General features: G+C 40.1%; 1 protein-coding gene across 1 annotated transcript; it reads left to right on the top strand.

Moving 5' to 3' along the window:
* Positions 1-200: 200 nt before the first annotated feature.
* pacrg (PARK2 co-regulated) lies at positions 201-215,831 on the top strand. Its single transcript, XM_041813342.1, has 5 exons — positions 201-372; positions 37,946-38,080; positions 109,047-109,218; positions 116,468-116,617; positions 215,479-215,831. Exons 1-5 carry the CDS (start codon positions 295-297, stop codon positions 215,631-215,633), a joined length of 690 nt encoding a protein of 229 aa, XP_041669276.1. The 5' UTR covers positions 201-294; the 3' UTR covers positions 215,634-215,831.
* Positions 215,832-240,308: the final 24,477 nt, after the last annotated feature.

The following is a 240,308-nucleotide window of genomic DNA, read 5'->3' as shown; positions in this document are numbered from 1 at the left end:
ACACATTGTTAAAAAAAAAAACATTAAAGTCGAAATACAAAGGTTAGCATCCTCAAAAGCACGAAACTCTGCTCTGCATATAGGCCTATTCTCACAAGTGGCCTGGAATTGCTATGGCAACAAGGAAACACACACGTCTCCACAGCAACGACACCAGCGTCTCTAACGTCGTAGCAACCTCAGCAGGAAGAATAGAAGAAGTTCGAGCAGGACTTTGAGCACTTAGACACGGACCTAACTTTAAACATCAATTTTGTTACGACCTGTCATTGTTTTGTCAGCACACCTGTGGATATGTCGACAAAGAAGAAGGAGGCAAAAACGGATAGAGCAGAAGGTTTCACCACAAGGGCCATGATGAAGAACACCGAGGTGAGTACAGCAATGAGGACTGGTAAACGTTAACTTCAGCTAATGTTCGTTGAAAGCTAAATATGCAAGCAAACGTTTATGCTAGGGTATGTATTAATGTCTTTGAAGAAGAAGAAATGAACAACAAACAGCAGAAAAAACGGCCACAATAGTGTAAAGCAGGTGTTATTAGTTGGAATAGTCTGGGAATATGCGTCATATCTGGATTTAATTGGACATTAACGTGACGCAGTTAATTTTTGTCGGTTAGGTAAATGACGTAAATTACATTAGCCTACTTGTGTCAACGGTTTTAGATGATAATTTAATTTTTTAATTGTCCCCAACAGTTTAAAGTCCATGTTATTCGAAAACTATGCTTTCTGGAGTGATACGTTCTTTAATATTTTATTTCAAACAGCTACATAGATGCCTAGTACACATAAGTGCCTTTCCCTATGGTCATACTGTACAGGCTAGTGAGTGAGGGCAAAATATGTTTTTTTCTGCATTCAACAAACAATTTTATATCCAAACATGACCATCAGATATATATTGGAAGAGACACAAAACAACACAATGTCAAGTAGATAATAATATAAATTATATATAATGGAAATAATTACCGCTCAGAGTCATGTCACTGGTGTAACTCTATTAGGAAAAAGTTTATTTATGTCAGAATTAGAATCATGTTGAGGATATTGCTTGACTTTAAATAGCTATTTCATGGTAATTTATAAAGAAATGTCCAGGACAGGTCTACTGACCCTTCTAAAATGATCTCTTGATTCCATGAGCTATTAGATAGCATCACCTTCATCTTCTTTTTTTAAATTGTACTTATCTCTAGAAGCTTTTATTTTGCATCACTTTCTTCTTCTTCCTTTTTTTTTAAATTTTGACCTCTTCTTGTGTAGGTGACTAATACATAAGTGCTTGTCCTTATAGTCATATGGGGTAAGGGCAGTATTTTGAGGTGAAAATGTGTTTTATTTGCATTTAGGCTATTTGCCTAAAATGGCAACAAGATTTCATGATTTTAACAGTATTTGCCATTGTTAATCATCTTTGGCTCAAATTAAATTGAGTGCAGAGAGACAGTGTATTGAAGCCTAAGTGTTTGACTCCCTGTCTACAGAAGGGGTGTCAAATGCAATCACAGAAGGGGCTGGATGCTGACCTGAGGGCCTAACAAGGTCCACATTTAACTGTCAACCTCATTTTTCGCCAGTAATAAATGATGTGGAAAAAGTTAGCAATGACGATAAAGGATTTTGAGATTTAAATAGTCAAGACGATAAGTTAAAAGGCTCAAAATCTGAAATAAAAAGTCAAACTTATTAGTTCAAAAGGTCAAAACACCAAATAAGATGTTAAAAATAATGCTTTTGATAGGCAAATATATTAAAAGAAAGTCACAATCATGTTTTTAAGGCAAAAATAAAATAAAAAAGGCAAAAATATTAGAATCTGTTAATTCAAACTCGTCACAAACCCAATGGGTTGCTGAGACAGAACTATCGCGGGCAGGAAATAAGGCGGAAAAAATGTTGATCTCTCCAACCATCACTTTACTTTTCTTGTATATGTGTGTGACTGTGTGGAAATCTTGTGGTCAGACAAGCTTGGCTGGGTCTCACACAAGTAAAGGCATTTGACAACTCCAAAATTACATTCAGATATCTTTTATAGGCTTTTAGAACCCATTATAAAGCTATAACACAATGGTTGGATACGACATTCAGAGGCAATATACTAAGAAAAATGCCCTTTCTATAACATCTAAGAGATACCAAATTAGCATAAAAGGGTAATGCTTTATAGACTAGCATGATTGAGGGGTTGTTAAAGTCTTACACAGACTTTGACAAACTTAAGATGTCTATTTATTTTTCTAGCCACAAGCGTGAATGTGCTCTGAGGAAACTTTTGTGCTGTTATTTTTGTACTGGTGCTAAAGTTGGTGGAAGGAGTTGATCAATTCCCTAAGACAATTTTGTCAGGTACTTTCTCATATACTGCAAATGAAGATGGATAAGGAGGTATAATGGATTTGTATAGCAGAAAGAATTTGTCTTTCTTGATTGGTTTGTAAAACGAGCTTTAGGACTGCTAAAAATGATTATTATCAGGAATCTGGTCTATTATAGGGATAGATTCCATGGGTCTTAAATACAGTAGATCAAGATGAGTAACAAATCTGTCAACATAAGTGCAGGAGGAAAGAAATTGCATGATTTGTAAATATGCTCTTATTGTACTGGAGTGAGGAAGGTATCAGTATACTGTACTGTCTGTTTCTGTACTCCACCAGCTGATGTCTCCCGGGGAGGGCATGATAGATCCTTAACTGCATGCTGTGCTCTTAAAGATGACATAGGCAAGGGAAGCTGGTATTGAGTGTGACAGCGATGTATTTGAATGGTGGAATCTCTGGTTTTTATTCAAGTGTTAACTATATCCACAAACCATGATATGCAGTGTTGGATATGCATTTACTTCATCCTCATGAAGAAATATGTACACAGAATTGTACCTTTGCCTTTTTCTCTGTTTTCAATTGTTGATTTTGTTATGAATTTATTGTTTTTTATTGCAGATAGCTGGTTAACTTGGTTCATGCATTAAAAGTGTTGTAATAAGGATTTTGTGAAATGTCCGTTGAAGATTTGAATAGTGAATATTACTGCTGAAAACAGCTGCCATAAAAGTGGGTGGCAGGCTAGTGCAGATATTGTGAAGTGTAATGCTAACTTATTCAAGTTCAGTAGGAGGTCAGTCCAGGTGAGGAAAGTTTTGTTGTATTATTATCAGGGCTATTAATATCAAAGAACGTTGGAATTAGAGATGCTCTAACTGTGAAAATTAGCACCAACACCAATGTTTAAAATTAAAATGTAGCCGTTTTCTGATTCAAATTTATTTTTCACTGCTTCTTTTGGTTTAAGAATTCTGACCTATCTTTTATGACTGAAGTTTCTCAAACAGCTGATTTCCTTTGCCCAAGAAAAAAACATCTTACTTGATTCAGCAGTGAGGCATACTAAACGCAAGTACAAAGCTGATTGGACAGAACTCTGGCTTCTGATATCAGTTCTTTGTTATCAGTTTGTCAACAGGGCCAGTATTGGCCAACCATGATTAAACTGATGTATTCTTTATTTATATCTTTTCTTTATAATTTTGTCACAGGAAACTGATCATCTATGAGTGACATTAGCCCCTCTGCTAATACAGATCATATTTTGTGCTTTGATATAGCTGTTGGTTTCATGGAAGGTCAGTCAACTCTGAGTGTGCTGGGACCTCATACCAGTGGCAGTGTAACCTAAAGGACAAAAAAAAGTCATTCAGTCAACAACATGCTAATACTTCCTTTGTTTACTTAAGAAACAAATCACTTTAACTTGAGTTACTGTGAGAGTCACTGCAATGGAAACGATGCATCACAGCCAGCCTTTTTAGCCCTGGCAGGCTACAACCTCATTGTCAGTGCAATTCTCACCAGCGCTCCTTGTCCTATTTGACTGGGCCTGAAATCCCAGTCAACAACTCTTTCATAGCTTCAGTAAATGGCCACTTTTAATTTACTGTCTTCTAATTTACTGAGGTCACCCAAATGCAACATATAATACTGTCTTTCAGCTTGTTAACTGCTAATTAACTTAAATTTTGCCACTTTCACCACTGATTTCTACAGTGGATTAGTATTTTTAACTAACAAGACTGCTAAAAGTTGAGGAGCACTTTTCAGCATTTATCTGAGTAGATGAGGAAGAAAATTGTCTTGGAGCAGCTGAAGCCAGTTTGTCTTCAAGCTGACAGTTGAAGGTGCCACATTTTGCTTTACTTTGATGCACAATGCTGTTGCGCTTTTAGTTTACCGTCCCCTGGCAAGAACTGATGCATGATTTTTCACCAGTGATAACACAGGATGATGTTATGCCACTAATTCTGTCAGACTCAATAGCGGTGTCGATTAGCTAAAATGTTGATTTCTCAGGTATTTGAAAAATACAGAACTGGGTCTTCACAGACATGGGTTTCGATCCCCATCCCTACATATATAGCTACTCAACCTAAGTATAGAGAGGCCACATATCAAAGCACAATATTAATCTGTGAAGAGTAACAAAAGCTGGCAGAGCTAGCTGCTAATGTTAGCCACCCTCTTCGCAGTATATCAGACTTGCATCATATCGGCTGATGCAATAACCATGTGATGAATTTGACTATTTTCTGATTATTTTCCCATTTCTGGACTGATCAGAGAAATGTAGTTTATATGAGCATTTAGCTGAATCAGAAAATAGATGCTTGGGAACATCCTTAGTTGCTACTTGACAAAAAATAATTCTTGCTTTCCTTGGTAGAATGAGTTTTTGGCGAAATGGGGGCTTACTTTAGAAACTGAAGCCTCAAATTAGCAATAACTTAAATTAAGTTATTAGCAGTTTGTTTGCAGACATCTGTCCTCCAGTCTTTAGTTCCATTTCTTCTCAATTTCTTCATTGACAGAATTTAGTGCTTTGATGCAAACAAGATAAGTAGGCCTTTTCTGAGCCACAACATTTTGTGCAGACAGCTGTTACCTCATGTACAAGCTGCACTTAAAAGAGGCAATATAATAAATACAGGTGGAAGAGCTTCACACTTCTGATGACAACAGTGAATACTTCACCATGAAATGGCAGACCCCTTTTTTCTATGAAAGCATCTGCTTTGAGATGCAAAAGACACAGTCTGAGCAATCATTGACTTCCTCCTCCTTTTTTGAAGGTCATAAACAAATCTCCTGTCAAGAGCTTTCACAGGGGAGGCTCCAGCAAAGCCCTTTAATATTCACCATCTCCCTAGAGAATCTGATGCGTCTGAAAACATGAATGATACTCCCACACCACGTCAGTGCTGGCTAAATCCTCAGCAAAAACCATTACATTTTTCTGAGGCTTGATTCTGTCTGTTGCCTTATGTTTTTTCCTCCCCTGTGGTCACTGACATATCGCTCCAGAGAGGGCAGCTTTGTGGAGAGCCCTGATTTGTGGGTAACGACAAGGCCATTTCAAGCCTTGAAAGGGTATGGGGACTTGAAGCATAGGCTTATTACGCTTTAAAGTATTTGTGGTCATAGAAATTGAATCAATAGCACTGCCCCCTGAAACATCACCCTGTTTCTAATGTTTCACATCCAAGTATTTGAAAAAGGAGCATACACATTACATTCTGGTGGGAGGTCATCACCTCCTGATCCAGACAGTTAAGAAAGACAGCTGTTGTTTTATGTGTTAAATGCTTACTCCAGCTCATAACAGGGCTTATGAGAGAAACACCTACATACTGTCAAGAACAAATAGTCATTAGTACAAAAGGTCAATGAAAGGGAAAAACCTTCTTGGATATATCATCATACAAACTTTATTTTTGGTTAAAGAGAACCTGAGTATATAAAAAATGCATTTTTTTAAGTTAAGATTTATTAGGGGGAAATAGCCATACCAAAAAGCGTTTACCATATCTGGCAATAAGTCTTTACATCTAAGTAAAGGAATTTTCTTTCCAGAATTGTTTTAATTCAAGCACATTGGAGTATTTTTGAGAATGAATGGCCTGTTTAAGGTCATGCCACAGCATCTCAATCAGATTTAAGTCTGGACTTTGACTAGGCCTCTCCAAAACCTTCATCTTTTAAAGCCATTCAAGATGGATTTGCTAGTGTGCTTTGGATCATAGTCTTGCTACATAAGCCAAGTGTGCTTGAGCTTGACGTCAAGAACTGATGATCAGACATTCTCTAGGATTTTCTGGTAGAGAGCAGAATTTGTGGTTCCATCAGTTACGGCAAATAGTCCAGGTCCTGAAGCAGCAAAGCAGCCCCAGACCATCACCCTACCACCACCTTATTTGACTGTTGGTGTGATGTTCTTTTCATGAAATGCTGTTAGTTTTATGCCAAAATTCCTGACATCAGAGATTTTTTTTTACAAAGGAGGAAGTACAAAAAGACTCAGACTAATAAACTCAACACCTGTGTTTATGCCAGGTAGTCATCACTCTTCACTGCAGAACAAAAATGGGGAGAATGTTTTCAACAATAAATTGATTAGAGAACACTGATAGATAAAACTAAAAAAGATTCTGTATCACATAAGTATTGTGCCCTTTGAATCTAGGGTTGTGGGTGCAAAAATTCTTTGACCGTGTCTTTTTGCGCCCTTTTTTGTTGTGTGCACATTGTGTGTGTATCTCTGTATAGATGCCTCCCTCCTGACTAAAGGTGTCGTCTCTCTGTCTGAGAGAGCTGCTGAAGCCAACTGAATGTGAGATGTGAAGCATCTGTTTTCAAGACAACAGGGGAGCAAAGGTGTATTTTTTTTCGATCATCAAGAGTAATATCCTCAGAACAGACCTCTGGTTCAGATATGTACTGTACCACTCACTGCGTTCCTGCAAGAGCCATCCAACAAATAATATTTGGAATAACCCAATTTAAGATGATTTCTTGATTTCAAAGCAATTGAAAAATAGATAATATACAGTGTACAGTTACGTAAAAAGTATTTGCCCCCTTCCTGCTTTCGTATTTTTATTGCATATTTGTCAAACTTAAATGTTTCAGATCAAACACATAATATTAGACAGATAAGCAGAATTAATACAGCGTTCATTTTTTTAATGGTGATTTGATATGTTAAGGGTAAAAAGCTATTCACATCTACCGTCTATGTGAAAATTAATTCCTCTCTAAGTAGTTATGGATCATTTCCTGCCGCATAACCCAAGTGTACATGAGCTTGAGGTCACACACTGATGCATGGACATTCTTCTTCAGGATTTTCTGGTAGGGAGCAGAATTTATGGCTCCATCAACTACAGCAAGTGGTCCAGGTCCTAAAGCATCAAAACAGCCCTAGACCATCACACTACCACTACCAAGTTGCACTTTGGTTATGATGTTCTTTCCTTGAAATGCTGGGTTAATTTTACGCCCAATATCTTGAGGCGCCGGCTTCCAAATGGTTTAACTTTGTCTTGTCAGTCAACAGAATATTTTCCCAAAAGTATCGGGGATCATCAGTATGTATTCTGGCAAATGTGAGACAGGCCTTTTTGTTTGAATTGGTCAGCAGTGGTTCTGGCCTTGGGGCTCTCCCATGGATGCCATTTTTGCATAGTCTCTTTCTTATTGTTGAATCATGAGTCTTAACCGATTCAAGTGAGGCCTGCAGGTCTTTAGATGTTCTGGGTTCTTTTGTGTCCACCTGAATGTGTCTATGATGTGCTCTTTTGGCAAGCTGGTCATTCCTGAGAAGATTCACCACTTATCCAGAGCCTTAGGCATGGCTGTGTAGCCCTGTCCAGATTGATAGATGTCAATGACTTGGTTTTTTTCATCAGTTCTTTAATTTTCTTTAGATTGTGCCACAATGTGTTGCTTTTTGAGATCATTTAGCCTACTTCACTTTGTCAGACAGTTTCTACATAAGGGATTTCTTTATTCAACTGGTCATGTAGTAATTGGGCATGGGTGTGGCTTGAGAAATTGAGCTCAGCTTTCCAAAAAACGTGGTTAATTACAGAAAATTCATGATTTAACAGCAGGGGGGATGACTTTTTCACACAGGGCCAGGTGAATTTGGATTGTTTTGTTCTCTTAAATAATGAAATCGTCATTTAGAAACTGTTTTGTATTTAAACTGAATATTTTTGTCTTATAGTAAAACCACTACTTTTCACAGCCCTGTTTATGTTTTTTTTTCATGTAGAAAACCTCAATATATTTACTTTGATACAGCCTTCTATTGCTAGTTATCTACAAACAAGTAAGAGATTTGAGAAAAAATCTGTTGATTTAGGTAAGCACCTCTTTAAAAGTAAAAACATTTTTGTCAATAACAATCAACCTCAGTTTGAATGGGCCACAGAGATATGGCACTCTTAATAATACCCTCATGTAGATAGGGAATTTGTGATCTTCAATCATTTTCTTGCCCTATTATTGATTTTTGTTTCAATTTGTCAGAACTGTGTTGATACTCTTATAAATGCAACCCTTGAACAAACAAATGGTCTTATGTGTAATTCTCTTTCTCTGAAATGCCCCCAGGCCACTTTATTAGGTACAGCTTAATTCTTCGTGGCATAGTTTCAACAAAGTGTTGTGAACATTCCTCTGAGATTTTGGTCCATATTGACATGATTGCATGGTTGGCCAGTCTTGGTCAACCATTATTAAACTGATGTATTGGTGTATTCTTTATTTCATAACGCAGTTGCTGCAGATTTGTTGGCTGCACATTCATGATTCGAATCTTCCATTCCACCACATTCCAAAGGTGCTCTATTGAATTAAGATCTGGTGGGGGTCACTGGAGTACAGTGAACTCATTGCCATGTTCAAGAAACCAGTTTGAGATGGTCTGAGCTTTGTGACATGGTGGATTATCCTGCTGGAAGTAACCATCAGAAGATGGATATACTGTGGTCATAAAGGGATGGACATAGTTAGCAAAAATACTCAGGTTGGCTGTGGTGTTTAAAAGATGCTCATTTAGTACTTAGGGGCCCAAAGTGTGCCAAGAAAATATCCCCAAGCCTGAAACATTGATACAATAAAGGATGGATCCATGCTTTCATGTTTATGCCAAATTCTGGCCCTACCATCTGAATTTGAGACACATCAGAGCAGACAACATTCTTCCAATCTTGGATTGTGAGCACATGTGAACTCATGTTTAAAGTCACATTCAAAGTCCCTCAGATCCCCCTTCTTCCCCATTTGGATCTCTGTTTCAAACAGGTGTACCTAATTAAGTGGCTGGTGACTGAATAAGGACATGAAATAGAGGAGCAAAGTTTTTTAATGTACTGTATCTACACTTTCTGGTGTCCAACACAACATGTACAACAGAACTCACACAGCAATGATCCTCTTTAAGGCGCTATATCCCACTGTTCACCTTAGAGAGCAAATTGATACAAACTACACTTGATCCCGACTTCAACGTTGGTGTAGTAAGGGTCTGAATATTTCTAAGACAATGGACTGAGTTTATAACCAGCACACCTCATTTAGTGATTGCTTGGCCTCTGGCAGTGAGTGTCCCCAAACAAGAAAGCTATTCCCCCCATAATGTGCTAGACCCCCACCACAGCCCTACTGCCATTCCTGGCTCAACTCGCTAACCCCGGGGGACAGATGGATGCTCCATGCTTGCAAACGTGACCCACATATCATATTCCTATTCTCCCCCACAGCATCATCATTATACCTGAGCAGATGTGCCCCCCATGCTGTCTCTCTCTCAGCCTTTATCTTCTTCTCTTTCTCTCCATCTTGGTCTTTATCTCTTTCTTTTCGGCTGAATCTTCAATCAAATAGGCAGCCCCCCCAGAGAATAAAGAGTGTTTTACATTTTAAGACTAGAGCTTACTTGTCAATTATAGAGCAGCAAAATACATCTAAACTGAATAATAGTCATAACCAAATATTGAGAACAGGACAAAGATGAACATTAATGGTTGCATCTAAAATTACTGGGGTGAAGTGACGTTGCTTTAAGAGATGTTGGATTCATGCTTTGTTAAGATTTTCTCAGCCTTTTTCTTCTGATGCCATACACACTGACAGCTATTGTAAACAGAAAAGACAAAACAACATTTTAAACAATTAAAAATGTAGAGTTGATTTGGTTTAAATGAGTCTAGAATTTAATTGCAACCTGATCAAATGTAATCTCACTTTAAATTCGATGAATAAACCTAGTTAAAATGACATCTTAAATTGAATTTGGATTGCAATTAGCAAAGATTTAAAAGTTTTCCTAATTGCCTAGTTTATTAGTTCAGGCTTAATTTAAGATGATTAAATCCTTTCCTCTCAACTGGAACACTCAGGGTGGAAAAATTATAACAAACAGAACATGATCACAGCTGGGATAGAAAGGCACAAATGTGAGAAAGAAATTATTATCATCAGTTACACAAGCAGCAAACAGTCGCTGACCAAAACTGAATTCTTAAAGAATTCTATGGAGAGGAATCTTTCTGTTTATTACTTTCACTCATCATCAAAATCACTCTTCCTCATCACCTCAAACACATTTACCTGACACAGGAAGTCATCATGTGCCCAGTGTGATACACAAATTTGCAATGAATCCAGCTGGGGTGTTATGTGTCTGTGTTGGATGTGAACCATGCTTTTGAAAGTAGAGGACATGCTGTTAGACAGCTTTACCTTCTGCTTTCCTACATAATAGAAGTGCTTTCTAAAACAGTGGTGCTTGTTGACACACAATCCCATAAAAAATCTTTTTCTGTGTCCATCTTTCCTTCTATCTGCTCCTGTGTGCTCATCTTATCAGCAGCAGAATGCACCCCCTTAAGCAGCTGGGTTATTTGAGGTAGAATTGAGTCATGGTTAAAACAGGTTAAATTGGCAATGGACTCTGGTGGCCTGCTGGTGTTTCCATCACTATTGATTAACCACAGAGCCTGAAGGCTACGAGTGGATGGAGAGTTGGCAGACTCTGATGTCTTACAGTTCTCCCTCAAAACTTTTCACTTTGTTCACTCAGGCTGCCTTGGTTTTTATTTTTAAGGCAGTAGAATGACTGACCCACATAAAACTATTTTCTAAATTTCTTTGAAGATACTTTTCACAAGATGTAACTTCAGAAGTGAACATTAAAGTGAACTGAAGTTGGCTTTTAAATGCCATTTATTTTGAAACTTTCCCTGGATTGGGTAGAAAACAACATTTGGAAAAAAACAGAACTTAAAAAACTGGCAGAACTTAAAAACGTTTCTATCCTCCACGCTCCTCTAAGTTTCAACAGCCAGGTCTAGTTATAATTGATGGCATGCTGTCTGAGGCATATGACTGCAAAACTGCCTGTGACCTTTTCTGAGGTTGACAAAAGCACCATGTGCAAACATCAGTCAGATATGGAGTAGAGCTTCAACAGCATTCTATCATGACCTTATAAGAAGTGCTCGACTGATTGTCCATTATGTTTGCTTTCCTCTTAGCCTGGTTGACAATTACACTGGCCTCTGTGTTTGTTATGTTCTCCTTCAAGCCCTTGTAGCTTGCATTCTAATTAGATGACTTTTAATAGAGAATCTTTATTGCTCCTTGTAGGCCCCCTATTTTGTGCTCTCAAGTTAATTAGCCCTATGCCATGCGATAACCAATGCAGAGGACATCTAGACCTGTGCCTCCTCTATGAGCAATGTCCTTCCCATCCTTTAGCATTGGCTAAATGATTGGCTTGTTTTGCCTTGGTCTCATTCATATTTAAAGCATGGATGAGTATTTGTCATTCATTTCACAGTAAACCTAAAGATGCACATGAAACAGGTAGGCACGGCTCAGTTTGTATGTGACACGCCAAGTATTTAGTAAATGATTAGGAAAAACAAAAAAGCTGCCAGCCAATATGTTACCCTGCTGTTACAGGGATGATGATAATTAGGCAGTAAAGTAATAATTTTATGAAGAACTAATTTTTGATTTAGTTTCAGGCTTTTCATCCGCTCTGGATTTTCCCTTATTCTATAGATGAAGTATTGTGCATAACTGATTCACAAACAGTGAAAGATATTTTTACTAGTCATCATCCTGTGATTAAAATGTGCTCTTTGTGCAGCTACTCTTGGGGTGTAATTGCACATTTTAACATTTTTTTAAATGAGCGTTAGAGTTTCACAATAAAATGTAGGATAACGGTCAAATTCCACATACTGACTCTCTCATCAATCTTTGCAGTTCCTCAGCACAAGCTTTGGTTCAACTCTGGTGCCTGTCAGAAGCTCCTCTCCACTCTGCTCCAGTTGAGATACATGGATTCCTGATCTTTTTTCATTTGAGGTGTCAATCTACATAAAAGAGATCAACCCAAACAGGAACGAGAAAGTTCAAAGGATCTGGTCCACTTTAAAACAGGATGCACTGATCCTCATTTGTAAATCTCATCACTGTATCAGCATTAGGGCCGGGCAGTTAGTTGCAAATAAGATTGAATTGCAATATGGCCTGCTGCAATTTACAAATCATAGAAGTTGCAATATTTCTTTAACTTGAACTGTATCAAAATAGCATTTTGACACATTCATTTTTTTTGCAGCAGAGATTTTATGCACATTATGCAAACATGCAAGTGTCAATTTTTAAGATAATGGTTTACAACAATCCTTCTTTTCTTGTTTTAATCAAAATGAGTGACAAAAATGATAATCCCCTTCAATAAAGCAATTGGTATCAAATTTGCAATATGAGCAAAAATAACAAGCTCATTCTATTCTAGCAAGCCAGCTTTACCTACCCACTCCAGCCCCTCAATTATAGCTTAAAACTTGTTGCACACTCATAATTAGATTCATGCTACTATCATTAATTGCTTCTGAAATAAATTCATTGTTTACAATACACATCGTCATTTATGTATTAAGGGTGTAAAGGTATGTGTATTTGTACCGTACCGAGACCAAAGCTCATACACAAAGTATGTTGAACAAGCTCATACACAAACCTGAAACCAGAGTGCAACTCACTGTCACACTGTCCTGGCAACCACACAACCACAGCAAATGACAGCAACAGCCTGAATATTCCCAGATTAAAGTGTCCTCTTTAGGAACACTTTGTTCCTTAGTAAAATACAACAGTTGACAAAGACAACAACAGTAGCGCTGACATTATTCTGCAAAGTGTGTCACTGACATCACGTTGTCCAGTGGACCAATCAAAGCATCTGAAAAGGCACCACTCAAACAGGAACGTCACTGTAACGAGAAGGAACAACAAAAAGTCTCACCAGCTGGTTATGAATTTCCCATGATTTAAGATCTTTTTATTACAACAATGGTGTTCTCGTTTTGTGAATCAAATTAATTCTACATACATACCTTACACCGTCAGCCTCGGAGGAGGGGGATAGGGGACTCCATCATGTCTGCAGCTGTGTCATAGGTAAAGTTATCCTTAAATTTCCCAGAGATCTAACATCTTTATCCACCAAGATGGGCTGTAAAAAGTTCTCTCAAACTTTGCAGTTGGTCCCATTGGTTCAAAAAGTAATCCAGTGATGATGTGCTCAAGTTGGCTGGGAAATTTTCGTGTTTAAAGAATGGGTATAAATATGTCAATATATCAATTAAAATAACCTAGTAATTCAAAAATGTATTTATTTATTGATATTTTTATTCATTGAAAACCTTTTGGAAGGATGTTGCAGCATTATTAATAATTGAAATGTAATTTATTCAGCCTATTTATTTTAATACAATTTGATACAATTTTAAAAAATGAATTCTATTCCATACCGAAACTGTACCGTACCGTGACTTCAAAACCAAGGTATGTACCGAACCGAAATTCTTCCTTACTGTTACACCCCTATTATGTATCCATCCGTATGGGGATTTCTAGCCATTTGCTCCCTGGAAAGTCAAAGCCAGCTGCTTGACTAATCCAGGGAGCATCTTTAGAGCAGAGCCTTCTCTGCCAAGTAAAACTGCATATCCATCTTGCAATAAAATGGTTAAATGTATGATGAGTGTTCATGACCAAATGTAGGTTATAATATAGTATAATTTATTGCTTGAATACGTTAAAAAATGCACAAGTTAAAGAACCTAATAATAATCGCATATTAAATCGCAATTGCAATTTTAGGAAAAAAATTGCAATTAGATTATTTTTGCAAGTCGTTGAGCCCTCATCAGCACTGCATCCTATTCCTATGGCACAAGCCACAGATCACCAGTCAGTCAGAGGGGTACAAAAGTAATAAGCTGCCATGGTCAGAGAAATGATCAGTTTTAAGGTTATATCACATCACACTAAAGCCCTGTGTGGGACTCTTTTCTCTATCCCGCTCCCGTCCACTCCTATTGGATTTCTGACCATTATTGCACGCTCCTGCAGCACGTGCCATCCACTCCCACCCTTATCCACAACAGGTGTGCCCAGTCCCACCGGGATCCCACACAGATTCTGACAATCCTTGTTAAATATTTAGAATAGAGGGGGCGCGCCAGTAGTCGAGTGGTCAAGGTGCGCACCATGTATGGCGACCCGGGTTCAAATCCGGCCTGTGGCACTATCTCCTGCAAGTCTCTCCCTGCTCTCCTCCCTGTTTCCGACTAATAAAGGCAAGAAAAAGCCCAAAAATAAATCTTAAAAAAAAAAAAAAAAAAAAATTAAAATAGTGTGTTTAATTAAAGAAATGTGTTCACTTAAGCACCACCTTGACAAAGGTTCCTGGTTGCGTTGGGTCCCACAGGGCTTACGGGATCCCGCTTCCAATGCAACCCTTTCATAAAAACACAAACCTAACTTCCTAACTCTCACCCATGGTAGAAGCAAAAAAATCACAGAATAATATTGAACAGGCAATCAACTTCAGAAAGGCAAAGTACTATACTCATGTTGGACTTACCATGTAATAAAATAGTCCAACTGATTTAAATGATCTTTGCAATTCCCAAAAATAGTAATTGATCTTTTGATCTCTCACCTCCAGCAGCTCAGGGCTGTGCAGCATTCCAGAAACACATTCAGTGGGTGAGGATGTGCATCATCTGTTGGTGCAAACCACAGCTTGCATGCAACGCTGCAGACAAAGAGTATTTGGAATTTGAAATTCAGAAAAATTGTGAATCTTAAGTAGTAAACTAACTTTGGTATCTCCATGGACACACTTGAATTTAAAACATCCTCATCTTTGTAAACACTGCTAAAGTCTATTCTAAGAGATTGTATCTCATTGTTTACAAGGTGTAATGTGCATTGTATGACAGTTTGTTTCAGTTTGTACCCAGGTTTCCTCTCTGCTGAGGCAACTTGCTTGCATTTTGTCCTTTTTTATCTCCTTCTGGCATAATGAACACTTTAGAGCTCATTAGGCTGATCATCTGAACTCTTTTTAACTGTCAAACAACTGCCAATTGGCTTTCAGTCTCCCCCAATCCTTTTTGTCATTGATAAATCCAAGTAGCATTCAAGTTAAATCAGTGATTTAGTTTCATTACTTTGCCTTCATTCTTTTGTCAATGTTGCTGTGACATTTGACATGTACTACCCTTATGACCAATCTGTGGACAAAGATATCAACTAACTTTAACCTAAATGAGGAACAATATTAAACTGACAGGATATTAAGTACTTCTTTTCCCATTCTTGATCATTATTACCCATTACAATGACTTGTTCTTTTTAGAGGAGTGAAACGTCTTACTGTACTATTCTGTCTGTGTTAAGCACAGGTTATTCACTTCAGTACAGGGTCATACCTGGCAGCTCACATACTGCCTACATCAACATAATAGGAACCAGTAGCAGAAAATCAATGCATCTGACAAACAGTGTTATTTCAGCCCAATAATGGCCAAACAGTGGCCTTTGTTTTGCTACCCCCCACTTTGAAAATCTTTTAAAATCACCATCAGAGCAACAACACTACCAGGTGCCTGACCTTTTGAATTTTGCTGACCAAAGCAAGGACTCAAATGGGCTGAAAGTCTGTTATTGCTCAAAGAGGATGATAAAATCTATTGTATTTTAATGGAACATTTGACTGCTCTTTTGTTATAAATGTTAGAAAACCAGAATCTTTCTGCTGGTGCACTAATTGAGGGATATCTTTATAAAAGGAAGAGGAATGGGAGGTTAGAGCAAAGTGCAGCAGTGCCACTGTCTTGCTCTGCTCTCTGAATTCAGTTTAAACGCACAGCTGCCAGCTTCACAGATGGTGCTTCAGGGCTGTGGTGTTCTTCACCCTGTGCCAAGAAAGTAAACCTGCAAACCCCTTTGAGATATGAAGTACTGTGTACGTTCCCTTCAAAACTCCACTGAGGATTACTCTGCTATTTAGCTCATGCCTCGCATCCAGCTGAGTCAAAATGCTCCCAGTCGAAAGCACGCTGGAGGCAACAGCTCTGCTGCAGAAAGCTGAAGAAGGAAGGGAAGGGGACGGGAAAGGAGAAAGTTCTCTGAAACTGTCTGAAATGACCCAAGTCACAACCTGGCAACCCCACACTCCAGCCACCTCTGTGTATTACTCTTGTCGTATTGAAACATGAACAAATTCCACCAAAGAGTGTTTGGCCAACACAATGTACTGTGGTGAAAGAAGATGGGCAACCTGTTAGTGGCTCACTCATTCACTCACTTTCTCTCCCTCCATGTCCATCTGTCTCTCCTGTCTTATTTCCTCTCATCCTCCCACTCTGTTAAGATAGAGAAGAACAAAGGGGGAGAGGGAAGAAAAGCAATATAACCCCTTGGCCTTATCTGCAGAGTACACCAGAGCATGTCTAGCCTCAGACACGGCTTTGCCTGTCCTTTGAAGGCCCTCATCTCCCTTTGATTTCAGCCAAACGGTTCAGCACAGTGACAGATGCTCAACTTTCCATCTGTCACTTTGACACCCATCTCTTTAGTGTTGTTGAATCTAACTGACTTTGTTTGGACTCCCTGTCTGGCTGCTTGAATAAGGTTGTGACATGGATACTGATGCGAGAGCTAATGTAAGAGAAAGTGACCCTTAGATAAGACGGATGAAAGGAAGCTTCTCGTTGCTTTTTTGTTAGGACTTCTGTCCTGTCTGTATTTTTTCATTAGCATTTTAGTCATTAAGATGATGCTTGGATACTGAGGGATTTAATGAGGGGTGTTAGGGTCATCATCACATTACCTTGACAACATCCCTCCGAGATGGGCCTCAAAAAGACATAAAAATTCAAGCCAAGGAGAGTCGTAGAAGGTGGGATTTTTATGAGAGGATATTAGGGTGAGTAGAGGAGAACGATATTAAAGAAAGAATATGATTCAAGAGGGAGACTATGACGTAGGACACCTCTTAAATTTTATGATCCAAAATGAAGATTTTGCTGCCAAGACTGAGCTTTGAGGTCATTTTTGACTCTCACCCAAAAAGATGCTTTTCTTTCACTTTGATGTGGTTGGTTTTTGAGAACTTTTGCATTAACTCTCAGCTATATTATTGGTGTAAATGATGAGAGCAAAGGCACATGGCATGGCTAGTAATCCAGTAAACCACCAATGCACACAGTAGGCCTGGGTTAAAAAAAAATCCAATTAAGATCGGTTCTCATCCGGAACACTGACTCTCTCCCGCTCTTCAAATCCAGACTTAAAACCCACCTGTTGAGGATAGTTATTCATTGTAATTACTTTGTCCCCATTTTATTCTGTGCTAAGCATTTATCTGTTGTTTAATTGTTGTTTTAAGTGTCCTTGAGTGCTGAGAAAGGCGCTTATAAAGAAAATATATTATTATTATTATTATTTCTAATTAAGATATCAATTTATATATAAATAATATTTTCATAGAGGCCTGCTCATTTCCTGGTATTCCACCCCTTATGCTACCCGAGATCTGACCTGCAGCCTCTAAAAACCTTCGGACTGGGACTTTAGGTTTGAACCTTATGCCCAACCATTTTATTTTGTATATCTGGCATGTTAATAAATCAAACTTAATGTCTCTCCCTCATATTGTGCATAACCCTTTGTATCTGCAGTGCAAGCAGCCACACTCTACAGGTCACTAGATGGCAAGCATGTAACCTGCAGCTGCTACAGGTCGGGCCGACTCATACGCACAATACAGGTACTCTCCTAAGGGGCTACATTCAAGAGGAGCGCCGCCTCAAACCCAGAGTGATTTGTAAAAGTCCTGTATATGATATTGTATATGATGATGTAGTATATGAAATTTTCTTTTCAGTTATCTCTGCCTCACTTCTGCCTCTCCCCCACTAATTACACACAGCCCATCAGAGTTTACAGCAGGGCAGATGACAAAGCACTCAGGTAGCAGGGGGACAAGCAGTTGTTTAGAAAAAGGAGTGTAAAAAAATAGGGATTGAATGATTCACATGGCTCACGGTTCAGTTCGTACCTTGGTTTTTGGTCATGGTTTGTTATGGTTTCGTTTCATTGATAAAAAAAGAAAAAGTCACAGATTTATAATTCTAGATGGTCCATTGGGACCCCCTTGAAAACGAGATGATTCATCTCAAGGGGCTTTACCTTCAATAAATTTCCTCTCCATCCAGTGTTATTAAGAACTATCAGTGATAGTTGGTACAGCCTGTGATGTATTAAAAATAAGGCAACAAAAGAGGAAAACTAAAAAGAAGCAAAATGAAAAAAAAAACAGAAAACAACCTAATATCATGACATGAAAAATTAAAATAAATACAACATAATATGCAAAGTAAAATACAAGCTTTTTAGAGCATTTATGACTTAGAAATAATGCTGCAACACCATTTTCAATCAAAAGCCGGTGCAGGGTAACCTTGCAAAGCAGATGGATACGCCCGTTTCTGTGTTTCTCACTGGCAAATCCATCTTGCAAAGCTCCTGTCTGAACCATTTGGGCGAGGTTAGAAAGTGACAGGACCAATCAGCGTCGAGGGGCAGATATTTTCAGGCGTGACAGAGTCATGATGTAAACAAGCAGCAAAAAGAGGTTGGTGCAATTATGGCGGAATACATTAGTGTGGGTGCTGCTGAAACGCCAGTTTTGCCAGAACTTGATGACATTTCTTCATTAAAAAGAACATGGAACAGCATTGAGTTGTTTTCTTTTCAAAAACGACAAAAGTTGTGTACTGACATGTCTACAGTCGCCATGGTTCGTGTTATACAGCTCTAATAAAGTTTACTCCTTTGGTAGGGGCGCAGCTTGTTGGCGGCTATGTCATGTGTTTTGTTGCTCTGATTGGCCCGTAAAGATGTGACAGACAGAACATTCATCCAATCACCAAGTTTTTTCAAAGGCTCTGCCCTTTCCCAAACGCTGTGTATGAGTGGTTTTCTAGATGGATGTGTGAAACACGTGTGAATCCAGAGTGTGTCAGGTTAGGTGAGGGGAATACTTGCGCAAAATCCAGTCAGTGAAGGACCCCAGACTAGCTCATGTAAACAAAGGTTGGGGAGTTTTTTTTGTTGTTGTTGTTTTGTTTTTTTTTTTTTTTTTTACTTCTACTGGTTTGTGGGTAGTCTTTGAACTACAGCGGTAACATCTTCAACATTCTCTGCTTTTTAAAAAAACAGCGTGGAGATGAGGATTGGGAGTAAAGTGCAGTGGGTCTTGCTGCTCTACCTCTCTTGCAGGGGAGCAGGGAGAACACTTTTCTTCGTCGTGTGTTTTTCCAGCTACTTCCTCTTCTTTGTTGGTGGTTTAATAGCAGTCAGCAAACATTTAGCAGCATTGCTGCCACCAAATTTGACGGGTAAATACTGCCACAGTTCTTTTTTATTCTTTTCTTTTCTTTTCTTTTCTTTTCTTTTCTTTTCTTAATGGTTTGAATGTATTTGTCATGTGACAACGTGCACCTAACTGTGACAGTTAAGGACGAATATAAAAACCGTTACACCCCTAGTAATAAATAAGCATCTGCAGCTTTTCTATGTTTAGACCTGAAATGTTGCTCATTTCTTTTGTTAATAATTTTTTGTAAGGCTGTAAAGAAAGAGATGAGCTGGACAAAAGCAAGGCCATTTGCTAGATTTGTTATGATGTGCCATGCATGGAGGTAAAATATTGTGAAAATTCTTTTAGCTTGGGGTCAGTTTTTTAAATCACATCCTAATGTTTTTAATAACGTGTGTGGTTAGAATGTTTCTTGTACTATTTTCAACTGTAGTTCTCTGAGAATCTCTTTTATATCAAAGTAAAAGAGGTTTTGTAACAAAAATAGCCCTACATGAATCAACATTAAATTGGGTTGAATCAAATCAAATTTGGATCTTTTGATTTTGAATCAATTCAAGCAAACAGTTGTGAAACCTGGCCCCAGCACACAGTCTTAATTAATGCCTGACATCTGAGGTTGTGGGCAGAGGAGGAATTACAAAAAGACTAATAAAGATTAGTTTTTATGCCAGATTATCAACAACCTGAAATGCAGAACAATAGACACTAAGTCAGGAGAGTGATTGGAACAATGGATTGATTGGAGGAGCACTGAATGATAAAACTAAAGAAGATGCTGTATGACATAAGTATTGTGCCCTTTGAATAGGCTCATGGATGCTGGCAAAAACGCTTTGACCATGTCACTTTGCACCCCTTTTTTCTTTTGTGTGTGTGTGTCTCTGCGTGAATGCCTCCCTGTCGCTTGGCTTAAGGTGTTGCCTCTCTGTCTGAGAGAGCTGCTGAAGCCAGCACAGTGTGAGATTTGAAGCATTTGTTTTCAAGGCAACAGGGGAGCAAAGGTGCATTTTTTTTTCTCTGTCTCCAGTGCTAATCCGAGAGATGGACGATCATTCAGAGTATTATCCTTGTGGGAGGTTCAAAACAGACCTCTGGTTCAGATATATACCACTTGCTGTTTTCCTGCAAGAGCCATTCAACAGTTAATATTTGGAATAAACAAACTTTGGATCATTTCTAGTTACATTCAAAGAAATAAAGGTAGATAGTAAATGGTACACTTCTGTGTATGTGTGGGTTAAGAAGACCTTGTACTGGGCAGTAATAGTCTTCAGTGCACTTTCCATGTTTGATTCATGTAAAGGTCAAATTTCAAACCAGGCTGGGCTTTAGTCTCTGCATGGTGTCTCTGTAAGCAAACCTACTGCATCATTTTTTTAGCAGACGACCATATGTGTAGCAAGACCGATTTCCAGGAATAGAAAGTCGCACTGGGTTTGTGATAAGACCAAGAGCCTCGGGTAGATTTTGCAATACATACTAATAACCTAGATAATGTTCTTCGCTGTTAAACAATATTCTTATATCTGAGGTAGAACCTGTATCTCTTGCCATGTGCAGTCTGCTTATCTCTCCATGCCTCCCTCCACTCCTGAGGGACCTGTCAGTGCAGCGTTACCTTTGACACTTGTGAGTGTGTGTGTGTCTGAGGCTACAAACTGACCTCTCTCATCTCCGTGGATGTCTGTATGTGGCTCTGTGGTAAAATCGATGGCCTCCCGTTGCTTTGGGTGTGTCCTTCTCCTGTTCCTCCCCTGTGGACCAATTGCTGCCAGATCACACCTTCGTCTAACCTTGCAAAGCAGATGGATATGCCCGTTTCTGTGTTTCTCACTGGCGAATCCATCTTACGAAGCTCCCGTTTGAACCGTTTGGGCCCAGTTAGGAAGTGGACCAATCAGCGTCGAGGGGCAGTACTTTTGGGTGTGGTGGAGTCGTGACATAAGCAAGCAGCAACAAGAGGCCGGTGCAATTATGGCAGAATACATTAGCGTGGGTGCTGCTGAAGCACAGGTTTTGACAGAACTTGACATTTCTTCTTTAAAAGAAGAACACGGAACAGCATTGAGTTGTTTTCTTTTCAAAAATGACAAAAGTCGTGCACTGACATGTCTACAGTCACCATGGTTTGTGTTATGCAGTTCTCTATGGAGTTTACTCCTTCGGTAGGGGCGTAGCACAGTAGCAGCTACATCACATGTTTCGTTGCTCTGATTGGCCCGTAAAGATGTGACGGATAGAACGTTTATCCAATCACCCTCCGAACCTCAGTTCTTGGAAAGCTGAGTTCAATTTCACTGACCAGGCCTGATTATCGCTGGATTTGTCGAATCAAGAAATCGCTTAAATATAAGCTGTCAAACAAATTGAAGAAGGCTATAAGAAGAAAAAAAGAAACCATCATGCCACATTTCAAAGAAATTCAAGAACAAATGAGAAACAAAGTGACTGAAATCTTTCAGTCTTGAAAAAGTTACAAAGCTATTTCAAAGGCTTTGGGACTCCAGTGAGCCACAGTGAGAGCCATTATTGACAAATGGAGGACTGGGGACTGTTGTGACCCTTGCCAGGAGTAGTTGACCAACAAAATTACTCCAAGAGTGCAATGACAACTCATCCAGGAGGCCACAAAAGAACTCAGAACAACATCCAAAGAACTGCAGGCCTCACTGGACTCAGTTAAGGTCAGAGTTCATGACTCAACCATAAGAAAGACACTGGGCAATCCATGGAAGAATTCTAAGGCCAAAACCACTGCTGAAAAAAATGAACACAAAGGCTCATCTCACATTTTCCAAGTAACATCTTGATGATCCCCAAGACTTTTGGAGAAATATTCCGTAGATAGACATGTTAAAAGTTGAATTTTTGGAAGGTGTGTGGCCCTTTACATCTGACGTAAAAAATAATACACAGTTTGATAAAAAGACCATCATACCAACAGTCAAACATGGTGGTGGCGGTGTGATGGTCTGGGGCTGCTTTGCTGCTTCAGGACCTGGACCACTTGCTGTCATTGATGGAACATGAATTCTGCTGTCTACCAGAAAATCCTCAAGGCCAACATCTTGCCATCAGTTTGTGCTCTCAAGCTCAAGCGCTCTTGGGTTATGCAGCAGCATAACCTGAAATATACCACCTCTGAATGGCTAAAAAAAAAGATTAAGGTTTTGGAGTGGCCTAGTCAAAGTCCAGGATTAAATCGAATTGAGATGCTGTGGTGTGACCTTGAACGGGCAGTTCATGCTTGAAACAATTCTGCGAAGAAGATTGGGCCAAAATTCCTCCACAGTGATGTAAAAGACTCATCATCAGTTATCACAAACGCTTGATTTCAGTTATTGATGAAAAGGGTGGCACAACCAGTTATTAGGTTCAGGGGGGAATTACTTTTTCACACAGGGCCAGACATGTTTGGATTTTGTTTCGCCTTAATAAATAAAATCATCATTTCGAAACTGCATTTTGTATTTACTTGGGTTGTCTTTGTAAGATATTAAAATTGATTTGATGATCCAAAACATGTAAGTGTGATAAATATGCAAAGAAATCAGGAATCAGAAGGGGGGCAAATACTTTTTCACAGAACTGTAGATTTAAAAACTCCCTTGTCAATGTTCCTCCCTGTTTCCAGTCTCCTTTTCCATCTCAGGCTCGCTCCTTTCTGACTATTTATTTCAGCTACTGCCTACTTGTCTGCTTGGCTGCCTGTCTCTTTACCTGCAAAGCAAGCTTCAGCTTTTGTATGAGTCATGCAGCTATTTTGAGCTGTGGCCAGCGCTCCATAACCACTCTAAAACAAAGAGTGATATTACTTACTTCAGGAACATTAACATTCTATGAGCTGTTTTTCAGTGCACCATAAATTAAATGCAGTTATGAGGATGTTTATTGACAAGCAGCTACTTATTTGATGAATAAAATTTAGAGGACAGTTAAGTCTGTCTTCTATGCAGCACAAGTGTCAACTGCAGCAGGTCAGGTATGTAGTTTTCCTTCTGTGTCTCATTAATTTCATGGCCCATAGCCGTGTTTTAATACCGTCAGGTGTCGTCACTGATTGGGGTTGTAAAGACAAAGCATTGGATCAGTGAGTTTGGAAGTGAAGTGTGTCTTTCTCTTTGCTGACACACAAGTTAAGACACCCTCTTTTGTGTAGAAAAAAAGGCATGTTGCTATAACGTGTATGTGCATTAGATTTCTCTCCAGTGAAAACAGGAAAACATTTCATCTCAAAATGTCCTGCTTTTGCTGAATTAATGGAGAACACCATAAATGTGTGAAGTAATCCATTAATGTACTCTTAGATTACTGTTTGCTGTTTTAAGTTAAAACAGGTTAGTTCTGCAATTCAAGTCTAATTTAATTATATTGTTTTTATAAATGTAATCTTTTACTGAAAAAAATTGCGGTGTTTCCCTAACTTTCTGTCAGAGATCCCTACATATCTACTCTGTTCCTGGTTCTCTCACACTTTTGGACAGGTAGCTGCATAACAGCAGATAGGAAACCTACAGCAGTGCAAGTGTGCATGAGCAGTTTGCTTTTTTGGCTGGAAAAATAACAGAGAAGCCCATTTTCTTTGTGAAAATATCAGGCATCATTTCACCAACATTTCTTAAAAGAAGTGTGTTCATAAGTCCTTTTTATGCCCCTTTTAAGCGAGTTCTGACATTCACCAAAGTTCATTTTATCTATGAGTTTTTCTTAATAACAAAGTCTAAGAACTGCAGAGAGCACACTTGCCCATATTTGAGTGCTGATATGACAGGATAAAGTGATTCATTTTGCACTTACCGGCACTCATATATGCTAAATAAAGGAAGACACATTAACATAATCGTTGGTTATATTTCACTGCCTTTTTTAAAAGTCAATTTAGCACTTTTGTATCTTTAGATAATTAGCTCAAATACTTGACTTAATTATGGTCAATTTTTATTTTGAAATGTTTCATCTTAACTGCAAAACATAAAGTTATGAATAGAAACTCAGCAAATTATTAGGAATATTTTCACAAACCACTTATTTAAACTTCAAACCTGCCTTCATGCACAGGCATTCAGATGTTTTGAAATGATGTGTTTTCAGTTAACAGTTTCTTTTTAGAATAAACTAGAGCCCTACGCAGGATGCTTTTCTTTATTCCAGTCCCGCTGGATTTCTTGATAAAAACAATGGCAAATAAACACATCTCCTGTAGGGCTCAAATGATTCCTCGAATTATTTGGGTGATTCGATTAAAAAAATTTCTCGAGGCAAATTATCTGTCTCAAGGCTTCGCTTTAATCAGTCCTGTATCCATATTCGCCCATGCTGTAAGCCTGGACATTGCGCTGTGTGTTGCAAGGCTTGCTGTGTTTTGCACGGATGGCTATTCATGTAGCAAAATGCACTTGTTTTCGCTGTTACTATAACTAACATGCATGATTTGAGGTGTGAAAATCATGAGGGAAGAGAAGTTGATGCAGTGATGTTTACAGAGAAGCGTCCTGTGTTACATAGCCAGTGCCCGTGGCTTCATGGAAAATATGGCACTATGCCTGCGCCGGTGAACCTACACAGATCTCCGGGTTTACGCGCTGCCTGCATGACTCGCTGGTGTGAGACAGTGCTCAGTTTGTGTCTGTGGACTTAAGGGAATTTCATAAACTTCTCTGATTGACCTGACAGTTTTACAGAACATCGTCACGATTCAAGTCCTGTTTCGGTGCTTTCCCTCTGCACACGTTATACATTTAATTATAAATTATTTAAATTCAACCCACTGACGTCTTCATTACAGCATATTTTTCAAAATGTTTCAGCATCCCAAATAATTTGATAAGACTTATGAATGACTAATGAATTAACACCAATTAAATAGAAACACGCTATTGCCACAGACGGTGACTGAGACTATATAGCTTAAAGTTCATTATCATACAGTCAGGATTCAACAGGTCATAGAAGCAGCTTTATCCCTTAAAATGTGTTCTCCATGTCAGTGGATGGTCTTAAATGTCAGATTATTATGGTGGATGAACTCACAAACAAAAATGTGCAAAAATTAAAAGTGAACCCCCTTTAAAAAATAGACCATACTCCTGCAATCTAAAGGTTCACCACTGTGTGAAAGATGGAGCTTTATTCTTGCTAGAATGTGAAATTTTACATTCATGCATAAACTAGAGGATGTTAAAATGATTAATTGTCCCTTTACTTTAATGACAAATTGGAGAATAGAAATAAACTACAATAGAAGAAATAAAGTGTTAGCACTGAAAATTTCCTGGGAGAGGATCCCTAAAAACCCCAAATATGGCATAAGCTAATGTAATTATTTAACTACTTGTGCTTGTAACTTTAAGAAATGTAAATTGCCATCTGAACTTCATTGCACTTTGTAAAATATATTTTCTTTAGAGAATCTGTGAATACCAATTTTTGATTTAATTTAGAAGTAGTTCATTTTAGGGGCCTAGCTTCTTTTCTCATTTGTCTAGTACTTCTCTTAAAACAGCAAAAGTGATTGGTAAAAAAAAAAAATGCAATATTTCTTATTAGAGTACTTGATTAATCACCAGAAGAATAAATAGAGTACTCGATTACAAAATGAATCGATTACTGCAGCCCTAATCTCCTGTATTATCTATTATCTAGTTTGATTAGAGCATGTAGAAGTGCTTTAAAGAGAGCTCATTTTAATCAGGGATTTTGGAGCAGGTACGTCATCGCATCCTGGCTTTCCAAATATTTTTCCCTGCGGTCAACAACGTCTGGTTGTTTTACAGCTCTGTTGCTTTCTCTCTCAGTTATAAAGAAAAACCAGAGCCATGTGCCCATATCCATCTGTTAGTGTGTGTTTGATAGTAAAGGCTGTCCCCTCTTTGGCATTGTGGCAGAGTAAGTGTGGGGAAGGGAAGTAATGGGGGAAGGGGACATGAGGGGCCAATTATAGTAGTAAGATGTAGGTTTCCATCTGATGAAATAAAAGCTGAACAAGTCATATCATCCAATTTATGTGTTTAAAGCTCATATCTAACATCCATTACATGTGCTAAATATACAATTAAACTGACCTTTTTTGTTTTCTTTTCAAGCAATACTAAATCCCCTGTAGAACGATCCAAATATTTCATGTACTTGAGTCCAGTGTGTGATTGTGGTTTTTTTTGGTATATTTTAATTTGGACATTGCTGATATCTCGCTACTTCCCTTCTCACTCCCGTGGGCCTTCTGTGTTTGCACACTGCCCTGTAGTGTCATGCATTAAAGAGGTGTGTTTCTGTGCTATTGTGCATGAGCTTCCAGCTTAAGAGGACATGGCATTCATCAATTTCAGAACACATTTTGGAAACACTTCAGCAGTATTAAAACATGTCATTAATCTGATGTACAGAAGGATTCTCTTACACATTTTAAAAGAACAAATTTAAGAAAAATCTTTAGAGGTTTTTGAATGAGGAAAAGTGACGTCATGTTGAATTTTTGAAATGAAAAGGACAATAACGATGATTTAATGAAACATAGGTTGAAGAGCCCATGTGGTATTATTTTCATTAAAACAGCTGTGCCAAATACTGTCCTCTGCCCAGTTCACCATCAGCATATGAGCTCTAAAGATGAGTCACAGATTATGGCAATAAACTATGATGTATGGTAGAGTCAACACATAAAGCTGGCCATGTGCCGTCTGGACAAACAATGTGTAATGAGTTGCAAAAGGGTCTAAATCGTCAGTATAAAAAAAGAAAAAGAAAAAACAACTTTAATGCATTACTTTTCTTGGTATGTAATGCAGTAACAACAACTTACTGTTAGTGGCAGTGATCTTGTAACACTACATTACCTTCAAAAGTAGTGATGCACCGAAATTCAACCACAGATATCTACATACAACTTTGACTTAAAATAAAATCTTTCTTTCACTGCCATGTTGCAGCTCAGTCTGTTTTCTCTTCTCATTCAGGATTTAAGAATCAGCCATGTCTGTAGCACAGGTGGTGAGCATGCTAAACAGCTGCGTGTAAAGCTGCGCTTTTGCGCTTTGTTTGACATCCTCATCAAAATAACAGTCTTTGTACTGGGATCTAGTTAGGTATGCATTTTAATGTTTTGTTAACAGTTTCTCATAAAGTAGTCTGTTTTTAAACACCATGACCAGTGGCTGCCTCCTTGTGCAAAAGATGTTTCAGGGCTCTTACTGTGGGGATCATGTCAGCAGCAGACAAATCCTGTGCACTGACTGCTTTTATCAGCTGTTGAAATTGAGAGAGAGTTATGATAAAGTCTCAACAGCCTTTCTACTGTGTAGTTAAAGTTGTGGGGAGATTGTAGTTTGTAACATATGTTGTGGCATTTGTTTTTGTTTCAAGCAGCTTATTTATTCCACGTTTGGCACACATAAGCAACTGCCATAAGTGCATGTCACATTATTCGCCAATGGGCCGATGACCATTAAGAGGATGGCCATCGCCCAATGCCAGTGTTACAACGTGCATCATCATTTAAAAGTAATGCTACCAGTCACAGGTGTTAGAAATATTACTACATCTCTGAGTATCCTCTACATCCACATGCACATGTTTTCCTGTATTGAGCGCATGAGTTCAGAGCTCAGCTCATGGGGTTTCCTGTTCACTTAACAAATAGGGCTACTATATTCTAAGTTTGCCATACTGGCTAATTCACTCTGAGCCTCCATCTCAACTGTGGTTTGGTGATAAGAATCAGCCAGTAGGGCTCTGTAGGCACAAGGCTGTCCTGCTGCCTAGCTGATAAGTGGGCCACACAGAGAAGATATAAAATACTCTTCCTCCCCCTCTCTCTCCTCGTTCTGTCTTGCACTCTCACCAGTACTCAAGCACACATACAGCCCTTTCCTCACACTCCTACCTCAAACTCTTTCTCTCACATCCCGTTTACATCGCTCTGAGCTTGTGCTGTTCATTTAAGTGATAGGGTTAAACTAGAGGAGACAGGAAACAGCGGGGCGCTCTCTAGTCCTTGAAGGCTCCTTTTGAAGCTCTCTTTTAAACTTATCCCTCTTGTGCACAGTTCAATAGTTGGTGCCTGTCACCTGTTTCAACCATGCGTCTTTGTAGTGACAAGAATTGTGTGTGTTGTCTTTGCCTTGTGGTGTCATCATTTTTCACTACGAAAATCCCTGCCCTTGTGCTGGTGCTCACAGTATGGTTGATGCAAAAGCCTCTGACACAGTGACAATTGTAAAGCACACCTCTGTGGACCTGTGAGCTTTGAACAAAAGACTCCGCCGCCTTTCATCAGGCTTGCTTTTTTTCTGTCCAGTGAGAGCTCTTTACTCATTTGTTCTCATCCGACCTTGTCTCTCACAACAGAGCTAATTTCTGCTCATAATAAAAGTTACTCGCAGACTGATTGCACTTCTTACTGTTTGGTCATGAGAAATTACTGGAGTGCTGTGCAGATATCGCAGATTTATGTTTCTGAAAGGAATCAGGCTCCCATCAGTCTGTGTTTTGCCCTGCAGAGGGAATGAGTAAGCAAAAATAGCCTGTTGAATGATTATTTGACCATAAAGTAGACATTTCCTCACAGCTTAAACACTTCCATTATTTTGTCTGCTTCTTGTTCATTTAAATGCAGCTTAGAGTAAAGCATACATCTCCAGTTCAGCTTAGGTCCCTGGTGGCTGGCTCACAGGCAGCAGGCTGAGCCATGGTGGAAAATGCCCTGTAAATACAGAGAGCTAATTTTGTTGCCTGTGGCAGCGATGTGCAGGCTGACCTTATCAGGAGAGCCTCGGCCGGTCTATTCCATCCTTTGTGACTCACCAACCCTACTCATTCCCTCAGGAACGGCGGCCTTCTGTGCGGAGCCAGATTTCAATAACCTCTCAACCGAGAACAGCACTGAAATGCAGAAATAGTAAGGTAGCAAGCAAGAGAGCAGTTGCCGTTTCCCCTCCTGCTGCCTTAATAAACAGGTGATGCAATGCACCTTTGTGCAGTGGCACCCTTGCTGCTTAAAAAATACATTGCAAAAAAAAAAAAAAAAGCATTTTTGCCCTGACAGGCAGGAAACAAAAGGTTAATAAGATAGAAATGAAAAAGTAGATTAACAAGGGCCCAAGATGAGAAAGCAGGAAGTGATTGGAATACAGTGTTGACAATAAATTGACACTTCTTCACCAGACATCTATCAGATGTATTCAGAGGAGTTTTGGAGTACTGGTATACAGGCAAAGAGGTGAGAGAATGCATTTGAGCTGGAGGCCTAGGTACAGTGATGGATCACCTACATGCTGCAGCAGCCCCGCTATGCTGAACTCACCCTTTGAATTGATGAGCCACACCTCTTGTCTCTACCTCTCTCTCTTCCTGTCATATCCATTATTCCTCCATAACCCTCTTCCATCTCCCATCTCCACCTCTTCACTTCTGCACATTTCCTCTGTTTTTTAGTAGTTTCATTTTTTCCTTAGCATCTTCACATCACTCTATCTCAGGCCTTTCTCAGCCTCCACCTTATCTACACCTCAGTCTTTCTCCTAATTACTTTTTTTCCCTTTTTTCCTATGACTAACCCACCCACTCCGTGTGTCAAAACCAGGTATGAGAGCCATACCTAGAGCCATACTAATAAGGTTGGAGGGAGCATCTCTGTTTCTCTGGATGACACCTTTATAAATGACGGGAGCATGAGGCCCTGCAGGTACTCAATCACCTCTGCAAGGGCTGGCCCGTGGGGAGCTTAGCATGTGTGGTGTTAGCTAGTGTGTGTGTGTGTTTTGTTGTGTGTTATTACTCTGTAGGTCCTGCAGCAGCCAGGTTTACGTTGGAGCTAGTTGGACTGGACAACAGCATTAGGAAGGAAACAGATCTGGAGGCAGAGTGAAGGCGAAGGAGAGAAATGACAGCCTGGAGCTCATCTGACCAGTACTGCCTTGTTATGACTCCCTGATGTGTGCACCAGGGGCACACAAAACAGACACTTCCTCCCTTTATTGCCTTACACCACCTCTATCTCTGTTCTGTAGTCTGTCGCCTCACAGGCTCACTTTATGGCCTCCACTGAGGGGCAGGATGTGATCTGCTTGTGTAGGTCCATGTTATAGGCTCCTTTTTTCAATGTCTGTGTTTGTATTTATGCCAGTGTTTTAGAACAGAAATAAATTTTGGATTACACAGAGGGATGCTGCACTGCATGGGGCTGCTTTTACCACATCTTTTAACAAAACATCCAGCTTTGAGGCTACTCAGACCAACAAATACAGGCAGAGTAGGGGGAGACAGAAACCCATAAAATGAATGATTTAAAACGGTTCTGAGGGACATGGGGAGCAAAAAATTACCTACCATGCTGTCTTACAGTGCAACAGAACTAGCGGTAGTCTAAATTGAGTTATCACTGATGTGTGCTCACCCATACAAGATAGAACTTGGGCACATTATTTCTCACACCATGGACACCGTGTGCTTCTTATCTAAAATGCCTGCTGTTTTGTCCATAACACATGGCATCTCAGATGGGTTGAAAAAAGGGGAAAATAAACAGGAGTTTATGTGCTACTCTGAGACAAAGTAGCTGGGTGGCTACATTCTTTACCTTGGGATTCAGTGATGTTTTCTTTTTCTCTCAACTTGCACACAGGCCTGCCCACAGAATTGTCTGGGCCCCTGAAAAAAAAACAGAGAATGGGTCCTTCCCAGTTTTGATTTAGTGATGGTATTGCTTGGGCTTGAATGAGTTGCACTGATGCTAGCATCCTGGCTAATAGTTCCCTCATTCTGGCGCTGAAAAGTATTATTAGTTGTTAAGTATTATTAATTAAAAAGTACTATTATTGGGTTCTGATGTTAGAATTGTTTATTTGTGCTACTTTCGAACACACTTCATCACTTTTTTCCAGCCATATGGCCTTATCTTGTTGCCAATTTTACCTAAATTTTGCTGCTTTTCTCCAATTTTTTGCCTTCTTTTTAACCTTTGAGACACTTTAATCCTGTTTTTGCCCCTTTTCACCTGTTTTTACTTTTTTTCTGGCACTTTTTGGCCATATGTGTATTTTTTGGTTCCTTTCTTTGCCATTTTCTGCCATTTACTGGCCATTTCTGCAACATCTTTTTGCAAGTTTTTGCCTATTCTAGCCACCTTTTGCCAGTTTTTTTGCCCATTTTTGGCCACCTTTCACCTAATTCATTCCACTTTTCACACATTTTTGAGTTTTTTTTTTTGCCACGTTTTGCCCATTTTTTCCACTTTTAATCCATTTTTGTCAGTGTGCCCATTAGAGATGGACGATACCAATGTTTTTTAATTCGATACTTATACTGATACTTTTGAAGAAAGAATAAAATATTGGGCTCGCAAACTTTCAAAAGTTACACATTTCAGGCAGGTAAAAAGGCGTATGCAGTTATTTCAGAAATTCATTTAGGAGGAAAATTAAATTAAATCACAATGTTTAAGCAGGTAAAAAAATAAAATAAATAAACTATAATCACAGCACAAACTTGTTTATAGAACTAAAATATCCACAAAATAACCAATTTCTTTTCTTTTTTAAAATTCAGATAGAAGGGTTAGCCATCTTTACCCACTAATTTGAAACAAAAATGTAAGAAATACAAGTCATCAAAGATTTTCATCGAAATATTTATCTTATTTTTCTACAATTTGATCTTTTTATATTTTATAGTATTGGCATGTGATCTCAGTATTTTTTTATCTTTTCTTACAATTTTGAAATTTACTTAGGGACCACACTGAGTGAGAAAGACAGCCAGGTTCACATCACAGACTATAAAATGACTTCACATGCGAGCGAGTGGAGTTGCTGAAATCTGTTTCTCATTAATGATTGGTCCTCACAGTCACATGGTACGGCCGGATCGACATGTCAGATTGGTCCTTAAAGCCATGTGACACAGACAAGCAGGTAAGGCATGTTTGATTGATCTCCAAATTCACGTGACACAGACTGGCAGTAAAGCCAAAACAGTCTGGAAGAGAGAGAGGCAGAGAAGAGGTGGTGAGATGTATTGTATAGTACTCATTTGGTATCTATATTTTGCTAAAGGGATCGATACCAAAAGAGTGCTTGGTAAATATCGATCTATCGATACTTTAGTGTCGATACTCCCACCACTAGTGCCCACCCACATTTTAACTTCACTAAAAAGGTAATTCTGTTTTAAGAAAAGGGGTTTTCATTTTGAAATAGTCTATATTGTACAACAGCACAAATACATACAATTATTCTTTATAATGCTTTGATCAGTGGTTATTTTTCAGCTTGAAAAATAAGTATGGTAATCACAGCTTAACTTTACAGTGGACCATGATTTTCCTGACCTCCATGGACTCCCAGCTTGGCTGGGTCCCAGAAAGCTCTCCCCTTTATTTCCCCTTATTACTTACATGACTCCCATGTCATGACTTGGCAGACTAGGAGCAGGCAAGTCATCATCGTGGATTCAGAGAGCCAGCAGGTGATAATCTCCCCATAGCGCTCTTTCTGCTACTGTTCTCCTTAAGCTGCTAGGACATGGCAGCACACAGATGAAAGGGTTTCTATGATGTTTTAAGTGTAGATCCATAAAGAAATATGCCACAGTGCATGTTCCATTCTAGCTGTTGGTGTATGTCACCTACTAGCAATTATAATTGAAGTGAAAACAAGAAAATAGCTGTGAAGCTTGCGACACTTCAGCCATAGATGGAGGCCATGGAAGTGACTGCAGCGTCATCATTCCTGCCCATAAAAGCTGCTCAGCCAGTCAATGCAGTCTAGGTTCATTCTCTCCTTGCTGCCCAGTCTGAGCTATTTTTAGCTTCCCCTGTTGCAGCAGCGCTCAACCGCCGTCCGTCGTAGCTACCTGAATATGAGGGCTTTGTCACTCCTGTGGGCTGGAGCAGCTCTAATTCCATACTGTACTGCTCCCACCATGTCTACATCCAGGACTGCAAAAGAACCCCTGCTGTGAAAAGAATAAACACAGACTGACAAATAGAAAGAATACAAACACATGAGAGTGATGCATTATTGCACAATCACAATCAAAACACAATTTTGTTTTATTTGTTAATTTATCTGCTCCCATAGGATGCCGATGATATTCTGTGATGACACTCAACTATTCAAGACAACACTAAGTAACAAGTCAAGCAATTAATGACTAAGTAATTAAAATTTGAATTAAGGGATATTAGAAGCAAGCTCTGTTTTCTTAAGTTCACTTTGTGCAAGGTTTTACAAGGAGTTCATGATCATTAATTTTTATTCCTGCACATGAATGCACACACTGTTGTAACTAAAATACTCTAAGTAAAAGAGGGGAAGAAAAAAAAATCAGTAGCATGAATACATGTATAATTTCTTGTAATGGATTTCTTTTTTGGCTACTACAGCAGACAACACTGAAAAATGCCTCTTCTTGTGATTTACATGGATTGTTAGTCACAGACATTTTGTTAAGGTAGTCCTTCTCCTGCAGGTATACAACCCTGTGCCTATTAATTCAGCATAATATTATTCAGTATTCCCTTGCATTGTAAACAAGTGCTCCAAACGCATTCATTTGAAATGACTGCGCTGCAATCCCACGGTGCATTAGAGCTGTTTGAAAGCAGTCGTTGCTCAGAGTTCCCTGTAATATTACTGCTCTCATCTAGTTTCTCCTGAGCTTAGCTATGCTGGCACTCGCTGCACCACGTCACAAGAGTAACATAAACTTTGTTCTATGTTACATCATTCCTTAGTGGGTGTTTTTTAAGCAACATCTGTGGTCCTATGCTTTTTTAAATCTGTATTTTGTTTTTGAATTATGCAACAAACAGGCAACACTCAAGAGTGATGCAACATAAAATACTGCCGTTAAGTAGCCTCATAGTAGTGGACTAAAACCCTTTAAAATCTCACCAATCTTAGGCAGCCCAGCCAAAGATAACACATCCCAGTCCCACTCTTCTCTGCCTGTGGGCTGCTGGGGCAAAATTCTGTTTCTCAATGGGTGGTAATCTGAGGATTAATGACAGCAACACATCTGCCAGTCATGTGGTAGTGCCACACAGATGGTAGGGGATGCACACAAGGGACAGAGACAGGAAAAGGATTGGCTACAACATTCTGTCTTTCCTCCTCCGCATCATGCTGTTGCAAAGCTGTAAATGTTTTCAATCAAATAAATCCAGATTTGTGAACTAGATTGGCAGCCTCTACTTAAACGCTAGGGATGTGCAGTATAGGATTTTTTTTGCCAATATGTGCAAAGATCTGTGCAAAGAAAGACTGAGTCAAAGGAAGTAGAGAGAGCAGCAGGGAGCCAATCTGGCAGCTGTTTTAAATTTGGCTCTTGATTCAAAATATTTAGGGCTACTGACAGGCCTGTGTAGTGTCCTAATCAAAAACTTATACCTGATGGTACTCTGTAATTTTAAGGCTACTAGCTGGTTTGTACTTGTCATATTGTGTCTGCTTTGGTTGAGAGCCCTCTGCTCATGGAATTGTATACTGTGCATTTAACAGTTTGAAAAAAAGAGCAATAAAGGAAAATAAATGAGTGGAAAAACATGAATGTAGAAATACTCTAACCCTACTCTGGCTAGGGATGGGTATCAAATTCGATACTTTTTGTAGGTACGAACTGAATTCGAACTGGTAATCCTGAGTATTGATTTATGCAAAATCAAGAGTACCATATTTCGGTACCTATGCACATCCTCCGGACTGTGAGAGAGTGGAAGAGTTGGAGATTTTCAATGGCTGACCTGAACCCTGCATTGCACGTATGAAAAGCATAATCAGTAGCAGCTTATTCAGTCAACAAAGCAAGCATGACTGATGGGAAGAGGTCGAAGGTATGAAGCTCTCTGTCAGGATGGATGGGTCATATGCTTATTTTCATGGCAGTACGAAACAATTTGCCACATTCCAAATTTTTCACAGTTAATACAAATAGAATGGGAGTGCAAGATTCGGATGCGTGATGTTTTTTTTTTTTTTTTTTCCAAGATAAAGGCACAATTAATTGATCATTGTGGCGCTCTTACCCGAAAAAGTTGAAATGTTAGTGTTGAAAAAGAACTGCACAAGGAGAGAAGATGCACAGTACATGTTGTTCAAGGTAGAAGACATATTTTACTCACTTTCATTTGTAGTTTATAATATTTTATTTTGTAAAATATGATACCTTTATTTATTTTCATTTCATCCTCTTTTCATTTTTTTGCCCTCAATGGACCCCAGCACACATTTTCCAAGAGGGGAAAAGAGGGGAATAGAGAGGAATAGGAGGTAGTTGGCTGGTTTTAAATCTGTACAATTTGAAGAAAATCCACTGGGTAGTTATAGCAGTTTAGGTTTCTGATCTTGAAGTAATTTCTAAAAACACTTGGGATGTTACATTACAAATGGGGTTTGGTATTTTTTCAATATATTGGATATTTGATAGTGTTTTGGTATTGAGAAATAAATATCTTTAAATTCAGAATTATGACTTTTTTTTTAATGAAATAAAAGTTCATTGTTGCATATGCACACACAAACATACCAGAAATGGGTAATGTTGTGTACCGGTACCAGTTCACAGGTACTGGGCATCCGTACCATATCGGTTCAAATGTGAAAGGTACCAATCCCTACTTATGGCTAAAATATAAAAAACAAGAGCTGACACATTTACTACATAACAAAACCTACACAAAACAATTAATAAAATAGCCTGCAGCAAAGTAATCATTTCATGATTACCTTGTTTTAAAAAATTGGGATTGAAATTTAAACTCTGTGAATTTCCCAGCCCTATTGATATATGACATATCCTGCAAATATGTGTGGGTTAATATTTACTGGCTGTAAATAGGACAAAATATTTTTGGTCAGTGGAATAATAACAAAGTGGAAGCCACTGGGAATGACAGCAACTCAGCCATGAAGTGGTAGGCCACATAAAATGACAGGGGAATCAGGTCACCAACTTTCTGCGGAGTCAGTAGCTACAGACCTTCAAACTTCATGTGGCCTTCAGATTAGCTCAAGAATAGTGCTTAGAGAGCTTCATGGAATGGGTTTCCATGCCTAAGCAGCTGCATCCAAGCCATACATCACCAAGTGCAATGCTGAGCGTCGGCTGCAGTGGTGTAATGCACGCCCCCACTGGACTCTAGAGATTAACTTGAATGGCCTGCACAGAGTCCTGACCTCAACCCAACAGAACACTTTTGGGATGAATTAGAGCTGAGACTGAGAGCCAGGCCTTCTCGTCCAACATCAGTGTGTGACCTCACAAATGTGCTTCTGGAAGAATGGTCAAAATTCCCATAAGCACACTCCTAAACCTTGTGGAAAGCCTTCCCAGAAGAGTTGAAGCTGTTATAGCTGCAAAGGGTGGACCGACGTCATATTAAACCCTATGGATCAAGAATGGGATGTCACCTAAGTTCATCTCTGCTCCATCTCTGGACATTTTCAAAAAAACGTCTCAAGCACCACCTGTTCACCACAGCCTACAGTCTTCACTAAACCACCCCTTACACTCATCCTACCCCTCACATAGTTTGTCCATGTCTATGTGCTCCTGTAAAGCGTCCTTGGGTTTCTTGAAAGGTGCTAGATAAATTCAAGATATTATTATTATCATTATATGCGAGTCAAGGCAGGTGAACGAATACTTTTGACATTATAGTGTATATCTGATATCTGATAGAATGCCGATAATGTGCATCCCTATAGAAAACTATTTCTTTGTGACTCTCTGTGGGTTATTGTTGTTCTGTGGCCCACAGGGTATGTACAGTTTTCTTTTTTTTTTTGATCTTTCAATGTGTTAGTAACAATATGTGTGGAAAAACATAGTGACAGTACTTAAAAGTCTTTACCCTCTCCTTTCCATTTAATGTGCTTCATTTGTTTACATCTGTTGTGTTACTACCACCACCAACGGCTGACATTACAAAAGTAGCAGACACTGTGGCTGATGTGATAGGAGTCCTGTTGACTTTCAGTGGCAAAGTAATAGCACATATCCAGTGAGCAGGCAGAAAAAAGATGATCCTAACAATGCCTCTAGCAGTGCCTCTGGCTACGGGGCCAACACACACTCACACAACACACACACACACACACACATCAGTGCACACTATCTGTGTTTTGCCATCCTTAGAGAAGCACAGGAGCAGGCACATGTGTCTCCCTGAATTACTTAGGATATGCTGTGGGAGTGATTCTATTCTTGTAGGAGAAAACACAGTCAATTTTGATTTCATAAAACAACACTCTTCTTTACTGTGTATGTCTCATTCTTTTTTTTTCTCCTCGGTTTTGCTGCTTTCTGCTCATTTCCATTTTCTCTCCTTTGTGTCTGACCAGGTGGTGGGGCCGCCGCCTGCAGGTGCTTTCCGTGAGCGTCCTTCCAAACCAACCACCTTTCGCAAGTACTACGAGCGGGGAGAATTCCCTATTGCACTTGAACATTACAACAAAGGAAACAAAATTAAATGGAAGGTAGGAAAGCTGCTCTCTGTTTCAGCTGTCATGAACTGATTTATATGGTTTTTAAGTTTTATTAAGATAAATGCAATAATATGCCAAGTTAAAAAAAGGGCATTGGATTTCAGAATAAAAAACAGTTCTTCATATACGGTTACTCACAACTCCCCTTTACTCAATCTGCTTTACTCTTTAGCTGTGAAGCTGTTGTGGTGGTTCAGTTTTAGCTCTGGTAGGTGCAATGCAAACACCATTTATCGCCATCATTATTGACAAACCTGGTGGTGATGACAGTTTCTCACACATTCCGTGGTCCAATGTGGGTTGTTATCCTGTAGGAGGCAGTGTAGATTAGCTCACATGAGGCCTCCACCTTTCTCACAACAATAATCACACAACCCATCAATCACAAACTCCACTGGAACTCAAGCCAGTGGCGGTAAAGCGCAGGGGGTAATCATACATGAGTTTGTGTTTGTAATGTTTGTGTGCATGTGTGCCCGCATGTCTCCACAGAGCCGTTAGGCCCCTGACCGGCACGCTGTGTGTCAAAGGGGTGAATGAGTTCCTCATATCACCATGTTGCTTTACTTTGGCTCCCACTATGCTGCCAGCAATTCCCTCACATCGCAGAGCAGCATCCACTCTTAATGACATGTATTCATAGTAAGCAATGATAAATGAATCAAACAAATTATAGCTGTTCCCTCCCTGCTTTTCTACTTCAAAGAGGGAAAGAAGGAAGGATTGGCTGGTGAGTGAGCTATCTCACTAGTTAGCTGTCTATCTTCAGGTGAAAACACTTTAAAAGCTCTCTGTGTATGAATTATTTATGTAAAATGTTCAAATGAATCTTTGAGTTTGCAAAAAAAATAATGGATTTCTTTTGTGCTTTGCCCCTGAAAAAGCGCAGAGGAAATGTGATGTGGTGGATGAAATTGTTGCTGTCATATCTAATGCAGCTGTTATGCTTATTGATTTCCCCCCTGATACTCTAGTTATTTTTAAACCCTCTCTTGAAATACTCAATTATGCAAAACTATACCTTTTTCAGCTGGACTAGTAGTAGGCCTGGCCAATATGGCCTAAAAATCATATCACGTTATTTTTCTTGCCTTTGATGGTAACGGTATTATAGTGTGTTATTACAAAATTAAAAACAAATAATGCTTTTCAATCCACATTCAAGTGTTATTAACCCCCTTCTCCCCTTTAACAAGCCTTTGATACCATACTCACATAATGTCTAAGCATAGCAACACAGAAAAAGATGTTGTTTTTTAAGTCTCTTTAGGCGTTAACAATAAAATTATTTTAGAAAAATAACAGCCGCGGACTTTCATTGTGAAGAGCTTGACGGAAGTAGTGTGTTTAGCTTTAAAGTGGGGGTATTATGCCTTTTTTCAAGGCTTTACACCATCTCCCTGATACCCACATAGTAGCATTATATGGTTTACAGGTCAAAAAACTCCTCATGTTTCTCACACTGGCGTCCTGAAAAACCCTTATGTTAACCTTTGTCTGAAACACTTCGTTTTCGCTGCTGTCTCTTTAACCCTTGCTGGGCCTTGCGGGGGCGGTCTGTTCTGCTTTGCCGGCAGCAAGGACGAACCACGAACGTCAGGATAGCCTATTGCGATGACCTTATCAGTTTGCTCCATCAAAATCTCATCTCGGGAGAATCTCAGAGAGATTTTCAACAAACCGTTTTCATCAGTTTACAGTCAAATTCCAAGATTACTGCCGCTTACGTTTATCTTGCGGTTTAAAAATTTGCATACGTGGAGTATGGACACCCAACATTGTAACTGGAGAGTTTTTTCAGCTAGTCTGGTTAAAAGTTAAATTAGACCTCTAAACAGTTGTTTAAGCCATTGTAAAATGAAGAGCTGCAGCGCAGGGCTCTCGACAAACTGAGACCAGCAGCACTTAGCTTGTGTTAAAGCCAAGCGGCAACCTCCGGTCCTAAAAAATGAAGCCAATGCGGAAGTGCAAAAAATTGCTATACCACGAGTGTCCACTTGAGGCTGGCTGCAGGAAAACTGGAAGTTCCATCTGCACACATGTTAAACAGCCAGTTTGACACACAAAATAAACTGGTTTACAGCCTGGTTCAAAACACCAAACGTGTCTCATTAGCTAGTGTCTTATTGTGCTCCCACTGTACGGGGGGTGAATTTTTTTGTACCACGATCGTTTGGGTTATATTTAGGATAAACCTCACTTTACAGTTATTGGCACGCCTCATTTGATTGACAGATAGCTCGGCAGGCAGAGGCTCCGTTCCTGTCAACGGGAATGCTAGCTAGCTGGCTGACAGGAAGTCGCGCTTAGTGGTTGAGACCGCGATTTCAATATGGAAGCATCCACGGATTGGCTTCAAGAGCCGTTTTACTCCGCCTATTGTAAGCAGACGACTGATGTCACTCGGGGCTTGTCCAGTTCTTTCTACAGTCTATAGTTAAAGCCCAGGCAGGCTGACGGAGACACACCAACTTTGTTGCAGTACAGCCATCAAACTTTGAGAGGAAAGAACACGTGTTTTTGCCTGCTAACTGTGCTTAGTTTCAACAGCAAGAGCAGGTGACATTCGGTTCGTTACCTGGCTACACATAATACTAGAGCTAAGCGTGCTATTGACTGGACTCAGCCTGAGCTGTCTGTCACAAATCAACTGCTCTGCCAGCTGTGGGAGAGGATATGCCTAGAGCGTGCATCACAGCACAATGTAGGCATTTAAACCGGTGATGACGGTGTTGCAAAAATCCATTCCGTGGCAAAAATTTTACCGGTGACGGTATTAATACCGGTTTACTGTCCACCTCTAACTAGTATACTTGTTTTCATAGATTTTCACAGATTTCATAGGGCCCTGTAGGGGCCAAAATTCATTTTTTTCCGTTTTAATTTTTTGGAATTCTATTTTTTAATCTTTTCACTAATTTTAACATAAAAAGAGTGTCCTGTTTATGTAAATGAGTAAAATGTTCACCACAGTTTGGATAACCCTGATATAGAATAATTACAACCAGTGAAACAGTCAGATTTTTGCAGAATTACTAGATACATTCATGTTTGTAATCACAACCTAACTGATGTTTATAGTGTAAATGAATAAATCCTTCAGAGAGTGACAGTAACTTAATAAGAAAGTAACATTAAAGTTAAATGGTTGAAAGTAAACCTGTTACCTAAATGTTCTTTACTCTCTCAGTCTGTAACAGTCCATGCAGTTTGATGCTGCATTGTGTTCTACTCCTGACTGTAACGGTTCTTTCCTCATCTCCCTCCATACATTGCTGTCTGTCCGTCTGTGTCATATCAGACTGCTACGTTAATGTGTTTGGCTCGTTAAGCAACCGAAGGGGACTACAGTATCTACCAGAGGAATTATTATGAGCTAGTTGATACTTGAATGTAACATCATTTAGACAGCGGGACTCTGTAAGATCTCAAGTCCGTCCAACTCGAGTTTGAAGCCTCCGAGAGGTGAGTAGGTCTTCAAGTTGTGACTTCAGCTGTATGCCTCACGCACAAACACACCTCTCTCTCTATGTGACTCTGGTGTGGTAAAATAACTTGAAGCACGGATGACTTTACTTGAAGGTGCAACATTATGTACTGCCCCGTGTTGAGCTACTCGATGTTTGCCGGTGTTTCGTGCAGCTGCTTTGACATGCTTTGTATTGTGAGTGTTTGTGAAGTGAGGCACACGTTGTGCCACGCTTCAGTGTTCCCCTGGAACATATTCCCCAGATATAGATTCCTCTTTCTAAAACAACACAGCATTTCAGTCAAATTAATTAAATTTCTGCAATTTCTGTGATTTCCGCATAAAAGAGTAGATTCCGTTTTTATTGGCCAATTCTGCGATTCTGTCCGCGATTCCTTTAAAGCGGATTTCATAGGGCCCTACACTAGGCAAATAATTGTGGCCTATTTTATGAGTGAAGCCTGTTTTTATGGAACAGTGTCATTCTCAGTGGAGGGAATATATAATTCGTTTCTCCCAGGTGCTAATCAGCACAGGTATAGTTATTGTACGCTTTTTCTGTGCACCCTTTGAGTGGGTTTATACAGTATGTGGCTATAGTGAAACAGAGAGTGTAACCATGATCAGAATAAGTGGAGAGGGGTTGCTGCGTGTTTGCACTGAGCTGCCCTCAGGGCACAGGTTCAAGACGGCAGCTCAGGATCAATCCCAGTCTGAGAGCTCAACCCCCCTAGCAAATAAAAAGTCTGAGGAAAGTAAAAGAGAGGGAGTCTTTCGGAAAGAAAAATAAATGGTGTGTTGATTTAGTTTGTGGACTGAGTACTCCAGCACCAACATTGTGTGTTTTTGTGTTTACTCGATTTGTGTTCATTTTGACTGTCTGCATTGATGATTGTGTGTGTTCAGGTCAGGAGTTCAGCTTCCCTCCTGCAGAGATTCAGTCTGTACGTGTTTGCCTTTGTGCTGAAGCAAACAACCATTGAAACCAAGAGACAGACACGTGGGTCTGATTGAATTTTGGAACTATGTACTGGTGCGCCTTCATTGATGTAACAACTGAATTTAAACCTAAACCACTGAAAGTAAGGTTGTTAGGTCACTCTTGGATGCTTCGACTTGTCGAAGATCCATAGTAATTTTTTAAATGTGACATTATTTCATCAAATTTCATTCAAAAATGTTCGTCAAATGCACAAAGCAGTTTGATGGGATCACACTCACACCTGCCTGCTGCACACTCTGAAGAGGAGGAGAGAGAGGGCTGCAGGCTGAGATCACTTTATGCAGCAACATGCCTGTAAATTAATGCATGGAAATCAGTGATAATACTGTTTGAAACATTATTTTAAGAGGGATGAATGTCCAGATCTTGCAGACATCACCTCCAACATTGTCACTTGTTATTTGCACATGTTATTCCAGTATTATGCTGGGTAAGCCTCGAGTGGAGACTTGTAAAGGATTGACAATTATTTGGTAAAACGCTAAAGGAGCAGAATTATATCTGGTGTAACAATTACAAAAACAGTTCTTTATCTGCCTCTAACACACTCTACTCTGCTGAAAGCAGTGTGTCTGCACCTCACCACCTCTGACTCTCAGCTAAGGATGTCACCTGTCCCTTAAAATACGGAATCGTCCCATATTTGACAGTTAAATGCAGCATCCCGTTTTGAATCAATACAGGACACACTTTGTTCTGTATTTTCATCCACATCCTACTCTGCCACTGATTGGTTAATGCTCGTTGCATTTGTTGGTTGGATTGGTCTGCTAGGACAAGGAGCCAATCAGAGGCAGAGGCTCGGGTCTTTTCTTGGCAAAACGTGGACAGAAAGGGGGGATGTCAGCTTCAAACAAAAGCAAAGCTGGAGCATTTACAGATACATGGTGGTGAGCAGGAGAATCAAACGGCAAAAGTGAAAAGACAAATGCATTGTGTGCTTTCTGTGAAGCACAGTAGCCTGGCAGATATTAAAAAAACATACAGACATTACTACAAGACCAAAAAGAGCCAAACTGTGGTGTCATAGTTCTTTATTTCCTAAACACCCCTGAGACTGATGCAGTAATAACAGCTTTTTAACTCTGCTTTGATGGGAGTCCCATTCATGGGACGTCATGAACCCTAACAAACTTCATAAATTGGGAGTTTTTCTGTCAGTCTGTGAGCTCTTCTTAGTTTGAGAGGAGAAGCAGCACAGCGGCATGATGTGCCTGCAGTTGGCATGTGTCCCGAAGTGAAGACAACTATGATATAATTTTAGCCAGTCTAAAAAACAGTATTTTCAATGACTCAAACAGTCGTTAGAGAAAAAGATGACATCCCAAATAATTTTCATGCAGATTGAAAAAGTGTTTCATAATAATGTAAAAGTTTAAAATATTTAAAGTATCATGTACTTACAGATTGATCCCTCCATTCAAATTTTGTATAATGTAAATATTATATATCTTAGTACATAAAATGGACAGATTACAAATATTTTAGTCTAAACTGTGCTCACATTGCTGTTTTAAGTTATGATTAAAAGGGGAGGACAGACTGAAACAATAATGTACTCAATTGAAAGTGCAGTGTCCCTAAATAAAATTTACTTAAGAAGTAAAACGGTCGGTAAATCTACTTAAGTATTTTTAAAAATCACTTCAGTTAAAGCTTATTTACAGGACATAGATAGTTTTGATATTGGAGGGGTGGGTTCAAAGGTCAGATATGACCTTTCAAAACAACAAGAGAATGAAAATCTCCAGTGAGGTCATTTAACTGAAAGCACAGCTTTGAAAATAAATTGCAGTGTAACTGAATATTTGGATGCTTTAGAAGTCATTCTCTGTGTGTTACTGACTGTCTGGTGGAAGCATTAATCAGACAGCTTGCTACTTTCATGTGATGGGATGCTTGGACCACCATTTTTTTAAATTTAGTTTCTTTTATTGTACTTAGTAACAGATGCTGTGTGATATGACAAAACTTACAGTTTTCCCCTAAAAAGTCCCCTTGTTAAACCCAGTTAAAAAAACACTCAAAAAAATACAAGACACCTAAATAATAGAAGCTCACTTATAGTACGAAGAGTGGTAATAGTGGTAGTGGTACTGGCACCCTATTCCTCTGGCCTGTGATGGTTGTGGCCCTGAGGAGTGTGGCAAGTGGCAGCCCTATTCTCAGCAAACCGATATTATAAAAAAAAAATGTTTGCAAAATTTGCACATATTGTGCGAATAACTGTTCTTTTTACCCTGGTGTTTTAGAAAAAATACAAAGCAGTTCCATGGAGGTGAGTTGCAGCTCTTTCCAAGGACTACATCTTAAGTTTAATTTTCATTTAAAGCCATCCATGCCCACTCACACAGTCAAGATGGAGAAGGGGAGGGTGAGTGAGCATAGATGTAAACTAAATAGTTTTTGTTCTCCATTCTACTGTTTGTCAGCTTTGGAAGATGGTCCATACATTCTGTTTCTTCACAATCTGAGATTGTCCTATCAGGCACCCCTACTTCAGGCTATGGCGCTGACTCTTGGAGGGTCCCACACATACCAACAAATGCACTAAAGTAGTAATTCAAATCAATGTTGATATCATCAATATTGGGTTAGGGTTTTTTTTACCTAGATGATTAATGGTAGAACAAAAATAATCAATTTCTAATTATCTGTATTTATGTGCAGCTCTTACCCTATATCCAGGTTTAAGATGTCCTTTGATTGGATACATTAGTGTTGGTGAAGCAAGCCTTTTCCATGAGTGTCAGGTAAATGATGCTTTGCACTTTAAAACAAACATGGTCAACTCTGTGTTTACAGTATGCATGAACCTACAATAGTGAGATATATTTTCTTGGAAAGCATACAGTATTTGTTGAAAGTAAGAGTACAGTAAGAAGAAGGTTTGGCAGAAAATATGAGAGGTCTGTATGACAGTTAAGTGTAATCCTTGGAACCTTGCAATTTTATGTGTGTGCCTGTGTATGTGTGCTTTCATAGTGTGTTTGAGTCCATATGCACAAGGGAAATGCAAGTGAACTAAATGTCAAGGGCAAGTTAAAAAAGCGAAGGTTGTATCTGAAAGGTAATTTGGCTCTCAGAGGTAAAAGCCTCAGCTGTAATGGCGCGCTCAGGTAAAAGCTCTACACGTATGGGGAACATGTGCGGCAGATAGATAAGAGAGAGACGAGCGAGTTCCTATCCCTGTCTGTGTGTATTTGTGCTCCTGTGTGTTTGTATGCTTGCGTGTGTGGTTGAGTGTGCATCACTGTGTATGTTTGTGCATGTTTTTGGCCCCAGCTATAATGTGGAAGCCAAAGGCCTGGAACAGCACCGTAATCTACTACGATCCCCAGTGCCAAAAAGACAGAGGGATAGAGACAGAGAGAAAGAGAGAGAGATAGAGAGGGAGAGATGGAGACAGCTCCACAGGGACCCAGCAATCAGGAGACATGGCAGCCGCTTGGCTCTCAGTTATAATGGATGAGCTGAGGTCTTCCTGCGTTCCCTGTGGGGCTTGGTTTGACTCTCCCATCTCTACCCTCTGCTGTGCTCTGCAGGCTTGCTGCCAAACATCATGGTACACATATGCATGCATACCTCACATGTACTATTCACCTCCTAAACATCCTTGTTTATTTCATTTCATTGATCGTCTTTCTGCTTTATCTTGTCCCCTGATCTCCTGTTTAGCTCTGTGTCTCCTGCATGCTCCAGGTTGTTGTTTTGTCCTCTTTATAAATCCTGACTGTCTGTGTCTGCAGGCTGCCAACCTTCTATGTTGCCCCCCCCACCCCCACCTCTCCTGGCTCATGTACTTTATCTATTCCCTCATGTCCTTTTACAGGGTCTGTCTGGGGGCAGAAGCAAAAGGCATTTTATAAAAATATCAATGCAAACTTGATTTCTGTACACCCTCCGCTACCACAGCGGCCTCGGTCGGCAGAGGGGGCGCAGCGATGGGGGGTGGGGGGGACAATCAATTAATCTGATCAAGCGCTTTAGGAAATGGAGAGCGTAAGCGCTCCTAGGGGACGGATATCCATCTCCTTGGGATGATTGAATTACGCACAGAGTGAGAGTTGGAGAGGAGGGAGGGCTAGAGAAATGAGGTGGTTAGGGTGACCGAGGATGAGGGAGCTTGTGCTTGAGAAATGCAGTGGGAGTGTGCGCTTGATACAAGAGAATGAAAGATAGAGGGATACAGAATAAAATAAGGCAAGAGCTTGAGTGGCTGGATAGAGATGAGGTCACTGGATAAACAGTAGTGGAAAATTATTTCAGTTCCTTCCTCTCTCAGGCCAGCCATTTACATTTTTATGTGTCATACCTATGGCTGATAACCCCTGTTTTTGACAGCTATATTACAGGGCAGGGGTAAATCATTTTGCTTTGGAGTCTAGTCAAAGCTGAGGACTACTAGAGACAGAGTTGTCATTTATCCCACAGTAAATTATTGTAAAGGCTGTATACAGACCAGACCAGTAGTATGGAGGAGATTACAGTGATGGCCTGTGGAGCATTCATGGCTTTCTAGTCTCATATCTAAATGGAATTAGTTCTTAAATCATAGCCTCAAGCATATGATTAGCAGGGTTATACTGAAATACTGTGTAAATAAAATCTCTTTCAGATAAATAAAGGTAACAGAAAACATACAGTGATTAACAAATGTATTAGATCACCTGTCATAAAAACAAGAAAAAAAATATTTTTGAAATCTTTCAAAAACTTGTTTCAACCTTAAAATCTTATTGTTATTTGGCCAATCAACTGAAACAACTACATCGTCCTTTTTCACACATAATAACCAAAAAACGTAATATTTTGCATGGCCTCCTCTCGCCTTGATAGCAGCTTGCATTCTTGCTGGCTTGTTTTTATGGACTTTTCCACAGTCTTTTTGTTATTGAGTTTTAAAAAGCTTCTAGCTGTTCCCACAGATTTGCTTTAGATGAAACTTTTGTGCAACAAATCTTTGAATCAAAAAAATCCCAAATTTGTTCAGTAGGATTCAAATCTGGACTTTGACTTGTCTAGTCCATCAGTTCCAGAACTCCAGATTCCTATTTCTTGGTCACATAGTCTGTGCTGTCACAGCTTTGAAATATGCTTGGGGTCATTGTCTTGTTGGTATCTGAATCCATGACCAATCACTTTTGGTCCAGAAGGGATTCCATGATGCTCTAAGATGTTGTGGTAGACATTCCTGGTATGATACTGTGGGTTTCCACCAATCTGCTCATGCCGTTTCCACAAATGGAACCCCATAAGATAATGGAATCTCCTCTGTGTTTCACTGTGGGTGCAATCCATGCGTTCTCCAGCTTTTCTGTATGCATAAACATGACTATGCTGAACGAAGAGTTCAAACTTGGACTCGTCTATTCAGAGTGCCTTCTTTCAGTTATCAGTCTATTGTTAGCGCTTTCTGGCAACCCTAAGGAGTTTCTGGATGTTTGCAGGCCTCAATAATGGCTTCTTTGCAGCTTTTCTTCCCTTTAAGCTCTTAGTCATCTACTTATGGTCATTCTGGAGACTTTCTCAGACTCTGATCTAGAAATCACTACCTGAAGATCAGCAGTGGTCTTTCTTCTGTCTCTAATACTTAAAATCTTGAAGTGTCTGACATCTGCTTCAGTTAACTTGTGTTTCTTGCCTCTTCCTTGGTTCATTTTGTAAGTAAAACTCTTGGCAATTGACCCCAAAGTAGGGCTGAACGGTTTGTAAAAATAATCTAATTACGATTTTTTCCCCCAAATATTGTGATTGCAATTTAATATGCAGTTATTTTAAGGTTCCTCATCTTATGCGTTGTTCAATGAACATTCAAAATTTGCAACAGGCCATATTGAAATTTAATCTAATTTGTATTTACTCCAAAGCATACTTGATCACACTGTGAGAACACTGTCTTTTTTTTAGTTTAGTTTATTTTGGTCACTTTAAACATGTAAACTCAATTACACTGGTGAAGTGAAACATTTACAAGTGGACAAACGTTAAGTTAATGCTATTTCTGCATTAACACCAAACAATCGACAAAAAGAAATACCAAACAGGACCGAAAAGGTGTAGGCTCCACCCGTCGCTTATTTCACCTTCCCTTTTCAAATTCATCTTTTATGCAGCTTCTTTTAGATTTATATAAACAATAAGATAAACATAACTAAATACATATTCATCACAAATAGACCCTTTTTCTATTGTTTATGAGCCTGATCACTTTTTTTTAAGCAAAACAATGGGATTTTTGATTGTTTTATATGTTTTTCTCCAAACTTCTGCACAGCAGTATTAATTTTGGCAGCTATTTTCAATCTTTGTCTTAGTTTAAGTCTTAAGATGGACTGTCTTTTAGTTTCAGTCATATTTTAGTCATTTCTATCCTTCTTAGTTTTAGTTTAGTATTAGTTGAGGGAAACTCAAAACATTTTAGTCTGGTTTTAATCCATAATAAGTCCCCACATTTTAGTCTTTACCTTTAGTCCAAGCATTTATTTTCTTGCCTAAATCTGGTACCAAATCATGGGACTGTGTTTTCTGCACCCTTCCAAATCTGGGGTCCCTGCAGCTGAGAGGCAGGATAGCTACAGCTGCATTGTTTTTTGACAGATTTACCCACAGTGGAGAAATATCACGGATTTTGAATGTCCAACAAAAATGACATTACATTTTAGTTTAGTTTTAGTTCTCTTGACAAAAACTACACTTACTTTTTGTAAATTTGAATCATCACAGATCTATTTTTGTTAGTCTTAGTCTAGTTTTTGTCATGGAAAAAGGCTTTAGATGACCATTTTTAGTCATAGTTTAAGTCGACAAAATTGTCGACAAAACTGCCACACAGTAAGTAATGTATGGAAGTATTAAAGAACAATACATCATATGCAATGATTTTGCATATGATTTTGTTCAATGCAATTTACCATGAGGTTTCCAACACAGTTTGTGATAAATGACAACTCCTATGAATTTATTCTCATGAACTTGTTCTATTTCCATATTTTCTATCATAACTTTTACCTTAGTATTATTTTATCGATTTCCAAATATCATGTATTTAGTTTTATTAACATTTAAAGATAATTTATTGACACTGAACCATTGTTTCAGAGCATCCAGTTCCTTTACCACTGTATCCAGAAGCTGATTCAGGTTTTTACTGCAAAACAAGTTTGTGTCATCAGCAAACAAAATTAAATTAAACAGTTTTGACACATTGCAAATATCATTGATGTACAGTATAAACAATTTAGGACCCAGCACTGATTCTTGTGGGACCCCACATGTAACATGTCAGACTTGTTTATTTGCACGCACTGATGTCCAGGTAGCTGCTGAGGCATTTGTGTGCTATTCCTCTGATTGCGTATCTTTGTAGTTTAGACTGTAATAATTTATGGTCTACGATGTCAAATGTTTTTTTTTAATCTATAAAAATACCGCCTGTATATTCTTTATTGTCTATTGATGTGGAAACTTGTTCTTTATATACTGCTAGTTTCAGTTTTGATTGACTGGTTATTTATATTAAAGTGATCTGGATAGCCAGATTTCACTGTGCTGTTTTTAATTATGCTGTTTAGCACCTTCCATGTCCCCTGGATGTCATTTCTATGCAGTTCTAATTGTTTATTAAAGTAACACTTTATGCCTTTCCCTGTTTGTCTCAGAGACCATCCAGCATCATGAAGTGCTATAATGTGGACTCTCGTCTTCAGTGAAATCTTGATGTTTTGAACAGGAATGAGGAATTTCAAACTGAATTCACCTTGCTAATTTAGGGCAGCTGTGACATAAACCTTACATTGGGTGGTGGTCTAATAAATTTGTTAAGCATTGTACACTTACTAATGTAATGACACTGTGGCCAGTCAAAAGCACTGCAGCATCTCCACAAAAGCTGTTTCATAGAATAAGCAGCTTCCGCCAGTGTTTTGTAAGTAGTAAAATATTGTGCGGCATATTGCTTGGAAGCGCACTTCTCCTCTCCTATGCCACACTTTAGGATTAAATGGCCCTCTCTACTGCTGTTCAATGTGTACTATACCTTCTCTTTTACTTCATGTGAATGATTTCTTATCTGCTCTGAGCACCAGAGCTTTGTCAGGGAACCTTTGAATAGACAGAATAAAATGGGGTTAACCATGCGTTTTCTCCAGTTCCCTGGCTGAACGCTGGATACTCTAGGGGGATAGTTCTGTGTCATAAGGAAAAAGATGAAACACAATAAGGGGAGAGAATATGAACAAGCCCCCCTGGGCTTTCTCTGAGAGCAGAGAGAAGAGAGAAGGAGGGAGTTTAGATTAGAGAAGTGGAAAAAGCACTAGGCATCCTCACTTGAAAAAAAACAAGAGATGAAGGAGGAGGAGGAGTAGAGGTGAAAGGAAAGGGCTTCCAACAAACAACACTGGCTAACCATCAAGGCCTGTATGGGCTCCCTCCCTGGAGGGAGAGAATTGTCGAAAGACTGCTGGGAAGAAGCCTGATGAGCTGCACCGCTGCCATGCTGCTGGTGAGACTTCAGGAATGGAGGGACTGTCAGAGTGGAGGCATCCAGCAGAGAGAGCTTGTCTGCGGATCTTGAACTGCTACACCGCCCGCCGCCCTCAGCCATTATTCATAGCAGACGAAACACCACATGAAGTTGATGACGGTTGTTTAGCCCGCAGGCCTTCCACTCGTGCTGTGGTACAAGACGATTATAAAAAAAGGATTTTTTTTGAGAAACTGGAGAATCACTTGAGGAGCTTTTATTTCTGGAGACTTGTGAATCAATAGAAAACTGGTTATGTTATTTGTTATGTCTACAGGGGCGTTGCACAAAATCCTGGGTCCTGGACTCAGCTATTCTGTAAGGGCACATCATTGTGGACAGCATGGTGAATTCTGCTCCCCTTTCCTCCCAGTTGTTAGGCACTGCCCTGTCTATAACACAAAGTGACCAAACTTCTTTCTGGCTCTGAATTAAAAGAAAAACGTCTGTTCATTTGTCTTCTTCAGCAATAGTGAGATTTATCTGTTGATGTTGCACACACTACACGTTGACAGAGCTTCATTCAATGATTTCCCTTCAGACCAATCTGTTTCAGTTTATAATGATGCGAAACCTAGTACTTCACATGTACTAGGTTTTGGTCAGTGGAACACTGCAATCTCTCAGCATGACATCCACATGCTCCGTCTCTCTCTTACTTCTCTTCCTGGTCCCCTTTGGCTCACTTCCTCCCCCTGGACATCCCCTTGATCCCAGGCCTGCCCACCATTGTCCCAAACTTCCGACCCCAGCTGTTTCTCCTCACAGCTGGCTCTCCTGTGCAGATGGCGATTAAAACAAATGCATGCAACATACTCTCATAGGAGAACCCAGGACCGCAACTCCTCATAGGCAGATGGGAGAAAGCTGTGAATAGCCCAGGGTAAAGAAGGGAGTGCGAAGTGATAGATGACATCACAGCGAAGGAGACTGTGGAAGGGGCAGGGTGGAAACCAAATTAGACAGAGACAGAGGACAAGACAGAGAGGGACATGGCTCGTCTGCCAAGGCTACAAATCATGTCCCCTGAATGCAGCAGCAGCGCTGTCACTCCTCCCTCCCACAAAATAAGCCAGAGATCTATTGATTGGCACTCGTATTTGCTGGCGGGCTCCAGCTCAAAATGGAGCCTTTAATTAACTTAATGGACCGGCTGCAGCTGCGTGTGAGCCAGTGAGGGAGGAATAGAAAAAGATAGATAGAGGCAGGGAGGGAGAAAGAGCCAACATAAAGTATAAGTGGGGTTAACTGCAGACCCCCTTTAACATCAGTCAGGATGGACGTGACAGACTCAAGGAGGAAGAAGAAGGTGAGACTGAGTGGGGTGATGTCCTCTCAGTTACTAAGCATTTACCGCACCCAACATCCTCTGCTCAGCCTGCTTTAACCTGCTTACTGCTTTTTAAAAACTTTTCTCACCAATAACCTTTCAGTATACATGAGACATCTATGAAACATAGTGCCTGATGTGTGTTCAACCAGCATTTGCTCATTCAGACCAAACACCAACAGGGTTTTCCTGCATGTCTGTGTTGGGCTGCCTTCATGCCCTGCTTTTAGTCAAAAATCATCCCCCAAAATGTAAGTCCCCCGCCGGCAAGACTTCAGTTTCTGCACTCTGCTGCTGTTACCCCTCCCCTCTGCACCATTCTCATTCCTGTCCACTCATCCATTCTGTCAAAGGTTAATTGGTTTGGAAATGATTCGATTCATTCTGGACGTTAATGCTGTTATCATGCTTTTGTTAGAAAAAAGGAGAAAGAAAAACTACCCCCCACATGCACTTAAGCCTAATTTAAAATAAAGGGGTAAAAGAAAAAAAAAATCCAATTTAATCTTTTTTTTCCTTCTAACTCTGGCCCAGGCTTGTCCCCACAAGTCTTTTCCTTTAAATTATGGCAGAATTTCATTACCTTGAAAGCTTTTCTGCCCCCTCCCTCTGCTCCCCTCCCTGTCTCCAATACTTTGAATGGATCAGGACTAATGTCTTTCTTGTAACCTCAAGGTCGGAATATTTGGATCCGTGGAAGTGCTCAAGGGTCCCTGTGATTAATGCACTGTACAAAGTACCTTGGAAAAATGCAGTGGCTGATGGCTGCACAGAGTGATCAGTTGTGCACCAGCCTACACACACACACACACACCCAGTGATACATGCACACACAACTACATACTTTGGAGGTAGTCGTGGATAGAGGTGCCCCTGTCGATGCCCTTGATGTGGATCATGGGAGGCATTCATATTCAAATAGGGTTACCTAGAGGCCTCTCTCAATTCCCCCCAACAGTGCCTTATAGTTCTTGCTTCTCCAAGGAGCTTTCTGCCTTTCTGTTCACAGTATGTTACATCTTTACTTACACACACTTTGTTGGAAACTACCAGGCTATCACATTACAGCTGCTTATAGGACAGTGATTTACATAGGACATATAATTCCTATGGAGGTTACTTTATGTTAAAGTGAAGTTGCATAGCATAGCTTTAGCAGCCTTTTTTCCATTTACATTTTATAATGCTAAATTAGGTGGCAGTACATTTCATAAACACACCATTTTCCTAACTTTGGTATTTGAAATAAAATAGCAAATGCTGTGTACTGCTGTGGACTTGATTCTTTTTTTTTTTTTTTTTTTTTTTTTTGCTGACACAGCTACAATGTCTGATAAAATGTGAATTCCTCTTTTTCTGTGGCCACCTTGCAGAGGTCCTTGCAGTGTCTGATGTACATACTGTCCATGCCCTATTGATCACAGACACAGAGGCCTCTGTATGGAAGTTGTTTGCAGAGCTGCAGATGCTATCTGCACTTTTGTTAATTATTTACATTCGGTTCCACAAATCTGATCAATAGTTAATTGAGCCAGCGGGAGCTGTCTGAGAGAAAAACAAAAACTGTGCAGAATTGAGGGACAAAACACACATTTATTTATTTATTTATTTGTGCTCTCAGCACAAATGCACTTTCAGATCACTCTCACTGGTGTTTACTGTTGTATAGTTTACTTCTGTTTGCAGAAGTACTGACCATAAGTAGTTTTATGATTTGCTTGATGTGCTTAACATTTGGCTTTTTCAATGAAATTTCTCTCAGAAAACATAAAAACTTAAAGTCCCTGTAAAGTGAAGAAAAAAATTGTGTCTGAACACAACCTTATTTCAACTATATGTTGAAATAAGGTTGCTGTAAAAAAGAAAAAAGTTTGGAAGTTGTTCAACTTTTTGTCTGTTATGGTTTAATTGGGCAGGCAAAAATATTAACCCATGACATCCCCAGTCTTGATGGGAAATTACTCTGCCCACTATCTCAGTACAGTTTGTTGTTAGCTGATGTCATTGCCTTCATTGAAAGTTAACAGCCAAATATATGCCAGGTTTTCATTCATTGTGATGTAAATTTTCCAAATCTACCAGTTACAGTGGCCTATGGGTCATCAAAAGTATCATAACAGAAATATTTGTACCAGAAAACAGTAAATTTAATCTCCAACTTCTGTCTCTCTGCATTGGCACAGAGCGCTCTGATCAGAAGCAGTTTTTAAAATTTGAGAGGGTCATATTTTTCCTCAGTGGGTGTGGCTTTAGTCTTTCAACTGACACACCCACAACATCCGAGAGCAGATTTGCCTCATTTTTGCCTCATGATTTTGAAGCTTAATTTAATAAACATAGAGACATTTTCATGACTCAAATTTGGCCTGCTGCGCTAAAAACGGAAGCCCATTCATACAGTGGCAGCGAAGAAGAATTAGATTTACAGCTTATAGCGCTAACAGTTAGCATGGCTAAATGAAGCAAACCATAAAGTTAAACCAAACAGTATCAGATCGGTGCATAAACTTATGGACTTGCCGATACTGATACCTGCATTTTAAGCAGTATCGGACGTATTTCCGATACTGGTATTGGTATCGGAACAACCCTACAACAAACCTAAAATAAAGATTTATTTTCACTTTACTGGGACTGTTAAAAGTTGTATCATGGCATTAAGGCAATATAAGATGTGGATTTTGTTTCCCTCTTAAAACATGTAAGACTAGTTTCTCCTTCACCGTTATTGTTGGCAAAGCTGATACCAGAATATCTGCCACTGTTTGTTGTTATCGGTTTGTGAGGGAGAACTGGCATTGGTTTTGTATTTTTCCGTGCAAAATTGGTGTCAACGGGCACAGGACTGAAAGACAAAAGTAGGAGGCATTAAAGTTACATTTCAGACTTGTAGTTTGGACTCAACACCATTGGGGTCTTGGGGACTCAGCAATATTGATGTTTAATTTTTCCGTGTGGGTTCTCGGGGGGTAAAGATAAAGGTTGGGAACCACTTCATTAGGACATGGTTCTGTATTTTAGGAAAAAACTTAGTGAAGCTACAGAAATTCTCATTTCTAGACTGTCTTGTCCTAATAAGTGATATGTGAATTGTTTTTGAAACTTTCTGTGATTTTATTGGATGCTATGGGCCTTAGTATAGGTCTCTGTAATACATTAGAAAAGCACTTTTCAGACAGTTGAGTTCAGCTGGATGACTTTCAACCAAAGTGTTTTAATTAGGGAGGAAAAAAGTCACACCATCAGAGCAGTTGACCAGTGAACTGATACGTGCTTTATCTATAATAAGAACCGTGGCAGATGGGAAAAAATACAGCTTGACCTTAAAGAGTCCACAAATTGCAGCACATAGAGAAGCTTTATTGCCACAGAGAGGTTGCAGAGTGCTTCATCCATAGATGAAAATAGCAGCAATAATTACTGAGCTGTCTGTGAAACAAGTCATGCCTGATTGTGACATTGAAAATGCAGATCTGTCATCCACGACTGAGGCTCCACCAATGAAACGAACACAGATTGCCACCAAAACATACCAGTTAGCCATGAGTAACTGTCATTTTATCAAGCTGCAATACAACAACAACAACAACAAAACAATTGATCCCTAATAGAGTGGTGCAGGAATAAGTCTTAAAACACGGAAGTGAGTTAGCATTTTAGCACATCCAGATTCCTGGTCTGAAGGTCTATGGGATTTTTGAACGGGTTTTCGGTTAAATGTCCAAAATAGGGTCAGTGGTGAACACAAGCTCAAGAGAGTTTAACATTTTAAGAGTTTATCCTACAACATAAAATACATCTGAAATGTGCCCCACCTTTGAGTTGTATATCTTTTTATATCTTAATAAAGTCATTTGCTAAAGGACAGCGAATAAGGATTACTACTAGTCCTACTGATCAAGTCAATCTTTATTTTTATCTTTTTTTTTTATCTATCCAGAGCTTTATGTGCATGTAAAGTAGCTCAATGGGAGATGTAACTAGCCTGTTCTGTTCACATGTACAGGAGGCAGAGGTGTTATGGTGGGTGACCTGTTGTTGGTAGCAAACATGCTTGCTCTCACGGCTGAGTCTTGCACTGTATTAGACTGAATAGATGATGGTCATAAGTCATATACTTCACTGTAGACACTGTCCCCCTACCTTGCTTAAACCACCATCTTGTGGAGATCCATGTAAACCTTTATAATTCTCCCAGTGCCATGTTTGACCAACAAGTGAGTTCTATCAAGGAAAGCGGGAGTCATTTTTGCGTTGGTGAGAAGCGCTCTGACATGAGGTTATAGTCAGGATAGAGTACACAACTATTGTACTCCAGTAGAAATAGATGTACTCTGGTTAAAATGTACTTTAGTAAAAGTACTGCGCTATAGATCTACTCAAGTAAAAGTAAAAAGTATTTAATGGGGCGAAGGTGGTCTAGTGGTTAAGGCGCGCCCCATTTAAGTGGACAGCCCAGGTTCAAATCCGGCCTGAGGCCCTTTACTGCATGTCTCTCCCCCTCTCTCACCCCTGTTTCTGACTCTATTCACTGTCCTCTTCTATCAAATAAAGGCTCAAAAATGCCCCAAAATAAACCTTTAAAGTATTTAATATAAAACGTAAGTACTGTGTAGCTACTGGGGAGTTGTCCACTCAAATCTGATCTTTCCTTATTGGCAATAACAACAACAGAACAAAATTTCCAACTAGGTTGTTCAGGTTAAGTCACACCTCTGTAATAGAGTCAAATAAACACAAATTGACAGTGATAATTAAACTGCTAAAGAGTTAGATTTAATATTTTACAACTTGACAGCACTGCAGCAAGTCTAGAAAATCTGTGGCAAGATGGGTCTGCTCTGGAAGAACAAACCAGAGGGTCAACATCATATAGAGACAATTCTTATGTAGAGTATGATCCATGTGTCCTTTAGGTACACTTTAAGTCACAGGAACCCTAACTGAATGGATAACTCTACTCATGGTGCAAAGGTGTCTCATGTCAAAAACAACAATAATCCAACAGAAACATTATCAAAAGAACCCCAGCGGGAATCACAGGCAACATCCAAAGACAGCAAAACACATTTGATACACATCCAAACAGTCTGCCCAAGAGCATGATGGGAAACTCATCCCCACAGGTTTGAAATCACAGAGTTGCACTAACAGCAGTGGGTCAGTACTGTCAATAACTCCACTACTGAAGACTTTTTACTCTGAATGGAGTTAAAATTACATTTTGGGAGTTAAACCAACTCATAAATGTTAAACCTTTATCTGTACTTTAGTTTTGCTGTTTTGGGATGTGATGTGGAATCTTTTTCCTTCTATGTGCAACTGTGTAGTCAACAGAGGTGGAAAAAGTACAAGAGTCTTGTACTCAAGTAAAAGTATTTTGGTTAAAACTGGCTTAAGTAGAAGTAAAAGTATTGGTTTCAAAATGTACTCAAAAAGAACAAGTACCCAAAAAATTACTCAATTAAAGTAACTTGAGTAAATGTAATTAGTTACTTTCCACCTCTGGTTATAGGTGCTGCCAGCACTAAAAACAGCTATGGAACCACGTCCTAAAGTAGCAGCTCCTTTTTAGTGATCTGAGCTGTCTCATAGTATGTTCTGGGTCTTAGCTTTAATGACATGACACATCATGAGTAGAAATTCATCTCATCCTTTTTATCCCCATTTTCTTGTTGGTGCTGCCCTATGCCATTGTTAACTGACAAACGTGTCAATGACTAATCTGCCTGGATGTTCGACCACCACACCTTGTATTGGCTTTGGTGTTTCCTTATCTCACTTCTGTTTCCAGCCTGTCACTGATAAGAGAAAGGGAAGGGAGGTGTATGTGTAGAGCGGGGATGAAAAGAAAAAGGGAAGGAAAAATGAGAATTTGAAATAAACACAAAAAAATTGAATGCTGTTGTGAAGGATGAATAGCACTGAGTAAACGTTCAGCACATTAGTAACATCCATCTATTCCTTACCCTCTTGTGATTAGTCACTTTTATTTTGATTTGTGTTTTTGTGTAAATAAATTGCATGCACATCAAACACACCCGTCTCTTTTTTTCAGTGCGAGGAAGAAGCATCAGTAATTTGTGCTCAGATGGATGAGCAATAAAAGAGGCAAGCAGCAAGGTGCCAGCCATGACTCCCAACTTCAATCTGAGTGTGACCTGACCCAGCAGTATTGCTAAATCTGACTCGTTACATGACAGGGTGCTCTGGCTCACCTCGCCTCACTGAGACAACCTCTGGTCGCAATCTGGGTGTCTTTGTCAGCTTGGAGCAGCCCGGCCCCCAGAATCGCTGAGGCGGTGTATTTTTCTCTCCTCCTTCACTCAATCTCAACCCCCCTCCTCCCTTTTTCCTCACTACCATCTACAGATCAGCATTTTTTCTCCTTGCTGCCGCCCATTCACACTTCCATGGACCAGAGGTTTTCTTGGCATCACAGGGCTGTAGTCTACAGATGGAAAACCCCCCAGATCATTAGCAGCTCATGCACACCTCACTGTATCCCTCTCACTGACCTGACACAGTCAAATTGATGCAAAAGAGGGAAACATGGAAAAGAGGGGGGATTATGAGAGAATAAAACATACACACACAAGGGCTTGATTAAGTGGTCTTTTAAATGCGCCAGTGGATAGCAATTCAGCAGCTCTTTAGTCTCGGGAGAACCTGTCTCAATTACCCTAATGAGACCCCGGCTTCCTGGGAAGGCTTTTGGAGGCAGAGAGTCCTGCAAGGCTGTACAGGAGAGGCTGGGGGAGCAAGGGTCTCTAAGTGTGAGTGTCTGTGTATGTGTGCAAGAGAGACATGGATGCCCTGTGAAGTTAAATGATGCATGCCGTGTTCCCAATGAGCCAGTGTTCGCTGGCGGTCTGACACACAGTGACCTCCCAGAGTGCACATCACTTTCTCATCTGTGCTGTCAGGGAATGGCAGTTAACCCCACTGTGCCCTGAACCTTGGCCCTTGCTAAACCAATACATATCTTCAATAAAGGCCTAACATGGAGATGACAAGATATGTCGGCTTGTACCTCTATCCTTATTCTGCTTAGAGATGGGAGAAAGAAAATTAGAATTTGAAAATTTTGTGAGTAGGAAAATCCCGAAGTGGTTATGAGCTACCACTCCATAACAGTGAAAGTCATGCTGTATCAAATGCCGTATGTTATCTTGTATGGTAGTGTGTTTTCGTCTTCTTGAAGGAAAGTAATACAACCTACACCATATCTTAACCTTTCCCTCAACAAAACACACAAATGTGCCACAATGTACATTGTTGTGGAAGCTATCAGCAGTGTCATCATCACCATTACCCTCATGCATCCAGCATTCCCCTTCACATGACATTCCATTAGCAATTCAACACAGTCACTCAACACTCTGTGGCCTCTCAGGAATATATGTCAGTCTGAGAGCAAGAGACTTTACAGCCACTGTTATTCATACAACTCAGTCTATGTTTAATAGCATATATTAGGCCTACAAATACACTCTGTAAGCTCAAACTGCAATTTCTGTGCAGTTTTTCATCACATCTATTTAAAGTAATAGAATGTGTTTTTTTTTTTTGAGTAAAAAGTGGATACTAATTGTGCATGAAATTGCATTATTTTTCATTGCACTCTCTTGCTCTCATAATGCCATTGACTCTAAATAATACTGTGATCCATTTTTTCCAGATTTGCCTTAGGTCTTTGATACTGTTGACCACTCTGTCCCATTAAAGGGCTTGTCTGATATCTTTTTTCCCTAAAAGCACTCAAATGGTTTGAAAATTATAAAGCAATGTAAGAAAGTTTTTTGTATCATCTGACTCAGGGGTGTCGAACTCAATCACAGCAGGGGCCGGATTCTGGATTCAGGACTAAACTGAGGGCCTAACAGGGTCACCTTTCTAACCATAAACTGTCAACCTTGTTTCACCGGTAATAAAGTATGAACTTAGCACTGATGATAAATGATTTTGATATTTAAAAAGTTAAAAAGATAAGTTTAAATGCTCACAATCTGAGAAGAGTAAATTTATTAGTTCAAAAAGGTCAAAACATAAAATTGAAATTGAAACATAATGTTTTCTTAATGGCAAATATATAGAAAGAAGTCAAAATCATGAGTTTAAAAAGTCAAAATATGAAATAAAATCTGTAATCATGAAATTAAAAGTCAAAATATGATTCAAAATTTTAAATTGTTAGTCTAAAAGGTCAAACTATGGGATTATGAAGTCAAAGTTTTGAGTTGAAAATATGAGATAAAATACAAAGTATTTGGTTAAAAAGGTCAAAATATCACTAGAAAATTAGAATTATAAATCTTAAAGCTCAAAATATTATGAGAAGTCAAAATTATGAGTTGAAATGCTCAAAGTATGAAATTAAAAGTCAAAATCCTTTGTTTAAGTCCCAATTGTGAGATGCTAAATTGAAAATGTGAAATTAAAACTCAATTTATATTCTTTTCCCACATTCCTGTCGTCTTATCGAAATATTTTTACTCCTTACTTTTTCAGATTTTGTGACTTAACAAGGATATCTTAAATAATCAAGGATTACATTTTTATACTTGAGGAAATCTGCAGACCTCATACTAATGTGCCAGTTATAACAGAAAGATGAGATCATCTTGCGAGCCGGATTTAACTGTTCCATGGGCTGGATTTGGCCCCAGGCCTTGAGTTTGACACCTGTGCTCTAACTTTTTAAAATGTTCAGAATGAGTCAATATTAAGCCTGATTTAAATATGAATAATTCATGTGAACTAAGCACAAAAAATCGTGTTCGTAAGATTATTTCTTTGTTTTAACAATGCTTCTTGCCAGTAAATCCTATTCCCCTAGGTGGTGACAATCAGGTGCCTGATTGGCACAATCCTCTATCGCCACTAGCCCCCACAGAGCAGGGTTTATCAGAGACTCCCCCTACAGGATTTGGGAGTGTAGAGGATGGAATAGCCTGCCAGCAAAGCAGATCAGCTTAGATGTGCTATGCGTACCAGAGCGACCATTACAACCACATAAGCTGACTTGAGACAATTGCTGGTTGAAGAATGGGATGTCATCCCACAGCAGTGTGCGACCAGGCTGGTGATCAGCATGAGGAGGAGGCGCCAGGCAGCTGTGGCTGTGTATGGTTCTTCCACATGCTACTGAGGCTCCTGCTGTTAAATTGCTAGTACACAGCAAAATCGCCAGTGTTAGATGAACACTGGGAGTGTTCAGTCTAACACTAGAAAGGTGTTTATATGTGTCCACTCTTTTGAGAGCTAATTTAACACTTTTTAAAGTGTTACTTTCATTACACTGAACCAGTGTTACTCCAACACTGTCTGGTGTTAAAAATGTACTCTGCTGAACACTTAGTAGTGTTGATAGTACTCTACACTAGTGTCAGTGTTAAAAATCAACTCTAGCAGACTAACTTTACTCTGGTGTGTTAACACTAAGGAGTGTATTACAGTTAACTTCAGTGGGTAAAGAATATTATGGATAACCACTACCCCTTTTCCACAAACCTAATAATAACAAACAAGACATGCAAGTTTCACAAAATGTGTATCGAAAGTCAGGTACACCTGACATCATTGATTGCCACTTCACATTGTGAGATATTTGATGGCAATCATGGAGCAAAGAGACGACTCAGAGCTGTAACATGCACTGAGTTGACAAACTGCACTCTCTCCACTATCACTACAAAGCCATTACCACAGTCAAGATATGAACAACTTAAAGACAACTAGTGGTGCAAATTTGTTAAACATTAAAACTTGAGAATTCAAGATAATTCAAGAAACATGTGCAAGTGAATCCCAGCTGTGATCCCTGTACAACAGGCAACATCTAAACACAGTTAAACATATTAATACATCAAACATCTGAAACACATCTTAACACCCTGCACAAGGGCATGACGGGAAAACTCTGCCCCCCAGATTTGAAATTGCAGTAGGCTGGGCTTGGATCAACTGATTCTACAGTGTTGGACTAACACTGGTGGATCAACACTGTCAAATAACTCCAAACCTTAAGACCATTTACTCTGAATGGAGTTAAAATTACACTTTGAGTGTTAAAAACAACACTGAAATGTTAAACACTGAGAATTCAACACTCCAGTTTCTGCTGTGTATGTCTTGTTTCATCAGACTTCAAACATGCAATCCAACAAACAAGAGTCAATGGCAGAATAAGCTGTTGGGCATTGGCAGAGAAGTTTTAGCAAATCTTTCATGGAACCAACATACTCAGCTCTGCTGTTCATCCCACAAATGCATGTTACATACAAATGCGGCACCATTTAAAAGGGAAATAAACAGGCTTGCCAACATCATGATTTCTTGCCAGGAAGCAATATTACTGCCAAGAAATAGTCTACCAAACACACATTTCCTTACCTTTTGTTCTAGGTTTAGAAGTATCACTGAAAAAAGTTTCATTTTTATGCTCTGTGTGCTTCATATATCCTTATTTCAAGGACATATACAGAGGACATGCAGACAACGTAAAGGAATCCTGTCCTGATACAGGCAGCAGCTGCAGACCTGAAAGCTACCCTGATAAAAGAACCAGTTAGAGCGGTTTTCTTTTTGTTATTGTCCCACCTCTTCTTTATTTGGATTGGCAGTGACATTGATGATGCAGTACTGGCCCAAATGTTGAACAGTTTTCAACTGAGAGCGCTTTAAGCTGCCAATGCTGAAAAAGCCAGCTATGGACACTGGCCCATATTAAGGATATAGATTTTCATGGTCTCAAAAAACTGTTCTGTTCATTTGTGAGATCTTTTTAACCATTTTTCTCTTCTCGTGCTGGTCCATGTGCACAATTCACAGCTTATCTAAAAATAATCAGACATCTCAACTTTGTTATCACCAGGTGATAAAAATGCAGAATTGTACCTATGTGGATGGTTAATTTCAGCCAAGTCTCAGCCAGAACTTTTTATTTTTACCCTCTTGTTTTTTCCTTTCAGACAAAGTGTTATTGTGGGGCAAAAGCCCTCACTTAGAGCCATGTCACCTTTCACTTTCAATTGCCTCAGACAACTGGCATCATTTGTCATTCTTTCTGGGCCACTGAGTGAAATATGACTCACAAGCCCCAGAATTGTTGAAATTGAAAAAGCACATTGGCACTCTGTGCCTTTTGCCTCAAATCTCCTCCCTCTCCTTCTTCCTCCACATTCTCAGTCATACAGAAGAAATGGCTTCCATTTAGACACTCCTAACGGCCTCTCTTAATGGTTCTTTGTGATAGAAGTTATTTATGGCAGGATTAATTTTAATCTGTCAGTCTGGGGAAAAGATCTGCCCATGAAATGGCCATTTAAAAAAGCTGTGCCCTGTTGCTGACGACCGGCATGCTCCTCCTCTTATAAAAGAAAAAAAAAAGAAAGTTGTATGCCAAGGCCAGGGATGATTTAGCTTATTGCCATTAAGTTGGGGTTTGAATTGCAATACAGCTGGCAGAGCTTGGCTTTAGGTGTGAAAATGTCAATAGCCAAGAGTGCTGCGTCTCCCTTGTCAGCCCTGACGGAAGAGCAACGATCGGCCAGGCTGCCATTTGTCTTCCTGAGTGAGTTTTCTAATAACCGTAATGGTTGTGGCAATAAATTACCAGCAGCCTGTCAGAGAGAACATAGTGCAGCATTTAAATCTAACAAAGAGCCCCCATTCTCCCTCCCTCATATGCCTCCATTTTTTCCTAAAAATTAGTAAGTCCCTCATTCCCTGAAGGAGCACTTAAAGCTAATAGTAAAAAACCAAACCCCATTGCAGAGCTCAAGTATATCATGTCCTAACTGGACAGAAAATCCTTGCCTCTCCTGTTCTTCCATGGTTATGTAGCTCTTCCATAGCAGTTTCTTTATCTAATGTTAAACAGTTTGTGCTTTATAACCAAGGAACTGTTTGAATTATGCAGCAATGTCCTAACTGCACTGGTCACCTGTCCTACCTTGGTGAAATAACAAATTAAGGTTGATAGCTGATTGGAATGAGATGTCATCTTAACCTTGACCCCATCATCATAGCCCTCACACAAGCTAGTGTTCCCCCAATCCCCCTCCCATGGCGCAGACTGCAGTCCCTCTGTGAGATGAGCGTGCTCAGTAATTGGAGCAGTGGGAGGCGATTTGTTCTCGTCCGTTCCCTCAGAAGCAGCAGTTTGCCGTTGGGTAGCCCATGGAGCCATGCCATCATGCCATTTGTCAGACAGGGTGCAATTTCCCGGTCATCTGTTTCCATCCATAACTGAAGGTGAGGAAGAAAATGGTGAATGATGAAGACTTTAATGTGCCTCCTTATACTGTAGGGGCAACAAACTTGACTCAAATACTCTCACCCTTGTGGAAAATACTGCAGTTCAGTGCTTATAGTCTTTAAATGCTTGCTATTTACAAGTGACGCATTTCTCGGTTATGTGGAGCTCTGCTGTTTCTTTTTCTTTGTCAGCAAACCTTTGTCGTACAAATGGATAGAGGATACTGCACCTCTGGGAGGGCTTGTCATGTTGAAATGAAACCTGTCTAGCACGAAAGATTTGCCCCTTAGCAACAGGCGAGAGATTCTAGTCATTTTTCAGCCTTATGCCTTAACCTCTTACTATAGCTCCCTGAGGCAACATGTATGCTAAAGCTCCATTTTCACACTTTCTTGTGACCAACATGCTAAAAGAAAGAAAATGGAAAAAGAACGATGTAGTCCAGGATATGGTAATTAACTTTTAATCTGAAGCTGTGTATTTGGAGCTGTTTTCAATACGACTTTGAAACAAAGTAATCTCCCACACTAGCAATCAAGGCTCCTTTTAGCACGATGCCATGAAACAAAGACTCCCCGCAGTGTGCAGCTGTGCGGCATGATAAGCATGCACTCTCTGCCTCCCAAACTTGGCCAGTCACACAGTCCCATCCCTCAATTTACCATAAAGCAATTATTATTTCAGTCCAAAGGTGCACCTGATACCTCCCCACCATGCTGGTGCAGCAGGGACAGAGGAAATCCAGAAAGAAGCAGTGGGTGGTATGGGCAGCGCTCCTCTGACGGAACAACGAGCTGTGTTATTTGTAATCACAAATTGATGTCCTTTGTAGGAATGGGGTTGGTGTGATCCGCGAGTTGGACGAGGCAGGCGTCATGCGAGGCGAAGCAGCTGCTCTGCCTTTCTTCACTCCCAGCAGTAGTTTCCTTTCAAAGGAGCCAAATGTATCTCCTTTCATTAGAGCAAAATGGAACCGCTGTAGCTTATTCTAGCCTTTAGATAAGATTAGACAGGTGTTGGGATGTCAGTTGCTCCGTTGCAGGAAAAACTTTCCCCCCTTTTGTCTGGTAATAGAGAAATATTTAAATCAATACACTTGTGTATTATTTTTTGAGCTCTTGCCTCAACACAACTCCTCATCTCTTAATTAATTTCTTTGTTTATTCTTTTTAGCACACTTTTCTCTGACTGAGTAGTCGTTTTTAATGTTTGTCTTAAGGCATTTCCTGGATCTGTTAATTTTTCGTAATTCTAATTGAGGGCTAAATTTATAGAACTGAGCAAGGCTGCCTCAGTAAAAATAATCACAGATAAAGAAAACACTATTTTAGATGATTATCAATTTTAATTTCCATTGTCATTATTTTGCATGGATATTTGAAAAAAAGGATAGTTATTCAACAAATATATGTCGACCTATCAGCAGACAAAGCTGCCTGTTTCCAGAAACTTGCTACAATGGTACAGAGGCACTGACTGTTGAATGACCACTTAACAGTAATAGTGCTAAATGGCTCTCTGGTGTTGCAGTATATGGCTGTTGACGTTTTAACTTGCCAGTTACTCCAGTGTTAAGGCAGAGTTACAATTACACATACTGGAGTGTGTGTTCAGCAAACATGATTGGCCATATTCACATACTAACTATTTTCCTCTTACATGATGCCATATTTCACCTTTAAAAATGGCACAGCCATTTACAGTCAGATAACTTGAAACATTAGCATCACCCACTCACTAATTATGACATTAATGTTAGCAAGGAAATGACTGAAAGCTGGCGTTTGTGTTTGCAATACAATAAGAAAGATGTTAATCCGTCGCTGCCTGCTCAGCGTTTGAATAGATGCACAGTAGCACAAGTAATTGAACAGCCACTATAGTGAACCTCATATTAAAGTGCAAATCAAGTAAAGGTGAAGGACTGTTAGAGAGTGCATCTGTGGAAGGTTCAGGGTCTGAAAGGAAAGGCAGTCCCTGCGACTACCGAAGCTATAACGATGCACTGTGTACGACCCCCAGACAAGATTGATCAATAAGTCACTGCAATGAAGTGGCACATCGATTATACCAATGACAGGGCATTTACAGGTTTAATCTGTATAATGAGTGTAACCTTTTTCTTTCAGCCACCTGCTTTCTGCCTGGCACAAACCTGTTCAAGGCCAGCAGGGAGCAGAGATGGGGTGGGAGCATGAGAAGATGAATGTTACTATGCTTATACATGGGTACGGCTTCCTAGGAGTAATGGTGGAGGTTAGGGGGCATGAGATTATTAAAAAAACATAAGACGAGGGGCGAAAAACTCACAAGAAGGGGAGAGAAAAGAAGAGAGAGGTTTAGTTGACACCTGGGCCTGTGTTTGTGTCACAGCTGTAGGTAAGATAGTGGTGCAGGGGGAGGATCATCATCCCACATTCGTATGCAGCGTACAGAGGCCACCAATGATTAATGTGTGTCATGGGTAACTTCAGGCTCTGCAGTCTCTTTAGCATTTACAGTGAGTCCTGCTCTTGCCTTCACAGTACTTCCTGAGCATTAACGGCTTATTCTGCCCTCTTTCTTTATCCAGTTGTCATAAACATCTTGGTCTTTCTGCCATGTCTCTCCAGGTAAAAACATTTTCAATTTTCATAAAAACACAAAAATACTCGTTTTACCCGTTACACTCTCATGCAGCATCTTGTGCACCATTTTTTTGTTCTTTGACATTTACTACATTACCCAGATGCGAGTTAACACAAATTAATATAATGCCATTTAACCTAGGGGACTTGAAGCACGATGAAGAAGCACTAGATTCACAGCAAAAGGTTAAGTTAAGGCCTCTGCCCATGATGCCAGGACTTTTTGCCCTGGCATCAGCCACAACAGCTCTTTTAGTGTTTCTCATTGGCACTTACTGTTGCAAGGATACAACAATGGCTTCTGCTTCCCACTGTGGTGTCCATAATGTTATTTTAATATCGCCGCATATATTCCTTTATTCACGGAAATGTCACCAAGAAAACATGCAAGCAGTTTGTAAAGGAAATGCATTTTCAGCAACTGTAGACATGGAAATTTGATCCCTGAAAAGGTTGAGACGTTGGTGTCTCCTCTTCATTGTTTTTGGAAAAGCTAGTATCATTTGTCCCACCTGTCTTGATATTGATTGGTCAGTGATGGAGAAGTGACATACACAAACAGTGCTGCGCTTTGAAACAGCTGGGGCCGGGTGCACCAGCTGGTTGTAACTTAAGTCGGTCATATCTCCTACGTCTGTCTTCAAGGCTCAACTCTTCAACCAGTGCACCATGCCCAGCATAGAACAGTCATAGCTACGCATTCACATGAACGTTCACAGAGAGCTGAGGGTTGCCAAGAAACATCCCTCACGTTCTAACTTCTATTAAACAAGTGACAGAAGATTTCAATAACATGAATCAAAAGTGTGTAAAAATAGTATTTACTGAAGACTATATCACTGTTTTCTCTAACTGGATGATTATCATAGAGAAAGGTTGGCACACGCTGAGGGTGGGAACAGCACTTTTTTGCATCACCCCTGACATGTCTGGTAACGTATCTAGAGGATATTATCCTGTTATTCGAACAGAGCTCGTCTGCTAAAACAAAACTTCTCAGCTGACTGTCCATGGAAATTTACAGATTTATAGCCCGATCACAGATGACTCTCTGTCCCTCATTTTTATGTCTATTCATTGATAAATCCGCTAACAAAGTGCACTTCCATTGTTATTATTTTTTTTACTTCAGTTTATGACTGTTTGCCTGCATTGACAATGCATTGGTTATTATTTTAAAGGTATGCCTACCCATTCCTAGGTGTAGAAGTTATACCCAGGTACTTCAAACAGAGCTTAAATCCAGCTGGTGCACACGGTGGAACTTTACATTGTTCCTAAGTCTTCTGGTTCAAAGATGGCCAGAACTTTAGGCCCAGGCGTTCCACCTGCTGGTGAAGAAAGTACAATGAAGCATGTTAGAGTTCTTCTGTTTTGTTTTTTAGTGACATGACCTTGATTTTGTGATTTGGTGAAACATGAATTGTAACTTTGGAACTGATATTAAGGCATGAGCAGCTGTTTTGGCCTTAAGGTTGAATATTTTATTTAAAATCTTCTATTATGTATAAATATGCTTTGTAGATAGTTTTTTTTAAATGAAAACGGGGCCGATATTATAGGATAATATTCTTCTTTCTGCTGCTATTTTATTCAGAGCTGAAGATTTTACGTTGTTTGATTTGTTTTTTTTATAAATACATAAATAAATAAGTAAATGGTATTTTGACATGTTAAATCTTACAAGTATAATATAAATAATTCATTTTCTAGTGTTAGACATCCAGCATTCATATGTTTGCCAGACAGTTTTAAAATTCTCTCATCTAAGAACATGCTTGAGGATTTATCAAAAAATAAAATTATCCAGCATGTATAACCCAAAGGCATGCAAAAACTGAAATAAAGCTCATCCTGTAAATGATCAAATCTTTGAGATAGCATCTGCTGAAGAAGTCAGCATGGTAAATGTTCTTCCCTGTGGATGGCTGCAAAAAATTGTCTCTGGGGCACAAAGTGCTTGGAGCGTGTTGTCAGGGGAATGTACTGCAGTGTTATGATGTGTTTTTATTCTGTCAGCCTCATCCCCAAGGGCAGGAGCCTCACTCACTACTGTGCCGCCTGCTGCTTTACTTCGGCAGAAATGCTTCGACACATACGGCACATAGATGCACACAAACAAGCAAAGACAGACATGCTGATCCACACATGCACACACAATAAACCCGCACCATCACCTTCAGAAAGTTGACTGCTTGCAGCCTGAGCCAAGTTTTAAATGCTACTTTGCCAGTCCATCTCTGCGTCCTCTCCCTCCCCCCCCTGCTCTCCTCCCTCTCCTCATCTCTTCGACTCCCAAGGACAAGGAGACCCACTGTACAATGGGACACCATTTATCACCGCAGGAACAATTACTGGAGACATTTCATTGTCAGAAAATTTCAAGCCAATTCTTCCCTCCATCTCTCTCTCTTTATCTTCCTCCTACTGCTCTTTCCCTCTGTTTTTCTTTCTCATCCTCCTGCCATCCCCTTCTCTTTTTTCTTTTCTCTGCTTCTTTGCATGCCTCCCAATGAGCTCTATTGCAGGTCAGACTCCCATTAGCCCGAGCCCATCACTATAGATTACAGCACAGAGGCGTTGGAGCTCTGTATTATATCTCATCTAAAGGCCCTGACAGACTTTTCTGCCTCTGTTTCTAACAATGGGGTCCTCTTTTTCCCAAGGAAAGGCATGGAAAATTGCCTCTGATACTGTATCTGCAGCCCTGTGCTTTAATGAAGCCTTTTAACATGGTGCTGTGTGAAGGAAAGGAAGAGAATCCGTTGTTTAATCACTGTTTGATCACACATGCAAGCCTGGGCTCAGTAAAGCTCAAGAGAACAGGAAGCATTTAAATGTCAAAAATGTATCAGATATGGAATGTGTTGCTTTTACCCTTTGGTTTTCTAAAATGTGTGACTCTATGTCAGCACAGCAGCATTTTTCGGAAGTGGGGAGACATAAATGTTATATTCCCATGAGTCACTAGATGATTAAAGCTTCCACCATTGGAAAAAAAGGCAGAAAGAACCATTGCATCACTGAGCATAAAGGTCAGTATGAGTCTTTGCTCCTAAACCAGCAAGTCTGAGAACACAGGGTTCAGATCTGAAGTGACTGACCTTTGCTTTGCCTTTATTATAATCCACCTTTATGCATCCATGCTGTAAAGGGACCCAACCTGGAAGCCCTGAACACCTTTCCTTGTATTTGCACTCCTTTTATTTTTCATTCCATGTTTTGTTTGTGTGCTATATGTGGATTTAACACAACAGGGAAGTGTATGTAGATGAGCAGATTCAGTCAAGTATGAAGCAGCACCTCACAATGCATGAATGGCACTGTTGACATCTGTCAGTGTCTGTTGGTAATGTTCTCCAGGTGTCAGACGTGTGCTGATTTATCTGTTTGTGCAGAAATGATCATTGTAAGATAATTTTTAATGGCTTCTGACATTTCGAAAGTGCTTGGGTATGTGCCGAGACTAAGAGGTTTTCCCTGTGGTGATGGCAGCAGGTCTGAAGTCAGTCATGATATCATGCTCTGAGTATTTTTGTCCATTTGTGTGTCCATTTATGCCATTATGCAAGCTGGAAGGAAGACCCTAGGCAGTGCCTGAGGGCCGATCAGAGGCTAATGCTTACTGTTGTATTTATTACTGAGGTGATCAAGTATTTGGAGCCAGTTTCAAATAGCAAGGTTTTGGTACATTAAAAAAGTATTCATGTCCTTTGCAGTAATTTCTTAGCTCCCCTAAAAGACCTATTGTTTTCAGTGGTGCTTAATAGAGATTTGCCATGATTTTAGAGTTTAAAAGAGTCATTAATCAGTGAATATGCAACTTTTAGCTCATCTGAAAAAATATTTTTCTACTATATTAACTGTTACCTGGTTGTTATGTGGCACTACTTCCTGATGGCATGATGTGGCTTAGGTGGTCACAACAAAAGAGGGAGCCAACACCATGGCAAAGTTTTTAAAGAAGTCTTTATTTTCAAATCAAGCCAAATTAAACCAAATTAAGCATTTAAATCAAACAATTCTCTAATTAAATCAAGTAAGGCAAAACTAAATCAAATTAGGCCAAATCAATCAAATTAGGCAGTTTACTATTAAACTGAATTGAACCAAACTAAAGAGTCAGAAATGCCAAATTAGACCAAATTAAACCAAATTACTCAAAGTTACTTCAAATAGGACCAAATTAAATATTTACAGCATGAAGTGTGTAAATCAGTAGAGTCAGTAGTGTGGGATGTGCATGAGTGAAGATAATGTGTGTAAATGTTGTGCAAACTGAACTAAGCCTTAACCTAATCTAACATAACTAAACCAAACTGTGGTATACCTGTGTGGAGGCCAGGTCAGAGAGAGAGAGACTGTTTGACTGCAGGAGCTTAAATAACCTCCTCACTGTAAGCGCAGGTGTGTGACATTACTCTAATCACTGAGCTGCACTCACAGACACTCAGGCTGACAATACCAAACATCATATGATGTCATGGACATCACATAGTGCATCAGAAAGCAGCGCAAATGCCATTTACCCTCTGAGCCCGCCTGCTTCTTTTTTTTCCAACCATTGTTTCTTTCCTTGATTTTTTTGTCTTAAAAAGCTTGTAAAACATCAACCCTGTTGTGCACAGTCAAGCTCTAAACATCCTTTTTTTCAGGACAACTTGGGCTTTTGAAGATGTGTGCTGCAGTAATATCACTTTAAATCTCAACGATTTTAATGTAATACACACAGTAAACAATAATTTAGGAATTTGAGTCATTATTCAAAGCAGTTCTTGTCTGCAGTGACACAGAGGGACACGTCACAGCCTCTCTGTGTCTCTTTCTCTCCATTAAGGGTCATTCAGGCTTTCCTCTCTGCTGTTTGGCAGAGCATGACATGATGAAGGAACAGCCTGCCATTGGTTGTTACAGCCCAAACACAATGTAAAACAAGTAGACAATATGGTGGACAGCTAATGATGTCCACAAGGATCTTATCATCACTTGACTTCATAAACAATCCACTGAAATAGATCAAGTACTGATTAGTTTTCTAGATTGGCAGGAGAGTGTGCTGTTTGCTGAGGAGACATTGGAGACAGTGGGAGAAGTGAAATTCCATAGAGAATTGCATGATGACAGTCTAAAACTTCTACGTAATTTATACGGTCGGGATAAAATCATGTTATAAAACTCAAGCGGCAAAAACCTCAACACATCGAGTATACAAGATATATACCGCCCACCCCAAAATTAGATGAAAATGCTGCCGCTTCAGCTTTCAGCTTTAAAAAAAAAAAAAAAACTCTGGCTGCACTGGGGATAGTGATCACAACATTGGCTTCAGCTGGGACAACAAAATTTTCTTCATTATCTGCTTAGATCAGCGCAGAGAAATACTCCCGAACTTCATAGCAAATCCCAAAATATTAATCCAGTGTTGAAATTTATGGTAAAAGTGGCAAATAAAATAGGCAGACTTATCTAGTGGACGGGGCTTATACAGTGTATTGCCATTTTGTCTTTTCAACAAATTGTAATTAGTCATATCGATATGACAAGGGAGGGGCAGGAACTACAAAGTGGTTTGAAACAAGGTGGAATGTGTGCACTAACTTTTGAATCAGTGGGGTAATATATGCATCTTTAACCGTGGACCGCCTGTTGGTTTTTGCAAAGGGTGACTTAGCTCTTGGAGCCACAGCTGGTTTCAGTGGCAGCCAGACACCCTTGGGACCTCTCAGGCATTCTTACAGGTCTGTCTTTGTAATATCTCTGTACTGACAAGGGTTAAAAAGGGCCACTGAGATGGGGGGAGCTCTACATCTGGCATGTCTGTGCAAGTGAGAAGAGATGGAACTGACCGTCTGTCTGCTGCGCACACTCAATACAGAGAGGAAAAAGACAGTAAGTAAAATTGAGTAGTGGCTGTTATATTGAACCAGACTGTTATTCTTTCAGCATACAGCCCATAGTACTTTAACTCAAGTGAAAATTTCCAGTAGTGTTCAGTGAAACCACCTTAACCTTTAAGCAGATTTAATACCAAAGCTGCCAGACAGTGGAGACTTTGGGTTTTGTTGCAGTGCTGTCTTCCTTGTAGCTCTTTAATTTCCATCTCAGCATCTGAATCCAAGAATAGACATACCACAAACAATCCATACTGAGTTTAATATCTCTGAGAGGACTAGAACAATGATTTAGAACCACTAAATAGATGCTCCACATAATCAACTTTGCATATTTGATGTGCAGCCCTCTCCAGAGTGGGCCGGCTTTCAAATGTAAATTTTGCCTACAAACTTAAATCATTTAGTGCGTTTTACTTGAAGCGTATCTTTGACAACAATAAATCACAAGGTTGCTGCATCCATTAGCAAATTGCTTCTGCGGTAGACGGGAGAATAAAGGGAGAGAGAGACAGAGCGAGAGCGTGTGCGGCAGTAGTCTTTTATAATCAACAGTAACAGTTTCAGAGCCTCAGTAGCCAGACACTGCGGCACACGGACACCCATAAACCTCTGGTCTCATACATCACAACAATAGGCCCATTGATTGGCTGGCCTGGACAGTGGGTGGAAGGCACTGGCTCTAAGTGATGCATGCCACAATCATCTTTGAAGAGCCTCTGTTCTTACCGTGGCCCTGTCACACTCACAGCCCCGTCTGTGTGTCCGTGAGATGCTCGCCGCGGAGCTTTCAATGGGCGTCCTTCATGCCTCACAGTTCGCAGCCTGCACACACGCTGTCTGCTTCTGCTCTCCATCTCATCCCCATTCTGTCAATCTCTGTCTCTCTCTCTGTCTGCCTCTCTCTCTTACATACACATACACTCACTTTTTAAGACTCTGGCCTTGTCTTTGCTCTTTGGTTTCATTTGAAGAGTTTTATTGTATTTGGATAAGTGCAGGCTACAGCATGTCCACCCTTTCAGAAACTCATATTAGACTGAGTAGCCAGTGCTTTCATGAGCACAAAGAGAGAGACAAGAGGAGGAGAAATGGGGCCAATTAGAGGCCTGGAGCAAGCACTGTCTTCTGATACTGCTGGTCTGGGCCAGAACACTGTCTCTATGTGTGTGTATATGTATGTGTAGGTGGATTGTCTGCAGGTTCTGTACGCGAGGTGATGAGCAAAAAGGAGAGACTAGGAAATCCATTATTTCTATTTTGGTGCCCAACATTACTGGAAGCGGGCTGAAATATGAATTATGGAAATGTCTGTTGGTGGTTTCTAGCCCAGAGCTTTTGCTTAAAAACCATCTTTCCTCTCGTGATCAGAAAATGTAGGAGATTTTAGGGGGTTTGTCTATGCCTTTTCCCAAAAAGGTGGACTCAGAATGATTCCTGAGCATAGGAGTTCTTCATTGTCTAATGAGTTTATTTCATGCTAATACTTTCAAAGAGTAGTTATAGTCTTGGTAGAATAGCTATATATTTCTCTCACATATGCACCTGGCAGGGTTTATCATTTCAACAAAGTCATGGTGGTATTAAAATGCGAAGGAGACGAGAGAAAGCAAAGGCTTTTGAAAATCATACTGTGGGCCTTTTACACACCGCAGTATGCAGTAAAATGTGACTCTACGTTCTGTATGATCAAAGTTAGCAGATCAAACAACTCAACTGGCAGACAAGTGAGTTACCTATCCCAAGGCTTCAGGAAATGTGGCTCAAACCGTGCAATTACTCCTTCCCAATGTGGGAAAAATCTCTAACAGCTCACCTGAGAGTTGTTAAAGGGGCTGACCAACAGTACTTGTCGTCATTGTTTGCGTAGAGAAGCTCTTGAGCTCTTTGTTGACTTGTTTCTGCATCCTTCCTGAATTCGCCCACCTCGTATCGTCACAGTCTTAACCACATCCCTGCTAATTAACAGGACAATAAACATGCTGGCTCCCATTAACTGTGGCGGCCGCTGCATATTTCCCCAGACAGAGTCTGACTGGTAGATAGGGGCTCTCTCTCCCTTTACAATATGTTAATCAGCCGCCTTCATCTCAAGCTTTCTATCTTCTCTCTGTGTCTTCAAAGTCAAGTAGGGGACCCTCTCTCCTCCAGTCCCTAGGCCCTGCCCTATCTCCACCTGCAGGTGGCTTAATCTATCTTCACTGGAGAGCTTTGACACATTACTGAGGTGCTCACCAACCAATTACTATCCATTTCAAGTGGAGAGCTCATCAAGTTGATGTCAGTATAGAAAAAATATCCACTTCCTCTTGACCTTTTGACTGTCCTGATGCATCAAGTGCTAAGGCAAACACGAAAGAGCATCTTTCAAGCTTAGGGTGAGTAGCTCATCATTATTAAGTAAAGAAGCGGGACGGTGTAGTCATGCTTAAAATCTGTCTCAAAGTGCAAAGGAGTGTAGCACAACACTTTGGGCTTTATGTGGCGTGGAACCTCTTTATTTCGGAGGGGAGCAAACGGCAGTAATCCAACCTGCAGATGATAAGACCTCATGTCATAAATCCTCTCAGAGAACCAAGGCAGTTAGGCTCATATTTGCTCCTTCCGTCAGGGCATGCACTGTTTGCTACTCAGAGGGGATTGTCTCCTTATCCTTTTTTTCTTTATAAGATGGAAACTCACAAAAAAGTCAACGTTCTTCTTTTTTCTTTGCATTTTATGTGAATGATTTCGCTCTACAGATAAAAAAACCAAGCTTAGGAATATGTGTGGATACTGTTCAGTTAAGTATTTCATTATATGCAGATGATATAATCTTACTGGCTGAATCTGAGATTGATATACAAACCATGTTAGACTTTGTAAGATCCTGGTTATACAAGTGGAGATTGGAAATAAATCAGAGTAAAACACAAACAATACATTTCAGAAGAAAAGGTACTGAAAGTAGCACAAAATGTTTTTTTCTTTCAGTTCAACTGTTTAAGAATAAGCTGGGGTATATAAATACTTTGGTTTCTTTCTTGATGAATTTCTGACTTGTGAGACTGGAATAGAGTATCTGCCTGATTCTGCTGGGAGAGCTCTAAGAACTGTTATTAACAAACTGAAAATATATAATGATATAACTGACTGAAAGTAAGTTTAGTTCTCATCAAGATGACTAAAACTGTACTAAAATGTAATTCAGTTTTTGTGAGACATTCAAAATCAGTGATATTTCTCCAAGGGTCTGTCAAAATACAATGCATCTGTATCTATTCTGCCTCTTAGCTGTAGAAAGCAGGGACCCCAGGTTTTGCAGGGTGCACAGAAGACACTACCATGAGTTGGTAGCAGATTTAGACAAGAGAATACATGTTTGGACTTAAAGAAAAGAATAACTTGTAATGATTTTTTATGGTCTAAAGCTAGACTGACCTGTTTTTGAGTTTTTGTCAACTTAAACCAGACTAAAACTATAAAGGGTAGAAATGAGTAAAATGTGACTTAATATGAAGGATATTTAATCTAGAGACTGAGACTAAAATTAAAAATAGCTGAATTACACTACTGGTGTGTGGGTTTTGAAAAACAGTAAAAATGTAGATACTGTACAGAACAGAGTTATACGATGCTTCCTAGGAGTTCACCCAACCTATGTCACAGGGCGACAGTAACTGTAACTGGGTACCAGGTATCATTCAACGAAAAATGTGAGATGATCCAATAGTGGAATCAGTTAAGATACCAGAGGACAGACTCAACAAAGGAGTATGATTATGGAGTAAAGTAAATCTCCACTGGCTAATGAGATTTACTGCATTTTTGAGGAGGTGGACATGCTATATGTCTACTGATATGCTGTAATGGTAATTCACTGAAAGAGAGGCTTTTGATTAAGTTTGAAGAAAAATGGCTTAAAAATGTTCCATCCAAACCAAAACTAAGTACAAATGTGCTGATACAAAAGAAATGTATGCCTGAATTATACATTACATCTCAATTATCAAGAAGCCAAAGTTCTTTGGTTGCACTGGTGTTCATTTTGACAGCTATTTTTAATTTTAGTCTCAGTCTTGGTCTTGAGATCAACTGCCTTTAAGGTTTAGTCTCATTTTAGGGGTTTCTTCTCTTAATAGTTTAAGTCGACAAAAACTCAAAAACAGTGAAGTCAAGTTTATTCCATTAAAAGTCCTAACTGCTTTCTACAGCTCAGAGGAAGAATAGGTTCATTGTATTTTGACAGATTTCCTCACAGTGGAGAAATATCATGGATTTTGAATTTCCGACAATTCAAAATCCATGAATTGTTGTTGTGTTATAATATGCTAACCTTGTAGAAAATCTAAATGAGATGCGAGTTTATTACTCATATCTTTCTAAATATTAGACTAAGCACTCCGTTATTTCCTCGTATAAACTATGGGGCTGTGTGTAACGTCCATGGCTGTAAACCGGAGGAATAGGGGATGGTAAAGTAAAGCACACTGTGCAAATTACCGTTGTCTGCTCCACGTCTGATTTCCTCTAACCAAACCATTTCCAGATCATGGAGGTAGCTCCTCGTTTAACAACAAACAAACATCCTCTGTTTCAACTCCGCCTTTGGCCATGTTTGTTATGTTTCTGCATGCGAGTTACAAGCAGTGTGTCGCAGTTGATGACGTATGTGTGCGCGACGGTCGCAGACACATTCGCCATTAATCATAGTTTATCGTAATTATCGTTGAATGCCATTTTCTCATTGTGGAAAGTTTTTTTCACGGTATATCGCAAACGATAGGATATCGCCCATTCCTAATCTTCAGTTTGTCTCAATCCTCCTTCTCTGCTCTATGATGATGAAAGAACTACTCTGCACTCGGTTCCTGGTTGTTTAAATTCTTGATGTCATGTATGGCATGGCGGCACAGGGGTTAGCACTGTTGCCTCACAAGAAGGTTCCTGGTTGTGCTGGGCTTCTGTGGGTTCTCCGGCTTCCCCCTTCACCAAAGACATGCTTATTAGGTTCATTGGTGATACTAATTTGCCTGTAGGTGTGAGTGTGAGTGTGCCTGGTTGTCTGTCTCTATATGTCAGCCCTGCGATTGACTGATAACCAGTCCAGGGTGTACCCCACCTCTCGCCTGATGACAGCTGCAACCCCAAACAGGATAAGGGTAAGGGGTGTAGAAAATGGATGTATGTAAGCCCATGTGGGCTGAGCATATGATTGAATGTATGACACAATGATAAAATCTTCAACCTTCTTAAATATTACATACACAGAACAACAATACCTCTTCTAAGTGTGAATTCTGTAAACACAAGAGTCCCTCAGAGAGTGAGAATCAGAGTTATCAGAGGCAACCATCAAACTTTGTCTTTGCACTGTAACGTAGAATAAAAATAAAGAATCAACCATGATTTAATTAAAGCTAGACTAACGGCACAGGAGGAATAAAGAACTAAGAAGCACACAAAAATGAACAGAAGTTAATAAAGTAGCATGAATGAGGAAGTGTGTTGTTTTTGTCAGGCCAGTTGCAGAATTAATTTTTCACCTCTGGGCGGTTTGAACAGCGGTGGGTGATGCGTGTGCCCAGCTGCTGGTCTGAGACAGGCAGCAGTTATGCACGCCAATCTGGTGGCCTCTTTCAGCCTGCCAGTCTGCCTGGATCTTCAGGGCTCCCCGCTAGCCCCCTGCGCTCTGCTGCGCTCTGGCAGAAGAGCTAATTAAAACAGGGCTAAATTAACAACACATTCACAGGCTAGCATGCCTCGCCTGTTTGACTCCCTCCTCCTGGCTTTTTTTCTTCTTTGTACCTCACTGCACACACACACAGTCACACCCCTCCCTTTCTCTCTCACCCTATATCTTAGTGAGGCTGCCTACTGTGGAAACATGTGTTTACCTTTAGGGGCTTTATAGCAATTACACTCCTGCGCTCTTTCTGCCTGTTTTGTTTTCCATTTATGTGTTTATTTAATTGGCATTCAGTGTGCTGTAATTCTATTAGTTCCTGAAAAGGTCAGGGTCATAGGGGATTGGCTTCTGGCAGACTCGCTTGTGAAACACGCAACACTCAAACTGCTCCATACATACAGAGAGATAATTAAAAAGGGCCACAGTGGAACTTACTTCACGACCTTTTAGGAAGACAATTTAAAAAAAAAAAAGAAAGAAAGAAAAAGCCAGCAGCTCTGGATTTTAATCAATTTTGAAAAATGTAGCTGGGATATAAATGTTAGTTCCTGCTGTCTACACAGCACAGAAAGTCTTAGTTAATTTTTATTCATGATTTCTCTGTCAAACGGTAACATTGTTGAATTACAGATTATTAAACACCATTACATAAAAGAGTGCCTGTACTTTCAGGAACAGATTTCAATAATTAGATTCCCCTATGAACAACCACCAGCTCTATCTGCAGCTGCTGTTCCTTTTGTTTCTTAGTTACCATATTTTTGTTGGAGCCCACTGCACACATGCAGAGTCTCTGTCACCCAAACAAGCTGCCGAGCTGTAAATCTCTCTCAGATTGTGTGTTGTGAGGAACCTTTCTGCTGTCAGGTCATCGTTCAAATTATGCAGGAATTTTGAAGTATTAAAATTTTAAACTTCCATAAAGTGGCCTACATGGCCCCTGCTGCTTTTGGCTGTTAATAATGAATGAAGACGAACAGATCAGCATGTGTAATGGGAACTTGGCTGGAGACATGGCGTGAGCTGACTTGGTATTTTAGGCGATCTGTCAGCGTGTCTGCTGACCCTGATGAGCAGTTATTAAAATTATGCAAGATGAAACAGACACTTGATGGAAGTGCGGCTTGTCAGGTCTTTAGTGTGTTTGTCTAGGGAAGAGTTATTCCAGCTTTAATAAAATAAACTTGGGGACAGATTTTCAGCTTCTAAGTCATAGTTACATGAGAAAGCAGAAGAGCTGTGAAAAGTCGGATAGCATCAATAATTATGCAGAACATTTATATTAATAAATGCCCTTAAATTTTATTTTGTGCCGCTCTGCCACCTTTCGTACATTTTCACTGACAGTCCTTTTTTCCTCTATCATCTACCTCCCCCTCTGCGGATGGTGCTGATTATGGTTAATTATGTTGATGAATGGTAGTGCTGAGGGTACTCCATCAGCATTTTATAATCTGTCGTCTCACTCTGCTCTTTATCACAACTTCAGCTGAAACAGTGCAGGATGGTGCACATGCTGTGTGGCGATGCTGCTTAAATGCTCATACGTGTTCTACTTCAACTCTGACTCAAACACTCTTAACAGCTGAAGTCCCTCTGTTGAAAACCAAGAGGATGCTGTCTTTTTAGCTGTCAGACGGCAAGTGTTTGCAGATGAATTTTGTTGTTCAGCTATTCAGCATGTTAGTTAACAGCAGTTTCAAAGTAGGCTCTAGTGTTGCTGTTTTTCTTTTTGAATTTAGACAGATTTGACTGGTGGCTAGTGTTCTGATTTGGCTTTGCATCTACTAGGGCTGGCCTGAAATTCATATTTTGGTTGGCCTGGGTTCGAATCTGGCCTGTGGCACTTTCCCGCACTTTTCCCACATGTCCCCAGCTCTCTCATCCCTGTTTTCAGGGATGATAAAAAGCCCAAAAATAAATCTTTAATTAAATGCATGTTCAGGTACTACAACCTCTTCTCCACTAAAACATACATGTGATGACTTTCTGAACTCATGCCTGAGCATGAGATCACCACACTCAAAAAAAAACAACAACTATGCCTATTCATGGGACAGTATCCCATTTTCTTTTGGAATTCTCCAGGTAGCAAAACCAGGTTTCCCAAAACTGGGATACAGGCTTTTCTTGGTAAATGTTTATATGCACAAACAGAAACCGAGATACTCAAAAAACAGAGAGAAACTGGGATACTCTGCTTCTCCGACGCCACAGTGCACTTTTTTGAATAATCATGGACTTAAAACAAGTGAGTCATAGGTTAGAACACATCTTTAAACAGTCGTTTAAGCTGTTGTAATACAGGTTGCTGCAGTGCTGGGCTCAAGACAGTTTCTTAAAGCCCAAGACAGGCCAACAGAGACTGTGCAAAGGGAGTGCACTTGCTACATGTTGCTATTATTATTAACATCAAACTTGGAAAGAACATACTTTTTAGCTTACTGTGATTCACATTAATCAGTTGGACACAAACGGGTGACATTTGGCTGCTCGCTAGTTTCAGAGCAAAACATGCTGCATACTGCGCTCAGACTGAGCTGTTTGTCACATGTCACTCTGCTGTGCCCGCTGCATTGTTTACGCCTTGTGTGGCAGTACAGAACAACACATGTTAAAAACAGCGATGACAGTGCTGCAAAAATCCATTCTGTTGCAGAAATCAGTGAAAGTATACCGGTTTATTGCCCACCACTAGCATCTTCATATTTTGGCTATATTTTTATTTGTCAGAAAATCTTCTTTGCTTAAACAAAACAACAGTTGGTCTTATGGCTACATTTTAAGAATTTGTATACAAACTGTTTTTCCTAGTTTCTCTGTAGAATGTTCTTGTTGATTTGTAATGTTACTAAAGGGAAATGATGAGCCAAAATCCCACATGTTTGAATAAGGTTTTAAAATGACTGAAAGCAAAAGCTACTACTTAGAAAATGCGTGTTCATACTTTTCATAACACCTTCTGTTTTGGTGGTTTTTGTTGGAAAATCTGAACAGAAACTGTTGGTTATTTTCTGTTGGAACATGCAGGTTGACTAAATTGAAAACCAGCCATGCTGCTTTTTAAGGTGGACTGGGTCATCCTATGACATTGCTCTTTAATGTGCACTCTAACATTCAAGCAGGGATTATGCCCCATCCCCAGCCTGCCTCGCACTTAATTGGCTTAGATGAATATCTAAAGAGCTAAAGCTGGGTTTAAGCCCTGCAATTAAAAGAGTGCTGTTATTGAATTTACATGGATGCCACAGATACTGAGTGTGTGTCACAAACAGCCTTTAAATCACAGCCCATATGTGATGGATACTTTGCATACTGTAAAATGTTTATTTATAGAGAAGAGGGAGCACCAAAGAGGGAGTTGGTGCGAGAAAATTGCTCGAAATTCAATATGCTGTGCAATTATCATGTGTAATAGCCTGTAAAATCCTAATATCTATTCAGCCACTTGGAAAGGCACAAGAAATGGCCTGACCACTTAGCCCACTTTCTCTGGCCCCTTCCTGGCTATGACAGACGGCCCTGTCTGGAGAGCAGAAAGGAATAATATAAGCCATATTTCATTCATAGGGCCCTCTGTGTATCCTCATTCTTTCTCTTTAAGTGACTTCTCCCCCCTTTCCTTATCCCTCTGATTTCTACACAGCCGTATTGGTGATTACCTCCAGCAGAGGTAATAGGGACTGCATCCTGGAGGCAAAATGCACTGAATAGGATGACGTTTGCTTGTTTTTGCTCTGCTCAGTTTTTTTTTTTTATCATAGGTTGGCATCAGCTGAAGCTGAGATTTATCTGATATTGCCTGTATCTCATGCTGCTGTCATTGCCAGCAGCATCAAAGCACAATAGGGATCAATACTAGTAATAAATAAATAAATATGACAAAATTAGATCCACAGTTCATCACAGAGATCAGATTCTGAATTAAACAAAAGGCCATATTTTCACAGCATAAAATAAGCTGTCTTAAGTTTTTACCACATTTTGCTTCCTGGATGGAGCACAGTCCCACAAACCCCAGGGGTTTGGATTAGGGGTTTATCGGTCAGCCCAATCAGAGCGTTATCTCTCATTGCCTTTAAGAGCAACATGTGCCTGCCTGCTGGCACATTGGTATTTACACTCCAGATTTGAGTGAGTTAGTTTTGTTTATTCTCTGTAAACTTCTCTCCTTTCGTTGGGCCCGTGAACACACACAGTTCACTGTATTGATCAATAAATCTTTGTTTGTATTGTACCAATTAATAACAAAAGCAAGACACTTTACAAAGAGGGCATGTCTAGATGGTATTCTCTGATGTAGCCCATTTTTCTAAAGACCATGAGCTCCGTACTACCAGTATTAAGCCTTGTTATAGTGGTGAGAAATACCTTCCCTTTATGGGCAGGAACCTCAAGCAGAACCACTCATGTTGACAGCCATCTGCTGGAACTGCACCGGGGTTGGAAAGAGGTCAGAGAGGTAAGGGGGCGGGGAGAAACAACAAAAAAACTAAATGAAAGACAAATTTATGGCTGTCATGGCCATAAACTTATCTCCCATGTTGTAGGATTTTGCCATAGCAATAACAGCAATGATTGATCAAAAACAGAATAATGCAATATTAGCATTAGCAGCTAGGATGATAATGAAATAGCACTATTCTTAATAATTATAGCAGTAAAAGTAGTATTGCTCTTAGATTTGATTTAACTGTAGTAGTAGTTATAATAGAAGGCAAGAGAAGTTCATTTGTAAAGCACATTTGAACAACAAGGCAATTTGATGTGGTTTACACAAGACATCAAAAATGAGCAGAAAGACTGTTTTCAAACATGACAGACAAATGAGAGCAGAGGAACACAGATCAATGTGTTTTTGAGGCTTTTTTGTTTAGTTGGTTTCAACCAAAATAGATAATCTGAAAGAAAGTGATTCAAAATTATTTTTTCCTTCTAAAATAATTACGAGACCATCATCTATATGCACAAATAAGCATTAATACACAAAAAATACAAAAAAGGGATTATTTTGCCACAAAAGTACAAAAAAAACTATTTATGTTTTAATATTTTATTTTTTGTGAAAATATATTTAGTATCAATTTTCAGAGAAATCTATCTGCTGATTTAGATCCTCAACTGTTGTGAAAGATGTCTACAAGCGGTTGCGTCATTGTCGGTGGGTGGAGTCATGTCTGAAATTGTTTTTGTGTTTTGCAGATGAGTCCACTATATAGTCCACTATATGCTGCTCACTTTACAGCAGATGGGGAGTAGGGAATGAGTGTGTGCTTTCTGACACAGCCAGCGTGTTTGGAATTTGCAAGCACAGCCATGTGTACTGATCATAATACCAGTATGAGCAAAAATAATAGTAATGAAGAGAACAGGTAGACAATATAAGGTGATTATAGCAATTCATTATTATTTTTATTATTGTTATTGTTATTTTAATAATCATCATCATAATATATAGCACTGTGTGAATATGCTGTTGGAGGAAGACGTTCTATTTCAATGAGGTATTTGCACAACATCAAAACAATAAAAACAGCCTCTGTGAACACTTTCACATTATACACAAAATCAAAATCTCAGTAACCATTGAAATGTTGAGACACACCAACAGAATCAGACAGGATCTATGTTGAGTAATGTTCCATGAGTTTAACATCAAAAAGTTATGTTAGGCTGTAAACACTGATTTACTAACTCTTCTCTGCTGGAATCACTGGTCATATTCTATGAAATGGATTCTAGACAGCCAGTATCACTATCACTTAAATATCTTTGTAGTTTTTTATTGTAAGATTCATTAGGAATCCAACTCTGTTGCATGAGAGGGTTTGAGTGTGTGTGCTAAGATGCGTTTCACCAGGCATAAAATAAGGCCTATAATACACACTTACACTTTCTTCTTTCTGTTTGTCTTTTTGTTTGGTTGTTTATTTGTTCGTTGTATTAAAATCCAAGTTCAACAGGCTGTAAAATAAACATCATGTCCAATTGAAATTTGACATGATTTTCATTTTGAGAAGAATATAACAGAAAATATGCAATCATACATGGACTGTCAGTGTACTGTTTGGATTCTGTTTAATTCAGATGCGTTTGTCCTCATAATGATAGAACTACAGATGCAGACAGATCTTACAGTCCTGCAGTAAAGCAACTGTTTTTACTCCTCCATCAATTGGCCATGGGAAACAACATTGTCAGTTCAATGATGTGCTGTCTGTTTGTCCTATTTGTGTGTGTGTGCATATGTGCATGTACTCACAGCAGCAGGCAGCACCAAGCTAAGCATTTTGCACCTACAGTGTTTCTTAAAATCTGTCACAAACATACCCATCTCCATCTCCTCGCTGCTCACTTTGTCATCTGACATGTCTGTCAAATCTCCCCACAGGATTTCCTGAAAAACATCTCCCCACATCTTTCATTCCTGCAACAGCAACAAAACAGCAGCTGCAGCCACAGCAGCAAACAAAAGGCTTGTGACCAAAAATAGTGGTAGAAAACTACAAATTTTTGTTTTGCAATATGATTTAAGTACGCCTAATGAAACTAGGACTATTTCTGCAGTTGCTGCCCTCTCCACTCAGATTGCAACCACCACTCCTTCTGACACTATCATCTTCCCAGCATGTTGTGCCTGAAAAGAGCAGGGAGCGTTCGTCACCTCTGCTGGGAGATTTCCCCATTCTGTGGCCCCCTGATAAGCTCTGACTTACTTCCTCCATGTGGGTCAAAGAGACTTTGAGACAGAGCTTGTATTGCCTTTTGGTGATTACAGCTTCACTGACTGCACTGTTTCTGTTCCCCTCAGTCTCCCCTCAGTGGGGGGTAAATGTATGGATGTGCATGCATATTTCTGTGAGTGTGTTTGACTGCATATACAAAGCATGGACAGACATAATCCCTACACCTTCTTTTAGCACCAGCTGTTTCTCTTACATCCAGGCAAACAACGTTAAAGAAAGAAATGCACATATCTTTGTTTTCTCTCCATCCATTGTAATGCCATCCACCACATGCTGTAATGGATCTCCTACCGTGACTCCAAACTCCTCAGGGTGAAGGATTCAGACCGCAGAATTCACTCATGCATTTCTTCTGCTGGACATCAGAATATGTCATGATCCACACACCCTACAGTTGTGCATCCATACCTGTTCTGTATGATTTTGCAGTTTGGAAAAAATAGGATACATTTAAAGTAACAGAAATTTTAATTTGTTACTTTAAACATCACTGAAGGAAGAGATATCCAATGGTGAAACTAAAAATGTGTTTATATTTAAGTGTTTATTTTGGCAGTTTTTGTAGGTTTAGTTGTAATCTTTCAACAAGAATATTTAGTTTGAGTCATATTTTAGTCATTTTTGGCCACTCAAAACCTTTTAGTTGAGCTTTAGCCAATAAAAAAAGCCACATTTAAGTTAGCTGATTATACATCGTCGGGGTAACAATATTTAATTTATATATATCACGGTTATAGTAAACTAAAATATCACTGTATTTTTATGATTCCCTGAAAAAGTTCTGTACTTGTTTTGCAAAAACATTTAAATAACAAATTAAAACAATAAATTATAACTTTTATAATGTGCATTAATAAGATACTTTGTTATTCCGGTTTTTACATGTACTTTAAACCACACAACATCCATTTTTTTGATATTTCAAAGGACAAAAAACTTTTCCAGTTACCAGAAAAACAGATATACAGTCCTTGTACTTATTAGTTCCCTTCTGTTAAAGAAGAAAAACCCACAATGGCCACTGAAATAACTTGAAACTGACAAAAGTGATAACAAATAAAAATTTACTGAAATTAACTAATAAAAATCAGACATTGCATTTGAATTTTGTCTCATTAGAATAATTTTTAAAAACGAAAACTAATGAAACTGGTCTAGACAAAAATGATGTTAACCCTAGAAAAGATGTAAAATAATTGTACCATAGGGACATGTCGAACTAAGATGTATCCTGTTATTAGCATCACAGGTGTCTTCAAACTTGTAGTAAGTCAGTTTGCCTATTTTAAGGGTGAAAATAGTCTCTATGCTGTTTGGTATCATGGTGTACACCACACTGAACATGGACCACAGAAAGCTATGGAGACAGTTGTCTCAGGAGATTAGAAGGAAATTACACAAGCAGCTTGATGTTCCTGTGACCACAGTTGCACATATTATTCAGAAGTTTAAGGTCCATGAGACTGTAGCCAACCTCCCTGGACGTGGCTGCAAGAGGATAATTGATGATGAATTGAAGAGACAGATAATACGAATGGTAACTGAAGATCCCAGAACAACTTCCAAAGAGATTGGAGGTGAACTCCAAGGTCAAGGTACATCAGTGTCAGAATGCACCATCCCTCCCTGTTAGAGCCAAAGATGACTTAATGGAAGATGACCCAGGAAGACTCAACTGTTGAAGGCAAATCATAAAAACGTAAGACTGGAATATGCCAAATTGCATATTGACAAGTCACAAAGCTTCTAGGAGAATGTCGTTTGAACAGATGAGACAAAACTGGAGCTTTTTGGGAAGTTACCTCAGCTCTATGTTGACAAACAAGCATACAAAGAAAAGAACACTGTAGCTACTGTGAAACATGTCTGGGGCTGCTTTGCTGCATCTGGCACAGGGTGACTTGAATCTGTGCAGGGTACAATGAAATTTCAAGATTATGAAGGCATTCTGGAGGGAAATGTGCTGCCCTGTGTCAGTAATCTTGGTCTCAGTTGCAGGTCATGAGTCATGGACTATTCTTTAGGGGTGGGAATCACTAGTGGCCCCACGATACAATATTATCACGATACTCATGCCACAAGTCGATAGTATTGTGATTTTAAACATTTTGCAATAAACAGAGTACTGCAATAACATGTATTGCGATATGTTGCTATCTATATCATTTCTTCAACTGTTTCGCTGATTTAGGGTTGGCCTTGCCCTTATTTTTATCCCATTACCGCAGTATTATATTTTAATGCGGCACTCCTTGCAAACCCCATGTGTCATGTCCATTTTGTTTGTGCCCTGCTTACATTCCTAATACCCTTTCCCTGGTGCTGCCATATTAGTTGTACTTACTTTCTCCTGCTTTATGACTGCCACCTCTGCCAATTTCGCTGGACAAAGGGTGCAACAGCATCAAGTGGACAGAAAAGCATCTGATGCTATTTATCCAGTATCATAGACTTTAGTTCATATAAGCAAAAAAAATTAATACTTGGTGTTACAATGAAGATATGATGTATCGCCACGTAAAATATCATGATACTACTCTGTATTGATTTTTTCTCTAACCCCTATTGTGAAGTGGCCTTCAATGAGGCCTGATCCAAATCCTTTGAACATCTGTGGAAGGAGATGAAACATGCAGTCTGGAGAAGGCATCCTTCAAACCTGAGACGGCTGAAGCTCATGCTCATGAGGAGTGGGCCCAAATACCTGTGGACACGTGCAGAGGTCTCATTGAGTAGTCAGATGTTGAAGTTACATCACAAAACTACCTCACCAATAAAGTTATTAATTAATAAAATATCAACACAGCATTTTAAAATAACGATAGAGCACAGGACCACAAAATATCTCAATATTTTATTTTTTTTCTAACACCCCTTATAAACAAACTTATATCTTTTTGTACTGCAATATTAAGGCACACTTATTACAAACAGTTTATCAAATTAGAGCGGTATGAGAAATTTTATCACAGTTACCATTAAAACCACTGTTTTAATGAACTGTTTATCTGTTTATGAACTGTATCTCTTTAGCACATACTTGGCTGATCTGCTTTAAACAACACACTCCTCTCTCTGCCTGGCAGAACACACACACCTTTCCTCTATCCTGCTTTTATTTTATCTGACTCATCAGATGAACCGTTTGGTACAATATAGATTCCAGTATATTCTTCAAAGCTTCTATTAGTGATTTACATTTACCTCATCTTTGTCTTGAACAAACAATTGTTGATGTGAATTATTTGCCATGTTTTATCATTTATAAAATGAAGACAGTTGTAGTGCGAGTCAAATTAAGTTACTTGACTCATGTTGCTTCAGTAGTGGGCACTGTAGCAATAGTTTGCTTTAAGTGATCCAGCTACCACTGAATAAAACAGCTGAGTTATGTTAACTGTTATTTCCTACTCTTGAGTCTCAACATTGGTCTGTGTTGCCTGATATCCTGTTTTCCACAGCTGACAACACTGGAACTTAATCTTAAGCCTTATTTGAATGGGATTTAGACCACTAGGGGAAGTTGAGGTCATTTCAATATAACACACACACACAGTGACTTTCATCACATCCAATGCACACATTTATTAACTTCTGTTGACCTACCCTTGTTTTAATCTGTGATTTGTACTATTGTTAAATTGCACAAGATTTCCAATTATTAAAGTTATAGCTGTAGACATTTTTAGCAAGAGTGGATTAGAGGAGTACTGCAGGGAAAGCTACATGTGAAGACTCCTTTTTAAAAATGTACAGTGTTGTTCTGTGTGTTTGAAAGGGGAGAAGAAAAAAACAGAGGGAGGTACATTTGTGTAAGACAAGTGAGTCTCCAACAGAAAGCTTGTTGTAATTGGCTAGGCTATGGTGCTCTAAATTTCAGTTATGCCACCTCTAGGCCAGAGATGTTCTTGCTATTAACTATAAGTAAGCATGATGGCTGCCACGCATTCTCTGCATTGGTTTGGCACATTGGCTATGCATATCCTCAGAAATTAATGCAACATGCATGCGAGATGCAATATGCACATGACTGGTAGGGGTCAAACTGGGTCATATGATTAAATCGTGTAATTATTTCTTTAACATGTTAAGGTTTCCAGATTAATTACAAGTGTTAACACGCTAATGTTAACAGCCAGAATTAAACACACCTAAATGCATTTGAACCCTCTACTCAGGGCATCATGGGAAATTTCTGCCTACATATTCCCAATTTTGAAATTGACCAGTCTAATCCACCATCACTGCCTGTCTTCAGTCAACAGTTTAGCTACTCCTGATTGTCTTAAAAGCTTTTTATCACTAATTTGGAAATGCCCACAATGCACCACAGGGGAAGTTGATAGTTCATGCAGTATTTTGTGTTTTCAAAGACAGATTGGAACAGAGTAGATATGCCTGTTTCCGTGTTTCTCACTGGCGAATCCATCTTGCAAAGCTCCCGTCTGAACAGTTTGGGCCCAGTTAGAAAGCGACAGGACGGGCGCGCCGATGGTTGAGTGGTTTGAAGCGCTACTCATGTACGCAGGCAGCCTGAAAAGGCCCAAAAATAAATCTTAAAAAAAAAAAAAAAGAAAGTGACAGGACCAATCACCGTAAAGGGGCAGTACCTTCAGGCATGCAGAGTCAGAAAAATAGTAATAGTGTTAGTAAGCAACTTACCAGTGTATGTTTACTGTTTCAAAACTATCATACTAAGCTATGATTTATTGAATGAGTGGTTAGGTGACAGTGGAGAGAATGCATAGCATGAAGCAGAAAGAGCCCCCAGTCCACTAACTTCCAAGTTCCCTTTGTTATCAGTTGCGCTTGTAGCCAGCATCATGTCAGCTGCAGCATAAAACAAGACTTGTAAAAAACACGCTGCTTGACAAAGAGAACTCACTAAATAGTAGAGGTTTGACCAAGCTGATGTTGGTCAACAACCGTTGATCAAAGTAATGCAGCACAATTATTGACAGTCACACTCCATCAAAGTGCACTCATTGCAAAACAAAATGTGGACAGAAACTTACAGGTTGTTTGGAACTGACTGGTTACTGATTGGGCCACACTTGGAGAGTGGAGATGCTAATTTTGCTTTCAGCTTGTGGTAGTAGCAGTGCTATGTGTAATTATGTGTGTGAGCTGAGACTCATGCAGCAGTACATTTTCTTTGACATTTCAAAAGCTTGCTTTTATCCCACTCATAAGTTCTCTGCATGTCGAGCACATTAGTCAGTTTCCCTGAAACAATCCTCTCCTTTAGATTCAGTCCTTTTGTCAAAGCCTCGAGTGATCGTGTAGCGCCATGGGACCGGAGTTATCATCAACGCTGAGGAGAGACATTTTTCTCCCCTGCAGGTGGATGATGGAGTTCTGTGACTTTGTGTGCAGCCCTTGTGCTTAAATCTTTATTCTTTTTTTTTGCTGCTCTCGCTTCACCTTAGTTTTTGGCTTGATTCTGTCACCACATCAAAATGTTTTCTGACCTGTGAGCAATCAGCTGCACAGCTGGCTGCGACTCAAGACTCGAAAGGTGTATTCCACGTCACCTGACAAAGAGCTCTGCCCCACATCACTGCTGACCCCTAGGAAAGAAGGCGAGAGTTTTGCCCTCCCCTTCATTTGCTGAACCAGAAAGTACTGAAAATATATTGGAGTTACACCTTTAGTCTGTCTTTTTTCTCATACTTTTACAGGGCAACTTCTCATCCTATAGAGGAGCATCTTTTATTGCTTCAGTACTGTTTCTGCTCTCACCTGTATCCATTACTTGACTTTTTTAAGATTATTTTTTAAAGGAAACACCACCGTCCCACATGACTTCTATGGCTTACTTTCATCTTTTCGTTCGTCTCTTTTCACTTCCCTTTACCCTCACCTAAATAGAAACTGAAAATAGAATATTGAGCTTTAATCTGCCTGTGAAGGTGATCAAAGGGACACAATACACGCTCACAGCAAAGAATAGGTTGGTCTATTTTATGCTCCTTCTCTTCATTTCTTCACTCTCTCCTGCTTCTTTCGTACCTGTTTGCTCGCATGCCTCCTCCTTTGCCCTTTACTTACCCTTTCTGCTCGGCTCTCTACATCCCCTCCATCCGTGCAGCCCTGGTAGCTCTGTGGAGTCCAGGCGCTCTTTGATCTGTAGTCCAGAACACAGGATGAGAGTTATCCGCTGGCAACAACAAGAACATCCCATTAGGAGCTGGACAGAGCCTTGACAGACACTCTCTGCTGCTGCTGCTGGTGCCTGGCCCTGAAAGCACACCGCCTACTTCTCCTGATGCTGCTGATTCTCTGTGCTTCTCCCCAGCTCAGGGTGGGCATTACAGGCTCAACACACTTAACACACAACACAGAGTTGGGCTCACTTGTTGAATTAAAAATGACAACATGTTCTTTCTGTTACCTATTTTTAGTTTGTCATAGTGTCATCACTTACTGGTGTTTTTGGGTACTGAAGGTTTGTCGACTACCTACCTGGTCTAGGTCTTACCAGGGCTGAATGTGGATCTGCTGAGTGCCTTCAAGCCAGATCAGTACTAGTTTGCTTTGACTTTGCAAACTTGAAAAACAAAAAAAAAAACAACTTTAATTTTTAGTTTCTTTACTTTGTAAACCACTTCACAAAGTTGATCTTCAATGCAAGTGGCTTTTTAGCTAAAGGCTAAATTAATTAACAACTTCATTCACTGCAGCTATCTTCCTTTAATTATGCGTACACTTTAAATGTGTACTTTTGATCTTTAGTCCATGCAGAGAGTGAAGGAGTTCCAAGTAAACACCAAAAGGAACAATAGTTAGCCATCAGTGTTTCCCACAGTGCTTTGTATAACCCCAGATCCAAAAACATTGGGACAAAGATTTGCAAATCTCATAGACCCATAATTTAATCACAATGAAACATAAACAATATATCAGATGTTGAAACTGAGACATTTTACCATCCATCCATCCATCCATCCATCCCAGAACCACCTTAACTGGCTCCTTTTGAGGTAAAGGAGCAATGGCTCTAATTCAGGCTCCCTCTGGATATCTGAGCTCCTCACCCTATCTCTAAGGCTGAGCCCAGCCACCCTCCTGACGAATCCCTTTCGACCACTTCAGCCCACAATCTTATTCTTTCGGTCATTACCCAAAGCTCCCATAGGTGAGTTGGAATGGGTTGGAAAAAAGATCCACCCGTAAATTGAAAGTTTTGCCTTCTGGCTCAGCTTCCTCTTCTCCACAATGGCCTGGTAAAACGTCTGCAATACTGCCGATGCTCCACTTGTTGATCTTGTGTTCCATTCTCCCATCACTGATGAGTTAGATACTTGAACTCCTGTAGAAGCCAACAGAACCACATGAATCCGTCTTTGGACCGGTTTTAATGCTAGAGGTTGGTTCACTGAGGCTCTGCTGTCTGTTTTCATAGCCCGTTCTGCCATGCTTTGACACAGCGTCTTTAATCTTGTGTGACCCACAGTGATCTTTTACCTTTAAGCGTAATTTTTGTTCACTGAAGGTGCTGAGAGGGGCTAACAATGTTTTGGCGACATGTAGACTAAATACTCACATTAAGAGGAATTATGAAAAGAGAAAATTTAATGCATAGAAAGCAGTTTCTATTTTACTGTTTTCAACACTATTTTAACCCCTTGTTCTCCTGTGTTAGCTGACACTAAGAGCTGAGCTCCATCTATTCAAATCTCCTTATGATTTTAACGTTTTAATTTGTGCTTTTTGGGAAAATTTTATATTTAGTTTTACTGTTATCAGGATTAATAATGCCAAGAAAGTTACAAGTACAGAAGGACCAAAATGTACCAGTTAAATATTTATCTCAACTTACTATCAAAGTAATACACCTGGCATATGTGTGATGAAAACTTTCTTAAAAATAATTTCAGAATGTTTGCACAGGAGGCCTGGGATGAAGTCTCTTTTATAAATAAGCTCAAAATAAACTTTGATTATTATGGAACTATCTTGTTTTTCCTTTTTTTTTTCTAATTTTTGTTGATGCAAAAAATTATTTTGATTCCATAATCAGTTTGTATCGGAGCGGACCGAATCGAGATTCACACTCCTAGTGCAAAGAATTGTATGCATACAGTGTAGCTCTCTGACAGTGATGGTTTATCGTGACAGCAGAGGGTGAGTAATGCTATTACAAGTACCACTGGTACTTCCAAAGTACAATCGGAACACTCTAAAGCCTTACAATACAATCTGCTTGCACTAAAACCTGGGCTGAAGTAATGGCAATAACAGCAAGATAACAAGGTCACTTCATGCAGGCAGGCACTACTTGAAATAAGTGTTAACTAAAAAACACCTCACTTCGACATTGGTTTACAATCTCTTTCAGGAGGTTGACATTGCTCAGCTCCCAAGGCATTGTACATCAAACCCTTAAGGACCTTTTTGTGTTGGCTTTAGAGTTGAGCTCTCAAGGTTCATTTGTGTCTGTAAATACAGCAGCTGACAAAAATGGTCCTTTTAGATTTTGATCTTATACAATCTCTTTAGGTTAATGCATTTAATACCTGCACACAAACTATCAAAGGAATTAAAGGGCATCTATGCTGTAATCTGCTTTGCCCAATTTAAACAATTAATCATCAGGTTGTGTAATCAGTGTGTAATGATAGAAAGCTTCTGCTGAAATAAAACATGCATCCACAATGCTGTACCAAGAGATTTGATACAACGATGGCCAAATCTGTGCTATCGTGTGAATTTTTTTCTATCTTGTCTCTTTTTTTATTTTGTTGATCCTCTTTTATTTGTACTTACACAAAAGGAGTGACACCGCTTGGCAAAGCTGCCTTGTTATCTTAAACAGGCTGAGCATTTGTCTTGGTCTCTATTGTTTCAGTTTCATGCACAAAATCAATGAAGCCCATTCATCACACGCTCATTGAATATGAGCAGATTTGTTTGAACATTTGTGAAGATTTTTCGCTACAGTGTGAGGCTGAGGAGTGAGATTTATCAAGTCTGTGCAGGCACTACATGTTACAGTCATGGTATTTGCTTTCAGAAAAAGCATTATTTCGGCCTCTTATCTTCACTGTGCATCTGACATGTACAAATAACACAGGCATGCAGACATGCACAGAGATATATGTGAGTAATTAATACACGCGTAGACACATGCACACTTGCACGCTTAAACACACAAAAAAACTACACAAATACTCTGTGGTTTCTGTTTCCGTCACAAACAACCAGTGATGGATTGGCCTCTTCCATTTTAAACAGGGAGAAAACACATGCCCCCAGGGACCCTTGTGTGTGGAAGTACTTTGAAGTGTCCACATTTAATTCTTCTGTATGATAAATGAGAGGGGAGCCGCAGTTGTAGCCTGTGAGGAAAAGCTCGGCTCGCTCGTCGAGGGGAGCGGTAACAAATGTAGCGATAGCTGATAAGCTGACTGTGTCTCTTGCTCCTGCTTGTTGTTCTGCTCCCTGCAGACCCCCACAGCCAGATAACAAATCCATCCTATCAATCAAACCCATCAATGGCTGGCTGCAGATTAGAGACAGTGATTTTGGGGCTGATTGGAGGGGAAATGCTGATTACACCTCCCTCTCCCTGACTTGATTACACTCTGCCTGTGTGTTGTCAAGCTCGGCTGCTGAGCTGTAATCACTGGAAGCTAAGAGCAGAGGCTGTGGCTCCTGGATAGACAAGACACAGACACAATCACAACACTAGCTGGTGAGCTGTGGCCATCGCTGGGTCATAAGGAAGGTCTCTGCCTCACACTGTTAGAACATCTGTGGATGCTGGCTGCACATCTGTGCAAAGATATACACATCACGCAGAGATAAGTGAAAATCCATTCATGAAACCATGTTATATTGATCACCTCTATTTCCCTCCATCCTGTGCTCCTCTCCACAGTTCTGGCCTACTTCTATCCCAGTGGCAGAGGGTCTCTTACTGAAAAAGCACTCAGCAAACAGTGAGCAGAGTCGTAGTCTTAGCTTTATTTAGCTGCCTCACCTTTAAAACTGGAGCAGGTTCCAGACAGTCTCTTCTTCTTCTTCTTCTTCGTCTATGCCTTTACCAATCTGCTCAGCCCTCCTTCTCTACCTTTTCACTGATTTTCAATCACTGCAGCCTTAGAGGCCAGCCTTGGACTCAAATTGTCAATTTGAGTGTACTGTGTGAAACCTAGAATGTCATTGCTCCAGTTCTGTGCAACAAAAACTGCAACTTGAAGAATGGTAACAAACAAAAGCACAGCCCAAATGTTGACAACATTTTACTGGAAAGCTGAAAATATGTGAAGGGAATTAATGGGTTTTAGTAGCTTGCTTGTTAATAGAAAAAATAATTGTGATGGGTTCCCAGTGGGAGCACAAGAACAAACCAAATATATCACTTGTTTCTTGGGTAAACAAGGACACTACAACACAAGTCCCTGTAAAGTGAAATCCAAACTTTGTTTCTAAACACTATAGATGTATTGGAATAAGGTTGCTGTAAACATGTGAAAACACTGACATCTATGTGTGACTGTTTTGATTTAGACTGTTAGAAGGATTAAACCCAAACCAGTTTCCTGGCTTGGTTTTATTTTGGCAGGGCAAATATAGGAGCCCATAACATCACTAATATGGAGGAATTGTTTTTCATGATGATTTTATAAACTTAGAAATGTTTTTTATGACTTAAATTTGGCCTGGTGTTTTTATAACACAGTGGCCTGTCACACAACAAATAAACATTTTTTTTAATCACTTCACAGGACTTTAATTCCTATTCATGACAACTGAGATGGTAAATAGAGAACATGTCTGCTTAAAAAAAGCCTGCAGCAAAGCTACGCCTTTTAACTGTGTTGCTAAATATTTGATCCTGATTGTTGTTGTTTCTTTTCAAACAAAGGGATGATCCCCACAGGAATGCTGTCTGCAGAGGGACTGTTTGATTTCCTCTGGTTTGTATTTCTTTCTCTAAAGGCATCCCTGTTTATAATCTGCATCACACCGATTGGGGTTGCTGGCATGTTTGTGTGCCTAAATACAATTATTTTCATCCGTGGGTGCATGTTTGGAAATGATGTGTGTGCAAGAAAGTTCACATCAAATTCATAACCATCTCTGTCCTGGTTTTGAACTATCTTTGAAGCTCCAAAATTGTCTCATCCAGCTCGTGTTAGGTATCATTTCAATTGACACCATGTACTCCACTACTTGTGCTTTGAATTGAGCATACTTGCATGCTTGTTAGATGGAAACAGCTGTCAGGGGAGATAGCGAGAGTGACTCACTCTGCTTTCCCCCACTTATCGTTTGCCTATTCCAGTCTTGCTCCTCTCATTTTGACCTCCAAGAAAGTCGGAATAGTCTGTTCTTTTTCCCTTTTTTTTCCTTTCCTGTCTTCACAGTTGGCGCACACACACATGCACACACTAACACGGTGACTGATTTTTGGAGCTGTTGTGGCCAGAGGTGTGCAGTGCACCTGTGGCACTGTTCGAAACAGGATAGGATTAGCATGAATAAATTATTACTGCATGTGTGTTTTGTGCAGCCTGCAGTGACAGTTGTGAAGTACCTGAGATGTTCTCATGTGAATTATTCTCTCAAAAGGAATTTCAGAATGCATGTGACAAAAGGGACCATCATTTTGCAACGTTTGTAATGTTGTTTCAATTATACATCAATAGCCTTGTCAACAAAATGGCTTGAATTTGTGTGTGATTATGAAAATATTGGGGTCAGGTGCCATGTAGAGAACTTGTCATACCCCCGGCAGCACAGACTGGTTTTTAAATGAAATTCCTCAGGAGGGTGGCTGGAGTTAACCTTGCAAAACAGATGGATTCGCCCGTTTCCTTGTTTCTCACTGGCGAATCCATCTTGTAAAGCTCCCATCTGAACCGTTTGGGCCTGGTTAGAAAGTGACAGGACCAATCAGTGACAAGGGCAGTACTTTCAGGTGCAGCAGAGTCGTGACGTAAACAAGCAGCAGCAAGAGTTGGTGCAGTTATGGAGGAAGAGCTTAGCGTGGATGCTGCTAAAGCGTAAGTTTTATCAGAACTTGACAACATTTCTTCGTTAAAAAAAGAACAAAGAACAGCAGTGAGTTGTTTTTCTTTTTCAAAAACGACAAAAGTCGAGTACATACTCTATAGTTGCCATGTTTCACGTTATTCCTCAGTAGTTGTGCATGCGCAGCTTGATAGCTGCTACGTCATGTGTTTTGTTGCTCTGATTGGCCCGTAGAGATGTGACAGAAAGAACGTTCACCCAGTCACACTCCAAGTTTTTTTCAAAGCGTCTGCCTTTTCTCAGACGTTTCCTATTGATGCTGTCTCAGGTGGATGTGTGAAACAAATCTATCTGGCGTGTCAGGTTAGGCTAGACTCTGTCTTTAGGCATTTTGACACCCCTGGTTTGGTTGAATCAAGGACCAGTTTGTTACATTGTTGCTTTCGTCATCAAGTTTGTTCCTGAAGTATTTACAAGTGGATCAAAACCTCTGATGAATGAGGAAAACACTCTGATTGGTCAGTTTCTTGCAATTTGTGAATACACCTATAACAGCATACAGCTTTGACATGCTGACCTGAGATAAATACATTTGATATAAATATTTCAGGGTCACAATCTTGAATAAATGAATCAGTAAATGAAACAAAAGGGAAGCAAACTTTGTTTAATACTTAATATAAAAAACAGTGATGCACAATAAGTATTTTTTTGAACTGATACGATAACCAATAATGTCCAACTCCTGATGGCCGATAACCAATAAGAACCGATCATTTTTTTTAAATTGTTGATTTAACAAAAGAAGTTTATTTGATGTATTTAAGCACATATGAGGGTAAGAAGGGGTTTATATGTAGTGAGCAAAGATATTTATAACTAATTCTAACTAATATCACTCATGTTTTAAAAAAAAACAGAGAACTATTCTGACTTTATGACTGTTATTAGTTAACTTTATTTTAGTTAAACATTTGTGTACCAAGTACAGCATACACAAACAACTGACATAGGTTTTCCCCTTTTCCTTTGAAATGAATTAAATTATCTTGACAAGAGCTCAAATCTGACATTTCAATCAACTAAGAAAGAATTCAGATGACTTATGTCAAATCAGACATAAAACCAAATGATAACAGGCTGTCAGGCTTAACAAATGGAGATGTTTGGGGGTCTGTTTTTTTTTTTTTTTGTTTGTTTGTTTGTTTGTTTTGCTGCTTAAGTCAGAATTAAAGAGAGCTGGTGTTGTACATAGAGATTAAAAATATGCACTGACATACATCAGATCAGAAATAGGTTAAAAATGTTAAGGACACTGAGGTCTGTGGCTAAACTTCTGTTCTTAATGTCGATCAGATTGAATGAAACCACATCAAACAGAGCAGGCAGGGATACGGTTTGAAAGCAGCGGTGGATCAGGAGACTGTCAGACTGATTTGTTATTATAAGATTGCACTTTTTGGCCCTGGCAAACTTTCTGCAGTTTCTAATGCCTGGTATTAGCCTTTGCCTCGGTCCTAATGCCAGCTGCTGAGGCTAGTGGCTACTGCCACTTTGTTTTAACGTCGTTAGGATGATGACTTTTAAGTGACTTATGAGATTTGTCGAGGACTTCTTTCCACTCTTCAGGATCTTTGCAGGGCAAATTCTACAAACACTGTTGTGTTATCCTCCTCATAAATACTGAATAACTCCACCGTGTTGTTAGCCTCTATTAGCCTCTTAGCACTGAGGCTGCTTCCTATACTTCTCTGGTGCTTAACAGCGGGTCATGTACTGCGGTGCCCCCTACAGTTTTGGAATGTGTAGTCTGGTGAGAAAGCCAACAAACGCCGTTATTATTGGTGGATTTTATCAGTTAATATTTTATTATCGGGATAATAAAAATCTGGAAAATATATGCAATATCAGCTGATAATTTATCTGTACCGATAATTTTCGTGCATCACTAATAAAAAAGACCTTAATCTACAGCAGAAGATCACATTAAACAGAATAAATCCAAAAGCAACTTGTTAGATTAAAATGAAACAAAATGCTCGACAGCATGCGTCTGAATGCCAAGGTGTGTGCCACAGCAAGCAGAGAGCGCATGAGTGTTTGTTTATTAATTGATCATGGAATACATTATTTCTCCAATAATACATCAATTAATCAAGTGTTCAAAGCATTCCTGGGAGTGATGGCTTAAAAACCAGAGACATCCGTCCCTCCAGATAGGTCAGAGCCATGACAGGATAGCAGATTGGCTGAGCGGTCAGAGTGCCCGTTCATTAATTAATCTTGCATCATGTTGTTTATTCAAAAGCAAACCAATAAATATAAATCCTGGTTAAGTGTATGTGTTGGAGATGACTGATGTCCATTACCTTTGTAATATTTCTTACAGAGACAACAGCCTGATGAGAGGAGGGGGAAAAAAAAACCTTACGCAATTGTCTCTGAAGCTCTTTCAGGTCTGTCTTTAGTTTTTAACACATTTTTCTCTAGCTACGGTAGCTGATTTGAGCCAAAAAAGCTCAATGCTTCCTAAATTAGGCCAGATCAAGATTGGTTGTATTCTCACCTCTATGGCCCAGCCAATTTGGATTTTCTGCAGGCAGATATCCACATTGGGGAATAAAAATTTCCAATAACCGATATCAAAGATTAATCAGTAAAAAAACAAAAAGCTTGACTGTCGGAAAGCTGATATTTCTTCTGCATGCTTCTTATTGAGAATAGCAATAGTGTAATAGTGGGTGTTGGTGTGATGAACATCATATTTAGGAGCCTGTGATATTTGCCAACTCCACTCAAATGCACCAGAGGGTCAAAACATTAGGAACACCTCCACCTAGAATTCATGGTAGAGGTGTTATCATAGATTGTGATATTATCTGCTTTTTAATGAAGTGATTTATGTATTCTTCCTTTAGTTCCCACTCCTATAGTTGAAAAATTTATGAAAGATTTCAGTTTACAGTTGTACCACACTTCATAATAAGTTCAATACACTGTCATAATACATCATAATGTAACCTGGATCTTGTATTCCTGCACAGTCTGTATTCCACCCTCCAATCCCAGGAAGCCAGCTTTCGTGTCAAAACCAACAAACATGGGTGTTAGAAAGAGAATGACGCCTCCCCCCACGTGTGCAGAAATTCCACAACAAAAACAAAACCACAGTGTAGCATCAACCCCTCATAATTCTTATTTTACCCCACAGATGGGACTTTAGAAGCTGACATGGTTTCTCAGAGTGACAACATGCCTAGTTTCACCATGAAATCAACATCACACTGGTGACTGATGGGAATTCTGTTGTGGTATGTTTTGTTATTTTTAGCAGTTCATGCTTCCCTCCTGCATCCCTGTAACATGCAGCCTTTCAATGCATATCGCTTTCCTGAGTGTGAATATCTTTTAGATGCATTCCACACTGTCAAAATACTATCACATGTGACTCCTGCATTTTGTGTGAGTCTTTTCTAGTGCATTTTCTGCAGAACTAATGGATCTTTGGCTGTAGTGACTGTGTACTGAATGACTCATATTGTGTGAGTGGCAGCAGTAGGAAGCATGTTCCTCTCTGAGAGCTGAAATAATTGACAGCAGCTCGTCTGCCAGCTCATCTAAATACAGAAACCTGTACTTGTGCTAACGCAACACTGAATCCAGGTCAAGTGATAATGGCCTCATAGACTAAAATAGCTTCATTGTCAAACAAATGGCAATTCATGTGTTTCTTGCATGATCTGTGTGACATATTTTAAGCATAAGACAGGTTAGAACTGAAACAGGGTACTAAAAGGCCAAGTTGAACCAGCTTCTTCGGCTTTGAAATATGACACTTTAAGAACCCTCCTGCAAATGTACACCTTTAAATCCATAATCTCTGCTAGCTCCAAGCTAAAACCAAGCAACTATGTGAGGTTGTACATTTCTGGTAGAGTCTAACTATGTCTTCAAAACAGCAATTACCTGAGAGGCATCTTTAAAAACCTCCCCCTTTTCTCCATCATGATATCAGTTAGTTTTCACACTGCGTCTTATGCAGCTGTGCAGCCTTCTCAACATGAGTGACTCACCAAACTTACCCAGTAGCCTACCATGTCTGAGTACACTTATGTTGTATTAAATTGCATGTAAGCAATCATATTTCGATTTCCATCCACCCTCACATATTTGTATTTCCACACACCCCCACCAACAATCATTTCCAGCTATTGTGTATTTTAAGAGGCATCCTGCTGTTTCCATCCTCCTGTTCCTCTGTGCCTGCCAGACTTCTCTGATACTGTTGTTTAATGAGCACAGTCTCCTCTCAGGTTCTCCGTCTACTCTGCTTCTGTGTCTGCTATTGCAGCCCTGACCAGCGGAGACATGCAAGTCTGTGTCCCAGAGCTAATTGCTGCTACTTTGCTGATAGTCTTTCTGTGCTCCGCTCTCATTGACTCCCCGGACTCCAGGGGGATTCCCATAGGCACCCAAAGACAAACAAACCTGGGCGGACAATCGATAACGGATGCAAGAGTTACCGCTCAGCACAGCCGCTGATTAAGACTCCCTGGGAATGTGTTAGTGCGCTGTGTATGTGATGGAGAGTGTGTGTGAAGGTGTTTGCTCATCGTTGCCACTATGTCAGAGCTAACTGGAATCTTCAGCCTGTCCCTAAGTGCTTGTTTATGTGTTTTTGATTAAGAGCATGGCCGAGTTCAGAGGCCTCCTTATAATAACAGCACATTAATGCTCCCAGGTAATTCTTCCTGCAACTTCTCTGGTTCATTGCAGGCCTTATAAGATTGGGTCTAAACTTAAAAGAAGCTTGATCTCTGTTCTATTATCAGTGTCCCAGAATGTACCTTAATTGTATTTTGTTTCATACCATGTGAACGATGTTTGTTAACATGGTTGTTGTATCATCATACAAAGTAAGAGTGATATATTACATAGATTTAATCTGCTGTTTTTTTTTAGCAGCCATTTATACTCTGGGGAAATGAGAAAAAGGTGTCAATAAAGTCACACATACAACCCGAGTTCTAAAAATGCAACATTGCAACAAAAATGCAATGTTCTGCAAATCTCACAAACCCATATTTATTCAAAACAAGACATAAACAACATATCAGATGTTGGACATTTTTTTGACATTTTTTGAAAAATATTAGCTTGGTTTGAATTTGATTGCAGTGACACATCTCAAAAGAGTAGGGACGGGGCAACAAAAGGTTGGAAAAGTAAGTGGTACTGATGGAAAAAACAGCTGAGGGATTAAATTTTCACCTAACAAGGTTAATTGGCAACAGTTCACTAACATGACTGGGGAGAGGTAGAGTCTCTCAAGCAGAGCTTCGTAGAAGTAAATGTGGGCAGAGGTTCACCAATCTGTGAAAAACTGTGTTGAAGAAATTGTGGAACAATTTCAGAAAAAAAGTTCCTTAATGTAAGCTTTGAATATCCCACCAACTTTAGTGCACAATATTGTCAATATATTCAGAGAATCTAGAGAAATCTCTGTGTGCAGGGGACAAGGCCCAAAGTCAACATTGGATGCTCGTGATCCTGGGCCCCTTAAGTGGCACTGCATTAAAATCAGACATGATCCTTTACTACCCACTGCATGGGCTCAGGAATGCTTTGAGAAATCATTATCTGTCAACACATTTCACCGTGCCATCCACAATAGGAAGTTGAGCTGTATCATGTAAAGGAGAAGCCACATCTGAACATGATCCAGAAATACTGCCTTCTAATCTGGGCCACAGCTCATTTAAAATGGACTGAGGCAAAATGGAAAACTGTTCTGTGGTCAGATGAAACAAAATGGGAAATTCTTTTTGTAAACCACAGATGCTGTGTCCTGCAGACTATCAAGAAGAGGCATGGGGTTGCATTAGTGCCTTTAATGTAGGTAGCTTATCTGAAAAAGTACGCTTAATGCTAATATGTATATAAAGCATTTTAGAGCAACATGTGCTCTCATCCAGACAACATTTCTTTCAGGGAAAGCCTTTAATATTTCAGCAAGACAATGTTAAACCACATATCCTCACTTCCCAGACGTTTACAGACTGTTGTTAAGTGGGGATTCTGAACAATGGTAAACATGGCCCTGTCCCTACTTTTTTGAGATGCATTACTGCCATCAAATTCAAAATGAGCTAATATTTTTCATGAGATGATAAAATATCTCAGTTTTCAACATCTGATGTGTTGTTTGTACTCTTTTGTGAAAGAGCGTAAATGAACAGTTAGGAGGACAAAAGATTTGAGAAGGTGTAGGTGTTAAAAGAAAAACAGAAAAGAGAAATAAATTAGACAATTTAAACAGTAGAACAGTTAAAACAATTAGATTGAGGGGGAGGAGAAGGTCAAAAGAAACAGGAAAGGAAAGGAAAATAAAAAGAGATACAAGATATAAAAACAGAGAAAGGCAGTAGCATAAATAAAGGTGATTAAAATAGGCAAATTACTCATTTTAGCTTAAATGGGTATAAATGCAATTAGAAGGATAAGAGAAACTGAGATTGGGTGAAAAATAAAGATAGGTTAAAAAGCATTAGAGTGAAAAAGGAGAAGAGGATAATTCAGCATGCCTCATCTCCTTAGGTGGACCATTCCAAAGTGAGGGGCCCTGATAGCCTCGGCTATGTAACGACCAGAAAACCCCCACCTGAGGATGTGAGGCTGCAGGCTGGCTCATAAGGGCTCAATTAGTCTGACATATAGCTCAGAGCCAGACTCTTAAGTGCTTTGTGAGTAATGAATAAAATCTTAAAAATAAATTCATAAACTAACAGGAAGCCAATCTAAAGAAGCTAAAGATAGGGATGATGTGATTCCCTCTGTTAAAACCAGTCAGAAGCCCAGCTGCATTCTAAACTAGCTGGAGCTGAGAGTGATTCGTGGGTGGAGGGGAGTTGCAATAATCCAGTCTGAAAAACATGACAGCAGGGATAAGTTTTTTAAGGTCAGAGAGGGTGAGTAACGTTTTTATTTTGGAGATAAGTAATTGATGAACGCATGACTTACTGACTGTTTTATGTGTGGTTCAAATGAAAAGTTCAAATCCAAAAGTTATCCTAGGTTTTTAGCAGAGGTGTAATATTTGCTGCCTGTGGACTAAGGCTGTTGTCCAGAAAGGGAATGCTGTGCATTAAAGTATTTAATTTTTGTTTCAGTCAGGACCACTTTGTCAAGAAACACACATGATTTGTGGTTTATAAATTTTGTCTTTATTAGCAGTTGTTAATTTGCTGTCATTCCTATTATTTATATTTGGTGGTGTTGCTGTTCCTGGGATCCCCCTGCTCCTCCACAAGCCTACTTAGAAAGCATTAAGCAGGAACAGCACACACTCCTGCTCTTCCTGTGCCTGAGGCTGGGAAGAGAAGCAGCAATAAACCCCAGATCAGTAACAACAGAATAACATTGATTAAGTCAGATAAAGCATAGAGGAGGAGCTGGGGTGGAGGAGGGTTGTAATAAGCAGTTTGCAGTGAGGGCAGCAAAGCATAGCCAGGCTATAGGGGTTGAAATATGGCAGCATGAGAGGCGATTATCCAATAGCGTGCTTAGAGCAGAATCAGCTGGCCGTCAGCTGATGAGGACTGGCAGCTCTCGACTCTGTGGCCTGTCTAAACTAACGCTATATGCTCAGTTTTTGAGTAGTTGAGTAGTAGGAAATTTTGTGCCATCAAACAGTTTACATCATGGAAACAGTCTGACAGCAGCTAGGCTACCAGGGTCCTCTAATCTTAAGGGCAGGTATGTCTGTGTGTCATCTGCATAGCATTAAAAGAAGTTATTGCTCTGAATTATTTGGCCAGTGGGCAGCATGTAGATAGACAATTACATTGGACCTAAAACTGACCCTTGTGGTACACCACATGTAATGATAGAGGTAAAGGAGGATTACCTATGGTGACCACAAAGATTTGATCCAAAGGTAAGAATTATGTATACACTATAACTATATCTGTGTATATCTTTATACTGCTACTGTTTCTCTTATTGTTTTTGTGGCCAAGGTAATGTTGATGTGTAATGAGTGTGCTGTTAACTGCCTTTGGTTACCAAGTACTCCTTGTCTTCTCCCCCCTCTCCCAGTCTCTCTGGGCTCATGTTTGCTTTGTTCTCATCTTCAGCCCATCTGACTCACAATGATGATCTTGACCAAGCACAGAGAAAGGTCAAGGTTGGCCTGCAAATTGCCTTAAAGCAATCAGCCTTGTCTCTTGCTAACAGTGTGAGCTCTCTACCTCTGTCACCATCTTGCCATCTCTCCATCTTTTTTCCCTTTCCTGTTCTGTCTCTGTGTTTACCTGGAGGATGGGTGGGAGGTGGGAGTGGGGGGGTTATCAGTGAGGATTGGCAGCAGGGGGGGCTGCCCTCCTTTGAAGTCTGGGCTCTGACCAGAGGCTGAGCAAGGGCCCAGACTTGAAAGAAGGGAGCATTGCTCACCGGGTGACATTTCAGCACAGAACGGTGTGACCTAGCAGGGTGCTTTAGCGTGTGTGTATAAGCGTATGTATGTGTGTGCGTGGACAATGAGTGAGTGTCTCCTTGTAGCTTCAGCTGTCCTCAAGGACTGCTGGCTGCTGGGGGCTGTTTGCCTGTGCACCAAAGGAATTACCTTTCATTACATGAAAAAGAGAATCACCCATTCAACCTTTGACCCCATGCTCAACAATAGTGCCATTGGGATGCAATGCTGCCGCTGATACCCACGTTATAAATACACAATCAGTAACTAGATCTAGCACACACAAATATTGCATGAGCCAGAGCTATATGTAACATTTTTATAGGATTTTCAAGGCTCAAGGACAGCCTTCTTTGGGTCAGCTGTTCGTTCCGGCCCAGTGTTCCTGAGTGGCTTTACTCTGATGGCTTCACACACATGAAAGGCTTAACTTTAATGTGTCATAGAATAGCCACACACTCAGCTGGACAACATCAAAGCCTGCCTGTGGCCAGGAGCTGGACAAATGTCTTCATCTACTGTCTGATTGCATGTTTGTTAGTGCGCCTTTCTGTCTGTCCTGTAAATGGTGTAAACAGGTGTTAACATGTCAGCCTGTAAGATGCCACATGCCGCTGTGTCATGATCTCCTGAACAGCTGGCTCCTGCTATTGTGTGTGGGTGTGAGTGAGTGTGTGTTTGTGAGTGTTTACTGCTAGGGTTATAAATGGCTACCTTAGCCCTACATATAGTGCAAAACCAAGGACAAACAAAGACAGGGCAAAATAGAAAACATAAACAGTAAAGGGAGAGCTATGGCATTTACAACGGTGCTGTGAAAAAGTATTTGCTCCCTTCCCAAATTCTTAATTTTATGCATATTTGTCACACATAGTATATGTTTTCTGTTGGCAAACACAATGTGATATTAGTCAGTGATAAGAGTACAATACACATGCAGTTTCTAATTGATAATTTCATTTATTAAGGGAAAAAGCCATCCATACCTACCTGGCCCTCCCCTATTTAAATAATGAATTAAGTGAGATTAACCACTCTTTTTTGGAAAGAAAGGTTCAGATTCACAAGCCACACCCAGCCCTGACTTGCTGACTCTAGAAATCCTTTTAATAAAACCTGTCTGACAAATTTAAGCTGACTAAAAGATCTCAAAAAGCAACACATCATTGCTCCATCTAAAGAAATTCAAGAACAGATAAGAAACTAAGTCACTGGCATCTATCAGTCTGGAAAAGCTGGAAAGGCTTTCTAAGGCTTTGGGACTCCAGCAAACCCTGTTTGAGAGCCGTTATCCACAAATGGAGAAAACTTGGAACTTTCCAAGGAGTTTCCAGCTTACCAAAATGACTCCAAGAGCGCATTGACGGCTCATCCAGGAGGTCAAAAAGAACACAGCAACGTCTGAAGACCTGCAGGCCTCATTTGATTCAGTTAAGGTCAGTGTTCATGATTCAACAATAAGAAAGACACTGGGCAAAAATGGCATCCATGGGAGAATCCCAAGTCCAAAAGCACTGCTGACCAAAAAGAACACAAAGGCTCATCTAACATTTGCCAGAAAAAACATCTTGATGATCCTCAAGACTTTTGGGAAAGTATTCTGTGGACTGAGAATACAAAACTCTTTGAGAGGTGTCACAGGTTATAAAACTAGCACAGCATTTCATTTAAAGAGCATCATACCAACAGCAAAACATTGTGGTGGTTAAGGATGTTCCCAGGCATCTATTTCTCTACTTGGCTAAACGTCCATTTTAATTGCGTTTGACTGACTAGTTTGAAGATGATAAGATGCTTAGAAAACAGTCAAATTCATTACAAGGTTATTGTGTCAGTGGGTACAATGTGAGCCTGAAACTGAGTAGTGTGGCTAACATTAGCAGCTTGCTCCACCAGCCTTTGTTCCTCTTTGCAGATTGATATCATGCTTTGATATGTGGCCTCTTTTACTTTGGTGGAGTAGTTATATATGAGTATAACCCTCGACAGCCTACAGTACATAACACTTCATTTCCATTTTCTAGTTTAAAAAACCTGTCATACTGGGCTCTTCTTACAACATGCTAACTGCTAAGTTTCTCATGTTTATGTCTGACAAGGAAGGCAGGGGCCATTTACTGGCAGTGGCTTCATTTACAGTTTATAAAAAAAAGCATTTGACCAGGATTTTAGGCCTGTGTTAAAAAAAAAAAAAAAAAAAAAAGGATAGATAATTAGTTTAATCAACTTGTAAATCCTGCACTGGATAATTTGATACACGAATTTTACCATTTAGCCGGCTAACAGCACGTATCTCTAGTGGTTGTAGTGTGTTGTCTGGGTCTGATATTTAAAATTGATGGTCTGAAACATTTAAGTGTGAAAAATATGCAAAGAAAATATGAAATCAAGAAGGGGGCAGATACTTTTTCACAGCACTGTAATTTCCCAGAGAACAGCTACCTGCCTTGAATCTCTCTATATGTTTGTATGCACAAGTATAAGTGTGAATCTGTGGGAGCTTGAAGGTGTTTCAGTGTAAGAGATTCCTTTATTTCCATGTGCAGAGGTGTGCTCTAATGCCTTGGTTCTCAACTTGTGAATCAGGACCAAAAAATGGGTCATGATGCCATCTTCAGTGGGTTGCAGATGTGTGCATGGAAGAAAATATGGGGCAAAAAGTCAATTGTGCTTTCATTTTGAATGATTTGTCTCCATCTCTTTGTTTCGTCACATCTCTTGTTCAATCTCAAGTCCAAAGTAATCCATTATAAACAAAAACATTTGGTTTGATTTTAGAAAATCTGAAAAAATATCAGGTTGCAATTTGCTGTTTAGAACCTGACGATGGGTCCTTATGTTAGATCAGCTGAGAACCACTGCTTGTATGAATGCCCTTGAGAAAAGAAAAGGAGACAGAAATGTAATCCCCTGTCTTTCTCTTTCTGGAATAAAGAAGCTGCTAATCACACATGTAATGTAAATGTAAATTTCTGTTCTCAGGAGGACTTTGACAAACTGGACTACCACCGCATCCTGCCTCTGTTCTTCGATGGCTTGTGTGAGACCAAGCATCCGTATGAATTCTTTGCCCGGCAGGGAATCCATGACCTGCTTGATCACGGAGGTCCCAAAATTCAACCTGTGATTCCTCAGCTCATCATGCCCATCAAGAGTGAGTCAGGGAGGGTGTCTACTCACAGGGGTTACACATCACATGTATCTCTTCCATCCCAGGTCATACTTTGATTTTTTTTTTTTTTTATTCTTATACCCTGACATTGATGGGATATAAGATTCTCTTATATAAATGTTCAAATCATAATTGGCATGCTATGAATTGATAAAGACAAACTTATTGGCAACGTGTCTTAGATAAATTAGTGCTCAGATAGACACAGCAATTTTCAGTGGTTGAAGTAGCTATTTTCACTTACAGTCTTAATCATTTGCATTAGTTTGACACCTCTTTCTATAAAAATGTAGTTATTTTTGCAAGAGTGATTGACAGCTGAGTAATCTTCCCAGCTTAAGTGTAACTGCAACACAAGGTCTTTTCTCTATGCATCAGTGTTTTATTATTTATCAGTTTGATGACAGCATCATTACATATTGATTGTTGTTTACTGATTTCAGACAAATCCAAAGCCTAGATTTGCAACGATTCCCAGTTGCTTATAGTGTAATTAGCTGCAGATAAGCCAGACGATAATAGCACATAAAGGCTATGGGTGCAAACTGCGTAACAGGTCATGTGTGCTTGACTGATCAGATAGATCAGCATGAGGATCATTAAAATTATCCATTGCATTTTTCAAAACAGACTTCAAACACATAAAACAGTAAACAGCATTAGTTTAAATTGCTAAAGTTACTTTCAGATACAGATCTAGCAGAACCAAAATTATGAATTCATGAATATTTCAGCACTGATTCGCTCCAGTCCCTCTCAGCATTTATAAAGTGCAACTAAAATAGAACAACAAACTTCACCAAGAATAGACTCACCTGTTGTGCACACTTCTATTATAACAGAGTCTAACATTACCATACAACCAATCCTGTGACAAGTCCTAATTTGGTTTCTCAGTCACACTGTTCCTATTATTACATCAACCCTCAGGGTGAAGTGTCCTTGTTTTTGCATTCGCCGGAAGAAGTTGGTTCTAAAAGCAGGTCTGATAATCTGCCATGTGCGTTGTTGTGGCATGCTACATTTAACTATGTCATAGTGTTAGGCCAGCCCCCTACCTTTATAGCCTGACACGGTTAAATACCCACACACTCATGAGATGGCAGATGGGAGTGGGCGGAAAGGTTGTGTCCCAGGGTGGAGCAGTTGATGGCTACAGAAATAGTCTTCAGAATTTACATTGATGGGGACAGGGAAGGTTTCCTGTGTGACAAACACAAAGAGGATGAAGGTACAGAGAAGTTAGAGGAATGCAGAGTGTGCCTTTTGTTGGAATTCAGTGTTACCCCACACACACTCACTCACACTGTCTTTTGTTTGGCGCCGCTGCCAAGTGGAGTGTCAGTTTCAAAGTGGGAGCCTTTAAGTGGCGCCTGGTGAGCCTGGGATAGTGCTCGTGTCATGGACAGTTGGCTGAGTGTGTGTATGTATGTGAAGTGTGTTTTGTGTTTGTGTGTGGCTGTTGGACGTCTGTGGAGGCAGAGGGGCGTAACGGCCAACAATAGGCAGCACTGTTGGGGACCCTGAGACACCGTGACTAACTGACCCTGGCACAAGCCTGCTAACACACACCAAGTACTGAGCACACAGTGTAAATCTGTTTCTGCATTTGTATTTGGTTTGCCTTTTCTTTCTGAGTAATGACTACAGCATTTATTTTTCTGAAGTAAAATACATTGAACGAATCATTTTGATCATTTTGATGGCATCCTTAATACAGCATCTTGTTTCAGAGTTGCATGATTGATCAGAATGTTTTATGTAAGTTGTTCAGATGATTTCAGGTCCATTAGTGCACTGCAATAAAAAACAATTTCATCAATTTGCAATGTGACCATCTGCAATAATCACATTTAAAATGACTGAGAAAGCTGCAGTGAATAAGAAAAAATATGAACACAAATAGGCCATATACTGTTAGTGACTTAGTACTGTTAATCACAACATCTCTGATCATCCGGTCAGAGATGTTGCTGCGACACTCTAGGATTGTGAGTAATGTAGTGCTGTTGACCAAGATTGCAAAAAAAAAGCCATGTTTTTCCTAAAAACAAGGCTGATCACATATCTTAACTTAGCACAGAAAGTAAGGAAATTTGTGTTCGGTAGATTGTTCCTTTGTTGTAACAATGCTTCTTGGCAATAAATCTTATCCCTTTTAAATGGTGCCAGATTTGTAAGCAACATGCAGCAGAGCTGAGTATGTTCATTGTGCCCATGAAAAGCTACCAAATCTTCTCTGCCAGTAGAGGGTTTATCTGAGACTACCTCCAGAATTTGGGAGTGGAGAGGATGGAATGGCCTGCCAGCAGTACTGACCTCAACCTCATTGAAAACTTGTGGGATGAGCTTGGGCATGCTGCCCATAAATGCATGTTCTTTATAAATGCAGTACCAATAAAAAGAGAAATAAACAGGCTTTCCAACAATATAAGATTTATTGCCAAGAAGCATTGTTACAACAAAGAAATAATCTACCAAACACAAATTTCCATTCCTTCTGTGCCAAGTTTACATGAGGGTAAGACTACCTTTAACTGTTACAACATTAGGGCTGATAATCAAAGCTAAAAAGCAGCATGGACTGAATGATGTTGTGGCTGATGAGGGACAGTAGAAAGGAGGTAGAGGGCAATTATTTTTATTTTATTGTATTTCATAAGTTCCAGGGTTGGTGCACCTAAATTTAAAACCCAGGAGTATAGTCACTCTTGTACTGTATCAGATGGAGCTTCCCCTTAGATAATTTAAAGCAAAGGGAATTAATTTGGATTCAGGTAGGTGAGATGCTTTTGTGAAAAAAATTACAAAACAACAGATAAAGAAAGGAACTTCAACTTACAGAAAAACTGTATTTGTTGCACAGCATATCAGCATCAAACTATGAACCAGTGTTCATAGTGATGCAGATTTTTCATATGTCCTGTTATACTGTTGTCGGATTAAATATATATCTCATCCCTTTTGCAAGACGCCCTCTCTTTACATGTGAGGGGGACGGCCGCTTGCTAACTTAGACAGTAGTTTATAAATTCAAAGCCCTCAGCACTTTTTGTCATTTGCTTGTGGGAGGCCAGAGCAAAGGTGATGGTTATGCTCCTCATGAAAACACACTCTTTGCACTGATAATGGAATTTTAAATGGCCTGCTCCTTATTAACTTCTTGGTTTATTAAAAATCAGGTCTGTTTCTCCATCCACAAGGCAAAGCCGCTAGTCCGTGTCTCTGTTGCAGATTAATTACTTTTCCATGGAGCAGGGAAGAAGAAGGGATGGCGGGAAGAGGAAGAAAGTAAAAAGCCGTCTGCAGTCTAAAATGGCAAGATATATATTTTTCTCCTCTGACGTTAATACATCTTCAATGTGGCTGGCAGGCTCTTATCTGCAGAGCGACTGAGTCACGTCAGACCCTGGTGAATTTTGATGATGACTGCAGGTCACCCAATGAGAATACACAATGAAGAAGGCTCTGGCTGACATTTTACTCGAAGGCCCTGTCCTCAGTGACTTAAAGAGGGAACTTTTTCCTCATGTACACCCTCTAGGCTGAATCCTTTGTTGGAAAAACTTCCACACTAGAAGATAGGAAAACAGCTAAAACAAGAAATACAGGTATGGATATAGGTATGTTTGGTTAACTTAATGATTTGTTTCTTCTCAGCAGCTTTTAAAGATTTACCTTTAATACCTTTACCTTCATAAGCTGAATGCACAGAAAATATGCAAATGATTTAATACAAGACATTAATATTTCTGTAAGTAAAAAGGCTAAAAATGTGTTTTTCAGCTAAAGGGTACCACGGTGAATTAAGAAAAAAGGTAAAATTTGACAGAAGCGCTGTGGTTTGGGTTTTTCTGGCCTCCTTAAATAGGGCGGAGGATTCAGAGCCATGCTTCCATTGAGCCTCAGCTGATTGGCATAACATTTGTTCAGCTTTGAATCAAAATGAGACTTTCATTATAAGAAGATCCTCAGTTACGGCTCAGCACGGGAACATCTCCTTCTGATCTGAACAGTATATTTATACAATTCACAGCTAAACTCTCCGACGTGCCACCTTACCTGCGACACCTCACAGGAAGCAGAACACAAGGTCACCATTGTTTTATATTCACATTGAATATGAAAAAGGGACTAGCATGAATAGATTATTACTTTATTCAGATTTGTCCCAACACAGGTTTTATACCAGCATTAATACATCAGGCCCTCATCTGCTGCCCCCCCCTTTAATTTTTTCCTTTTCTCTATCTTTTTTTCAGCAAGGCGAGAGTGCTGATGAATAATTGAACAGTCCCGTGGTCCAAATGTCACAGCAGGGAAAATTGTTTGCGGTGGCTGATAATTAGAATTTCATTGTTTGTTATGTAGGTTTGAAATTCCTGTCATTCCACATTCCACCTTATCTCAGTGATGGCAGATATCTCTCACTCGTCTATCTGGGGACACACTAAAGCAGAGATGGAGAGATGGCATAAAGAACAATACTTTAGCTCATTCAGCATCATCTTCACTTCACTGCTGCTCTTCTGTGCAGGCCTCACACACAAAAAACCCTGTCACTGATAGGAACAAAGTCAGTCATTGGCAAATTTGTCTCACTCAAAAGGATACGAAACAATTAGCCTTGTACAGCTGGTCATTTTCTCATGCACAGTAATACACACAATTGTGTGAATCCACTGTAGTGATAGTGTGACATTTTTTTACCCATAAGCTTCTTGTTGTTTGTATGACTCCTCTTCATTGTATGCCTCCATTCTTATTTTGTTGCTGCCATGTTTAGCACTCCCTGTGCTCATGACTGAGGCTGACATTTTGTCTCATTGCTTTTAATGTGTTTGTATGCACCTTGGAGTGAATGTGTTGTTAAAAACCTGCACCATTGTGTGTGTATCCCTGAGTGACTGTAATGTGTGAGTGTATGTGCGTTTGCTTGTGACAGCTTTGTATTTGCATATGAGCTGTTTTAACACAGGCAGTGGATGATGCATTATGCTCGTCTCTGAGTGCTCTGTCATAGATAATATTTTAGGGTTGTTGCCCTCATTCGGTTTCACTCAGACTTTTCTGTCAACATGGCGCTAGGGATGGGGATTGTCTAGATGTCTTTGAAATTCTTCCTCTTACTAGGACTTATCTGTTTCTTCCTTTACCCTTACTTTTAAATTAAGGTCTTCCACCTTCTGGCTGAGCTGCTGTTGTTCCCAAATGCTTTCACTTTGTAATAATATCACTTAAAGGTGACTGTGGAATATTCAGCAGGGATGAAATTTTACCAACCATCTTATTGTAAAGCAGGCATCCTATCACAGTACCAGTCTTTAATTTTGTATCACTAATGATGCAAATGGAAACTGCATGGCTAGGTTGTGGATTCTATACATCCGTGGCAACGGGTTTAACTGAAACACCTGAATTTAATAATTAACAGGTGTAGCCAAATATTTTTGTCCATATAGGGAAAATTTCATGCTTGATTTGCTAAACAGTCTTTAGGGCTGAATCCATAAGGCTTTGCTATTCATGAAATAAAACGATTTGAACTTTAGAAGCAATGTTATTGCATCTTGAACACTTGAGTGTAAATGCATTAGCTGGGTTAAACATGTAGTGTATGGGGGAGGCAGTAGAGAGTCATTCCCACTGTTTTCATGGGGACTTGAGAAATTTTCTGACAGTTGACAAAGGGAAAAAATACCCCAACGTTGAGGATTCTGCTGGTGGTTCCGCTCTCATTGTGAGTGTGAGCAGTCAAATCAAACATGTCAAAAATCCATCCAACCAAGCTGGTTGAGCTGTAGTCTGGTCATGGTTGGCTGTAGCATCCCTCTTTATACTGCATGTCAACAACAACAACAACAACGCCCAATCTGACTAAAATTCACTTCCAAGTGAGTTGTGCAACTCAAAAATCTCGTCTGAATAAGATTAAATTTACTCGGTGCATGCCTGGCTTAATGTGTACACAGATCTAGATCTGTGAGCACAGATGTACAAATATGCTGAGCATCTCATACATACATAACCATTAAGACTGAAAAACTTAAATGTTTTTGTCAGAGAGCAGTTGTTAAGTTGAATACTTGGTTACTGATTTATTTGTTTTGATTTGGCCAATATAATTTCATTGCCCCCTTGTAAGAAAGATACTATATTATTTTATGTTATTTTTTATTATTATTATTATTATTATTTTTTTTTTTTGCTTAGATATGATGTTAGTGTTAGTTTTTCATTTAACCCTCTTGCTTAATTTGCATCTTACTCTTTGTTGTCTCTTATTGTTCCTGCACCTCTCACCTGCTAAACTTTTTCTCCTTCAACTGCTGGCACTTAGGGTTTTTGTGAAATCCCTTTTTTCTTTTAAATGCCTTTTTTTTCTTTTTCATTTGTGTTGTTGTGGCTGCTTCCTAGAAAAAATGTCATTGTGATGCTATAACCATCCTCCTTAAGTGAAAGTAGGCGTCAGATAACAGTTTAAGGTACCTTTAAAAGGAAAAACTCAGATTTTTTTTTCTTAGCGTGGTTCTGTTGTTTTAAATTGTCAGTCTTTACAAAAGGGAATTACTAGTGCTCATGCAAAAGCTCACCAAAAAGAACAGCTTAAAGAGCACAAATAAAATGAGCTCAAAGAACTGAAAAAATATGTCAGTCTTAGTTGCTAATCACAGTTATTTTCTAACCCTTTGCCTTCTGTCTGTCACATCTCTTTATGTCTCTTTGTGACATTTTGTTCTTTTTTACTTCCCCTCTGTCCTTCCTTCTCTCTCTCTGAATTTGTCTCTCTTGATCTCTGTAGCCCTCCATCTCTCCTGTCATCATTCCCTTTTGTTATCTCTATCAGTGGGAAATGGAGTTAAGTGCAGCTGTAGGCCAAATAGCCCAGTGATTGGCTCTCACTTACTCCTGCCTCCCCAGTGCATTTGAAATCACTGATTGCAGGAAAAACAGGTCTAAATCAAAGCATGGCTATAATGGAAACACTTTCAAGGTAAAGCTAGTGTGTGGAGGTGAAGATTTATGCAATTTTTTGCTGTGAGACCACTTAATACACACTTATGTACCATATAGCTACAGGTGTCACTCATCTCACCTGCATAAACAAACATGTACATTTTGTTTTCTTGGTAAGTTTTATTTATTATTTGTCTTTGCAGTCCTTTTTTCTTGACCTTAGGACTTAACTAAACCTCACTCCCTGATTTTTACCCTCTCCTCTGCCCCTCAGATGCCTTAAACACGAGGAACCATCAGGTGATCTGCACCACACTTAAAATCTTACAACATCTGGTGGTATCTGGAGACAAGGTGGGAGAAACTCTCACACAGTACTACAGACAGATCCTACCAGTATTCAACCTCTTCAAGAACATGAAGGGTGAGTTCTGGCTGTGCTAAATGTGTTAATTCATGGGCAGATGGTGTGTCGGTGTGATGTGCCGCTGTTCTTTTTCGGAGCAGTCATTGTGTGAGCGAGTCGCTTTGTGTTATCAAACTGTTTTTTGCCTGTACTGCTCGTGCATCAAACTAAAAACAGAGAAAGTTTATGGTAGGTACTCATTAGAAGTATGTTCACTACATTATAGATACGTGGACAGAATTGTTGGTACACTTCCATTAAAGAAAGGATAATCCACAATGGCCACTGAAATAACTTGAATAAAAGCATTAAGAAATAAAAGTATACTGAAATTGAATGAAAACCAGACATGCTTTTGAATTGTGCTTCAGCAGAATCATTTTAAACAAAAAACTTATGCAACTGGCCTGGACACAGTGATTGGTACTCTTAACTTAATATTTTGTTGCACAACCTTTTGAGGCAATCACTGCAACCAAACAATTCTATAACTCTCACTGAGACCTCTGCACCTGTCCTCAGGTTTTTTTGGCCTACTCCTTGTGAGCAAACTGCTCCAGCTGTCTCAGATTTGAAGGGTGCCTTCTCCAGACTGCCAGCTTCAGCTCCTTCCACAGGTGTTCAACAGGATTTAGATCAGGGCTCATAGAAGGCCACTTCAGAATAGCCCAACGTTTTGTTCTCAACCATTCTTGGGTGTTTTTAACACTGTGTTTTGGGTCATCATCCTGTTGAAGGCCCCATGACCTGAGACTGAGTCTAAGCTTTCTGACACAGGGCAGCACATTTGGCTCCAGAATGCCTTGATATTCTTGGGATTTCATTGTACCCTGCACAGATTCAAGTCCCCCTGTGCCAGATGCAGCAAAGCAGCCTCAGAACATGTTTCACAGTAGGCACAGTGTTCTTTTCTTTGTATGCTTTATTTTTTCATCTGTGAACATAGAGCTGATCTGACTTGCCAAAAGCTCCAGTTTTGTCTTATCTGTTCAAAGGACATTCTCCTAGAAGCTCCATTAAGTCCACTTAGGCTCAAACAGCGATGGATGGTGTGTTGATGCTGATGTATCTTGACCTTGGAGTTCACCTCTAATCTCTTTAAAAGTTGTTTCAGGTTTTTTTGGTTACCATTAATATTATACGTCTCTTCAATTTGTTATCAATTTATCCTGTTGCAGCCATGTTCAGAAAGGTTGGCTACAGTCTTATGAACCTTAAACTTCTGAATAATATGTACAACTATCGTCAGAGGAACATCATGCTGCTTGGAGATGGTCCTGTAGCCTTAACCTTTACCATGCTTGTCTATAATTTTCTTTTAAATCTCCTGAGACAACTGTCTCCTTAGCTTTCTGTGGTCCATGTTCAGTGTGGTACACACCATGATACCAAACAGCAGAGTGACTACTTTTCACCCTTTAGATAGGCAGACTGACTGATTACAAGTTTGAAGACACCTGTGATGCTAATTATTGGACACACCTTAGTTTGACATGTTGCTATGGTTGAGTTATTTCAGTCTTTTCCATTGGTACCATTATTTTTTCCTGGGCAGTTTCATTAGTTTGTTTTCTAAAATGATGCTGGTGAACCCAATTCAAAAGCCATGTCTGATTTTCATTAGTTAATTTTCAGTACATTTTTATTTACTTTATTTTTTATTTTGAAGTTTTTCAGTGACCACTGTAGGTTTTTCTTTCTTTCAAGGATGCCTACAATTTTGTATACACGTGTAACCGTGATAAAGCCCCTTTGTTCATTTACGAAGTGTCTTTTCATGTGACTCTGTCTGTCTTAGCAGACAGCATCCAGTTTTCTACCCTATCTTTTCTCTGTAGATCCACTGAATGTACCTGAATCTTGTTTTTTTTCCCTTTCTTCACCCACCACTTAAACATCCTCTTGACAGAGAGCCTCCATTTTGTCTTTTCTGCTGTCAGTCAGGCTGCATTGTGCGCGGCTGCTGAGGAGAGCCTGTCCTTGCTCTCTGTGAAAGCCTCTACCTGGGTGACACCAAGACCCAGGGAGATTGGCATCAGATAGGCAGGGGCTCTTTGTGTGGCCGTGTCAAAGCACTTAGCGTGATGTGACATGATGTGGGCCCTATTGAAGGCTTAGAGGCACAAGCAATCCCAAACACAGCTTCCTCACATGGTCAGTAGGATGTGGAGAGTGACATTGTGAATCAATCATTTAAACACAGGATCTAACGAGAGAAAACACAAGGCTTTAGCCTTTTAATCAATATCCAATTTGAATCTCTTGTCTCTGTAATTCGCTTACATTATCTGTTACTATTTGCTGAGGTCTAAAAAAAGCCCAAAAAGAGATAGCAGGCAAAGACAAAGGATGGCAAAGAAAAGCCTGCCTTATTAGCACATGGCCGTATGCAAATCTCCTCTGTAAATTAGCTGTCAAATCAATTCCCTAAACCGTTTTGAAGCGCGAGTTCCTCTGCTGCGGCGCAGGCTAAGCAGTTGGCCGTTGAACCCCACCAGGAATAGTTTTATCTCTGCCTCGTAGTTACCGTGCCGGCCTGTCTACCTGCCTCCTCTGGCGAGCATCGATTAAACCCAAGCCAACCTCTCACCTGGCAGACATTCCTGCTATTGACCTCTCCCAGAGAGACCCGTCTAGGCCAGAGAGGGGTCCATAAGCTGCCAAGGCACAGGAGCCACACTGCTAAACAAGGACAGCACTTCCTGCTCAGCACTTTATGGACATTTAGGAGAGTTTTTCTCTTTGTAAAGTTCATCTCAACCTGTAGCCGAGTGAGACAAGTGAGGTATAAAATCAAGTAACTTAAACTTAGACAAGTACTATTTCTGACTCTTATTATTTCTTCCCTTTTCCATCTGGAGCTTTGGTGTTAGATAAGCTGTCAATCCAAGTCCTGTGCCACCTACTCCCTGCTAACACATAAAGATACTACTTCAAATACAGAGAATAAACACTTATCTTCTGGGGACAAAACATAATGTGAACTAGAACTCTCTGTTCTCTCTTTGTAATACGCAAATAATTCAGGGTTATTTTCCTCCCTCTCTCTCTCACTCCCTCTCTGTCTATCCATGTTTCTCCCTCTCTTTTTTACTCTGTTTTATGTCCCTTGTTCATATCAATATCAAAGCTTTTATTGAAGTCCATCTATTACCTAATATCTCTTACATTCACCTCCAGCTCCATCCCACGCTCTGTCGGCTGTCTCAACCCGAGCCAGCGTGCAGCCTCTAGCAGACAGGCACGATCATTGTGTTTAATACAGTAAAAGACACACAGGACTGCCTCGCCTCGTACTGTGTGTGGTAACATCTCCCTTCGGCTCTCCCACACTGTAGATCACAAAGCTCGCATGGCATCCCTCTTATCTCCTGAGTCACAAACAGGCCACTGTCCAGCATGTGCCAAGTGTGAGTGTGTGTCTGCATTTGTGTACATCCATCATGAATAGATCTGTTGTGTCCCATAGGCAGCTGTTGATGAAGGCCCTTTTTTTCAGTCTCTGCATCTCTCTTTTTTTACGCCCTCAGGCACATAATGCACCACAGACAACTTCTACAACTCACAAACACGCACATTCACAACATGTATATAATCACATGCTGTCCCAGCTGAGGCTTAACACCCTGACTCTGTCTCCCCAGCTGTTGGAGCTGTGAATCAATAGAGCGACAGCAAGGGATTCGGGGCTACACCGAGATATCACCGACATCTCATCATGGGACAGATCCCCTAGGCTGTGTTCACACACTCCCGCCGTGTCGCTTCCATTCTCAGACAGGGTTGTGACCTGTTAAATTGGTCTGTATACAGGCCTTATCTGAGCCATTTTTTCCAGGGTCAGGGCTTGAACTTAACAGCCATCTCCAAAATGGACCCTCGGGTGTTCTTTCACTCAAACAGAGCGCTGGACCTCTGACCAGGAGAGCTCAGTCACGACCCATGTGTTCAGCTTTGCTGGGATCCCTACTTCTGAGGAAGGGACGGTTCTGTTGTTCAGTGTGGAGGGAAAAAATCAGACTGTTTAACTCTAGGCAGCCGGATGCCTTTCTCAGCACTGCCAGAGTAATGCGTCATTTTGAAGTGCACAATAATGAGCAATCACATAGTGTCACCGTCCTTGATGTACCCCTTTGTCTCCTGAATCAGCTCTCTCAGCTTTTGTTTGCTTTGTGCCTGCCTTTTTGCAAATCAGCTGTGTTTGTGTGTGCACAAGTGTGTGTGTGTGTGTGAGAGAGAGAGAGAGACAATGTTGTGGATAGTGTAGGAATTCCTCCAATGCGATTTGCACGGCACTCTTGTTTGCTTGCTGTGATGAATCTTATCCCTAATGAAATGCAACAACGTTCCTTATGAAGGAGAAATGTGCTCCCTCATCCAGCAAATTCCTCTTCTGAGCACGAAAGAAGGGAACTCATCTTCTGTACGTCATCAGAAGAGGAGAAACCAAGGTTATTTTTTGTTTGTTTTCATAAGGTAAAGCTTAAATGACACTCAAAATATCACTGGCTCTTGGGAGCCTCTCTTCTACATTAGAAAATGCTTGAAAACACTTGAAAGACAGGATTAGTTACATTCCCATTCTTCTTACATACAAATTGTTCCAAATTAGGCAAATAAACATTAAGGCATGCTTTTTTATAACTCCCTATGTACCTTTACATATATATCTCCACTTGATTTGTAAAAAGGGTACTTAAAAACTTACTTATTATTACTTCTTATTGATCATACACAGAGAAATTTTTTAACATTGAAATACCAAAATTGTTTTCCTAAATGTTGAAATTGTATTTTTTTTTTTTTTTGATTAAAGTGGTGCACGATAAGTTTTCTTTTAACCGATAAATGGTGGCTGATGGCCAATAACCGACAAGAACCTTTTTTTTTAATTGTTGATTTGAAAAAGAAGTTTATTTTATGTATTTTTGCACACGTAGGAGTAAAGGAGGTTCATATGTAGTAAGCAAAAACATTTTTAACCATTTTGATTTGACAATACTTTTGTTTACACATCAAGAAAACAAAATACAGTTCTGACTTAACTGTTAGCTCTCTTTTTTAAATTTGGAAAAAGACAGATGAATGACGTTTCTCATAAAGATTCAAAATATGCACTGGTGTAAGTCATATTAAAGGTAGAACAAAATGTAAAGTGCACAGCTAATACAAAAAAATGACATTGTCTGAGGTTTAAATGTAATGAAACCCACACGTAGGTCAGGAGTCATCTCTAGCCTAATGATTCACACCTGACATGAATATTAATCACATGACTTACATCCTCCTAATTCGGGTGGTTTACTTGATCTGCAAGATTTCCGGTCTTTTCCTCTGCTCTGCAATTTCCAGCTCTGCCCTGGATCAGCACTGCGCTCTGGCTTTTAATCCATCTCCACCCCAGCATGTACAGTGCTTAACAAATTTATTAGACCACCCTAACCCTAACCAAAGTAGGGTTTATTCCACAGCTGCCCTACATTAACAGCATTGATAATTACTAAAATCCTTTTTTATGTTTCTGCAATGGTTAATACACCAATATGTAGAAGCTCTTTAACCCAAATGATATTTTTAATGCTAAAATATAATTATTATTGTTAACCATGAATTTTCAAATTTACTGATTTACAAAACAACTAAAAAAATGGTAAAGCACATTATTATTCCCTAATAAATATGTCAAATTATATTTATTTAATTGCATTCCTGAACAGAAAAAATAGTTTTAGTGGTTGAATGTTGTGCTTTATTCATTTCTGACTTCTCAGAGAAGCCCAGTGAGCCAGCTCAAATTTGGGTGAATTCAGTTTGAAATTCCTCATTCCTGTTCAAAATGGTAAAATGTGGAGAGCTCACTGAAAATGAAAGAGTCCGCATTAAAGCACTTCATGACGCTGGTTGGTCTTTGAGACAAATATGACAGGTGGTCAGTAAATTTGTTAAGCACTGTACATAGGCCCTGACTGGGGCTTTAAGAAGTTATGTCATCTCCAACCCCCTTTATTTATACACCTGGCCCTAGAACCTCTGCTCCTCAGACACTGGCCTGCTCACTATTCCTAACTCCAAATTCTATACCTACACCTTAACCCTCCTCAAACATACTTAAGTTGTTTGCTAGTCAGCTAGATAGTCAGCTAGCATTTGTCCTTAAGTTGTGTCTTGTCTTCAGCCCTATTGTAAGCATCCTTTGTCCTATAAAAGGCGCCATATAAAGCCAAGCCTTTATTATTATTGTTATTAGGAAGCCTACAAAAACAGACAATGTATGGATGCTTAGAGATTCTTTTAAGGTCTGTGTAAACATGCTTTTCAAGTAGCATCAATGTCAAAGACACTTTGAAGTTCTTAAATATGGCAGGCAAGTGGCATAGTGGAACGTTTTAATGGTGTCAAGCATTCAGCCAGCACAGACTGTGACTCCAGTTCCAAACATTCGACACAACAAATGATCTAAAAAAGTAGTTAAAACTACTGGTTGTGTTTTATTACCTCCGCCAAGGAGGTTATGTGATCAGCAGGGTTTGCTAGTTTGTTTGTTAGCAACATAACTTAAAAAGTCATGGACGGATTTTAATGAAATTTTCAGGAAACGTCAGAAATGGCATAAGGAAGAACTGATTAGATTTTGGGAGTGATCCGGATCACCATTTGGATCCAGGAATTTTTTTGAAGGATTCTGTACTATTGGGAGATAGGGCTAATGGCAGAGGTCTACGCTCTCTGAGTACTTTTCTAGTTACTTATGAAACCTGAAATAATAACATGCAATTAAGTATATTATAATCTTTTAGAACAGGATCTTTTTTTTTGTTTGTTTCAATAGAATTTCTAGGTTTTTTCACTGACCTCTTATGGCCCACCTGCAGTAGCGCCGGGGCCCACCAGGAGGGCATGGCTCACACTTTAGGGAGCACTGTTTTAGCATGTCTTCCTGCCTATGCATATATGACTGTTGAAATATAAAGACACACTACACAGGTACTTAAATATTTATGATATTAGCTGAAAACATAGCTCACTGATAAACGTGTGAGTCATAAACCATGTTTTGTTTTATTTCCTGTCACTATTTTCATAACTGAAGTAAAGCATAAACCACAGATGCTACAGAGGAAATGTTTTCATGACATCTTCAGTACCTTAATAACCCTTCATTGTGTCTGACTGTTGCTGATTGTTTCCCCAAAGAACTCATCTGTTCTTTCTTTTTAGCTGAAATTGTTCCTTTGCTGTTGTTGATGATTCTGGTCCTGATGATTTTCTCTGCTTATCTGTAAGGTGTAGGTCCTTAAACTCCTATTCATCACTGACAAACACTTGCTCATACACACACACAATCCCAGACTCATACATACACTACATCGCTCACACACTGCAGTGATCTGGTTCATTTGGCCTCTTTTATCATCCTGCTAGGAATGTGGCCAGCTATGATAAGGTCTCACCCACATGCATTTCTGAGCTTACACACACAAACACGCAGAAGCAGAGGTTGTGATAGTGGCTCTCTGTCTTGTGTGCCTGGGTGGCTGGTGAGGTTTTTGTGTTAGTGACAGATGCAGAGCTGTGGCTGGCCACTCCGTCTTCCCCCTGTGGGCCTGCTTTATCTGTGTATCACATGACACACATATACACACACTCACAGCTCATGTTGGATGTCTTTATGAATACGGCGGATCACTTTCAGCACACACTGATCACTGGAATGGAAGTAAACAGGAAGAGTTGGCTGACCGCATAACCTCTTTCGCTCCCTGATTGAGGACAAAGTGACAAGGACGCTCGATCAGCTGTTTGTTCCTGTCATAAATGTAGAGATGTAACACTTAACACCTAACACCAGTTTATATTTTTATTATAAATTCTTTTTGTATAAGATATAAAAAAATACCTCATCAAATGTGCATTGACAAAGGTACTTGTTTATAAGGTTGTGATTACTTTGATAGTTTTGTAATACCACATGCTTTAAATGACATAAACTTTATGGACAAAAGTATTTGGCAGCACCTGAATTCAACCCATTCAATCTGGTGTTTCAACCAGACCTGTTGCCACAGGTGTATAAGATCAAGCACCTACCCATGCAGTCTCCATTTGCAAACATCTGTGATTCTGAAGAGCTCAGTGACTTCAAGCACGGTGCTTTGATGGATGCAACCTTCATGATGAGTTGGTACGTGAAATTTTATCCCTGCTGGACATGTAACAGTCAACTGTAAGCGATATCATTAGAAAGTGGAAGCATTTAGGAACAACAGCAACTCAGCCATAAAGCAGAAGACCACAAAAAATTAAAGAGTGGGGTCAACAACTCCTAAGTCGCCAACGCTCTGCTGATTCCATAGCGGAAGAGTTCTGAACCTCCAGTGGCATTCATGTAATCACAAAAACTGCGTGGTGGGAGTTTCATTAAATGGGTTAACATAGCCGAGCGGCTGCATGCAAGCTTCACATCACCAAGTCCAATGCCAAGCATCAGATGGAGTGGTGTAAAACACCCTGACACTGGACTGTGGAGCAGTGGACATGTGTTCTGTGGAGTCACTGTGGCCTGGGCTAGGCCCCTTATCTCCAGTGAAGGCCAATCTTGATACTTCAGCATACTAAGACGTTTCGGATAATGTTATGCTTCCAACTTTGTTGCAAAAGTTTGTGGAAGGCCCTTTTCTATTCCAACAAACAGCACAGTGTCCTCCTCGTCCCCCTAATTCTCTACTCTTCAGCCCACCTCTGGATTTTTTTTTCCCCCATTGACCTCAACAAAGAACTTAGGCAGCATGCTGTCTGGACAGAATTTACCGTCATAGTAAAGTGCAGTTATTGCTAAGGGTTTTAAAGATAGTTAAAACATGAATGGTATGTTACTATGGAGGAATTTCATCAGTTGTCACTATGAGAATCTCCTCCACACACAAAAACATAAACAAACATACATGCAAATTTTCATCCCCTCTTACTCAGAAGGCTAAGCGTATGCCACCTGCAGCCTTGTCCACAATAGAACATAATGCCTCCATTTAGTGCCAAAGCACAGCACTGTTCTGTATATGGCTGAAGATAATTCCTGGGGATTCCCATTCACAAACATTTGTTTTATTTAATGACCTTTACCAGCTGCCTTTGTGAGAAATTAATTCACTGTCATGCTTTCACTGTGTACATAGCAACACATAGGCAGACACACACATAAACAGACACATACTCACACATAAACCCGTGGCCCCCTTGTAATCCATCATCCTCCACCGACACACAGAGCTCCTTGTCCCTGCGGACGACAGAACACACACCTCAACCCCAGCCCCCCTGTCTCCTCCTTCGTACACCCCTCTCCAACAGGAGATATCTATCAAGCAATCACAGGCTGCCAAGACCTTTCCGCCATTAATACAGAAAGAGCGAGAGAAACAGAGAGAGATGGAAGGAAAGATAGCATGAGTGAACGAAAGAGATGAAATCCAGGTAATACGGAGCTCGTCTGTTCTTACCTTCTCTACCGTTAGCATGCTTCACAGCACATAATGACTTTTTCCTTCTCTTCTGAAGCTTAAGAAAAGACAGTTGAGGAAAATAGTGGAAATATATTTTCGATATTAATGCAGTCCCCATCTCCCCCCTATCTCTCTCAACTATCCATTCGCATACCTCTGCTGCCTGAGGATATGCCCACCTGGCTCTGTTAATTTCTATTGTCAGCAGGTCCGAGGCGGAGCAGCCAATCAGGTATGAGCGTCAGCCTTTGGGCCTGCAGTCGCTCTGCGGCTCCAATTTAAAGGTCAGCTGATAAGCAGCCTGTTTCATGCATAATCTGGGCTACTTTGCAGGCAGACAGGCAGACTGCTAGACCAAAATACACACAGAAACACACATCATACTCTTGGTCTATGATTGACCCTCTCAAACTTTTTACTTTGCAGACTCTGACTGTTGTGTTTCTCCCTTCCTTTTTCCAGCTGGAACATATTTTTGCCTCCATTGTTCCATCTGGTTAGATAATGTACTTTTCCTAATTGCTTGAGAGGAGTGCCTCAGTTTTAACTTGGCTTTGTGTGTGTTGATTTGTTCATTAATTTGTACATAGTGCTTTTTGCAATGTGCAGCACTTAGGGGAATTAGGGGATCCACTCTTTAAATGGCACAGAGCCCCGCGGCTGCCAGTATGCTTACAATTAAATAGAATTTGGCTTCTTTGCAAAGGCAGTTTGCATCTTAAACGGAGTAGCACTTTGATTGCTGCAGTGTGCAGAGGGTTGCCAGCAGAACCTGCATGGCCTTGCTTACTGCCAGCCAAGTCAGTGTGACTGGTCAAGAATGTCTTGGGATGTATTTCTGGTTCAATTATTTACTTATAATTTCCTTGTCAAGTCTCCTCTCCTGGCAGGGACATCTGTAAGGAAATAGAATTTAATTTATGGCAAGTCTGGCTTTGGCTCTTAGTGGTGTCCTTGATAGCACTTTGACAGCCTTTTTTGTGAATTGAAATAAATTTAGTTGCAGTTATATTTAAATCTTTGCAGAAATCCCAACAGCTTGCCCTAAAAGTAAAACACCATAGTATTTGCTTCTCCTTTCCTCTCTTAAACCATTTTTTTTTGTCTATAAAAATGGTGTTAGTAGGATTAGGTGATCACAGAGCCACAAATGTGAGTGGTTACTTGACAACAAACATGACACACTACATGGAAGTACAAGATCAATCACTGCAACTGATGTGATGGTGCTGGAAGGCTAGACTACGCCTGGAAATAAGACTAAGTCAACAAAGTGTGTGCACCTTTTTTTTTGTCTATCCAAACATGATAATGGATGACACACTAGCTTGATGCTATGCTAATGGCAATGACTCAGTGGTTGCTTTTTCTCGCCAGCATTTTCTTTTTTTCAGTCTGTCATGGTAGTCTTTCTGTGACTCATCTTAAAGGCATGGATTATGATATGGGCTGCTCGTGCAGAGCACTTTCTGCTCTTATTGGTCAGCATCAGTGATGTCACAGAACTAATTGTAGGGAACAAGCTAGACTTTCTGTCAGGAGGTGTCTCAGACCTATCCCTGAATTTTTATCACATGACACATGAAATGAACGGATTTTCAGAGCAGGCAGGTCCAGAATCCCTACAGCCATTGGGTTAGGCTAAAATCTTGCTGAAAATATGTAGTCTGGCTTCTGCTCAGCACACACTGCCATGGCTTTCATACCCACTTTTATTTTTCTGTGTGTTTGGCTACATCTCCCTGCTGTCAAAACGCTGTCATGCATTAGGCTTATTATTTTTACCTCAATAAATCTTCATAAGAGTGATTTGATTCAGTGCACAGCAGAAGAATTCTGAATAAATGAAGCTCAGCGGTGGTTCATGCACGACATGGTAGTCGTACACCCAGCCATGATCTGCTGATGGCCAGCTGATGCCAATTATTGCCTCCCAGGTCCCACAGCCAATCACAGCTCCTCCTTACAACACAGCAGTCCATTTCAACATGACGTACTTCTTACTAATCCCTGCTTGCATTAGTGCTGATGCGCCACGCTGCTGCTGGCAAAGCTTAACCTCTTCCACCCCAGCCTCCTCCTCTATAGCATAAAGCTTGTTGCACTCTCATATTGAGATTCATGGCACTGATTCATTTCTTTCAAACTCATTTTATTGTATTGGGTATGCATTGTCATTAATGTAGCCATTCATATGGGAGTTTCTAGCCATGGAAAGTCAATGCATGCTGCTTGACTAATCAAAGGAGCTTTTTTTGAGCAGAGCCTTCTCCTCCAAGTAAAACCACATTTTCATTTGGCAATGAAATGGTAAATGTATAAAGAGAGTGTTCCTGACTGAAAAGCTTTCTGTACTAATGAAGTGAGTTTCTTAAAAAAATGCTAAACAAGGCTTTCACTTTGGAAAGCACAAACCGGAAGTGTACTCATACTGTGTTTATTTTCCTGTAACATATTGTACCAGTGTGGAAAAAAAACTTCAATAATAACAAAAAGTTAGAGAACATCTTTACTAAACAGGCATACTTCATGCTTGTGGCCTATTTCTGGGATATTAACAAACAAATTGGCCCGTATTCTCCAGATTATCTGTGCGTAAGTGTGCATACTCTGTGCATGAGATGCAGCACTCATGCAGAGTGTCTGAAAGCCCTGACTTGTTAACATGCAAATAAAATGAAAGTTAAGCCGTGTCATGACCAAGACATGGCTAGGATTTGCTTCACACAAATGTAAACAAACCAAACGGCAGTCATCGATAATTGATGAAGTTGGTGCTGTGACATGGAAGAGGATGTCGTAAAGGGACTGCTACAGAGCGGTAAAAAGAGAGAAATGCTGGCAAATAGTTGGCTTACCAGCATCCTGTAACTGTCTGCTACTAGTGTATGCAAAAATTTAGAGAATTATTATGTTTGTGAAGATAAACAAATACAGTATAGAGCAGAAAACATAATATGTTTGTTAAAGGTATTCTTTCTATGTGTAGTCTTGCCCCACCCCTCTTCCTTCCAACGTCATCACATCTGTAGCAATGATGGATCACGTACCTTGCTTCTGTCATGACTGTTGGTCGAGTCACAATGGCTGTCTGATTGGCTAAGCTGACATAGTGACCATTGTAACAAAAAAATCACACACTGTAGTCTGACTTTGGCTTTGTTTCATATGAGAGGGAACTGCCCAGTCTGCAAACAGAAAACGAACATTCTTCTCTGGGTTTGATGCTGCTTTTCTGAATTGACATGGGCCCCTGTGACTATAATTTAGTTTAGATGAATTTCACATATAAGTTGCTTTAAACCTTGGGTAATACGTCAATAAGGTGCCTTCTCAAGCTAAAATTGGCAGGGTCTTGTATTGCAAAATACATCAGAAACTCATACACACAGTACTAGGTAGCCTGTCATAGTGTACTAAATATAACAAACCTAAACCTATGAAAGTCACGGGTAGACTCGAAGTGGTAAGTTACAGAACTTTTTAAATGCATGATGATCTGTATGGATAGGACAGGGGTTTAACAAATGCAGTCAATGATCTGAAGACGTCCTTGTTTGTATTCTTACTATAAAAGCAGAAGTCCTCAACCTCAGTGGGCCTTCTTCTTTCTTTCTGTCTAATCCAAGTAGCAGTCAATTACCTAATTGGATGAGTTATGAGCGTCCTTTTCCTCTCTCCATTCTTTCCCCATCTCAATAAGATTAACACACTCTGTAATTAATGAATTTGGGGCACTTTGAAACGATTCGCAGGATTGTCCGGGCTCCCGGGGCCTGACATGTGTAACACAATTATCGAGTTGTCGAAATTAGACAATAGAGTGAGATGAATAGTGCCAACATTAGCTGTGTTTGCTAAAGAAAGGTGATCGTTTCAGTCTGAACTTGGCACAGGTTGATGAGGCTGCTATGTTGATATTCCGCTCAGAGTGCATGTTGAAGGCAGCCATTTGATAGCTAATGAGTATGCCGCTGTGATGTCATTTCATCTCAGTTCTTGTGTATGAATTTTTGTCCTTGTGTGTGCAGCTGTGTGTGCCGTGACTTCCTCATAACGAACAGGGCCCGCTCCTGCAGCCTCCCACCACATCATTGTGTTTGACATCTCTGCAGGCGCCCGGCAACAGAATGCTGGTGTGTGTGCATAGATTTGTCCAGGCCACTTTGGATCAGCGTTCACACCCTGCGCCAGGTTGGCTGTCAGCTTTCATAAACTGACACACCTTTATGAAAAGACCCACTGATTGAAAGTGAAAATGAATGCAATTTCACGTTACAAATAATAAATAGCCTTTCTACAGTCTCCTTAAGTTGTTGTTTCAGGCAAGGACATACATAATAAACAAAAGAAACACAACAAATTTTTATTGCAAGTGACAGGAGGATACATCTACTCTCCTCTGCCTGTCAGATGTAGGCAAAAATTTTAGTACACTGAAAATAACTGAAAACTAGAATATTTTAACCTTATATAATCTAGAATTTGAGGATGCCTCTCTGACTACTGAACTGCATTTTTAACATACTATTGAAATTCATGAGTGTATGGACAATTTCAAATTCCTTAAACATGACTTAGACCCACTTAGGTCAATGCTTGGGAAACACTTCCCAAATGAGTCCTCAGCTTGACATAATCATTCATAATTCCTCCACACCTGTCATTTTTGCAGTCTGTCTCCTTTCTGTCTGCCTCTTTAGAGACCTAAGCCCCCCTCGTCACTACATTTCCTCCACAGTGTAACCCTATCTCCTCCATTCTCACACAGGCATGTCAGTATGCAGCAGTCACAGTCCTCACTCTCTCTAATGGATGTAATTGAACCTCAGTCTAACATTCTAATGCATGCTGTTTTTCAAGAATCGCCCCTAAACCCCCCCAAAACATCCCTCAAAATCACACAAACCATAAGGCTGTCCTCCACCAAGTCCTGTCTGAGGTCCAGACAACAGATTTGAGCTAGCTCTCATACCTAATGTTTCCATCTGTCTCCACAGCTCATATTCCCCTAGCCATCACAAAATTTGAGAACACAATATTAGATAAATAAAAGCTTAGCTCAGTTTTTTCAATGTATTATTTGACTGAAAGGCATGACAAATACTCCAAATACATTATTGCAATTAGACAAGGTGTTAATGGGTGCTGTCTGAATTAACAGTTTTTGTGCTAATTACTAAGTCCAAAGCCAAATCATCACAGTTTTCAATTAAAACATTTAAATCAACATTAAAAAAGGTCACTGATAAAAGTTTCAAACCACAACTATGTTGATTAATTGCGCTAATTTATTTAATTGACATATACCTTTATTATCATGTTGAACACTTGAAGCCACATTTTTTATACAGGCTCATCATTTACTTAATATCTAGCAATGTGGACCAGTTGTTAGTAGGGTGTGATGAGATCTTGTGCCACAAGATCATGCAAGATTGAATGGTCACAAGATTTCTTGCTGAAGTGAAAACTGTCTCACGAGATCAATATTGATTTGAGTTTGTACTGTGCTTTTCTAGTCATTTGACCACTCAAAGTACTTTCACATTGCTGGTCACACCTACTCATTCACTCCACATTCATACACTGATGGCAGAGTTTCTTATAGGGAAGTGGCCATCAGTATTAGCTTATCCCACATAAGCATCCATACACATTTACATGCCACTGATGAAGCAGTGGGGGGAAATTGGGGTTTAGTGTCTTGCACAAGGACACATCGCCATGTGCTTGCAGAAGTTGGTGATCGAACTTGTGACGATCCAATTGTTAGATGAACGACTCTGCTTACTAAGATGCAGAGCAGCTGCCATGACAAAACAAAAACAAAACAAAAAAAAACAATGCCAATCTGAAAATTACAAAAATGCTGACACTTAAAAATTATTGGCGTGGCAGCTGGTGAAGAAACAGAGCTGATCCATGACCTGTTTGGATCACTGCTTCTGTCCCATACTCCTCCCCTGCACTCTACTTTTTTTTATAATGGTGTGAAATTTGTAAATGCTGCCGCTAATTATCTGCTGCAGCTGTAAACTTAAGTCCCTGTAAAGTGAAACCCAACATCTGTGCCTTAACACACAAGATATGTTGGTTGCTGTAATGTGAAAACACTGAGATCTATGTGTGACTGAATTTTCAGTTTAGACTCTTAGAAAGTTTTTCACCTCTTTCCTGGCTTGGCTTGATATGGATAAGGCAAATAAAGGTAACCACCACATCACTGGCCACTATTGGGAATTACTCCGTCCTCCTAACTCTACAACAATATAGAATCACTGAGCAGTTCATCTCAGTACAGTCTGTTGTTAGCTGATGTTACTGTCTTTATTGAAAGTGTACAGCCAGCTACTTGTGCATTGTGAGGTAAATTTCACAGATCCATCAGCCGTGGTGGACTACGGGTCATTAAAAGTATCATATCAGAGAGAATTGGGCCAGAAAACAGTAAATATAATCCCCAATTTCTGTCTCTCTGCTCTGTCAAAGAGTTTTTACTTGAACCAGAGGCAGCAGGAATGCACACCTTACCTGCTGAAGGTGTGTTTTAATCCATATTTCACTTAAGTCCTGGATGATTAAAAGAAGTGGGTTGTGGTTGTCTCTCTACAAGCAACCGTAGTCCAATCCCTCCTGACTTTTTGCTTTGTGATGCTTCAGTTTATTCAAGTATCAGATAATAGACATGTTCTATTTCTGCCAAGTCTGTCACAATAAAAGTCTCCAATGCTAATCATCATTGAGGACTTTTATTTTGAAGAACAACATCATCATCATCACAACCCTAGTAGTTGGTGTTTTAGAGCAAAATAATTGAAGGAATAAAGAGAGATGCTGATCCTACAAAACTGAGAACAAACATCTGTAGGTAATTTAGCCCTATAAGTATGATTTTATTTGTTGCTATTCTTGTTGGTGATTTTATTTCAACTTAACAACTAAAATGTTAGCACTTGGTTATCTTTACTTGGCTCTCCATTCACTCTGCTGATTCAAAATAGTATCATACCTCAGGAGCACATCGCCATTGCATCATGTCTCAGAATAACAGGCTCTTCTTGTATGTGTGTGGCTCTTTTTAAACTTCGGTATGTTCATAGCAAATGAAAGCCAATCCACCGGGCCAGATGTTACTTTATTAGGTTGGACCACCCACAGCCAGGAGAAAGATCAGGGTCATAGAGAACAAAAGCTTGCATGTTTTACTGAACAGAGATCCTTGCAGGCCTCCAGGCGAACACCTAGAACAACCAACAGAACATCCAAGTTGTTTGTCCTGTCTCCTCTTCTCCTTTATCTGAAGGCCTCTCCCCTCAGGATGTTATGAGGAACTTTCCTAGTGAATTGGCTCTGGTCACAGTTGTATTACAAATAACATCAGACATTTTTTATGATTTTCTATGATACTAAGTTTCCAATAAGCCTTGGTGCTTAAACATGGATTCAGGCAGATTGGAGGCAGATATTGTTAGACTCTGTGTACTACTGGAATTATCTCCATTCGTTACATAATGACACATTTGACTCAATGAAGACTGAGTGTATCCTTTCTTGTGAGAGGGAGAAATTTCTAACTTATGCCAAAGTTTACACACTACTAACATTAAGGGCTTGAGCCTCATCTCCCTGAGTGCAAAGATGCCCTTAACATCAACAGTTTTGTTTTGGTTTGGGTTTTTTTTTTTTCCTGCCGCAACACTCTTAATAGGAAACAGTTTAACTTTTGGGACAGCACCCTGCTCATCAATGTCACTTCCCTCTCACTTCCAGGGTCTCCAGCTGCCAAGTTAGGATTTATTTGTATTTTTCAAGCTTACTTGTAATTTCTCATGATATAAAAGACCATATTTAGCACACAAATCTAAACGAACCTTAGAGATGTTACCAAAAGAAGCAGAAGTCAGACTAGCAATAATAAACGCTTGTGAAAAAGTGGTCTGAAATGGTGGTTGTGGACAGGGCCACAACCTCTGATCTGTTAGTGGCCCTTAAGCAATAGTTTGGTATTTTAAAGTGGGGCTGTTTAAGGTACTTGACAATAGTAGTGGCATTCACCTCTAGTGATTTCATTTAACATTGTCACTTCAAACAGGACATGCTTGTGGAAGCTAAGCTGGGCTATACAGTGCTACAGTTGCTCCATGTAAGTTAGTAAGTAGAAATGGGACAGGAAACAATGTTGGCTCAAATGTAGGCTACATTGTACATTTTTTAGTGGGTTTTTTTTTTCACCCAGAAAGCCTCTGTATTTGACACTACTTTACAAAATAAGATTCAGCTACCGGCTCATGTTCTTCAACAGCTTACACAAAGTTCAAAAAGTTCGTATCATGTTGACTGTAACTTATCTTTTTGTCAGCTATTAGAAGAAAAAAGTGATAGCCATAAACTTACTTAGATGACAAATTTCCATCCAGCTCTTCTGATCAGGGTTGTTTTTTCCAATTTTATCTTTAGAAAGTTGAAGGTCTGTAAAACAACAGCTTTCAGAAAGGCAGGGAACTCTGGATGGGCAGTGATGCAGGCTGCAGGCGTCTGTGAGCCATTATCCTTTGATTAGAAATGTCCTGAAAAAGTCCCAAAAGTGGCAACAGTTGCTGTCTGGGTTAGTGGGCATGGGCTCACAGTCTGCACACCTACCCCACCAGGTAACTAGGAATCTCTCCTGCTAACCAGTTTCCACTAAAGTTTTTATCTTCTCTCTTTCTTCCCGCTGAGTCTCCATCTGAAGCAGTTGTTTCTCCGAGTCATAAAAGTATCCCCTCATGTCCACATTTAATGGTACATCATTGCCACTCAAGGCTACATCGCTTATCTGAGCTGAAGAGCATGTAGTCGGCAGTCGAAGGTTGCATTGCAAAATAGTGCCAATCGCAACCAACACTGTTTTTGGCTCATTTTTACCTTAAACTCAAAAAATTACATGGAGCAGCTGTACCCCTCTATAGCTACATAAATGTTACACCTATATCCTAAAGTCCTCTGTGAAATGCTTTTGTCATGGCTATCATTTTGAAAGGCGTCTAAGGTTGAGAAACAGCAAAGGCAGATTATCTTCTCCTTGGGGTTGCAGTTAGTTCTCCTTGTGGTCTCTATTGACAAAGAACGTCCACAGAATGTCCAGTGGCTTGTCACAACAAGCCATTGGACATGTCCTGAAGTTATACCTTCAGCTATAAGCACTCACCTAGGAACAACACTCTGTAACTTAAATGTGTGCTGCTAAATTTAGTGTTTAAAATCTGCATGCCAAGCCTCAGTAATCTCTGAAATGAAATACGGATCACACCTTGATTCTGCTTTATTCACAGCAAACACCAATAACAAACAAAGTCAGTGTCTGACTGCTTTTGAATGCAAGCTGCCAGCTAACTGCGTTTGAAAATTAATGAAGTCACTTGCAATTTTTATCTGCATAGAATTTGCTGCAAGCACTTCCGCTTTTCAGTGCAGCAACATAGCTAAGCGTTAAATTCATTTAATAAAGAAAAGATTAATATTTAAATAAGCTTCTGGCGATGCCCAGTATTATAATTTAGAATGCACATTGTACACTGTTTGCATAATTAATTCATTGCAGCTTCATCTGTAAATAATAATGCTACCACAGAAGTCACCCAGGCAAAGACAACCATCAGACACTGTGTGTGTTTTTGTGTGTGGTAGGGCGCGCAGTCATTGCTGAGCAAACACGGAGAAAATTCCCACAGTACTGTCTTATTTACTCTCAGGATCTGTTCTGTCACACAGGCATGCATTCAGGGGTACACACAGTCACACACACACATTATCCATGCCCTTCAGAGTAAATAGAGGAGATATAAACATCAATATGTCCGCCTCACAGCAGCATTTGGAATGTGGAGTATGCCCACTATGATGTACTTGAGATCATACTCCATAGGTTGTTGCTTGGCATCTCATGGAGGATCTCATGTTGCTGTTGACCTCCAAACTTCATGCATAACATGCTACAGGACATAAGGAAAGTCATAACTGAACTGTAATGAATGCAAGAAAACAACATGACAGATCCTTCACAAACAGTTGTAAATGTTTATGGAAAAGTGCAAAAGAAATCACAGTTCATTCACAATCAGCACAAACAATCTCACTGTCAGTATCAACAGTCTTTCTGCTGCTAAATAAACATGCTCAGATTACTAGCTGTATTGTTAAACGTGCCACAGACCTTTTTCATTAAGATGTTTTCTTTCTTCTGCATGCATCCTACAAAACATGAAACTTCCATTCACAATCATAATTGCAAGAAAATAAATGTTTTATCCAGCAAACGTCTGACATTGGGAATTGTGTGGGTTCAAGGATGTTGACAGCCTTTGTGGTGGTTTAAACACTCTCCTGTTGTCGATTCTAACTTGTTATCTCTCTGTCCTTGTTAACAACACAAGGCTGACTCTTCATGCTCCATCTTACAACAGAAGCCACACTATTAATTCCAGCTAACCTCCAACCAATGAGTTTCCGATTTATCTGTTATCATCATTGCTTATTCTCACTCCTCTAACTCGATATTTCCTACCATACTCTCTTTTATGCTCCTGTAAGTTACCAAAACATTGCACGATCTTCATTTTACTTCACATCGTAGCCTATGTGCTGACAGCTTCGGCCTCTTTGTTCTTTACCAGGAACCACCCATAATGCTGCTCTTGTGTTGACCCCACAGAGATGAATAATTCACCTGGTGGACTGTGGCAAACCTTGTATCGTCCTGACCCTCCAGCTCCCTGTGCGCCTGGGACACTTTACACACTCCCGAAGGAGACGCACCTAGGTTCTCCTCTCTCACCTCAGCTCCTCTGTATCACCTCCTCCCATCAAATATTTAGACAGTGTCACTGGAGAGGAGCTCATCCCACCATCACTTTCACTCACTGTCTCACCTCATCTCTCTACTACTGTCCGCCATTTCCTCTCAACCCAGTTTTCATGAGCGTTTGTAGGTTTCTCCTTTGCATTTGCACAGTACTACTCAGTGTGCAGGCACCAGTAGGGTGCAGACCAACATAGCTACCTATTTTTCCCGCTGTTTATCTAAAAGAAACACAAAGGCTGACAGCAGAGACTCACTGTTTGACTGTTTGCTCTGTTGGTGGTCAGTATACTTGTAAATGTTGATTATGTTTGTTTGTGGTGAGTCTGAGGTTGGTCATGGATGCATTCCAATAGGACTCACCCATGTTTATATTTTTTAAGCTTCAGTAAAGACAGACTTCTCAAACAACTTTTTCCCTTTTCTTATCACTGGTTTGACAGGTTTATAGTGATATTTTCCAATCTCTACAAGTGTCCTGACCCTTAATGATTTTAAAATACTAGGAACATCTGTAACCAACCAAAAAGTTCTGGAGTTTCAGAACCATGGTGCTTTCTGGGGAACCATCTCACGTTCACACCAGTTTAAGCAGAACCACAGTGGGTCCAATGTCTTTCTTGCTGCCCCAGTATTCCTTCTTCAGTTTCTTGAGTTAATTAATTATTTGGTCTGGTGTTCAGGTGAATCCAGCCTTCGGTATCTCTTCCGCAAGCTTGGCATATAACTTGCCTCTCCTTGTACTGTTCTCCAGCTTCACCTGGAATTCTGTCAATGCTCAGATCACAGCCAAGCATTTGGTCTCCCCAGCAGACCACTTTTTCTCCAATTCTGCTCATCTTCACAACATAGAATGTGATATACCCCCTGATAATGTCGGTTCCCAAGAGAGAACCAACTAGTTTTGGTTCCAGCTGAGAACCAGCTTTTCAGGTTCAGAACCAATTTTTATCTCGGTTTGAGTGTGCCAGCCAGTTCAAAATTAGGTTCAGGAATTGGAACTGACCCTGCCAGCCTGAAAGGCCTTTGAGTGATTGACTGGCGACCAGTCCAGGGTGTAATTACTGTTTATTAGAAACATAAACATTGCAGACAATGAGAGCTAGCACTGCTAAGGCTAATATTTGAGGTTCACAGCCACACACCCCAATGCTGCATTTGTCCTCCAGGGAAGTTGGAAATGCGGATTGCAGAGCACAGACACTCTGCTTTTGTAAAGGTTGGATGTAATAAAGTACCTTTAAAACATCAAGTTTTTGGGTGTGGGTTTATCTCAGTGGGTAGAGCAGCTGGCCAGATACGGGGATGTAGTCCTCAGTGCATTGATCATGAGATTGATTCCTGGTCTTGGTGCATGTCTCCCCCCATTCTCTCTCCCCTTTTATCCTAGTTCTATTTAGCTATCCAAATAAAAACTAAATGCCCAAAATTAATCTTAAGAAAAGTTTTTTGGATATTTTCAGTCGTTTCTTAAACATAGAACTCCGATATGAATTTATTTTGTCCAGTACCTCTCTTATTTTAATGCTGCAGCTTTTAATATGCATGCTGGTATGTCAGCATAGCAGGAATTGAAGCACAGTATTGGTGATTTTAGTTCAGCGCATGTGTGTTGGCCCTCTGCAGGGTCACAGCCTTCCTACATGTGGTTGTTTTAGTATGTGTTCCCCTCAGCCCTGCTATTTTGGGCAAAAGGTCATCCTTTCATCTAAAAGTGTCACCTAAAGGATGCTTTATCATAACCAAACAGTGTCTCTGTTTTTTTGTTATTCAGACTATAATGTCAACAAAGATAAGAATTTTTCTGCAAATATAGAGGGTTGGTAAGTAAGCCGTGGTAATTGTTTGACTAAAGCTAAGATCACATTAGACGTCAGTGAAATTTGTAAGTGGGGTGCAGTGTGTGTGCATGTTGATTTGGGTTCGGCCACACTGGAGCAGGTGTTATAGTGTAATTTAAGCCTGGTTTAAAACTTCTGTGCTTGCTGAGTGGTGAGGAAAGTGACAGTTGAAGTAGAGCTCCTTGCCCCCTTCTCTATTTATGTCTCCGTTTTCCTCTGACATATGACTGCAAGCTGGTGTGTGCTTTGTGGAAAGTTGACCCATGCAGCATAACATCTGTACCCCTCACCCTGCACATATGATGAAATGACCCCGTATTCTTGCGTGTGACCCCTACACCCCTGCTAAAAACACAAAGAAAAAAGGCTTTCATCACCTGACTCCATATGTACAGAGAGACAGAGTAGCAGCTGCTCTTTGGAACATTGTTGAAACAGATAGAAGAATACACACCTCCAGGTTGAAGAGCAAATTAGAGAGGAAACCACAAGTTGCTGAAGGTTATTCACTTTAGAAGTTCAGCTCTCTTGACTCAGCGAGAAGCTCTCAGCTTTTAAATGCTAGTTTAGCTGGTGATAAATCCACACCACCCAGCATAGATTGCAGTATTTAATAGTGAGTCTCCTAAAATTTCCAATCCAGCACCTCTTCAAAAAGCTGTTGTGCATATTGATCAAGCCAGAGATACTTCAAACGTCCTCATCACCAGGACAGAAGAGAGTAGGCTAAAGGTATAAATGAATAATGTTGCAGCCATTAAGGACTGGGATTGAGCTTCCTGCTATCAAATGAAGCTGTGCTAACTCCATGTTTGTCAGTTTGTGTTTCTCCTGTGTATAAACAGAGATTTGTTTCCCATATGGCTGCGCTTGTGATTATGCTATACTCAGAGCAGCAGTCACCGCAGGGTGGGCTTTTATTAAAGAGTTGTAATGAGTGAGAGCCATCATGAGCCAGCTCGCCTATTGATTACCTATAAAGAGCACTCAGTGGAGACGTGCTGTGATCCATAGATAATGCATTGCACAGGGAGGTTCAGCTTAGTTCCAAACCTCTGAATCGTGGCCTACATCTCAAATTTTGTCGAGCATTTCAAATAGATTTGGTGTCACTCTGGAAATGGGCTGGTAGGGCCGGCCAATCAGAGCCCTTATGGATTAAACAACAAAAGTTAATCTCTGAAAATAGCAATAACAAAGAAATCTGTGTCTTTTCAAGTGTTTTTTCTGTCACCTAAACTAAATCTGAGTAATTAAGCACAAGTCCTTAAAAAACATATAAACGGCTTGATGCATGTTAGGTAGTGTCTGTTTGGGAATAAACTTGTATGATGAACGATCCAGTGCAATACAATGCAAAACATTACAATACGATAAAATATGTTACAATATGATACAATACAATATGATAGTATACAATACAATGAGATACAATGCAATATGATATGATAGTACACAAAACAGACAATGCAATAAGATACAATACTATACCATACAAAACCATAAATACTAAGGATCCACAATTTTTAAAGCATGGTATCGGTATTAGCAAATCTCTGCTGTGTGAACTTGAGTATGACCAACAGTCCTGTTAAGTCAGCTTGAGTCTTTTTCTTTGTTCATCCTCAAGTGTTCTAAAGGCATATGTTTGTTTCTTTGTTCATCCTTAAACTGTAGAATGTTAAAAACTGAAGTTTTAGGTAGAGATGCACCGATCGATCGGCCAAAATCGGTATCAGCACCGATTTCCTTAATTTTGGGGGATCAGTGATCAGCTGATACTTACATATGAAACCGATCTTATCCCCCGATCTTATCTACCTCTACCTCCTAAAATGTGAAAAATGAAAGACTAAAGCAGCTGATATAATCTAGTAGTTTGGACAGCAATGCTCTAAACTTTTCATTTATATTTGAGAGAACTACGTCATGTACAGTTAAAACAACAGGTTTGTATTGTTTCATGAGTACTGTTCTGTGTTTTTCAATAAGATAAGATTGGAACATTGAAGGTGTATGCTGTCAGTTACAAAAAAAAAAAAAATCGTTATCAGCCAAAATCGGAATCGACAGGTCAGGCTTTTTAAAGATCGTGATCGGTGATCGGTCAGAAAATTGCAATCGGTGCACCCCTAGTTTTAGGTCAATGTGTAGTGGATAAAGGATTAAACTGAACTCCAGGGATATACAGTAAAGTTGTTCAGATTCCGATACCAGTAATGAAAACACGTCCAATACTGCTTATAATGCAGGTATTGGTATCAGCAAATATACAACTTTATGCACCAATCCAATACTAACTTTGTTAACTTTATATTTGCTTTGCTTAGCCATGCTAAATGTTAGCGCTATAAACCAGGAATCACTTCCTCTTCACTCCCAGACAGCACTGCATGCGCGAGCTACAGTTTTTAGAGCGGCAAAGAGGGAGTGGGAGTGATCCGGATCACCGTCTGGATCCAGGAATGTTTTTAAAGGATTCTTCACTATTGGGAGATAGGGCTAATGGTGGAGGTCTGCGCTCTCTGAGTGCTTTTCTAGTTTGTTTCTGTCCTCTTGTACTTTTCAATAACCTTTTCTCTGAGTTGCTTGGAGTGTTGTTTTGTCTCTATGATGTAATGGTAGCCAGGAATACTGATTAACCAGTGCCTGGACCTTCAGGACACAGGTTTCTTTATGATACTATCACTTGAGAAACATTCACTGCACTCAGGTGATCCCCAAAGTGTGAGACTACTAGCACCAGTTGGCTGGACCTCTGTTGAATAAAGTCAGTCGGTTCAGAGGAGGTTAATATTTATGCAGTCACCTATTTATATTTCACATTTTTATTTAATTGACATTACTTTGTAGAATCTATTTTCACTTTGACATTAAAGAGTTTTTTTGCAAATTCTTTTGTTAGAAAAATAAATAAATGAATAAATTTGCCATGGTTGGAAAAAAAAAAAAACAATGAAAGGGTAAAACATCCAACGGGTTGAATACTTTTTTATAGGCACTGTATGTATAACAGTGAGAACCCCAGTGGCATCGTGTGTCCAGTCAGAGACCCCACACCAACATATAAAACCAGATATTTGTTTCTGTGTAAAGGTTTGCTAATGTTTATATATAAGGCCTTCCTCATTCACACAAATAGCTCATTAATTTGTTTGCCCAGGGCAAAGGACTGCTCTGTTCATCTGATTGCTCTGGGCTCTTCTCTTCAACAGCCTTTAATGGTTGCTTTGTGAAAAACGTAATTGCATTGTGACCAAGCAAAGACAGACAGCATCAGTCCAACAGTGATTAAAGAAAGCAAAATACTTCCAGTGTCTGGTCTATAAAAGAGCCATGGCTAAAGTGAAGTGTTTCTTAGAGAATCATTCACTTCTTACTGTACAGGCTGAACAACAAGGCCATTCTAGTGAAGCAAACTTACATTAGCTCTGAACATTGTTAGCTGGCTATAATAATAGCTCTTTGTTAATGGCATTCAGCCTGACATGACTATCTTAGCATGATTTTCATGTGGACATGACCATGCTGTGTGCACCGTTTGGTTTGTTAAGAGTATTTTGTTGACTGATAGAGATTTGCTATGAAAGGATTTTTAAAATGTGATAAACAAACCACCAGATTGGTTGATTAATCACTGACAGGAAACTAAATGTCAGCTTCTTAGGCGATTGTTATTTTTATGCAAAATCATACAAAAGTCATAGTGCCAGCTTTTCAAATGTGATCATTTTCATCTTTTTTTCCATTCCTTTCTTTTGCTTTTCTTTTTTCAATTCACAATTTAGCATCAACCATTCAATGTTTCCCCTCTGCTATTAATTTGCACTAAAAATCCATCCAGATCATCAAGAGTGAGGGATTTCCTTCAGCAAAATGAAACTCTCTGTTGTTGACAAAAATAGATGTATTAGTCAGATCCATCCATATTTTTTGCAGGATTAGAGAAACGTGCTTTTCTCGCATGTCAATCAAAGTAGGGAAGATATCTTGGCAGGTGTACAAAACCTGCCACAGTTTCATTGTCGTATGTCATATTTTTCAGATACATATCTTCACAAGAAGTCAATAGAATATGGTGTAAGAAAAGGGAACCTTTCTAACGTCTTTAGCTAGTAGGCTCAGCTAAAACTCATGTGTCAGTAAGGGATGCACAATATTATAAACATGATATCGGCATTGGCAATTATTAGATTAGTAAGATAAACATTGGAATTGATGGATATGAAATTTCCTAATAGATTTACAGTTGATATATCCAATGTACATATAGGGAAGCAAGGGCACTACACACTCAAGGAGGCTGACTATGAGATTTGAACATTTTGAATGAAGCCCAAAACATAAAATAATTACCACACTGTCTACTTCCACGCTCCTTACCCAGGTCCACTTCACTCAGTCTCCCTTTGAACAGGAGACCCTTGCTTGTCTTGACAATAAAAACTGATGTGTATTCATTGTATCGTTATCAGCCATACTGAGTTAGAAAATATCGGCTTACTGGATATCAGCAAAAATCCACACTGAAATGATCAAACCATGTCTTTATAGTCTTTGCTTTGTGCACTGCGGCACAGCCATGTTGGAATAGAAAAGGGCCTTCCCCAAACTGTTGCCACAGAGTTGGAAGCATAGCATTGTCCTAAATTTCTTGGTAGATCGGCCTCCTCTGATCGCCAGACAGTTTCCACAACTGAATAATCAGTGTTGGTGTGCTTTACACCACTCCATTGGACCCTTGGAACTGATGTGAGGACTGCATGCAGCTCCTCAGCCATGGAAACTCATTCCATAATGCTCCTGCTGCACAGTTCCTGTGCTTATATTAATGCCAGTAAAAGTTCAGAACTCTTCAGCCATGGAATCAACAAAGCGCTGGCGACTTTTGTGCACTATGACAGCCGCTGACTGCACTCTGTGATTTTACGTGGTCTTCTGCTTTGTGGCCATATCGCTATTCGAATCATATCACTTACAGTTGACTGTGGAATATCCATCAAGGGTGAAATTTTACAAACTGTCTTATTGCAAAGGTGGCATTAATTATAATACCACGCTTGAAGTTACTGATTTCATCAAAATATGTTTGCAAATAGAGACTGCATGGCTAGGTGCTTGATTTTATACACCTGTGACAACGGGTCTGACTGAAGCTCATGAATTCAATAATTAACAGTTGTGGCTTAGTACTTAGTATTATAATAGTAGAATAGTATAGGTTTGACACCCCTTGCCTGATAAAAAGTGGCTTTAAGTACATTTTTCGCACTGCATGACCTCATTAAAACACTAAGCTGTACCATATTCTAAAATATGTTTTTTAAGGTCAAGCTGATTTAAAGAATCAATTAATCTTACTGTGTTTACCAGCTGTGTAGATCATATTAGGGGATGATAACACACTACTGCGGCGCTGTGAGGGGACGAAAAAACATACGCTATGTGTAAGCACAATAATACACCCTCTCTCCCCGAGGCTGCATAGTGGCTGGTTAGATTGAGGAGTCACCCCATCGCTAGTGATCCATGCAGGTCAACACACAATGCCCCCCTGACAAAACACACAAGTGCAGGGAGTTGCTACAACACACAAACACATCTCAGACAGTTCATTTCAATGCAAATAAGTATTTGCCCCTCTTCTGGGAGGAGAGTTTGGCAGACTGCATTTTCTCCTCTCTATCATATGGAGGATCTAGATTGTATAGTGAGCTCTCGAGCAGAACCAAGCAACCATGAGTACATAGAGCACACTCCTCGCTTGAACTGATTTATTGAGTAATATGTTAAGCACCAGGCAGTTTTTAACTCTAGCTCGTTGCAGGAAGATGCAGCCATACCCATTGTGAGCTATGTGTATTTACATTGTCTTAAATGCTCTGTGTGGTTTTAATTGTTGTAGCATCATGGAGTATCTGTATTAATATGCTGATATATGGTCCACTCCATACTGTATCCCCACAGCATCACAAATGAGGCGAGATTCTTCAGCCCTCCCAGCGGGCCTTTGTCCTCAAAAGAATGGAGGCTCCTCACTTCATCGGCTAGATTACAGCCAATTAAATGTGTCCGTTATCACCCATTAATTACCGCCACCGCTCCTCAGCACTACAAATAGGCCTGACCAAGCAACAGCCGTGGACGTGAAATTGACCCAAATACATCAAGATTAGTTTCCATTTTTTAGCACTTTTTTCACCGTCCTCATCAGCAGAGGCCTATCATTGAACCGAGTCATCTTTAACATCGAGTCCCTGTGAGATGTGTACTGCTGGGTGAGTGTGTACATACAATATTTGTGAAAATACATATACTGTGCACTGTAATGCACATGGATGCATTTACATGTGAGGTTAAGTATGGCTGTACATGCACATCTCTTTTCCTTCGTTTTTTTTTTTTTGTTTTGTTTTTGTGTGTTCATGCACGTGCATGTTCCTGGTGTATGTGGCCAGTTATTTGAGGTCAAAGCTGATGGAGTGGGCTCCCTGAGAGACAGACAGCGGCCCTGAAGGATTGACACCCTGTGACACCTCTCTCCGTCAGCCTGATTAGTCACCTCTTTGATGTAGCAGCCTATATTAAGGCTCTTATGTGCAAGGCAGCCTGACACTTGCCAGCTGAATAGACCTGATTGAGACAAATACAGGTTCTTGAGTGGTAAGAACAACAAGATACTGAAACATTCTCTCCAATCAACGGGTTGAATTGCCACATTTTATCTCAACTGCTTACCCACTAGGATGTAAGGCAGATGTGTTTCTAGTATGTGTGAGCATTGTGGGATTGGCACTTATAGGAACTTTAGTGAATGTTAGCAGGATCAGATTTCTATTCCCCATACTCTTTTTCTTTCTCTCTCTCTCTCTTTTCCTTGTACTTTCTCCTCTTTTACAAGCTCAGGGGAGTCTGCAGCTGCCCCCTAACCTAGAAATCATGCATTAGAAAGAACAGGCTGACAATTAGTCTGCTATTGCCTCAACAAGACTGGATCAGAGCAAGACTGACTGTGAAAAAGACACACAGAGAAATGTTTAAGATATGTTGCTGCCCAGGAATGTTTAAGGCAGGGGTGCAGTCTTCTTTCACTGAGGGGCAGATCCTGAAAAACATCAGGATGACTTTTAATACACCTCGTCTTTAGTGTGTTAAAGCTAGTTAAACCAACCTAGTGTTGGTGAATGTATGCCAAGTAATTTAATATGGTTAAAAGAATTGAAAAGCTAACAACAGAGCTTTCTGGTAATTGTCTGAGAAGGCACATTATTGTTAAGGATTATTTGGAGGCCAATCAAGATTCAGGGGGGCCCTAGGCAGACTGAGAATGATTCTCCATGAAGCAGAGAGGGGAGATGCTGACGGCTCATCTTGAAATTCAGACACAAAACAAGTGTTAGCTGCCTAACTTAATAGGACCGTTGGTACTTGAAGATGTTTAGTGTGATGTGCCTTGTAAATCAGATATGGGATGGAGCAGATAGCAGAGCATATTAGTGTGATTTGTATTATTTGCTGCCGTAATCCTTTTGTTTGTTTTAGTTGGGGTTTCATGAATTATTTGGTTTCAAAAAAACTTCTATGTTGTTTCAATTAAATTACTCAAAAACCTCAACAAATTATTAATGTCAAAATGTTTGTTTAAAGTATTAACACAGCAGCACTGCCAAGTGTCAAAACAAAGAAATACAACATAGTCAAGTAAGCCATACTTATTTTCTTATTCTTAGAATTTGCTGTGGACTTATTAAAAATGGACCATGGGCTGCATTTGGCCCATGGGCCATACTTTGGGCAGCCCTGATTTAGGGGAGCATACACCGCAAATAAAAAATAAAAGGAACACTTAAAAAACACATCCCAGATCTCAATGGATGAAAAATTCCAGTTGAAAATCTTTATTCATTACATAGTGGAATGTGTTTTAAGTAATTATATTATATAAGGCAGAGCATCGTCAATCATCAGAAGGAACCCAGGGCCCACTGCACCAGCATATGGTCTGACAGTGGCTCTGAGGACCTCATCTCTAATGGCAGTCAGGGTACCTCTGGCTAGCACATGGAGGTCTGTGCGTCCCCTCAAGGATATGCCTCCTCAGACCATCACTGATCCACCGCCAAACCGGTCATGCTTGAGAATGTGTCAGGCAGCAGAATGTTCTCCACGGCGTCTCCAGACTGACGTCTGTCACATGTGCTCAGTGTGAACCTGCTCTCATCTGTGAAGGGCACAGCACACCATGCAAATCTGCCAGTTCTGGTGTTCTCTGGCAAATGCCAATCCCGCTGCACGGTGCTGGGCTGTGAGCACAGGCCCCATTTGTGGACTTCAGGACCTCATGCCACCCTCATGGAGTCTGTTTCTGACAGTTTGAGCAGAAACATGCACATAAGTGGTCTGCTGGAGATCATTTTGTAAGGCACTGGCAGTGCTCCTGTTCTTCCTAGCACAAAGGAGCAGATAGCGGTCCTACTGCTGGGTTGTTGCCCTCCTACAGCCCCCTCTAGGTCTCCTGATGTACTGGCCTGTCTCCTGGTATCTCCTCCATGCTCTTGATAGTGGGCTGGGAGACACAGCAAACCTTCTTGTCACAGCGCATATGGATGTGTCATCCTGGATGAGCTGTCCTACCAGAGCAGCTTCTGTGGATTGCAGATACTGCCTCATGCTACAGCTAGTGGTGAGGGCGCTGGAAAAATGCAAAAGTAACCAAAAATCAGCCAGAAAGGTTGAGGAAAGGGAAATGGTCTGTGGCCACCACCTGCAAAACCACTTCTGTATAGGGGTTGCCTTGCCAATTTCCTCTCTTTTTCCACCTGTTGTCTGTCCCATTTGCACAACAGCAGGTGAAATTGAATCACAATCAGCGTTGCTTCCTAACTGGACTGGTTGATATCCCGGAAATGTGACTGACTTGGAGTTACAGTCTAACAATGATTTATTTGACAAGTTTGGAAATGTAATTGTGAAAAGTCTTTGGCAAATAGACTCCATGATGTCTTTATGAATAGAAAGGGGTAGTGACGCCAACAATGGGAAAGAATTCCTCCTATGGGGGACTCTAGTGGTGGTGATGGAAGGAGTAGGATAAGATTAGTAAAATACTTCTGAGGAGCAGATTTCAGAGGAGCTTAATCCAGACACTGATGGGAATCTGGACACCAATGAGATGCAATGGAGGTGGCTAGGGAGGAGGAGGGTTACAGTTGCATTGACACAACTGTGGAGGAGATAGAACAAATTTAGAATAGCAGCAGGATGATTGGATTGAGAGCAGTCGTGGCTGAATGGGATTGGCTCAGAGTTTAAGCTGGAAAGAGAGTGGGATAAGGGAGACACGTGAATGAGTGACTGCAAATAAATGAAAGGATGATAGCACAAATTTGTGCTGATCTTCATTTCAAAATAATTTCTTTTTAATTGGTTTTTACATTTGCAAACATGCTATGCTGAAGGTGTTCGAGATAAAATACTTGTTGTAAGGGTAAGAGTACACTTAGACAACACCACTGGTACAAGGGGTTAGGGGTGTGATGAGAAAAAAAATGAAAAGACAAGATGCTATGTGTTTCAGGTCCATGAGAAGAGGCGACACAAGATTTTAGACCATTTATAATTTTGGTGACAAAATACATGTGTGGAAAATGTGTCTTTTATTCAGCTGAAAGTCACAAATGCAAAGCAATGTAGGTCCATTCAGAGATGTTGAAACTAAACCTCTTGTAGTGAATGTGACTGCTAAAATCCGGTTGATGCCTTTTCTAAAAGCGCAGTCACACCAGAGCTGTTTGGTCCGCTTATAACGAACTCTGGTCTGTTTGACCGGATAGTCCTTTTCTTTTGGAGTGATGTGAAAGCTCAAACGAACTCTGGTGCAGACCAAACAAGTGGACTTTGGTCCACTTGAAAACAGGGGGTCTCAGTCCTCTTCCAAACGAGCCCTGGTGCAGTTTGTTTGAATTGTGAAAGCAAAGCGGAACAACTTATGAACCAAAGGCAGGATGTGGCATAAAGGGTAATGAAATACAGATTTATATGTGATTTAATCCACTCAAATGCATGTCAGTAACTCGATTGTCATCTACGTAGCCATAGAAACACATCATGCTGATTTATTCGTCTCATGTAAAGAACGACATGCTGGACAGCTCACCGCCTCACAGCCTCCTAATGCCCCAATGCAAGAGCAGAAACCCCAAGTCAGTGTAAATTCTGTGTTTTGTCATTGTTTATGTGGAAGAAAAGACCAGTGGAGGGAGATGGATTTATGGTTTCGTCTTCTTCTATGCCGTCTTTTCTTCTTGGTTGCCTTTTGTTTGTGACGGCAGAAGTTGTAGGTGTTCAGACAGTTTGGTCTGTTCAGCCAAGAGCAGTGTGAATGCAAACCAAACCAAAGGAAAGCGCAACAATGTTGCAATTTCTGTTCCAAAGCGGACCGAGTCCCCCGGCCCATCGGGTGTGAAAACGACCTTCCTGTGACTCAAACTGTTCATTTGAACAGCACTTCAAATTTTGTTTCAGCAGGTTATTGTCATAACTCAGCCTTCTAGTAACTGTCACAACTTGAACTTCTAAAAAAAAACTTGCAGAATACATTTAGCCAACAATTGAGAACTTTTTAAACTTTTTTTTTAAATTTGGTGTATAACTTTTGTTAGATTTGCTTTATCTTACTGTATGTAAGTACAGGCCTTATCCACTGCTGAGTTTCAGGGTTAGCATTTGCTATTGGTCAGTTTGTTGGTCTGTCCCTGCATCTCAGATTTCAAACTCATTATCTTCTCAGGTAGCCAGAGTAGCTTGACGCAACACTGGCCTAAATCTGGCTTTACTGCATGTTATGTAAAGACTTTCATGTCAAACTCCAGATGAATTATGGGACAGAACCTGCGGGAGACTACATGCACTGGCCCAAAACTAGCCTGAGCTCTGCTTACTGCCTCTGATTTACAGCAAATGATAATCTTTATGCTGAACTTCTCTCCTCCTTTCTGCCACAACAGCACTTTTATTAAATTCCAAACATGTTTATACTGACTGAGGTACTTGAAGTGCATTGAAGAAGTAGAAAATCAACCAACAACTGCTGACCAGCATGGACAAAAAATACCAACAGGTTCTTTCATCTGCTTCATGTCAAAGACCAGTGTTAAGGTTAAACAAGTGACCATGCTGACTGGTGACTATACTGACAAAAAAAAAAAAAGTTAAAATTTTCATTAAATCCCTAACTGCTTAGCCTTCAGGGAAATTTTGTAATGGTTAAGATGCTGTAACTAAAACAACCCCTGGCATTAATGTGAGCAATAAAACTGTCACCAAACAGTTTTATTGCTCACAGTGGAAGTTCAGAACTCGTCAGTGATGAATTTAGCAGAGCTTTGGTGACTTTTGTTGTTTACCCTGCTCTGTTATTTTACATGATCCTCTTCTTCATAGCTAGGTTGCTGTTTGTCCTAAATGCTTCCACTTTCTACTGATATCACTTACAGATGACTGCAGAATGAATATCCTAAACCATCTTATTGCAAAGGTGGCATAGAGTAGATACCACAGGAACCATTTTGAATCAAATGTCAGTTCTGAAATTGCATCATGACCCCCAGAATTAGAATTAAATTGCATCTTGTTATACTTTTAAATTCATATAGCCAATAGATGAGTAAATGCTCTGGATATGTTTGTGTTTTGCAGGAAGAAGATTTAAGAACACGGCAATATAACAAGAGTTTATGCTTTCTGGGAACACCCCAAAAAAGCCAAATGAAAGATGATTCTTACGGACATGACATGTTCAGGCGAGAAATGAAGTAAATGTAGAAGTGCAAGAGATGAAAACTTTTAACCTGCTGCTGTACGTGGTTAAAGGTATCAGTGGAAAAAGTAACTTAGCATGAGTGTGTATGTGAGCACGCTAGTGTCTGAGCAATCAGACTTCCTCTCAGCTCTGTTAGTTCCACGCTTGTAGAAAACATTTTACAAGATCAAAGCATTTAACACTCCCGAGGCCTGGGAACCAGCCAGCTTCCTCCCTACCCGCTTTCTTCACACACACTCACACAGGCACACACACTAGTTCATCCAGCCTTTCCCTCACACATCTCCGGGGATTTTACAACACTGAAGTCACCCAAACATCCAACCTGGAATGGACCGCCACCAGCTTCTGAGATAAGCTGAGTGTGGTTGAAGCCCCTCAGCACTCCTGCCACAGCAGCAGCAGAGTGGTATCAGCTCGGCCACAGCAGACACGCGCTCTCCCTATCTCTCCACTCCCTCCCCCTGCAGGTGCTCTTTGACAGAAATAATTGAGGTAGGGAGGTGGTGGGAGGTTAATGAAGCACTCCCAACACACTGCTGACCTTTCCCCAGCCCCTGCGCAAATCATTGCAGCACACTTTTTTGGGCATTTTTAAATGAAAGCCTTTAAATAATTTATCTAACTATAGTTCCCGGAAGGCCCTTCATTAGAGATTGGCCGTGACATTTCCCTCCTCCCCCCAGCCTCTCATACTTAACGCCTCACATCCAGTCCAAGAATATCACTGTCGATTTCTCTTTCGCCTTTGTCTCTCGTCTTCTGTCATCCGTCTTGGTCTCTCCCCCTCTCCTCTTCTCTCTCTTTCTCTCTCTCTCAGACATTAGCAGCATTGAAGAATGATCCCTGGTGTTTTGACTGTTAAATGACAGACAGGCCTCATGACATGGGATATGATTTGCCCCGGCTGGAATGGAAATTGAGCTTATCAAATGTGTTGAAGGCTATCTGATCAGATACTTTGCAGTGAAGAAAAGACAGGAAAACTTATAACCCAGCAATGTTAGTATGACATGCTTTTGTGTCTTGCATATTGACAGGTCCTCTCCTGTCTCTGTTCATCATTTGAGCACCATTCTAAATAGAAAATGCAGCCATGCTGATGTTGTATGATTGAAAAATCAGCACAGTTTCAGGCATAGTATTCTCTTTAGTTTCATGCTCAACGTTTAATACGGATCCGGATACGGATGGAGCCTTCTGTCCGTGCTCGGCATTCATTTTGTCCATATTTCTGCACGTTTCCATAAAGCTCATGGATACGGGACAAATGGAGCAGTACCACCGGAAACCATGGGGGCAGTGTTTCTGTCACCACCCGATACGTAGCTCTAGTGAGACACAAAGAAGAAATAACAATGGCAGAACTTTTTGAGGAAAAGTTGTGCAAGTTGGTTGGAAATGCTGCCTCCGTTTTTGTCTTTTATGCAACAGTACATTATCAACACCTCCTCCACAGTCGCCACGTTTGTTTTTGAGTTTGTTGTTGTCATAAACTTTTGACTCTGGGCTGCCCCCCCTGGTGGATGTATTGGTTAACATCCATGCCAACGTAAAGGATGCATGGAAGTATGCAGTGACGGTAACATCGTTTGAAAAGGACATATACATTTTTGCACGTAAAGGGAATATAAATGGGCCTTAAGTTTAATGAAGACAGATATTATACAAGCTTGCGTGTATCAAGTCGAATAAAGAGTTCAAGGAGTATATCAAAGCTATTCTTAAACAAACTTCTGCGCTAACAGATGGATATATAAGGACGCCTGTGGTGACAGCAAAGTCTCTCTCACTGTCTGCTGCTGAGGTGTGAAACATGAACAAACTAGATCAGATATGTCTTGGGAAGAGTTCTGTCATTTCACAAGAAATACAATTCATCAGGCCTATTTTTCTGATGAAACAGAGAAAGATGAGATGTGACAACTGCTCGAGTTATTCAATATTGATATTAGCAAATGTTATCAGATACAATGTGTGAGGGAGAAACTCAGCCGTCCCAGGGGAAAACAAGTAGTGGGGTCAGTTTCCACTTCACTCTCGTGCTTTGAACAGCTTCTGCAAAGCTGCAGGGAGTCCACAAAAAATCAGACATGTCAGTTTAGCAGACCTCACATAGACAGTGAAATTTAACCTTTTCTGTGTTGTGCAGAATAAAACATTTCAAATAAAGCAGAACCCAACACATCAGCAAAAATATGTCTCCTATTTGCCAACTAAAACATTGTATTTGTTAGGCTTTCAAATAAAAGCAATAGAACAGTGTAGATTTGAAGAAACTTCTTAAGAATTGATTGAGGCAGTTTCAGCTTCAAGACTTGCATGTCAGTTGTGCCCACTATCTCAGGTCAGGTATGGCAGCATATGCCGGTTGAACACTTTGCCACATAATCCCTGGTCCTGCACTATTCTGGACTCCTGATGGCCATCCTTAAGGCCTGCACCAGGCCCAGGCCCCATCTCTCCAGGTATCCTCCCAGCTGACACCTCCAAGACAGACATGGTCACCCCTCTGGTGTCTGGACCAGTCCACCAGGTTGAGGGCACCCAGTATGCGGTGAGCTTGATCAGACCCTATCCAGGTTCCCCTCAAAGTGCAGCTGTCGTTCCCATATCAGGCAGCTGTCCCTTCCCATTCTCGCTCTCTTAAGCACATCTGCATTAGACTCAAGGTTTTGCCAACAATACCCAAAGATGTGCTGAGGAGAAGTTGTCGCAAAGGAGACCAGTCGGTCTGGCCTTCAGTCAGCTTCTAGGCCTCACAAGAGTACAGTGAGACCAGAAGGGCCAAGGACCAGAAGACTCTGACTCTCGTCACCATGCTGAGATGATGAGAATACCACACTGTCTTGCTCAGCAAACCCATTGCCCTGTGTGTGAGTAGTCTGCAGAGTTCAGTCCTGCAGTAAGCAGATGGATCGATTATGCTGCCAAGGCAGGTGAACTGCTCTACAGCTTCCACGTGCTCACCATTCACAGACACAGATTCAGTGGCAGCATCCAAAGCATCCACAAATGCCTGGATCTTTGGTTTGGACCAGGGGACGTGCATTCCCAAAGCTTCAGCCTTCTCAATTAGCAAGAGCCCCCACAAGGACATCTACAGTCTCCACAAGGATCATAGCATCATCTGCAAAGTCCACATCTGGACACATCGCCAAATGACAGTCTGCTCGCTCTCCATTTTAAGATCCCATTCAGAAAGCATAATGTTGTTTTAATTTGTGTGGTTTGCTCGTGTAGCATCTGATCATAGAGTGGAGTGAATGCACGCTGGTAGCTAGCTAAATGGTGAAACCCATTTGTCTCAGGCACCAGAGCTAGCCCGTTACACCATTTATCACAGTTTTTTATCAGCTCAGGCCCACAATCCCAGTCAAACACTTCAGTTAACACTGTAGTTGTTCTTAATGACAACTGGCTTGCTGCCAAAATGCTCTTCAGTCCAATTAAAACAACCACTAAATTATTTTGTGCTCACAGCATCTTGAAGGAACAGCACGTTGTAGCACTATTTTGATCTAACCTTAGCACAAAATGAAAGGAAATTTGTGTTTGGTAGATTATTTCTTCATTGTAACAATGCTTCTCAGCAATATAGCTTATTTTGTTGGAAAGCCTGTTTATTTTCCTTTAAATGCCACATTTGTAAGGAACATGCATTTGTGGGCTGAGCAGCAGAGCTGAGTATGTCGGTTGCGCCCATGTAAAATTTGACACATCTTCCCTGCCAATGCCAAACAGCTTATTCTGTCATTGACTCTTGTTTTGTTGTTGTTTGGTTGTTTGAAATCTGAAGAAACAAGACATATTGGCAGTTTTAACAGTTAATTGTTCAATATTTACAACAGCCGAGTAGGCACGAGTAGTTACATGGAACAGATCAATAGCTAATCAGGGAGCAAAATGAAAACACAGCAATAACATGGATGGTAAACATGAAGCATAAAGTAAGAAAGATGTCAAAAATGGAGGAGAAACTTCTTGATTTGTTGCAACAAAACAAGTGTTTAAGAAGTTCTGTAAAACATAGCACAAGCTAACTGACAAAGGTGGGAGCTGGTGGAAAGTCCAACCGCAATGGACTAAGCATGTAGCTAACAGCTAGCCATTTTAGCTTAGTTACTGTAAAGTCACATTTGATCATGCACGATTCGGCGTTTTGATAGTTGAGGCGAGGCTGAGACGATGGTAACTGGTGAACAGAATCTGTTAGGGTGTGTTGCGTGGAGTCGATCCTCCCGTTCTACACAACACACTGCATAAACAAAATGGTTCAAAAGGCAATTGTCACCATGGGTGGGGTCTCTCACATTGAAAAAATGTATGATTTAGTTTTAGTTTAGATACTGAACACCTTTTTGTGTGTTGCAGGCATTTGCTAAATGCACTAAAAATCATTAACCAGGGAGTAAAGTTTAACTACAGATGCACTGATTGGGAAATTTAGGGCCTATGCCCATACCAATGTTTGAGGTGAAAATTTAGCCAATACCAATGTTTTTCTTAAATGATGTCAACATTGTCCCTCACATTTGACCTTGAAAACAGAGTTGAGTTTTTTTCAACAGGTCAATTCTTCTCCCCTGTATTAATCTCTTTTTGAATTTAGCAGTCAGATATACCAGATGTCAGTCTAAAACTGACTGGACACAACAGATAAATGCTGAAAACTGATTTCTGTTTATGCCACATAATTTGGCCGATGGCCAAAGTTTGAAAACAGGGTCGATATCGGCTTAAACTGATGCTAAACCATTGCATCAGTGCATCCCTAGTTTGAGCCTTTTTCCATCTGGGACACCTCCCAAACCAGTCTGTGTTTTATGAACCAGTGCAGCTTTTAAGCTGGCACAGTTCCTACCAACTCAACAAAAATTTTAACTTTGCATGGCAGTTACTACTGTCATTTGTGAATTAAAGGGTTAATGCAACAAGATTCATCAGCATAAAAAAGAGCAAGTTTCTCCCCAGATGACTTTAACATTGTAACACATTAAAACAGGTGTGAACAGCAGTGGTAGACAGACAATATTAAATCTGCAGCATATCTAGGGAAACATTTAACTCTTTTCCTATGCTCTGTGAATTAGACTGCTTCGTTTTGTCTTTTTTGAACAGGTTTTGTTCAGGCCTTGAATTTAAATGACTTCATTTTGCTCACTAGCTTCACATTGCTATTTTGGGTTATATGATTTAAGCATGGGAGAGAAGTTAATTTTGTTGTACCTTTACCCATGAGAGAGACATTATTTCTTATAATTGAACATCTCACACATGCATGCCACAGTCACCTTGGCGCATGCCCTGTTAAATTCTGTTTTGTTACCGTACACAGCCTCATAATTTGTATCTGACTTCCAATGTTCTATGTTATATTGCTATAAGGATTGGACTTTGTATTTCTTTCATAATGACCGTTATACCATGCAGCATTGGCCTCATGAATCTTTTATTCACTTCATTAGTCAGGATTTTTTTTCTAACCCTAATAAATCTGTTTCCTCAGCTCTGCAGATCACCAGTAGTGACCCACCACCACACCCTGTTTCTCTCTCTCCCTCTTTTCCTTCCACTGCTCTGCTCTCTCGCTGTATTAGAAGTTCTTTATTACCAGGAAACAAGCCCAGATTTATGCTTTTGTCCAGTACAGAGGCAGGCGTGGTTTACAGAGTGCGTTGTGAGGGATGAGTTGTGAGCAGAATAAGTTTTCAGGGCAAAGGGGGAGGACTTGAAAGAAGAAAAGGCTGAAGATTGTTTACTTGTCTGTTACCTTGTGCTGTAGTGGATGCATTTTGAGATATTATTGAAGAGCTGCTTCATTAACTCTCAGGGTCTGTGGCCAGGGTCTATCTGTGGCTATCTGTGTCGCTCACCTTGGAAGAATGCTGCTCTTGCTTCTTTTCTTTCTCTCGTGATCTCAGTTAAAGTTGCGCTCCTTCTGCTTTCTGTTTGCCTGGATTCATTGTAGAGGCTGTTAAAGATGCCCTGGATAGATGCACAAACAGGCATCAGATCTTCCACGCTGACTGCCCGTTGAATGAATAACCTGTCTCAGCCCTGTCTGTCATGGTTTTTACAAAGGCAACAATAAAGCAAGGATGCATTTGTGTTAAAGAATGAAGGAACATTAGCTAAGTCCATTTGGGCTTTTTTAAATTCTCATTAAATAGAAATCCACTCATGAAACTGAAGCCTATTTTGTTCCCTTACTCCACTTAGTATCAATGACATGCTGTTATTGTTTTAACAGAGCTACATTCAGGTTTTCACCTCACAGAATATTATATTTCCCTTGGCTGCATGATTCTATTTTGATTATTTCCTGTGCCGTGTGTCTGGTGATGCACTTGTTTCAGGAGGTTGCATAATATGTTTTCAGATGGAACAAAGGCCATAAATGAATTATTGCTACCTCAAAACACAATGTTTCTCAGCTCTAATCCGGTTTAATTCCCAGGTTCTACAGTAGCAACGTTTTGAAGGTGTCTCGATAGACTCCAATCCTCTCACATCTGGGTCAATATAAGGCCACAGAGTGGCTGATGTGGCCCTGTATTGACCTTAATTTTAACTCTCTACCTGCAGTATTTGACTATTTTAGCTGTGGGTTCCTACTGGAGAGTCAGTTCATTGTGTATTTTCTGCCCAAAAGGTTATAAATCAATATGTCTGTTGTCAGTTGATTCTCTCATTTTAGTTGTCAGACATTATAGCCAACTGTAGTTTCCTTTGACTGACATGTTCACTAATATGTATCTGAATTACTCAGATAAGAGCCAGATGATGCAATTCAATGACATTCAACATACAAAGAAGAGTCAAAAAAAAGTTAAATATGAATCAAAGTATGACCAAACAACACAGAAACAACAGTCTGCAAAGTTTCTAAACAGTATCATATAGGTTGTCAAGAGCCTGAATTCCTGATGGGGACAGGGAGTGGTGGAAGGCCATTAGGAAGAATGGGAACTGATAAAAGTTAGCACTTTATAGCTCTAAATGTACCTCTATGCTACAGCTATAATCAGAAAATTCTACACTCGTTGAGTGCAAACCCCTTCACTTTCCAAAAAAAGGGATTTTATTTTTCTCAGTTTAACTGATTTACCTCACTTGGAATAGTGTCATCTATCCAGATGAAGGGAAACAAGAGTCTAGCGGAATCTTGTACTGAGCTAAGAAGCTAGCTGAGCCCCTTTAAAGTAAAAAAAATCTAATTTCCCCACAAACATGCAGGTTCCTTTCACATGATGTCACACAGCACCAGAGAACACCTCTTGGGGTCAAAAGGTGATTCCTGCATAGAGAAATGTTGCCATAAAGGCCACATTTTGAGCTGTTTACGACTATGCCAAGCATTCAATGTGTCAAAATCTAAACATTATTTATTCTTAAGCTACATTTGTGTCCCGAAAGTAGTGATATATTCAGGCAAAAATAACTTTTAAAAAAAGGTTCTCATGCTGCTCATGTATGGTTCATTCCCACAAAGTGGTCCAGTTTGGTTCAGTACAGTTTTTCATTGTTTAGCACATTAAACTCTGATTTTCTCCATGTTTCCTCAGCTGAGCTTGCTACAGTTTGGCTTGTTGAATGTGAATTAAATAACGACAAAGGATGGAGGAAAAGGAAACTGGCACTCAAACGAGAGCTAATCAATGCAGCTATAATTAATAAGCCGTTTTGTAACACAGGCTCATTCATGAATGGTTCATCATTACTTGGTCGCTCACCCCACAAGGTTTATTCTGTTAATAATAATAGTAGTATCATGTTTCAATTAAACAGGATTTTTTCATAGTGTTAAAGAGGCTCAGCTAGATCTGAGCTCAGTACAAGACTCAAGGCTCTTGTTTTTCTTCATCTTGCTAGACAATGCTGGACACTGGGGGTCTGCAGGATTGAGTTATTTGTTGAATATATTGCCTCCATGCCAGGTAAATAATTTAATCTGTGTTAAAAAAAAAATCCCTGTTTTGTGGAGTGTAGGAATCGTATTCAGTGAATACAACAATTTTCTGATGAAATGTGCAGCAGATAGGTCCATCCAGAGCTGTAAAGTACTAACTTTCCTCCATTCCCATTCATTCCTTATGGCTGTCCCCCACTACCTGACCCCCAGTTGACAAGCAGGATCACATGACTGTAAAAACCTATTGAAACGGTGAAATACTATCAGTCAAATAAACCTTGTGGGGTAAATGATGTGCCATTCATAAATTTCTTGCTTCCTCTCTTCTCCTGTTTACTTTTCCCCGTTCATCTCACCGCAGCTGTCACTCATCTATCAGCTGTCCGTTGCATGTCACATCAGTCAGAAACTTATCTTAAGCAACATAACAGCCAGTTATACACTGTACCTTGAATGCTTTGTTTAGCTGTGTAACAGCACAAAGCATGGCCTTACAGTAGCGTTTCTCTATGCAGAAATCATTTCTTGCCCCCATCTGGAGTTCTCTACTGCTGTATGCAGTCATCTTCAAAGAACCTATAGATTCAGTGACTCACCAGGCTGTTAACTAAAATATAAATCGATATGAATTAAAGCATTCAGAAAAATATACCACAGCAAGTGAAGCTTTCAAAAGGGTCACCTTTTATACATCTGTGATGTATTGCTGTGTTTGAATAAGCATCTGTATTGCTTGACCTGGCATTGAGAGGAAGGATGACACTTTTCTTTACACTTTTCAGGTGGAGGAGTTTCTGAATTTCATTTTTCTCCTTGAGGGAAAACACGCATCATATACACATCGAGAAGTATCACAGTAAGAGAGTGAATCTTAGCCCTTCTGGAGAAAACACATGGCAAGCTTTGCTACAGTACCTAACACAGGAAACAGATAGCCCACCTACTATCTCCTGTTTTCCCATAACCCTTTTCTGTCTGCAGTTATTCCACAGACATACATCATTTTTGGACAACTAAATTCATACTTACTATTTCTGTCAGTTTAATCAAAAATATTGCCAAAATGTTGCAGCTTTTTTTTGATTAACTTTTAATCGAATGATGAAGGAAAATTTCAGATCTCTTCCCAGGTGGCTTTAGGGTTTGTCTCAGTCTAAATTTGACTGGTATGCAATAATTATAGTGATCTAAGTGTAAAACAGACATTTATGTGTGTATATATTTTAGGGCTAAACAATTTGCAAAAATAATCTTATTGTGATTTTTATCCCCAATATTTCAAATGTGATTTAATATGTGATTATTCTTTGGTTCCTCACCTTATGTATTTTTCAACAAATTCAAGCAACAAATCATTCCATATTATAGCCTATTCTGCCTGGAAACTCATCATACATTTAACTATTTTATTGCAAAATGGATCTACTACAGCTTTACTTGTCAGAGAAGGCTCTGCTCAAAAGATGCTCCCTAGGTTAGTCAAGCAGCTGCTTTGACTTTGCAGTGAGCACATGGCTAGAAATCCCCATATAGATACACACATTTATGACAATGTGTATTGAAAACAATGAAATTATTCAGAAGCACTTATTCCATAGTAGCATGAATCTGAATATGAGGGTGCAACAAGCTATGCTATGAAGGAGGTGGCTGGGGTGGAGAAGGTGAAGCTGGCTATCTGCTAATTGCAACTTTGTCTGACTTTTGTGAACTAACACTATGCTTAATCAGTTTGAGATAGATAGATAGATAGATAGATAGATAGATAGATAGATAGATAGATAGATAGATAGATATTGCTCTTATTGCAAAGTTGATGTCATTTGCTTTATTGAAGGGCATTATCATTTTCATGTCACTCATTTTGATTAAGGAAAACGTACATAAAACACGAAAAGGAGGATTTTTGTAAACCATTATAAAAAAAATCAACACTTAAATGTTGGCATAATGTGTGTGAAATGTCAGCTGCTGCAAAAAATGGTTTATCAATCTGTTATTTTGACACATTTCAAATTAAAGAAATATTGCAACTTGTGCAATTTGTAAATTGCAGCATGCCATATTGTGATTTCATCTAATTTGCGATTAACTGCCCAGCCCTGATATATTTGCAAACATCCCAGGTCATGGTGTGTAAAAGTCACTGATTCCATATCTGACAAGTTCTGAACTTCCACTGGCATTTATGTAAGCACAAACAATTTGGGGCCTCGTGGAACGGGTTTCCATTGCCAAGCAACTACATGCAAACCTCAGATCGTTACCTGCCTGACTGCATTGTGCCAACTGTGAAGTTTGGTGGAGGAGGGATAATGGTATGGCATTGTTTTCCAGAGTCTGGGCTAGGCCCCTTATCTCCAGTAACGGCCAAACTTCATGCACAAAGGAAGAACTATAAAAACATGGTTTAATGAGTTCAGTGCGAAAGAACTTAACTGGCCCGCTCAGAAATAGACATAATATATGTAGACGCCTCATTGACTGTGTTTGCCTGCTGCTGCGATACGTCAGCGTGTCTGCCATATTGCCAGAGGCTAGACCGTTCCATAAACAAATGCAAGTATATAAGGGATGAAAGGTTTTCTGATTAAAAAAAAACATGTGTACATTTAAGTGATGGTAAGGAGTTGTTTGTATATAAAGTGGTTTACAATTACATTTTTTTGTAAATTAAATGATTCAACATGACTATCAGAGATACAAAAAAAATCATTTAAGTATTAATATACTGCAACTGGAGGTACGTCTGTGTTGAATGTTGTGCTTGATTAATTTCGGACTTCTCAGAGAAGCCCAGTGAGCCAGCTCAAATTTGGGTGATTGCAGTTAGAAATCCCTCATTCCTGTTCAAAATGGTAAAATGTGGAGAGCTCACTGAAAATGAAAGAGTCCGTATTAAAGCACTTCATGATGCTGGATGGTCTTTGAGACAAATATGACAGGTGGTCTAATAAATTTGTTAAGCACTGTGTATATATATATATCTTATAATATCATAATAATAATCTGTATGTATACAATGTAATTGTTTATTTGGATACTTTCTTCTTCCTCTATGATACGTTTTACATCGAATCTTATTTTAGTGACACCAAGTCATCCTTCTCTCTTGGAAACAAAATTGCCATTAGGCAAAATGCTGTTAGAAAGCTAACTTAACCACAGGTATTAATCCACTTAACAGCAAAATTAGGGAAATAATGTGTTGTTATTCTAGCCAAATACAACCAGAAACACTTTTAACTTACCCCTGAAATGTTATTCCACGTGATCTGGCATCTATTAGTGCAGCCCCATGCAGCAGAGGAGTGAGGCATCTTGCCTAGGAATAACTCATGCAAAATGGCGGCGGCTTTGACGTACGGCCCCTGGCCAATGCGACGTCTACGTATATTATGTCTATGTGCTTAGAACCCTGACCTTAACCCCACTGAGCACCTTTGGGATGAGTTAGAACAGAGGTTGTGAGCCAGGCCTTCTTATTCAACATCTGTGCCCAACCTCATAAATGGTCTACGGAATGAACGGGAATAACTTCCTACAGAAACACTCCCAAATCTTGCGGAAAGCCTTACAGCTGCAAAAGAGGGACAAACTACATATATCAGAGTACATTTATTTTTACAATGTCATTACAGTGCCTGTTGGTGTAATGGTCAGGCGGCCAAATACTTTTGTCCATATGGTCTACGTTACAAAGAAATGCAACTTACCTTCACATGAATTTGAGTTTTCATCTCTGTCCACTGAGAGCATTCAGATTTCTACATTTTTAAAAAGAAGGCAGGAATCTTATCATATTTGCTCATGGCCGACAAGTATGATTAAAATTCTTGAGTATAATCCTGTTGGTACAGCTGTTGCAGAACTAAATCAATGTACCTTGCCTTTCCCTCTCTGCTTTCTGCGTATTCATGCAACTTTCCCAGAACTAATTGTGGAGATATTTAACTGAGATAGGTGCTGTCTGGCCGCCTCGGCTCGTCCGCTGACTAGAGGGGAGGGTGAGAGGGGAGAGTGATGTTTTCAGCTTTTAATAGCCAAACACAACGAAGAAGATAAGTGTCTTTTTCTTTATGTTTTTTGGTCACTGTGCATATGTACTCATACATTGTATGCCATTGTCTCTCTGGATGACACAGTCCCAGCTCAATGACAGCCTTCATATCTCTGCTGTTGCCTTTTTTGTAGTTGTCGCCACTCACATTAATAATTCCCCTTTTTGTTAACTGACTGATGTAAAGTGGGCTAATCCCTTTATGAGAGGAGAGGGTGAGGCTGAATTTGTCAGCAAGTGTTTGTTAATGAATCAAGCTCATATCATCGGTATGCACAATGTGTTTTTGTGTAATGTGCGTGCTGTGTGTGTGTTTTGTTTGGGAGGGAGTGGGGCTAATTTCCACCCTGCTAGGGTCCTAGAGGACTAAGCTGCTTTTGACCTGATAAGCTCATTAGAATTCCACACTAATTACAACAGGCCCCGTTTGGCTGTCACCAGATGAGAACAACAGGTCCCAGCAACATCAGCCTACTTAAGAGGGAGCGAGAAGGAAGTGAAACTAAAGAGGAAGGGTTTTTGTGAGAGAGAGGAAGAAAGAACAAGTGGAAGTTAGAGCAAAGGAAGACTTGAATTAGAAGAAGGGGAGGCTGTTAGACATCATTCCAAAAGTTGATAGCAGACCATTATAAATGGTACAAGGAGAAGTAGAAATAACAAACAGAAAACAACAACTTCTTATGAAGAAGATGAGACAATGTCGGAAGAAAAAAGGGTGGGACAGAGGCGGGAGTAAACATGAGGGAGAGAGGTTGTAAATTAGCCAGGCAGCCGCGGAGCGTTTTCTCTGACTTGTCGAGGCTAAACTGAGGGCAGCAGGGAGTGGGGCCTGATGTGTCAGAATCTCCCTGGCAACCAATCCTTCAACCGCCCACATACACACACACACACACACACACACACACACACCACACTACAAGCAGCACCCTGTCAAGACCGGGCCGCTGTGTTGTTTGCATCCCGGCCCAGATTACATCTTACACAGGAATAGAAAATGCATAACAGGGTCCTCTGCCTTTTTTACATGTTGCAAACCACATTGACTCTTGATCACACTCCTACTTTTCTTCTTTTTCAGCCTCTTTCATCCTAACCTGACACACCACATAGACTGTTTCAGATATGCATTGCAGAGATACACCTAATTGCCAAAAGTATTCGCTCACCTGCCTTGGCTCGCATATGAACTTAAGTGACATCCCATTCTTAATCCAAAGGGTTTAATATGATGTCATATTAAATGAGTGATTGCTATAACAGCTTCAACTCTTCTGGGAAGGCTTCCCACAAGGTTTAGAAGTGTGTTTATGAAAATTTTTGACCATTCTTTCAGAAGCGCATTTGTGAGGTCACACTCTGGTGCTGGAAGAGAAGACCTGGCTCTCAGTCTCCACTCTAATTCATCCCAAAGGTGTTCTATTGGGTTGAGGTCAGGACTCTGTGCAGGCCAGTCAAGTTCCTCCACACCAAACTCTCTCATCCATGTCTTTATGGACCTTGCTTTGTGCACTGGTGTACAGTCATGTTGGAACAGGAAGAGGCCATCCCCAAACTGTGTCCATAAAGTTGGGAGCATGGAATTGTCCAAAGTCTCTTGGTATGCTGACGCATTCAGAGTTCCTTTCACTGGAACTAAGGGACCAAGCCCAGCTCCTGAAAAACAACCCCACACCATAACCCCCCCCATAATTTTACACTTGGCACAATGCAGTCAGACAAGTACCGTTCTCCTGGCAACCGCCAAACCCAGACTCGTCCATCAGATTGCCAGATGGAGAAGTACGATTCATCACTCCAGAGAACGCGTCTCCACTGCTCTAGAGTCCAGTGGCGGCGTGCTTTACACCACTGCATCTGACGCTTTGCATTGCACTTGGTGATGTATGGCTTGGATGCAGCTGCTCAGCCATGAAAACCCAAGAAGCTCTCTACGCACTGTTCTTGAGCTAATCTGAAGGCCACATGAAGTTTGGAGGTCTGTAGCACTTGACTCTCCAGAAAGTTGGCGACCTCTGTGCACGATGCACCTCAGCATCTGCTGACCCCTCTCCATCATTTTACGTGTTCTACTACTTCGTGGCTGAGTTGCTGACATTCCCAATTATTTCCACTTTGTTATAATACCACTGACAGTTGACTGTGGAATATTAAGGAGCAAGGAAATTTCACGCCTGGACTTCTTGCACAGGTGGCATCAGATCACAGTACCACGCTGGAGTTCACTGAGCTCCTGAGAGCGACCCATTCTTTCACAAATGTTTGTAGAAACAGTCTGCATGCCTAGGTGCTTGATTTTATACACCTGTGGCCATGGAAATGATTGGAACACCTGATTTCCATTATTTGGATGGGTGAGTGAATACTTTTGGCAATATGGTGTGTATATGTATAAAACACTTAAGCACATATTGTTCATTGGAAAGTATGGTTAAAAGTACGTGTAGGATACACGAAGGAAAGAAACATTACCTGCAGAACAACATTGCATTTTGTATGCATTTTTAGAAATCAAAATTCACTGTGATTTCATCGCTTCAGCCATGCAGCCTCCTTATGTTTACCTTCAGAAATGTCTGTAATATTTCATACATTACAGACTTTGTTAAATCCTGTGCCATTGCACCATACCAAACACTGACATCAGGGAGTAATTCAAGTTTCAAGGTTTAATGTCGTCTTTATTATCTCTGTAGAGGGCAATTTGCTTTGCAGTGAGGAGTTAAACAAATCATTCATCAAAGACCTTCATCCATCAGGCCAACAAATAAATACAGAGTGCAACCATAGATAACAACATGAGGCAGAAGGCATGAGGAATAAAAATTACAATGGAAACCATGAGACAAGGTTACAATTTTTCATTCATTTAAAAATCTAGTGTCAGCTGGAATAAAATAGTTTTTCTTTTACAAATGATCTGTAGGTAATAGCTCCATGTGAATAGTGCTTTATAGTACAACTTAAACTCTCACCTGTGACTACTGCAAGCCCACACCAAAGCAGGTCGGGAGAATATCAAAAACACTTTTTCCATCATGAAAAGCTTTCAGTGCTGTTCTTTGCTCTTGCAGTAATAAAGTAATGTAGCCAGTCCTCATAGTTCTCATACAGCTGTTGTTATACTACAGCAACATCCGATCTAATGGCTACCAGCGACAGCCATTGCTGTCAGCTTCCAGCACAACTAAACCCCGCCCATAACTACCACCTTGTTCTCCTTATATGACGCTGATTGTTCAGGTCCATTCTCAGACCTGGCTGAATCATTTTAGATTGGAGCTTTGCAAGATGGTTTTGCCTGATGACAGGCATGGAGTCTGGCCAATCCATCTGCTTTGCAAGGTTACTTTCATCCTCCATCCCTGCTCCTCTCACTCTTCCTTTCATATGTGTCCATCTTGTTTCTTTTTGGCGTATTTGTCTTGTAGCTTGGGCTGCCAGCCTGCAATCTAAAAGATCACTTGTTCTCATTCAGCACATATGTGTTGTGCTCACGACTGTGTGTACAAATGTGAGTGTGTACGTGTGAGTGCGTTGTCTGGGGGGCAAAAGCACTCACAGGGGATATGTCTGCCTCGACCTCTATTATTCCCTTCCATTTGCTTTTTCCTCTCTCACTGCTGCAGCATGTGAATGGGAATTATTAGAGTATGTCGATTTGTTCTCTATGTCAATATGAAGCATCCCTCTAATCCCACTGTTGTGCCATCGTCTGTCACTCAGTCACTCTGCACCACTAAAGCCACAAGAGCTAGCGGCCCCACTCATTAACCGAGCTTCTCGAACAGACAGCGTGCCTACCCCTGAGGCCAGAGCCTGTGCGTGTGAGACTGGACTGTTTATGTGTGTGTGTTTATCTGCAAGTGTTTACGTTGCTGGCTGTGTCTTTTCTTGCATGATGTCTGTGTGTTTGTATTTGATGTCTAGCTTACTCCAGGGCTGTGTGTGCGTTGCCCCTGGGCAGCAGCTGGTGGGTGGGCAGAGCAGAGCAGAGCAGAGCAGAGATGAGTGGGTTAGCCCCTGGCAGAGATCTGCACCTTGGGACTAGTAGCTGCTGGCGCCAGCCATCTCTGGCACCAATTCATCCCCGGGTCCTCCAAAAGGCTGAGCCCCTCAGGAGACAGGCACGATTGCAAATGTCTATTTGTGTGGCAAAACTGTGGAGGTGTTGGTTATGTTTTGTTCCGTGGTGAAACAGTGTAGCCGTGAATGTGTCGGTGTATATAGTGAATGTGTGATGAGCTTGTGTGTTTTGCCACGTGAGGAGCAGTGTGTCCTTGGAAGCTGAGGCCACGTTGCCCTGGCAGGAGAGGATGGGGATGGTTGCCTCCACTGGGATGACACTTAATTGGACTCCTGTCAGCGTTTGGCTGTCTTTCACTTTGATTCCCCTCCGCCACAGTATCTTTCTCTCTCTCTCCACCTTTCTATTTACTCCTTCTCTATCTCCTCTTATGCTTGTGTACATTAGTTCCTCCTCTGCCTCCACCTCCTCCAAACTAAAATACTCTGGCCCATCCTACCTCAAACCTTCTTTCTCTCTCTCCCTGTCTCTGTGTCCATGCCTCACACTCATCCCTCCCTCTTCATTTGAAAAACAGCAGAGGAATCGATTGGTGGTCCCAGCCTCTCATCTCCACACCCTACATGAATTTATTATTCTCTCAAACACATACACACAAACACAGTGATGGCTCCCCGGAGTGTTGTGCAGCTTCCAGCATGCACACACACGTAACACATGTCACATGTCGATGCATAATCATATAACACACAAACTAGGCCACACACACAATAACATACACAGTGTCAACTCATACATAATGGATATTCAGAGAGCAGAGTGAGATGTATTCACACATGCTCATTAATTTGAGCAAACACAGACACTCTGACACAGGAGGCAGAATGAACTCAAGGGTGGGGGTCTGACTCAGCATTTTACATGTCCTGCAAACATCTCTGCTTCATCAGCAGCAGCAGCAGCAGCAGTTTTAACACACATGGTAATAAAAGGTTAGGTGTAACTGTAGATGCTGGGCTAATTTAAGATAATGTGATCTTTTATAGAGTATTCTCAATGTATGATTAGATTAAGGTTAAATAAAATGCCAGCATTAATACAGGGGTGCATCAGAGCAATTTAAACTAATAGTGCAACAATCACTCGCTTATTGCAACCTGTTGGACTTGATGGAAGATCCAGTGAGCAGGAAATTAGTTGCAGTCTTTGAACAGTGAAATAATAGCCTGAGGCGCAGGGATATGCCAACATCTCTTTCAAAATCCTATTTTTGTCCTCCTCATTTTTATTAAGGTTAATTTTCTTACTCATCGTTTCATTGTCTCGCTGACCTTTACTAAAGAGAAAACATTGATGTTGGTGAAACCGAGGGAAAATGTTGATTTGCTCATTGAAGCTATGTTACTTTGAAGTTTAGTTAGTTAAGTTACCACAGTCTGATCAAAGTGGTGAACTTTATTTGCCTCAAGTTTTTTCCTCTGAGGCTACAAACTGCTTTACGTCATTGGTGAAGGTTGTTGTGGGTTGGTTGTAGCCTGAAAGGAATACCTGCAAAGAGAAAATAGGGCTGGAATAAAGTGCTTTAGGGGAAAAACCACAAAAAATGAAGATAGCATCAACAATCAGATATTTACAAGGGATGCATGATGTTGGAGTTTTGCAGATATCCAAAATGTTGGTATTTCCAAATTGATTTGAACCAATATGAATATTTAAATGGAGTTCAGACCTTAAAAAACACAATTTTAAGTTGAAATAACACATTTCAGTCCTTAAATACACTTTAGAGTGTAAGGAATAAAGAAATAGACATCAGCAGACATAGCAGGCCGAGGCACGCAGATGGTCAAGTGGTTTAAGGTGTGCACCATGTACGCTGGTGGCACGGGTCTAATCCAGCCTATGGCCCTATGCCACATGTCTCTCCCTGCTCTTGTCCCGGTTTCCAAGTCTATCCACTGTCCTCCTCTATCTAGTAAAGGCACGAAATGGCCCAAAAATAAATAAAAAAATATATAATGGGGCAAATCATTTGGACATGTCAGATGACGACAATTTGTGTCAACCTTGGTCCTGCACTGCTCTGGTGTCCTGATAGCCATTCCCTAGGCCTGCGCTGGGCCCATGCCCCATCTCTCCAGGTATCCTCCCAGCTGTCACCCATGGCGCCTGGACCAGCCCACTGGGCCCTGGGCACTCAGTATGCAGTGAGCTGGATTAGGCCCAGGAAAGCACAGCAGGTACCCGTAGAAGCACAGCTGCCGTTTCCATATTAGTCAGCTGACCCTTCCAATCCCTACTGTCCTGAGTATGTCTGCGTTAGGCACACAGTCATGCCAATGATACCCAAAGATGTGCTGAAGAGAAGTTGTCACAAAGGAATCCAATGCCTATGGCCATCAGGTGTGTTTTGGGCTGAAGTGTTTGTCACTTTGGACCAGACCTCCTCTCTGGGTGTCTGCAAAAAATGGAAACACAAACCAGAAGTAATTTCATTTTTGACATTTGTTTTGTTTGGATTAGGGATCTTGCGCAGATGTATCGGTTTAACACTGGTATTGGCTGAACATCAGTGATCGGCAAATGGGGTGGGTATGAACAGGTGTCAGTAGCAGATGTCTGTCTGTTGTGTTCTATCAGTTTAACACTCATATGTAGCACACCTAACAGCTGATTCAGAGAAGAGATTTATGGTTTAGCTTGATGTTAGCACTGTGTTAGCTTCAAAATAAGTAATGAAAACAAACACTGGTATCGGTCACTGGATAAAGACCATACCATGCACTTTGCAGGTTACTTAGAATGGAACTGGACCTTTGGTCATTGGATAGTCACTACAGCAAGGCTACAGCCCCTATCCAGATCTTTAACTATCAGCCTTTCTGTCATGTCTTTCCTTAAGACACCCATGTTGATTCCTCACTTTGTTATTTCATACTTTGGCTTTAGGAGAGAGAAGAGTGATGTGTTTGACGAGATAGTTATTAAGAATGCATTTCTCATCTATGTGAGGCTGCTGGCCACCATCAATCCCCTCATCCTCCCACCCCCTCTCAAACACACCCCCTGTGTCTGGCACAGTGCTGTCCTCCTCTCCTCCCTCCTATTTATGACTCTGCTTTGACTCAGTCCTGCAACTTCCAATTTACACACCGTCACAAATCACCCACACTATCTTTGGGAAGCTGAGTCGTCTGTGTTGTGAGGTTTGATGGTGTGAGAGCACAGGTAGATGTTTTTATACATATATAACCAAGAATTTTGTTTTCAAAGGTTAGCTAATGATAGTGAAAGCTAAAGCCTGACGTGTAGGCGGACGCATTTTTACAACTTTGATCTCCCTGATGGATTTCAGACAATAGACTATTCTTTGTCATATAATGCCTCTGTGTTTCCTTTGTGTTTTTGTCCATCTGTGGTGGAAAACAAAGCTAAATTGTGATGTCAAGAACAGGACCAGCCTCACAGTGGTAGAAAATTAGGTCTGAAACTAGCTCTATGATAGACTCAAAATGTTTCATTAGCTATTTAAATTGCTCTAGCCAAGTAATTTCTCTTACTTTTAAACTTGACCGTCTTGACTTTCCTTTAAGTCTAGATCCTGATAGCTGACTTTCATCAGCTTAAGTCTCTCTTTAGATGTCGGCTCCTCAGATGTTCAGGCTGATTGAGGAACTGAGGTGAATTGAAGATTATAGGGAATATGTGCAGCACTCATTTGGTCTTTCAATTCTGCAACTTGACACATGTAAGCTTTAACCATACTATAGTATCAGACTTGTCAGGTGAATCCTGATCATGTGTGTTAAACTGAACATTAGAGCAAAGAGGAGAGAGTGGTGACTACAGTAAGTGGAAGAATCAGAGCTGATCTCTTTGAAGCTCTTTAAGTTTAACACCACAGAGCTGCTCCTGCTGTTGGCCTGTGATTTCCTTTGTTGATTATTAAACAGTCATAAAAATTATCTCATTTTTGCACAAACATCTTATCATGAAACCACAGCAATATAAAACATGAAAGGACAGAACATAAAAGCAGCATAGAAGAAATGAAATAAAAAAATGTTAAGGAGAGTTTAAAACTCATGCATAAAAAAAGGATTTCAAAAGATTATAATTATTCACCCTAAATGCAGCAATTAGAATGTGTGGTGTGTGAAAAAGACCCCAAACTGTCTTCAGGCATTTGTTACGTTTTGCTTGTCAGTGGCAAATCTGCATCTGTCTAACAACAGATGTGGATTTTTCAGCTTTCATCAGCATCGTTATTATTATTATTATTATTGTTTTTTTGATATGTGTTTTTTGAAAGGCATCTGGCTGCAGACCTCTATGGTGTGGTGGAGTGGAGTGGGAAGTGACGTTCTAACCCTTGTTGGGTTTTTCCTTAATTTGTGGCGTGTTATTTTTAATCTTATCCCATTCCCCCTTACCTTAACCCTAGCCTTCAGGGTTCAAGTGCGCCTTATCCTAACTCTCTTTGGGGTTTCCTTAGTTTTTGGTAGTGATGGGTACCTTTCATATTTGAACCGGTACGGCATTGATTTTCCAACATGGAAAACCTAAACTACTATCACTACCCAGTGTTTTTCTTTATATTGCACAAATGAAAACCCAGCCCACTACCTCCTATTCCTCCAATTTCCCCTCTTGGAAAAATGTGCTTCGGGGTCCATGGAGGGAGAATAAGTTTAAAACAAATGAACAATAGAGGATGGAGTCAAAATAACTAAATAAATTAATAAAGATATAAAATTTGACCGATTAAAGTATTACAAATGAAAGTAAACAAACTACTTCCTCTACCATGAACTATGTGTACTGCACATCTTCTTTCTTCTTGCAGTTCTTTTTCCAAAAAAACTGAGATGTCCTATCTCCCTGGTTAGAGCAGAGCCTGCTCCTCATTCATCAATCAATCATGCACCCATCCCCACAGAAGCATAAATGTCACATACAGGGTCTGTTACGTTGTATTTGTATATACTTCAAAAAGTTAACAGAAAGTGGCAAATTGTTTCATTCTGCGATGAAAATAAGCAGTGAGGACGAGCCTGTGGCTCTCTGAATCCATCCATCCTGACAGAATACTTCTTACGGCACCAGCTGCGCCAAGTTGAGAGAGGGGGCGAACGAGCAGGAAACAGCGGGAGCCGATCTGAATCATCAATCATCACACTGCCTCCTCAGGTAAGAGGAGGAGGTTTGCCATGGTAAGCCTTGAACTTCATGTCACAAATACTGCAGCGTAACCTGCATCGTATTTTGAAAAGTGGAGCGCTACCTTCGACTGCCTCCTATCAGCCATGCTTGTTTTGTTGATTCAGTTCGCTGCTACCAACATCATTACTTATGTGCGTGCAATGCTGCGTTCGTGTCCGGCATGGAAGTTTGACTACTCTTCCACTCTATTACGGTCACAAGGATGCGCTTAGGTACCGAAACATGGTACTGTTTCATTTCTGTTTGGGGTCTGCAGCCAGATCCTGTTGTGTCTTTCCATTGCAATGATAGGCCTTTGTTTGTTGAAGCTACTTTTGAAGAGTGGAATGAAAATAGATGGCAAGAAGTGACTTGTTGGATAGTAATATGCACCCACACAAAGTGTTCATCCTGCATGACACAAGCCCATATCACACAGTGCCCAAGGATGGCAGGCTTTCACTTTTAAAAGACGGTTATGGAAAGCCCCATTACAGTGCAGAAGGTTTCAACCTCAATTATTTGGAGAATATATAGTAGTCAAGCTGCTAATGAAAATGGAGGAGGGTGTCTACTCCGGCAAACAGCTTTCTGTGAAAGATGGGGAAGTAATCTATTCTCTTTACGAGGAGCACTACTTTTTCCCCCCTCTGATTGCCACAGCTTTAATGAAGAGCTTACACACCTGAGGGAACTGATTCAGGAGCAAAAGCATCGAGCTACATATTGGACCGGGCTTGAAAATGAAAGTCAGGGAAGAATGTGTTTGATTTGCATGTGTGTCTGTGTGGGTGTGGGTTAAAACCTTTTCCTGAAGATTCCTTTATAAGCTTTCTCCAAACACAGTACCGACTCACAGACAATCCTAACAACAGGCACTCAGAATCACAACCATACACACTTCTAACAGATCCAAAACATGTGATGGAACATAGGAAGGTGAAACCTACATGTAGTAGTCATGCACCAATGCTTTTTATGTCTTGACACCATGTGTGCATGTCTCTGTGTGTATGTGAGTATACGGTATGTAGTCAGTCAGACAGAACCAAAGACACACGTCATGGACACATACTTGACACCCTCAATGTCATCCTGCCACAGTGCATACTTTGGTGTCAAAAAATTCAGGTCTATCAACAATAAATGGCAAAAACAACACATTTTATGAACAATCTTCTGTAGAAAATGAGTCAGTCATTTTCAGCTTACAGCACATCAACGACTCATCCAGGAAATTATAAAAGAACCCAGATGAACATCTAAAGACCTGCAGGCCTCACTTGACTCAGTTGTCAGTGTTCATGATTCAACAATAAGAAAGAGACACAAAAGGCATCCATGGGAGAGTTCTAAGGCCAAAACCACTGCTGACCAAAGAGAACCCAAAGGCCCATCTGACATTTTTCAAAAAACATCTTAATGATCACCAAGACTTTTGGGAAAATATTCTGTGATCTGACAACAGAAACGTTGAACTTTTCAGAGGATGGGTATCCTGTTACATCTGGACTAAAACTAACAGCATTTCATAAACACAACATCATTCCAACAGTCAAACATGGTGGTGATACTGTCTGGGCTGCTTTGCTGCTTCAGGACTTGGACCACTTTCCGTAACTTATGGAGCCATGGATTCCGTCCCTGCCTGAAATCCTGGAGAAGAATGTCCGACCATCAGTTTGTGACCACAAGCTCAAGCACACCTGGGTTATGGAGCAGGACAGTGATCTGAACCACACCACCTCTGAATGGTTGAAAATGAAGGTTTTGGAGTAACCTAGTCAAAGTCTGGACTTAAATCCAATTGAGATGCTGTGGCATGACCTTAAACAGGCTGTTCATGCTGGAAAACCTTCCAGTATGGCAGAATAAAATAATTCTGCAAAGAAGAGTGGGACAAAATTGCTCCACAGCGATGTGAAAGACTCGTTGCCAGTTATTGCAATTGCTTGCCTGGAGTTGTTGTTACCAAGATATTAGGTTTAGGGGCAATTACTTTTTCACATAGGGCCAGGTAGGTTTGGTAGCTTATTCAGCTTTAACTAAAAACAATGCTTGTATTTTCAGCCAATCACTCTCTCTGCTTTCCTTTGCAGTGTCTCAGTGTGTAAGTCAGTCATGGAAATCAGTCACACTGCTGTCAGCATCAGTAATGTATGGTTGTGGCAGACATACAACTATTATGTCTGTACTATCTGTATGATGTTCAGCCTATAGTGTTCAGCAGCTTTTATTGCACAGCAGATCAAAGGAGACCCTCAATAAGCCGTCCTTGGAAGAAAAATAGGGAACATATTGTGAATCAGGATTTTGTTTGAGTTAAAACATTAAATTGCAACCCTAAGAATTGAAATCAATCATCAGAATTAATCATGAGACACTGAAAGATTCACACATTACTGTCACCATTTTTAAAAACAATTCTATTAGACTCCAACAGAAGACTCTTTTGTAGTCGGAATTAAGTGGAGCTCTTTCAACTGTAGTTGAAATGTGGTACAATTATGTTGAATAACAACTATGACATGAACTAATTGATTTTACACTTTAAATGAAATAAAAATAGGTTTAAAAACTAAAACAAATAAATGTAAAAATAACTCAATCTGGATAAAAGTTTACCTAGGTTAGCTGATTGTTTTTTATAATTCACTATTTCTATTTAATCACTGTTCATCATTTCTATTGTTCAGGAGCCATCTGAGAGTAAAAGAAGCCTTGATCTGAACCACTAAGTAAGAGTTCCTGCAGACAATATGCAATCAGTGTTGTTTACACTACAGCTTCTCTGCAATCGAATCCAATCAAGGCAGCTATTCCTGCATGCCCATTTCACCTGTGGTCAGAAAAGCAGCTTGTCTTTGTTAATCATTTGTCATAAATATTGGCCTCCGCAAATCGACTGACACAAAAAAGGTTCCGTCTAGACAAATGTCTCCTGCTCCAAAAATCTCAAGCACAGCTCAGGATGGAGAAAGAGAACTCCAGTACCTCAGGTCTGAGCCGCGAAAGATCACGCCCGGGTTAATACACCGAGCCAGAGGGAGATAAAGACAAAGAGAGAGATAGGAAGAAAGAGAGGGAGAAATAAGATTTCATTTAAGAGCACCTGCCTCTGCCTCACAGACGGTGCAGTGATGTGAGGCTGACCTCTGGAAGGAAAGCAGCAGCAGGGGTCACCGAGGTTGATCCAATTCTGGGCAGTCGGAGCCAACTCTCTGATTAAGAGGTGATGAAGAGGGCAGGCCGACCATCATCTCTGCAGACGGATTCACAGTGGGCTGCCTGTGGGTAGAGAGAGACGGGGGAGAGTTATCAGTTAAGACGCTAAATTATTCTGATGTTGATGTTTGGTAATTGCCTGGCACTTTTTGTTGAGTACTTTACATTACCGCTCCTTCAGAGTCAACAAACTCTTGAAAAAAAGAAAAATTGCCTTTTCTTTTTACAACAACAACAAAAAAAGATTTTTAAAAATCGAAAACAGTGTGTTTGTGCAGTTAAGTTTCACTCAGAACAGAACAGCCATCTTATATGATCAGTCGTCTATAGAGGCCCAGCATGACCTTAAGAAATACAGTTTATAACTCAGATTACAATCCAGCATTCACTCATTCATCATTCAGGGGCAAATACATTCAACAGCATTTTTATGCAGCATCTACAGAGAATCTTGGCATATTAAGGGGGACTTAAAGTGCCATTGTCTTTAAGAACTTGTTGTAACCATGGTGATCAAGGAAGTATTTTGTTGGGTCATTGTAGTTCATCGCAGTCTGAAGAGTGCTATCATTAGAAACAACCTGTCATTAGAATGATAAAATGGTCTGGATTTGATTCCTCACTGCTTGTTCCCCTTTTCTCTAGTGCAGACAAGAAAGAAAATTAAAATGGACTGAATTTAAAAGAAAACTATAAACAGAGCAAAAAGATGGATAAAGTGAAAATCTAATGGTTGGAGAGAAAAGAAGCTGAGATGACGAGGTCAGAGGAAGTGCAGTCAGTGTCTCCTCCCAGCCAATGAGCCAGCCAAGGTATCATCAAGCATGTGTGTGTTTGCATGTGTGTGTAAAACAGTTGGGGGTAGATGGCACGGAGGAGGTGGTGGCAGGAAGTTCCTCTGCTGGGCTGAAAGCTGGGCGACTGCTCAACTCTAATTAGTCCTGTCTCAGCAGCCTTTCCCCCACCCATGGGCTCCAACACCTCACTTCCTACCTGTCTGTTTGCCAGCCTACACACACACATAAAAACAGTGAAAACCAGGGCTTTACTGAGTCAGAAAATAATAGCTGACCACAAGTTTAATGTAGAAAAAAAAAGATTCCAAAATAGATTTTATCTTCATTGAATTGTTGCTACTTTTTGTATTTTTTTATTAACTCCCCCCTCTGGGCAAAGGGCAGCAGCACTGAACATTTTTAAAACATTATAAAGCATGTTTTAAGTCTTTTATGCTCTCATTATGCTTTCCTTTGCTCTTTACAGGTTGTGATTTCACAATAGCACTGTAACAAATCCCTTTTTAATCATACTGTGTATCCACAACAGTGTAACATTTGTGTCCCCATTATCATATTTAAGTCATGTTTGGTTCTGTATCACATTTTCGTAATATTCTCTTCTACTAAACTCCCCTATCTCATCTGTCCTTTTCCCCACGAGAGCCAGGAGACAAGACACAAAGTTTGCAATTCACATATCGGCCTCTGCTTTGCCTCTCCTTTTTTCTACACAGTACCTACAACTTAATGTCAATTGAATAAATATATAATGTAAAATAAGAGTTACTATAAATATTCACCCCATTTAATTCAGTATGGGATAGGCTTCAGCCCCCCTGCGACCCAGAACGGGATAAGCGGTATAGAAAACGGATAGATGGGCATCCCCACAGCATGATGCTGCCACCACCATGCTTCACAGTGATGATGGTGTGTTTGTGGTGATGTGCAGTGTTTGGTGTCTTGTCTGATGGCAAAAAAAAAAAAACATTTTGGACCAAAGAACTTTCTGTCACTTGACCATGGCATTTCCCACATGTCTTTTGAAGAACTCCCCTTCGGTCGGACCAAAATTGTGGCGCTGCAGAGCTGGGCGCAGACGTCCTATGGGGAAATTGCGGGTAACCGTCCACATCTGGTGAATATTCTCACCTTCAATGACAGTGTTTCAGCGGCACTTCTCTGCAAAAATTCACTTGGACCGATTTAAACAAATATTTTTTTTAAAGATTCCTAATGAAGAGAAAACTGCTTTAAAAATCCTTTTCAGCTTATTTACAATCACAAATTCACAAATTACTTACAGCCCATTAATCACCCTCTTTTTAAAGACAAATATTGTTAAACTGCTGTTAAATTAATGGCACAAACCATTAGAAAAGCATTAGAATAAATCTCTAAAATAAACATAATGAATAACCAAAAGTACAAAAAGGGCTATTGTTCAGCTCTTGTCTTTTTTCCATGCATAATATTTTTTTCTGTTTACAAAAGCTCAGATCTTACAGACTCCAGACTGAAATATTGGGTTTCTTAGCTTGTTTTAATTGATGTTGTGGCAAAAGTTATGAATCGTTTACTGTAATCAGATTATTTTCTGATAGGCTCATGTCATTCAAGGGGACAAGTATCAGCTAATATGGACTCTAAGACAATAAATGTACTAGTTCTTTCCTGGTGGAAAATCAACTTTATTTTTCTCAGATCAGACCTGGAATCTGTCCTCTGTTGTAGAAAATGCATACACAGATAAGAGACAACATAAAACCAGACTGATGCACAAACAGGCCAAGTGACAGCTGTAGCACATGGAGATGGAGGAGGTGGGGAAGGAGAGAGAGGAGGAGGAGGCCTGCGGACAGATGAGAGAGTGTGTTAATCCACATGGCGTAGCATTTCCTCTGTGGATCTGTGTGCGTTTGAACTTTTCAAGGGGAGGATGGCGAGGAGCGATCGGCCACTCTGTAAATGTCAGTGGATCTGAACAGCCCAAACCCAGACAGCCTCACGCCGTCGCCTGCCACTCACTTTGTCTCTGTCTGTCTGCTGTTTATTTTCTTCTTTCTCTCACTCTCCCTCCTGCCCTCTCCCACACTTTTATTATTGTCTTTTACCTCTGCCTGGACATTGCCTGCAGGAAAATAGCACATCCTGTAATAGACAAGGCTGTTTTTTGTTTCTGTGTTCCTCCTTCTTTTTCTGTCTATTTCTCTGAACCTCTGCTGGACCTCTCAACCTCTCCATCCGACTCACTTTACTCCGTTTTATACGCTGAATATGATTCTGGCTATGCAGCTTTATTTCTTTTTTATTTATAAGCCTACCTTGATCCTACTGTGCTCTGGAATAAGATGTTTTTCACTCGTTAAAAATGGGTTGTTTTTTTAATTTAATTCTTTAATTTCCTCTGGATTTATCAAGGGAGAGCTCCTTCATTTAATTTGTACGGAAATGAATTTGTCAGCATGAGAAATATGATACTTGCTAATCTGGTTAGTCCAGCTTGTCCTCCTCCCCCAGCATTAGGCCTACCCCCTTTACCTCTATCCAACATTCAGAAGAAAAGGAAGACAAGTGGAGGAAGGATTCAAAGATGCATGAAAAGAAAAATACAGAGCTTTCTGTGACAAAAGAAACACGGAAAGTGGAACTGCAGAGGGAGAGAGAGTATTAAAATCCAAACGCCAAGAGGTGGGGTCATAAATGGAAGAGTTTATTGAGCAGGGCACAGTGGGCCAGTTGCCGCCTGCGGGCTTTTTCAAGTCTATCAGCTTGTACTGCACTGCATCTCTGTCTGCTCGTACTTCAGTTCAGAAAATAAATGAATTCTAAAGATAAAGAAACACAATGTTTTTTTGACCAAACACCCTAAAAAATCTGAAGGAAAAAAATTCTCAGTACATCTATTGTTAAAGTTGTATTACTTGATAATTACTTCAAATGAAGTAATATCTCAGTGCTACAGGATGTTCTTTAATAGTTTCTGGCTATAATTTAGAGAGCACAGTTTCCTGTTTCAGCATGATAATGCCTCAATCACGATTTAAGATTCATGACAAAATGAAGTTTGTTGTTGTGGAAGAACTTCACTGACCAGCACAGCCTTGACCTTAACCTCTTTTGAATTATAACACTGTCTGCAAGCCAGGTAGCATGACCCAGCATCAGTCTGACCTCACTTATTTTCTAGCAGTTAATTGGGAGCAAATCTCTGCAGTCAGCATACACAATTTTTTGGAAAATCCTCCCGGTAGAGGGATTATTGTTGCATCAAATTAAGATATAGTCTGACATTTTGGGAAATAGGATTGTTTCTTTCTTGCTGAGCATTAGATGAGAAGATTACTAGTTCACCGGTATCTGAAGGATTAAGGTGAAGCCAGAGCCAAAAAAGCCTTAGTTAGCATAAGCAGAAAGAAGACTTTTATAACTGAAAGTTACAAAATAGTCTTTCAATGTTTTAGTCCATATAACAGCAAAAAATGTTCAGAAAGTGATGCTACACTGGCTTTTATGATTCATGTATGTGCTTCTGTACAGATTAAGTGAGGCTTAGACTGTTGCATGGGGTGTTGGGCTCACTCAGTAAGATGTTGTGGTGCTCCCAGTATCAGCATTTCAGAAGATCAATGCAACAAGTCCGAATAAGTCCTTTCCCGCCCACTTTTCCTTAACCCAGTGAAAAACATCAAGGAAAGGTGGGAGTAAAGAAAGGGAAAGGAGAACTGTGGTGATACGGGAATCTGACTGCACTTTCTCTGGGTGTTACAGAGGTGATGTGGGTTAATGGTGTAGAAATGACACAGTAATGTACTACAAAATGCACATCTCACTCAACACATCATCAGGCCTTTTTAGACATCTAGAACAGCTGAAAGGTTTAATACTTTTAGATGAATCTCTTCATCGTCGGTATGAGTGGATGAATGATATTTAAGTCCTTATATTTCGCGTTAGTGTTAATTAAATCATTCAGTTTTATTCTCTACCTTTCCTTTCTATATTTAAGTTATCATTTCTGTTAATTATACTCTGATTCTGTCTTTCTTTTAGCTCATTATATGAGACTAAAGTTACAATAAAGTTATAGATATTCTTTGTGTTAACTTCATAACTATAATGAGAAACAGAATGATCACAACATGGCACTATGCCAACTTTATTGATCATCAGAAATCCAGCTTTGAAATGCTTGTGATTAATTAACTTTCATAACATTAACTCCATCATTTCAAAATGGCAAAACAAATGCAGTTTGAAAAATGACAAATAGATTGAAGTAATTAGTAATCATTGGCAGGATGATATTGTTATGTCTGTAATATTCGTCTGCTCATCCTTCTTTCCTCCCATTTATCACATCAATCATAAGTCTGACAAAGAAATGTGTTGTTTAATTCAGTGAAGGTAATGTTACAGGCACATCACTTTAAATGAAGTTGACACAAAGAATTGTGGTTCGTCTTTTCTTCTCTTTTCTTGTATCGGATGGTGCTGTGTGCCCCAGGCTCAAGGAGGTAATCAAGGAAACAAGAGAGCTCTTTTCCTTATCATTTGGAGAATTTGGCCAGTCTTGATCATGGCCGACGCTAAAATACTACTAAAAAAAATAAAGGCCTGTTTGAACAGACCCATGTCTTTCAGTCCTTGGTCCTACTGGTCTTACTACACTCTTGTTGAGGCCTGGATGTTGACTGGTGGCCACGCCAGATGGATTTCTTTTGTAAAGATTTATTTTTCTTGCCTTTATCAGATAGAGGAGGACAGTGGATATACTCGGAGTCAGGGATGAGAGTCAGGAGAGACATGCAGCAAAGGTCCACAGGACGGATTTGAACCCGGGCTGCCCGCGTACGTGGTGCACGCCTTAAACCACTCGAACATGTGCACGCCCAGATGGACTCCTTTGTGATGGCTTCTCGTCACATTTTTGGGTATGGTGGCAAGAAAGTGTGTCCAACGCTAATGTGCTCAGGAGAGTGGCGATGGGAAGGGTCAGCTGCTGGGTACGACAGCAGCTGGATTAATTAATTTAAAATTTCCAACCACTCCCAACAAACTAGTGGACAGTCTCTGTCTTTCTCTCTGTCTTGCTTCCTAATCAAAGTATTGTGAGCAGTATCTGCACGCATTCTTTAACAGTAACAGAAAGAGAAAAAGCCTTAACAAACAAAATGATGGCAACAATTGATGCCTCTCCAGAGGTTGCTAATGCTGGGAACATGTTGACTGATGATTGTTGTATTGGGCGGCAAATTAAAAGTATCTCAACTAACAGTTTTGTGAGATAATCCCCTCTCTTAACCAAATAAACTTGGCCAACTAGGGCCCTATCCTACACCCACTGCAGAGCGTGTAGACGCCATACCCTAAATAACTGTGTGCCACAGCCTTAGCATACTTTCAGCATCGATTGAAGGCCCTTCAACCATTTAAAAAAATCATAAAAAACTGGCATGTGAAGCCAGCATCTTGAAAGTTGTACCAGTTCTAATGCTTAAGGGCTGAAGTATAATGATGAACTTTTAATATGCTGTGTTCTGCTGGACATGTAAAGCACATAGCAAGGAAAAAGTATTCATCTTTTTATGAAGTCTGAATGAAGTTGGAAGTACTCATTCATTCAAATCATATGGAAATTTATGTGCATTGCACCATCTATCAAAAAATATGACTGAATCAAAGAGAAAAGAAGAAAAATAGAAACATTTGTGTCCCTCTGCTCGCTCTCATCCCTCCTGGCGATCTCTTCTCTACACACAGGCAGGCTTGCTGCTTGTTGTGTGTTTGTGAGATATGGACTTGGAAGCATGCTGAGCGCCCGCCCACTCAACACATTCCTCTGTAGTCCGCCCGCTACTCTTGGACGTTGAACAAATTGATTTGGGAGTCGATTATTCGAGGGGCACGTTTCATAACTTTCGACTGGCTTCCCTCCACCTCGTGCTCATACTTTTTTCTTTGTGCCTGTGCCTCTCTCCTACTCACACCCATTTCCAGCTGCCGCTCTGCACGATACAGCAGAAGCAGGCCTGCGGGTCTTGTAGTTCAAGGTTCTGTCTCCAAGCTTATGGCACTGTAGCAGATCAGTGGTGTAACCTTTCTCCTCAGGGAGCCTCACAAAGTGGCCCGGCACAGCTGAGAGTCAGAGATACGGAGACAGAGAGGATCCATCGGTAACACTATCACTCTGTTTGATTGGAATAGAGAAGAACATTCTGATGAGTCTGTTAATTTTTCTGAGTGTAGTGCATGGAGTTAGAAAGAGATTGTACAATGCATTTCTGAGCCTGTCTTTTTTTTCTCCAGACCAGTGTTTTGACAATAAAAAGCCAAGTTTGTGCTGTGGAAAGTGTTACTGCGAAGTGCTACTTCTTAGAAATATGTTCCTTTCTGGGCAATGAATATTTTTAACTTCTCACATATGGATTAAAATGTTTGTGGAAGGAAACCCACGACTGCATAAAATCTATAAATGTAAACCAATAATGAATATTCAAGAAAGACTGGACACAAAGCTATGGAGCATTCATCACAGGGACATGAGCGGAGGCATGGCTGCAGGCACGCTCATACTTGTTACTAATATAACACAAATGAAAAATCGACTCTTCTCTATCCCTCTCTCATAGGCCGAGAAAGTCAAATTCTTTTGCCCTGATGATAAGAATACTGTAAATGATGTGATTATTTCAGTAAAAGACCAAATCCTACCAAGGAACAGGTTTGTAACACTATCTTCAAAATGTTTTAATGTTTTACAGAAATGTTTCAGGTTCTTTGTCATTTTAGCATTTTCATAATTGAAAATTGACTTCATCAACAGTAGAAACTGAAAATCCAGAGGGAATTTGGACTGCATTTCCTGTAACAAAAATTTGTATTTGATCAAATCAGATCAGATCAAAGCTAATGTTAGAATTCCAAGCAGTCACTTCCCAGTTCACATTTTGTTTCATAATAAGAAATTCAATTAAAAAGCATCAATTCAGGATTTATTTTAAGCCACAGATAAAACTCAATGAATGTATTTACACTTGCAAAGAAAAATGAATCCTGCAGGTCTTTGCTAAGACGGTGGATTGGCTAGATTCCAGGTCCATTATCAGGCAGAGCCATGTTGCAAAGCTCCAATCTGGAACGATTGTGCCCAGTCTGGGAATGACCTGACCAGTCAAGGTCATTTGAGGAGAACGAGTTGGTCGCCATCGGCGTGGTATAGTTCTACTGCAAGCCAATTAATAGTGTTGTAGTACTCGAGAACCGTCTTTGTCTTGAGACCAGTCTCAAGACAACATTTTGAATGCCTTGGTCTTGTGTCGGACTTGAGAGCATTTACTCAGTCTTATCCCGGTCTCGGACTGGCCGGACTCGGAATTTTCCATCAAGACCAGCACTGATCTGCTATTCTTCCACTTCATTAATGTGGTAAGAAGAAGCAGCACTTGCTACATAAACACATAGCTACACCTGCAAAAACACGGACATCAAGCCATCTTATTTCTAGTGAGAAATACCTCTGAACACTTTTTTTAGGCCTTATTCACCTGCCAAATTTAGACAAACATCTCATTTTCAGATATTTAAAATGATTCCAGACTTGTCAGTGGCTTTTAAATACATGCAAGGATTTGGTTTTTACAAGAAGTTAGTTGAACACATTTGTTATTTATTTGAACTGGATATTTATGTAACGCTGTAAAAGTAACAAGTAATGTGTGATGTGTCCCAGTAACTGTAACGGCATTGATTTTAAAAAGAAACACATTACACCACTAGTGACTAAAAAAAAATAACCAAAACGTGTTACTTAGGACACTCAAAACATGATTGGAGTTACTCATCACTCATTAAATAATTCCTTTCCTTGATGTGTGCTATAACAAAAATTACAGTTGTGTATAAAGTCTGGCTACTTTGATATTTCAGTCTTGTGTAGCTTTTCATTTCAAAGCAGCTGTTGGACCCTGAACAGATAACAAAATCATGTTCTTGGAGATAAAAAATTATTCATGCACTGAAATCCACTGACCATTCAGGTTCAATTAAAATCTTTTTCAAGATAGAATGAGGCATCAACTTGTACAGCTCAACTAAAACCAAACTTAAAAACCAACAGTTACCACTGGCGCTCTCATCACTACACTACATACAGGTTAACAATAAGAAAAGACAGTGAGAGGAGAGTGGCAGACAAAAATGCGCCCCAGTGTAAATGAGAGTGTTATAAAGAGAGAATGAGACACCAGTGATTAATTAACTGCTCTCTGCTCTCCGTCCTCCATGAGGCCGGGATAATTTTGTGGCTCTGTATGAGAGCTGTGGTGCGCTGCTGTGTGCTGCGGTTCCCTCTCATACACTCCAGTCGAGGCATGAAACATAGATCAAGAGGAAAGTTTGAGCAAGGAGAGAGAGGGTGTATTACAGTATATGAGAGTATGGCTGATTGCTCTGAAACCAGAGAAGAGTGAGGGGGAGGAATACCTTTTGTGAACTCCTTAATACATCTGATGTGTTTCTTCCACTTCAGCAAGCGAACACACCTTATGTAATACAAAGTGTGTGTGTCAAAAGTACTTGTACACATAAACAATCCACCCTGATGTCCAAATCCATCCGGAGCTGAAAGTTGCAGCTGCTGCTTCCCATCAGGCTTTGTGTGTAAAGTGTGTGTGTTCGTGCGGATCCTTGTGAGTGTGTGTTTTACTCTCCTCCAGCACTGTGCTGTAATCAGGTAAGCCCGGGGGCACAGTAGCAGTCTCAGTCAGATACTATGAACAACGTGCTGCCTTCTCCACTGCACTCCTTTCCTCTTTCATCTTTCTTCCTCCTTTTCTTCCTCCCTCTCCACACAGCAGCCTCCAGGCGCTCTAATCTGCACCCCACCACCCCCCACCCCCCACCCCCCTCTGGCTCACCTGCCTCGCCTCCCTCCTCTAGCTCCCCTCTGGCACACTGTCGCTGCGAGAGCGGCACCAGGCCTGAGCCCCTTTCCCTCTTCAATTGCCTTTCCTGGGAGGAGAATATCTTTGTTGTTCTATGTACAATGAGAATGTGTGTTTGGACGGGTGGTGTAGCATGTTTATGGGGCTTGGGTGCAAGATGAGCTCACCCTGTGGTTTTTGTGGTGATCAGTGTGAGATAAATGCTATCACATACACAGTGGACACTTACACAGTATATTCACTTACAGAAGAGGCCAGTGGCAGGAGCATGTGTACCTTAATGAACACTGCTTTTGATGTTTACTGGCAACATCTCAACAGATGAGCATTTTCAGAACCATGCATTCTTAGTTTAAGTTTAATTGATGTGTTAAAAATGTATTTTGATAAATGTGTCATATTTTTCATGTTTATATTTAAACACTAGCAATATTGCAATAAGATATATTTTTATTATTTTTGTGGGACTTTGTGCCCATTCATTCTGTAGAGCATTTATAAGCTCAGGCTGTTGGATGAGAAAGCCTGGCAATCTTCCAGTTCAGAGAGATGTAGAAATTTAGCAGAATAGCAATGCATAAGATAAATGTATTTCCTGGCCGTCACTCCATCTTGAAGTTGCCTCTTCTATCTTTACAGTTATTTTTTGATAAAATATCTGGTTGTCTTTAAAAGTTTAACCCCAAACCAACCCCTATAAAGGTATAGATAGTGGAGGGTTACAGGGTGGGAAATTAGCACCCACTCCCAGCCAATGCAAGGACTTTTGAGCAGTGTTTGGTAAAATTGCTCAAATTACCATGCACTGGGGCGGGTAAATAAGTAGCCTAACATAAGAGAGGGATTTGTTACAGTTAACAGCATAAATTAAACCCCTTTTTTCAGCTTACTACCTACATAGGCAGAGCCAAGAAGAAAGTCACAATGACTATCGATGCAGATATTTGCCATTTTGCCGATAACCAGGAGTATTAAATTCTACCAGTAACTGATAAAATCATAACATGCGCTACTTTGGCTCCAATGTGTGTCTTCCCCTCTGACTTTATTTTCATTCTCTAGTCAAAGTCTAGCCAGATGTCCTACATACAACCAAATCTGATTAGCTAGTTGTGATACATGAGTACCAGCCAATCAGCACTTTTTGTGCATTTTAATTTCACCACATCAAGTAGATTTTGTGCATCATAATAAATGCATATTGGTTCCAAAATATCAGTCTCCTGAATTACAATTTATTGGTATCAGCCCTGAAAAAATCAATATCGGTAAAGCTTATCTTTTTAAGTTTCAGTTACCTAAAAGGATTATTAGTTTTAGTTATTTGGTTAGTTTAAGTTACTTATAATAATCTTGGTATGAACTGATGTCCTGCTTGTCTTAAGTCCAAGATAGTTCAATAAAGCCAGACTTTCAGCATGAGACTGCTGAAATTGTCCACAAAATATTACATTCTAGAGGGTCTGAAACTCATAATGCAGGAAAATGCCTCTGAATTTACAGTGGCCCCGTAGGAAGCACAGCAAACATTTGCATAGTCAAGTACAGACAAACTGGTTTAAAAACGAGGTTAAAAGTGAGCAACAGTTTGGATCTTTTATGCTCAAACTTTTTCTTATTAAATAGCCTATAACTTGAACATAAAAGCCTTGATTATTATGTTACAGCATCAGTAATGTTGCTTGTTAAAATAGATTGGCCTTGTAAAACATGTGTGGCTCTTAGATTCTTGAGTCCAGGTAGATGAAGATGTCAAAGTCCAACCATGGTGAGTGATAAACCCGTATCAATCCCATCACCAGTATCACTTCATTTTGACAACAGCATCATCACTGCTTTAAACACATATGTTTGGTGTTTGTGCACACAGAAGGCAAAACCAATGCCACCAACACCAATCATTTCATATTACACACACTTCCTGCACTTCTGTCAGTATTACCTCGTCTGTCTTTCATGATTTTTTTTTTGGCAAAGTTCAGAATCTTGCAGCTTTTATTCTAGTGCCACTAATATGAATGTACAGTAATTTACTTACAGCCTGTTACTTCACTTCTATTGTGTTTCCTTTCATACACAATTTAATGCTGTAGTGATATTTAAGATCTTGTTTGCTTGTGGATTGCATCAAGTGACTCTACCCCTGGTGTTACACAGGATTAACAGAGAAACCCTTTGAATAATATGATTCTCCTCAACAAAAATGACTATTTCTGACACTTAAAGAAAAAGAAACTGGGAGACAATCTTGAGAAGTGTTTCTGCACCTTCTACAAAACTTAGCGAGTCAGTCTAACTTCATTTACACATAAATAAGATCATTTCTAGCTCAAAGTTCGGATGATGTAACTTGCTGAAAATGGCTGTTTGAATTCACTACTTTGTAACCAGCTAACTGAGAACTTAAATCACAAAAATTGAATTTCCAGCACTCATGCTAAAGTAATCCAGGTCAGCGCGTCAGCATTCTAATATTCACAAACAAAAAAAGACATTACAAGTTGACTCACACTTGCGTCCTTGCACGCTCTTACCCTCCATCCTGTGGGTGCTTGGATTGGAAATGAAAGCTTCAGGTGAGAGTGTTTGCCGGGGTGTCTGTCAAAGGGATGGGTGATTTAGTGGGTGATTCTATGAGGAGATTCCTTGGTGGTCTCAGCTGGGATGGAGTAAAAATGATAGTGAGGAGAAACGAGCGGAGGAGGCTGCCCGACTCAATTGATGGAGAGGTGGAGGGGGACGGGAGCGCGGGTAATAAGGCTTTGCTTGTACACACACATATGAATGTGAACACATACACACCCAACCGTAGTGCAGATTAAATGCACTGCAGGTTGTATGAGACCTGAGAGCGGAAGAGAGCGACTGAGGGAGAGGGTGTTGAGTCAGTGTGTAAGCCGCAGGGCAGCAAAGTCTTCCTCTACCACTAAGTCAGCTACTGATCTCATTTCTCCACAGATGGACTCGTAACACACTCCCGTCAGGGGACAAATATATATCCCCTCAGTCCCTCTCACCTGTTCTCTTTATTCTCTCTCCTTATATTTCTGTTTTTCTTTGTTTTTTTTTCCAACTCTTCTCATCTTCTCTCCACTCCATCTATATTATCCCCTATTTTTCTCTCTGTCTCTGCTTTTAACCCTCTCCTTTATCCCATCACTTCATCCTGTGTCCAACCACACACCATTACCCTCTCTCCTCTCCCTTTGATCAATCACAGCCAACAGGTGCTGTAAATTGTATCCTCTGGCAACCGGCTTCTGCAGTGTCTCCTGTCTGTGTTCATCCCGCTGCCCTGCCTCCTCTCCCCGCTTCTTCTCTCTCCCTCTCTTTCTCTCTTACTCCGTCCCTCCAGCTCTTGCCCCAGTTTGTCAGCGAAGCAAAACTGGCCATGTCCCGGAGCCCATCATTCATCTACCCCCTCTCCTCCTGTCACAGCAGCAGCTCGGCTGGTCTCAGACAAATAGCATCACAGCAGATAATACAGCCACCGCCAGAAAAAGAGCCAAATAAATGGTCCTTCTCTGCAGACCTAATGGTCCTGCTTTCCACTTGGCCAGGGGACAGCGCTCAGCCCAGGGACTACACGGACACAAACATCAGCTTCTAATGAGGAAAACCTATAAGCTTCAACTAGCCATGACGTGTGGAAGTCACACATACACACACCTTATGAATAAAATCTGTCAACATCTCCCCAGACGTCCCCAGAATGCTGCGCCATCTTTGTCTGGGGAGATGCTTATTGTGTGGAAATTGTATTGTGACATAAATGAGACATGACATGGACATAACAGGGAAGTAATCGGAACCAAAGCCCAAATCAAGTCACACACACGCAGTGTTCTGTAAGGAAATGGTGTCAGGTGCAAAGAGCTGCAAGAAATATTCTGTGATTTCTGAGTAACTTACCCAGAAGGTGGCAAAAAGAAATGTTAATCACAGTGTGTTTCCTTCATTAATTGCTACAGCATGTGAATTTTCTCAACAGGGTGCGAAAAAAATAACATAATTAAATGAGAGCAAGCATTTCTCCTGCAAACCCAGACATGTCGTGGCATTTAATTTTTTCTGCCCACCTGAGATGGCATCAGTTTTGACATATGTTATGAATTCTCTGCTCTGTTAACATACCAGCTGGGGATTTTTAAAAATCACTTATTTAAGTTTCATGTGAGAGAACATGGTGTTTCAACAGTAAAACAAATTTACTTTTTTTAAACTGCATTACATCATATCACTGTTTTTACATACACACCGGCCACTTTATTAGGTACACTTTCCTAGTAGTGGGTTTGACCCCCCTTTGCCTCCAGAACTGCCTTAATTCTTCATGGCATAGTTTCTGCTAGTGTTGGAAACACTCCTTAGGGATTTTGGTCCATATTGACATGGTAGCATCATGGCTGCCCATAAAGGGATAAAGGGATAAGCCAAATAGAGGTCAAGAAAATCATGGTCCATTGTAAAGTTATTCTGTGGTAACTACATTTCATATTTAACCGGAAAAATACCCACTCTTATCAAAGAAACAAAAAGTGAGTTTTGTTGATTTATGTAAAATATAATCTTTTTCTAAATGTAACCCTTTTTTGCTTTCTGTTAGAAAGATAGTTTAGTCTTCTCCATTTGACAAGATGCAAGGTGACTGAAATTGTCAAAAATGGCAAAAATACATTTATAAGTGCAAATAGAGGCAAAAAGGTGAAATTGGCAACAATAGGTTACTCAGTGGCAGAAATTGGCAGAAAAAATGGTGAAAGGCAGTAAGATAGTGGCAGAAATGAGTTCAAAGGTGCAAAAAGAGGATTAAAACTGTAAAAAAAAAAAGGTCATGAAAAGCAAAACAGGTCAAAATTGGCAGAAAAATGGCAGAAGCAGTTAAAAAGTGGGATAAGAGCGGGAAAATTGTGTTAAGAAAGGCTAAAAGGGTCAAAAATGGGCATAAAAATGGTGGAAAGCAGTTAAAAAGTGTCATAAATGGGGGGGATTGGCAACAATGGGTTGTTGCCACATGTCGGCAAAATATGGCAAAAATGGGTGAACAGTGGCAACAGTGGATTACAGAGACAGAAATGGGCAAATAACGTGGCAAAATGGGCATCTAAAGTGGTGAAAATGCATTTAAAAGCAGCAAAAAAGTGGTTAAATGAGGCAAAAATGGGACAAGTGTTGTAAGAATGGGCAAAATGGGGAATGATGAAATTGGGTTAAAAAGTGTCATGAAAAGTTTGAACAGCAAAACCCAATGATATCTTGACATACTTTTTAGCACCAAAATAAGGTAACTAGACATGATGTTAGCACTAAAGCTACTGGTCCAACATGCATGCATTGATATCATCATTGAGTATTTCAGGGGCCTGGCTAGTTTTGTGGACTGGCCTGGATAGCATCACCAGTTGCTGCAGATTTGTCGGCTCCACATTGATGATGTGAATCTCCCGTTCCACCGCATCCCAGCGGTGCTCTATTGGATTAAGATCTGGTCACTGTGGAGGCCATTGGAGTACAGAGAACCTTCTGTCATGTTGAAAAAAAAAAAACAGTTTGAGATTATTTGAGCTTTTTGACATGGTGCATTATCCTGATGGAAGTAACCACCAGATGGACATGGTCAGCAACAAAACTTAGGCTGTGGTGTTTAACCTCCTGATACCTAGAGCTTTTGTTTGAAAAGCATTTTTAGTTTTTACCAGTTATTTGAGATAGATAGGGTCTGATAAGTTAAAACATCAGTCTTGTCTTTGAAGAGGAATTTCCTTCCCAAAATCCAAACAAATTCCCATAAAAAATACTCCAAAAATTTCTTTTAACAGTCCTCAAATCTTTGAAGAAAACTTTATCATAAAGCTGTAACATTCACATAAAAATGTCCTGAAAAATTCTATGCAAGTTCCAAAACAGTTTAAAGCAAATTCCCTAAATATAAAACAGCAATACCCTCAAATTTCTAAGCAAATTCTAAAAAGCATACAAAAACATTCTCCAAAACTCCATGGAAATGATGCAAACATCCAAATAAATCCCCTGAAATGTCCAGGAAAATTCCTGAAAATAAATTCCCATCACAATGCCAAAAAAATCAAGGCAAATTTCCCCCAATTTTCCAATTTAACTCTCCAAAATATACCAACATATTCCCATAATTTCCATGAAAATACTTCAAGCAAATTCTCCAAAGTATCAGTAAAAAACAATGTATCCCAACATTTTAAGCATTTTTTTCTTAAACTTAAATGAGCATTCCAAACAATAATCTCAATAATAGGGTCTTAGGAGGTTAATTGATGCTCAGTTGGTACAAAGGGCCTAAAGTGTGCCAAGAAATGATCCCCACACCATTACACAACCACTACCAGCCTGAACCATTGATACAAGGCAGGTTGGATCCATGCTTTCATATTGTTTATGTCAGATTCTGACCCAACTATCTGAATGCTGCAGCTGAAATCAAGATTCATCAGACCAGGCAACGTTTTTCCAATTATTTATTGTCCACTTTTTTTTGAGCCTGTGCAAACTGTAGTCCCAGTTTCCTGTTCGTAGCAGACAGGAGTGGCACCCATCTGCTTCAAGGTTCCACATGTTGCACATTCAGAGACGGTATACAGTGCTTAACAAATTTATTAGACCACCACCCAAAGTAAGGTTTATGCCATAGCTGCCCTAAATTAACAGCATTGGTAATTACCAAAATCATTTTTTTTATGTTTCTGCAATGGTTAATACACCAATATGTAGAAGCTCTTTACCCGAAATGATATTTTTGATGCTAAAATATAGTTATTGTCATTACCATTAATTTTCCAATTTACTGATTCACAAAAAAACTGAAAAAATAGTAAAGCACGTTATTATTTCTTGATTAATATGTCAAATTATAGTTATTTACTTGCATTCCTGAACAGAAAAATGAGTTTTAGTGGTTGAATGTTGTGCTTGATTAATTTCTGACTTCTCAGAGAAGCCCAGTGAGCCGGCTCAAATTTGGGGGGAAAAAAAAGGTGAATTCAGTTTGAAATTCCTCATTCCTGTTCAAAATGGTAAAATGTGGAGAGCTCACTGAAAATAAAAGAGTCCGCATTAAAGCAGTTCATGATGCTGGATGGTCTCTGAGACAAATACTATGACAGGTGGTCTAATAAATTTGTTAGGCACTGTACCTCTGTTGTAACGAGTGGTTATTTGAGTTACTGTTGCTTTTCTATCATCTCAAACCAGTCAGCCCATTGTCCTCTGATCTCTGACATCAACAAGGCATTTTCATCCACACAACTGCCATTGGCTGGATATTTTCCCATTTCCCGGCCATTCTCTGTAACCCTAGAGGTGATTGTGTGTGAAAATCCCAGTCGTTTATTAGTTTCTGAAATACTCAGACCAGCCCATCTGGCCCCAACAACCATGCCACGTTCAAAGTCACTTAAATCCCCTTTCTTCCCCATTCTGATGCTCGGTTTGAACTTGCACTGAGTTGCTGCCATGTGATTGACTTGTGTTAACTTGCTCATGTCATATGTGACAGATTTCTGCAGCCATGAAACAGTCTTGCAGTCATTATCACTCCAATGTGGCTGAATTAAACCAAATCCCACAAATAAGAGTGGGGCAGCATTCTCTCACAGTGATGTAAAAGACTCATTGCCAATTATCACAAATTCTTGTTTGCAATTGTTGCCTCCATTGGTGGCGCAACCTGTGTTTGACAATGTTTGACAAATAGGCAAAATTAGGACATCAAGAAAGAGGGAAAGGCATTTTGACAGCACTGTACATGCTTTGGTAAAGACTTGATTGGCTGTAGGGACTAAGATGATTCAAAACCATTACAGAGATTTTGGATCAGTATTCATAAACCACAGCTGAATGCCAGTATGAAAGAACAAACAGTGGGCTCCTACCTTCATTTCTGTCAACTCCCTCCGCCTGTCCCCATCAGAAATGGAGAGCTCTGCATATGAAACATTTAGTTTGCTGTGTATGAATGTGCAAGTAATCATACCACCCTCAGAACAAAAACTGAGAAGTATCACCTCCACCATAACTGCTGACTGCGTCTTCTCGATCTGTCTCTCACTGATGTGTCTCTTCCATTCTCCTTGATCATGGCTACTGTTGTCATCTCCTCTCCTCCAGCGTAATGAGTCAGTGTGTGATGTTGGATGGCTGCTGACAGTGTGTCCTATGACTCACATCGGGGTGGTACTGCTGTCCTAGCATATCTCAATGCCCCCCACACCTCCACCACATATCCTCCTATTCTTTCCCTCCCTCTGCTTTTGTTTACTGTATTTTCCTGGAAAGTTTGGAAACCTGCTAATGATAAGGAACATACTGTAAAGGTGGGACAAACAAACACATGCATATCCTGCATGCACATGCATAGTCTGGTTAGACAGTTGTGTTCCCTAAGCTTATTTTATTTTACAGTTGTGTTTCTTTTTTTCCTCTGTGATGAATATGAGGATTAAAATACACTCTGGACAACAAAGGGAGAGAACTGGCAGAAGACTGCTCAGTAGAAAATCAGACCTTGATCAGAGATACAATGATATATTGATGTAAAAATCCAAATTAACACAAAAATAGATAATAAAATTAGGCTTTTCTAGACCAGAAATTACAAAAAAAACCTCTTTGATAACATTTGTACAAAGTAATGTTAATTAAATAGAAATCTTTAATGCAGAATAAGTTACTGCATAAATATTCGCCACCTTTAAAGTGGCTGACCTAATTCAACATTGGTTCTAGCAGTCTCACAGTTAGTGAAATGAGTATCACCTGAGTGCTGTGAATGTATCTCAAGTGATTGTAGTATAAAGACACCTGTGTCTGGAAGGTCCTGTCGCTGGATAATCAGTATTCATGGCTACCATTACATCATGAAGACAAAGGAACACTCCAACACACAGAGAAAAGGTAATGGATAAGTACAAATCAGGGGATCCAAGGCACTTAATATCAACCCGAGTTCAGTTAAATCCATCATCAAGAAATGGAAGGAATATGTGTTTAGATCAGACCATCCTCGCAAACTGAAAGACCGTGCAAGGAGACTAGTGAGAGAGGCCACCAAGACACCTCTGACTACTCTGAAGGAGTTACAAGTGTCAGCAGCTGAGATGAGAGAGACTCTGCATACAACAACTGTTGCCTGGGTTCTTCACCAGTCAAAGCTTTATGGGAGAGTGGCAATGAGAAAGACACTGTTGAAGAAAACTCAGATTAAATCTCAAGTAGAGTTCACCAAACTCCACGGTCAAGTGGAAGTTCTTTGGTCTGCTGAGACCAAAATGGGCTTTCTGGTCATTAAGACGCTCTGTGGGGATGCTTCTAAGGAGCCAACCCTAGAGGGCTTGTAAAGGTAGATGCTGAAATGAATGCAGCAATATATAGGAAAATGTTTTTCAGGCTGCAAGAGAACTACAGCTTGGGAGAAGATTTATTTTTCAGCAAGACAATGACCGCAAGCAAACAGTGAAAGTTACACAGAAATGGTTTAAAGACTGATTTATATAATGAATAAAAGGGTAAAACATCCAAGAGGTCTGGACACTGTTACTTTTGCAGTTTTTTGACTTAAAGAAACTGGATTTCTTTTCTTACAAGGTCAACAAAATGATTCTCTGAGATGTGTTAGTTTGAACTTATCAGAAGCAGCAAACATTCACATTCTGATTTGTGGCCTGCTAAAGACAGACACCCTTTCCTGTTTTTATGTAAATATCCCACTTAAACACTCCTGCTTTAAAGGGCTCAGGCACTCGTAAACCTTGACAGACCCTTGGGCCGTGTGGCTGCCAGTAAAACACTGACTGTTTATGGATGCCTGTACCTGCATCCCTCCAGCCATAAACACTCGTCTTTGTCCTTCTGGGATCAAGTGAGTGAAGAGAAGGAGGGGAGATAATATCCTCTCAACCAGATGGGGTTCTTAGTCAGGTCTCTGCTAATGTTGAAGAAAAAAATGACTTTTTTTTTTAGTCTGTGGCAACATTTTTCTTTTTTTCCTCAACCTTAATGCATTAATTAGCAAAAAATTGATAAATGAGCAATGTGTATCCTTTCACCTGAGAATATTCCAGTATTAGATTCCAATGACTTTCAATATACCTGGCTTGTGTAGCCATTGTGTGCATTTGCTTCTGGATTTATCACCCATTCATGAATAAATTACAGGTGATATTCAAGCTGTGTCTTGTCCATACTATAAGATGTGCTTGAGCATCAAATCACCATCACCACTGACAAAGAAATGGTGACTCCACAAGGCCTTTAATGTGTAAAAGATAGGTGATTAAAGATAGATAACCCTGCACATGCAGATTTAAAAGAATATCTTTCATCACTTTGAACATAATACAGAATAGATCAAATAAATCTAAATATATCACTGAGTCCCTCTGGGTTTGTTGTTATCAGCTCTATCTTAACATCAATGGAATGGGGCTTCTTTGAGCGTATGTGATGCTCAGATGCTTGAACATATTTGATAGGTGATTTCATGTAAAACCCTCCCTCTCCAACTGTTAGCCATGCAGCCATGTGGGGAAAAAGGGACAGTCCTGCCCACTCAGGGACCCTGTATGAAGAGGAATAATGGAGGAGTTTTAATATAGGATTATAATGAATGAAGAACCAGTGAAAACCTAACCAAAGAAAATACTTCAAAAATATAAGAACTGGATCAACATTGGGCATAACAGTTTCACTTGGTTTTAACAGTACAGGAATGATGGAGGGGTGGGGTAACCTTAGGGGCAGTTTGTTTTGGTTTGGGTGCTAAAGTGAAGCATCTGATGGACCTCAACTCATCAAGAATCATATAGCCTATTATGCCTTAAAGGTACCAGTTCAAAGGTACAGTGAATAAAATGGAGAATATTAGTGACAGGTTGTAGATTGCAACACTCACTTCTGGTGGTAACTTTGCCAACCAGTGGTATTTGAAAACTTGCATAACTAATAACATGTTTTGTTTTCTTTTTTTTTTTTTCTCTGTCACAAAATGTTGGAGGCCTTGGAGGGGGAATCTGAGTTAATTAACTAAAAATGACTTAATATTCAAATGATTAAAAGGTAAACATACAACCCTGATTCCAAAAAGGTTGGGACGCTATTTAAAATGTAAATAAAAACAAAATGTAATGATTTTCAAATCTCAGGAACCCAATTTTATTCACAATAGAATACAAACAACATATGAACTGTTTAAACTGGGGCCTTTAACCATTTTTTTGAAAATGGTATATATAATAATAATATAATATAATGATAATAATAGTTCATTTTGAATTCGATGATGCAACACTTCTTAAAAAAGTTGGGATGGTGCAACAAAAGGCTGGAAAATTAAGTGGTATTAATGAAGACCAGCTAGAAAAACATTTTGCTACTAATTGGGTTAACTGGCAACAGATCAGTAACATGACTGGGTACAAAAGGAGCATTTTAGAGAGGCAGAGTCTCTCAGAAATAAAGATAGGCAAAGTTTAATCAATCTGTGAAAAATGTGTATAGAAATTGTGGAACAACTTCAGAAAAATGTTCCTCAACATAAAATTGTGAAAACTATGAATGTTTCACCATCTACAGTACATAAAATCATCAAAAGATTCAGAAAATCTGGAGAAATCTCTGTGCACAAGGGACAAGGATGGATGTCAATATTGGCTGCACAGGATATTTGGGCCTTCAGGCAGCACTGCATCAAAAACAGGTATGAATTTGTCTGTCAACACAGTCCACCATGCCATCTACAATTGCAAGGTAAACCTATGTCATGCAAAGAAAAAGACATACTGTATGTGAACACGATGCTGAAACACTGCTGTCTTCTCTGGGCCGAAGCTCATTTAAAATGGACTGAGGCAAATGGAAAACTGTTCTGTGGTCAGATAAATCAAAATTTGAAATTCTTTTTGGACACCACATATGCCATGTCCTGTGGACTAAAGAGGAGAGGGACCATCCAGCTTGTTATCAGTGAACAGTTCAAAAGCCTGCATATCTGATGGTATGGGGTTGAATTAGCATCTATGGCGTGGGCAGCTTACACATCTGGAAAGGCACTATCAATGCTAGAAAGAAGATAGAGGTTTAAGAGCAACATATGCTCCCACCCAGACAACGTGTCTTTTAGGGAAGGTCTTACATATTTCAGCAAGATAATGCTAAAGCACACACAATCCAACACTCCAGACCAAGGTTATTATAGTTAACTAAAACTAACTAAATAACTAAAACTAAAGTGTAAAAATCATTTTAGTTAACTGAAGCTAAATAAAAACTTAGCTTTGCAAAAAAAAAAAAACTAACTGAAACTTAATTATGTGCTGACAAAACAAACTAAAATAAAAAATAGTGTTTTGATTGGAAATACTTTATATAATGGTAATTTTGAGTCTTGAATTGTATACAAACATAGGCATTGAATAAATAAAGAGAAAGGTGAAGAGCTCTTTTTGGGTCTCACCCCTGACAAGGTTGTCATATTTCAGATAAAACTAAAACTGACAGTAAAACTAATAAAAACTAAACTAAAATGAAGCATTTTTACAAAATAAAAACTAGACTAAACTAACAAACCAGCCATAAAAATGATAAAACTAAACTGAAATTTAAAACAAAAAGTTAAATAAAATAAAAATAAAAGCTAATCCGATTTTATCAAAAAACTATTATAACTTTGGTCCAGATCTTTCACCAATGGAAAACATTTGGCACATCATAAAATGAAAAATCCAGCAAAGGAGTCCCAGGACTGTTGAGCAGCTAGAATCCTATATCAGACAAGAATGGGAAAACATTCCTCTCACAAAACTTCAGCAACTGGTCTCCTCACTTTACAGACGAAGAGGGGATGATACACAATGGCAAACATGGCCCTGTCCATGCTTTTTTGAGATGTGTTGCTGCCATCAAATTCAAAATGAGCTAATATTTTTCTTGTCTCAATTTCAGCATCTGTTATGTTGTTCATGTTCTATTGTGGAAAAAAATATGGGGTTGGGGATTGGCAAATCATTGCATTCTGTTTTTATTGACATTTTGCACAGTGCCCCAACTTTATTGGAATCAGGGTTGCTCTTTCATATTACATACTGTATCTGAAACTTAACAAATAATTTTTGTGGAGTAATTACGAACAATTAGTTGAAAAGTGTCAAAACATAATAAATCAGGATCCTAAAAAGCTTTATCTGGCCTGTCACTAATCCTCACGGATATACTGAATACGAAAAAAATCTTAAAACACAGCATTTTCACATGAGTTTGCATTTATCTGGACTTATTCTTATTCTTCCTCACAGCCTCTCCCTGTTCCATCCTGCAGACCAACTGTGCTCTGCCCGCCTGTGCCATTGTTGAACCAAAGTTCTTTTAATCACGCAGCCGCCCCAGCCCCCCCGTGATTTACAAGCTCTCTGCATCCATAGGCATCCACTCCAGCCAATTGCATTAAAGAGATGAATAACCAGACCAATAAAAGTGTTGTGAGGAGGCCCAATGGGCCCGCGGATGCTCTTCGTCCATTTGGTGCAGTAAGCAGGGGAGGGGGACGAGGCTGGGGGGGGGGGGCTTTTAGTGGAAGGATTTTTAGGGGTTATATTGTGATTGGTAGTGGAGGTGATGTCATGTCATCCATCTTAGGGAGCCACTTCATTAGGCTAATGGAAGGGCTGGACCGCTCACCGTTCGTTCCTCTATGTGAATGTGTGCGTCTGTCCTTCTATTGATGGCAGCTTCCAAGGCTAAAGTGGTTATGAAGACTGAAGTGATTTTATTAGCCAGCCACATATCCCATCAGTGGACATCAGTGTATGTGTGTAACCGTGTCCGCACTGGTGTGTGCTTGTCAGGCTTTTCACACAGTGTAGTAATGACACTGTTTTTGGTGAGGGGAGATAATGCGGTGCGTCTGAGGAGCTAAAGCACACCTCATTCCTTTGATGTTTAAACTACAATCCTGTTCCTTCAGTGACTTGCAGAAAAGTGAAGCACAGAGAGGATACTCACGGCGCTTTAGGGTAATATCAGTGATAGACTTTGATTTGTCACCGACTTAAATTAGCGTGTCACTTCAAATGTCCCTCTTGTGACGAGTGAAGAGGACAAATGGAATCACTGTTTGAGCTGCAGCGCCCAGTCTCCTCTCTCTCTGTCTCTTTCCATCTCTGTCAGTTTTTCCACCTGAAGCCCACATGATTTTTCGGGCTGCACATGTGCTGGTTTTACAAGAGTTTAAATGTCTGAATCCATTCCTTCCTTTATTGTCCGAATCGTTCCTTCTTCAGCAGCACACTTTATCCAGTTCTACTAATATTTTTCACATTAGTGAGGCCTGATCCTCACAGTCCTGGTCATATTAACTCTTTTATTTCTCCAAACCTACCCTTCAGCACATGTGCATGCAAAATCTTACCAACACACTTACAGACGCAATCAAAATTATACAACCCTCATTGCAATTTGTGAACATTTACAGACTTTCAGCTGTGTGCAATGAACAAAATCAAACAAAACCAATTGGAATAGCTCACAAGTAATGCTTCAAGTGGTTTCCCAACTTATGGCAGTCAAAAGAATTGTCCATAAAGTTAAGAGCAGAGATCAGTGCTTTTCACATACAAAGAAAAGATAAAAAATAAAAAAGATACTGACAGATACTGACTGAAAAGAAATGCACTGTTGGAGGCATAGTTCACAAGGTCAAAGTTACAGGAACAGTGGTTACACTTCCTGGACAAGGCAGAAACAGATAGCTATCAATGGCCAAAACCAGATATCTGAGAAGGCAGGTTGTGAAAAAACCCTCGAGCAAAACTTGCCACAGAAGTTTGGGGATTCTGTTCTGAGGAGCAATGAAACAAAACTGGAACTTTTTGGCACGATGGATCAGCGGTATGTTTAGAAGAAGAAGCATACACTGAAAAGAACACTGTGCCCACAGTTGAGCATGGTGGTGGCTCGGTGATGCTCTGGGGCTGCTTTGCATCCTCTGACACAGGAAACCTGCAGCGTGTGGAAGGCAAGGTGGATTAACTGAAGTATCAGGAAATCCTAGGAGGAAACATAATTGCTGTCTGTGAGGAAACTGAAGCTTGGGCGTCATTGGGACATCCGACAGAAAAATGATCCAAGGCATACTTCAAATTCCACCAAGGCTTGGTTGCAGAAGAAGTCCTGTAAGATTCTACAATGGCCATTACAGGCACCTGACTTGAACCCCATGGAAAATCTCTGGTGGATGGCAGCATGCAGACCCAAGAATATTACTGAACTGGAGGCCATTGCACTTGAAGAATGGGCTAAGATTTCTCAGGAATGCTGCCAGAAGCTGTTGTCTGGCTATGCATCTCGTTTGCAGCACGTCATCAAGGTAAAAGCGTGCTAAACTAAGCATTAAAGATGCTTACCATGAAGGGTTGAATGATACTGAGACTGGAAAAGTCATTTTCAGTTGAATTTGGGGAAACCACTTGAAGCATTAGTTGTGTTGAGGTATTCTAGTTGCTTTTGTTTGATTTGTTCATTGCAAAAAGTAGAAAGTCTGTACATTTTCACCGTAAACCTGATTTGCAGTGGGGTTTGAATACTTTTGATTGCAACTGTAGATCATATGATTGGGGATTAATTTGATCCTGCATGTATACACTTCAGTCTAACTCAAACTGGCCCTTGGGGTTCCATCCATGTTTTCACCATTCACATACAAACAGTTTGCTAACTTGTTAGCAATCTAAATTGGAATAAGGTTAAACTGTAACTTGCTAAAAGGAGGCACATCCCATCAACCTTCCTTTCTTTTAACAGTGTACACTCCTTGAGAATTCTTACCATGGAAGATGTAAAAAGCTTCTAGGAATACTGGCAATTAATCACTTTATTTTACACCTAAACTTGGCTGCAGTTTGAAACTTTAAAAAACAACATAATAAAGCCAATCAATCCTAATACTAGTGGCCCCATTTGCTTTTGTGATTCACAAAGAAGCATCAATATTAATTTCAATGTTTTCTCAGCTTGAGACTCCTCACAGAGCTTTAATTCAATTAAAAGAAAAGTGGTTAAGTTATTCCAATAGGATCTAAATCATAAATTCTGTCCTTAAGGTTTCATTTAGAATCACTCGTGTCACTGAGGAGAACCTCCATTATTAAATACCTTTTATTTTCCCCTTGTGTATAATGTGTCAACCATATGCATGTGTAAATTCACACTATTAAGGCACTATAATGAGTGTAAACATACTTATTGTGCATCCATACTTGCACAGTGAAGGTGTTAATGACACTAAATAGCAACCTTAAGTGCAAGCTGTGCTGTTATGTTTCTTTCAGTCACCTCCAAGAAAATCATTATTTTAAAAACACATGCTAGTCTCCCTGTGTAGATTTAAACATCTGCACTGTGCTGCCACTAAGATGTGTAAATGAGAGGATGAGATGAGGTCTAGCCTTAGCTAGGGGCCGGTATCCCCCCATGTATGGACACCTGCTTCCTGAGCAGAGGTACATCAGCCAAGCTGTTTCGTATGAATATTAAATATCTCACTATTATCTTCTGCTGCTGAAGGTCGCTGCCTCCTGGAGTAGAAATAAAATATCCCCTTTCTTTTATTCATTATTTGTGACAGACATTAATTTGATGTCTCTATACGCTCAGATCTGAGGGCTGTTGTGAGATTTCAGACAAACATGTGTCTGGCTGGGCCTCTCTTTTGAACCCTGCGGTAAACTTTGATGGTCTGATGGATTGAAGGCTGCATACAAATCATGTCAATGTTCGTTTGATTCCTGACCGACATGTAAGGAATTAGATGATGTTTTTCCAGCTGTCAAGTCTGAGTAAATATCTGTGTGTTTGATGCAACAAGTCAACATTAGTATAATTATCTGATGTAACATGTGGCCCACACGTATGATGTGATCGATTTGTACAAGTTTTTACCTGCATTGAATCAGGATACTTTTAGATGATAACACTGAAAACATTTCATTCTGCCACGTTTGATGCAATAAAAGAGTTAGAAAAAAATCAACAACTAGATCTTATTTAACGCTTTGTGGAGGTTGTGTGCATTTTATGCTCTTTTCATTCTCCAATTTTTTTTTTTTTTTTTTAAATCATTTTGGCTGTGTTCATGTGTATGGCATGAATGTCTACAGTAAGTCTCAAATACACTGTTTACAAGCCAGAGTTACATTCAAGCTGCTCAGCACAAAAAATGCACCACTGAAACCCATTCAACCTGCAAATTGCGATCTCACTTTCATTAAAGCATAATACATGCATTTTTTTTATATCTGAGTGTCAATCTGGGATTTTGCCTTTGAAGTGATCATTTTTTCCACACTCCACCAGATGGCATCATTTTGACCATATTTGGTATCATTAGCCACATAGCATAATTGCCTAATTCATTTTTTGGCCAAATTGGGGTCACTGCCTAATGCTCCTATTCTAACACTCCTGATTCATTGTACCTTATTATCTATATCCTAAGCCAATCAGAGTGCTTGTTACAGCCCATAATCACTATATGGCTAAGTCAAAAAAAGATCCTGTGTATTTGTCAAAATATGTGTATTTTCTTTGTTTTCTGAAAATCTTCAAATATTACTTGGGCACTTATGCCATGAGGCTAATGATATGGAGAAAAATTATGCTAAACATGCAAAAGATAATAATGCTTAAAGACATTTTTTATGATAGTCACTGACATATCCCAGGCTGTAATAAGTCAACACAAAAATATATATATATTGCATGTTATATACTAAATATAATTAATTTTTCTGTTTTTTTTATCACAAAACATTGTGGCATCATGAGAAAAAAATGGGATGAATATCTATAAAAAAATTATGAATATATTTAATCAATAATTGGTTTGGTCGTAGGTGAAAACATTAGCTCAATGAAAGTAGAATAAAATAATAATGTATAACATTTTTATAGCTACCGTATGAAACATGAGTTTTTTGTGCTAAGCAGCTTGAGAGTCAGTTTTTGGCATTTCCCCCCAAAAATGATAATGCATAAAAATCAGGCTGTAATAATTCAACACAAGAAATAGTAGATAATATATTTTTTTCTGTCTTTTTAATTTAAAAACATGGTGGCATCATGACACAAAACTTACATTCAAAGGGTTAAAATCTTTAAAAAACTAATGAATAGTTAATATCAATAATTATTTTAGTTGTATGGGAAAACATCAGCTCATTGAAGGTAGAACAAGATCATGTATGCCATTTTTTTATAGCTGCCGTATAAAAAATGCATTTTTTGTGCTAACCAGCTTGAGAGTCGGTTTTTGGCATTGCACAAAAAAAAATGATAATGCGTTTTTTGTTTTTGTTTTTTTTCATCAAAAAACATGGTGGCATCATGACAAAAACTGGCATTCAAATGCTAAAATCTTTAAAAAATTAATGAATATTTGATATTATTACTAACATCATTTGTAAGTGAAAAAAATTAGCACAATAAAAGTAGAATAAAACATTAACTTATGCAATTTTTCATAGCTATTGTATGAAAAGCACATTTTTTGCACTTAGCAGATTGTGTAACTATATAAAAACAATTCCTAAGGGTTAAAGGCTCATAAGTTGTTCACTACAATGTTCTAATGCATATCTATCCATCCTTGGTCTCCATTACACTGAGCTTTCACAGGCTTGTGCATGCTATGTTGCATGTTTACACCCATATTAGCGGGCCTTTGCATCTCAAAGTGCCGTGCTTATTTGGCTTGTGTGGCCTTTAACGCCTGTCCCTGGTGCAGATCGATTTTGTGCCGAGCCAGCAGCCCACTGCTAACCTTGAGGTAAGCTGTCGTAATGAGATCGCATCTGACGGCATTGACTCACACCTGACAGCACTGACACTTTCCTCAGCCAGCAAGAGACATAGACAAAAGGCTATGTCCTCTGTGGTGGTCTGTATGTTCAAAGCTTCCAGTACAATATACCTTTAAGTTTTGAAGATGTTTGGCATTTTATTCCCAGACAAAATGACCATGAGAGAAAAAGTGGCATGTGTGTCATTTTTGCTGCAGTAAATGCCCAGACTTAAGAGTAAACTTATGTTTAAAAGCAGCTGCAGCCTCCAGAACTCAATGCATGTGCTTTCTGCCCTGTCTATGTTTTGTGGTTCAAATTAAAATCTTGTAGCAAAGATCGTTTTTCACCAACAACATATGCACGCACTTGCCCACACTGAAGAATGTTCCATCTAATTTGAAACTAATTAAAATGAAGCCAGCCATCCAATCCTTCAGTGTGATATACCTGTGGACATAACATGAATTGACTCTCTCTTTTAGAACTGTGACATGCATGCTGAAGCCGATCCACAGATGCATGTATCAGGCTAGAGCCGGGTGAGATGGGACAGGGAGAACCATTATCAGAGTGGTGGTAATTGAAACAATAATGGACATGGTAACAGCTTGGAAAATAGCATTGATCCATCATCTAAGATGAGCCCTCTTTGTGCATTAATACCATGACTAAATGGTGCAAACTGGTATTGCTCTCGGTCATGGCTAGCTCTAGCTGGCTAATTGAAAAAGGAATGAGCAAGAGGAGAGTTTTGTGAGGTGTGGAAGAGTGATTCTCCCAGTTTTGCCCAGCAGGGATTTGAATCCCTCCCACAGCTGGGATTTCTAAGGAAAGATTAGTGAAAGACGAGGCATGATTTGGGCGGAAGTGTGGAATTGGAATTCAATTCTTGTATACCTACGTACAGATGTAGACTGGTAAGCCAGAGGGAGCAGGATCGATAAGAATCTTACAGCTTTAGCTCCAGAGCAGCTCTGGAGCATCCTCGGCAGGTTACGTCTTTCTCTCAACCTTGTCTACACATTTCTTCAGCCTGTGCAACCCGACCTTGACACATTTTCCTCTACCTGGCATGCCTCTCTGCTGATGTCCAACTTTCACAGAGTTGAAATGGCAGTGAGCTGGAGCTAGCCTATAAACTGAGCACTGCTGCGCTGGATGAACACGTGGAAAATGAGATCAGTGACCTACAGCAAAGGTTAGACTTCAGTAAGCATGAGCAGTCAGATGATGGCTGCAGAAGGAGTAGGGAGCTTAATAAAACTACTACTGCCCATTAGCCGATTGTTTTACCTCTCTACTCTCAACCTGCATGTGTGTGTTGAAGTGGCTGAGACTACGGGCCTCTTTGTGGCTAGCTTTGTTAAGCTGAAATGCTTATTGATTACACGCAAAGGTTGAGAGGGAAAAGCATCAGAGTGGGAATAGGCCCCGCTCCAGGTGTAAGTGTATGTATATGTGTGTGTTAGTGTGTGACAGCATGGTTGTGTATGTGTGACACAGCTGTGCTGTCCATCAGCCTCTGGCTTATCCAACAGGGGAAAAGGGACCTGGGACTTTGGCAGAGAGAAACTGTGGTGTGAGAGAAAGAGGGGGTGTGAGGAGAGGAACAGAGCTACTATTATGGACAGTGGGGCAAACTGTTCTCTTTTTAACATTTCCAGTTTTGTTTGACTCCATATTTGTTTAAATATCAAATCAGTTCTATGAGGGAATGATGGTTTTTCTTTTTAATACGTTTAAATTGCTTATATATGCATATGCATATGCATGCTTATATGCATCGTCTTTTTGTTCACCAGAACTCCATCACTGTCCATCTCACACTTTACACCTGTCTTTTTCATTTAGTCTCTGTCACATATAAACCCATGCAAAGCAGATGGATTGACCAGACCCCATGTCTGTCATCAGGGAAATCCATTTTGCAAAGCTCTGAAATGATTGTAGTTGTACTGGAAAACGACAGCAATGGCTGCTACTGGTGTAGTGATTAGTACAGGCGTAGCTGTAGTAAAGAACAGTGCTGAAAGCTTTTCATAATTGAAAATATTTTTTTGTTTTTGCTTTTCTGCAGACCTGCTTCAGCATGAGTTTGTGATAGTTACTGACTGGGTTTAGTTCTACTGTAAACCAGTTTATACAATGGCTGCTGCTGGTTTAGCAATTAGCTCATATGCTATAGTATAGCAGCATTTTCATCATAAATGTGCCACATTTCTTTATTAAAAAAATTAAAGGGCCACTCTGAAAGCTTCTCTTGGCAGAGAGAAAGTTTTGCACTCCTCCCGACCAGCTTTGGCATGAGGCAGCATCTGCATTTTGAGCTCAGATTACAACAGGAGATGTTCATGTCTGATTGCACTCTAATTGGCCTGTAATGAATGTGAAAAATGTTTGTCCAATCACCTTCTGAGAATTTTTTGCAAATAAATGCCCATCAGATTAAATGTGAATTATGCTCCTGTTCAGCCGACTAGTCTAAATATAGGGAGAAAAAAAAATCTGTAAACCAACTTCAGCCCATAGGAATGTGAAGTTGGTTTACAGAATGTGCCTAACGTTAGCAGTGACAGCACAGCCTATCTTTGGTCATCTTTGCAAGTTAACATCCACATAGTTGTGCTGAATATTGTCACTGAATGCTTTAGTTATATGTGAGTATGACTGTAGTGGTCATTAATAACTGCTAAAAGGACTGCTAGAAGTGGACAGATGTGTAACACTTTAGACAGAACTTTTGACTTGGATTTAGGGCTTGACATAAAAAAAATGTGATAATTCCAGGCAGCCTGGCTGCAGACTGCCCCTCTCTCAGATCCCCCTGCAGACCGCTTCACTGCCTCTGCAAGGATGGAAATATAAGCAAAGTGTTTCAAAATATAATTGGATTAAACTTTTGGTTAGGATTGGGACCCAAAGAGTCAGAACAAAAAAATGACCTGCACAACCTAAGAAAACTTTTAACAAAACAGTCTGCCTACAGAGAAAAACTTTTGTCTTCCATGAAAACACAAACACAGCTAATGGAGCTTAAAGAGGGGGTATTATACTCTTCCGATTTTTAAAACACAAATATAAAGTCACAGTGTTGGGTGTCCATACTTCACGTTTGCAAATTTTCAAACCGCAAGATAAATGTATGTGGCAGTAATCTTGGAATTAGAGTGTAAACTGATGAAAACGGTTCATTGGAAATCTCTCCAAGATCTCTCCGAGATCCTCCCGAGACGAGATTTCGATGGAGCGAACTGATGAGGTCATCCAATTGGATCTCCTGACTGGTTCGTCTGTGCTGCTGGCAAAGCGAAACAGACCGTCCCCACAAGATGAACAGGGATGAATAAATACACCGCAAAGTGCAGCAAGGGATAAGTCCTCTATTATCAAAGCCATTTAGTAACACAGTAATTAAACACTTACCAAACAGATACGTCCTGCTTTATCCTTCACTGCTGCTGGTTTTCTTCCCCCTCTCTCTCCAAACTATCAGGGTCAGACTCCGGGTCTAACATGTACAGATGTATATCAAAATTCGCCATGTTTTACTCAGTCGGACCGTTTCATTCAAAGTTTACAAGTACTAGCTTAGCAACATAGCCACATTGGAGGGGGCGGGCACAAAACATTGAGTCCTGCTGCTGGCCAGCCTCCGAGAATCAGCCAATCGGAGGAAAGCAGGTCCGTGGAGGGGATGGGTCAGAGGGTGTTAAAGAGACAGCAGCAAAAACGAAGCGTTTCATCCGGAGGTTAAAATAAGGGTTTTTCAGGATGCCAGTATGAGAATCATGAGGAGTTTTTTGAGCTGTAAACCATGTTAAGCTACCACGTGGGTATCAGAGAGATGGTGTAAAGCTTTGAAAAAGGCATAATACCACCACTTTAAGCTAATGAAGTTCTGTTAGCTTAAGTAGCTAAGGCTAACATAGCTACGTTACCTATGTTGCTTACATAGCTACATTAGCTTTAGATAGGTTGCTGAAGCTAATGATGCTACATTAGTTTACATGGTACTGTTAACTATGTTGCTAGCACAGTTACATTTGTTTTTACTACGTAGCAAAAGCTTGCCTTTATTTTGACAGGACATATGAAGAGAGAAATATGGGGAGAAAGAATGGGGGAGGACATGCACAAATAGCCTCTGCTTATAGGCGCCTGCTCTACCCGCTGAGCTACACTGGCGCCCATACATCCATAGATTTGACAAACACCTCACTCCTCACTGGGCTGCAAGCTGAGCTGCAGCTATGATTAGCAAAGCTTTTGTTAGAATGAACTAGCTCACAGTCAAAAGTAGTGATTTTTTCAGACTATCACTCTTGTATTTGATGACCATCTTCTGGCTATTTGTTGAAGCTACATATCAGAATCAGTCATGAGAACTGAATAAAGTGTCAGAGCATCATATGACACAAGCACTTCCATGTGTGTGCCTCTCCACATGTATGTGACTTCAGTCCCAACAAAAACACATTATAACCTCCACATGCTGGTGCCCACTCACACTGCTAGGATAATCTCTCACACTCAGTCTCGCTGCCTTCCCCCCTGCAGACACCTGTGGTTTGGCTCACACGTATAAACACCCTCTCTCTCACACACGCACACACCTGGTCTCTACCATCTCTCTGCAAGAGTGTGTCTCTTTATGAGAGGCCTGCCTGACACCCAACTGTGAGGCCCTTTTTAATTAGAGTCCTGCTGTTAAGCACAGGCCTCCTCCAGTGGTCCCATCTTTCCCCACCACCTCCTCACACCTACACACCCTCTGTCACACACACACACAACAGCACTCTGCTGCTCTCGCTCTCCCTGTCCTTATGGCCTCACTTCACACCTAGTATCAACATACATCTAAATAACTTTTATTCCAGACCACACTTGAATGTTATGCAGATCACACAAGCAAAATCCAAGTCAAATATTCACTGTTTTAACAGAACCACTTGAAATCAGACTAAGCTCTGTGGCTTTAGTTTAAATTCATTCATGAGAAATAAGATAGAAAAGGGGAATATACATATTTGAGTTTGGCGTACTGTAGTGGTTGTTTGCACACTAAAAACTCCACATATAAAGTCTGAATAAGAAAGATAAAGTATGAACCAGGGGCTCTGTTTTGCATGCTTTGTGTCCTCATGTGGCTTAAATCTTTATTGAACACTTTCAGGCTGAATCAAAAGTATTTTAAGCACTTTTATAAATCACAAATGTGGATAAAATAAATTTGAGTCCCAAGGAACAACATGTGAAAACTAGAAGCTTCAGAAAACTGACAGGAAAAGCAATTATCTTGACTTTAATGGTTAAGATTATAATCCATAACAACTCAGTCATTGATATACTAACACATTTTTCCCTAAGGACAAGAAATGTCCACATATCAAAAACTGCTGGAAAAAGATTTTGTTATTAATATTGTTTTCATCTTTAAATGAGTCAGTCTTTTAAAACTACTTCAGCCTGAGATATCAATTACTAATTAGATTGTGGGGTTTTTCACCCTTTAAACGTTAGTATGTTTACATAACTCCACAGTTTTTCATTGAAAACCAAAAACAAAGATAAGTTCCATAAAATACATTTCAAGAAGTTCTTGCTAATTGTTTTTTTTAAATCAGGGCCTGAGATGGGCTAATGACTGGTAGCAACACTGATTTTGATGTAACATTATTTTTACTACAGTGTCAGATTAGAAAAAAAAATTCTAAGTCCTAATGTAAAAAAAAATTGGTTAAAAAAAAAACTCACGCTAAAGTCCTGATGATAAAAATTGTCCCCTCACCAAAAAATGCTGTAAAAATATTATATATTAGTGTATTTTCCACTTCAGACAAGTCAGTCTTTTAAAAAACACTTGCTTGAAATTCACATATTAAATATAAATTATATTTTAAGGGATTTTAACCCTTTAAAGGCTAATGTGTTTATGTAACTCACTGTTTTTAATAGAACAAAATTACAAAAACTCAGATAAAGTAAAATGATGAAATTCTGTGGCATGCTTTGAATGGAAAAAAGTAAGGCCATCTGGTGGACTAATTTGAAAATAAAAATTAATAACTAGTAGTCCAAAACAAAATATTAACATAAAGGAATGCATCAGTTTACATGTAGGATTAAAAATGGCATATTCAATGGTTTCAATGGGACATTTTAGGAGCAAATGTGTTAGGTTTTGTGTAGCTTTGCCATTTTAGGCAAATTAAGGGATCTGAGATCACAATTCTACAAACTTTTAAAAATGAATATCCTCTGGCAAGTTTGAGTTACATTCATTCAACACAGCCAAATGGTTTGAAAAAAAAAAACAGCACAACAAGATCTCTTAAGGGTTAAGAGCAGAAACAGCTTTAAAAATGATTTTTACTTCAAATTCTCAGGGGAAATAATAGGATGTTAGTGCATGATTTATGGTTTAAAAGAATGCCCTCACATAACAGCTTCTGCACGAAGTATTCCTGGAACTCAAGCTGTTCCATCGCACTCATAACCTGCATTCCTCCATTTCCCTTCTCAAGCAAGACCAACTCAAGGATAAAAAAACAGGTCTCTCTCAGTCATCCATTACATTTTCTTGCATCTGGTTGTTATAATCAAAGAGCTATTGTGTTACGGTGGCCTCCTGTCTAAGCTGCTTTCATACGGTACTTCCACAATCACTGCTAAGTTGATTAGAAACAACGGCTAAGTGGGTGGATATTGTGTTGAATCAGCTTTGGAATTCGGAGCTGGCCAAAGCTGCTGCAGTGTGTGTGTCACCCGGTTCCCAGCAGAGGAGGGGGATTATAAACACACAACAGGACGACGTATAAAGCATGCCAACCTCGGTCAGAAATCTCAAGTAGGTCTGAAATCAGCAGTTTGAGCAGTTCCCAACAGTTTAAAATTTACAGGCTGTATAATTGAAATGAGGCTGTAGGAATAACTTGTCTGCATCTGTGGCTGCTTGTCTTCAGCTTGATGTGGGAAGACAGGTTGCTTAGGACCGTGGGGAGCAACGGATGGAGGTGGAGCAGGGTGGAGGAAGGCTGCAGCTGTTGTGTGTGGTTTAGTGTCGGCCTGGTGTGGCTCGGCTGAAAATCACAGCAGAGCCCAAGAGAGGCACAACCTCTGTTTTCTTAATGAAAAGATAAAGTTAGATAGAGCTCCCTTATCTTTCACTTCCCTCCATCCTCCTTTACCTCCGTGCTCTTTGTGCTAAAGACCCCTCCAATCCTGGGGATTTAGCATGAAAGGCCGAAACAAAGCACCCTTTTCTTGCAATGCCACCTTCCTTTTTTCTTCCTCCACCTTCTGTGTAGCTAAAGTGTCTGGACGGAGAACCCTCCCCTGTCTACGTTTGTATCGACCCTGCCTCTTCCTCACAGGAACAGGCAAACTCAAGCTAGGGCCCTTTTCCTTCTGTTGGGTGGAGGTTTTTATTATTATGATTGTTTTTAAAGATTTTTTTTCCTCCATCTGCCCAGACAATCGGATATTGCCAAAAGCAGAGAGGAAAAAAAGACAGGGAGCAGAAAAAGAAGAGGAGCGAGAAAGAGAAGTTACTCCGCTGAAGGACATTTGCAGAGGCAGCTTTTAACACCCTTCCCCCCTCGCTCACTTCCTCCTGTACTTTCCCCTCAATCCTCCTTTAACACACTTCTCCCTCTTTCTGCTCTTTAAATATTGAGAGTTGTTGCAAAATCCTCTGGCCTCTTCCTTTTGATGCTTCTGGCCTCCCAACAGCTCAGCAGCAAAAAATGCACTCAGAAGATTTGAAACGTTCGGTATAGCAACAGCAACAACTCCCCCCTAGCCCCCCACCCTCCTGAGTAACAAGTCTGCTGGTTCCCAGGCTGCACCTCTTCCCCGGCTCCCCCTGTTCTCTCGTCTGGAAGGCCAAACTCTCCCCCTGGGCTGGCTTTGGCTGCTCATTTTCGCTCCTAACGGGGGGTGGCTCTCCACAGGCCTGGCTCTTTCACCCACAGCAACATGCATGCTCCCACACAGCTGAAACCGACTTAAGTCCTATTCACGCATGCATGAGGCTCTTGAAAACTTCCTGGAAATTTTAGCTGAGTGAGAAGCCAAATGGACATTTTATTTACTCCCAATTGAACCCAAAATTCCCCTGCTAGTGTCAGATAAGATTTCAGCAGAGTAGGTGGTGAATGCAGCAGGAAAAATTCAGGAAAATTCATTGCAAGCCAATGTTGATTAATACAAAGGCAATTGTTGTCACTATCTCCTTCTTGCCAAAAGTATTTGCTCACCTGCCTTGACTCGCATATGAACTTAAGTGACATATCATTCCTAATCCATAGGGTTTAATATGACGTCGGTCCACCCTTTGCAAAATGCAGTTAGACAAGTTCCTTTCCCCTGGCAACTGCAAAACTCATACTCGTCCATCAGATTGCCAGATGGAGAAGCGTGATTCGTCACTCCAGAGAACGTGTCTCCACTGCTCTAGAGTCCAGTGGCAGCATGCTTTACACCACTGCATCCGACGCTTTGCATTGCACTTGGTGATGTATGGCTTGGATGCAGCTGCTCGGCCATGGAAACCCATTCCATGAAGCTCAGAAAGGTGGCGACCTTTGCGCACTATGCAGCATCCCCTGACCACGCTCCGTCATTTTACATGGCCTACCACTTTGTGGCTGAGTTGGTGTCATTCCCAATCACTTCCACTTGGTTATAATACCACTGGCAGTTGACTGTGGAATATTTAGGAGCGAGGTAATTTCACAACTGGACTTGTTGCACAGGTAGCATCCTATCACAGTGCCGCACTGGAATTCACTGAGCTCCTGAGAGCGACACATTCTTTCACAAATGTTTGTATTACAGCCTGCATGCCTAGGTGCTTGATTTTATACACCTGTGGCCATGGAAGTGATTGGAGCACCTGATTTCCATTATTTGGATGGGTGAGTGAATACTTTTGGCAATATAGTGTAGCAACATATAAGCTGACTTGTCCGCAACATCATTTCCTTTAATAGACCTGAGCTTGTCTGGTGCTTTTCTAGTCATCTGACTACTCAAAGTGCTTTTATACTGCAGGTCACACCTACCCATTCACACCCACTCACTATGGCAGAGTTTTTATGCCATAGAGAATTGGCCATCAGTTTTAACTAATCCCATTCAATTGCATCCATACCAATTTACATGCTGCCGACAAAGCAGTGGGAGCAAATTGGGGTTAATTGTCTTGCCCAAGGACACATCGAACATGTGACTGCAGGAGCCCTCAACCTTCTAATTGCAGGACAACCAACTCTACCTACTGAGTCACAGACGCCCCAAAAAAGCCTCTGTGCCAGTGACAGCAGCATGATGTTTTGGGTTGGTCTAGGCCATTCTTAAGAAGATTTTCTTCAGACTTGGCACTGAAGTTCACACTGACTCAAGGATGAACTGATGAGATTGTAGAATGCACAGGTCAAAGGTCAAAGCCAAAGGGCTCATGTATACATCCCTTGCTTGTGAACACAATATCTTAAGAATGCTTTGGCAGATTCTCTTCAAACTTTGCACAATATATTCACCATAGCACAAGGATGAACTGGTTCCATTTTGTAAGTTGAAGGTCATTGGGCCTCATGGTCATCTCTAGCTTTCCAAGCCATTCTTCAGAATGTTTTATATTTAATAGTAGTGGGCAGTAAACTGGCATTAGATTTGCTGTCAGTATCATTTCTGTGCTATTAAGGATGATTCTGACTGTGCACAAATGTCTGTCTCTGACTCTAGACTGAAGTGACTGGATGTTGAGGCAATAAGTCTGAAGTCATGGGGCCCATCTGCATCCCTCTCTCTTGAATACGAGGAGTGAGGAATGCTTTGACAGATTCTCTTCAAGCTTTGCTTAAATGTCTGAAGATGATGATGATGAAAACCAAGTTCATTAGGCCTCATGGTCTTTCCTTGCTTGCAGCATTTTAACAAATCCCACTAAGACAGAAAAACACCACAGCTCATCTTCTTGACCCACCAGTGTGCTTTCTCTCTCAGGCAATTGCCAATTAATCTCCCACTGTGAGGTGCCTATGTGAAACAACCATCTCGGGAAGAGATGGTCCAAGAACAGCTTAGCTAAAAAGTTCTTGATATTTTCAGGAATGAATATGTGAAAATGACTTAAGAGTGACTCCAGTCATTTTATTTATAACTTTTCACTGCCTCTATCTGCACACATCACAGCATACTGTTGTCCCCATGTCCCTTTTTTTCTTTTACTGCTCACATGGCTGCATTTAGATGCTATTTAAGGTCCTGCTAACTAGAAGGGTACAGGCATCTCTGTTGTGGGTTTGTAAAAAGAACACGGTCTGACTTCAGATACTTTTTAAGACGAACACATTTCTAAATGTGTGCAATTATTCACATCTCTGGGAATAGAACAAACAGTAAAAATCCGCTAAATAAAGCCGTTAAAGTTTTCTTCCAGGCTAACTAGCGGTCAAAACGTGGCTGGAAAAGTCTCCCCCGTAGCTTTCATGTAAAACAGGAGAGCGAGTCCTGAGCAGCGAGCCAGTGCAGCAGGCTGAGATCATAGACGTGTTACTGCTTAACAGCCCGCTTTATGGGACTGGCTCTCTTTGTGTTTTAATGAGGAGGCCATGGATGGTCGGAAAAGGCGAGGAGACACAGAGAGAAGACAGAGAGAGAGAGAGAGAGAGAGGGCGGGATGGTTGGTCTGTCAGGGAAGATGAGAGATTAGAAGAGATTGAAAAAGAATAAAAGATGGAACGATAGAAAGATGTAAAAGAGAGGTTTAATGTCCGTGTCTCTCTTCACGTCTAATTAAGAGTGAAAGAAGAGGCTGAAGGGTCGCTCCTAAAGTGCTGCTGTTAATTTTTCACACCTCAGGTAGACTCTGTGACATGCTCTTCTTTTCCTTTCTCTCCCAAATCAAACCCCAAAGGCTTTAAGGAAAAAGGTGCCATTTTTAGGCTTTATTTTATAGCCTCAAAAAATAAAGCCAAAGTTTCTCCCTTAGTTGGACGAGTCATTTTGCTGCAAACAAACTAGGAGCGTTTGTGTGCGTGCTGTCCACATTCCTCTCTATATTTACCTCCCTCTGAAAAGTGTTTTTAGCCCCAAGTGCAATGGCATGAGATTGGCAGTTTGCTCTGTGCTGATAAAAAGTCACGGTTTGTGTGTGTGTGTGTGTGTGTGTGCATGTGTTTTAAGTGTGCCTGCTGGTGAAAACAAGGAAGAAGAAGGTAGAGCAGGCTGGACACCTCAGGAATGCTTTTCGATAACAAGTTCCCCCAGCTCACCAGAGCTCTGTTGTACACTTGTGTGTTTTACTACCTACCTGTTTGTGTTTGATTGTGTTTTTGTGTGTTTTGTCCTGGGGGGGGGGGATTTGTCATGCTGTCTGAGCTTATTTTTCTTTTTTTCTCACAGATTTACATTTTGTAGCGATGTTCTCTGTTTCACTTTTAGTGCGAGTGCAAATCCGCCCACTCACACAGTCGCGTTCCTACCTGTGGAGCGGGACTCCAGGTCAATGCTCATGCCTTGTGTGCATCAACGCAACATTGTGCAACAGCAGAACCGACACTAACTCGGATGTAGTTGATGCTGCTCCTCTCCCTGCAGGCTGCCTCATTAAACTTTCAGCCAAACAGTTAAAAACTCTTCTGCTGCTCAGTCCCTACTGGGCTACCCATAAGAGGAGTAAATTAAATTCAGTCTGTCCAGTGGGTTTGAAGTCAGATGGAAGGATGGCATTTGCAGTGCAGCGTGGCCGCAGGTGGTGCTTTGTGAGCCCTGACATCAAGCTCACCAACTGAGCTGAAATACTATCTTTGGGTTATTTTCCCCTCACTCCTCTCTGTCTGTCTTTCTCTCACTTACTTCAGTCAACACCGGAGACGGCGTCGACTACAGCCACAAAGAGAACATCGGGGATCTGATCCAGGAGACTCTGGAGATGTTTGAGCGCTACGGGGGGAAGGACGCCTTCATAAACATCAAATACATGGTGCCCACCTACCAGTCCTGTTTGAACAACTGATCAGCCTAACGCTGCACTGACTCTTGACTTTACGTCTTTGTCAGTCCCTCTTTATCGGCCCCTCACCTCTAAATGAACCGCTTATCTTATGCCTTTCTTTATCCTAGCTCTCTCCTAATCCTAATCTCACCTTCACTCCATGGCTTCTCCTTTTGTTTCTGAACTGATCTCTTTTTTTCCCCACTGCTCCGGAGCAAAAACCTGTAAAAAATAAAAAAATAAAAAGAAATGTATTACTGCAAGTTACAGGGCATTTTCAGTCTGTCTGCACCAGTTTGTTTATGACTTTAACGTGCAAAGAACTAATTGGCCTCATTAAAATCTGGCAGTTTGTTTAATATATTATCCATGACGTGTTCATTTTTATGACTGGGAATTCTTGATGCATATTAAATTTTATTTCAAAGACAGATGCTCTTCAGATAAGAAATGTGGCAAACACTTTTAAGATGTATAAAAATAGAAATAATAGAGCAATGGCTCATGCACTGCATTGTGACACATTTTAGGTGTCAACAAGTTACAAACTCACTCTGCAACATTTTTGGCTCCCTTTTAGCAAGTAAGACCATCTTACAAAAGCACATTTCTAGGCATAACTTAGATCCTATTTATATTCTGCATATACTTAATAAAGCACCGTGAATTCCAGTGTAAACAACAAATACATAATTGGTGTTTTCTGTAGAATGATGCTGTTCATGGGTGGTAGAGATGGTCTTCATTTCCTGCTCCTTTGGAAGGTATTCATCAGCAGTATGTTGCATAATTGTGCTCAGATTTAAAATTCATTTGACCCTGTTCTATAATCATGTCAGGTGAGCTGGGTGTTTGAATGTTCATGCAGGAAGCTGCAGAAAAATGTTGAACCAACTTAGATTAAACTTCAACATGAGACTCAACACCGTGATCAGTACATTTACGGGAAGGATGTACTAGTTGATGTCTCTTTTACACATGCAGATGGTGACTATTCACTATATGGACAAAAGTATTTGGCCACACCTGTTAGTTTTAGAATTCAGATGTTTCAATCAGACCTGTTGCCTAGAGGTGTAACAATTCATAGATGTATATCAATTGTATATCATTGATTGATGATCCAATCAGATCGATGGAAAGTCAAAACATCGAATCTGCCACACGCCTGTTGACAGTTTCCGCCCCAAGCAGCGTCTTCAGCTGCTGCAAGCTAGCTAACTAGCAGCAGTGGCTTGAAGTTTCTGCGGCTGAGGGAAAGAGGATATCCTCTCCTCTCTCGGCTGTGTGAAAATATTTCAAACAGGCGCTACTGCAGGGCGGATCTCTCCCATTAGTTTGCCGACTACGTCTACGTCTTTATTCATATATAACCGCCGTTTCAGATCGTTTGTAGATAAAAACACTCCACTCGTTATGGCTGACGTAGCACGAGAGTTGTCTGCAGCAGAAACACAGCAGGAAAAGTCCGCTGCTGCATGTCTCCTTTGATACACTGATTTCATTTTGCCATCTCACATTAGATTTATAATGGAAATATAATCTGTCCAAACTTAACGTGGTTCAAGCAGGACAGCTGCTCTCTTTATACCCTCCACCCCCTCACTCTTGTTTGTAAGCTGCTCATCACAAGAGCGTCTTTTACAATAAAATTTTGCTCCAGTCTAAACTCTCCATTTATTAAAATCAAGGTTGCAATAAATAAAAAATAATAAAAATGCATCATATGGCACATATTTAACCTTCTTAAATTACAAAAATGAACTATCTGCCACATTAATAGGCCCCTGCGTAAAGTATGAAGGCCTGATATAGAGCAGAAATGTAGGTTGAAGTCCACATGTGTATAAATAAGTTTAAGAAAAAAAATCTAAAATGGGAACACAGGCCAAACATTCTGATCATTGTTATAAAGGGTTGCAGAAAAGGTCCATATTGGTGCTTTACAGCAGTGGTTCTCAACCTTTTCAGTCCAGGACCCCCAAAATAAAGGTGCCAGAGACCGGGGACCCCCAGTGTACCTGAAGGTGGCTGAACACAGCCATGAACATTCAAGAATAGTCATGTGGATCCAAGACTGTCCATAAGGAGGGATAAAGGGGGAGGTTATCCATATCTCTTTCTATTCATTTGTGTAGTAAATAGCCTTCTATAAATACAAATAACTTCTGTCAAAAACAATAAACATGGGTGAAAAATTGCTTGAATTGGTGAATAATGGCAAAAAATGGTGGAAAATATGTTCAAATTGGATTTTAAAGAACAAAAATGGGTTAAAAGTGGCAAAAATTGACAAAAGTGTCCAAAAAACAACCAAAAATTAAATTGACAAGAATTGGTACAAAAAGTGGATTACAAAGTGGCTGAAATGGCTTTCAAGTGCAAAACGGGATAACTGTGGTTAAAATGGGCAAAAAGGGGGTGTAACAAGTGCTTAATAGTGGCAATAAAGAGACAAAAAGAGGCAAAGAGTGGCAAGAATTGATTTATAAGAAAAAACAGGCAGAAAAAAGTGTTGGAAAGGGATTAAAATGGACAAAATGGGCTTTATGTGGCAAATTGGCAACATGGTGTTAAAAAGTGATGGAAAGGGGTTGAAATTGGATAAAATTAGTGTAAAGTGGCAACAGTGTAATTTAAAAAATATTCTTAGCTCTTTTAAGGCATCTGGAGACCCCCTATCAGTGTCTTGCGACCCCCAACGTTGAGAACCACTGCTTTAGAGTGATCTGAGGAATTTGAGGAAATAAAATGTTTGGCATTGAAAATATTTGCTGTTTTAAATCAACATGTTGTAACACAAATGTTCATGTTGTGTCCCTAATTTAAAGTTAATTTCAGTCTTTGTTTGTTTTGTTAGAGAATTATTTTTTATTACAGAGACCTGTCTATATTTTAAATTGCAGAAACGCTTTTTCTGTAACTGTGTGAAATTTTTGCATAAAATCACCTGATATTGATCTGATATCGAAATCATGTCGTGGCAGATTTTGTGATATCGGAAAATATTGTATCGTTGTGCAAAATATCATTATAGTATTGTATCGGAATGAACTGGTGATTTACACCCCTGGTGTTGACACTGGTGTATAAAATCAAGCACCTACCATGCAGTCTCCATTTGTAAACATTTGTGATACTAAATGTGTGATACTAATGCAGGCTAAGAAATACAAAACAGAGATGAGTGTGATTCCAGTGATTCAGGCCCTTCCTCCCAGAGTCGACTCATAAAGTCTTGTACATTTGCACTGTGTTTTGTCTGCTTTTACAACAGCTTCTGTTCACAAATGCTTCTGTGTTGTGTTGGGTTGTATTGTATCGCACCAGTGTACCCATTCTGTCACAAAACCCAGCTGGAGACAGAGCCTGTCTAAACATGCAGGGGAAGATGCACAGGAATGATGGCCGACAGCATTCCTTCAGACAAACACACACACACATGCACACTCACATTGGTTAGCATGCTTTAAAGTCAAATCCCCACAGTGCATCTGGTGTGCCAGTGGGTTTGTTACTCACTCTTTGTGCGTTTGTTTTTATTTATCCAGACCAGACCGTAGGTCGTCAGTCAGTCGGCATCTTTAACCAACTTTGTGTTCTCACAGATTGAAGCTGCTCTCCCTTAATATCCTCTCTACAGCGTTACAGGCATAGTGGAAATGTATATGCATAGCATATACATACACAACGCTGCGACCCACCGGGGAAACATAGCGTAATTGATTTCTGACACTCACAAGGACACTTGCACCGTCTCTTATTGTAAGTCATGTCTCCAGCTGAAGCAACTTTACAGGCCTGCGGAGGAATCTATTCTCAACAGGAAGACAGGTTCATAATGCTCATATTTCAGCCTCAGCACATCCTGAAAAGAATGAGACTGAATGGTTGTTCCACACTGCTGAACCCAGTTGTACTGCACTCGCTCTCTGCTGCTTAATCTCTGCGTCTAAAGAAGAGAAAGAAGTGCAGTCAGCTCCTCTGTTTAATAAGCGAGCCTGTGTAATGAAATAAATATAGTGTCTTTTAAAGGGGGTACAATTTCACCTCTGTTACTGCCAGATGAGCTGATCGAACTCTGAAAAGCCTGCGGTTTTGTCTAACTGTATCAGTGACGCCCTGCTGTCCCACATCACCTGTCCAATTTTACTGAGCCACAGGCTAACAGCTAGCCAACACAGAAAAAAAGAGCTAACACATGAAAACAAAAGGACGACAAAGAACAAAGTGAACATTGTGAACACTTTTTTTTTTTCAAACCAGTGTTAATTTTAAAAGCTATTTTGCATTTGATCTTTATCTAAAGATTAAATTGTTATTAGATTTAGCCGCATTTTTATCATTTTTACCCTTTATAAACATAACACAAAAAGTGTGTCTTTGGGTTTTCAGGGGCCCTCTCAATTCTTTGGGCAGGTCTAAACCACCAGGTAAGATCCCGTACTTCCTGCTGAGTCTTGATGTGTAGAAGTTGTTCCTCTGTGTACTGTAATGTCCATGACATCATGTGATGTTTGGTGTTGTCATCCTGAGTGTCTCCAGCCTGTGTCTGTGAGTGCAGCTCAGTGATTAGAGTAATGTCACACACCTGGGCTTAGAGTGAGGAGGTTATTTAAACTCCTGCAGTCACACATTCACTCTCTCTCTCTGACTGATTAGGTTGAGCTTTAGTTATGTTTGCATTTTACAACATTTACACACATTATCTTCACTCATGCACATCCCACACTACTGACTGACATACTTCATGTTGTAAATATTTAATTTGGTCTCATTTGAAGTGACTTTAAGTGATTTGGTTTAATTTGGTCTAATTTGGCTTTTCAGACTCTTTAGTTTGGTTTAATTCAGTTTAATAATAAACTTGTAAAGACTTGTTTGAAAACTTTGCCATGGTGTTGTCTCCCTCCTTTGTTGTGACCACCTGAGCCAGGTCATGACAGCACTCTTGTAAAAGTAGCCCCTCAGATCCACACTAAACTGTATATCATTACCACTTGAATCTAAGTTGCTTATTTCTGTTTTGTTTTGGCTTTGTTTGTTGTTGTCTCTGACAAAGCCCACAGACCCAAACAGCTGATCACTGATTGATGATATGCTGGGGTGGAGGAGCACGTAGTGGAAGCTTGCATTGTAAAGTGTTGCCAAAGCACAGAGGCGTTCTGGGTAAAAAAAGAATACACTTAAGAAAAATTTAAATAGTGCATACATTTGAGCCAATGTATTTTTGGCCCATTTTAATCTAAAACGTATTAAATTACACAGAGAAAGTGTACCCATCTGCTATGCTGTATAGCCAAGCCTCCCTGCTGGAACAATCAGCAGGTCTTCGTAAAGGGACTTGCCAAAACCACCGGAGGCTAATGCCACTACTACTGCCAGTACCGCATACAACCCAACTTTAAAGTACAGAAATACCCCTTAAAGTAGTACCTGAAATTTAAAAAATGCCTACAGAAAGCATGTTAAGTTTATAATAGTGCCACTGCTTTTTCACTTTGTGGAAGTACCTTTATTAATGTGGAAAATATTAAATTATTTTGTCTCGTTTTCATCATAGACAAAAGGTTGTGGACAAACATGTCATTTTTCTCTGATGAAGTGAACACTGCTTCAAGCAGCTTTAAAGTTTATCAGAATATTAAGTGTCTAAACTGAAGCTCTCCTTAACCTAACTGTAGCCTTCTGCTGCTTCAAGCTAGCGTGCAATGTCATACAAGCTATAATAACTGCCCAGAGTTCACTGCACCTCTTTGCACTTAAAGGGCCAAGCAATCTGATTGCTTTGGCTCAATTAGGTCACATCACAGGCGCTAATGAGCATTAAATGCTAAATGGTGTCCGTTTCGACCTCTTCGGGGAACCCATTGAAGCTCATTAAGAAAGGTGACAGTCTGGAAAGGAGGATCGGGGAATATGGTGTTCAATCAAGACTGGCTCTGTCTGACTCACAGATTCACACACATGAAAATGGCAAACAATACCAAACAACAAACACCATTGTAATTGCTCAGGCAAGTAATAGAGTGAAGTGTGAAATGAACAGGAATGGAGGCAGCCAATGAGGTTATTTGGTCTATCAAAGGCATCAACGCATGACTGGCCCAGACCTACAGGCTGGAAAAACCAAGCATGACATTGCTTGAATTTCTCTCTTATCTAACTCTCTGCTTGAACATGAAAAAAAGGCTTAAAAAACAAATCCGGCAGAGCGTGGAAATTGTCCTGATCATCATGTTTTAAACCTTCTCCCTTTAGTCATAATGAGCAATTGATCATGTTTTGTCTGCCCAAACAAACATAAAGAAATAAACGGCTTCCCATTCAGAGCATTTCCTCCAGTTACAGAGCCCAGGTTATAACATCATGCTCTACTTCCCTACAGCTGATAGTATCTGTCGCAGATAAAGCCACAGTATTATTTTCAGTTGAGAGGATTTCAAAGTTGTTATTTGTTTTCTTTTCCCTTTTTTTATCTTTTTTTTTGCTTCCTTGTCTATCGCGAAAGATCTGACTAGTTGCATGTGGGGGCAACTGTATTGATCTAACATGTTTTTCAGCTGTTTTTACAACATCCTAGTGCTGCCTTTTGTTAATTTCTCCTCAGGCCAGACACACAGTGGAAGATGAAGATAATTCTGCTGAACATGCCTCAGCTTCAAACTCAAGGTGAAAGAATCATGTTGGTGCTGCTTCACTTGCTCTGTGTTCCAATTAATCCCCCGTAGGGAACCAGTTTGTTTACCAGTTAGTCAGTCGAAAAGTTTTGTTGTAATGCAGCCTCGATGTGACCACAGTAACTTTAACCACCAAGCGTGTAGCAATCCTGCACACCTGCCTTTGACATAACAGGGTGAAAATATTGAAGTTCTGGTATAACACTCAGTTTTAACTGGGTTTGAGAAAGGCTCCTATGTACTGACATCCCATCTAGAATGTTTCTTGTCCCTGATTGAACCAACTGTGAAAAAGTATTTCCCCCTTCCTGACTCTGTATTTTTTTTTTTTTGCATTTTTGTCAAACTTAAATATTCCAGATCATCAAGACAATTTCAATATTACACAAAGAGTTTTCTTACGCAAGTTTTTCAGAGATGATTCGTTCATTAAGGGGAAAATGCCCCCTAATAACTGGTTGTACCACCTTCAGCAGCAGCAGCAGCAATTGCAAGTAAGTGTTTGGGCTGACAATCAATGAGTCTTCCACATTGCTTTGGAGGAATTTTAACCCACTCTTCTTTGCAGAATTGCTTAAGTCAGACACATTGGAGGGTTTTCCAGCATGAATGGCCTGTTTAAGGTCATGCCACAGCACCTCAATCAGATGTAAGTCTAGACTTTAAGTAGGCCAATCCAAAACCTTTATTTTGTTTTGTTGCTGTCCAGGTCCTGAAGCAGCAAAGCAGCCCCAGTACATCACCCTGATGAAATGCTGTGTTGGTTTTACTCCAGATGAAACGGGACACACACCCTCCGAAAAGTTCAACTTTTGTTTCATCAGTCCGCAGAATATTTTCCCAAAAGTCTTGGAGATCATAAAGATGTTTTTGTCAAATGTGAGACACCCCTTTGTCCACTGTCATTTTTGCTGTTGCTGGTGTTAAAAGTGATCTTTGCTTTATCTTTAAATTCATACATCTATAATCATTACTAAAACAGTTTCATTGAATCCAAGAGCAATACCACTTCACTGCTATGATAAACTAATGCTAATGATCTTATAATAAGGTATAGTCTTTATTATAATATTAATGATTAGTGCTGGTCTATTATAGTAGGCAGGATCGGAGAGTGCAGTCTAGACCCGCCCTCCTTATAAAGCGTCTCGAGATAACTTTGGTTATGAATTGGCACAATACAAACAGTGATTGACTGATTGAGTGATTTCTGGTCAGCAGTGGTTTTGACCTTGGAACTCTGCCATGCCCAGTGTCTTTCTTATGGTTGAATCATGAACACTGACCTTAAATGAGTCAAGTGAGGCCTGCAGGTCCTTAGATGTTGCTCTGGGTTCATTTATGACCTCCTGGATGAGTCACTGATGCACTCTTGGAGTCATTTTGATAGGCCAGCCACTCCTGAGAATGTTCAACACTGTTCCAAGTTTTCTCCATTTGTGGATAATGGCTCTCACCATGTTCGCTGGAGTCCCGAAGCCTCAGAAATGGCTTTTCCAGACTGATGTGTTGTTGTTTTTTAGATCTTTTATTCTACTTCACTTTACCATTTTCACATAGGGCCATGTAGGTTTGGATGTTTTTTCCCTAAATGAATAAATTCATCATCAAAACTGCATTTTTTATTTACTCTGGATGTCTTTGTTTTATATGAGAATTTTTCTGATGATCTGAAAGATTTAAGTGTGACAAAAGAAAAAAGAATCAAGAAGGGAGCAAATACTTTTTCACAGTGCTGCATGTCTTTCCATCTCCCTGTTTGTGTATTTATTCCTCCTGCATGTTGACACTTTATTGTGTATTCTTCATGCTATCTCATCCCAGCATTTTCTCTTTCTGTACAATGTGCAATCAGCTCTGCCTTTTTTTGACCCAGCCTTCGCCTGCTACTCTTGATTTGTTTGCTGACTGTTGGATTTTTGTGTACCCTACCTGACTGAATAAATACCTTCCTGTTTACTACTCTCCTTCTTAAGTTTGCATTGGAGTCCATCGTTTTGCGATTGTGTCATGTATCGCTTTGTTGATGCAAATGCTTCCAACAGGTTTTAAAGATGTTGGATTCTGGGTGCTATGACCAACAGGCAACCTCCAGTAGGGTAAAAGGGAATCAGTGCGGAAGCTCAAATAATTGCAGTCCCTTGAGAATCCACTTGAGGCTGGCTGCAAAAGCCCTAAAGTTACATACACATCTATTAAAAAATCTGAATTTTAGAGTAGAAGTGGTTCTGTTTACATGTTAATATCTTTCCATTTCATGGGAAGTTGCTATAACTCTCATATTACACATCCGATTTGCTTCAAATTTCACATGTACTATCAAGGTTTGCCCCTCTACACATTCAAATGTTTGTTTCATGTAAGAAGTCAGAAACACCTCTAACATTAAACATCCAATCATCAACTATCAGTCCTGCCCTTACCAATTCTACATATCACCATCTTGTTTTGCCATACTGCCATCTACTGTTGACAGCCAGTAGTGCCTCATATACAAAGTGCAATAAAGTCATTACTAGGTGCGAGGGCCCTAGTATGATTTGTTTGCTTGTTCACCATCAAACAAAACAGCTGGAGTCTGTCCGCCTTTAAGAAACATATTTGACACCCATCATAGGGTCATTAAAGTTTATATCAGATTAATCAATAATAAACAGTTTGATTGCTGTTTTTTTTATTTTAGTGTTTTTGTAAAGGCCCAAACTAATAAATTATGCCCATCCTGTTTGAGTCTATAACAGGATCAGCGTAAATAAAATACAGAGTCCACAATCAGTCAAACAGCTTAACCATCAAATAATCAATAAATGATTTTTAATTAAAACATTGTGCCGGTGGAAATGGTCCAGTGTTTTTTAACTGACTGCAAGTTTCTCTTCATGTTCAGGAGTTTATTATTATTATACACATTTTATTAGACTAAATACATTGTTTATTTATGTACACACAAACAGCAGTTTAAGACTTCTGACAGCTGATTGATGATCAGCTGAGGCTGTCATCACAAATGGGCGTTGAATCACTAGAGGCTGCAGAGGAAAGCATTACGTCTCTTAATTCCTCTGCCCTCCAGTTTGTTTCCGTCTCTCCATGCGTCTCTGGTAGTAAGGACTAAGACACAAGGAAGACTCAAGTGAGGGATGCATTTGAGTACATAAAGTAAGTTTGAGCAAGTATTTCCATTATGGTGACAGTGCTGATGGGTTTCATTGTCCCCCTTCAGAAACAACAGTCCATGTTTTATAACTATTATTAATCTGAAACACACTCTTTATTTTTAGCACAAAAAACACATTTATAGCCTGATTCCAAGTGGCCTCACTGGCATAACTACAATATTCCCTGTATGGACAAAAGTATTTGGACGCTTGACCATTACACCAACAGGGACTGCAATGACATTCTATTCAAATACATGTACTCTAATATGGACTTGGACCATAAGATTTCTGTAGAGCATTTATGAGGTCAGGGACTGATGTTGAACGAAGAGGCCTGGCTTGCAATCTCTATTCCAGTCCATCCCAAAGGTGCTCGATGGGGTTGAGGTCCAGGCTCTACGTGGGACAGTCAAGTTCTTCCACACCAAGAATAAAGCCATTTCTCACCCTATAGTATACTCAAATGTCTGTGTATTTAGTGAGAGAGAAGCTGTCACTCCATGCTACCCACTGGATCAATCACAGGGCTTGAAGTCAGTATCATTTTGGCCCCTGGTTCCATGTTGAGCTAGGTGGAAAGGCCTCTGTGTCAGAGCCATGCCAACCTCAAATGTATGCTATGGCATAGATTCAATGCAGAAAGGCTTTAGGTAGAGTTAGCAGAGCATGGTGACTGCTATTGTTTGGCTTCATAATGCCTCTTCAGTAACCAGAGAGCTGCATCTTTCATACAGTCTAGGGTTAAGATGCCAACATAGATCACCAAGTCTGCTGCAGTCTGGAACATCTGCCATTAGTTTCTTGTTTAACACCTCATTCTAACCTAGTTCAGGGAAATCATTCAGGCACCACTTGGTAATCTGAATGTCAGGCACACCTGCATTTGTCCTTACAAGGGTGAAAGAGTGTCCTCTAATCCACAACCTGGCCTAATCCTCTCTCTCTGCTGCAACTGGACCCCCGAGGTCAACCCCAAACGACATGGGGCCCGTGGGCACTCACTCAGCTCCGGGGTTATTATTAGCCTAGCTAGCTCAGCCTCTCAGAACAGCTGCCACTGCCCTGCAGCCAGCAATAACTCCCACTAAGGAACACATGCGAGCCATTTCACTGATGGAAACACAAAGCATTTCACCCACATGGGGAGATTTATACACCGAACTTCCAACAGCCCTCACAGATCAACACAGGCCATGACGCAGACAAGTGTTTACATGCGTGTCTGGCTCACACCCCACCAGCTTCCCCAGCCTTCAGGTTGAGCCATTATCTCCCAACGAACAGTGACTTTCTGAAAGCTGGCTCCATGGAGCTCAAGTTTGTCCTTGTGCATCTCCGTCTCACCACATCACAGCGGTGGCAGGCCAACAAAGGCTTTTGTATTGCAGGGAGCCGTGCAACAAAAGCTACACAAGCGCGCCGATAGCGTTCTGTTGACGGAGGGGAAAAAAGAGATTGAGAAAAGTCGAGAAAAAAGGCTGAGACGGAGGAAGACAATTATGGAAAAGAGGAGGCAGCGTGAAAATGTTTGGAGTTAGAGAGAGAGCGAGCATGTTGAATAAAGAGGAAGACAAGAGGAGATACATCGTGAATCCGGTGCACAGAGAAATGAGAGGAAGAGGAGACTGTGTGGGCCGCGTTGAGATGGATGGATGGAAGGAAGTGGGATGTTGTGTCACCTGCTAGAGAGAGCTGTCGAGCTGAGTCCAGACTTGAGATTTAGGAGTAGTCATCTGCAGAGAGAGAGGAATAAGAGACCAAAGAAGTACTTTGTGTTTCCTTTAAAAGTGAAACAGAGGCTATAACTGGCACTTAACATCGCCACACTTACAAGCTTAACCTGATTGCATTAAATATCCAATACATCCATGCAGCTAAGGTGATCAGACTTGGCTTGTTTGCCATTTGTTGTTATCCTGTGCTCTTTGTAGGATTTATTAAGCATTCAGGAAGCCTTCATCAGTCTTCCTCTTTATCACCTCCTTCCTTTTCCCCCCTTTGTCCCCTCTTCTGCTGAGCTGTCTCTCTTGTTCCAGTATTATAGTCTCAAAAGGCAGATTGTTAGGACCAGCAATGAGGGGATTGTGCTGTGCAACAGAAATAAATGCCCCCCGGGGGAATGATTCGTCTTGTTCACGTCTGCCTGGCGGACTCATCCAGGGAGTCACTGAGCATGTGCGAGACAGGACAAGCACAATGGAGATTTATCTATCTGCCTCTCCATATGCCAGGTGTCTGATTCGCGGGCTTAATGCAAGAGTGCAGGAATAATGTAAACACCTTGAAAGAGTGGATCATATTCTGTTCTTCCTCTGTGTAGCTTCTCTTTAAATATTAATAAAGTCTGCTGAAATCTCACATCCTGCTTAGCTTAAGTCTCTTATCTGTGCTTATGTGTGTGATTGTCAGAAGGATTGTGTGTTTTTAGATCCAGAGCTGACCAAATCGCGGGATCAATCCTTGCTGAACAGATGTGATCAATGAGGATTCTCTCCATGTCCGTCACTCCATTTCTTTGCTTTCTTCTCTTCTTCCTCACCCTCTTCTTTTCCTACAGGTCTTATCACTCACAAACACTCATTTCTTTCCCTGCTACAGGCTGGCAGGCGCACACAAACAGGCAAACAGGCAAGTAAACAAATACAGGCTTCTTCAGCAGGAGCAAGAATGGATCCACACTGTTAACAATCGGCAGGGACAGATGTAGCATTGGCTGGGCTTCTTTAAGCCGTATTGACACCCGTGTGCTCTCAACAAGGGAAGGAATGAGGAAGAAGGAGCAGGTGAAACCTGTTTATCTTCGACCTGTTTAAGTGCCTCATACTGTAAAAATGCTCGTGTGATTTTGTCATCTCCTCCTGTTGATTGATGCCCAGCAGGTTTGAGGTTGTGTTCTAGAGGTGCTGTTTTCCCATCAGAGCTTTCCATTTCAACTGGCTCCAGCTGTCCCCCCACTCACCCACAATCTACGACTCCCCCTCTTGTCTGGGCGACAACAGGCGGGCCAACAGGCATTCCCATCAGCAGATTGCTAAACCACTGGAGCATCCAGACTACAACACCCAAGGTGACCTCTAACAAAATAGAGAACGACGAATAGCTGTGGTGGCGGAGAATAGAATGGGTTATTGTAAATGCAGGAATGTTGGATTGAATTGTGATAGATTTTTCCTCATTCTGCTCTACTTCTCCAGCTTACACTTCTTCCTTTAAATGAGTAGGATGTACTCTTTCTAGTGCTAAGTCTTATAAAAGGCTTGTTATAGTCACATTTACCTATTTGTACTACCTAGCTAGGCCCAGCCTATGCCACATGGATGTCAAAGTCCCTTTTCCCAAATCCTCTTTATTACCTTCATTCCAAGTCACAAGTGAGTGTCAAATATAACAAGATGAATAGAAGTTTCCCAACCCCCAACACCAACCAGACTCCTCACTCACAGCTGCAATGGAAGCCAGGGCACTTTATGTTGTCAGAAAACTCAGTGGCATAAACAGTGATTTGACTCAAATGTAGCCATGCAACTTTTCCCATTTTTGAATGGGCATATATGCAGCAATAAACCTACCATCAAGTTCCACATAAACAGACGCAATCAGTATTCCATGACACCATGAAGATAAAAGAACACTCAAAAAAACTGAGAGAAAAGGTTATTAAAAAGTATAAGTCAGGAGATGGCTACAAAAGAGATCCATCATTAAGAAATGAAAGGAATACAGCACATTAGTAGGTCAGATCAGGCCATCCTCACAAACGTAGTGACCATGCAAGAAGGAGACTAGTGAGAGAGGCCATCAAGACACCTATGACTACTCTGAAGGAGTTACAAGCTTCAGCAGCTGAGATGGGAGAGACTCTGCATATAACAACTGTTGCCCGGGTTCTTTACCAGTCAAAACTTTATGGGAGAGCGGCAAAGAGACAGCCACTGTTGAAGAAAACTCCGTAAGTCTAGTCTAGAGTTCACCAACAGGCATGTGGGAGACTCCATGGTCAAGTGGACTAAAGTGCTTTGGTCTGATGAGACCAAAATGGTGCTCTTTGGCCATCAGACAAGACGATTTGTTTGGAGGACACCAAAAACTGCACATCACAAATGCACCATCCACACTGTGAAGCATGGTGGTGGCAGCATGATGCTGTGGGGATGCTTCTCAGTAGCCTGCCCTGGAAGGCTTATAAAGGTAGAGGGTAAAAAGAATGTGGCAAAATATATGAAGATACTTGGATATTCAGTCTGCAAGAGAACTATGGCTTGGGAGAAGATTTATGTTCCAGCAAGACAATAACCCGAAGCATACAGGGAAAGCTACACAGAAATGGTTTAAAGAAGGCTGAATGTTCTGAAGTGGCTGAGTCAAAGCCCAGACCTCAATCCAATAGAGAATTTGTGTCTGGCTGACTCAATCCCCATGCAACCTGACAGAGCTTGAGCAGTTTTGCAAAGAAGAATGGAGTAAAATTGCAGAATCCAGATGTGCAAGCCTGAATGAGCCCTATCCACAGAGTCAGTGCTGTGATTGCATTCAATGGTGCATCTAAATACTTGCTTGAAGGGGGTGAATATTTATGTGGACACTTATTATACATCATATATTTTTATTTAATTGACATCACTTTGTCGAAATATGTTTTCACCTTGACATTAAAGAGTTTGTTTTTTTTTTAAAGCCAAATAATGTTGACCACGATTGAGTCATAAAATTAATAAAGAGGTATAACATCCAATGGGGTATATATCTTTTATTGATACCCCGGATAACCCCACAGTATGATCTAGCCTACTCTACCTCTGATTGGTTGCCTGAGAATATCAGGGATAAGTCAAACACGCCTTCACCATTCTAGGGAAAAAAGTGCAATACTACTAAAAGATGAGTAGACTGTGAGGGGAGATTGAGAAGTGGGTATGTTCTAGTGGGTGTACTCTGTATAACTGTGTGTATCCTGCACTACACTCCTTTCACTTTTACACAAATGTCCTGAAATTTTTTCCAAAAATTTCCTTGTGTGAATGCAAAACGCTAAATTTAACCCACCACTTTACCTGGAATTTTCCGTGTCAGTCCCCTTGTAAGTTTTTGCACATGATGGGGTGAGCATAAGGCATTGGGAAATATTCATTAAAATTCTTGTATGCAAGTGGACAGGGAAGAGGATGTTCCAGTCCTGCATATGGAGTGATCTGTGAGATCTCAATGCACGTAATGAAACTGCTTCATTATATTTTCTGCTGGCCAGAATGTTCTTCTTTGCTGCTTTTTACAGATACAATGAGATGTTAAACTACACAAGTTCAAAACTTACTCTAGCCCAGACTTTGCTGCTCAGTTACCATTATCCTGTCATTCTTGTAACAGCATGTTCTGGCTCGTGGGGACCTCATATCCTCATGTCCAAAAGTAACAATCTCCCACTGAGAGTAAAACTTCAGAAAAAAGTTTGAGCAAAATTCTGTAGAAATTCTGTAGATGCTTTGCAGAGCTAGGTATGACTAAGGCCGCCCATATGGGGGGATAAATGGGAGAGCTTTCTGGAGCCCTGTCAAATGAGGGGCCAGTGGATGTCAGCAAAATCCTGCTTCAGAATGCAACACCCTTTTCTTAAAACAAAATGGCCTTTTATTGGTAATGTTAACAAAGTGGATGGGCACACTGAACTAATTCATTAGGATGGTAAGTAGCTAAGCCATGATGTGCACAAATGCCAGGGTGGCAGGAAAATAAGTAGAAAAATAATGGAATATCTGCAAAAGGTAGCAGTAATGGGTTAAAAGAGGCAAAACGTGGTTAAGAATGTTAAAATGGGCACACTCTTAGAAATTTCCCCTGTTAAAAAAACGGTAAACAACTGGCAGTAGGGTTGGCAGTAAGTTACTGTAAAATTAACGGTATATTGCTGTTGTTGAAATTAACAGTTTACTACTGTTTTTATAAATACAGCAAAAAGCTGTTATTTCAAACCTTAACAGGAAAATGCTGTTGAAAAGATTAGCAGTTTATTATCGTTTCTTTGGACTTTTTCTTAAGAGGTATATTTGCAGATTTTTACTGTGAATTATAGCAAAATACAACACCTTGCTGTGAATTCACTTCCTTCTAGCAAAACTGACAAACTAGAAAAGCACTTAGAGAGTGCAGACCTCCGCCATTAGCCCTATCTCCCAATAGTAAAGAATCCTTTAAAAAACTCCTGGATCCGTCCCATGTGCCCCCCACCATGGCATTCGCCGATTACTCCCTCCCCAGTGGATTGGAAACATGGTGAGGCAAAGCATTGGCTTCACTACAGGTGGACTGTAATGGTAGAAGCATTGCCTGCCGGTGCCAACAGATGCACTGACAGTCTCACCCATGGTCTCACTGGACGACTGGAAGTCATGGCAGCGGGTGAATATTCCTGTATTCCTCCCAGCATTGTGAGTATTCTCGCTACAATTCACTGTCTTTCTCTCTGTTACAAACTAACTAACCCTGCCGACCACATAACCTCCTTGGTGGTGGCAATAATAGATTAAATTAATTATCTTAATTTAATTTTCAGCAACTGTTAAGATCAAGCTAATGTTAGCTGGCAAAGAATTTACTCACTCTGTGTGCCTGTGGTGTTTGTGTCTCATGTCAAACAAAGTGATGGTTTTTGCCTTTTCTAACTAGCAAAGCAGCAAGGCAGTCACCTGTTTATTGTAGGATGGGGTTGGATAAAAATGTGATTTCTAACTTCACTTTCCTTCCAAGCATGTGCTCTCACCTTCTTGTTCCAAAAATGCAATGCAAAAAATACAAAAATTACTGTTTTCTGTCCTTGAAGCAGTAATACAGTAAAATAATGTTATAAACCGTTATTATACAGGGTTGTCCTATATTTAAACATAACAGGATCTTATCGTTGAAATTTCCTCGTAAATTTACAGCAATTTGTTAGAGTGCAAAACGAGGTCACAAAAGCAATAATGGGTGGAAATTGGTGAAAATTAGTTAAAAAGTGGCAAAAATGGTTCAAAAGTGACAAAAATGGGTTAAACAGGAAAACATTTTGCGGAAAAATGCCAAAAAGTCATAAAAGTTGCCAGATAAAATGGTAAAAAAATAGGGGTTAAAGTGATAAAGTAATTAAAAGGTTTTAAAAATAGGGGAAAAATGGGGCATAAAAATGTAAAAAAAAAAAAAAAATCGAGAACCGTCAAAACCAGTTAAAAAGAGGTGAAATAATTCTGGCAAAAATTGGGCAAAACAATTTTTCAGAACGTATTAACATGGTAAACAGTAAAAAGGGGTTATAAATGGTTTTAAAAAATGGGTTGCAAAAAATGGTGGAAAATTATGACTAGTGGTTAAAAAGTGGCAACAAATGGTTAAACAAGAAAAAAATGGGGGAAAACTTTTGAGAAAAAGTGTTGAAGCGACAAAAGAAATGGCAAAAATTGCCAGATAAATTGTTCAAAATGGGTTAAAAAGTGATATGGTGACAAAAAGAAATGGCAAAAAAAGTAGTTATAGAAATGCAAAAAAAAAAAAAAGGGTGAAAAATGGTGAAAAGCGGTTAAAAAATGGGGTAAAAAATGGGCGAAGGCTTACTAAAAATTGGTTAAAGATTCAAAAAAGAGCAAAACAATTTTTAGAAATGGGCTTATATTGGTCAAGAATTTCAAAAATGGCAAGATAAAGTTTAAAAAGTGGGTTAAAAAGTAACCAAGCAATAAAAAGGGGGTCAAAAAATGGAAATGGTTACAAGTTGTTAATAAGTAGCAAAAAAGTGTGTTAAATAGGACAACTAGGTGAAAAACAAAAGAAGAAAATGTGTTAAAAGTGGCAGAAATGACCAGATAAGGAAGTAAGAAGGGGTTAAAAAGTGTAATAAATTAGTTAAAAGTGAAAAAAATTGTCTGAAATTGGAAGAAGTGGCAACACTGAGCACATACAGTGGTGAAAAGTCGTTAAAAAGTGGCACCAATAAGAATTGGAACCCAGCAATAGCTTGACGCAGCTCCAACATGTGGGAACCTTTCGCTAGGTTGCTAGCACCAATGCTTCTGACCCAGCACACAAGCACTGATATCAATAAATCATGGTTGGGGGAGTTGGGGGAGGGCCCATTCTCTGAGTTTTTCAGGGGCCCAGCCAATTGTGTGGACAGGCCTGGGTATGACTGCTGTATTAACATTTTTTAAAAATGAGCTCACACAGAAGCTAGAAGGCCACAGAACTGGATCATCTTCAAAGATTCAATGTACAGCTTTAGTTTGGGATTTGACTGGGATTTAATGTAATCTTTACTCATTCCTCAATCACTTTTATTTACACCTCCCTCCTCTTCATACTCATTAATGGCAAGTCATACTCAAAGTGATTTCAAGTCAAATAAATAAAAATCAGTCTTTGACAATAACAAATGCACACACAGTATTCAATAAAAGCACGCAAAACACAAGTATGAGTGCAACAATGCATGAAGACACAAGCACAGGAGGGTCATTTGTCATGTCATGCTTATGATACAAGTTAAAATGAATAATAGGCACATTATGTGTTCCTCTGCATATGCTTGGTTTCTCTGCATATGCTCTGTATGTGCTGCCGTTGCCAGAAGGACATTTATTTCTGTTGCGCTGCGCACACACCTTCCTCAAAATGTAAATGACCCAGATTCTGCCGGCACTTTTTCCCCACAGACCCCAAAGTAGTAAGTCAAAAGAAAAAGGGAGAGATGTTGTTCTTGTTTTTATGTGTGTTATCAGAGCCTGTGGGCCTCTGTTTGCCTCCTCCAGAGCAGCAGCCGTTATCACAGACAGCCTTGCCTCGACAGCATCGCCGTCTCCCGCTCACTTTCCTGCGGCTGTGGCCCCCAAGGCAGGCTATGACAATCTACAGGGCCCCAACTGAGGGCCGCATTGTCTGCGTCAGCGTACTTTCAGTTGAAAACCCAGGGCGCTCTCCAAGCTCATTGTCAGTGAGTTAACAGCTTCTCTTCAAAAGGGGCTAAACGCATGTTCATTAATTATCTGGATCCTTGTTAATTGGATTAATTGTTGAATGGAAACCGTGTTATTAAAAATGACGAAAACACAAGGGCAGGGGGAGCAAAAGAGGGGGATTAATATCGCTTCTGTTTACTCTCAGGCTGTCAGAAGACACACGCATGCGCACGTGCACACAAAGTCAGGTATCTGCTCTCCCTGTCTATCCAAGTGTCTCTCTCTCGCTCTAACTCTGCCTCTCCATTTCGCACACATATCAGCACACGCACAGAAGCCGTTTGTGACCCAACTCGGAAGAATCAGCGCCAGGCAAGGTGCAAATTACCATGCGCACCGCTGAGATAAGAACTAAACCCATTTTCAAAGCTCAGAATAAATGCCAGATTCTTTTTGATGCAAGAAGTCTGTGACTTTTTCCATCGCGTATATTCAAAGATTAAGGGATGGAAATAAAAGAGAAGCATAAAGTCAACACCATGAACAATTTAGCTATCTCAGAGCCATATGAAAAATGGGGTTTCTCATTCCCTCTGCCTATCTGCTCACTCTTATCCACCAAAATCACTTATCAGTGTTTGACTTCAAGGGATGTTTTATCATTCATGGCTTCAGGAAAGGCCGCTGTTATGCAGACCGCTTGGATGACAGGACTAATATTACATGTCATGTGTAATTGGTGGAGGTGAAAATGACAGGGCATTATGCAAAAACATACGATCTGCAATTTCCTCTGGTCACTGGTTAAACTGATGACAATCACTAAGTGAATAATACCAGCCTCTCTAACAGTGGATATGATGAATAGTATTAAATCCAACCTAGAAATGCATCATTTTAATGTGCAAACTGTCACACGTTCAATGCTGTAAGAAGTTTTTTTTTATAATTCATTCTCACTTTTACTTGGTGGTTTCTTATATAGTTTAAAAGGTGAGTCTCTTCCAACCACCATAAAGACAGTAAGTAATAAATTGCATGCTTGCCTGAATACCAGTGTTTATGAACCCTCTCCATTCAATCTAGCTTGAGTGATTAAATTAGAAGCCTGTGTTTAATATTTCATGAGCAATAACTGAAATGATAAAGGCTTGCTATGCCTGAAACTACAGTAGATATAACATAACAATACAACAATATAACATATAGCTTCCCCTTCTATACTACAATATAAAAGGAGTAGCTATATGTATGTACTGGCTGAAAGGAAGACGAGAAGCATCCAGTAAATGTGCTGCACTAACTGTCTGCTATGATGCTGAGGCTCCTGTTGCCTCCTGTACTTACAGATACTGTCATCATAGGCTGGAATGCAAGTATTTGGGAGGATAGAAGTGTATTGTTTGCTTGTAAGAAGAATTACATTGGAATGCAAACTCACAAATCACTTAATTCAACGGCCCATTAATGCAAATATCTAATCAGCCAGCCACATGGCAGAAACCAGTGTTTTTAGGCATGCAGACATGGCCAATATGATAAGTCAAGCAAGCATCAAAATGGGAAGGGAGGTGATTTAAGTGATTATGAACCAGACAGACTGGTGAGTATTTCAAAACCTGCTGATCCACTCGGATTTTCATTCGTAACCCTCTCCAGGGTTTACAGAGAATGGTTCGAGAAAGAGAAAAATATCCAGCAGATTTCTGAGCCAAAATGCCTCGTCAAAGGAGAACGACCAGACTGGTTTGAACCAATAGCAAGCAATCAAATAACCACTTGTTAAAACGAAGGTATGCAGAAGAGCATCTCTGAACACACAACCTTTAAGCATATGGGCTACGGACCACATTTGTCAATCTTGTCAGACAAAAACAGGAAACTGAGGCTTTAATTCACATGGGGGCTACAAAATTGGACAATAGATAACTGTTACAACAATGTCTGGTCTAATGAACTTAAATTTCTGCAGCAACATTTGAATGATAGGGTCAGAAAACACATGAATGCCTATCAGACCACCAAGAACCTTGGTGCTTTCCATGTCACTTACAGTGCCTATCAAAACATTCACCTCCTTGGATGTCTTACTCTTTTATTGATTTTATAAATCAATCATGGTCAATAGAACTTGGCTGTTTTAACCAAAAAAGTAACCCTACAAAAAACCTTTTTAATGTCAAAGTGAAAACAGATCTCCACAAAGTAATGTGAATTGAATAAAAATGTGTAATGTTAAATAGTGATTGTATAAATATTCACCCCCTTAAAAGTGACTGACCAAATTTAACAGAGGTCCAGGCAACTTGTGCTGGTAGTCTCACAGTTAGTGAAATAGGGACCAGCTGAGTGCAGTTAATGTGACTTATGTGACTGTAGTATAAAGACACATGTGTTAATTAGTATTCCTGGCCACCATTACACTGTGAAGACAAAAGAACATTCCAAGCAATTCAGAGAAAAGGTTATTAAAAAGAATCATTCAGGGAATGGATACCAAACAAGACAAGGTAAAAACCTAGTATATGGCTGACCACAGCTATCTGGGATGCCTGTTGAAATGCCTGACTGAAATGTGGCAGAGTGATTTTGTCATGATTGTTAGTGGTTTATTACTTTTAGCCAAAGTTATAGTAAGTGGTTACTGAAATGTAAAAAGCTACATGTTGCCCTCTCTCTCTTTCTCATTCTTTTGGTGTGGAGATGAACCCTAAGTAGCATCATCCCCCCTCCCCTCCTGCTTTTCTTCTATCACATCTGATTGGTGAAACACAGACAGACACACACAACGACTCAGCTGCAGTTAGAGAACGGAGGGGAAATACGCTCTGTATTCTGCGAGAAGGGGAGTCATCACTAGAAGAAAAAACCTCTCCACTGCACAAAACAAGCTGTCGGCATGGCTTCTGCTTTGGATTTAACAAGAACAGCGGTCCAGTTTGGAGTAATCTGTGGCAGTCTTACAGCAACGTCCAAGCTAACAGCTAACGCTGGACAGTATGGGACAAGCCCACCGCCATGATCGGAAAGTCATGCCGAAACAGACCAGGAGTAGAGAGGGAACATTTTTTTCTGTCACATGTTTGGATTTGGACATGTTGTCTGGTTCAGACAAAAGCGTCACTGTGGCTCAGTCCCAGCTAATGACTAGCAGGCATGCTAGTGCAGTCATTAGCTGGGACACAACAACTCTTTAGCTGTATGCAACAACTAACCCTTTCCCTGTAACTATTGCATAGTCATGCCAAAGTGGGGCCGCAGAAGAGCGACAACATTGTTTTCTGTCACAGAAAGCTTTCCGTGTTGCTCTCAGCGCTAAGTGTAATGAAGAAATGCTGTGCATTTCTAACAAAAGAGCTGGTCTGGCTAAGGCTAAGCTAACTGGTCTGCTAGCAGAGAAAACAAGCATTCACACAACAAGCAAACCTTTTCCCCTTTAACTATCACTCTTTCATACTGTAGCAGATTGGCAGAAGAGCAAAAACACCCTTTCTGTTACAGAAAGCTTTTAGTGTTGCTGTCTTCGCTTGTTTTAATAAAGTAATTTCCAGTTTTGACTAAAGTGCTGCTGTGACCAATTCAGAACTAATTGCTCCAAGCAGCCATTGTACACAAGCATTCACACAAGCTACCCTTTCCCCCTCAACTATCACATAGTCATGCCAAAGCAGGTCAGCAGAGGAGTGAAACATCTTTCCCAACATGAAAAGCTTATAGGGTTGTTTTTATTCTTTGTCATACATAAATGTGGCCCAGTTCTGGTTAAACAGAGGCCATGCTAAAGCTATATCTGAGTATTTAGAGCAGTGGAGGCAGCCATTAGAGGGCTTTCAGCACAAGTAAACCCCGCCCATAGCGCAACTCTGTATGTATGGCTCTAGTGAACACAGTGGAGGCAGCCATGACCGACAGCATTCAGTACAAGCAAGCCCAACTTTGTATTCTATGGCTTATAAATTAGCATCACTCAGTCAGTTACTTACTTACTCACTTAGACATGCACAGAGCCATCTGTGGGGCTGCCCTCAGCGGTCAGCCAAAAATGTCCAAGGCGCTGAACATCCTCCGGAGTTCAGTTAAATCCATCATCAAGAAATTGAAGGAATATGGCACATGTGAAAATCTGCCTAGATCAGGCCATCCTCACAAAATGAGTGATCTTGCAAGAAGGAGACTAGTGAGAGATGCCACCAAGACACCTATGAGTACTCTGAAGGAGTTACAAGCTTCAGCAGTTGAGATGGGAGAGACTCTTTACCAGTCAAAGCTGTATGGGGGAGTGGCAAAGAGAAAGGCACTGTTAAAGAAAGCTCTGATTAAATTTGGACAAGAGTTCATCAAAAGGCATGTGGGAGACTCCATGGTCAAGTGGGAAAAGCTTCTTTGGTCTGATGAAACCAAAATGGTGCATTCTGGTCATCAGACAAGATGCTATGTTTGGTGGACACCAAACACTGCACACCACCACAATCACACCATTTCCACTGTGAAGCATGGTGGTGGCAGCATCATGCATCCTGAGTCACTTTTCTTCCCCATTCTGTTGCTCAGTTTGAACCCAAGCACATTGTCTTGACCATGCCTGCATGCCTACATGCATCGGTTGCTGCCAGGTAAAGTATTTGTGTTAATTATCAGCTTAACAGGTAGACCTTATAAAGTAGTCTTTGAGTATATTTCTAAAGACTAAATTTCATTTTAGTCCTATAAAATATGCCCAAAGACATTAAATGATCCAGTTAGTTCAATTTATTGATTCCACCTAACTTCTACTACAAGTTTCTGTTTTATTTACCCACAGTGTCCTCACACCACAGCAGGAAGGTCATAGTGCAGCTGTTTAAGCATTCATGCACCCACTGTGGGGACTTTTTTACAAAGACATGAGCGGGTGAGCAGTAAGCGAACAAATTGAATGAGGGCCAAGGTCAGAGCTCAGATTTAGCTGGGGCCCCTCTCAGCCAACAGCTGTTAAAATCAAAACGGACCAGTTGTGGTTTATTTTCACACTAAGCAGGATGTGTGAAACCGGAGGTAGCTGGTTTGTGTGTGTTCCATTGATCAGGGATGTTAATCTTCGGAGGATACGTTGAAAGGTCCTCCCAAGGACAGGACAATGAAAAGGTTCTATTGATCAACAGAACGTTGATCAATCGGTCCCAAGACAGATAACAAGATGTACAAGTCTTGAGTAACAAAAGGCATCTTATAAGATATGGACAGCACAGTTTAGCCTTTTTTTATATTTCCGCCACCTTAGGTGAAGCTTACACAGCCTTATCCCTATACTGCACTGGCAAGTACTACATTACTGCTGTCAGGCACAAATCCAGTGTTTAAAGGAGACCATTGAACACACATTTGACCAACATATGACCAATAAAACCAGATTAGTAGACCCACACACACACACACATAACTGTTAAACTAATAATTAAAGCACTTCAAGTAAAACCTTAAAAAAGGCTGCATTGCTTTCAAGTAGCCTCAGGAATGTTGTTTTTGTACTTGATCTGCAACACAAAGGGCTGCACTGATCTAGTGCAACATGTTAAACTTCATGGCCGTAAGAGATCATCATCACAGAAACTTTTTTTAAAAATAAGATGGATTATTTATAATCCATCTGAAGCATTTTTAAACGTTTGGGGAAGTGAAAGCAACATGAGACATGCAAAAGCTGTCAGATTTGTTTTTAAAGAAATAATACTGAAATACCATGCTTAAGGGACAGGGGTGAGTATAAGGTAAAACAGATAAATCTTTACCACAATAACAATTAATGTCACTGTCATCAAAAAAGAATGATAAAAAACAAAACATGAAGTGAGTCCTCCTTTTAATCGCAGCACTGAACTAAGAACTTCCAATAATATTTTAATTATATTAAAGCAGAATATCACTAATGGAAGCTTCTTTTATTACTAAATAGTCACA

This window comes from Cheilinus undulatus, linkage group 18 (genome assembly GCF_018320785.1).
Source record: "Cheilinus undulatus linkage group 18, ASM1832078v1, whole genome shotgun sequence".
Lineage (NCBI taxonomy): Eukaryota > Metazoa > Chordata > Actinopteri > Labriformes > Labridae > Cheilinus > Cheilinus undulatus.
The sequence above is the reverse complement of the archived record's forward strand: the minus strand, read 5'-3'. Positions and strand labels throughout refer to the sequence as shown.

Bases quoted from the DNA above. Each gene is read 5' to 3' on its own strand.
- pacrg (XM_041813342.1), top strand. From the start codon at position 295: ATGTCGACAAAGAAGAAGGAGGCAAAAACGGATAGAGCAGAAGGTTTC. The intron at 373-37,945 runs GTGAGTACAGCA...GTGTCTGACCAG, and splicing joins CCATGATGAAGAACACCGAG to GTGGTGGGGCCGCCGCCTGC. The intron at 116,618-215,478 runs GTGAGTTCTGGC...CACTTACTTCAG, and splicing joins CCTCTTCAAGAACATGAAGG to TCAACACCGGAGACGGCGTC.